Source organism: Heterocephalus glaber, unplaced genomic scaffold (genome assembly GCF_053883595.1).
Source record: "Heterocephalus glaber isolate CG9 unplaced genomic scaffold, H.glaber_assembly_v1.0 deba00001662, whole genome shotgun sequence".
Taxonomy (NCBI): Eukaryota; Metazoa; Chordata; class Mammalia; order Rodentia; family Bathyergidae; genus Heterocephalus; species Heterocephalus glaber.
The window spans coordinates 2,360,931-2,649,288 of record NW_028258403.1 but is presented as its reverse complement, the minus strand read 5'-3'; the positions used below and the strand labels follow the sequence as shown (position 1 = coordinate 2,649,288).

At 38.5% G+C, this 288,358-nt stretch overlaps 4 protein-coding genes, 1 long non-coding RNA gene, 5 pseudogenes and 3 gene segments (V, D, J or C); 6 read left to right on the top strand and 7 right to left on the bottom strand.

Moving 5' to 3' along the window:
* Positions 1 to 33,757: 33,757 nt before the first annotated feature.
* LOC110345805 (T cell receptor alpha variable 9-1-like) lies at positions 33,758 to 37,660 on the bottom strand. The segment is given in 3 exon segments: positions 33,758 to 33,924; positions 36,940 to 37,293; positions 37,443 to 37,660. Coding segments are annotated over 2 exon segments (381 nt in total).
* A 57,088-nt stretch (positions 37,661 to 94,748) lies between these two features.
* On the bottom strand, positions 94,749 to 95,647 carry LOC110345828 (T cell receptor alpha variable 8-3-like). The segment is given in 2 exon segments: positions 94,749 to 95,245; positions 95,348 to 95,647. Coding segments are annotated over 2 exon segments (384 nt in total).
* Positions 95,648 to 113,784: 18,137 nt separating this feature from the next.
* Positions 113,785 to 125,043, bottom strand: LOC101719571 (T cell receptor alpha variable 4-like). The segment is given in 3 exon segments: positions 113,785 to 113,931; positions 123,978 to 124,373; positions 124,772 to 125,043. Coding segments are annotated over 2 exon segments (336 nt in total).
* Positions 125,044 to 131,142: 6,099 nt separating this feature from the next.
* On the top strand, positions 131,143 to 136,117 carry LOC101719215 (HUWE1-associated protein modifying stress responses 1-like; annotated as a pseudogene).
* Positions 136,118 to 138,514: 2,397 nt separating this feature from the next.
* LOC147822312 (uncharacterized) lies at positions 138,515 to 255,724 on the bottom strand. Of its 2 annotated transcripts, XR_015445790.1 has the most exons (5): positions 226,346 to 226,800; positions 225,961 to 226,086; positions 165,584 to 165,673; positions 139,298 to 139,370; positions 138,515 to 138,688 (listed from the first exon to the last, which is right to left on the bottom strand). It is a non-coding gene; the product is annotated as an uncharacterized LOC147822312 (long non-coding RNA). The 2 variants fall into 2 exon arrangements; XR_015445789.1 differs by lacking the exons at positions 138,515 to 138,688; positions 139,298 to 139,370; positions 165,584 to 165,673 and adding exons at positions 225,841 to 225,866; positions 255,558 to 255,724 and having other exon boundaries at positions 226,346 to 226,616.
* LOC101703460 (centrosomal protein of 57 kDa pseudogene) lies at positions 147,597 to 149,949 on the top strand (annotated as a pseudogene).
* On the bottom strand, positions 176,695 to 179,051 carry LOC101703112 (gamma-adducin pseudogene; annotated as a pseudogene).
* Positions 187,426 to 191,043, top strand: Or4e1 (olfactory receptor family 4 subfamily E member 1). The gene has a single exon (XM_087197281.1). The coding sequence runs from the start codon at positions 187,453 to 187,455 to the stop codon at positions 188,449 to 188,451; it is 999 nt and encodes a 332-aa protein (XP_087053407.1). The 5' UTR covers positions 187,426 to 187,452; the 3' UTR covers positions 188,452 to 191,043.
* Positions 197,858 to 199,020, bottom strand: Or4e2 (olfactory receptor family 4 subfamily E member 2). The gene has a single exon (XM_004865057.2). It carries the CDS (start codon positions 198,908 to 198,910, stop codon positions 197,969 to 197,971), a length of 942 nt encoding a protein of 313 aa, XP_004865114.1. The 5' UTR covers positions 198,911 to 199,020; the 3' UTR covers positions 197,858 to 197,968.
* LOC101702391 (replication protein A 70 kDa DNA-binding subunit pseudogene) lies at positions 218,690 to 221,670 on the bottom strand (annotated as a pseudogene).
* Or10g2 (olfactory receptor family 10 subfamily G member 2) lies at positions 233,961 to 234,998 on the top strand. The gene has a single exon (XM_004865134.3). It carries the CDS (start codon positions 233,982 to 233,984, stop codon positions 234,996 to 234,998), a length of 1,017 nt encoding a protein of 338 aa, XP_004865191.3. The 5' UTR covers positions 233,961 to 233,981.
* Positions 236,796 to 241,929, top strand: LOC147822313 (RNA-binding protein 39-like; annotated as a pseudogene).
* Or10g3 (olfactory receptor family 10 subfamily G member 3) lies at positions 252,102 to 253,183 on the top strand. The gene has a single exon (XM_004865056.2). The coding sequence runs from the start codon at positions 252,242 to 252,244 to the stop codon at positions 253,181 to 253,183; it is 942 nt and encodes a 313-aa protein (XP_004865113.1). The 5' UTR covers positions 252,102 to 252,241.
* Positions 255,725 to 288,358: the final 32,634 nt, after the last annotated feature.

Below are 288,358 nucleotides of genomic sequence, written 5' to 3'. Positions count from 1 at the left end.
TGCCCATCGACTGGAAACTGGATAAAGAAGATGTGTTTTTTTAATAAAATGGAGTACTACTCAGCCATAAAGAATGAGAAACTAGAGACATTTATAGCTAAATGGATGCACATTGAGGCCATACTCTTAAGTGAAATAAATAGGACACACTTGTGTAAATACTGAATAGTTTCTCTAGTGTGAGAAATTGAAAGTGTAAATAAGGATGAAAATGATTAAAATGAATAATTGATAATTTGAAATAGGAAAAGGTCCAAGAGTTTGGGGATGGTAGGGGGGTGGAGGGGAAAGGGAAGGAGGGAAAGGAAAAATTATGAGAAAAAAAGAATGGAATCAAACTCTGTAAATAGGGAAGGGTGGAGGGGGTGAAGGGTGCACAGGTAATGGGAGAAAAAATAAGAACCAAGATACATCATGTTCTGGTACAAACACCCAATGATAAATGTAAATGTATTTTATACCTCAAATGTACCAATAAATAAATATATAAATTTTTAAAATGCATTTAATCCATCTCTAAAGTCACCAAAGTTTTAATAGTATCAGCAGTGCTGAAAAGTCCAAGTCCAATATCTTGTCTGAGACTCAAGACAAACTATTGGCTCTGAGACCCTATAAAAATAAAATTTGAAAGTCAAACATTTCTGCATACAATAGTACAGGATACCCATTCCCATTGCAAAAGAGAGAAGTGTGAGGATAGGAAACAATCAGATGAAAATAAGACTGAAACCCTTGGGCTGGGGATTTTGCTCAGCAGTTCTGATGCCTTCCTCGCAAGCACAAGGTCCCAAGTTTGATCCCCAATACCAAAAAAAAAAAGACTGAAATCCAGAAGGGAAAACATCAAATCCTATGTGTAAGTTGTTGTGAGCTGTGAGCATCTGTTGTGAGATGTGAGCATCAAAGTGCTGGCAAGGTCCTGCCCCTGTGGCTTTGCTGGTTACAGCCCTCATAGTCCCTTTTCTGAGGTGGCTCCACTCATTACCTGCAGCTTTCCTCAGTAGTTGATCCACATTCCTGGCATCTCCAACTTCTTGGAGTCTCCACGGCATTTTCGGCTGTATTCTTACAGCTTCACATATTGCTCTCTCATAGGCTTGTGGCAGGGGCAACGACCACATTTTTGCCTGGGCTCTCAGGCCTTCCTCTGAAATCTAGGTGTAAGTTTTTATATACTTTAATGAAATAAACACTACTTCTGCAAAATTAGTATGCCACACTCATTACTATTAATCTTGTGAGGAATTTAAAAGTTCCCATATATATAATAAAATTAGGATATTTATTAGCCAGTCCATGGACCACAATAATGATCTTTGGTTAACAATAATGATCTTTAGATCAACATAGCTGCATGTTGCTATTTTCACCATGAGAGCAATAACCAGAGTTCTGTGGCAGAGTTAGGGGAAGGCTATGGCTAGCCACTTTGGGCAGAAGGATCAGAAGTCAGAGGATTTCTCTACAATAGTGGTATGTGACCTGAGATCTGAAGTGTGAAAATGAATTAAACTGGCCAAACTTTGGAGGAAGAACCAGAAAGAAGTTAGAACCTGAGATTGAAGGCTCAGGCCAAGTTCAAGTTAGGTAGACCTTGTATATCACAGCCTGAAGTTTGCATTTTATTCTAGGAGCAAAAGGAAGCCATTGAAGCACTTTAGTCAAGTATAGATACCTTCTCATTTACACTCCAAAAAATCTCTCTGATAATCCATCAGATTGCTGCTTCTCCAACTATTAAGTGAAAGATGTTTCTTGGGAGTTTGTCAACATACAGACTTGAGTTTAGTAGATCAGGAGACCCTGAGATTTTGAACAGGTTCACAGACTGCTCTTCCTCATTCTGAGGAGCAAAGGTGGATGCAATAGATTCCTTGAAAGAAAATTGGTGACTGTTAATAAGATAATATAGGGGGTGGGGATTTAGCTCAGTGGTGCTGCTACCTGCCTCACAAGTGCAAGGTCCCAAGTTAGATCCCTGGTACAAAAAAAAAGATAATATGGACTAAAACAATGCTTTTCAAAAATTGCAAATATAGTTTCCTGTAGAAAGGGAAACTCATTGCATGGTGGACTTTGATGTTTGCTAATCCTGGTTTACTTAGTTTTCACCTAAGGTTAATAGCACAATTAAAATGCCGTGGAAATTTCTGTTTAACAAAATGGAGACTACTTTAAATAATAAAGTCCATAATTAATGAGGTATTGTGAAATTAGCACCATCATATGCTGCTGTCCAAATTACAGTTTTGGTGAAAAATATCTTCAAGGAAATTTGACATTCAATGTCATGTGTTTTTTCATATTTATGCAAATCTTCTTGCATTAAAATTATAAATTAATGATATTCATAAAAATATTGTCCCTAAATTTAACAATTAAAACAATATCAAATGTGATTATTTTTAAATATCTCTACATTTAAAAAGAAAGCAATCATTTTGAATTATTCTCTCAATAGGTTTCCTGGCAGGAAAATTAGGAAATACCTAAATAAAATGTATAAGGAGCCAAGAATATAAATACAGTAATACACAAAATAATACAGCTGTGTATATATATCCAAATATATTAGTCAGTATTTTGTTGCTGGACAGAATTCCTGACCTATATAGCTTAAAGGAGATTTATTTTGGCTCACACTCTCAGAAGTTTCAGTCTATGGTTGACTGGGCTCCAAGACAAAGGAGTCAGAGTAGAACAGCATGGCGGAGAAAAGCTGCTTACATCAAAGCATCCAGAAAGCAGAGAGGAAGGGAAAGAGCCAGAGAGGAAAGAGCCAGAGAGGAAGGATCCAGGCAGAAGACATAGACCCTGGGGAAGGGGGATATAGTCACACCCCCATGATCTAGCCAGCAGGAGTGTTCTTTGCTAATCTCCTAGGTGGCTCTCATGCCAATTTAGTTGACAATCGAGGTTAAACATCACAACAAATTTTTGTAAAAGGCAAGTGTTGCCATTTCTAGGTCATGAGATTCTGGGAAAGTTCTATATTTATCTGAGACTTTACATCTTTTAATCTATTTAAATAAACACAGATAAGTAAATAACAAAAACAATTTGGTTTAAATTTACAACACACAACTTCAGATTCTGAATCCTGCTCTGTGTCTTCTGTGGAAAAAATCAATTGTCAAGGGGTCAGAACACATGGGTTCTACTGCTGGTTTCCATTTGTATAAGCTATGATTTGAATAAGTTACACTGTGTGTGGGGATCCTAATTCTTCTAACAATTAAGTGAGAGGCCTGGGTCTGGTCTTTCCTAGGGCAAGATTGATACAAGAGTTCATGTCAAGTAGTACAGAGATCAGCTTTCTATTCCTAACCCTAACTTTATCCCCAGCTCTAATCCTAACCTTAACCCTAACCCTCACTTTAACCCTTAGAATTATATTATATATTATAATTTGTATGTATGTAATAAAAAATACAACCAGCACATCAAACATATGTTTTCATAAATAATATCAATTAAAACTGGGATAATTTATGTAGTTATTTTAAAGTCCATTTATTATCAAATTAAATAAATAAAGATATAGGTGGCACACAGATAGAAAAATACTATGATCATGATGAACAAATAAGTAAAATACCACTGGAGAAAGCTCAGCCTGAGCCAGAAAGTGTCTGTATCCTTAGAGAAAGTCATATGATGGAAAGTCTTTATGGGTTAACATGCCCAGTACAGGACCAGTACAATCTGCACTGAGAAAAGAAAAATAAATAACTAAAGGAAATTAATTCCATATAAATTCAGATTCACAACATACAGGAGATGGTATTTCATCTCCACTGCCTGGAGGCTGAGGATTTAAAGAAAATCCCCTCTAGACTTATTGAAACTTTTCTCATCTTCCACAGGCCAGGCCTGGGCAGGCTGTGGTGCAACCACGGGTGCCGAAGACACTGGGCTGCAAAGCAGAGGAGAAGATAGATGAATAAATCTACATCATGATGGGCTGCAATACTCAAAATGCTACTTAACTTCTTTCAAGCAGTTCTTTAAAATTTTTGTCTGTCTACTCTTCCTTTCTGGATTGAATGAAGGCCAAAGACACAGGTCCTCTCCCAGGACACTGTGGAAGTTGAGGATCATTCTCCCTTAAGCTCAATTAAGAATGGCAGGTGTTTTCTCCTGGACTCTCAGGAATGAAGAGCTCTGCTCCAACACACACAGGCTTCTCATGCAGGTTTAAACACAAAAGGTCACACAGAGGAGATTCACTAGGGCTGACTATTTTTTTAAGATTTACACCCTTCACAGTTTCCACCCACAAGAATAGTACACCTTTCTGTAACTTTGAGATTTATGGCAATAACTACTATCTGCTACTTTTATTGACATCCCCAAAGCCACCAACACACAGTACAGCTGCCAATAATAAATCATGAATGAAAATTCCAAGAGCTACTCCATTCTTCTGTCCATCGGACTCACTGATGGACTCTGATCTTCAATAGCTTGTTTCCTTGAATGCATGTTCACAATTCTGTCATTACAGGAAGTTGAGAGTCTCCCCAGTCAACCAGAAATGAATCTCTAGCTGTGCTCCAATCACACAGCTACTCCTCCCTAATCTCTTCAGAGTACTAAGGAAAGGGCTAGGTCAAGCCCAGGCACAGATGTGTTTGACAGCTAAACTATTTGGACCCTATATTGTTGCCTTTCTTTTTTTTGTTAAACGAGCTCCAAGGTATAAATCTACTTTTTGGCGCTATAGCACAGTGTAAAGAAAGTTGTTATATATTGCTCCACAAAGGAATGTGATTTTAGGATTTACATTAAATTACAACACAAACAAGAAGTTACCATTTTCTATGCACAAAACATATGAGACAAAAAATAAAGTCATTACAGCCTGTTTAAATAATTGGGTGGGATAAGGCTAGTGCAAAATAAAGAATTACTCAGTCATAACCAGGCTGAAATAGCACAATCAATACCAGGAGAGTGGAAAAAATAAGCCTTAATCCATACTTGTTTTGTTCATAACCCACCTATTCCTGGAATAACTATAATTAGTTAAAAATTTATTCTCTAATAACAAAATTTAATTATTTAATTAAATTCATTTAATATAATTAAGTCCTTACAGCCCTGTGGTGAAGTATATGTTACTACAAATGATGAAGTGTAGGAAGTAGGGGTTTAAGTAATTCTGTCCATGGTTACATCATTTAGTAAGTGACACATACAGCACTTCAGTTCCCTGGTCCTTTAATCAGCATATAAAACTTGCCCATCCTTAAGCAAACAAGGGAAGTGTCTGTGTTGGAACTTATGTTCACTCGATATTCTTGAAGACAAATTGAACACTAAGGATGTATTGAGAGTTAAATCCCATGATTGGTTTCTGCATTTGTCTGTTTTGTCATTACTTCTATCTACAAAAACACCTGTTGCTTATTATATTTAATTGTATAATGAATAGATTCAATGTAGAGCTGACCTTCAGGACCTAACTATATTTTCTATTTTCCCATAAATCTTCCATGCCAAGAATTGTAGGGCCGGGGATTTAACTCAGCGGTTCTGCCACCTGCCCAGAAAGTGCAAGGACCTGAGTTTAATCCCCGGTACAAAAAAAAAAAAAAAATTGTTTATATGAGGGCTTTATAATCTGAGTATGTATTCCTTTTGTCTCCACTTATCTACTAAATTGACTAACAAACAGGAAGGTAAATCTCTGTTCCCTTCTCAAGCAACTTCGCAATTTCTTAAAATTATGGAAACATTTGGACCGGATTTAGCTCAGTGGTGCTGCCGCCTGCCTCGCAAGCCAAATTCACAGAAATAGATGCATTCAGATCAGATTCAAATACTGGCACTCTGGGTTCTAAGTACTTGCCCTGGTTACTCGTTTGCTTCTCTCTTTCTTTGTTGGTTTTTTTTTTCTTTTGCATAATCGCATGGTAAATGGTGATGCTTTCTATGTGAACCGAAACATTCCACATTTTGATGAGCTTGTGAAAAGAGTAACTATTTTTCTTGAGTCATTGAATAGACTCAGCAGCCCAGTACTTATTGCTTTCAAAGGCATTATGGAATGATCACTCTGAGAGAAAGTGTATACTGGACGTACTTTTCCCCTATCAACCTCTAAGAAAAAAAATGAAATTTGGTGGAGAGATTATCATTATCACTGCAAAGAACTATGTTCAGTTTTGATTATTTGAATGCTGTGACCTGTTCTGTCAATTGAGACATAAATAATTCACTCGTGATAAGACAAATACTATTTTTTAATCACAAGTCTTCCCCCATGGCTAATTACCAGAAAATAAAAGAAATTGTGGTAATATTCAGGGATGTTCTAATTGCTTATACATAATAGTAAATTTAGAACAGAAAATTTGTGTACAGGTGGAAAAATGTTTTGTAAAAGGTTTAAAATTTTCTATTTCTTTATACATATTTGCTATATATAATGATCACTCAAAACTGAAGGAAAACTGATTCAGAGAATAATTTTCAGCACATATACAAGAAAAAATAAAATTTGACCAGTGTCATGTATTCCTTATTTTTGTGTACTAGTTTGCAAATATTTTGCTGGGAGAGCAACCGTAACGTTCTCAAAGCCTGTCTAGGTTTCTCAGTGGAATACAATAGCACGATGGGAAAAAAAAGTCCAGCTCTCAGACCCCTCTATGTCACCATGCAGTACCTGAAGTTTCAGTGAGGCAGTTGAGAGGTCCTGGTCCAGAGAGCCCTGACTCATCTTTCCAGAAGAAGCAGAAATGAATTGTCTGGGGTCTAGTATGAGGTACACATCTCATGATGATCCAGGTATTGATGAACTGATGGAGAAAGCTGTTATGCCTGCTGTCATGTTCTCAGAAACTTATAGACATGGGAGAAGCAGGCTACTCCTACTAGGGAAGCTAATGAGCTCCTTAATTTGCAGGTGAGCTTCCTTCCTATGGGGCATCCACCACAGATAACACAAGGGCAACCTCATTTGAGATTTACCTAAATTTCTCAGAAATTGTACTTCCGTGAATTCTTCTTGAAGTTGGTCTTTATATGTAAATTTGTACTTTTGAATGAATTCATAATTTGTAGAGGTTTGCTATACAAGAAAGTCTGAACTTTAATTTTTTCACTCTTAAAAGCTTGGAAGAAGAATCATAATAGAAGTGTCTGATGGCTGGACATATCCAGGCTTACTTTCAGCTCCTCAATTCAAAGCACTTTTAAGTACATATAGTCTCTAAACTAGTTACGACAAACAGTCCAGGTCTTGGTTTAATTTATTCATGATTTATGAATAGCAGTTCACTAAGCCTTGTGTATGAGTGTACAGGTATAATCCAAGACCAAAAATAAGATTTTATTAACTGATATTCTAGACTATGTATTCACCTTTAAGTATTTCTGTTTCTGTGAGTTATTGACAGATCAATACATTCTTTCAAATTTATCTTGTTTTTAATAGTTTTCATTTTGACAGAAGCAGAACCTTGAAATAAAAGTACAGACAAGGAAGATAATAAAAGAAAAACATTATATTCCCACCACCCAGAGAATACTTACTATTTTAATGCCTGAGTATATATCTTTCCTGTTTTTCTCCCCTTTCACATAAATACTTATATAATCTTCTGGCCACGGTTAAATTTTTCTAACTACCCAAGCAGGAACTTCACTCCTAGTTTGTACAAACCAGGGTTCACAATCACATGTAGGCCTTCTGTCCGCTAACTATCTTTTCTGAAACACTGACAGCTGAAGAGCCTGGGACAGTCACTGTGTTACTGTAGGTTGTCATACTGCACAGCAGTCTAAGCAGAACCTCCTCCAGAACCGAAGTGGCAAGGGGTGGTAGGAGAATTGTTGACTTGATCTAAAGCATGGCTAGGCTGGTGAGGCAGGGCTTTCCTGACAGGAGGCTTTCTGAGAACCTGAACACCCATGAGGTGAGACTTGAGTATCTGTAAGGGAGAACATTGGTCAACATAATGCCATCAGCCACATCCACTTGTGCTTCCTCTTAGGTGATATTCTATTGGTAGACAGACCGCTTTCCCCGCCCCCCAAAAACCCCATCTATTTAAGTAGCGGTAAGATACCATGACAGCCTCACCCTGGGAAAGAACCAGAGGCAGTGGTTGATTTTACCTTTTGAATAAGGGTATCTTTAGGCTATGACAATACCCAAAATCAAGCTCACACTCAATCATGTCTGAGAGAAACACCAGTTTATACTTACATGATTATATACAGCACAATAAATAATGCCCCTGTTCGACCTCCTAAGACTCCCTGACAACTTTCTAGTGTAGAATTGGTACTGGCTTCAGGTGCCTGGGGACCACGGTGAGCTCACCACACAGATGTAGGAGGCCAAGTCACTGAGCTGTGAAGCTGTGATGTGCAGTGAACTGTGCTTAGCAATGTTGTCCAGTCACTGTGTACCTTCCACTTGGAGTTTTGTTCTCACAGGAAGTTGTGATTGGCAGGGAAAGAGGACCTCTCCCTGTGTCCTGTCTGTACCACTTTAAGTTTTAAAGGGGTGCACAGGGTAGTCACATTGAAGAATGATGTTTCCTCCTTCCAGGATATCCAAGGATGTAAGACCCTCCTCCACTGGGATTTTGCCAATCACATCTATTCATAAAGCAAGGTGGGATTCAAGAGCACAATCTTCATACTTTCTAATTTGCATCCTTTCTTTACCCCACGAATGAATCTCAGATGAATGAGATAACGGTCACATTTTATTCACTCCTCTTACTCCAATGTGCTACACCTTTGCCACAAATGCCAAGAAAATGTTCCCCGACTTCCTATGTCAACCTGGCTAACATTCCCCCCATAACTTGCAACAAAAATAAAGCCACCAAGGAGATCCTCAGTTGCTTCTCCATCCTTATGCTGCAGAGGTTGGCCCCAAAAGCTGACTTGCCTGTTCAACATCTTCTCTTCCTTGTAACCTTAAACAAAGGAATTCTCAGGGGGTGTGTTCAACCAATTAGAGAACAGAATTACCTTCACACATTCACACCTGCAGGCAGGGCCAGTGCATACTACCACCTTGGGACAGTGCTAAAGCTGCTCAGAACCTCTGGTTAACCTTGTTGCAATGTTTCTTTCCTCTTCTGTGTTTACCATGAGTATGGTAATATGTACAAAGGTTGAGCAAAGTCCTGGCTGTCATGGGATGATGTTTTGTTGAAATGAAAGGCAGAGAAATTGAGGAGGGATACTAGTAAATGGTAAGTGTTAGATACTGTGAAAATTGCATGTTTATTGCTTCTATTTTCTTAGTGAAATTGAAAGATGAACACATGGAAGTGTAGATATGCTGAAATTTGTTATAAATTTGAGATTTTGTATATAAAGAGGTTGAAAGCAAAGCAAAGAAAAAAGATGTATCATATAAAATCAAAAATAAATCTGGTATAATTTAGTTGTATAAGACAATGTAGACTATGAAAGGATTTCTACCAGTAATGAGGGTTTGATGGTTGATTTTATGTGTCTACTTGGCCAGACAACAGTAATATTCAGATATTGTTCTAACAGTAGTCTAGATGTTACTATGAAGGTGTTACATGAGATTGACATATAAATCAGTAGCCTTTGAATGAAATGATTTTATCTCCATAATTTAAATGAGGGTCTTAATCAGTTGAAATTATTTTAAAGAAAAGTACATGGGTCCCACCAGGAAAAAGAAATTCTGCCTCCAGTGGGCCACTAACCTTGAGGTACCCACAAAATCAGCACTTCCCTGGCTCTCCAGCCTAAGAGCTTCCCTGCAGAAGTTGGAATTCTCAGCCCCCACAATTGCAGGGACCAGTTCCTTAAAATAAGTCTAGATAGGTAGAACAGATATAGATAGAGATAGAGATAGAGAGATAGATAGAGATAGATAAAAAATGTAGCTATGACAGTCTGAAATCTGTACTACCTAAATAATATAGATACATTGTTATGGTTTTTATAAACTTTCATGAGCATGTATTATATTCCACAATAAAATAATGATGGGTTATAATATTGTATCCCAAATAAATGGATGATCTCTCAAAGATACAGCCATGATTTTTTTTCTTAAATTCTTTTATTGGTGCATACATGATGTATCTTGGTTCTTATTTTTTCCCCATTCCCTGTCCTCCCTTCACCCCCTCCACCCTTCCCTATTTGCAAACATTTTGTTTCCATTTTTTCCTTTTCTCATAATTTTTCCTTTCCCTTCTTACCTTTCCCCTTCCCCTCCAACTTCCCGTACCCCTTTGGAAGTTTTCTTCCTATTTCAAATTATCAATTATTCATTTTAATCATTTTAATCCTTATTTACACTTTCAGTTTCTCATACCAGAGAAACTATTCGGTATTTACATGTGTGTCCTATTTATTTCACTTAAGAGTATGGCCTCAATATGCATCCATTTAGCTATAAATATCTCTAGATTCTTGTTCTTTATGTCTGAGTAGTACTCCATTTTATTAAAAAAAAAAAAAACACGTCTTCTTTATCCAGTTTCCAGTTGATAGGCATTTGGGCTGTTTCCAAGCTTTAGCTATTACAAACTGTGCAGCTATAAATATGAGTACACCTATACCACTGTGATATGGTTCTTTAAATTCTTTTGGGAGAATAGCTGGGTCAAATGGGACCTCTAGCCCTAGTTCTCTGAGGTATCTCCATACTGATTTACACAGTGGTTGCACCAGTTTGCACTCCCACCAACAATGGAGAAGGGTTCCTTTCTCCCCACACCCCTGCCAGCATTTGTTATTGGTTGATTTCTTGATAGCAGCTAATCTTTCTGGGATGAAGTGGAATCTCAGTGTTGTTTTCCTCTCCATCTCTCGAATGACCAGTGATGTTGAACATTTTTTCATGTGTTTATTTGCTGCTTTTACTTCTTTGTGTGAGAAATGTCTGTTCATTTCAGATGCACATTTTTGAATTGGGTCTTTGAATTTGGGGGGTCTGATTTTTTAAAGTTCCTTATATATTCTAGATAGTAGTCCTTTGTCTGAGGTACAGCTGCTAAAAAATTTTTGCCACATTCTAGGTTGTCTCTGAGCTCTATTGGTGGTTTCTCTTGCAGTACAGAAGCTTTTTAATAAGATGAAATACCAGCTGTTGATTCTTTGTGCTAGTTCCCGTGCTACTGAGGTTTTGTTCATAAAGTCTTTTCCTATGCCAATGTCTTCAAGAGTTCTACCTAACTTATCTTTCAGCAAGTTTAGTATTTCTATTTTAATATTTAGATTTTTAATCCACTTCTATCTTAGTTTAGTGCATGGTGATAGGTATGGGTCTAGTTTTAATCTTTGGCAGGTTGAAATCCAGTTTTTCCAACACCATTTATTAAATAGGCTATCTTTCCTCCAATGAGGATGGTTGGCTCCTTTGTCAAAGATGAGGTGGCTGAGTGTGTCTGGAGTTGTTTCTGCATCTTCTAATCTATTCCACTGATCCTCAGGTCTGTTTCTTTGCCAGTACCATCGACACAGCCATGATTTTAATGTGTTCCCTGAAGCTCAAGTATTGGAAACTTAATCCTCAGGGTAACAGTACTTGTAAGTGCCACCACCTCTAATAAGACATTATTAAGTCATTAGAACTCTGCCCTTATAAATGAATTAATGCTGTTAAAATGCAAATCTATAAAGCTCTAAGAGGATAACATAAGAATAAATTATATTAAACATATGCCAGTCTTCGTGTGGCTCTTGTCAATGACCTCTAAGGTCTTTTTTATTCTTAGGATTCCACCTCATATGGATGTTCTTATATGGATGTTCTTGTCCATAGAGTATCCAGTGGGGTCTTTATAGTCGAGAAGATATCAATTTCCTTGGAGATTTTAATACAGGACTTTACATTCTTATGGGACTATTGTGTGATAGTCTGCAATTTATTGAAATATTATAAATAGAGTTTTGGGTTAAAATCACAGGGAGTAATAAGTCAACTCATTATTGAGTGATTCTGTTTTTCAGCACTCTTCCAGTTATCTTCAAGAAAGTTAAAGTCATAGTATTACACTCATACATGCAGACCCATGTTTAGAGCCACATAATTCACAATAGCTAATTATGGAAGCAACCTACATACCTAACAACAGGTATATGGAGAAAGGAAATATGATATATATATATATCATATATGTGATATATATGATATATATGATATATATATCATATATGTGATAGATATGATATATGATATATATATGATATATATAAATAATGAATTACTACTCAACTATAAAAAAGGATAAATTTGTCTTTTGCAAGAAAATAGGACCATAATGATAAGTGAAATAAACCAGATACAGAAGGTTAAATATCATTTGGTTTCTCTAATATGAGAAATCCAAAATGTAAATAATTTAAAGAGAAAAACAAAAGAGAGATGGTAGAAAAAAAGGGCCATAGCTAGGGAGATGGGAAGGAGATGTGGGTAAGGAGGCAAAGATAGGGCAGGTATATCAGTCACATTCTCATTGGTGGGAAAAAATAGCCAAAACCCACAACCTGAAGGAGGACAAATTTATTTTGACTAACGTTTTCAGTCCATAATTGGCTGGCTTTAAGGCAAAAATGGCAAGGTGGGAGGGTCTGGGTGGAGGGAAGCTACTCCTCTCATGGAGGCCAGAAAGAAGAGAGAAAAGGGAGCCACCAGTGTAGGAGATACACCCTTCCAGTCTACGCCCCCACTGATTAGCCTCTTCTACTTCTTTTGGCTATGACCACCTCCTAACAGCACACTTGGCTATGGATTCATTGGCGGACTAATCCACTGGCGAGAATGAACAAATCATCTTCCAAATGTCCTACCTCTGAACACATTAACCTTTACAAAAATAAATTATAATATTCTGCCCCTGGCCCTCAAAACTCATGTACGTTGAGTCCCTCTCTACGAGTCACCAAGTTTTAACAGTTCACCATCCCTGAAAAGTCCAAGTTCAAAATCTTCTCTGGCATTTAATGCACACTCTTGGCTGTGAGCCCCATAAAAATCAAAAAGAAACTTAAATACTCCCAACATACAATGGCACATTGGAATCCCATTCCAAAAAGGAGGAAGAAGGGAACAGAAAAAGAATGGAACCAAAGGAAGACCAAAACCTAGCAAGGTAAACATTAAATCCTGTAGATACCAGTATAACACCTGGGACAATCTGTGGTGAGATATGACCACCAAATGACTTCAGTGGCCTTGCCCCTATGGCATTGCCAATTGTAGCCTTTATTTATGCCCTCTCTCTTGGGATAGTTGTGCTTTACTTAGCAAATGTTTCATGTTTCTGGAATATCTTGCCTCTTACTATCTCCAGTATACCTCCCCATTCATTTTCATAGATTCACACTTTTCTGGGACAAACTCCCTGGCCTCCCAGGCCTTCCTCTGAAATCTGGGTTGAAGCCTCACTGACCCAACACCTCTTGCATTATGAAAGCCTAAAAAAAAAAAAATAGCACCACATGGATGACGCCAAATTCTGGTGACAGCTTGAGCAGCAGCCAGACATCCTCAAATCATGGCTACAAAAACTTCTAAAGACCTGAATGGCTAAGCACTCTGAGACAAATCTCAGGGAATCAATTCCCTGGACTGCTCTTCTGGAGCAAGCCACCCTTGGTCACTCTTCTCAAAGCAAAATCTTTCAGGCCAGGGATGTAGCACAGTGGCACTGCACCTGCCTGGCAAGCACAAGGTCCTGAGTTTGATCCCCAGTATCACACACACAAAAAAGAAAACCTCTGAAAGTCAAAGCAAAATCTTTCTAAGGAGTTTGTTTTTACACCTTGACACCCTTGAGCTGAAGAGTGGGGCCTTGCTTTCCTGAGACACCCTCAAGGAGTCCCGATGCAAAGCATTTAGTTTCTTTTTAATGCTAGTCTTTTCAGCAGTCACACTCTTCTTTTCTACAACTTAGCAGGCACCTCCTTTCTGGTGAAACCCAAAAATTTTTAAATCATTCAGCTGTAATGTTTGCTTTGATTCTCAATGTAGATCTAGCTAAAAGCTCTCAACAGTTCCTAAGACACACCCTGAACACTGAGCTGTCTTCAAATTCCCTTCAACAGATCAGTTAGTCCCTTACCTTTAATCTAAGTATCCTACAATGTCTCAGAATATGGGAAAAACATAGACAAACCTTTCTGTCAGAGCATCATCTACATGGCCTCTAGGCCAACTGTCAATGGAGTCTTTGTTTCTAACTGAAACCTCTGAGCCTGGTCATTGCTGTCTGTATATCTATCAGCATCTGGTCTTCTGATCTCTGACCAGAATCTCCCATCAAGCATAGCTTATAGTATTCTAAGACTTCTCTAACTTATATCTCCAAACCTCTCCAGAATTTTCCCACAAACCATTTCCAAAGGCTCTGAATCACATAGTCAGGTATAGTCACAGCAAGGACTTACTTTTGGTATCAAACTCTGTTTTAATCACTTTCACTTCACTGGGACAAAATACTTTAACCCTCATCTTAAAGAAAGACATTTATTTTGCTTCACATTTTCAGTCCATGGTCAACTGAGGCCATGGTAGAAATGTTGTGGCAGAAGGATTTAGGTATAGGAAATCTGCCCGTGTGATGGTGACCAGGAAGCAGAAAGCAAAGGGAGCCTCTGAGGAGGAACACATAAGTCCACCTCCTAACACCACATTTGCCTATTTGTTCATCAGTAGATTGATCCACTTGTTAGTAATAGTGTTCCCATAATCCAATCACCCTCTGAATGTTCTACCTTTGAACACAATGAAACTTTTGGGGAACATTCTAAATCTAAACCATAACAGCCAGGAAGGAATTAGAAATGATCAAGATACAACATGAGTATGTATCAATTCCCTAAAATAAACGTAATTATTATGTATCACAAACATATTCTAATTTAAAAAATTTAAAAGATTGGAAGTTTGCTAATATATCATATGTGGAACAAAGGTGGATTGAAGAACACAGAAAATAACATTTTTAAATGGGCAGATATATAAATGGACAACATTCAGAAAAGTTTAAATGTCTTAAATATGTTCAATAAAGTTCCATTTGATTTATAATTAAATTACTTCTGCAAATATAAATCCTAACTAATAAACAGAAGTCAACCAGCTTGGTAATACACAAGGTTTGGGAAAATTGGATATTCCACTCAATCATTGCTAAAGATAGTGAAGTATTTCTTAGGAACAATTATTTGAACCACACAGACTACTTTGAATGTTCCTTGTCTTGGGTAATATTTTTCGATATATGAATTATTGACTGATATATTTTTCTATTTTAGTTGTGTTTTTCTTACTTCTTTCTAATGTGTTTTCAAGTCATGAAATATATTTCCAGGGGTTTTTTTTTCTGGTTTGGAAAAGTGATCATTGTTTTCTAGGATATGGCAGAAAGCATAGGTGGTCTTTTACTTGTATATATTCTCACTAGATTTTCTTTTTGCAACCTTTCCCATTGAAACATGCAACACACACACACAAACACACACATACATATCTTCCTCAATGATTTCAGAGTTATTGGTGCTTCTGATTCCTACACCTTCCAAAGAGGAACCACATCCAGTGCTCCTTGGTGGTTTCTCTCAAGAAGCTCAGGCTTCATCTTATACTGGTCTGTATGCTCTCATCTCCTTTCCCATACTCTTTGTGTGTTTGCACCCTTTGAAATTTCTTTCCTGTCTTTTTAATAGGGTTTCCAGAGACACAGGATAAAAATACATGCTTAACCTTCCACTGCCACTAAACTCCCTCAAGGCTTTGCTACAAAGTCAAATTATCTATGCAACTGGCCAGAGATCCTCACCATTTAGGCATCACTCACTCCTCCAATTGTACTTTTGTTCTCTCCCTTTCTTTTGAGCATCATCTTTTTCTACCCTCTGATTTATCCCAAAAAAAAGAAAAGAACTCTTCTTCCTCTGCATAATGAAAACCCCTTTCCTCTCTTTGTATCATCACTGCAAGTGAAGTCCTGTTTCTCTTCTTGTATTCTTCTCTTTCATTCCCCATTAAGAATCTGGGATTTTGCCAGGCATGGTGGCTCATGCCTGAATTCCCAACTCTCAAGAGGCTGAGGCAGTAGAATCAGAGTTGAAGACCAGCCTAGGCAACATAACAATATCCTGTCTCAAAAAAAAAAAAAAAAATCCTGAGTTTTGAGAAGCAATGTGGCTCTCCCATCAACTCTATTACCATACTCTGTTAGGGAGACATTATGCAGGCATCACCTTCTCTGGCATAGTTGAGTCCTAAAACTAAAATAAGACACCACAAAGTCTAGCACAGTAACCTGGAACAACGTGTGGGAGTTGGGCTTTGTAAGCAAGAGCACAGAGACCACTTCTTTGTTTATGTACTTTGAAATTACTTGTTTATGTACTTTGGACTGGAAATTACTATGTGAGGAACTGGCAGCACAAGACTCTTTTCAGTTCACTAATGAAAAACTGAGTGTGGGAGATATTAACTTCTTCTGCTCTGGACATTTGTTTGATTTTGCATCAGCCATAGAAATGAAAGGCCACAGAACACACTACAGACTGCTGAAGCCACAGTGGATCCCTCCAGCAGACACTCAGCAACTAGATCCTTTGTCATCACTCAAAGTTGGTGCTCAGCTCCCCCTGCAGTTCCCACCACTGTGTCACTCAGGGCGCAGTAGTACACAGCTGAGTCTGACTCTTGCACTGAGAATTTCTCCAAGTGAAAGGAGCTGGTTTCTTTATCATATGTGGCTTCAAAACCTTTGTTGCCTCCTTTGTCCTTGGCCTTTGAGACTCTGAAGAGGAGCTGTGGAGTTTTTCCAGGGTACTGGACATACCAGAAAAGAGATGGGTAATTTGTGGCTTTAGCTGTATAAGTGCAGTTAACAGTGAGGAAAACCCCTTCTGAGACAGTCGTTTGCCCTGGCATCTGGGTCACTGAGTCTCCGTGGATCCCTCCTAGAGAAAAAAGAGACTTGAATCACCTTTGGTATAAAGCCTACAGACATATTTATGGTTAAAAACTTTGCTAACATCATAAAATAACTGTATTTTTTAAGATTTTTTTTTCTTAGTATATGTTTGTGATATATAAAAAATAGATTCACAAAAATAACCGAGATACTCATGTAATGGTACGAGATCCCACTGATGAATGTCACTGTATTTTATACCTAAAATGTACTTATAAGCTTAATGGATTCACAGTGGGGAACTGGTACATATATGTATCTCATCTTAATCTTTTTTACTTTCCCGTCCCTTCCTCTTCTTTCCATCTCCCCCATCTCCAGATTCCCTACCCACCTCCACAAAGTCTGTCTCTCTGTTTCCTATCATCTATGTTTTATTTTGCTCTTTAAATTATTTATACTGTGGACTTCTCATTACAGAAACTATGCAATATTTAACCTTCTGCTTCTGATTTATTTCACTTAGGATTATGGTCTCAAGGTACAACTATCATCCTAAAAATGACTCAGATTTATCCTTCTTTGTGGCTGAATACAGAGGAGTCCAAATTGTAAAAGATATTTTACTTACCAAATGTTAAGACTATCATGGCCACTACATGTGGAGAAGCATTCATCTTTAGAAAGGCACCTAAGTACTATTTGTGATTCTCTGCATGAAGAACTTGAAGTCATAGGGAAAGTTTACTGTCTAGGCTTGTTTAGAAAGCTGCACCCCCTTGTGGACAGGAAATGCCCTGGGGTGAATGTTTTCTCAGACCCCTTCTAAAGTCAGAAGTATGTTCTTGTCTCTGACCTCATTTATAAAGTATACATCAGTCTTCAGATGGCTTTTGTCAACTGAAAGAACAGTTATCATGACTTCTAAGATCTTTTTTGTTCATATGACTCTACCTGACATGGATATTCTTGTTTATAGTGTATCCCATGGAGTCTCTGTAGCTGGGAAGATATCGATTATCTTGACAACTTTAATACAAGACTTTACGTTCTCACGTGTCCTTTGTGTGGTAGCCTGCAATCCATTGAAATGTCATTTTAAAAAAGGGTTTAGAGTTAAAAGTCACAAGAGAGTAATAAGTCAACTCATTATTGAGTGATTCTAAGTTCTTCAGCAATCTACCCCAACATATAGAGCAATAAATCACATTTATTAGGTTTTCAATTAGTATTTATTAAATGAAACAAAAAGGGTGAATAGGTGATCTCTGAGAAATCACTACTATTTAAAAGATCATCTTCCCTATTTCTACAATGATATCAATTTTTAGGAATGTTACTTACTAAATAAGAAACAGGGAGGGAGTCAACTTCTCTAATCAACACTGAATATTATATTCCTGAATTTCAGAATCATTGAAAAGTGAAAACATATGAATCCTAGAAAGAAGAAACATCATAATTTAAATTAGTCAATCCCTATGGAATGATCTGAGATCAATTCTCCCTCTATTTCATTAACCCCAAGGTAAGGTAAACATCTACGAGAATGAAGCAAGTGCTAATGGTATACCCTGATAGAGGTCTAGGCACAATGATGCTTTTCACATGGATCAGTCCTTTGCCCAGTCTGGTTCTTCAAGTTCACTCTCCACAGATTCATAAAAGAACTCACAAGTCCAGAGTCAACCTGTGAATAGATACTAATGTAGTAATTCAATTTAGTTACTATAAGTAGACAGAGGGGCCTAATAATAGAGTCAGATAAAAAAAAAAATAGCCCAACCAAGTTAAGAGCTAATTCAAGCAGCTAAGCCAAGCTTAGAGATGCAAAGGTAAACACAAGAAGAAAAAGAAAAGCTACAATAAGAGAAATAAGGACACTTCCTTCCAGGAAGAAGACTCTTACCCAGGGCCCGCTAAATTTGTTAAACAGCTCCTTCCCTACCTCCAGAACCCGACTTCAACTGAACTTTGAGAAAACATTAGAATTACAAGATAACCAGTTTCTTTCTGGACTCTTTTGAATTCATTTCCTTGGAACAAGTCCCCATGCTCTGCCTATCTATTTAAGGTCAACTCAAAGAAAACATATTGGACTTCTTTTTTCTCTTGGGTATCCACCAAGAGCTTTTTTCTTATTATTATTTCCAATGAACACACTCCTAAATTCCTCCTTTTGTCTTCATATTTATTCTTCAATTTGAGGAGACCAAGAGCTTGCATTTATACAAAATTAACTGATTTAATTAGATATACACTAAAGTGAGAAATCCAAGTTTAGCTCAGTGGTTCCACTGCCTCGCAAACACAAGGTCCTGAATTTGATCCCCAGTACCAGAAAAAAAAAAGAAATCCGCTCCCCAATATTATTTAGTTTCATGTATTCATTTTTTTCCTCCCTTCCATCTTCTAAATCACAATGTCACACAAGTCTTGTGGTGACTGAGGAGGAATGGCCAGATGCCCCCCCCAACTTTCCCTATCCCCCCACACACCCCTGGCCCCTTGCACCCTCAGATTTCACCCCCTGACCTTGGCCACTTTCAAATGCCAAGCCCATTACATATTTTGTCTCTCCTTGACATTGGGTAGAAAAGGCCATCCAAAAAGCCTGATCATAGATGAAGCCAACACCCCAGGAGAGAAGATAAGCCTTGGAGAGTTCACAGCTCCAGAGAGAAATAACAGACCTGGCCCACAGCACTAAGACCAAAAGAAGTTCACAGAGAAATTCTTGGCTTGCTGGATTCCCAGTCACATTGTCATAAGTTGATACAGAGCTATGCTAGAAAGACATTCTAGAAAATCACTCACAAATAGATATCTGTCCTGATATATAGGAAGAATACAAAATAACTTGGGATGATGCTTAGCTTTAAAAATAGTATAGTACAGAGTTTCAGCTTCTACAGAATGAAAACTTATAGAAATGGATGGTTGCACAACAATGTGAATGTATTTAATAACCAACCATAAACTGTGTAACTCAAAATGATAAAGAAGGTAACTCTTATACACCTTTTACCACAATTTAAATTAGCTTTTAAAATTGTAAAAAGATGATTCCTTAAAGATTTTTACCCATATTTCTGCTTCCCAAATGCAAATTTAAGAGGAAGTTAAAGTAAAGTACAGGATCATTTTCAACCAACCACTACCACTCTAACTTTAAGGCACCCAAAAGTGAGGCCAGAGGTGAAAGGAGGGCATTGGAAAGAAGAAAATGCTGGGCTAATGGAGCATTAATTGAGCTTAACAGGCCTGGAGGTGTACAAAATGATCCACATGCTGGCGCTGAATGTTTTTGGAGGACAGCTAGAATGAAGGACAAGCTCAAAAAGAGACTCATTTTCTGCCCATTAACAATCCATCTAAGAGCCAGTAATTATTGATTATTTAGTGGATAAGATTGGCATGGAGCAAAATGTGATACAGGAACTGAACTTTTTTTTTTTTTGGTACTGGGGATCGAACTTGGGACCTTGCGCTTTCAAAGCAGGAGGCAGAACCACTGAGCTAAATCCCCTCCCTGGAACTGAATTTTTTATGTAGAGATTGTAATTAAGCCATTAAATGGAATGAGTTCTCAGCTTAAAATTTGTCCCACATCAGATATTCAATTACTTTTTGAACAATTCTATATATAAGTGAATATGTTTTATAAAAATTAAGCTGCACTATTCTGCTAACATACTGTCTCTTTTTTAATTTCTTAATTTAAGTCTGTATATCTGTTCAACCAAGTATTCATTCCCATTCTAGGGGATGAGAAAGTGGAGTTAATGTATTTATTATACTATCTTTCAGGGCTGGGGATTTAGCTCAGTGGTTTTGTCGCCTGCTGCGCAAGCACAAGGACCCAAGTTCAATCCCTGGTACCAAAAAAAAAAAATCTATTATACTATCTTTTTAGGTGTTACCTTAAGTTAGACTAGTTCCATAAAATAAAATTTAATGGTTCAGTGTGAATACATCATAAATTATCCATACTTTGAAAGTTAGAAACGCTTACCTATATAAACGATGTGATTTTAAAATTGCCTTTGTGATGCTTTGGATTAATTATGCCCTCCAAAAGGTTTATATGTTCAAAGGTGGGGCCTTTGGAAATGTACTGGGTTATGAGGGCTCTAACTGCATCACTGGATTAATCCACTGATGAATTCATCATTTGAGATATTAGTGGGAAATGATGGAAACATGTGGTGGGCACACACTGCAGTGAGTGGGCCATGAAAGTGTGCCCTTGGGGACTAGATTTTACCCAGGGCCCCTTTCTCTCTGATCTTCCCTCTCTCTGCCTTCTGGCTGCCCTACATTGAACTAAAATGAAACAAACAGGTCAATTACACTAAATAAAGCATGTGGAAACATTATTTTAATAGGGGGATTTAATATATTAAAAAACTGATGATTGCAAATAAAAAGATCTGTGTCTTATACTTGCGTTGGCAGCACATACACTAAAAAAATTCATGTCTCTGTGGGAGAGAGCCTCTGTACACTTCCTTGTAAGAGCATTGTTGTAAGAGACCTTGTTGATCATTTTAGGAATATGACTGGTAAGGGACAAAGTAGACCTTCAGTTAGGAAACCGCCTTTGCATGCTGGATGTGATGGTTAATTATGATTGTCAACCTGATTGGATTGAGAAACATCTAAAAAATTCACAGAGCACACTTTTGGATGTGCTTTAGAGGGAGTTTCCCGACATGATTGGCCCTGGGACAGCAAACTGAGGGTGGAGATCTTCCTAGACTATGGGAGGCAATATGTGATAAGCTCCAGCCTGAGTACAACAAAAGGGGAAGAAGAAAGAAGCTTACAGGCACTGTCACCACTCCCCCTCTCTCCGTGAGTTGAGTACCTCTCCTCTGCCATGTTCATCCTCATGATGTTTCTGCCTCACAACGTGTATAAAAGAAATGGAGCTGGCTAACCATGGACTGAAATCATGAGCCAAAAAAAAATAAAAACCTTTCCTCTTTTAAATTTCACAGTGAGAAAAATCTACCTAACAAAATAGAGAAATTAAGAATAGAAAACATAGCCTTAGTATAAAATTTGTCACATGGTGGGCACCTTTAGAATTTAACTGAAGTCAAGCATGGTGGTGCATGTCTGTAATCCCAACTACCCAGGAGGCTGAGGCTGCTTCAGGGAAATGGATGTTTTGTTTAATGGTGACTCCTGCTGTGGTCATGAACCTGGAGAAGTGTTTTCTCAGAGTAAGCGTCTTCCTCCAACACTACACCTTTGCTGCCACAACTCTGGCCCTTTTCTGTCTGGGATGGTGACTCCGTGGCCTGGTCCCCACATGGGTGGCTGTCTCAGGCAGATGTTTGACTTTTTGTACACCTCCCTCCAGCAGTTCTATCACTGTAGCCTCATTCAATGTACAGAAATATCCTACTGATCACCCAGTTATGAAGCTGAAATGACAAACTGGACGAATTTGCTGGGCCTCTGGAAATGCAGTGAGTAGCAACCTTCTCTTTCACTTTGCTGGTTTTAAGAATCCTGATGAATGAGGAAGACTATGTCCCCACTGCTGAGCTGCTTTTACTTGAGGAGACTGTAATGTGTATCACTGGTGTCACAGGTGCAAGGCAGGATCACAACCTCTGTCTCCTGCGCCAGCACTGCTGGCTGGGCTTGAGTTTCCTTCTGGGCAATGCTGGATCCTTAAGGAAAAAATCTACAATCAGAGAGTTAAGGATAAGTGGTGTGGGATGGTAAAATTCCATTATTACACCCTGTCACTCACCCTTCCCACAATCCCCTTCCTGTACCCTTGTCCTTAGGCCACAGAGGAGGCCCATTCCCACAGGATCCATCCTACCCAGCCATGTTGAAGCCATGACCAACTTTAACAGCCTAGAGAGACACAAGCTTATGTTCTCCTTCTAGACAAAAAATAATCTCTTTCTTCTGCAGTTTCAGGACTCTGCACTGTGATGTGAGCCTGACAGGGAGAAGGAAGAATTACTGGGTTATGTGCTGCTGCTGCTGCCTGCTGCTGCTGCTGCTGCTGCTGCTGCTGCTGCTCCTGCTGCACCTGCTGCTCTAACCCTAACCCTCGTACAGCAAAGGTTCTGTGTTCTGGGTGACAGTCTCACCCAATCCATACTTCCATCTATATCAACCAACTTTAATTAGATGGCTACTAAAACTGAAAATTAACATAAAATCAACATGGGAAAAACACACTCTCATTAAAGGTCCTAACTAAGCTTCTCCAGACAGTCTCCATAAGCAGACAGACCACAGCAGATGAGTGCAGACCCAGGATTCCTGAGAAGTCATCCACAGCTCTCAGAACAGAGCTCTCCAGGTGATGGAACCACTGATGGCCACACTCTCCTTTGCAGCCCTTCTGCTTTTCCTTTACTGGTGTTTCTCACTGCCTTTGTTACTGTTCTCTTGTTGCTGAGACAAAATACCAGACACCCAAAGTTAAAGGAGGAAAGGGTTTATTTAGCTTACAGTTTGCAGAGGTATCAGTCCATAATCAGCTGGCTCCAAGGCAGTGATCATCTTTAAAGAGTACAAAAGTTTAAAACAATCAAGTATAGGAAAACTTGAGAGTGAGAGCAAAGATTGGGATCACACATGTGCTAAATGCCATCTAAGATTCAGACTTCTGACCTCCTTCAATATCATGAAAAGATAATAATAGAGCAGTCTAAGGTTTGCAAGGAGCTAGTGATAGGATGTGACTACTGTAGAATAGCACAGGGAAGTTTTCTAAGGCGATAAAGTGTAGGGAACAGGGAAAGGGGACATTACTAGGGCCTCCGCAGTGAGTCCTAGTCTCCTGAGAGCCACGGCAGCACAAGGTAAATTAACTTATTATACAGGAAAGGTAGAAAAAATGAGACTTGGAGAAGAAGCTGAGCTTTGGGCCTGATCAGTGCTGCTCTGGGCAGCAAAGACAAAAGCCCCTGAGCTTGCTGCACCTTTTATTCAGTACATCCAGAGAAACAAATGTAACAGATGACTGGAGAGTGGTGGAATTCCTAGATCAATGAGGAACTACACAGGTGAAGATTTTGTTCTTCCCAGGATGTCTTCAGCTTTTGTAATCTTGTCCTGGAGCATCACAGCATCACCAGATCATTGAGTTCTTAGTTGTGACGGGAGGCCAAAATGGAATTATGTCTCAAAATGCCATAGCTGGCCTGTAGGCAGGAGAACTAGGCCTAATGAAATGATTTTTCCCCAAAATTATGTACCATTGCTCCCGACAATAAAGCTGTGAGGCACCGTGAGTGTGAAATGGAAACATGAATCTACACATCGTATTAGAATTCAACATTCACAGAAGGCACTCTACACCAAAAAGTGTGACTTTCTTTACATGATAATTTAAGAATGATAACTTTAAACACTGAAATGAATTTCAACCTCAGGTCAGCAGAACCAAGAAAGAAAATGCATTTCTGTTATTTTAAGCCACTAATTTGGCCCAAAAAGAACAGGAAAATAATATAGCAGGCATGATGAGGGTCTAAAGCTTAAATGTTCCTGGATCTGAGTTCACTGGGCACTGACTCCACACTCTGGCTAGAATTCTTACCTCCTTTTTCATTGGATAAATTTTCACCTTAGTAAGATACAGAAATTAAGCCAGTGATAAGTATATTTTCCCTGATAACCATGAAGCAGATTGATAAAATATAAGCAGTGTTTCCCTCTCTCTCCATTACTAGACTTCTGGGATGTGGTCCAAGCAAGAGTCAACTTTCTTCTCTGGGACAGGAGCTAAACATTATATAGCATATATAGTGTATAAAATGTAAAAAGTATGAAATTGATAATTCTGTATCCAGAAATCTCTTATCAATATTTGTTCACAGAAGCCAAAGAAATAATATAGGATCAATAAATCTAGAGATCTAATGTACAATATAAGGAATATAATTCATCAAATTAAGCTGCATTGGGGATTTTTGTTAAATAAGTAGACATTTACCTACTCTTGTCAATGGCAGAAAAGCGCAACCATATAAGATGATAGGTATGTTAATCTGATTCACTTTAGTAACAACTTCACTATCCTTATGTATCCTATAACATTGCTTTATGTACCTCACCTTCACCCAGTAAAATTTATTTTAAAAAACAGTATTTCTTCCCACTTATCTTTCTCAATTAAGCTCCATTGTTTTAAGGAATTAAATTTATTCCTAGACAACTCTTACTAGTGGATTAGAAATCAGATTACAATTCTGTAAAATTTACAGAAATTTTATTACAAATTGCTCTTCATTATGATCCTATTTTGACAGATTAAACATTATTATTACAAGTTTATTTTTTAAAGTTATGTATTTTAGTGTTGTTAATATATCAATGAAAATAAAATTTGTAAATAATTCTTAATCCATCATCAAAGGTAGGGTAATTTTAAGGAATCCCATATTCTTCCTAAGTATGGCTAAATTTGGCAATTTGTATAGTGAGAATGATCCCTCTTGGCTACGTTATGGACTCTAGTTGAAATTAATTGGCTTGCTTTTATAGTGATTAGAATAAATGAGGCTTAAAATATTTGAACAAGAAAGGCCAGTATTGTAGCCAACCCTCAGCTGATTTTACTTATTTACTTCCTGTATTATATCCCAAATCCCCACAAGGAAAGTAAATATTATGTACTACAAACATATACTATTCAAAGTCATATTGTACACATTAAATATAATCAATGGAGAAATAAATTTTTAAAACTGTTAAGCAACAACAGGTCAACAAAACGTATTAAAGTTTTGGGGTCATATTGAACCTAACTTACATATTTTTAAATATCTATCTGTTATCTTCCACTTATTAACAAACAATATGGCAAACAGCTATAGAGCACTGGAAAGTCTGGGCAAAGGAAGGTGCATGGGCCCAGCCCAGGGGCAGGTTTGTGCACAGGCTGCAGGTGCCTAGGAAGCAATGTGCACTGGCTGCACAGAAGTACACAGCTGAGTCTCCCGGTTGGGTGGCTGTGATGTGCAGAGAGACATGCTTGGCTGCCTTGTTGAATAAAACAATGAGTCTTTGCTTTTGCTCTTTCTCCTTGTTTGAACGAATGTCAATAATAAACTGGGGACCTTTTCCAGGTTCCTGCTTATACCAAGGGAAGTAGGATGAAGCACTGTCTGAATAAGTACAGTTGATAATAGAACTGTCTCCCTCCTGGACTCTCAAGGTAGAAGGACGCTGCTCCACTTGCTCTCCTCGGCTGCCTGTATGAGGAAAAGAGAAGAGAAGGTTGTCAGGTCTTTGCTCATCACAATTGACTTTTTCTACAGTGGCTTTAAAAACCTGAATAAAGCCACTCTTCTCCCTGGATATCTAAAGAGCATCTGTTAATATACTTTGTTGTCCCCAAATCCTCAACTCACAGTCCAGCTGCAGCCACAAGAATGTGAATAAAGCCTGCGTTGATGTCTTCATTGTCTTCCCTATGAGGATCAATAGACTAAGATCTCTAGCCAGAAGACCTGCTCCTCTTCTCACCTTGCGCCCATGTTTTCCTCTAACAATTACAGTGACTTCTGATATTGTCTACCCAACCAATAAGGAAAAGGCCCTGCTTTTGCCCTAAACCTACTTATTCAGAATTCATTAAAAAGGAACCCTTAGCATATTCTGAATCATCTGAGCTGTACTGCCACCTTGTGATCACATCCCTAACTACTGAACTCCCTTTCAATATTCTCGTACCATTTGAAGGACACAAAAGTAGCATTAGATCAAAGTGGGTCTTACTTCAGAGATGAGATGTAGAGATAAAGGTTGACATTTGTGCACATTTCGGAGTCATTATTAATCAACTGGAAAGAGACAGATACTGTGTATGTTCATCCAATGCTAGGCTGAGTTTGAAATCAAGGAAGGACCATGATTCACATCCCTGAACAAATAAAAATATACCTCTCTTCAGCCAAATCTAACTTCAAGATTTCTCTTTTACAGAGAAAATCTCTTCCATGTGTTCGTGTACCTCTAGGAGCAGAGACAAGGTGGTAGTGAAGGGATGAGTCATGTGGCCAGCAGGTGGGAAATGGGACAATCCAGGACAAAGGTTCTGAGGATGAAAGGAGTGAATTCATGTTCTGATTATTGCAGGGGTTATTTGTATATTAGAGGTTTAGTTTGTCAGCTAACTTAATAAATTCTCTTTGAAATGACTGCCCTACACACAAGTGTGCAGTTTATTCCATCCAGCCACTGAGATGATTCTAAAGGTAGTAAATCAGCTAGAGGGAAAGCATGCACAAGGAGAAGTGGGTATACATGGAAACATGTTTGGGTTTTGGTTTTTTCTGTACTAAGGATTGAACCTAGAGCTTTCACACTGAACTATACCCACAAACTTATACTTTTTATTTTGAGACGGGGCTTCACTAAATCACTGAATTCCCAGGCTGGGTTTAAACCTGTAATTCTCCTGCCTCAGCCTCCCAAAGTGCTAAGATTACAGGGCTCTACCAGGTCCTGGGTCCTTCTGTCTCAGAGAGAGGGCCGGAGTCTGAGAAGAAAAAGGAGGAAGGCTGCAAGGCAGCCACGTGCCCCGTTCTGGTGGTGCCCCGGAAACATTACTGGAAAACTCTGCAGTAGGCTGCAGTCTCCTGCTCAGTGTATGATGCAAGCCTGAGGGAAAAAAACTAAAAGACAGAACTAAGAGAGACAGAAAGCAGGGGCCAGGATAACCAATGCCAGTATAACCGACAGAGATGCTGGCCATTCTAAGCCACTGATTTTGATTGGTAATCAACTGGGGTAAAGGCGAGCTACGTGAAAGGGCAGAACTACATGCAAGGAAGTGCAATTGTATAGTTTCTATGGAAACTGATGTAAGCAAGACTCATAAAGGACAAGACAAAGCATTCCAAATTAGGAACAGAATGGAAAAAATATACGGTTGCAATTAGAACATTTTCTTTCTAGTTAAGAAAGTTTTAATTGAGGGAACAAAATTTGGGTGTGAGTTACTCTGTCCTTGGTACATAGGCTTTGGCCAGACTCACTTCTATAAACAAGGCAATTAAGGGGTTAAGTCTTTACAGCCTGCCCTGCTTAAAGCCTGCTTTAGGCATAATCAATATTGCAGTCTCCTGCACCAGTCCACACTCCCGAACGCTAAGGATCCCAAGGCTGTCCTTTTCTGTGTGGCCAGGACAGCTCTCTGTGTGTTCACAAGCTGCTCACTTGTATGCCCACCCTCCTTTCACCATGGAAGACTCTTGGGCAAGGTAGGAGTGAATGTGAGGTGCCCACATCACAGCTACTGAGACATGGAAAAACTCAAAGGGGCAGGGCCCAGGCACTGTCTTTTCCTTGCTGAGAATTGCAGCAACCTGGGTGGCCTCTTGGAACCTCATCCAAGTCAGTGGATTATAAAACCCACCTCACAGGGTTGTTTTGAGGATCCAATCAGTTGATTTTAGATAAAGCACCTAGACACAGCATGGCACCTGTGAAGCACTTAATAAATCACTCTCCTCCTTTCAAAAAATGAAAAGCAGCTGTCCACATCTTGATCAATACCTGAAGTTTAGATAAGTATCATAGAAAAAGTCAGATGTTGAATGTAATTAGCAAAAGTAGTGGCATGTTAAATAGCATAATGAGTATTAGAAATTAGTTTTTAAATACACATATATAATGTACGTATCTTGACTAAAGTATGTAGAGACATACCCTACCCTTGCATGAACAAGATACACAAATCTAGGTGGGCCTGTACCATGTACTCTTATGAATGTTAGCAAAGATTTAATCCCTAAAAGACTTTGTGCCCTGCCACTGGTGGGCACATTGCAATGGATAAATAGAGTGCGCTATGTTCATATGGTAGGGTACTGCTCAGGAATAACAGAAAGGAAGACTGATATGTGTAAGAACATAATACTCAAAAACATGTTGGCTATAAGAAACCAGACACAAAAGAGCACCTACCATGTGATTCCATGGATTTGAAGTTCTAAAACAGCTAATGTAAATCTATGGTGAAATAAAAACATCTGTTGTCACCAGATGACAGGTTAACTGGAATGGAATACATGGACTTTCTGGTGGGATAGAAGTATTATGTCCTAAGACTGATTTCAAATTATCACTGATTTCCCATTCCATTTTAAAGAAATAGAAAACCAAAAGCAAGAGATTAAGAAGAGAGTTGCATGCAAGAAAAATGACTTAGAATTACAGGTCCATATACATTACTGATACAGACAGCTAAATTAGGTAGAAATATTGTGGGCCAGTCAGGCAGGGCTGGGCCCTCGAAGTCAATGTGGTGGATGAGAATACATCAAGGCTGTGGCTGGAGGCACATCTGAAAAGAGATTCAAGTCAAAATGGCCAGATTTGCATACTTTCCTAAGGAATAAACAGAACCTTGAGATTCTTGGCACCACCCTTTTGGGCTTCCTCCTATAGATAAACCATTATCTCACTGGTCATAGGTCATTCTCTTCTACCCACTAAAACCACTCAGACCTAATAGACTTAAGACTAAGACTACAAATTATTGGCCAAAGTTAATGATGTCATCCATATACCCTTGTTACTTAGGTCAATGTTATGTGGCTATACTTGTAATCTTATTGGTTGATTATAGTTTTTACTCATGTACCCACCCCTCCTGACTTTGTTCTATAAAACTTCCTTTGAGGGGTGGGGTCATTGACAACCTATTCAGGACCCCTCCTGTCTCTGAGGAGCTATTCTTACTTCCCATTCCTATTCTCCAATCTATTCCCCAATAAATTTTCCTACTCTTAACCTCTGTTGCTCCTTAGAATTCATTTTTCAACTTTGGGGAACACAGACTCGGTATATCTGACATCTATCATGTTGGGAGTTACATCTATTCTCCCTATATCATTACCATTGGTGACTAAAAATTTATTGGTGTTATAAGTTAAAATATTTTAAGAATTGGTTATAATTTGCTTCAATGGCACAATGAAATTTGGTATCAAATACTTAAGTGAAAAATGTGAAAAATCAAAATCTCATTGATATAAAAACTCTCATAATATTTGTAAATATTGAACATATTTTATTATAGGAAGATACACATAAATATATAATGATCATCCAAGTAAAAATTAATAAGCAATAGAACAAAAAATGTATAAATATATCAAACAAGCTGCTTTGATTCTTAGGCAGAAATGGGGAAGAGTTAGACAGGGTGTTCTTCACCTGCTTAAATTCCTTAGGACATGAATAAGTCTGGTCTAATCCGGAAAGAGAAACCATATAATAATTTGAGCAGAGAAAGTTTAATATAAAAATTAGTAACAAGGGCTTGGGATTTAGCTCAGTTGTTCCACCACCTGCCTTGCAAGTGCAAGGTCCGGAGTTCGGTCCCCAGTACCCAAAAAAAAAAAAAATTAGTAACGATAACAAGGAATTGTAGTAACAAAGGAGTGAATAGCAAAAAGAAAAAAGAAGTCTATGTCAAATAGGAACACCAGATATAACACCAGTTCTTCTCCAGAACAGTTTTTATCCTCTAAGTTTGCAAAAATAGAAGTATAAAATCTTCTTATATAATTCATTCCATCTTAATCAGAAGTCAACATTTATAGTGGATCTAGTGATTCCCCCAGTGTTCAATGCAATGCAAACCAGTATTTCCAGGAGAGTTCGGCATTGCTAAACTCATCAAGTGATGGGATATCACAGTGTTAGTATATAGGACAAATGTTTAAAATTCCAACAGTGAAATCCTATAAGAACAGGATGGAAGCAAGGAGCAGTTAAAGGAAATGGAAAATGCATTGTACTCACAAATTAGTGAAGTAGATTTGCAAAATTTAACGTATAAATAATAGGAAACTACTATTGTAGATAAGTAATACAATAGTAGTAGGGTTCTCAAAGAGTCAACATGGAGGACTATCAGGACACATTCACTGAAGGCCAGCATTTTAAAAGAAGAGAAACTACTACACCCATACAGTTACTCTGGGATGAATAGCAGTGATTGATATTCAAAATAGGTATCAATCACCTGGGGGGAGGGACCAAGATCTTAACCCAACCCTTCTATGAATGATCCCTAACTCATATGGCCCTTACTGAAAATCCTTGTATGCTTGCTATGTGACTTGGTTCCCCATTGGATCCCCATTTAATCAATATTACTTAGGTGACTATACTTGTAATCTTATTGGTTGATCATAGTTTTGTCCCACCTCATGTCCACCTTATGATTTCCCATTGGACCAATATTACCTAAGTGATGGTCCTTGCAATCTTACTAGTTCACTGTAGTTTTGTTCCACTTTGAACCCACCTCACCTCATGACTTTGTCCCATGAAACACCTTTGAGAAGCAGGATCAGTGGGTAGCCCACTCTCTGGTCCCCCTTTGTCTTTCTTAGACAGTGCGAGACCTGAGTGACTCCATTTTAGAATTTGACCCCATTTTAGAGTAAGGTGGCCTGGACATAAATTCTAGTTCCAAGAAAAACCACAAGATGCACTTTGGCCACCTGCCTGTGATAATGTTCAGCAGTCCCCTAGGAACTAGCCTAGCAACAGCTAATCAGTAGCTGCCTCAATGTCCCAGATGCTCTTCTCAATGGCCTGCAACAGCTAATCAGTAGTTACCCCAATACCCCAGTATCCCAGATGTTCTTTTCGATGACTTGAGCAGCCATTTGCAGTTTAGCGCGCAAGGCCCAACCAATTAGATTTAAATTTTCAAAACTTGCTAAATGCTAGCCAATTGTGTGATTTGTGTGTGATTTGAAACCCCGCGCCTTTCTGAAACCCCACACCTTGCTGTAACCTCTATAAAAACCCCTGGTGTTTTAGAGTCGAGGCTCTCAACTCTGACCTGCTGCGTCGGTATTGGATGAGAGTCCCTGCTCGAGCTTGAATAAACGACCCTCATGTGTTTGCATCGGAATCGGCTCCTTGGTGGTCTTCGGGGACCTCGCGATCTGGGCACAATGACAGAAGCTATCATTTTCTTAATAAATTTTTCCTACTCTTAACCCTCATTGTTTCTGGAATTCATTCTTCAATTTTAGAGAACAAAAACTTGTGTTTAGGATATCTATCAGGTTGAGGAGTTACATCTATTCTCCTATATCACTACTTTTATAACCATGTAGAAATCTTTGGAGAAATACTGGTGAATTCTAAATCTTCATTCTCTTTCTGTACTACCTAAAATAGCTGCCAAAACTGACATGACTATGACAGTTTTCTGTCACAGTTCATGACCATGGCATGGCACAAAGGAAGAAACAAAGGATTACTCAGTACCCAATCCAAACCCTGAGAAGGCCCAGATGGGGCTGCCATTAACTAATACCCCTCAGCATGAGAAAGTCTCAAACAATAGCCCCACATGAAGCCTCTGTGGCCTTTTATTGATAGAACCAGGAAGCAAAAATAAAAGAAAAATGAAGGGCATCTACTCCTGTAAGGAACAAGGGAAGTACAGCAGAAGATCATGGTGGTGTGTTTAATGACTGACCTTGGGACCAATCTAAATAATAAATCCACATATGGGGAGGAGAAAGGCCAGAGCATTCATTCCTTAAGGCAATGTATTTTGGTCCTACTTGGACTTATGGCCCTTATAGACTCTCTTTTAATCTCTAACTGCATTCAGGGAGTTTTGGGGGTGTGGCTCCAAAAGTTTCTTACCTTTGTGTATCCATCTCATACATACTTCTGGCCAAGCCCCCCCCCCAAGTTTTCTAAGCCCTCCACAATTTTAATCAATCCCTATGTTGACTAATAAGGTGTCAGACTCCTCCTTAAAGAGACGTACTTAAAGTATTTTGATATATTGTGATCAGCACAATTAGAGTCAGGAAAATCACCTATGAATAGCCAGCTAGATAGGAAGGCATACTTTCAGGGACAGAATATGAGGAACTTGTTCAGTTTTTTTGTTTTGTTTTGTTTTCTGTGTTGGCTAAAGATAAATAAAACCACAGCTTGTCTTAGGTCATGTCCCAACTCACACAGTCACCTAGGCAATCTCTAGGCAAGTCCCTGAGTACCTGATTATTGTAGACAAGAACATGCTCTCTTTCATCATTCTATAATACTATTTAATAGTATATAGTTCTGACAATGAGTAAAAAGTATATAAAGCAAAGCTTATCAGATATAAGATATTGCATCAGGAAAAGCAGAATTTTGTACAAAAACCTGGGTCTGCTCAGCCTCTGTTCCCCCATTTGCCATCATATAAGAGGTGACCCTTAAGAGACCATGGGAAGAGATCTTGAGTGTCTGAAAACTTCACTACCAAGGGTGACTTGTATTCAGCTCCCCCCACAGCCCCAGGAAAATTTTGTCTGTTTGCTACAATTTCCTAGAATATGATATGGCACAAAGTAGGCATAAATAATTCCTTAGGGAAAAAATTCATCTAATACACAATTGGTAGGTTTTGTGGTATCAGTAAATAGGTTTTCAAATTCACTCATCAGTTCAACAAACAAGAGATTTTGTTAATCAATTCTACTTATAGAGAGCACAGCAATGAATAAGAATTAAAATCTCTTCTCTTGTAAAGTATAAAATCTATTGAACTAAGGAGAACTATGTGTGAACATTCATTTATTCAGAAATAAGTATTTAAATCTACATAGTTTTAGAAGAAGAAAAGAAACTGAAAGACATCAAGCAATGAAATGTGCTGCTCCAGGGTGGTTAAGAAAGACCTTGCTGAGCAGAGATTGGAGCAAATATTAAAAGGGAAGCCATGTATATATTCCAAGGATAAATCTCAGGGCAGGAGAGTGGGCAGAAAAGAAAGAGAAGGGAATAAGTAGGTATCCTTATTTACAGCATCCAGACCATGTACAGCATTTAAATCCATTCGAAAGCTTTGGTTTTTATTCTTTGTACTACAAGAAATTATAGGTTGAGGGAAGGTTGTCTTCTTGCTGATGTTTCCTTGCTCTGAGAGAACATCACACACTAATCTTATGTTGTAAAAGAATACTCTTCTGCTGTCTCTAAAACAGACTTCAATCTGGCAAGGGGAAGAGAAGAAAGATCAGTAAGGAGGCTTGGAAGAGCTTCAGGCAAGAGAGAGTAGGGCTTTCATCCAAAGACGGTAATTAACAGAGACAACAAGAAGTAGGTATAGTGTGAGTAGGGCTGGAAGGCTGAGCCACTAGAAATTATTTCCTTTACTTGATTTTGCTTTTAAAGTGCCCAGACATACCACATATTTTTATCTAGTTAGAGATTTACATTTTTAACAGCTCTATTGAAATATAATTTACCAGCCGCACAGTTCAGCCATTTAAAGTGTATGTTTCAATCCTTATTAGTATCTTCACAGACCTGTTAAATCATCAACCAAATCAGTTCTAACACATTTTCATTGGCACAAAAGAAAACTCCATACCCAGTAGCCTTCACACTCATTTCTCTTCCCTCCACCCCTGGCACCTAGGCAATTAGAAGTCCAAATATATACTGAAATTGACATCTCCAGAGATTTATCTGTATGTGACATTATACATAAACCAGTCAGATATTATGTGACCTTTTGTGTCTGGTATCATCCACTTGCCTTTGCATAGTTCAAATTTTATACATGCTGTAACATTTATCATATTATTCCACCATTTTACTAAGTTCCACTTTATGGATATATCACATTTTATGGTTCCATTCACCAACTGTTGAACATTGGGTTATTCCTACCTTTTAGCTATGATGAATAATGTTGACACTGACATCTTTGAATAACTTTTTGTATAGATGCATGGTTTCATTTCTCTTTGGTGTATAAATAGGAAAAGAATTCCTGCTTTCCAATACACCCACATTTTTCATTCTCACCAGAAATATATGAAGATTCCAATTTTTCAACATCTGGCCATGTTAGCTGTCTTTTATATTATTTATCTTAGTGATAATGAAGTGATTTTCATTTTATATTTGATTTAAATTTTCCTATAGACTAATGATGCTTACTATCTTTTCGTGTGCTTTTTGGCCATTTGCATATCATCTTTGGAGAAATGTCTATTGAAATCCTTTGCCAATTTTAATTGGCTTATTTTTTATTGCTGGCTTGTGAGAGGTGTTTTTACATTCTTCTTGGAAGCATCCTATCAGATACATTATTTCAAATATTTTGTCCCATTTGGGGGTTGTCCTTTCACTTTATTGATGAGCTTTAAAGGCTAATTCATTTTTATTTTATTTCTTGGTCTTTTTATGTCATATCTAAGATAAATTTGCCCAATACAATGTCATGAGAATTTGGACTTATGTTTACCCATAAGCATTTTGTAATGTTGTTGCTGTTACATTTCAGTTGTTACATATTGCTTTAATATGAAGCTTTGCAGTGGTGTCACTATCTTGGACTGCCTCATCCTTTTCATCACAACCACCTTCTTCACTGTTGTTGCTAGGTTTGTTTTCACCAATTGGATATGTAGTTTCTTGGAGGCAGCAATGTCAATGTGACCATGATCAACTATTTCTTCTATAACTTTATTTATATTCACTTTGAATTTAACTTTTAATATTATCACTTTTCAATTATTCTCTGCCATTTCAGCTTGATTGATCTGTTCCCCCTTTCAGTTTTCCATTTGGGTAGTATGTTGTCACACAAGCTTATCACTGAGACAGAAAGAAGTAACGCAACTATATGCTTTGCTATCTGTGTATGACCTAAATAACAAAATGCACTGTGACCAATCACCAACAGACTTTGCAAGAAATTTCATAATGCACTGCCAATCATAATAATTTGGAATTTACATGTGATTTGTGAGCCACAGACTTACAATGATGTTTGTACCATATGTGCATAAATTATTTATGTTGTGAGTTTTGTGCTCAACTAACGAAAAAGACCTAGAATGGAGTCCTCTTTAAAAATAAGAAGGTAAGGCAGAGCACTAAGAAAGGAAAATAATGAAAATGAAGGAGTTATGGGCAAGGTCTCCTCAATGACAAGGTCAGTAATCCACAGAGGGGCATTCTTCTATAGCCTCTGCATCAGGGAACTATGCCTAGTATCCCTTCACACGCACTTTTTTTGCCCAAGGACCCATATAAGACAATAAAATTTATGAGCCAATAAACTGACATCAATTAAGGATTTACAACAGGTGAGGCAAAATAAAATCTCCAATATTTGCAAAGACATCAAGTTTCCTGCAACTAAATAAGATTCTGATTTGCCAACTTTTCTCTCTCATAGCCCTTGCAACTATTTCCCACTCCAACTATTCTTCCTGTCAGAGAAATAGCTGGAAAGATATTGAGGAAACTGAGATTCCCTCCAGCCCCAGTCACTAGATAATTTTCCTTATTCAGATCCTAAATACTACCATTCCATCCCAAATAATTTCTTGCTGATAAAAAACTATCTCAGTGAGAAATTATGGAGGATGAGAGGTCTTTACAGTTTTGGATCATAAGTAACCCATTTTGGAGAACACCACTGTATTTATATCATGTAATTTCCCCAAAACAAAACTAAGAAATGTTCCATCATCTCTTTCCAAAGATGTGATCACTTGTAGGACCCTATCTTTCCCCCTTCCTCTAAATATTTCCTTTGTTATGAAACAATTATTTCTTGAGATGAAGAATTACCCTCAGAATGACCCTCTTCTTGCCCCATCTTGGGAAAGGACTTTAAGCATTTGCAGTCTCATATGCCACAGTTGTGCCTCTATAGAAAACATTTCACTGAATGACTTGGAACAGGCCAAGAAAATAAAATTATATGTGAGGATAAACATAGACCATTTTAGTCATCCTGAAGGTTTGTGCTTTTAAAAGTCACAAATGTCTAGCATGGTTGAGGAACTAGTGTGATGGACTCTTTTCTCTTTCCCTATTAAAGTATCTTGTGTGAGGCACATTTACTTCTTCTGGTGTGTTCTTAGCATTGATTTCGATGACTGTTACACAAAATATTGCTGGTGGTGGGTGGTAGGAGGTAAAAATAATAGACTAGTTCCTGGTCCCTAAACTTTAGTGAATCCTAGGGCCAGACCCTCAGTACCTAGGCCTCTGGTTGCTGCTCAGAGTTTGTGCTCAGCTCCCCCTGCAGTCCCTGCCACTGTGTCACCCAGAGCACAGTAGTACACGGCCGAGTCTGACTCTTGCACTGAGGCTTTCTCCAAGTGGAAGGAGCTGGTTGCTTTATCATATGTAGCTTCAAACCCTTTGTTTCTTCCCTGATCATTGGCTTTCATGGCTTTTAGGAGTAGCTGTGGACCTTCTCCAAGGTACTGGACGTACCAGAATAAGTTCAGATACTGTTTGGTTTCATAAGAACAATTCACTGTTAGGGAAGCTCGTTCAAAGAGGGTCACTTGGCCTTCTGTCTGGGTCACTGAGTCTCCATTGACTCTTCCTGAAAAAGAATAAGGTAATGTCATGTCTGTGCAGCTGACCATGGCTTGTGCCTCTGAGAGAAAATTGTGGTTAAAAATTGCATCAACAACATGGAACAAAAACACGACATCAAAAAAGACACTAAGTTTAATGTGTCATTTTACTTACCAATCATTAAGAATAGTACAATCACTGGTCCTGGAGAACAGTTCATTTTCAGAGTCTCCAAAGTCCATGAATCTTGACTTCTTAATGTAAGAAAAGTTTAACGTCTCAGTGAAAGATGAATGTGAAAGAAGAGAAACAGGTGTGTGTGTGTGCGCGCGCGAGCGTGTGTGCGTGCATGCGTGCGTGTGTGTGTGTGTGTGTGTGTGTTTTAGGAAGGTGCACCCCCTGGTGGGCAAGACACTAAATTCAGCTGATTATTAACCTGTTATTTAAAAAGTCCATGCTGTGTTTCCACTTCTGGCTTTTTTCTAAGACACCTGTTAACTGTGTCTTGGAAATTTAATTTTTTAATTTCATAGGTGGTCCTATGAAATTCTAAAGAATAATTGGTATTTTTCATAAAACTATTTTTACCCTACACATCAGCTTACTTGGAAACTCCATACTATAATATTCCTAAGAAGATTTTAATTTTACTTTTTCTTATTTAGCCATTTAGGCAACCCTGTGATCTGATGAAAAATCATATAATCAAATTATAGGATAAAATCAGAAGAATATTAACACATTTTAATAATATGCAGGTGAGTTTAGATGGTACAGAATTAAACTTTTGTTCATTATACTATTCCGACACAAGGAAAAGTATAAGAAATCTAGCAGCAATTAACAAATATTTCTTAAATGTACAGATAAATGGATAAATGAATTATCTTTGGTTGAGGAAGTGCCACTACTTAAAATATATTGCTTCACACTTAAGATATCAATTGTAGCAAATGGAATTTAATGAAAGCTTTTAAAGGAAAAAGGGAAATTTTATATTACATATATAGTACATAAAAATTGAAAAATAGCTGGGGATATAGCTTAGTGGTAGAGTGGTGGCTATTGTGCATGAGCCTTAGGTTCCTAGCACTCAAAAAAAAAGCTATATAGTTATATATAAGTAAAGTTATTTAATCACCAATAAAATTATCTGTTATTGGTTTCTTCCATTCCAAGATAACAAAAATACCTACATGAGTAGCTTTCTGTAACTGATTTCTTTATTGCATGTGGCTTCAACATTGTTGTTGTTCTGATACTAAACTTTTCATGGAAATTTTGCCTCAAGTGTGATTTCTACATATATCTGTCTGCTAATAGTAATGACCAATATAGTACAGTAAAATTACTGTCATCACAGGAGAGGATACCACCGAATATGACTTTTCCTCAAAAACCAAAGAATGACCTCCATCTCAACTTCTAGAATTTGTAGAAAGATCTCTACTGATGTGGAAAAGCATCTCACAGAAAGATGATAGTTCTTTGTGTATAAAAGTTAGTTCGAAATTAAAGTAAACATATATCTTTGGCAATATCTCCTCTTATGGATAAAACCAATTCTTCAGAATTAAAAAAATAATCTCCTCAGAAAGTTTGTAATGATTCTATGTGTTTCACAGGTTTACAAAATAGTCTTTGATGACACTAACCTAAGTGGACAGTTGAAGTCTGAGATGAGCACTTCTGGGGCCAGCAAGAGAAGAGCTTCTAAACCTCACAAGTTTAAAACCATTCCCCATATGGCAATACTGAGGTGACAGTAGCAAAAACAGAACTAGCTTACTGGTGCTATTCTTGGCCATTCAACTTACAGCAAAAAGGCTGCATAAGAAGGGAAGAAGCCAGGTGAGAATGATGGATGCCTTTTTCCTGCCATCCCTGCCAGCATTTATCCTTGAAGCCTGTTTCAATGTGCTTCCTGGAAGTCTCCATCTCTATGGATTCACAGAAAGCAGCTACTGAGACCCAAAGAAAGGTGTAGACACTTAGAGACTGCAGACCTGAATAGAAAATTTCAGTCTGGATATTGTTCAGATTCATACCCAACCCTCTTTCTCCCTGTTCCCTCCCATGCTGTATCAGATCTTTGTAGAAAATAATGCAAAACAGCAGGAAAAATCAAATCTCTCTTTTCTGAAGAGTATAGAATGAAGCCCTCAGATCCTGGGTCCTTCAGAAAAAGTCCCCTTCCCTGCTCTAATTAATTTTGGCCCATCTCTCTTCGAAAAGGTCAGGTTAAACACCAGAGTTTGTACACTGTGTTATCAAATCTCTGAATTTATATTTTCCCCCATTGCCTCAATTAGGACCATAGAGGAGCTGCAGCAAGCAGCTCAACTCTGTATGGTCAGCTCTGAAAAGGAAATTTACCTGGATGACCCATATACCTCCTTAAGGAGAGGTGGCCATGGCATCTGGGATTGTAATAAACCTTTACTTTTGGGTGAATATTAAAGTTAGGGCCACACTCTAGAGATAATACTCAAAAATATGGCAAATAACAAAGATCTATTGCTTATCATAACCTATTTGTGCTAAAGTACCCAAACCTTATATTCTTGAAGTAATTATCTACTTTGGTTGATAATCCCACACACTGTACTCCTGTTCTGTTCTCTAAAAGCATCCAACATTTTTCTACCAGGTGATTGAAAAATTATGAGATATTATTATTTACATCTCCTAATAGTCAAGTCCATTACACTTCTCAGTTAAGGGAATTTCATATCAGTGAAAGAAGTGTCTGTGTTCAAGAAGTGTCTATGTCTAGAGGTTTGATTTGATTTTTTTTACATTACCATGACAAATGTTAAAGCAGGATTATACCAGACAGGTTACGTTACAACCATTCAAGTCTCCATTGTAAGTCAATCCCTGAACAAAAGCAAAATTAATTCAAATAGTTGACATTGTGGTTCTTTCTTAGACATGTCAAAAGCTATGAAAGTCAGTATGCTTGAATGCAATTCAAAGTTTCTAAATACTATGGAGTCAATGATGTATCCTAACCTTATCAGCCTTTTCTTAAATGCATGCATGTATCTAATATTTCCTAAATGAAAAAAAGGAAATCAAATACATGAATTGTTTCATATTTTCATACTACTCAAAGAATTTTTTACATAAAGACAAAGTCCTTCAGACCCACTTCCCTGGCAGAACACTTGGACCAATCTATTCATTTCAGATGCCAATTTTTGATTGAGTCTTTTATTTTAGAGAGTCTAATTCTTTTTTAGATCTTTATATATTCTAGATATTAGTCCTCTGTCTGAGGAATAGCTGGCAAAAAAATTTTCCCATTCTGTAGGTTGTCTCCTCACTTTGCTGGTTGTTTCCTTTGCTTTGCTTTTTAATTTGACATGATTCCGTTTGTTGATTCTGGTACTACTTCTTGTGTCATGGAGGTTCTGTTCAGAAAGTCCTTACCTATGCCTTCAAGAGTTGTACCTATTTTATCTCCCAGCACATTAAATGTTTCTGTTTTAACATTTAGATCTTTGACCTATTTTGATTTTAGCTTAGTACATGCTGAGAAATATGGGCCTATATTAAATCTTCTACATGTAGATAGCCAGTTTTCCCAGCACTTTTTCTTTTTGCTTAAATTCTTTTATTGGTACATTTTAGGTATATAATGCATTTACATTTATCATTGGGTGCTTGTACCTGTACATGATGGATCTTGGTTCTTATTTAAGAGGCTGTCTTCCCTCCAGTGTGTTTGTGGCATCTTTGTCAAAGATAAAACAGATAAATGTGCCTTGGGTTGTTTCTGCATCTCCTATTTTGTTACATTGATCATGCCCATGCCATTTGTGTCACTGAATCTTTGTAATAGACTTCCAAATCTGGGGTGGGGATGCCTCCTGCTTTGCTCTTGTTACCCAGGATTGCTTTTGATATTCTGGGTGTTTGGGGGTTCCCTATGAATTGTTTTCTCTAGTTCTATGAGAAATGCTGTTGGAATTTTTATTGGATTTTTTTACATCTATATATCAGTTTTGAAAATGTGGCCATTTTTAGCATATGGATTCTACCTATCCAGGAACAGAAGATATCTTTCCATTTTCTGATGTTCTTTTTGTTCTCCTTTTTCAGAGTACTATAGTTTTTTTATTGTTGTTCATTTGTTTTTGATTTTTTGTAGAACTCTTATACTTCCCTGATTAGATTTATTGCTAAGTATTTAATTTTTCTTCATGCTATTGTGAGTGGTTTTGCTTTCCTAATTTCTTTCTTAGTGAGTTCATTATTGGTGTACAGGAATACTATTTCTTTTCATAAGTTGATTTTGTATCCGGATATGTTGCTGAATTTGATTACTAATTCTAAGAGTCTTTTCATGGAATTCTTGAGTTTTCTGTGTAGAAGATTATGTCATATTCAAATAGCGATGATTTGACTTCTTCCTTTCCTATGCATATTCTTTTGCTTTCTCTTGCCTGATTGCTCTGGCTAATGTTTTGAGTACTATGTTGATCAAGGATAGCGAAAATCCTTGTGGTTTTCCTGACTTTAGAGAGAAGGCTTTCAGTTTTCCCTCATTGAATGTGATGTTGGCTAAAGGGCTGTCATAAATGACTTTGATCAGGTTGAGATAAGGTCCTTCTATGCCTATTTTCTTCAGGTTTTTATCATGAATGGATGTTGAATTTTTTCAAAGGCTTTTTCTGCATCATGAGATGATCATGTGATTTTTGTCCTTGCTTCTATTTATGTAATATATTACATTTATTGACTTACTTATGTTGAACCATTTTTGTATCCCTAGGGTAAAGCCTACTTGATCTTGATATATGATTTTTTTCATGATTTGTTGCATTCTGTTTGCCTATATCTTGTTAAGAATTTCTGAATCTAGGTTCATTAAAGAGATTGGCCTATAGTTCTCTCTTTTGGTTTCATCCTTGTCTAATTTTGAAGTAGTGTAATGCTAGCTTCCAGGTATAATGTTAAGAGTAATCCTTCCCTTTTGTTTCACTACACAGTTTGAGGACTATTGCTGTTAGGTCTTCCCTAAAGTTCTTGTAGCATTCAGCAGTGAATCCATTAGGAACTGGGCTTTTCTAGCTTGATATGTTTTTATACTGCTTCATTTTGTTGCCTATTATTGGATTATTTAGATTTATAGGTCTCCTTGGTTCAGTTTTGGAAATTTATATGTATCTGGGAATCAAACCATTTCCTCTGAATTCTCCAATTTATTTGCATACAGGTTTGTGAAATACTTGTTAATAATCTTCTGGATTTTGGCAGTGTCCGTTGTGATTTCATTTCATCTTTTTCATTTCTACTTGCATTGATTTGGGTCTTTTCTTTCCTTTTTTGGTAAGGTTGGCAAGAGTTTGTCTATTTTGTTTATTCTTTCAAAGAACCAACTTTTTAATTCACTGATTCTTTGTATTGATTTTTTTGTATCCATTTATTTCTGTTCCATGAAGTTCGGTCACCATTGTTTGGTGCAATATGCTATCTATTTCTGTTGAATTGATCCTTTAATCAATATGTAGTGGCATCCTTTACCTTTTCTAAACAGTTTTGGCTTGAGATCTGCTTTGTCTGAAAGTAGGGCAGCTACTTCTGCTATTTTGGGGGTTCCAATTGCATGGAGTAATGTTTACTACCTTTAATTTTTACTCTGTGAATTTCTTTTTTGGGTTTAATATGTTTATTATACACAGCACACCACTGGATTTTGTTTCTTGATCCATTCTGCCAATCTATGTCTTTTAATTGGGGGAATAACTCACATTAAGAGTTATTACTGAAAGATACTGACTTATTCCTAGCATTGCATTATTTTCCTATGCTTATTTCCTTTTCATCCCTTCTACTTAACCACTTGCCCTCCCTGGTGTATTCATTCAATTAGAGCTTTTGGCTAGACCTTTGGTCTATTAGACCTTTTAGCTTCATTGTCTCCTTCTAGGACACCCTTGAGAATTTTTTGAAGTGCTGGTTTGGTGGCCATGGATTTCTTTAGGTGCTCTTTATCATAAAAATGTCTTCTTTCTCCATCAAGTTTTAAAGACAGTTTTGCAGAATATATTAATCTGTTCTCTTTTAGAGCTTGAAACACCTTGTTCCAAGCTCTCCTGGTCTCTAAGGTTTGCGTTGAAAATCTGCAGTAATTCTAATAAGTTTTCTTTTATAGGTAATTCTTTGCTTTTTTCTAACAACTTTCAAGATTCTGTTCTTATGTTGAACTTCTGGAGTTTTGAGTATGATGTGTCATGGAAAGGTTCTTTCCTGACTGTGGCTATTTGGGGTTCTGAATGCCTCACTCATTTATATGTTACATTATTTTTCCATATTTGAACATTTTCTGCTATTATTTCTGTAAACAGGTTTTTATGATCTTTGTACTCTCTTCTGATTTTTCACTAATTCAAATTAATCTTAGGTTTGTCTTCTTTGTGTCATTTAGCAGTTGCCAGGTCCATTTTTCATGTACTCATTGTTTCTATGTATCTCTCATTGATTTATTACCGATACCTGCCCTATCTTCTAGTTCTGACACTTTCCTCACATTGGTCACATCTGCTGTTCATATTTTTAATATAATATTTTATTTCCTGAATTTCTGTTTCATACCATTTTATGGACTCTGATTCAGAATCCTTGTCTTGTATCATTTTATTTAGCTCACTTTTTATTAGTGTCTTCCATAGACTTGCTGATTGCTTTGTTTATTAGGGCCATTATCTGATTAATTATATTTTCTCTGTACTTATCAAGCACCATGAAGATTTGTTTTTTAATCTCCTCTCTTATCCTTTCAAATAATTTGGCCAATAGGCTTTTGCTTCCCTCCTCCTACATATCCCATGGAACAACACTGGGGGAGTTGGGAGTTTTGACATTTGTATTGCCTTGTCTTCTCATTTTTCTATTTTTGTTTCTTTGGGTTTTTGGCTGGAGTTTGAGGTTTGACAATTATGGAAAGTGATGTTGCTATTATTGAATGAATAATGATGCTATTGCTGAATGAATGTTGCTATTGTTGAATGAAACGATGAGTCTTTGATTTTTCTCTCTGTCCATATTTGAACGAGTGTTGATAATAAGCTGAGGACCCTTTCCAGGTTCCTGCTTATACCAAGGGAAGTAGGATGAAGCACTGTCTGAATAAGTACAGTTGATAACAGAGCTGTCTCCCTCCTGGACTCTCAAGGTAGAAGGATGCTGCCCCACTTGCTCTCTTCAGCCCCCTGTATATGAGGAAAAAAGAAAGCAGAAGGTGGTCAAGTTGTCACTCTCCAGAATTGCTTTTCTCCACAATAACTACAGGAAACCTGAGTACAACTGGTTCTACCTAAACACATAAAGAGCATCTGTTATATATTCTATTGTCCCCAAACCTTCAACTCACAGTCCAGCTGCAGGTACAAGAATGTGAATAAAGCCTGTGTGGATGTCTTCATTTTTCACCCCAGTGAGGAGCAATCCCAGACTGGTAATCTCCACCCATGAGTGTTACTTCTCTTCTCAGATTGTTCCCTTTTTTCTCTAACAATTATAGTGGTTGCTGGTATTGTCTACTCAGCCAATAAGGAAAAAGTTGCTCCTACCCCAAACCTATTCATTCAAAACTCTATTCTGTAGCAACTGAGCTACACTGCCACCTCGTGGTCACATTCCCAACTACTGAATTCTCTAGTCCAGTGTTCTTTTAACTATGAAGGATTCAGACATATAAAAGCAGTAGTAGATCAAACCAAATGGATCTTAGTTCAGAGAATAACACACTTTTGAACATCCAATGATTACATGAAAAATCAAGGAAGAAATTAAACAATTTCTGGAAGCAAATGACAATGCCAGTAAAAAATGTCAGAACCTACAGGGCACAGTAAAAGCAGTCCTAAGAGGAAAATATATTACAGTCAATGTTAACATCAAAACAAACAAAAATCAAAACAGAGCTTGGGCCGGGGATGTGCCTCAGTGGTGCCACAACTGCCTGGCAAGCTCAAGGTCCTGAGTTCAATCCTCAGTACCAGAAAAAAATATATGGCTAAAATAAAATTTTTTTAAAAAACAGAGCAAGCTGAAATAAATAACCTGATGACGAACCTCAAGGTACTCAAAAAACTAGTACAAATCTTCAGAAAGATATACATGTTCCAATACAGGAGTTATTTAGAACCTAAAACAAGCATGACCAAAACAAGAGAAGCTCTCAATGTCATACTTAAAATATAAGAGTAGAGAAAGAAGAAATATATGTCACTTTCTCATAACTGAGACAAAATGCCCAACACCCACAGCATAAAGAAGAGATTAATTGTGGCTAATGGGTTCAGTCCATTATCAACTGGCTCCAGAGCAGAAATGGCATTGTGAAAGGGCCTGGTCAGAGTAGAGCTGCTCATCCCATGGCAGCCAGGAAGCAGAGCAAGAAGGGAAGGTCTAGGGAAGAGAATATACCCATATAAGTCAGCCTCTGGTGACCCACTCCAAGCAGGCCCCACCTCATACCAGCACATTTAATTACTGAAATCACCATTGCATAAATTCACTGATGAGTGTGGCACCTTCCTGAACTAATAACCTTCCAAACATATGAGACATTTGGGGGACATTTTAGATATAAACCACAGCATTCAGCTCCTGGCCCCCAAAAGGCTCATGCCCACATCATTATGTAAAACAGAGTTAGTCCAACTCTAAGAATCACTAAAATCTTAGTTCCAGCATTGGTAAATAGTCTAAGTCCAAAGTCTCCTCTGAGACCTCAAGGTAAGCTGTTACCTGTGAACTCCTATAAAATTCAAAAAGAAAATTAAACACTCCCTACATACAATGGTACAGGTTAAATATTTCATTTGAAAGGGGAAGAAAAATGAGATAGAAACCAATGAGACCAAAGTAAGACAGAAACCCAGCAGGGAAAACATTATATTCTGTAGCTTCGTGTCCAGCACATGGAGTAAGTTGTGGTGAGATGTGAGCTCCACAGGGCTTGGGCAACTCTACCTCTGTGGCATTTCTTGTTGCAACCCATGTGGTCTCTCTCTTGGGGTGGTCCTGTCACTACCTATAGCTTTCCACAGCAGATATTCCACATTTTTGGCATCTCAAACTTCTTGGAGTTTCCACTCTTCTTTTGATTTCATTCTCACAGCTTCATTCAGAGTCCTCTCAGGGGCACACTGTCTGGTCTCTCAGACCTTTTTCTGAAATCTAGGTGGAAGCCTTCATGGTCCAATAACTGGCACATTTTACATGCCTATAAAACCATCACCATATGAATGATGCCAAGGTCTGCTGCCAGATTGAGCAGTAGACAGGTCCACTTGAATTATGGCTACAGTTGCTCTGATTACTTGGGATGCTGGTGCTGTGAAATAAATCCTGGGTGACCAATTCCCTAGATGCCCCTTCTTGAGGAGGAATCTCAAGGGCTCTCTTCAACAAATGAAACTACAATTTTGCACCCCTCTGCCTGTGAAGGGCAGGATCTGAATGGCAAACTCTTCAGAATAGCTGCAGATTTTCCACCAGAAACCTTAAAGACCAGGAGTACAAGGAATGAGGTATTTCAAGCCTTGAAAGAAAATAACTGCCAACCTAGATTACTATGAATAACAAAGCTAACCTTCAAAATTAAAGGAGAAATGAATACTTCCAAGATAAGCATGAACTAAACAAATTAATGAACATTAAGAGAGCATTGTAGAAGATAATTAAAGGAATCTTACACACAAAGAGGAAGAGCATATATGCAAATGAGAATTCGAAATCTAATATTAGAAAAACAACAAAATGACAAGGATTACTACATAACAAATTACTCAGTAACAAACCTGAATGTAAATGGTCTTAATTGTCAAGTTAAAAGATACAGACTGGACCAGGGCTGCACAGCTTCAGGCACTTCCAGCCAGGGCCAACCCCATACCCTAGTCTCTTGGGCCCACAAGCCCCAGACAAAAAGCTGCTGGGAAAAGAGATGCACATGCTCACAAACAACTGCCAGAGGCCAGCCCCAATACCATCCATAAGTACATGTAGATTCCAGTGAGAAGCAGATATGGACCAGAGTGGCACAGCTGCAGGCACTTCCAGCCAGGGCCCAGCCCTGACCCCAGCCACTTGTGCCCAAAAGCCCCAGCCAAAGACCTTCCACAGGCAGAGGCCTGCTCCAATACCATTGATCAGTGCACTCAGATTCTACCCAGAAGCCTAACCAGACACCAGTGACTGGGGTGCTCAGCCCCAAGTCAAAGGCCCTTCCAGACAACAACTACATAAGAGTGCAAGACATAGCCAAAGGCAAACCTAGATACCATCCTGATTGTGCGCATACACCAGGTAGAACCCCACCTGGACAACAGGGCAACCAGGGATGGAAAAGGCCACCACTCTGAACCCAGGAATCATTGCAGTGGTAAGCAGCTGAGAAAAGGCTGCTCCATGGCTTACTGAGAATTAAAGACCACTGGCCGAGCAAAAGGTTGCCTCAAAAAAGGTGAAGCAGGCCAGGGATTTAGCTCAGTGGTTCTGCTGCCTGCCTTGCAAGTGCAAGGACCCAAGTTCGACCCCTGGTACCAAAAAAACAAAAAAGATGCAGCAGGCTGCATCTTGTGAAATGAGAAGACACATAAATAAGTGTCAAACCAGACTCCCAAATCACCTAAGTCAGCCCAAAAGGGCAAAGACATGAAACAATCTGATACTCAACCACCTGGACTCTGAACTGGCAATGAAAGAGGATCTGGAAAAAATGAAATCAGAAATAATTTCTCAGATAACAAAAGGGATTGTGCCTATAGTGCAAGACATGATTAATAAAGCTAGATCAGACACAGATAAAAAAAATAGAGGAGTTGAGGAACATGATGGAATCCCATCACAGGAAAACAATGGAATCCATAAAACAGATGCAAACAGATTTCCAGGAGATTAAAAAATCCATTGAAAGTTTATGCAACAAAATGAGCCAATGTGAAGACAGAATTTCAGATATAGAAGACAGGATTCCAATTAGTGACCAGGAAAAGAAAAATTTCTTAAAAATTGTAACGGTCCACAAGAAATCAATCCAGCAGCTTCTAGACAATGCAAAGAAGAATAACATAAGACTGAGCAGAGTCAATAAAGAAACAGGAGCATAGGTCAGGGATTTAGCTCAGTGGTTCCAGCACCTGCCTTGAAAGTGCAAGATCCCGAGTTTGATCCCTGGTCCAAAAAAAAAAAAGGAAAGAAAGAGGAGCATGCAAATGACATAAAAACACTGTTCACAGAAGTAATGGCAGAAAACATCCAAAACAGGGGACAAGAACTTGAGATACAAATAAGGGAAGCATATAAAGATTAAAACTAGACCCCTATTGGGGATGGGTATTTAGCCCAGTGGTTCCAGTGCCTGCCTTGCAAGGGAAAGGCCCCAAGGTCAATCCCTGATACAAAAAAAAAAAAAAAATAGACCCATATCTATCACCATGCAATAAACTAAGATAGAAGTGGATTAAAGATCTAAATATTGAAAAAGAAACACTAAACTTGCTGAAAGATAAGTTAGGTAGAACTCTTGAAGACATTGGCATAGGAAAAGACTTTATGAACAAAACCTCAGTAGTATGGGAACTAGCAGAAAGAATCAACAACTGGGACATCATCTTATTAAAAAGCTTCTGCACTGCAAGAGAAACCACCTACAGAGCTAAGAGACACCCTACAATGTGGGAAAAAACTTTTAGCAGCTGTACCTCAGAAAAAGGACTACTATCTAGAACATATAAAGAATTTGAAAAAATCAGATCCCCCCCCAAATTCAAAGAACCTATTCAAAAATGGGCATCTGAAATGAAAAGACATTTCTCAGACAAAGAAGTAAAAACAACAAATAAATATATGAAAAAATGTTCAACATCACTGGTCATTTGAGAGGTGCAGATGAAAACAACACTGAGATTCCACCTCACCCCAGAAAGAATGGCTGCTATCAAGAAATAAACCAATAACAAATGCTGGCGGGGATGTGGGGAAAAAGGAACCTGTCTCCATTGTTGGTGGGAGTGTGGAGTGGTGCAACCACTGTGGAAATCAGTATGGAGATACCTCAAAGAACTAGGGCTAGAGGTCCCATTTGATCCAGCTATTTCCCTTCCGGGTATCTTCCCAAAAGAATTAAAAGAATCATACCACACTGATATAAGTGCACCCATGTTTATAGCAGCAAAGTTTGTAATAGCTAAAGCTTAGAAACAGCCCAAGTGTCCATCAACTGGAAACTGGATAAAGAAGATGTGGGAGTTTTTTATAAAATGGAGTATTACTCAGCCATAATGAATGAGAAATTAGAGACATTTATAGCTAAATGGTTGTATATTGAGGCGATATTCTTAAATGAAATAAATAGGACATGCATGCGTAAATACCAAAAAGTTTCTCTAGTGTGAAAAACTGAAAGTGCAAATAAGGATTAAAATGAATAATTGATAGTTTGAAATAGGAAGAAAACTTCCAAAGGGGTAGGGGAAGTTGGAGGGGAAGGGAAAAGGAAAGAAGGGAAAGGAAAAATTATGAGAAAAGAAAAATATGGAAATAAAGTCTATGTAAATAGGGAAGGTTGAAGGGGGGGAAGGGCACACAGGTAATGGGGAAAAAAATAAGAACCAAGATACATCATGTACAGGTACAAGCACCCAATGATAAATGTAAATGTATTGTATACTTAAATGTACCAAAAGAATTTAAGAAAACACACACACACACACACACACAAATAAGTGAGGCATATTACCCACAACAATTAGACAAGAGAAAGAAATAAAAGGAATGAAGATAGGAAATGGAGAAGTCACATTGTCATTATTTACAGACGCCATGGTACTCTATATAAAGACCCCAAGAACTCCACCAAAAGTCTTCTAGACTTAATAACCAAATTTAGTAGTGTAGCTGGATACAACACACAAAAATCAATAGCTTTCCTGTACACCAACAACAGACTCACTAAAAGAGAAACGGAGCAAACAATTCCTTTCACAATAGCATCCAAAAAATTGAAATACCTAGGAATCAACCTAACAAAAGATACCAAAGACCTCTACTCTGAAAATTATACCATTCTGAAAAGAGATCAAAGAGGATATCAGAAAATGGAAAGACATCCCTTGCTCTTGGGTAGAAAGAATCAGCATAGTGAAATGGCCATACTTCCAAAACTTCTATATAGATTTAATGCAATCCCAATTGAAATCCCAGCAGCATACTTCACAGACCTTGAGAAAACAATCCAAAAATTCATTTGGAACAAGAAGAGACCTAGAATACCAAAAGCAATTCTAGGCAACAAAGACAAGGTAGAGGGTATCACAATGCTCAACTTGAAACTACTACAAAGCTACTGTGATAAAAACAGCATAGTACTTGAAAAGAAACAGATCTGAGAACCAGTGGAACAGATTAGAAGGTGCAGAAACAACTCCAGACACACTCAGCCACCTCATCTTCCATGAAGGAGCCAAACCCCCTCACTGTAGGAAAGATAGCCTCTTTAATAAATGGTGTTGGAAAAATTGGGTTTCAACTTGCCAAAGATTAAAACTAGACCTATATCTCTCAACATGCACTAAACTAAATTCAAAATGGTTTAAAGATCCAAATATTAAAATGGAAACACTAAACCAGCTGGAACAGAGGTTAGGTAGAACTCTTGAAGACGTTGGCATAAGGATAGATTTCATGAACAAAATCTCAGTTGCACATGAGCTAGCAAAAACAATCAACAAGTAGGATCTCTTCTTTTTAGAAAGCTTCTGCACAGCAAGAGAAACCACCAGCAGCATGAAAAGAAAACCCACAATATGGGAAAAAAATTTTACCAGCTGTTCCTCAGACAAAGTGTACTATCTAGAATATACAAAGAACTCAAAAAAATGAGAACTCCCAAATTTAAAGATCTAATCCAAAAATGGGCATCTGAAATGAACAGACATTTCTCACACAAAGAAGTAGAAATAGCAAATAAATACATGAAAAAATGTTCAACATCACTGGTCATTCGAGAGATGCAAATGAAAACAACGCTGAGATTCTACTTCACCCCAGGAAGAATGGCTGCTATCATGAAATCAACCAATAATAATTGCTGATGGAGTTGTAGGAGAAAAGGAGCCCTTCTCCACTGTTGGTGGGAGTGTAGACTGGTGCAATCACTGTGGAAATCAGTAGGGAGATACCTCAAAGAACTGGGACTAGAGGTCTCATTTGACCCAGGTATTCCCCTGCTGGGTATCTTTCCAAAAGAATTAAAGAAATCATAGCACAGCAATATATTTGTACCCATGTTCATAGCAGTACAGTTTGTAATAGCTAAAAAATGTGAAAACAGCCCAATCACCCATGAACTGGAGACTAGATAAAGAAGATGTGGCTTTTTTTATAAAATAGAGTACTATTCAGTCATAAAGAATGGGAAATTAGAGACATTTATAGCTAAATGGTTATACATTGAGGCGATACTCAAGTGAAATAAATAGAACACATGTGTAAAAACCAAATAGTTTCTCTGGTGTGAGAAACTGAAAGTGTAAATAAGGATGAAAATGTGTAATAGATAATGTGAAATAGGAAGAAAAGGTGTAAAAGGGAAGGGGAGAGGGAGGGGGAGTGGAAAGGAAAGGGGAATGGAAGTAATGTGAGAAAATGGAAAGAAAGACTTTGTAAATAAGGAAGGGTGGAGGGGTTGAAAGGAGGGTAGGATATGAGGAAAAATAAGAATTAAGGTATATTCTGTAAAGGTACAAATCTCCAATGATGAATGTCATTATATTGTATACCTAAAATGTACCAATAAAATTTTTTTAAAAGATTAAAAAACAAGACTCAACTCTTTGCTGAATGCAAGAAACACTCTTCGCTAGCAAAGACATACAGATGGAAAGGGAAAGAATGGAAAATGATATTATGCGCACATGGAATCTGAAAGCAAGCAGAATTAAATATACTTACACCTGACAAAGTTAACTTCAAGCAAAAATTAGAAGAGACAAGCTCACTACATACTGATAAAGATATTACAGTTGTTGAAATGTTGTTGATATTCTGTACATATTGCAACAAGGTTATAAATTATGACACTTGATGGGTTTTGGCTATTTTATCCATTATTATAAAGAGAGTGTTAAAATTTCCCATTATCATAGTGAATTAGAAAACGCCTACATAGAGTTCTTGCAAAGTTTGCTTTATATATTTTGAGCTAGATTTTAATTTGATATGAGAAAAATTATGTCTTCCTACTCAGCCCTTTTCTTCTTATGTAGGAATTCACTTTTTCTAACTCTTCTTTGGTGTTCTGTTTCACTTATATCTCTATTTTAAAGAACATAATTACTTTTTTTGCTTATACATTTCTATTCAGTGTGATGAATAATATATTTGGATTTATTTCACCTTTGTATTGTGTGCTTTCAATTTGTTTAGATTTTGTTTGTGTTCTTTATATGATTATTGGAAATTATTGATGTTTTGAGTATTCTATAAGTTTTTACCTTTAATTGGAATTGTACTTGTTCAAATAATTTTCCTTTATCACTAAAATTATCCTATTGTTTTACTCATCAATTTATTTGTGTATTAAATAAGCTTAGTGGTATTCTAATGTCAACCCCGAATTGCATTCCTAAAAAAAATTCCAATTTGTTCATGCCTGTCAAAAATATATATATATAAGGAATCCTCACTTTCTGTGTGGTAGAGAACCATTAAAATAGTAATGAAATGAACTCATGAACTCATGTGAAGCATTATTAGTCCATGAGAAAAATTTAAAATTTATCTGTGATTAAAGAGTAAGCATATCAGCCCTTGTTCCCCACCTTAAGGAGAAAGCATTGTATCTTCTCCATTCATATAAGGCATTCTCGCTGGAAGTATGGAGTACATGTCTTTAATCTGTTGAGAAGTTTCTGTTCTACTTCTAGTCTCCTGATAGCTTTTACCATGAACAGCTGTAGAATTTAGTCCAATACTCTTTCTCCAACTAGTGACACAATCATATGGCTTTTTCCTTTCCTCTGTTAAAAGGATAACTTTTGGGGGTGGATCTTCCAATGCTGAACCAACACTGCCATTCCTATAACAAAACCACTTTCTACATACTGCCAGATCTGACTTTTAATAGTTTGTTTTGTTAAACAAATTTCTATCTCTGTTCATACTTTTTCTTCTATTATCTTTACCCAGTTTTAGGATTAGCACAATGTTGATTTCCTAAAATGAGGGGAGAAGTGTTCCTTCTTTTTTCTGCTTTAATTGTTTGATATAATTTATCAGTTAAAATGTTTATGAGCCTGCTGTCATATAAGTAGGTTTTCAAGCTAGGAATATACTTTCTTTAATAGGTGCTATTCAAATTTTATATTTCTTCCAGAGTTAGTTTCATTAATTTGTCTTCCAAGGTACTTCTTAGAAGTTGTCAAATTTATTTCAAAAAAGATTTTTGTAATATGCTTTCTATATCCTTTTAAATTTTGTAAAATCCGTGGTAATGTCTCTTAGATCTTAATATTGTAATTTAAAAAATGTATAACTGATATTGTGTAACAGGAAGAAAAGGTCTAAAAGAGCAGGGTAATTGGGATGGGTAGGGGAAGGGAAAAAAGGGAAAGGAAGAAATATGAGAAGAGGAAAAAAATGGAAACAAGGTCTTTGCAAATAGGGAAGGGAGGCCAAAGGAAGGGGAAAAAAATAAGAACCAAGAGATTCATGTAATGGTACAAGATCCCAATGATGAATGTAACTGTATTTTATACCTAAAATGTACCAATAAAGTTAATGGGAAAAAAATTTATCTGTGATTTTTTTAAAATTTTGTCAAAATATTAAAAAAATTTCCATTTTATAAATGTTTAGAGAAATAAAAATAGTACACTAATTCTTATTTAGTACATGGAAATAATGAGAATTTGTGTGTAGTTTTATTTCTTTGTAAAAAGTCAGTGAAGCGTAGTCAGGACAGTGTCATTTTGTTATTATGTAACTTATGGAACAAACTAATTTTTTTATGCCTTGGAGAATTGTTGCACATCTTTCTAAGTTTGGGTTAACTTTTAATATTTTATATTTCATGCTTTCAATATGGTATCTCTGATAGTTCATGAAGCTTTTCAACAGTATCACTGTATTAGAACGCTTCATCCTTTTCATCATAACCACCAACTTCATTGATTTTGCTAGGTTTGCTGTCACTAGCTGCACATGTAGAGGTTTTTGGACAGCAGTGACAACACACATGGGATCAGCTATTTATTCTCTAACTTTATTTACATTCTTTTTGAGTTTCACTTTCAATATTATCACTTTTCACTTCTTGGCTATCATTTCATCTTCATTGGTTTATTTCTTCTTTATCCATTTGTATAGTATGTCCCATAAGTTTGAGAGAAATGTCTTGCTGATAGAAAGTCAGTTCACTGAGAAATTGTGGAAAGTAGGATATCTCTACAATTTTGTGTTATATGCAACCTATTTTGTTTTGGTGTTGGTTTTGGTGTTTTGAGACAGGATCTCGCCTTGTAGTCCAGTCTGGCCCTGAACTCATAATGAAGCCCAGGCAAGCCTCGAACTTGGGGCAATCCTCCTGCCTCTGCCTTCTGAGTGCCATGATTACAGGCATGCACCACCACTCCAGACTAGGTAAACTATTTTGGAGAACACCAGTGCATTTATACCATATAATTTGATCAAAACAAAGTTAATAACTACTTCATTGTCTCTTTCCATAGGTGTAGTCAAATGTAAGACCTCCTCTTCCTCCCTTCATTTTTTATAATTCTTTCTTTAAGAATATATTATTTTCTGTGTCAAGGTTTGCCTCAAAACACACCCCTTCTTGTTTCACATTATCAGAGAGTACCCTCGTATGCCACAGCTGTATCTCTAGACACAGTGTTCCTGGGTGACTGGGGACAAAATCAGGGAGACGAATTATATATAAGGATGAACACAGCGACCATTTTACTTATCTCAAAGATTTATGCTTTAGAATCACAAGGTGCTGTCATGGTTGAGGAACTATCAAGCCAGACTGTTCTCTCTCCTGATGTGCAAATATCTTGTGTGAGAAATATTTATTTCTTGTTCTTCTGCTCTTTTCTTGGCACTGATTTGGATGGCTTTTATGCCACTGCTCATGGTCCCTAAACTAAAATGATCCCAGAGGCAGACACTGAGCAGCCAGGCTCTTGTCACTGCTCAGAGTTTGTGCTCAGCTCCCCCTGCAGTCCCTGCCACTGTGTCACTCACAGCACAGTAGTACACGGCCGAGTCGGACTGCTCCACTGAGGCTTTCTCCAAATGGAAGGAGCTGGCTTCCTTATTATATGTGGCTGCAAAACCTTTCTTGCTTCCCTTCTCCTTGTCCTTTGTGGCTTTCAGGAGAAGCTGTAGACTTTCTCCAGGGTATTGGACATACCAGAATAGAGCAGGATATAGTGAACTCTCATAGGAACAGTTCAGAGTCAGGGAGTCCTTTTCTGAGAGGGCAACTTGGCCTTCTGTTTGAGTCACTGAGTCTCCATTATTTCTTCCTGAAAAGAAAAATCAACTCAGTGCTTGTTACATTGGTCATGATCTGGCTTCTCCCTCTTTGGAAAAAAATATGGTTAAAAATTGCATCAACATAATGTAATAGACATTAAGCTTAATGTACCATTTCACTTACCAAACATTAAGAGTAGTACAATAATTGGTCCTGTAAAACAGTTCATTTCCAGAGCCTCTGAAGACCTTGAGTCTTAATCTCTTAATGTAAGAAAACTTTAAGCTCAGTGAAAAATAATTGTGAGCTCAGGAAATGTGTGTATGTTGGGAAGATGCACCCCCTTGTGGCCAGATTCTGAAGTAAGCTGATTACTAACCTGTTCCCTCAAAAGACAATGCTCTATTCTTACCTCTGGCTTTTTTTTTCTATGACATCTGTTGGCTGCCAAGTTATTCTATTTAATTCTAATATATAGTTAGTATTTTTCATTAGCTTATTTTTGCCCCACACATCACCTCACTTGGAAACTTCATGACCTGACATTTCTAAGAGAAATTTCATCTTTTTCTTATTTAGCAAATTTGGTGCCCTGTGGTTCACTGAAAAACTCTATCTGCAAGTTTTAGGATAAAATAATAAGAATATCAACACAGCCTTAGTCATTTGCAGATGCCTTGGGATGGTAGAGAATTAAACTTTTGTCCATTATACTATTCCACTACATGGAACATTGTAAGAAACATAGCGGTCTCTTAACAACAGTTTCTTAAATGCAAAAAATGAATTAATAAGTGCACTCCTATGAATAATAAGTGAATTCTTTTTTGCCTAAGAAAATGTTACCTCTTTAAATTTCACATTGTTTCACACTTAAGATGTAAATTATAACAGTACAATTTAATAAGGACTTCTAAAGAAAGAGAGATATTGTAGTTTAAAATTAAAAATGGTTGATGATGTAGCCCAATGGTAGAGAATTTGCCTAGCATGTATAAAGCCTCAGGTTCACCAGCACAGCAAAACAAAGATAAATATGTTAGTCTTTGTATTGAAGAAGTGCCCAATCTGCCAGCAGCATAGACCAACAATATCATTTCTTAGGGTAATCCACCTGTGATCTGGTTGCATATTGTTTATATTGGACCACTTCCATCATGGACAGGATAGTGCCCTGTTTTGACTGGAATAGAGCCTATTGTGGGTATGGATTTGCCTTTTGTGCATGTAATGCTTCTGCCAAAACTACCATTCATGAACTTATAGAATGCCCCTTCTCTGTCATAGTATTCCATACACCATTGCTTCTGACCAAAGAATGCACTTTGTGGCCAAAGAACTGCAGTCATTGGATCATTTTCAGGGACTTTACAAGTCTTACCATGTTAACCCACTACCCAGAAGAGCTGGATTGATAAAACAATGAAATAGCCTTTTGAAGATGTAGTTACAGCACAAGCTAAGTGGCAACACTATGCAGGCAAGGTTCTCAAGGTGGCTTTATATGCTCAAAACAGTGTCCAATTTTTGACACTATTTTTCCCATAGCCACAGTGTCCAATATTTGGTACTATTTTTCCCATATCCAGGATTCATGGGTCCAGGAATGAAGGAGTGGAAATGCAAAAGGCACCAATCATCATTACCTCCAGTGACAGACTAGCAAAAGTTTTGCTTCCTGTTCCAGTGACCTTCTGCTAGGCTGGCCTACAAGTGAGGAGAAATGGAGAGAAAGCTATCAAGAGGCACCATAATAATTCCACTGAACTGGAAACTAAGACTTTCTCCTAGTCATTTTGGACTCTTCATGCTTTTGAGTCAACAGACTAAAGAGGAGTTATGGTGTTTCTCAAGGTGATTGATCTAGATAGGACATTGGAATATTACTCCACAATGGAAGGAAGAGTATGTATGGAGTCTAGAAGACCCCTTAGGGCATCTCCTAATATTTCCATGGTCTGTTATTAAGGTCAATGTGAATCTACACATTCATATCCAGGAAGGATGACAAATGGGTCTGATCCTTTCAGAAAGGAGGCTGGATCACTTTGCTAGATAAAGAACCATGACCCACTGAGATGCTTGCTGATGGCCAAGGGAATATCCAATGGATAGAAGAAGGTAGTTATAAATATCAGCTATGTCTGCATGATTAATTATAGAAACAAGGACTGTAATTGTCATGAGTATTTATTTCCTATTTTGTTACTATGCTTCTACATATATGAACATATACTAAACAAATATCTTTGTTTTCTTTCTTTGAAACATAATGATGGTTGACTTTATATAGATATTTAAATACTGTTAAATCTGCATTATAAATGATATAATTTCAATAGAAGAGCGAGCAACAAACAAAAAACATTGCCTCCTATTTTGGGGAAGGAATTAGTACATTTTTAGTCATATGTAGAATGTGGTATTGTTTGGAGGGAATTACAAAGCTGATATTTATGAAGGACTTGGCCAAGATATTAATAGTTAAACCTTAGGCCAAAAACACACAGTCTCTGTGAGGAGTGAGTGGTTAAACTACAGGGCAGATGCAATCAGACTGTCTGAGAATCAAATGGTTAAATAAAAAGAAGTTTACATTAATGAAGCATGTTGTGTCTGGCCATTACCCTTCCCATTACCTCAAGAAAAACTGCCTAGCCCTGAGAAAGCTTCTTGCTCAAACTGCTTTTTTTTATATATTTTTCTCTCTTGTTTGTCTTCTGCTTTTCTCCTATATTTTCTGATATTCTAAATAAAAGAGAGCTCTTGGCTTCTGGGCTTTTACTCCTAAGCGTCTCCCTAGTGCTGGGTACTCTCAGTAGCTGTAGACCCTCTAGGCCTCTCAGTGACTGAACTAAGTCTTGTCTCCAAGATTTCATCTGCTACACTGCCATGGTCACACAATGTGATAGCTATTGTCTTTATTTGGAGATTAAATGTGGTTTAAGGAAACATACCTGATTGTCAAGCTGAAAAGCAGTGGATTGTGTCTGCTAATCATGATATATTAACTTGATTGGATTAAGAAATGCCTAGCAGATTAGTAAAGACTTTAGGGTGTGTCTGTAAAGATCTTAGCATGAAAACCTACAAACTGAGAGGGAAAGAGCCATACTGATTGTGGGCAGTGACCTCCAATAGGCTTATAGCCTACATGGAATAAAAGTGTAAGAAGGAGGAAGTTGGCATGTGTTGAAAAGCTTCATTGTGCCTGAGCAACTGTATCTTTCCCTATTGTTGCCTGTGGACATTGGACCCTCTTTCTTCAGCCTTCCATTGCAAACTCATACTGACAAATTTCCCTCTGATTTAGGGTAGCTGATGTATATAATAGCTACCTTCTTCCCAACATGCCCCTATTCTCCCAAAAAGAGTAACCTAATACTTGCTCTCCTCCTAGCAACTAGTGACATCACAGGCTCCTCCAGTCCCCAGCCACTACCTCACTTAACCCCACCCCAGCTCCTATAAGAAGCGCTCCCTGCCCCGACCATATTGCTTTTGTCTCTCCTTTGTTCAGAGACAGCCCGGCAGATCATCTCTGCAATAAAAGCTTGTTGTGGCCTGGTCTGGTCTTGGTTTTCAGCTTCTTTTTTTTCTTTTTTCTTTTTTTTTTTTTTTGGTACCAGGGATCGAACTCGGGTCCTTGTGCTTATGAGGCAAGTGGCAGAACCACTGAGTTAAATCCCTAGCCTCGGCGTTTTCACCTGACATATCTGGTGCCAAAATCCGGGAGGTAGGCGGTGGATTAAGTGATGAACCCCCGTGGGTCGGGATCAATTGGCCTTTCGGCTGCCTCCTCTGGACCACATCTGCCAAGCCAGGACCCTCTCAGGGCTTTCTGCCTTTGCCATTGCTGATGCTACACATCCACACTGGTCACCAGTCTCTGGGTGAGTAGGCAGTTCAGCCTCCCTCACATTGGGTCCTCTGTCTTGTTCTCATTCTCTCCTTCTAGGGACTTCTCAGAAATCCAAGCACTTGATCAGAGAGACCCATTGGCCACTGGGCCCAGGACCGTGCCCCTGGTGAATGCCCCATAGGCCCGGCTCCTCTCGTTCTCTCCCTCCAGGAGACTCACTCGGAGACTGTCAAAAGAGACGAGGATGCTCCTCTCTTTTGTCCTTCTTCTGGGGAGCTGCCTCCTCCTCACCCATTCTAACATGGGAGCCCAACAATCCAAACCCCCCCCCCAATGCCTCTAGGCTGCCTCCTGGCACAACTCAGGATTGTTGGGACCAGACTTTAAGCCAAAAAGACTTCTTTTCTATTACAACTGGGTTTGACCTCAATACAAATTAGATAATGGTCTCAATGGCCCAAAAATGTCACTTTCGATTTTAACATACTATATGATTTACATAATTTCTGCCAATCCAATGGCAAATGGTCAGAAATCCCCTACCTACAAGCCTTCTTCTACCTATGCTCTCGACCCTCCCTCTGTCAAACCTGCTCACCTTCTCAGGTAGTTCTAGCCCGAATTCTGTTGCTCACCCCTCCCAATTCCACCCTTCCTGACTCCGATGCTTTCGATCCAGCCGATCACTCACTGCTCACACCTCCCCCCCCTTATAACCCTGTAAGCTCTTCTTCCATCTCTTCGTGTGCTTCTTTGTCTCTTCCATCTTGTGGACCTCCCTTGCCTCCTCCCTCATCTCTGCCATCTTGCATTTCCCCACCCCGCATCTGTTCTCACTTCCAACATTGGCCCCAGCCACACAGATGCCTCTCCAAGAGGTTGCCAGGACCAAAGGCATTGTTAGAGTACATGTCCCCTTCTCTTTCTCTAATCTTTCTCAAATTAAAAAAATCTTAGGCTCCTTCTTCTCTGATCCTGATGTCCCTATCAAAGAATTTTGCTACTTGGCTCTGTCCTATGATCTGACTTGACACAATATCTATATGATACTGACTTCTACCCTTCCCCCCCAGAACAAGAAAAGAGTTTGGATGGTGGCCCAGACCATGGCAGATACATTTTATGCTGCTGATAACACCAATCCAATGGGAACACAGGCTGTCCCCCTGAGGAGACCCACAATGGAACCCTCAGCTAGGCCAGGCAGATAGAGGCCACAGAGACCATACGACTCTCTGCCTCATAAAAGGTTTGAAAAAGACAGCCCACAAGTCTGTTAACTTTGATAAGACTAAAAAATAACTCAGACCCATGAAAAACATCTGACATAGTTTCTGTCATGGCTCACTGAGGCCCTTCAAAAATATATCAAAATTAATCCTACCTTCCAGGCTGACACTCATTTTATCTCTCAGTCAGCCTCTGCTATTAAGAGAAAGCTAAAAAAGGTTAAAGAGGGTCAAGCAGGGCTTGCACTCAGATTTAAAAAACTGAAAAAGAGGGCTGGGGATTTAGCTCAGTGGTTCTGCCATCTGCCTCACAAGTGCAAGGTTCCAGGTTCAATCCCCAGTACCAAAAAAAAACAAAACAAAAAAAGAACTGAAAAAAAAGTAAGTGATGGATTAAAAACAGCTAGAAAAGCTCTGAAGAGCATAAAACAAAGTAGTGAGAAAAAACACTCCTGACTTTAAAAGCCAAGGCAAGCGTTATGTTATCCCAAAATAAAGCCAGAGAAACTACAACTGTGCTCTACCAGACATCAAGAGATTTTACAGGAAAAATCAAGTTACAAATTTTAGCTAATTGATAAATGTATTTGTTTCAGTTTGAGTTGATGTTTAATTGGTGTGCCTAAAACACTTCTTGTACATTGTAAATTCTTGAATTGTAATTATAGGGTTAACTTCCTCTTTTCTGTACTTTGTTGATAAAAAAAACTCAAGGTTACTACTGTTGACAACCAGTCAAATTTTAACATGTAACAATCTGAGAGCAGAAAAAAAAGGGACACTTTAAAATTTTAACAGCTAAAGACAAGTTTGTTATAGAAGGTTTATAGTGAGTTGGAGGAAAAATATTTAAAAAGCTATAAGTAAAAGAGATGTATTTTTTATATAAAAGGATTTCCTATGTTAGTATTGTTAGAAGAACAAGACCAAAAGGCCTAGGTACATCGAAGAGGTGTGCGGAAGTGATTTATCAAGAAAATATGTATGTTTTCTTGTTGGTTTCAAGTTTGTTATAAAAGGTTTGCAGGAATAGAGTTTTCATTCCTTCTGATTCTAATTCTACAAGAGATCTCTGTTAATTGACTTACAAAAAGTTTTGAATAGTCTTATTTGTAATTATAAACCTAAAAATTATAGAGATATTATAATTCCATTGGGCTAAATATATTTGAGTGCACTCTAGTTTTAAAAATTGTCTTATATCTTTGTTTTTTTGTCCAGTTGTACAGCTGTTTTGTTTATAGCTAAAGGTTATTAAGTTGAAAGCATGCTCCCCTTGGTGAACAAAGGAGCAGCCACATGGAAATATTTTCCAGTCTTTATTCATTAGGGGGACCTCAACAGTTTTCTGTCTTACAACAGACTGACCCGATAGTTTTCATAGCCTTATAAAATTTACATCAATAAATATTACTTAAATATATTATTATACTATGCTTACATTGGTTGTTATCAAAGGGATAAATTCTAAATATGTTATTATAGTATGCTTACACTGGTCATTTTCAAAGTACTAACTATCCTGTAAAAAACAACAATAACAAGATTTTATTTTTTCTGGTGTACTAAATATATTTATACTTTCTGTACAGGTTTTCTAGTATGTTGTTTATGATAACCTCTTTTTGATTCAGGTGTTTCCCTTTTTCATATACTCCAGCTATTTATAATAACAGATACATTGATGGGCTAAAATATTTTCTTTAGACGGCATCCTACCAAAAGAATAATTTAGATGAAAACTTTTGGTGTTTTTAAAAAAGGAGTATGTTTAACAATGGCTATTTTATATCAAGATGGGCATTTAAATGTGTTACAAAGGTAAAGTCATCATAATTGTCACATTAAAATATTATTTGTGGCTCTTTTTCTGTTAATATTCTACAGGAATTCAACTACTAAAACAACCATGACTGATAACAGTAAGAGTTCTCTACATTTTAAATTCCAAAATGCTTGCTATTCAGGTAAAATTGTAATAGTTAAGTTCATTACTTTTGTTACAGTGCTAATGCTATTGACCTTCTCTTCTGGGTGTTCAACAACTAAAGTTTGGAGACCAAAACTAGAAAGGTAACTGGGCTATGAAGACAGTCAATATTTTGTCTCTGGCCCCTCAAGGTCAGCAAAGATCCTGGACAGAGGGAACCTTCTCTACAGGATCCTACATCGTTGGTAAGTCACTGAGCCTCCTGAACAGGGAGATTGCTGGACACCAGAGGACAATGTACCGTATGCCAAAGAAGGGTCACCAAAAAAAAATCTCCCACACTGTCACTGAAAACAACTTGGTCAAGTAAGGCCATAACCCAACCTGATGGCTGACACTGATGGAGGAGCAGAGAGGCTCTATACATGGGTCCAAAGTAATGGCCTGGGGAGACTTAACTGATCTTGATAGATAACAAGAGGTTCATATTGATTGACACAGGCCTCACTTTAACTTGGTCTTAAACACCCCAGAGGAAAAAATAACCAAAGTAGGTATAAAATAATGACATAATAATAAAGCTAGACTTCAGAAAAATTAAGACATAGCCCATCCATAAAAATATTTTGGTTCACTCATGACACAGCCATTTAAAACAAAAAACAAAAAACAAAATTTTGAGGACTAAATAGAAGAGGAAAAATCATTAATTAGCTACAAGTGTGTATAGATTCTTTTCAGAGAAATTAAAATAAGTTCTTTACAGGTGTCCAATCCTAGAAACCACTGGTCTCCAGATCTCTCCTTTTAGATAAGTGTTTTTCTGATTCTGTGATAACTAATTAACTATCATGTAGTGGTTAAAAAAAAAAGTAAGGGTATTGGGGAGAAGATCACCTGCTCGTCAGCCACAGTCAGGATAAGTTCTATACCAAGCAGCTACAAGATTTATTCCTTTTAAAATAATGTACATCCTTGTTCTCTGTTTATGATGCCTCTTCTCTCATTGTGCTCATATTTTCTGGATACCTACCCATGTCTGAAAAGATCAAGCCTTTTATGTTACACATGATCTCTTTAAATTGGCCAGTGTCCTTGTTGAGGTTATCAGTTCTCTTTATTTTTAAATATACCTAGGAGGCCTCCAAAAACTGAGAGATACAGGAATAAAACTTTCCTTTACACAACTATTCCATGGCTTTGCTGGAACTATCAACCTAAAATGTGTGTTTTCATGGCCTTGAATTTAAAGGACAAGTCAGGTTCATAGTAACACTACACTCATCGGTATGGTGCCCTCCAAAAGACATTTGCTCAGTTACATGCAGCTTTTATATTCCAAAGAAAGATTATAAAGATTATATAAATTGTGTTTATCACTTTTCCACTCATTCTCTCAGAGCAAGGACATGACACATGTGCCCTTAGATCATGAGCTATGATCTCTTACTTCTATAACAGTCTCTTACTTCTCTAACAGATGAGCCCCTAAACATCCAGCTGTCTCTGTAAGACCTATGTAAATAATGAGAGAAATTACATGTCAAATGAGGGAAAGGCTTGAGACTCAATGGGCCAGATATGCCCCCCAAGGTGCTAATCAATGGTGGTACATGTTTGGTTCCTGGAGGTCATGGCTCCCCTGGATATTACAACTCTTGGGACCCCTCAGTATATTCTGCCTGATCCTCTGCATTGGACCATGCTTGTTTTGCTGTTTACAAAATTTCTTGCAGGAATGCATGAGGGCATTTACCAACCAGACAGTCACAGAGCTCATCATGGTAGGGTACCAGCCACTGCAGCAGAGGGAAAAAGCCCCCATCTACTGCTGCCCCCATCAGATCCAGGTTTAGCCCTAACCTTCACCCTTTTGTCAGCTTGAAGCAGCTCCAGAAAAAGAGACCTTTACACAACAACCATAAAACAAGAGCCTGGAATGGTAGATTTCCCTCCAATTTACGGTGGCTGATGTATATAATAGTTACCTTCTTCCCAACATGCCCTTATTCTCCCCAAAAGAGTAACCTAATACTTGCTCTCCTCCTAGCAACTAGTGACATCACAGGCTCCTCCAGTCCCCAGCCACTAACTCACTTAACCCCATCCCAGCTCCTATAAGAAGCGCTCCCTGACCTGGCCATATAGCTTTTGTGTCTCCTTTGTTCAGAGACAGCCTGGCAGATCATCCCTGCAATAAAGGCTTGTTGTGGTCTGGTCTGTTCTTGGTTTTTGGCTTTTTTACCTGACACATACCAGCAACTCTCTAGGGACTTTTTAGGCCTTTGGTCTCAGAGTATTGCTGTGTCCTTTACTCCACTTGTTGTGCAAGCTCCAGCCCCTTGGACTGAGCAACTCCTGGATCCTCTGACTCTCCAGCACTCAGTCAGCCATTATGGACTCACCTGCCTCTGATCCTATAAGTGTACCTAATTAATCTCTTTGCATAACATTAGAGAATCCTGACCAATATAGGGTCCAAGAGCTCTATCTGGAAGGTCCACAAGGAGTGAATAATTCTTTAATTCAGAAGAATTCTATGATGGAAAACTTTCTAAATTTTTTCCCTTTTTTAGTGCATACTGATGATTCTAATACATTCATTTATTGTACTATAATCATATCTGCCCCTATTACATTATGCTCACCCTCCCATATCTCATTCCTCTTCTCCTAGTCTCCCTTTTATATTCCTGACATCTTTTTCATATGTTTGTTTCTCAACAAACTAAAAATAGAAATACAAGGCTCTCCAAAGGCTCTCCAAGCCACGACCAGCCAGGTAAGACAAGCAGCTTGAAGCTCCGCGGCCATCCCGGGCCCCGCCCACGCCATGGTGAGGTCCACTTAGCCATGCAGGCGCCTCCCGCCCCACCCCACGAACCTCTGGCCTTCTGGTTTTCTGCTACCTGGTCCCACACTACAGAGGCACAGGAGATTATAAAGACCCTTGTCCTGAGCGCCACAAGATAGAGCAGAAGTTAGTAACAGAAAGAGGGCTTCTCAGGCTCCTCGATGAAAACTGAAGCTCAGAAGAAAAGTAAAGAGAATCTCTACAATAAAGGCACATCAGACCACCGTGCTTGGTCTGCTTCTGGCTTGCTGGGACTCATTGACTCATGTATGCACACGGATTCCTACATTGCCTACTGTGACAGCAGAGACATACCCTGAAGGAGGCCCATAATTTTTATTGCTATTTGCAAAAAAGAAAAAAAAATTCTTTTATTTTTAATTCTTAATTTTTACTTTTTTTCTACTCTTCAAAGTTCTACTTTTCTTTCTTTTATCTTTTCTTTCTCTCTCTCACTCATTTTCTCGCTGTCCCACATTGCTCCTCATCTCCTCATTTGTTCCTTTCTGCACTGAATTTGGACTTCTCCCTTATTGTTCTTCACTTTTTCCTTCTCTTATCATTAGGTTTAAAAGAAAGTAAATTTGGTATCTAGCCTCCCTGTTGCTGTTAGGTGATTCTATTCACATCTTTGTTCTTTCATTCTGCCTTTTTCTCTTGCCTTTAACAACTTCTTAGAGTTTGTGTGATCTTTCTGTGTCTTCAGGCCTTACTGCTAATCTTACCTGTTCTTTCTACCTGTCCCTCCCTCTCCAACTCCTTTTAACTTCCCACCACAAAGAGGAAAGATGCTATATTGAAGAGTTTATTCATTATAAACTTATGTTGGGTTGATCCTTGGTTTTAATTTAACTCACATAGTTGAAAGTGATAGATTAATAACTACCACAAATTGTCATTTTCTAAGCTGTGTTTGATCCTATGGTATTGCTGACTATGTCATTTGGGCTAACATGTTGTGATTGATCTAATTAGTTTTCCTTCTTAGTATAAGAAAAATAAAATAGCTTCTGAGTCATTAGAGTCTCAAAACCCAAACACAACCTATATCTGGAAGACACCTCTGAAAAGCAATCATTCCACAAGGGTTATAAACCCAAGCAACAAAGATACCTACATTAAGGAATTTTGAAATATCTACCCAGGAATTAAACCAAGGACAGTACCAAAAACAAAAATGAGAAGACACTTGAGCAAGGCACAAGTGCTGGCTTCCATGCCACAAAAAGGAAATTCTGGGGGAAATGAGGTGGAAAAGTCTGATAAGCAACCACTTGGACAACCTGAACTGATAGCACAGGAAGTAACAAAGCAGATGCATGAGGCTCTAGAAAATTTCAAAACAGAAATAATCTCCCAGATAAATACAGACATGGTGAGCAGAGTGAAAGACATGATTAGAAGCGCTAGAGCAGAAACAGATAAGAAAATAAATGAGATCAGAAACATGCTGGAAGCCATGAATGCCCAGCATAAGAAAGAAATGGAAAACATGATCGCCCAACATAAGAAAGAAATGGAATCCATGAAACAGATTCAAACAGATATTCAGGAGATGAAAAACTCCATTGAAAGCATGCAGAGCAGATTAAGAGAATCTGAAGACAGAATATCAGATATAGAAGACAGGATTGTGGTTAAGGACCATGAAAACAGAGATTTCTTAAAAATAGTAAGAGACCATGAGAAATCAATCCAACAATTCCTAGACGATGCAAAGAAGAATAACATAAGACTGATAGGAGTCCATGTAAAAACAGGAGAAAGCACAATTGACATAAAAAAAGATGTTCACAGAAGTAATAGCGGAAAACTTCCCAGACAGAGGTAGAGAATTGGACGCACAGATAAGTGAGGCATATAGAACTCCAGCTAGCCATGATCAAAAAAAAATCTACATCTAGATATATAATAGTCAAGATCCCAGAAACCCAACAGAAAAACAAAATCTTACAAGCAGTGAGAGAAAAGAAGCAAATCACCTACAAAAGAAAGCCCATCAGAATCACAGCAGACTTCTCAACACAAACCTTCAAATCAAGGAGAGCCTGGAATGAAGTATTTCAAGGCCTAAAAGAAAATAACTTTCAATCTAGACTGCTGTATCCTGAAAAATTATCTTTCAAAATTGATGGGGAAATTAGATACTTCCATGACAAAGAACACCTGAGAAATTTTGTGAACACCAAACAAGCACTCCAAGCAATTCTAAACAACATCCTAGAAAAAAACAATAAATGTCACAACTCCATGAGGCACAACAGAGGGAAGCCATCAGGAAAGGTAAGACACTAAAGGAAAAGGGGGAAAAAATATGAAATAAAAGAGCCAGCAAAAGTAAAACATCATGACAAGGATGAATCAATATCTATCAATTATAACCATCAATGTGAATGGCCTCAATTCACCAATCAAAAGAAATAAACTGGCAGAATGGATTAAGAAGCAAAATCCACCAAGATGCATTATATAAAGGTACAATTCCCAATGAGAAATGTAATTGTGTTGTATACCTACAATGTACCAATAAAAGAATTTAATACAAAAAAAAAAGAAGCAAAATCCAACAATATGCTGTATACAAGAAACACACCTAACTCAAAAAGAAACCCATAGACTAAAAGTAAAAGGATGGAAAACAGTTCTCCATGCCACAGGAACCCAGAAGAAAGCAGGGGTAGCAATTTTATTGGCAGACAAAGTAGATTTCAAACCAAAACTAATTAAGACAGACAAAGATGGTCACGACATCCTTGTGAAGGGAACAATCCAAGAGGAAGAGATGACCATCCTAAATATATATGTGCCAAATACAAATTCCCCCAACTAGACAAAACAAATATTAATGGACATGAAAAACCAAATAAACACTAACACAATTGTAGTGGGGAATTTCAATACCCCACCATCACAAATAGATCATCTAGACAAAAAGTTAACAAGGAAATTCTAGAACTGAACCAAGTTATTGAACAAATGGACTTAATAGATGTGTACAGAGTGTTCCACCCCACAAAATTGGAATACACATTCTTTTCGGCTGCACACAGGTCATTTTCCAGAATAGACCACATGGTAGCTCATAGGACATATCTAAGTAAATGTAAAAGAATTGAAGTTATTCCCTGTATATTATCAGAGCATAGTGCAAGGCAATTGGAGATCAATAACATAAGAAACCGCAAAACTCCCACAAACACATGGAAATTGAACAACACCCTCCTGAACAACAAATGGGTGACAGAGGAAATTGAAGAAATCAAACAGTTTCTACAAGTAAATGATAATGCCAGTACAACATACAGGAATCTGTGGGACACAATGAAAGCAGTTCTATGTGGGAAATTCATAGCAGTGAGTGCAAATATTAGGACAACAGAGAGAACTCAGTTAAATAACCTAATGCACAACCTCAAGCTCCTAGAAAAAGAAGAGCATAACAAACCCAAAGCTCATACAAGAAAGGAAATTATAAAGATCCAAGCAGAAATCAATGCAATGGAGATTAAGAGAATGATACAAAAAAAAATCAATGAATCAAAGAGTTGGTTTTTTTGAAAGAATAAATACAATTGATAAAACTTTAGCCAACCTTATGAAATAAAGGAAAGAAAAGCCTCAAATCCATGCAATTAAGAATGAAAAAGGAGAGGCCACAACAAATCCAGCAGAAATCCAGAGAATCATCAATACCTACTTTGAGAACCTGTACTCTAATAAATTGGAAAACACAGAAGAAATGGACAGATTCCTAGATACATATGAATTACCAAAGTTGAAAGAAGAAGACCTAAAAATTCTGAACAACCCAATATCAATGAGTGAAATTGAAAATGTAATAAAAAACTTACCAACAAAGAAAAGCCCAGGTTCTGATGGCTTCACTGCTGAATTCTATAAGACACTTAAAGAAGAACTATTGCCATTACTCTTTAAACTCATCAAGGAGCCAGGGATTTAGCTCAGTTGTTTCACCACCTGCTGCGCAAGCACAAGGACCAGAGTTCAATCCCCAGTACCAAAAAATAAAAATAAAATAAAATAAACTCATCAAGGAAATTGAAAAGGAAGCAAGGCTTCCAAATTCATTCCTGGAAGCAAGTGTTACTTTGATTCCAAAGCCAGGGAAAGACCCAACCCAAAAAGAGAACCACAGACCAATCTCCCTAATGAACATAGATGCAAAAATCCTCAACAAGATACTGGCAAACAGAATACAGAGGGTCATCAAGAAGATCATACACCCTGACCAAGTCAGATTTATCCCAGGGATGCAAGGATGGTTCAACATTCATAAATCAATAAATGTAGTATACTATATTCACAGAGTCAAGGACAAAAACCACATGGTCATCTCAAGAGATGCAGAAAAAGCATTTGACAAAATCCAACACCCATTCATGATAAAAAATACTACAGAAAATTGGAATAGAAGGTCTTTATTTCAACCTGATTAAGGCTATGAAAAACCAACAGCCAACATCATGCTAAATGGTCAAAAACTGAAAATTTTCATGCTAAAATCAGGAACAAGACAAGGATGCCCACTATCACCACCCCTGCTCAATATCATTCTGGAAACATTAGCCACAGAAATTAGAAAAGAGAAAGAAATAAAAGGAATAAAGATAGGAAAAGAAGAAGTTAAACTGTCATTATTTGCTGACAATATGATACTTTACATAGAAGATCCAAAAAACTGAGTCAAAAGTCTTCTATACCTAATGGACAGATTCAGTAGAGTAGCTGGATACAAGGTCAACACTCAAAAAACAATAGCCTTCTTATACACAAATAGCAGACCCATTGAGAGAGAAATTCGGGAAATAATTTCTTTTACAATAACATCTAAAAAAATGAAATATCTAGGAATCAACCTAACAAAGGAAGCAAAAGACCTCTACACTGAAAACTACAGCTCTCTGAAAAGATCAAAGAGGATACAAGAAAATGGAAATATATCCCTTGTTCCTGGATAGGAAGAACCAATGTAGTGAAAATGGCCATACTTCCAAAACTACTATACAGATTTAATGCAATGCCTACTGAAATTCCAACAATATACTTCACAGAACTAGAGAAAACAATCCAAAAATTCATTTGGAAGTAGAAGAAACCTAGAATAGCAAAAGCAATTCTAGGCTACAGAGACATGGCTGGGGGTATCATAATCCCCAACTTGAAACTATACTACAAAGCTACTGTGATAAAAAAACAGCATGGTACTGGCAAAGAAACAGACCCAAGGATCAGTGGAATAGATTAGAAGATGCAGAAACAACTCCAGACATCTTCAGCCACCTCATCTTTGACAAGGGAGCCAACTACCATCATTGGAGGAAAGATAGCCTATTTAATAAATGGTGTTGGAAAAACTGGATTTCAACCTGCCAAAGATTAAAACTAGACCCATACCTATCAGCATGCACTAAACTAAGATCGAAGTGGATTGAAGATCTAAATATTAAGACAGAAACAATAAACTTGCTGGAAGATAAGTTAGGTAGAACTCTTGATGACATTGGCATAGGAAAAGACTTTATGAACAAATCTTTAGTAGCACGGGAGCTAGCACAAAGAATCAACAACTAGGATCTCATCATATTAAAAAGCTTCTGCACTGCAAGAGAAACTACCAACAGAGCTAAGAGACAACCTACAATGTGGGAAGAAATATTTAGCAGCTGTACCTCCAACAAAGGTCTACTATCTAGAATATATAAAGAATTGAAAAAATCAGACCCTCCAAATTCAAAGACCCAATTCAAAAACGGGCATCCAAAATGAACAGACATTTCTCAGACAAAGAAGTAAAAACAGCAAATAAATATATGAAAAAATGTTCAACATCCCTGGTCATTCAAGAGCTGCAGATGAAAATAACACTGAGATTCCACCTCACCCCACAAAGAATGGCTGCTCTCAAGAAATCAACCAATAACAAATGCTGGCAGGGTGTGGAGAGAAAGGAACCCTTCTCCATTGTTGGTGGGAATGTACATTGGTGCAACTACTGTGGAAATCAGTATGAAGATACCTCAAAGAACTAGGACTACAGGTCCCATTTGACCCAGCTATTCCCCTACTGGGAATCTTCTCCAAAGAATTAAAAGATTCATACCATAGCGATATATGTGCACCTATGTTTATAGCAGCACAGTTTGTAATAGCTAAAGCTTGGAAACAGCCCAAGTGCCCATCGACTGGAAACTGGATAAAGAAGATGTGTTTTTTTAATAAAATGGAGTACTACTCAGCCATAAAGAATGAGAAACTAGAGACATTTATAGCTAAATGGATGCACATTGAGGCCATACTCTTAAGTGAAATAAATAGGACACGTGTAAATACCGAATAGTTTCTCTAGTGTGAGAAATTGAAAGTGTAAATAAGGATGAAAATGATTAAAATGAATAATTGATAATTTGAAATTGGAAAAGGTCCAAGGGTTTGGGGATGGTGGGAGGGGAAGGGGAAAAGGAAGAAGGGAAAAGAAAAATCATGAGAAAGAAAAAAAATGGAATCAAAGTCTGTGTAAATAGGGAAGAGTGGAGGGGGTGAAGGGTGCACAGGTAATGGGAGAAAAAATAAGAACTAAGATACATCATGTTCTGGTATAAACACCCATTGAAAATTGTAAATGTATTTTATATCTAAAATGTACCAATAAATGTATATATAAATAAAATTTAAAAAGAAATACAATGTGATCCAGCTATATAACTCTAGGGTATATAAATAAAGGAATTAAAATCTGCATACATTAGATACACCTGCATACCTATATTTATCACAGCACAACTCACAATAACAACATTGTAGAATCAACCTATGTGCCCACCAATAGATGCCTGGATAAAGCAAACATGGCATGTCTATGCAATTGAGTTTTATTCAACTATAAAGAAGAATGAAATTATGCCATTTGCAGGAAAGTGGGTGGAACTGGAGATCTTCACGTGCAGCAAAATAAGCCAAATTCAAGAAAACAAGCATCAAATATTTTTTCTTGTATGTGTAATCTGGGAGGTAAATAGGCATGCCCTCTCCAACAGTAACCCCCAAGAAGTACATGAGGAATGTCAATTCTTCAACACCACTACTTGGAAAGTCCAGTGGTGGGAGGCTGGACAGACCACTCCCCACCCAATTACTACAAAGAGACAGGCTTTATAGCTAAACACACAAGCTTTGTTATAGGTAAACACCTTGCTTTGTTCCACTCTATGACAGCATTCCAAGGAACAGCTGACTTGGCATATGTACAGGAAAAGTTTCTTTTTACAGGTAACACAAGTTTGCCAAGTTCATGGTATACTTTGCAATAATACTTATCTGGACACTACAGTCCCTGTCCACTTACAATGTCCCCTTGAATTGGCAAGAGTCTTAGAAACACAAAAGGATACCTCAAGGACATTGTGCTGACAGCCCTAATTTTTCTTGAGGATGATATACCTGTAAAGACAAGGGGAGCCAAATTATATTCTTGAACAGGAGTTTGAAGAAAGACCTAGGGTGTCTCAGTGATTTTTGTCAAAATTCTTATTTTGACATCTCAGGATAGGTCACAAGTTCCTCTGTCCTCAGTCTCTTTGCTCTCTGTTGTCATCCAGACCAATTCTTCTATTTACTAATTCATTGAACAAATATTATAGGATACCTACACTAGACCATATGAGGCTAAATTTCAACCAGTATTGGAATAAAGATTTGTTAATATTCATTAGTTATATTTGCATTGAAGTTTAAAGTTTACAAAATGCTTTTATATATAGTCTATTACTTGATCTTCATAGCAACCCTAGAACTAAAGAAAATCATGAATCTGTGGATTAGAAACCATTGCATTGTGGGAGACTCAGGCCTTACAATCATGGCTTCTATTCTTGTACTCTTAGAACAATCAGTACATGTTACAATTGTAAATTGAATCTGCCCCAATATTTTACATTGCTCCTATCACAATAGTAAAATCATAGCATCTGCCTCAGCACCATTTCTATAAAAAGCTTCAGCTGCTCTACTTGCAGTTTGATTGCTGCAGGGCTTCTCAATTCTGCGTGCATATTATGTACACCTCTGCAGGTGTACACCAGGCCAGGACCCAACCACCCGAGATTCTAACTTAGTGATCTGGGGTGTCAGTCAACCTCTGCTGAATCTAATGAGAAGGCAAGGAAGAGAACACCTGAGTCACATAGGCAGTAGGTGCCTAGAGAATGATATTTGCCCTCTGCTCAAGAGTAATGCCTGAGTCTGGCATGCTGGTGCATGCCTGTAATCCCAGCACTCCAGAGGCTGAGGTAGGAGGATCACCAAGAATTTGAGGCCAGCCTGTGCTTCATAGCAAGCTCAAGGCCAGGATCAACAACATAGCAAGACCCTGTCTCAAAAAAAATAAATAAATAACAAATAAAGAGTAATGCCTGAGTCTCTGATTTGAAGTCAAAACAAATAGGGAGCTGGCCTTCTTTCTCTTTTCAAACACAGAAGTATTTTCTCCCCCTTTCTAAAGTCAAGATTTTTGTAGTGTTCTGCTTTAACACTGTACATGAGGGAAAGGTCTTTGCAGTGGGTGGTAATGCCTATTTTTCCTGGATGTTCAGGGCCCCAGCTATGGGCTACTCACACCTGCTCAGGGAAGGAAGATCCCTAGAAACACAAAAGCACTTTGATGTGTGTAGGATACTTGTATAACCGTGTCACAGTGGGATGAGACTCTCTGTTCTGATGGTTTCAAAACACCCATTTAGCCTGTGTTGAGCAGAGTCCCTCAAAGAATACAAAGAACTTCATATTATAAGTTATAGTTGCATTTAAAACTGGAATTTATAATCTTTGATCCCAGAAAGCTACTCTTGAATGTATTTAAAATAATGTCCAATTATTTAATATTATTCATCAATGCAATCATATATGACAGTAATGGTAAATCTTTCAGAGCTTTTAATGATACAAACAGCCTGATGCAGTGTACATGCCATAGGTATGCCACCTCTGATATATGGTATTTATCTTAGTTGATCTCTACAGTTTTATTGTTGAATGAAGAGTCAGGCTTAATTACATTTGTTTTCCCTGCAGCAGCCTGTAAGCTATCACTTTCCAGGTTGATTTGGTACCAAGACGCAATAGGTCCTCCTCAACTCTACTTCAATGTGGAAGCCAGTTCCATGACTGCAAACCATTACAACAGGCTTCTGAAGTACTTCTCCCCAGACTCAGAAGAATTCAGCTTTAGCAAAATATCCAACACTCATAATGAGAGAAAGATTTATCTGCTTCCATAGAGACAATAAATGATTATTTTAAGACTAAATTTTCATTGCATTCTCTAAAAATCATCTGATTCTCAGACAGACTCAGCTTTCCTCTGTGCAGCACAGAACCATCAGGAAAGTGAGTTCCAAAAATGTTTATCTGTTACATTCAATATCAATGACTCCTAAAGCCTAAAATGAGTGCTGGCACATACTAGGAACTGATAGACATGTGTTCAACGCTTGAGTGAATGAAAACTGCCACAAAATGTTTCACAGACAGCTCCCACCAGCTACATGGTGTCCTATATTTACCACATTAAGTTGGCAGTATAACAGGGATGAAAACTAGAAAGATGAACTAGAATATGGCTCCATTTTCCTCCCTCCTCCTACACAATGCACTAAACCTCAGTTTCAAATACTAAGAAAATGTTCCCTGAACTTTCTGTGTTAACCTCGCTAAAACTCATCACTAACTTACTAAAAAATAAAGCCACGATGCCACCAAAGATGTGCTCAGCTATTCTCTACTCTGGAGAGCTGTGCCCCAAATCTGACTCATCAATTGAACATTTCCTGTTTGTACCATTAGGCAAAGAAATTCTCAGAAAGTAGAATAGTAATATTTCATCAATATAGAAGAACTAAGCTTTAGCTTTCTCATCTGAAAATATGAATGATAAGTCTTTTAGTCATTTTCCCATCATTAGGACAAAATGCCTACCACCCACAAATTGAAGGAGGAGAAGTTTATTTAGCTCAGAGTTTCAGAGGTTTCAGTCCATGTTCAGCTAGTTCCCATGAAGAAATAGCATGGTGCAGGGTGAAGGAAAGCTGCTCAACCATGTCAGCCCGGAAGCAGAAAGAGAAACAAAGAGCCAGAGAGATACGTAAACCCTCCAAAATCATTTCCCCAGTGACATACCTTCTCCAACCAGGCTCCACCTTCTAACAGCTTACTCAGATATGAATTCATCAGTGGATACATCCACTGATGATATAACACCCTCATGATCCAACCACTTTCCAAAAGCACAACCATTGAACACATGGCGGAGCAAAACCACACAGTGTAAAAAGGTAAATTGTTGGCAGGATTTGGGTTGGCAATGGAGTGAACAGGTCGAACACAAAGGACATAGATGACAGCAAAAGTATTCTGTGTGATACTGGTAGATATATGTTATTATATATTAGTCCAAACCCATACGATATAAAACAATAGAAATGATCCTTAATGTCCACAATATTACTCAGTTGTCACAGCTGTGACCAAATATCTGAGAAATCATTTTAGGGGAAGAAAGATCTATTTTATCTGATGGTTTCAGATGTTTTAATCTAAAGTTAGCTGGTTCCATTGCTGTGAACCTGAGATGAAACAGAACATCATGGCAGAAGACCACAGTGGAGCAGAGCTGCTTGCAAGGAAGAAGAGAGAGGGAAAGAAGTAAAGAGGAAGAGGCCACGGAGAGTTATAGTCTCCAACATCAAGCCCATGATTGACTCCCTTCAGTTAGGCCCCACCTTCTGTTTCCATCCCCTCCTAATAACACTATCAGATTATAATCTCATCAGTGAATTAATCCATTCCTGATCCATTATACAACCACTTCCCAAAAAGTTGATTAGTTGGCAACAAAGCCATATCACACGAAATCTAAACCATAAACATTTCAAATCTAAACCATAATATTCCACCCTTGGACCTAAAGGCTTGTGTCAACCTAATAATATAAAGTACATTCAGCCCATCTCCAAAAGTTTCCAAAATCTCAGCAGTTCCAGTGTTGCTCAAATGTCCAAGTCCAAAATCTTCTAAGAGACACAAGACAGACGCTTAGCCATGAGCTTTTAAAAAAATCAAAGTGCAACTTACATACTCCCAAAATAAAAATGGCACAAGGCAAACATTCACATACCAAACAGAGGAATGGAAATAGAAAAGAATCAAACCAGAGCAAAAACAAAACCCAGCAGGGAAAACATTAAATATATATTTATTTCTCTAGTGAACCCTAACTGATACAGTACCTTTCCTCTCAATTTTGCTGTAACCTAAAACTACTCTAAAAAAATTAAGTCACTAAAAATGAATGGAAGGTTGCAAATATATGATGGCTGGACCCAAGATAGATGTGAAGAACAGAGATTATATCATTGAAAGTGGGCAGATATATGTATGGATGATATACAGAAAATATGCATGACTTAAATATGCTAAATAAAGCTCCATCTGATTCATAATTAAATAAATTATTTATATAAAAAGGAAATCCTAACTAATAAGCAAAGGTTAAAAAAGGTTGGCATACACAAGGTTTGGAAGAAAGAGACATTCTGCCTAATCAGTGCCACTGATGGTGTAAGTTAGTGGAAGCTATCAGGTGACAGTATTTGGAACCACACAGACTACTAAGGGTAAGTCTATTTCTTGAATAACATATTACTTCCCTATGTTGATTAATTAAACATTATATCTATGTATTATAATTTTTTGCTTTCTTACTTTTTAGCATGCTGTTCCTCAATTCATTAAAGACATTTTCAATTTTCTGCTGGATTTGGAAAATGATTATTTTCTGCTGTGCCAGCTGCAGTGGAGAGCATGGATGGTCTGCTAATTATACATTTTCTCCACTTGTTCCACTCCTTCACTCTCTCCCTTCCAAATATCTTCAATACACACACCATCTTCCCCAATGATCTGAAAGCAATCAGCACTTCAGACTCCTCCATCACCCAATGCAGGTGCCCAGGATGCCCCACATGTGATGGCCCTTGGTGGCTTCCCTCACTAGGCCTAGGTTGCATCTTTTCCTTCTCTGTGATACAACATTTCATTCTCCATATACCTGCTCATCCTCTGAACTTCTACTGACTTCACTGCTGTCATCTTTTCTATACTCTGTTAGTTGGTTTACTGTCCTTTCCATGATATTTCATAAAGATAAGAGTATATGCTTAACCTCCCACTGGCCCTAAAACTAACTCACTTGAGGCATTCTTATAAAGCTGACTATTTATGTACTAGTCATAGACATTCATCACTTAAGCATGGCCATTTCAATTATGCTTTCATCCCCTCCCTTTCTTTTGAACATCACTCTGTAGCTACCTTCTGATTTACCGAAAGAGAAGCCCTTCCTCCACATGATGAAAGTCCCTTTCCTCTCTTAGCATTGTTGTAGTGTTTGAAGTTCTGTTCTGCTTCCTTCTCTCCCCATTTTTCTCTATTGAGAAGCCCAGGCTTTCCCTCTTGTGAGCAGGTGGAAGGTGCCCTCCAGCTACCCTTTCAGAACCAATCACTGATCACTGTTCTCGCATCTCACAGACATTGGTCCATGAGCAGAAGAAGGCAGGAAATGGTGAAAATAAAGCTGTGCAACTCTAATAAAGATCTCATTTTTCATATGTAAGTCATCTTTTTACATTTGATTGTAAACATGTTTACAGAATGAACTTAGTCATACATTTTTAGATTTTGATGATATAGCCATTTGGGATTGTACAAGAAGCAACTGTAACTTTTACTATTTAAATGGTATATTTAAAAGCCAACAAGAAAGGAGTCAGATCATGGTGCATTATTTATTATGCACTTGATACATAAGTAGAGGCAGCATGCCTTTTTACATTTGGTTTCTACTTTTAATTCACTTGTACAATTCATTGATACTGTTGTTTTTCTATTACTCTTTTGTGAACTTCCTGATTATACAACAAAGTATACAGTCTACTTTTGAAATATTTTTATCACAGTATTATTTGTTGCTTTCTGTCAATAAAGTAACAAAGCATTTTCCACTGCCAAAAAAAGAATCCCAGACTTTGGGGGTTTGGACAGTAGCTCTTCTATTGTTTCTGATTTTGTTAGAAAAACATTATAAGAATGCAACTTTCTCTATCACAGATATCTGCCTAAAATTGTAAGGACAGCAAAATTTTCCAGGATAGCCTGTAACCAGATGTGGGGCTGGACTGTGTATGCAAAGATAAACAAAGAGACCACTCATTGTTTCTGTGGTTTTACCTTGAAATTACTTTGCCCTTGCATGAGGAACTGTTGGTGTCAGATTCTCCTTTCAGCATTACTAATAAAGAGGCAGGTATGGGTGATATCTACGTCTTGTCTTCTGCTCTGGATATTTCTATACATCAGTGAGAGAAACAGAAGCATACACTTCACAGTCTGTGGAGAAACCAAAGTGGCCCCAGAGGCAGACACTCAGCAGCCAGGCTCTTGTCACTGCTCAGACTTTGTGCTCAGCTCCCCCTGCAGTTCCTGCTACTGTGTCACTCAGAGCACAGTAGTACACAGCCGAGTCTGGCTCTTGCACTGAGGATTTCTTCAAGTGGAAGGAGCTGGTTTCTTTATCATATGTGGCTTCAAAGCCTTTGTTGCTTCCCTTGTTGTTGGCCTTTGAGACTCTGAAGAGGAGCTGTGGACCTTCTCCAGGATATTGGACATACCAGAAAAGAGCAGGGTATCCTGTGGCTGTATAAGTGCAGTTTATGACCAGCATAGCCTCTTCTGGGACAGTAATTTGACCCTCTGTCTGTGTCACTGAGTCTCCATATGTCCTTCCTGGGGAAAAAAGAGATCTGTGTCACCTTGGGGAGACAGATTTATGGGTAAAAATTTGCTAACATCATAGAAGTCCAAATTTTAAAAGGTATTTTACTCACCACCAAGTATGAAGAATATCACAGTTACAGAGCTTGGAGAAATGTTCATCTTGAGAGCATAACCTAAATGATTTGATTTAACAAGAAGATCTGTTGAAGTCCTACGGCAAGGATGAGTGTAACCCTAGTTTGCTCAGAAAATGAGCTTGGGTTAGGAAGCTGCACCCCCTGGTGGACAGGGATGGACATGGGGTGAATGCTTTCCTGGGCTCCTTCTAAAGGTCAGGGGTATCCTCATTCCTGATTTCATTTATAAAGTGCCTGTCAGTCTTCAGATGGCCTTTGCCAATATAAAGGACGTTTTTTGTTTGTAGGACTCTTCCTGGCACATAGTACTTCTGTAGTGAATCCTAGGGTGTCTGTGTAGCTGGGAGGACATCAATTATGTTGAACATTTTAATACAAGCTTTGGTAGTCCCACGGATCTGTTTTGGTCACTCTCTGAGCTATTAAAATATCATAAAAGAGTTTAGATGAAATCACAGGAAGTAATAGAAAGTCAAGTCATTATTGAGTTATTCTGTGTTTCTCAACATTGGTCACAAACAGGTAGAGCAGTGACTGATATTTTTCATCAATGTTTTCACTCACATTTTTCAATTCATCTTTGTTAAATGAAATAAAAATAGTGACCAGGTGGGTATTCATTGAAGAATCATTATAACTTGGAGGAGGTGAGCCTCTCGGGCCACTGTACCACCATACCTGAGCACTGAGGAGTAGAGCCCCCCCAATGCCAAGGAGGTGAGCCACATGGGTGCCAGCAGCACCCACACACACAGCTGGGCCAAGCCATTACCTGGATCCACACCACAGAGTTCCAGGAGGTCATAAAGTACATTGTTCTGAGCTCCAGAAGATAGAGCAGAAGTGAACAACAGAAAGAAGGCCTCTCTGAAGCTCGTTGATGAAAATTGAACCCCACTGGAAAAGTGAAGAAAATTTCTGCAATAAAGGTATACCAGACCACTTGTACCTGGTAAGTTGGAGGGATCCTCACCTCCCATTGGAACCTGGACTATCTCCAGAGGAAGTGCAGCTGGAACCTGCAGTAAAACCTCGAAGAGTTTGACCCAGCAGGAGCTCAGGAAGCTCAATTTGGGCTGTGCAGCCAGAAAACAGTCTGAATCTCTGGGGACTGCTGCTGGCTTGCTGAGATTAATTGACTGAGATCTGCATACTGCTGCCCATGTTGTCTATTGTGACAGTAGAGACATACCCTGAAGGAGGCCCTCTATTTTTATTTTTAGTTTTTATTTTCAAAGTTATTTTTTTCTCTTATTTTTATTTTTTTCTTTTCCCTCTCTCTCTCTCTGTCTCTCTCTCACACACACACACACACACACACACACACACACACACACACACCTTGTTCATCTCTCCCTCTTTTTGTTCATGCTACTGTCCTAATTTGGATTTTTTTTTTCTTTCTTTTTCTTTTCTTCTCTCTTTTTCCTTCTCTTGATTGTCATCAGTTTTAAAGGAATATGAATACATTTTCTAGTTTCCCTATTGCTGTTTGGTTGTTCTGGTCTTGTCTTTCTTTCATTTTGTCTTTTCCTCTTGTTTCCAACACTTTCCTAGAGTTTGTGTGATCTTCCTGTGTCTGCTGGCCTCACTTCTAATCTTTCCCTAAACTTGTACCTATCTATCCCTCCTTCCCCAACTCCTTCTAAGCCCCCATCCTGAAGGGTAAATTTGCTATATTGAAGAGTTTTTTCACTATAAACATATTTTGGGCTGGTCCTCAGTTTTGATTTCATTCACACAGTTAAAAGTGATAGATTAATAACTACCACAAATTGTCATTTTCTAAGCTGTGCTTGATGCTATTGTTGCTGCTGATTGTATCACTTGGGCTAATATGTTGTCATTGATCTAATCAGTTGTCCTTCTTGGTATACTGAAAATGAGATTTCCCATTAAAGACTCAAAACCTGAAGATCAACTATATCTGGATGACACCTCTGAGGAGCAATCATTCTGTAAGGGTTCTAAATACAAGCAACAAAGATACTTACAATAAGCAATATTGAAGTATCAACCCAGGAATTAAACCAAAAACAGTTCCAACAACAAAAATAGAAATGAAAAAACACCTAAACAAGGTGCAAACCCAGACTTCCAGCTCACCAAAGGCAAATTCTGGAGGAAATGAGGTGGAAAAATATGATAATCAACCACCTGGACACTGTGAACTGATAGCACAGGAAGTAACAATACAGATGAATGAGGCTTTAGAAAAATTCAAAACAGAAATAACTCAAAAAAACTCAAAACAGATAACTACAGAGATGATGTGCAGAATGTAAGACATGGTTAGAGACTCTAGAGCAGAAACAGATAAGAAAATAGATGAGCTCAGGACCATGATGGAAGCCATGAATGCCCAGCATAGGAAAGAACTGGAAAGCATGAATGGCCAACATAAAAAAGAAATAGAGTCCATGAAACAGATTCAAACAGATATCCAGGAGATTAAAAACTCTATTGAAAGCATTCACAGCAAAATTAGTCAATGTGAAGACAGAATTTCAGATATAGAAGACAGGATTGCAGTCAGTGATGATGAAAAGGGAGATTTCTTAAAAATAGTAAGGGACAATGAGAAATCGATCCACCAGCTCCAAGATGATGCAAAAAGCAATAATATAAGACTGATAGGAATACACGAAAAAGCCGGAGAAAGTACAAATGACATTAAAAAACTGTTCACAGAATTAATGGTAGAAAACTTCCCAAACAGAGTGAAAGAATTTAACATACAGATAAGTGTGGCATATAGGACTCCAACTAGCCATGATAAAAATACTCTACACCTAGACATATAATAATCAAGATCCTGAAAACCCAACAGAAGAACAAAATACTACAAGCAGTTAGAGAAAAGAAACAAATCACTTGCAAAGGAAAGCCCATCAGAATAACAGCAGACTTTTCACCACAAACTCTCAAGTCTAGGAGAGCCAGAAGTGAGGAGTCTCATGCCCTAAAAGAAAACAACCTCCTGTATCCTGCAAAACTATCTTTCAAAATTGATGGGGAAAGAAGATACAACAAAGAACACCTGAGAAACTTCATGAATACCAAACAAGCACTCCAAACAATTCTAAACAATATCCTAGAAAAAGGCAATGAAGGTCACAACTCCATGAGGCCCAACAGAACAAACCCACCAGGCAAGGAAAGAAATTAAAGGGAGAGGAGGAAAAATAAAAAATAAAAGAGCCAACAGCAGGAAAATAACATGACAAGGATAAGTCAATACATATCAGTTATAACCATCAACGTTAATGGCCTCAATTCACCAATCAAAAGAAATAGACTGGAAGAATGGATCAAGAAGCAAAATCCAACAGTATTCTGTACACAAGAAACACACGTAGTTCAAAAAGAAATTCATAGACTGAAAGAAAAAGGATAGAAAAAAGTTCTTCCTGTGACAGGAGCCCAGAAAAAAGCAAACGTGGCTATTTCATTTGTAGGCAAAGTAGATTTCAAACCAAAACTAAGAGACAAAGGTCACTACATCCTTGTAAAGGGAACAATCCAAGAGGAAGAGATGACAATCTTAAATATATATATATATCTCAAATACTAATGCCTCCAGCTATACAAACCAAGTATTAATGGACATGAAAAAAAATGAGCACTAATACAATTGTAGTGGGGGACCTCAATACTGCACTGTCACAAATAGACAGATCATCTAGACAAAATATCAACAAAGAAATACTAGAACTGAACCAAACTTTTGAACAAATGGACTTAAAAGATGTCTACAGAGTGTTCCACCCAACAAAATCAGAATACACATTATCTTCAGCTGCACACAGGTCATTCTCCAAAATAGACAACATGCTAGCTCATAGGACATGTGCAATTAAATGCAAAGCAATTGAAGCTATCCCCCGTATATTATCAGACCATAGTGCAATTAAACTGGAGATCAATAGCATTAGAAATCACAAGAATTTCACAAACACATGAAAATTGAATAACACTCTCCTAAACAACCAATGGGTCACAGAGAAAATTAAAGAAGAAATGAGACAGTTTCTACAATTAAATGATAATGCCAATACAACATACAGGAATTTGTGGGAAATAATGAAAGCAGTTCTTCTGGGGAAATTCATAGCAATCAATGCCCATACTAGGAAAACAGAGCAAGCTCAAATAAAAAACCAAATGCAGAACCTCAAGCTCCTAGAAAAAGGAGAGCAAGACACACCCAAACCTCATTCAAGGGAGGAAATTATAAAGTTCAGAGCAGAAATCAGTGCAATGGAGACTAAAACAACCACACAAAAAAAAAAATCAATGAATCGAAGAATTAGTTTTTTGAAAGAATAAATAAAATTGATAAATCCTTAGCCAACCTTGTGAAAAAAGGAAAGAAATTCATCAATTAGGAACAAAAAAGGTGAAGTCACAGCAGATCCAGCAGAAATCCAGAGGATCATCAACACCTACTTTGAAATCCTGTACTTGAATAAAATGGAAAACGCAGAAGAAATGCGCAGGAAACTGTACTCGAATAAAATGGAAAATGCAGAAGAAATGGGCAGATTCTGAAATACATATGAATTACCAAAGTTAATTACCAAAATTAATTACCAAAGGAAGAAGATATAAAAATTCTAAACAAACCAATATCAATCAGTGAAATTGAAAATGTAAGTATGGCCATTTTCACAATATTAATCCTTCCTAGCCAGGAGCAGGGGATGTCTGTCCATTTTCTGATATCATCTTCAATCTCTCTTTTCAGAGTGCCATAGATTTCAGAGAAGAGGTGTTTGATTTCTTTCGTTGGGTTGATTCCTAGGCATTTCAGTTTTTGGGATGCTATTGTGAAAGGAATTATTTGCCCTATTTCTCTCTCAGTGAGTCTATCATTTGTGTAGAGGAAAGCTATTGATTTCTGTGTGTTGACCTTGTAACCAGCTATTGACGGAATTTGGTTATTAAGTCTAGAAGACTTTTGGTGGAGTTCTTGGGGTCTTCTATATAGAGTATCATGTCATCTGCAAAGAATGACAATTTGACTTCATTACCTATCTTTATTCCTTTTATTTCTTTCTCTTGTCTAATTGCTGTGGCTAATGTTTCCAGAACTATATTGAACAAGAGTGGTGATAGTGGACATCCTTGTCTTGTTCCTGATTTGAGTGTGAAGGATTTCAGTTTTTGACCATTTAGTATGATATTGGCTGTTGGTTTTTCATAGATGGCTTCTATCAGTTTGAGGTAGAGACCATCTATTGCAATGTTTTGTAGGGTTTTTATCATAAATGCATGTTGGACTTTGTCAAATGCTTTTTCTGCATCTATGGAGATAATCATATGGTTTTTGTCCTTGGCTCTATTGATATAGTGTATTACATTGATTGATTTTCATATATGGAACCATCCCTGCATCCCTGGGAGGAATCCCACTTGATCAGGGTGTATGATCTTCTTCATGATCTTCTTCATGATCTTCTGCATTCTGTTTGCCAGTATCTTATTAAGGATTTTTGTATCTATGTTCATTAGTGAGATTGGCCTATAGTTCTCTTTTTCAGTTGGGTCATACTCTGCTTTGGGGATCAAGGTGATGCTTGCTTCCAGGAATGAGTTTGGGAGTATTGCTTCCCTTTCAATTTCATTGAAGAGTATAAACAGTAGTGGCAGCAGTTCCTCTCTAAATGTCTTGTAGAATTCAGCAGTGAAGCCATCAGGGCCCGGGCTTTTCTTAGTTGAGAAGTTTTTAATTACATTTTCAATTTCATTGGTTGATATTGGGTTGTTCAGAATTTTTAGGTCTTCTTCTTTCAACTTTGGTCATTCATATGTATCTAGGAATCTGTCCGTTTCTTCTGTGTTGTCCATCTTATTGGCATATAGGTTCTGGAAGTAGGTATTGATGATCCTCTGGATTTCTGCTGGGTCTGTTGTCATTTCACCCTTTTCATTCCTAATTGCATGGATTTGGGCCTTTTCTTTCCTTTTTCTGACAAGGTTGGCTAAAGGTTTGTCAATTTTGTTGATTCTTTTGAAGAACCAACTCTTGGCTTCATTGATTTTTTGTATCATTCTCTTAGTCTCCATTGCATTGATTTCTCCTCTGATCTTTATAATTTCCTCCCTTGTATGAGCTTTGGGGTTGTCCTGCTCTTCTTTTTCTAGAAGCTTGAGGTTCAACATCAGGTTGTTTAATTGGGCTCATTTTGTTTGCCTGACATGCGTATTCACTGCTATGAATTTCCCTCGTAAGACAGCTTTCATTGTGTCCCATAGATTCTGATATGTTGTATTGTCATTGTCATTTAATTGAAGGAAGTGTCTGATTTCTTCTTTAATTTCCTCTGTGACCCATTGGTTTTTCAGAAGTGTGTTGTTCAATTTCCACGTGTTTGTGAAATTTTTTGAGTTTCTTTTGCTATGGATCTCCAATTTCATCACCCTATGGTCTGATAATATACAGGGGATAACTTCAATTCCTTTGCACTTACTTAAACATGTTCTATGTGTGAGTATGTGGTCTATTTTGGAGAATGACCCATGTGCAGCTGAGAAGAATGTGTATTCTGATTTTGTGGGGTGGAAGACTCTGTAAACATCTGTTAAGTTCATTTGTTCAAGAGTTTGATTGAGTTCTAGTATTTCATTACTTATTTTTAGTCTAGTTGATCTATCTATTTGTGACAGTGGGGCGTTGAGGTCCCCCACTACAATTGTATTAGTGCATATATGACTTTTCATGTCCGTTAGTATTTGTTTTACATAGTTGGGTGCACTAGTGTTTGGTGCATAGATACTTATGATTGTTATCTCTTCCTCTTGGATTCTTCCCTTTACAAGGATGTAGTGTCCTCTTTCATCTCTCTTATTCAGTGTTGGTTTCAAATCTACTTGATCTGCCAAGAGGATAGCTACTCCTGCTTTTTTTCGGGTTCCTGTTGCATGCAATATTGTTTTCCACCCTTTAACTTTCAGTCTATGAGTTTCCTTTTGAATGAAGTGTGTTTCTTGTATGCAGCATATTGTTGGATTTTGCTTCTTGACCCATTCTGCCAGTCTATTTCTTTTGATTGGTGAATTGAGACCATTAACATTGATGGTTATAACTGAAACGTATTGACTTGTCATTGCCATGACTTTTTCTTTTTGTTGGGTTCTCCCCCTTTCCATTTAATTTCTTGTCATGCCAGATAGGTTCATTCTGCTTTGCTTCCTGGGGTTGTGATCCTCAATGTCTGTTGCTAGGATATTGTGTAAAATTCTTTGGAGTGCTGGTTTGGTATTCATGAAGTTCCTAAGGTGCTCTTTGTCATGAAAGTATCTTATTTCTCCATCCATTTTGAAAGATAGTTTTGCAGGGTACACCAATCTGGGTTGGAGGCTATTTTACTTTAGGGCTTGGAATATGTCACTCCAAGCTCTTCCTGCCTTGATGGTTTGTGTTGAGAAGTCTGCTGTGATTCTGATGGGCTTTCCTTTGTATGTGATTTGTTTCTTTTCTCTGACTGCTTGGAGAACTTTGTTCTTCTGTTGTGTTTCTGGAATCTTAACAATTCTATGCCTATGTGTAGATTTTTTTTGATCAAGGCTATTTGGAGTCCTATATGCCTCACTTATCTGTATGTCAAGCTCTTTTCCCCTGCTTGGGAAGTTTTCTGCCATTATTTCTGTGAAGAGATTTTTTTATGTCATCTGCACTCTCTCCTGTTTCTTCATTGAGCCCAATCAGTCTTATGTTATTCTTTTTTGCATCATCTAGCAGCTGCTGGATTGATTTCTCATGTTCCCTTAGAATTTTGAAGCAATTTTTCTTTTCCTGGTCACTAATTGCAATCTTATCTTCTATATCTGAAGTTCTGTCCTCACCTTGGCTCATTCTGCTGTGTAGACTTTCAGTGGAGTTTTTCATCTCCTGGAAATCTATTTGCATCTGTTTTATGGATTCCATTTGTTTCTTATGTTGGGATTCCATCATGTTCCTGAGCTCCTCTCTAGATTTATTAATCATGTCTTGCACTAGGGGCACAATTTCTCCTGTTATCTGAGAAATTATTTCTGATTTCCTTTTTTCCAGATCCCCTTTTGTTGCCAGTTCAGTGGGTCCAGGTGGTTGAGTATCAGAGTGTTCCATCTCATTTCCCTTTGGGGTTGCTGTAGGTGATCTGGAAGTCTGGTTTTAAGACTTATTTATGTATTTTCTCATTTCGACTGGGGTGGGGGGCTGTTAGTGCCTGCACAGATTACCTCCTCTGAGCTGGGTGAGGTGGGACAGGGGCCAGGAGCAGCAGTAGGGATGGTGACCCAAAAGCACTTTCCTGTGGGCTGAGAGCAGCCAGAGGGATGGTGGCTGGGAAGCCCCTTCCTCTGGACCAGGAGCAGTGGGATGGTGGCTCAGAAACCCCTCCCTCTGGGCCGGGAGTGGTGGGAGGGATGGTGGCCCAGAAGCCCCTTCCTCTGGGCCAGGAGCAGCAGGATAGAAGGTGGCCCAAAAGCCCTTTCCTCTGGGGTGGGAACAGCAGGAGGGATGGTGACTGGGAAGCCCCTTCCTCTGGACCAGGAGCAGTGGGACGATGGCTCAGAAGCCCCTACCTCTGGGCCGTTAACAGTGGGACTCAGTACCTTGGTCTGGTGGTCTGGTGTCCTCTGCATCTTTGTAATGTAGAATCAGGTGGCTGCCTGTCTACAGCGGGGTGATTCAGTGTCTTCTGTGTGACTCAGGACCTCAGTAGGGTGTGCACAGACCTGCCTGTCTGCAGCGGGCTGATTCGGCATCTGTTGGTAAATGTTTAATTACATTTTCAATTTCACAGAGTCGCATGGAAGACGCTGAATCACCCTGCTGCAGACAGGCAGGTCTGCCCATGCCCTACCAAGGTCCCAAGTCATGCAGAACATGCTGAATCACCCTGCTGCAGACAGGCAGCTCTGCCCATGCCCTACTGAGGTCCCAAGTTGTGCAGAACAGGCCAAATCAGCCTGCTGCAGACAGGCAGGTCTGTGCATGCCCTACCATGGTCACGAGCCATGCAGAAGACTCGGAATCACCCCCACTGCAGGCAGGTCTGCCAACTCCCTACCGAGGTCCCGAGTCCTGTGGAACATGCTGAATAAGCCCACTGAACATGCTGAATCAGCCCGCGCCCTGGTAACAATCCACTGGACACCCCCCCCACTCCTCTGTACAGCCACCTGATTCCACACTACAAAGACACAGAGGACATCAGACCACCAGACCATGGTACTGAGTCCCACTGCTCCCGGCCCAGAGGGAGGGGCTTCTGAGCCACCATTCCACTGCTCCTGGACCAGAGAAAGGGACTTCCCAGCCACCATCCCTCTGGCTGCTCTCAGCCCACAGGAAAGTGCTTTTGGGTCACCATCCCTACTGCTGCTCCTGGCCCCTGTCCCACCTCACCCAGCTCAGAGGAGGTAATCTGTGCAGGCACTAACAGCCCCCCACCCCAGTCGAAATGAGAAAACACATAAATAAGTCTTAAAACCAGACTTCCAGATCACCTACAGCAACCCCAAAGGGAAATGAGATGGAACACTCTGATACTCAACCACCTGGACCCACTGAACTGGCAACAAAAGGGGATCTGGAAAAAAGGAAATCAGAAATAATTTCTCAGATAACAGGAGAAATTGTGCCCCTAGTGCAAGACATGATTAATAAATCTAGAGAGGAGCTCAGGAACATGATGGAATCCCAACATAAGAAACAAATGGAATCCATAAAACAGATGCAAATAGATTTCCAGGAGATGAAAAACTTCATTGAAAGTCTACACAGCAGAATGAGCCAAGGTGAGGACAGAACTTCAGATATAGAAGATAAGATTGCAATTAGTGACCAGGAAAAGAAAAATTGCTTCAAAATTCTAAGGGAACATGAGAAATCAATCCAGCAGCTGCTAGATGATGCAAAAAAGAATAACATAAGACTGATTGGGCTCAATGAAGAAACAGGAGAGAGTGCAGATGACATAAAAAAATCTCTTCACAGAAATAATGGCAGAAAACTTCCCAAGCAGGGGAAAAGAGCTTGACATACAGATAAGTGAGGCATATAGGACTCCAAATAGCCTTGATCAAAAAAAATCTACACATAGGCATAGAATTGTTAAGATTCCAGAAACACAACAGAAGAACAAAGTTCTCCAAGCAGTCAGAGAAAAGAAACAAATCACATACAAAGGAAAGCCCATCAGAATCACAGCAGACTTCTCAACACAAACCATCAAGGCAGGAAGAGCTTGGAGTGACATATTCCAAGCCCTAAAGTAAAACAGCCTCCAACCCAGATTGGTGTACCCTGCAAAACTATCTTTCAAAATGGATGGAGAAATAAGATACTTTCATGACAAAGAGCACCTTAGGAACTTCATGAATACCAAACCAGCACTCCAAAGAATTTTACACAATATCCTAGCAACAGACATTGAGGATCACAACCCCAGGAAGCAAAGCAGAATGAACCTATCTGGCATGACAAGAAATTAAATGGAAAGGGGGAGAACCCAACAAAAAGAAAAAGTCATGGCAATGACAAGTCAATACGTTTCAGTTGTAACCATCAATGTTAATGGTCTCAATTCACCAGTCAAAAGAAATAGACTGGCAGAATGGGTCAAGAAGCAAAATCCAACAATATGCTGCATACAAGAAACACACTTCATTCAAAAGGAAACTCATAGACTGAAAGTTAAAGGGTGGAAAACAATATTGCATGCAACAGGAACCCGAAAAAAAGCAGGAGTAGCTATCCTCTTGGCAGATCAAGTAGATTTGAAACCAACACTGAATAAGAGAGACGAAGGAGGACACTACATCCTTGTAAAGGGAAGAATCCAAGAGGAAGAGATAACAATCATAAGTATCTATGCACCAAACACTAGTGCACCCAACTATGTAAAACAAATACTAACGGACATGAAAAGTCATATATGCACTAATACAATTGTAGTGGGGGACCTCAACGCCCCACTGTCACAAATAGATAGATCAACTAGACTAAAAATAAGTAATGAAATACTAGAACTCAATCGAACTCTTGAACAAATGAACTTAACAGATGTTTACAGAGTCTTCCACCCCACAAAATCAGAATACACATTCTTCTCAGCTGCACATGGGTCATTCTCCAAAATAGACCACATACTCACACATAGAACATGTTTAAGTAAGTGCAAAGGAATTGAAGTTATCCCCTGTATATTATCAGACCATAGGGTGATGAAATTGGAGATCCATAGCAAAAGAAACTCAAAAAATTTCATAACCATGTGGAAATTGAACAACACACTTCTGAAAAACCAATGGGTCACAGAGGAAATTAAAGAAGAAATCAGACACTTCCTTCAATTAAATGACAATGACAATACAACATATCAGAATCTATGGGACACAATGAAAGCTGTCTTACGAGGGAAATTCATAGCAGTGAATACGCATGTCAGGCAAACAAAATGAGTCCAATTAAACAACCTGATGTTGAACCTCAAGCTTCTAGAAAAAGAAGAGCAGGACAACCCCAAAGCTCATACAAGAGAGGAAATTATAAAGATCAGAGGAGAAATCAATGCAATAGAGACTAAGAGAATGATACAAAAAATCAATGAAGCCAAGAGTTGGTTCTTCAAAAGAATCAACAAAATTGACAAACCTTTAGCCAACCTTGTCAGAAAAAGGAAAGAAAAGGCCCAAATCCATGCAATTAGGAATGAAAAGGGTGAAATGACAACAGACCCAGCAGAAATCCAGAGGATCATCAATACCTACTTCCAGAACCTATATGCCAATAAGATGGACAACACAGAAGAAACGGACAGATTCCTAGATACATATGAATGACCAAAGTTGAAAGAAGAAGACCTAAAAATTCTGAACAACCCAATATCAACCAATGAAATTGAAAATGTAATTAAAAACTTCTCAACTAAGAAAAGCCCGGGCCCTGATGGCTTCACTGCTGAATTCTACAAGACATTTAGAGAGGAATTGCTGCCTCTACTCTTTAAACTCTTCAATGAAATTGAAAGGGAAGCAATACTCCCGAATTCATTCCTGGAAGCAAGCATCACCTTGATCCCCAAAGCAGAGAATGACCCAACTGAAAAAGAGAACTATAGGCCAATCTCACTAATGAACATAGATACAAAAATCCATAATAAGATAATGGCAAACAGAATGCAGAAGATCATGAAGAAGATCATACACCCTGATCAAGTGGGATTCCTCCCAGGGATGCAGGGATGGTTCAATATATGAAAATCAATTAGTGTAATACACTATATCAATAGAGCCAAGGACAAAAACCATATGATTATCTCCATAGATGCAGAAAAAGCATTTGACAAAGTCCAACATGCATTAATGATAAAAACCCTACAAAAAATTGGAATAGACGGTCTCTACCTCAATCTGATAAAAGCCATCTATGAAAAACCAACAGCCAATATCATACTAAATGGTCAAAAACTGAAATCCTTCACACTCAAATCAGGAACAAGACAAGGATGTCCACTATCACCACTCTTGTTCAATATAGTTCTGGAAACATTAGCCACAGCAATTAGACAAGAGAAAGAAATAAAAGGAATAAAGATAGGTCATGAAGAAGTCAAATTGTCATTCTTTGCAGATGACATGATACTCTATATAGAAGACCCCAAGAACTCCACCAAAAGTCTTCTAGACTTAATAACCAAATTCAGTCAAGTAGCTGGTTACAAGGTCAACACACAAAAATCAATAGCTTTCTTCTAAACCAATGACAGACTCACTGAGAGAGAAATAGGACAAATAATTCCTTTCACAATAGCATCCAAAAAACTGAAATACCTAGGAATCACCCTAACAAAAGGAATCAAAGACCTCTTCTCTGAAAACTATGGCACTCTGAAAAGAGAGATTGAAGATGATATCAGAAAATGGACAGACATCCCCTGCTCCTGGGTAGGAAGGATTAATATAGTGAAAATGGCCATACTTCCAAAACTGCTATATAGATTTAATGCAATTCCAATTGAGATCCCAGCAGCATACTTCATAGACCTCGAGAAAACAATCCAAAAATTCATTTGGAACAAGAAGAGACCCAGAATAGCAAAAGCAATTCTAGGTAACAGAGACATGGCTAGGGGTATCACAATCCCCAACCTGCAATTATACTACAAAGCTACTGTGATAAAAACAGCATGGTACTGGCAAAGAAACAGACTTGAGGACCAGTGGAACAGATTAGAAGATGCAGAAACAATGCCAGACACACTCAGCCATCTCATCTTCGACAAAGGAGCCAAACACCTTCACTGGAGGAAAGATAGCCTCTTTAATAAATGGTACTGGAAAAATTGGGCTTCAACTTGCCAAAGATTCAAACTAGACCTATATCTCTCACCATGCACTAAACTAAAATCAAAATGGATTAAAGATCTAAATATTAAAAGAGAAACTCCGAACCAGTTGGAACAGAGCTTAGGTAGAACCCTTGAAGACATCGGTGTAGGAAAAGATTTTATGAACAAAACCTCAGTTTCCCATGAACTAGCACAAACAATCAACAAGGGGGATCTCTTCTTATTAAAAAGCTTCTGCACAGCAAGAGAAACCACCAGCAGTGTGAAGAGACAACCCACAATGTGGGAAAATATCTTCACCTGCTCTTGCTCAGACAAAGGTCTACTATCTAGAATCTATAAAGAACTTAAAAAGATCAGACCTCCCAAATTTATAGACCCAATCCAAAAATGGGCATCTGAAATGAACAGACATTTCTCACACAAAGAAATAGAAATAGCAAATAAATACATGAAAAAATGTTCAACATCACTGGTCATTGGAGAGATGCAAATGAAAACAATGCTGAGATTCCACTTCACTCCAGAAAGAATGGCTGCTATCATGAAATCAACCAATAACCAATGCTGGCAGGGCTGTGGGGAAAGAGGAACCCTGCTCCACTGCTGGTGGGAGTGTAGACTGGTGCAAGCACTGTGAAAATCAGTATGGAGATACCTCAAAGAACTAGGACTGGAAGTCCCATTTGACCCAGCTATTCCACTGCTGGGGATCTTCCCCAAAGAATTAAAAGAATCATACCACAGTGATATATGTGCACCCATGTTCATAGCAGCGCAGTTTGTAATAGCTAAAACTTGGAAACAGCCCAAGTGCCCATCAACTGGAGACTGGATAAAGAAAATGTGGGTTTTTTTATAAAATGGAGTACTACTCAGCCATAAAAAATGAGAAATTAGAGACATTTATAGCTAAGTGGATGCACATTGAGGCAATACTCTTAAGTGAAGTAAATAGGACACACATGTGTAAATACCAAATAGTTTCTCTGATGTGAGAAACTGAAAGTGTAAATAAGGACTAAATGTGTAATAGGCAATGTGAAATAGGAAGAAAAGGGGCAAAGAGGAAGGAAGTGGGAGGGCTAGGGGAAAGGATAGAAGGGAGTGGGATTAATATGAGAAAATGGAAAAATAGGAACAAAATCTTTGTAAATAGGGAGGACTGGAGGGGTTGAAGGGAGGGCTGGGCAAGGGTGAAAAATAAGAACCAAGAGAGACTATGTAAAGGTGCAAATTTCCAATGATGAATGTCATTATATTGTATACCTAAAATGTACCAATGATTAGAATGAATAATCGATAATGTAAAATAGGAAGAAAAGGTCCAAAGGGGTAGGGGTATTGGGAGGGGCAGGGGAAAGGAAAGAAGGGAAAGGAAAAATGATGAGAAATGGAAAAAATGGAAATAAAATCTTTGTAAATAGGGAAGGGTGGAGGGCGTGAAGGGAGGGCTAGGAATGGGGAAAATATAAGAACCAAGATGCATTATATAAAGGTACAATTCCCAATGAGAAATGTAATTGTGTTGTATACCTACAATGTACCAATAAAAGAATTTAATACAAAAAAAGTTATAGCAATGCTAAATATATATTATTCTACTATCTAATACATTCTAAAGATATCTCTAATATATTCCAATAATAATTCTAATATTCCACCTATGAAACTAGATAAAAACAAAGGAGAATAAAAAAAGAAAATAATGATGATACATGGGAGAAATTAGCAAAAGTTACTATCCTACCAATTTGGAAAATTTCTGAAGTGGATTTACAGCATTTAATATTTAATATTTAATATTCTTAATATTTAATAATTCACAGCTGGCTAGCAAGTCCTGAACATTTCCTACTGTGGGATAGGAACACCATGGCTTCCGCTGTATCAGAACCCAAAGCCTTCCAAGTGCAGTCATCCTCCCTGGCGTCTCAGAGTTTTTGTTCAGCTCCCTCTGCAGCCCCAGGCACTGTGGTACTCAGAGCACAGAAGTACTCAGCTGTGTCGCTCCAGTGCGCAAAGCGTTTTCTCAGGTGGAAGGAAGATTGGCTCTTGCTGTATTCAGCCTCAAAGCCTTTGATGCCTTGAACCCGGGTGTCTCCTGAATAGTACTTGAGGAGAGGCTGGAGGCCCTGCCCGGGATACTGGACGTACCAGAAGAGATAAACGACTCCAGCATAGGTGTACTTGCACCTCAGCTCCAGAGGGGCTCCTTCCCGGACAATGACTTGGGCGTCAGGCTGGCTCACTGACTGAGCTCTGGCATCTCCTGGAAAATGCGTATTATGTCCGTCAGTGTTAAAGAAAAATAGTTTTTGCTAAGATTTAAATAAGGAAACCGTGACTTACATGACCACAAAATTTTACTTACTCGGGGCAAAATGTAACCCCAGGACCAGAATGAGCACCAGGAGCATCTCTGAGCACTGGGAACAACGCAGGCCTCTGTCCTGACAGACTGAGAACAGGAAAGTGGCTGTGGTGGGACCAGGCTCTTGGAAATGGGTGGTGTGAGTGGAGCCAGGCTAGACACGCCCTGCGTTTAAGCACACAAAACCTGCTGGGGTGACGCTGGGCGCGTCTGTCCTCTGTTCCTTCTCACTTGTCCAACTGAGATCTCAGCGGGGAGCTTCAGTCAGCTGCAGGGAGGAGGGGCCCAGGGGAAGGTACTGATCTTCCTGGGAAACCAGGACTCTAGTTTGCACAACAGCGCCCTCTGCTGGCCGGATGCAGCGTCGACGATCCAGTCTCCTCACAAGATTTAATCTGTGCTTTTCTGCTTAGGGATGTAACAAAAACTTTCAATGGATTTTTTTATTCTTCCATAGTCAGTGCTCTACCCCCTCTGTAGCTCATTATATTCATCCTATCTTTAATGTAAAACAAGCCCTGTGAAAGGCTGGAGTTATTTACTTTTTTTTTTTTTTTGAAGTAATTTACTTTTGAAAAAAAATGATCACAAAACAAGGCTGATAGATTCTGGAGTCCATCACCTCTTGTTTATAACAGCAGTGGAGCCTTCTTTAGGCTGATTCTTCAGATTAACTTCTCACAGCTGAGCTCTAGATAGCCTTGATGGCAGTGAGCATCCAATCCCGAGGAGGATGTGGTAGGATGTGGACACAATTACACTGGCTCGTGAAAATAAAAACAGAATCATGTGGCCCAATGCAGTGGTCCATGCCTAGTCCCAAGTAATTGGGAGGCTGAGGCAGGAGAATGGCTTGAGCTCAGGAGTTGGCGCCCTGCCTGAGCAACACAGCAACACCTTGATTTAAAATCAATATATATTCATACGGTCACTTTACAAAATTACAGTCTAGAACATGGGCCCTCACTCACCTTTTGTCTATCTCAGACAGAATTGTGAAGATCCAGTGGCCTTAGGTCAACAATAATTGATAATATTGTTACTTCAGAAAAGAGTAAAATCGCTAAAGATCTAAATATTAAAACAGAAACGCTGAACTGCCTGGAATAGAGGTTAGGTAGAACTCTGGAAGACATTGGTGTAGGAAAAGATTTTATAAACAAAACCTCAGTTGCCCATGAACTAGCACAAACAATCAACACGTGGGATCTCTTTTATTGAAAAGCTTCTACACAGCAAGAGAAACCACCAACAGTGTGAAGAGACAACCCATAATAAGGGAAAAAATTTTCATCTGCTAAGGGCCAAGGATTTAGCTCGGTGGTTCTGCTGCTTGCCTTGCAAGTGGAAGGACCTGAGTTTGATCCCTGGTACCAAAAGGAAAAAAATTTTTTTCACCTGTTTTTCCTCAGACAAAGGCCTACTATCTAGAATCTATAAAGAACTTTAAAAAATCAGACCTCCCAAATGTAAAGACCCAATCTAAAAATGGGCATGTGAAATGAACAGACGTTTCTCATACAAAGAAGTACAAATAGCAAATAAAAGTATGAAAAAATGTTCAACATCACTGGTCATTTAAGAGATGCAGATGAAAACAACACTGAGATTCCACCTCACCCCAGAAAGAATGGCTGATATCATGAAATCAACCAATAACAAATGCTGGTGGGGCTGTGGGGAAAGAGGAACCCTGCTCCACTACTGGTGGGAATGTAGACTGGTGCAACCACTGTGGAAATCAGTATGGAGATACCTCAAAGAACTAGGACTGGAAGTCCCATTTGACCCAGCTATTCCACTGCTGGGGATCTTCCCCAAAGAATTAAAAGAATCATACCACAGTGATATATGTGCACCCATGTTCATAGCAGCACAATTTGTAATAGCTAAAACTTGGAAGCAGCCCAATTGCCCATCAACTGGAGACTGGATAAAGAAGATGTGGGTTTTTTCTAAAATGAAGTACTACTCAGCCATAAAAAAGAGAAATTAGAGACATCTACAGCTAAATGGATGCACATTGAGTCAATACACTTAAGTGAAATAAAGAGGACACACGTATGTAAATACTGAATAGTTTCTCTAGTGTGAGAAGCTGAAAGTGTAAAGAAGGACTGAAAGGTATAATAGATAGGAATAGGAAGAAAAGGGGCAAGGGGGAGGGGAAGTGGAAGGGGTAGGGGAAAAGAAAGAAGGGAATGGAATTAATGTGAGAAAATGAAAAAATGGAAACAAAGTCTTTGTAAATCAGGAGGGATGGAGGGGTTGAAGGGAGGGCAGAGGAATGGGGAAAAAATAAGAACCAAGAGAGATTATGTAAAGGTGTGAACTTCCAATGATGATTATCATTATATTGTATACCTAAAATGTATCAATAAAATTAATTTTCAAAGAAAATGAAAGAGCATAAAATCCCATGGCTTTGTGCTCTGACATGCCTGACGTTATCACACAGAATTCTGTGTACCACAGCCTGAAAGAAACATTGATATATTGAAGCATCTATGATGAAACCGGATCAATTGAAGAAGATATTGCAAAATAAGACATATATACTTCTGGAAGAATTGAAGGACAAAGTAAAAGCAAATCTCCATTAATTAACCCTGAAATCCTTGGAGTACCACTAACAGAGCAGAGCTGAGAAAAACTTCTGAAAAGAATAAAAGACTTGGGGAGAGATTGATCATTTAACCCAACATTGACTGCTAGCAGTTTTATATGGGTGAAAGTTAGGTCTGATAAATGAAAGTAGTGTTGACCATGGCCAAAACCAAGGCCATTTTTACTGAAATAGAAGTTTTCTTCCCACTCTCTTCAGCTTGCAAACCCTTTGTGGAAAAGAGTAGCCATCACACAGGGAAATCAATTTCAGGAAAAATAAGACTAGAGAAATAACCTGCCTTCCCACCAGAAAATAAGGTCCTTTTGCTAATATCAGCAAGCTTCATTCTCAGGGCTGTGATTATCTGTGGCAGTATAAGATCAAGTTTGTCCTCAGGATCCACATTTTCCTCTTTCTTTTTCCCCACAGATTTTCCCTTACATACGAGAAGTTAGGGGGCCTGGGATATAGCTCAGTGGCATCGCGCCTGCCTTGCAAGCACAAGGTGCTGAGTCTGATCCCCCATGGGGATGAGATCTACGAGAAGTTGTCAATTTGGGAATTTACACGTCCATGAATAATACTTACTTTAGATATCAGATAATCATAGTAGCTAACAGCCCTTCTCTCCAAAATCCCCACTGTTAAAAGACTAGAAATGTATAAGGGATGATGATAAACCAGAGAAGTGAAACCCTCCTTAAGAAAAAGAAAGTAAATAAACTGTATTTGTATAAAATAGAAATACAAATGTACACAAATGCATGGAAAAATGTTTACTATTGTTAGCAATCAGGGAATACAAATAAAAACCACAAGGAGATATCATGCCACTCAAGTTACAATGGCTTTATCAAAAAAACAAAAAAAAAGATAAATGCTAGTGAGAATGTGAAGAAAAGGAAATTCTTATACACTATTGGTGGAAAAATGTATATTTCATTTTGGAAATTCTTATACACTATTGGTAGGAAAATGTATATTTCATTTAGGAAAACAGTATGGAGATTCCTGAAAAAACTCAGAATAGATCTACCATTTAATCCAACTATCTCACTTCTGGGTATATATCTAAAGGAAATGGAATCAACATACTAAAGATATACCTGTACTCCAACATCTATTGAGGCTCTAGTCACAATACTAAGATGTGGAACCAACCTAGGTGTCCACTGATGGATGAACTGATGGAGAAAATGTGATATGTATACAAATTTGACTATTCTTCAGCCATAAAGATTTAAAGCAGTAAAATCAAAAGACATTGTGTTCAATGAAGTAAGCCAGATACAAAAAGACCAATATCACATGTTCTCTCTCATATATGGAAGCTTTTATTTTTAAACACCAACAGAATTTTCCAGAGACTGAGAAAACAGCAGGAATGAGGGCTAAAGGAAGTGTTGGTAACAGGCACCAAAATGGAGTTAGATGGAAGGAAAATGATGATGTTCCAAAGCACAGTGGTATGGCTAGACTTCCCAAGAACCTGTTGTATACTTCAGGAAGATCTAGACAAGGGAGTGTGAAGGCTCCACACATAAAGAAATGACAAAGACGGGAAATAATTATCCTAACTTGATCAGTGCACAATGTGTTCGTGTATTGCAATGTCACACTGTCCCGTTAATGTTACCATTATTACGTATTAATCAAATTTTTAAATAAGAATAATAAAATATACAAACCAAAGTACATACCTCAGTGAATTTTCCTGAGTGAATGCACTCAGATCACAGTATTTAATAAGTACTCCGGAATTTTTCATAATGTCATACAAGTCACTTATCCTCAAAAGGTAAGCATTATTCTGCCACTTGTCACCCTAAATTGCTTTTGTCTGTTTTGAACCTTACCTTTGGCTAATCATGCAGTGTCTGTCCTTCTTGCCTGGTTTCTTTTGTTGAAAAATATGCATGTGAGATTCATCCAACTTGTTGAAAGTGGTAGAAGTTTGACCACTTTTCTTGTATAGTGTTCCATTGATACAATGTGTTCTACTTTGGTAAGCATGTAGGTTGTTCCTAACATTTATCTATTATAAGGAATATTGGTGTGAAAATTCTCTCATATGTCTTTTTGTTTTCATATTCAAATTTGGGTTGGATATATACCTGAAACTGGTAATGTTGGATCAGAAAGAATGTATATTTCAACTCAAAGGCCGTCCTCTGACGTCACTGTACTAGTTTACATTCCCACCTACACTGTGTAAGGGTTCTAGCTGTTCCGGATCCTCCTTGATCCTTAGTATAAAATGAAAGTCCTCCAAGACTGCTTGGAGAGAAAAAACTGTTCTTTTTTAGCTGTAATTATCTTTATTAGGCACAAAAATTTTTTAATTGCTGAATATATTTACTTCATGTACAATTTAGTTTAACAACATGAATTGCTGTTTTCTTCCAAAACACATACTTTATCACAGGATAAGCCTTCTCAAGCAGAGACAAGTAGTACAGGAACTGAATATAATTAATACAATTGGACAAAAGCATAGACTGCTTTGTATGTCAAATTCACCATCAGACCTCAGAAAAATTCAGTATGGTTCTGGAAAACATCTCATACTTTAAGAAATTAATGAGCAGTATGTGGCAGAATATTTTTGCATTAAAAACATGCTATTCTCTCAGGTGTCAGCCTTTTTTGTCACCAAAACATTTTGCTGAGTGATCTTTGCTGTTCCTCACATATAATTCAAGAATTTCAGGGCCAGAGATTTAGCTGAGTGGTTCCACCACCTGCCTCACAAACACAAGGTCTCCAATTAGATTCCAGCTAACAACAACAACAAAGAATGCCTTAGCCACTACCTTTCAAAAATAACCACTATGGGATTTTGTGGCATTTCAGAAACCATTATGTCTTTATCTGAATAATTATAAATATTCACCATCACAGATGAGAAAGAGTCATTTTAAGGAATCAATAAATTCTCCACTTGGAATCAATCTATAACTGATAATTAAGTTATTTCATTCTGAGCCAGAAGGGCTTCAGTATTCAGAAAGTGAAATATTTAGAAGTGAAAGAAAAGAAAATGACCTAATATATAACATAAGTTAACCTGCCTAAAATTTTAATTTAACCTACTTTAAATTTACCTACTTTAGCAGATCTTCTTTTTGTTGTAACAACAAAGGAGATCCTAAGGACTTGCAACCACAATGGTCCTTTTTAAAATGAGACCAGAGATTGTCTTGAAATGGACGTGTGGTCACCCAGTGTTTATTTAACACTTCTTCCTAAGGTCGCTTCATTGACTCTGGTTGATTATCCTCCATAATATCTAACTTAAAGAGGCTACACTTTCTTCCTAAACTAGTGTCCTGTATTTCACATAATATACCAAAATTTAATAAAAAAGCAATCTGCTGTGTTTAGAGCACATTTTCAGTTTCAACGTATTGCTAAAATACTGTGTAGCTCATGTGGAACTGTGGAATACTGCAAAAAGATTCTCATTATTTAAATGTTGGTAAAAACTAGTAAGCTCCAGCTCCATTATCTCTCCTTAAAATTTCACCTTGGGCATACAAAAAACATTCTTTTTTTTTTTTTTTTTGAGACAGTCTTGCTATGTACTGTTATTCAGGCTGACCTCAAACTCTGAACAATCCTCTTGCCCCATCTCCCAAGAGCTGGGATTACAAGTGTGTGCCACCACACTTGGCGGGAGGCTTCTTTTTAAACAGCTTTTTTCAGATACAAGTTTTTGCCATTAACATTGGTGTACAAATTTCATGTGGACACCTCTTTCATTTCTCTCTGGTATTTTGCTAGTAGTGGAACTGCTGAGCGTGTGTTCAATATTTTGACGAACTGCCAAGCCATTTGCCAAAGCATTTGTACCCCTTACATCCCTTTTTTACCAGCAGTGAATGAGAATTCCAATTTCTCCACATCTAAAGGCTTTGTTTTTATATAAAACAAACACCAGGAAACCAACCAGTTCCAGGCATATGCGGTTTCCTTTGGGGACAAATAATTCTTTTTGGTTTTGTTTTTCCCTAAATGAAAACATGTCTTGCAGCCCCTCCTCGCCCCGCAGCGTTGGGATTCTGTGGTGACAACACAGTCCCTTGGAGGATGTCTTAGTCCACGGGCTGCTCCACCAGGGCACCCAGACCGGGTGGTACACAAACACCAGAAGGCTCTCAGCTCTGCGAAGACCAAAGTCAAAATCCTGATTCCGTGACTGGTGAGGGGCTCTTTCCGGTTCAGACACCTGCCTTCGTCGTCATAGGGCAGCACTGCGGGGAGAGCAGAGCCTCTTTTACCCGCCGTACATGGGTTCCTCCAGATGATGATGGGGTCCAATAAGGTGGGAAACATTCTATTTATTGATCAACTCTTTTGAGCTATAAATGTTGGTCCAAGTTTTGTGATGACTACGTATGAAAATATTTTAAGATCACAATACAAAGGATGCATATTGCCTCACACATCTTTTTTCTTCTTAAAGAAGGCTTTTTTACATTAAATTTCTAATCTTGATTACACAGTAGTTTTCTGCTGAAAAAAAAGCCAGAAGACCTACTCTATAAAAATAAGGAATATCGTAAAATTCTAAATAAAAAATTTATGAAATACACTATGGATGTCCTTCAAATATAAAAATAGAGTGAAACTAAAAAACAATTGCATGGAATTTGTTTATTGAGCATTAGTGTTAACCCTTATAAATTATGCATTCATTTATGAGTTTGCTCACTGTCCTGTCAATGCACATGATGGAAAATATTGCGCAGAACTCAAACATGGAAGAACGAGTTAACAAAACCTCTAGGCAACAAGTATAGCTTTATGTTTAAAGAATTAATCCAAACAAAATAACTTGAAGCATTTCTCTGATTTGGAAGTTTTAAGAGTCATCTCATGTTTTATTTCAGGTTTTTGTTTCTTCATTTTGTTTTGTTTTGTTTACAAATTTACACTGTACACAGAGTTCAAATGATCAATAAAACTGCTGCCTTAATTTCTGACATTAAGTAACAAAGGTATAATTTGAATTCACATCAGAGCTTTCTAAAATGGCAATAGTACAAACATATGACTTTTGCTAGTATACTAAACCTGTTCTGGCTCTCCTGTGGCTAAGAATAGAAATCTAGGCAGCCTTCTAAAGCTGCCACAGTGTCCTAAAATGCTTTCCGAAAAGTTGACATACTTCATTTCCCTTGTATACCTGATAGCCCTGGGCTAAACAGAAAATGAAGAAAATTCAATCAATGGTAATATAAACAGAAGTTAGCTCTGATAAAATTGATAACCATTCAGAATCAGGTTCTAAGAAGAAAAGTAGTTTTCCCAAATTAGGTCAAAAGGCCTACATTTGAGAAAAAATTGGCAAGAATGAACTGAACATTAAAAAATTTGTCTGCTTCATAGAAGACTATGAGCAACACAGTGGAAGCTGAAACACTACATTTAATTTATAAAGCATTTTTATTGAGCAAATTGATAAGCTTCATAAAGTAATGCCCTTTCTAAATTTTTACTTCATGTTTCAAATTTTGTAAGTAATTTATTATGTCATTATATTAAGCCAATTCAACTAACCATATCCAAGTAGGAATAACTTTAGAAATGCCTTGAAAAAGGATAATGAAAGAAACTACAGATCTGAAAAGTAACCAATCTTTGCAAAGCTTACATCCAAACTGAGAGCATATACTGTTACCTATCAATTCCCATTTCCTCTAAAAATAGATTACCTGCATGTTTAGCCATCATTTCTTATTCAAGTTTAGCACTAAGATAAAAATCTTAAAGAACTGCATTATTCCTAAACATTTACTTTTTATAAGCACTATTTAGATTATCCCTCACTTCTTTACTTCCCTTATACTATTAAAGGAATGAATAAATGTGGCCTTCTAGTTAAGGTCCTGGACCTTAAGTCAAATACAAAATAAGGCAGTTTTATTAATTTCTTACTGGAACTGGTTTAAAATCTACTTACCAAATAAGAAATAGTATACTTTAAGTTTTATCTAGTAAGGAGATGTATTTTGATTCACTCCTATTGTCTGCATAAAACAGCTCATCATTTTAGGTTAGTTATAACATTTTATTGGAATTGAATCTCAGAAAAACTTCTAATCAACAAAACTACAGAAATTATACTTGTTAGCCTTTGAAAAAGTCAGCAAATTCTTCAGAAAAATATAAAATAATTTGATTAACAATTACCTGTACTGAAAAGGTCAATAAAAATTGATGAATGGTAAATGTGGTTTTGCTGTATTTTACCTACTATTAATGCAAAATGGAATAGGAAAATTTCCAGATGAAATATGTTGAAGAACTAGAACCAGAACATGGGTAAAATTCTATTTGCCTTCTGACACCAAGATTCCCCAGAGTAAAAAACGGTAACATGTAGTTTTACAGAATTTGAAATTTCTAATTCAAAAATGGAATTAAAATTCAAGAACAGGAAACAGGAAAAGCAGAAATAGAAGAGGGAGATTGAGGAAAAGGTGAGCAAAAATATGCAAATCTACATCCCAAATATTGAGTTATTTCTTGTGCCAGAGAAATGATTTGGGTTAGTAAATGGCCTGGGATCATACCATGGTGGTTTTCCCTCAGTATCAGTCAGTAATTATTTATTAAAGATACAAATAGACAAAGTGACAAATTATTTTATGATCAGGCTTTCTCATACTCAAGAATTAGGCTAGGAGTGAAGGGAAAAAATGATTACAGTTATATTGAATACCAAGACCCCAGTTGATACTAATTGTCATCTTGGGTGGATTAAGTGACTCCTGGAGAGGTGGTTGGATTGTGGAGGCCCCCACTTACATCCATAGCTGAATGTGCTGTTAGGAGAGTGCATTTGGAGGAGGTGCATCACCAGGGTTTTACCTTCAGAGGGGTATCTCTCACTAATAGAGCACAGGACAAGGACATTAGTATAATAATAGAACAAGATGATAACCGCTATCTTGTCACTTTCTTGTTGCTGGGACACAATACCTGGCATACACAACTTAAAGAAGGAGCATTATTTTGGCTGATGTTTTCAGTCCATGGTCAGCTGAATCCAAGGAAAAAAAATATAGGTAGAAGGGTGTGGCAAGAAAATCCGTTCATGTCATTGTGGCCAGGAAACATAAAGAGAGGGAAGGAGGGGAGGAGGGAAAGGTACTCTCACAGGTCACACCCCAGTGACTCGCCTCTTCCAAACCCACCTCCAAACAGCAAGTCGGCTAAAACACCAGTATAACCCATCACCTCCCCAAAACATGAAGGTTTGGGAACATTTTAGATCAAACCCATAACATTGTGGCCCTGGACCCCAAAGACTGACGTCCATCTCTTTATGCAAAATATAGTCCATGCCTAGGAGTCATCAAAGTCAAAATAGTTTCAGCAGTGCTGAGAAGTCCAAGTCCAAAGTCTCCTCTTAGACTCACGGCAAGCTCTCACCAATGCGCCAATGGGAAAAATCAAAAAGATAGTAATACACTGCCAAGATACAACGGTATAGGATAAAAATTGCTATTCTGAAAGAAAGAAACATGGGGAGAGAAAGAAAGCAGAACGAAGCAAGACCAGAACCCAGCAGAGGAAATATTAAATTCCACTCTGTGTCTAACACCCAGGGCAAGTTGTGGTGAGATGTGAACTAAAAACAGATTGGGCAGCTTTGTCCTGATGACATTGTGAGTTGTGGCCCTAATGGCCTCTCTCTCCAGTTGGCTCTGCTCACTGCCTGTGGCTTTCCTTGGATGTTCTGCATGCCTGGATTCTCTAATTCCCTGGGATCTTCACTGCACTTTTGACTTCACTCTCACAATTTTGCACAGTGCCCTCTCAGGAGCTCACTGCCTGGCTTCCAAGACCTTCTTCTGAAATCTGAATGGAAGCCTCTCTGACTCCATGACTGTTGCATTTTGCCTGCCTGTAAAACTGTTGCCATTCAGCATAGTGTTCTTTCACTTGTTTCAGATGGAAATTGTGAATCCCCAAAGTGCAGCTCTGCTATCAGTCCTGCTTCCACAAGATGATACCAAGTAAGGCTACATACTAACTAACAGTCCACTCAGTAAGCGGCTATTCACTTCGGCTGCTGGCCATCATCATCGAGTATCAGTTTGTGCTGGACACTGTAGGTCGACTAATAGGTGCTGGGTCTCTGCCACTGCCAACATCACTGCCCGATGTGAGCTTCTGCTGGCCATGGTAGGTCAACTTCACCAAGTTCTGGGTATCTGCTGCTGGTCTTCATTGGCGGCTAATCTCTGCAGCTCTTTGGTGATAACAGCTCTGGGAGTTTATTCATCTTTCTTTGGATATCAACTGCTCTGTTCACATTACTGGAGAAATAAATTGTGAGCAGGTTTATGGAAACACCACAGTAAGTCTATTTTCACAGGTCCTATGCTGCAGCACAAGGGTCTAGTACACAGAAAGGAGACTTCCTAGATGAAAACCCAAGAAGTGCCTGGGAATGCTACTTATGTAGCAGCTTGCAGGCCTGTTTCAGTGAGGGTGAGGGCTAAAACCAGGGAATCTTCTGAAAGCCTTCTATAAATGTTGGATATGCAAATAAGGGCCTCAGATCTCTTCTTTCCTGATCTTAGCAACCCCAGGGTGCTCTCTCCCTTCCTTCCAAATGCAACAATATCATCTGCAGTGTCAGTGTAGGGAAGGAGCATCATGATGCCTGGCTACACTCATGTTGGAGTTGAAAATGGCAGTGTGATAGTCAGGAAGAGCACCACTGGATAGCTAGGGAGGACACCAAAGCAAACTGTGTAATCTATTGGGGGTGCATAACAGGTGCTGGCTCAGCTGCATCCACCCTCCATACAGTAAGGGAAAAATAAGACAGCCAGGAGCTTCTTAGTCTGTCTCACAACCAGTACCCTGTGGATGATGCCAAGATCTGAAACCAGCTCAAGAAGTAGTTTGGGTCATAACCATAGCATCCGCTCATGGCTCCATAGCTGAGCATTGTGAAAGAAATCTTAGAGAATCAATGCCCTCAGTGACCTTTCTCCAGCAGGAGGCCCTGGAACTCTTTTCTCAGAGCAGTTTTTCAAAAGAGTTTACCTTCACCCCTTCACCCTTCAATCTGTGAGAACTGGGGTCTTGCTGATTCCTAACAGGCCCATAAGCCATCTTTCCTATTTTTCTCATGCATAGTACAGTACTTGGCTTTTTTAACACTATTGTTTTCAGCACTCAAGCTCATCAAGGAGCCAACTTACAGGCACTTCCTTTCTGGCCAAGCTTTAAATCATTTGGCTCTGGGTTTTGCTCCTGTTTCTCACTGTACATCTTGATGACAGCTGCAAGTAAGGCCCATGCAACAACCTAAACAGTGAGCTACCTTGAAATTCCTCCACCCAGTGAATTAGTGTGCTTCCCTTAATCTCATTTTCCTGCAAAGTCTCAGGACCTAAGCAAAATTGCGAACAACTCTAATTTCAAAAGCATAACATACACAGTCTTGAGTCCAATCGTCAATAGACTCCTTGTTCCCAAGTAAAATTCCTTGACCGCAGTTAATGGGTGCATTTATATCAGTATTCTGAGCTGCTGAGTTCCGAGTTTTTAATGGAAAGCAGGTTGACTCACTTTTTTTTTTGTCATAGTTAAGTTGTGATTATGGAACCTTAGAACAAGTCTACTATTCCTCAATCTTCAATCTCTGCTGTGTGTTTGTATTCTTTCACTTATTAATTCATTTAACAAATATTACAGGACACTACACCAGATCATAGGAAGCTAAATTATAATTAGACTTAAAAATCTTTATTCATATTCACCACTTGTTTTCATTAAAGTTTAAAGTTTATAAACTGCTTTATATAACCATATTCTTGATTTTCACAATCACCACCTTAGATATAAATCAGGTTAAGCATTATTAATCTGTTCATTAGAAGCCATTACGGGTTACATTATTATCAATTCTTAGACTCATGGCTCCTATCCCAACTCTCTTAGAACTACCAGTGCTACTATCACTGACAAGCTGAATTTTACCTGGTTATTTCACATTGCTCCTAACATAAGAAAGTAAGCTAGTCTAGCAATAGTCGTAGTACCACATCTATAACCTAAGAAAATGCTCTGGCAGCTCTAGTTGTAGAGTTTGACTTCAGAGTTCTCAACTAGCCCTGCACAGGATGCCTCTGCGGGTGTACCCCATGCCAGGATTTAACCTCCAGACATTTGATACAATTTAATTGGCGTGAGCACCAGCCACCCCTTGCTGATGAATATAGTAACTGTTAGGAGGTGGGATCTGTTTGGAGCCAGGTCACCAGAAGCATGACTTGGAAGGTTGTATTCTTGGCCCTAGCTCCTCTCCAACCCCTCTCCTTCCAGATTCCATGGGTTGAGCACCTTTTCCTCTGCCATTCTGTTTCTGCCAGCTGACCAGGGACTGTAACCATGAGCCAAAATGAATCTCTCCTCCTGTAAGGTGTGAGTCTTGGGCATTTTCTCTCAGCAGTGAGGAAAGCTACTAAGACAATGGGGTAAGGGAGACAATGGTGTAAGGGGCTGAGAGTAGTTGAACATATCCATATTCTTTTGCCAATACGAAAGAAAGACCATCTGAGAAGGAGAGGCAATTAGGAACCAATGAGCAGTTAGTCTCAAGCTTCTATAGCAATGGTGGGGCCCTTGGGAGCAGGAAGAGATCAAGGGGGTGAGGCTGCAAATCTAATGGGTAATTCTGATCACTAATTAAAAGGGAAGAACAGGCTTGCATTTAATAATAAAAATAATAATTTCAAAGACAGTCAAAATGTAAGTTGGGTTAGCAGCAACTGTTCTTTATGTTTCTGAAAGTAGGCATTTGTTTTTGCTAAATATTTGTATTGGGGAGCAAATTATTGCTTGTTCCAGGTCATTAAAGGAATAGCAAATAGCATCATTGTCATTATTAAGGAACTAAACCAGTGATCCAAGGTCACTGAATACTCCCCCTGTGATAATGGTACAAGTCATACAGAAGATGGAAGTATTCAAACAACTTAGGCACATGGTGGACAGCAGGGGAAAACTCCATCACTCGTTTTGGGTGAGGTCTTCACATGGATGAGGGGCCATTGTACCAGAAAACATCCTTGCCTTTGCTTTGCAATTAATTTCAAAACAACACTGACCTTGTTCGGATCTAGAAGAGTTTTGATAAACCCAATATCATCCATGATGAAAAAAATGAAAGAAAAACTACAATTTACAATGCTGGAAACACAATTTTTCTTTTAAATTGATGCAAAAATTGAAAAATTGTGGGGCAAGTGAAAAGATTAAGCTCCTCAAGGAAGGAAAGCGAGGGAAGAAATGACACAGGTTGATGAAATAGATTATTCTAGAACAACACAAATGTAAAACATTCATAAAACCACTTACCTGTGTAAACAGCAAAATTCAAGTTCAGGAAAATGTTCTTTCAATACACATATAAGGGGATGATTGTGGGAGAAATAAAACAGTGACTTACAAAATCAATCATAAAATCATTAAAAATTATATTTTATAAGACCAGAGAAATGTGAAATTCTCAGGTGAGGTAGTAAAATTAGATGGAAGCAAGTCAAAATAGTAGTCCTGATTTTAATAACATTTTAATGAAGAAAGAATACCAAGTGATAACCATGATTTATCTCTACCACAAGATATTCTTGAATATTCTACTTTATACTTTACTGTTTTTTCCTATACCTTGCAGCTAATAATACTATCAGGATCAGCTTGTAATTCAGTTATTAAAAAGTGAAACCCTTTCTATCAAAAAGAGTATTACCCAACACTGACACCAAGATGTCCTTGGAAGAAAAGAAATGTAAATATCACTCCAACCCTAGAGACCTGGCATCTACCTAAGACATCACTGGCTCTTAAAGTATATTATTCAAAATGTTCTAACACTTATTGGATTTTTTTTTTTTGGTACCGGGGATCAAACTTGGGTCCTTGCGCTTGAGAGGCAGGCACCAGAACCACTCAGCTAAATACCTGGCCCATATTGGATCTTTTTTTAAAAATTGGGTTATTTTGAAATTGATCTTGTCTCAAAATGTTTCAAAATTTTCATATTTTAAAAACATAATATGGGAAAATCCTGATTTCAAAAGTGAAAAGAACAGACCCAGGTTTGGGTACAAGCTGCAGGTGCCTTGGGAGCTCTGTGTGCTTGCTGCACAGAAGTAGGTGGCTGAGTCTCCAGGACAGGCAGCTGTGATGTTCAGGGAGAGATGTTTATCCTTCTTATTCAAAAATACAATGAATCTTCTGTCTTTTCTGTTGTCCACATTTGAAATTATGTATATAAGCAACTGGAGACCTGTGCCAGGCTCTTGTTTATACCAGTAGAAGTTGGAGAAAGCACTGTCTGTGTAAGTGCAGCTGATAACAGCCCTATCTCCCTCCAAGACACTCAGGAAAGAGGGATGCTGCTCCACCTGCTCTCCTCCACTCATACCTGAGCAAAAGGAAAAGACAGACAATCATCAGGCATCGCCCTCCACATTTTGCAATGTTTCCTACGTTGATTTCAGGCAATCTAGAAAAGGCCATACTGGCCTTCAGACACACGATGAGTACCATTAAACACCTTATTCCCTAAAAGCTCTCAACTCACAGTGCAGCTGCAGCCACAGGCACAGGAACAAAGGGCCAATCAGTGTCTTCATTGCCCTTTCCAGGAGGGCTGTGATCTTCAGCCAAGAGAGATGCTTCTCCTGTCAAGTTTTCTCCTCCTTTCTTCCAAAGCACAGCAGTTCTTTAAGCTGTCTGCACAAACATCTGCTTAGTCTGTGGCCTACTCTTAAAAGAAATCAACCACAAAGAATCTGTCATACATTCTGCATCAATACAGATGCGCTGCCATCTTGTGGTCAGATCCCCAATTGCTAAGTGACTCTTCAGGTCCTCTTCTATCCTGTATCTCTGAGTTCCTGATACACAAAATGGCAGAAGGTCAAATAAAGTTCCAAGCGTCACGCCAGTCAAAAATCGTGTAGGCTAGCACAAAGTAGACACAGTGAAAATGTAGAGTTCAGAGTTGCATTTTATCTTCTCGGCATACTACAGACTTATTTTAGATAAAATTGAAATTTTAGGTTTTCCATGTTCCATGCATATATATGTATATATTTTTTTTTCTTTTTTTTTTTGGTACCACTGTTTGAACTCGGGTCCTAGCACTTGCGAGGCAGGCAGTGGAACCACTGAGCTAAATCCCCGGCAAGGTCTTCCATGTTTATGCAAGGTTTTCCATATTTATGCAACAGGATTAGTGCTAGGATTGAGTCTGCTAAGCAACTGAAAGTAAAACTCTTCCTCTCCATCCCTCAATTTTGTTTTCAAATTGGCCAGAGAATCAATCAGCCAAATCAACCATGGAGGACAACTCTTGCTACAGGTGACATTTGCACAAAGATTGGAGTAAAGGACAGAAGCTCACTAGATATATCAGGTATACATTATGTCAGGCTCTGCTCCTCCAAATCTGGCCTTGTGCCTGGCATTGCCATTCCCAGGAAATGGACAATGCCAGGGATCAAAACATGATGATCCTTAAGTAAAAATTAAAGCAGACAATAGAGAACAGGAAAGAGAAAGTCTTCCATGTGTGAGTAATATTAGTCCAACCAAAGGAATATGCTAGCCTTTAAATTGTGATGGCAACTCTAACATGAACTTTGAAATCTTTTCTTAAGAAGAAATTATTGCCTAAAGTATTGTACTTTGGTTTACTTAGGGTTAGGGATACATGATTACTAAATAATACGATGTAGTACATTTCACCTCCTGTGCCTGGACAATTGCTAACTCAGATACCAGACTCATAAACTTGTTTCAGGATTTTATCATCTGTGGCTCAAATCATTGTGTAGATACTCTCCTTTGATAAAGTCCTTTGGTCCTTTAAATTCTCTTTCCAAGTCCTTTCTCATTTGTTTTAATACCTTGGATCTTCCTGGTTCACTTCAGCAGGAATGAATGTAGGCAAGGTTAAAGTCAATGCCTGAGTGGCACACGACTCAGCCATGAGAAATTGTCTGTCACAGCACCTAGCCTAACTGTTGTTAGAGGCAAAAGTCCCCTCCCTGTGTTTTAGGCCAAAGTAAATCCAGGGAATTTAGAAAATTAATATATTCCCTCATCCATATTGTACTCATATATCTCAAGACTGATTATGCAAGATCACTTTCCTAATATGGAAAGATACATACATATGACAGAAATATGTGCACTTACATTCATTAAATGTATTATTTAAGTGTTACACTTTTAAGTTTTTCATTCTTTCACTCATTCTACATAGAATATAACTCCCAAGTCTGTTATCATGATATTTCTCCGTTGCATTTTTCCTGCACATGTCTTGACACTTGAGGTCAATATTTGAGTGTAGAATCCAGAGTTGAAGACAGTGGACTGCAAGCTACCTGTGGCACACAGTTCTACACATTTACTACAATCTTAGAATAAATATTCCTGGGACAAATGCTCACACATGTGACTTTTTCATTAATCTTACCTCCTTATCAAAAACAGTGGTATGGAATTGCTGTTTTCTCCTACTGGCATTGACCTCACTATACACAAGTAATATTCACTTTGTTTTTTACTTCCTCCACATTTTTTCCTGTGATCATTATTGTCTTTCAGTCTGGCTGATACCCCTTATATTTATAAATATAGGATACTGAGTATAGTTTTCATTATTGATATGAAATAGAAAGCACATGTCTGTGTTGAGAACAGTGATAAACAGTCTTTGTCTGCACCTGGTGAGGCCAGAGTGATCTGCTGGTTTACCTGGAAGGTGGAATAGTTGAGCCGAGTCCTTCTCTCCTTTCACAGTTCTCAGCAGGCATTGCCTGGTGGGCACGGACCACACATGTTGTGGCTGGAAGGTGCATTCCACACTGTGGAACACTGCACACTTATATAAGGCCCTAAGAATTTAATGGTGCATATTCAATGAAAGTCAGCAAAGAACAGAGAAGAGGGAGAATGCATGAGGCAACACACACCTCAAGGCTTCCTTTATACTCCCCAACATTTTCAGCATCACCCCTCCTTTCCTGTGTAAAAGAAACTGGTTTCCAACCTCCTAGGGCAAGCATCTGCATATTCTGTTCCCTCACCTGGACTGAGAGGAGGGGGAGATCATGTGCTCAGGAGGAGAAAGTCTGGAGACACGGATTACCTCTAAAAGAAAAAATCTAACTTAAAGTTCAGATTTGTCAGGCCAATCACATAACCACCAAATATCACATAAAACAGACAAATAAAAAGAATTACAATGAGCTGCAATGCTTTTTCTTATTATGAGGAAAGAATAAATCTGTGGCTATTAAAGTGACTGTCAACTTGATTGGCTTGGGAGCTGCTCAGGGGATTAATAAAGCACACTTCTGAGTGTGTCTGGGTGTATCACGGAGGCAGGACTTTGAGGACTGTATCTGATACCTGGCACTTTCTCCTCTGGTGTTGTTCCCCTCTCTTCTTCCCAGCTCCCTTGAACTAAGCATCATTGCACTGCCACTTCCACTGTGATATTTCTCCCGCAAAGTCAGTGGACCATAGACCGAATCCCCTGAAAACATGAGCCTGGTTAAACCTCTTCTCTTTTAAGTTGTGGGTGTTAGGTACTATGTCCCAGTGATGGGAAACCTATCTAATACGGGATCTTAACCAAATGTAATTTAAAAGTGGGGAGCTACATCATGAGGCTAAATTTCTACACAATCTAAATTGAGATCTTAAGGCCTTCCAATACAGTTTAGAGTAGAAATTCATCCTACACCTCTTTTTCTTCTTCTTCTTCTTCCTCTTCTTTTTCTTCTTCCTCCTCCTCCTACTCCTTCTCCCCTTCTTCCTCCTCCTTCTTTTTTTGCTTCTTCTTCTCTTCCTCCTCTTTCTCCACCTTCTCTTTCTCCCCCCAATCCTGCTGCTGCTCCTACTGCCACTCCTCCACCACCACCTCCTCCTCCACCTCCTCCTTCTCCTCCTCCTCCTCCTCCTCCTCCTCTGCCTCCTCCACCTCCTCCTCCTCCTGCTTTGCCATTTGTGGATTGAACCCAGGACTTGACACGTGCTAAGCAAGCACTCTTGCACTGAGTTCTGTCCCCAGCCCTACCATGTGATTTATTAATAAGCCAATTTAAGAGCTTTACTGAACTCAGTGAGGAAGAAAACAGAACATGGCTTGACTTCTCCATCATTGCATATCCAATTCTCCTCTCACTTTCTTGATTAAATCTGGGTACGTCTCATAGCTTACATATGCAACTTCCAATACAAAAACAACCTCCGGCAGGAAATTTAGCTCAGGGGCACCATGCCTGCCTCTCAAGGGCAAGATCCTGAGTTCGATCCCTGGTACCAGGGGGGAAAAAAAGCTCTTTTTCAATTATTAAAAAATCCCATTCTACCAAATCAAAACAGTAACCTTTCATCCAGTTCAAAGCACCTTTCTTTCCCACAAATATACACATACATAAATGATTAGGGATCTTTACTTGGACTGCCAGGCAAGAAAGGCAAACCAGAGTTGCATGGAAGAAGCCGAATCACCCCGCTGCAGACAGGCAGGTCTGCCCATGCCCTACCGAAGTCCTGAGTCGCACAAAACATGCCCAATCAGCCCGCTGGAGACAGGCAGGTCTGTGTACGCCCTACCGAGGTCCTGAGTCGCGCGGAAGACGCCTAATCACCCCGCTGCAGACAAGCAGGTCTGCCCACATCCTACCAAGGTCCCCAGTCCTGCAGAACACACGCCGAATCAGCCCGCTGCAGACAGGAAGGTCTGTGCACGCCCTACCAAGATCCTGAGTCGCAAAGAAGACACTGAATCACCCCGCTGCAGACAGGCAGCCACTTGATTCCACACTACAAAGACGCAGAGGACACCAGACCACCAGACCAAGGTACTGAGTCCCACTGTTAACGGCCCAGAGGTAGGGGCTTCTGAGCCATCGTCCTACTGCTCCTGGTCCAGAGGAAGGGGCTTCCCGGTCACCATCCCTCTGACTGCTCCCAGCCCAGAGGAAAGGGCTTTGGGGCCACCTTCTGTCCTGCTGCAACTGGCCCAGAGGAAGGGGCTTCCAGGCCACCATCCCTCCCACCACTCCCGGCCCAGAGGGACGGGCTTCTGAGCCACCATCCCACTGCTCCTGGTCCAGAAGAAGGGGTGTCCTGGCCACCATCGCTCCAGCTGCTCCCAGCCCACAGGAAAGGGCTTTTGGGTCACCATCCCTACTGTTGCTCCCCGCCCCTGGCCCACCTCACCCAGCTCAGAGGAGGTAATCCGTGCAGACGCTAACAGCCCCACGCCCCAGTCGAAATGAGAAAACAAGTAAATAAGTCTCAAAACCAGACTTCCAGATCACCTACAGCAACCCCAAAGGGAAATGAGATGGAACACTCTGATACTCAACCACCTGGACCCACTGAACTGGCAACAAAAGGGGATCTGGAAAAAAGGAAATCAGAAATAATTTCTCAGATAACAGGAGAAATTGTGCCCCTAGTGCAAGACATGATTAATAAATCTAGAGAGGAGCTCAGGAACATGATGGAATCCCAACATAAGAAACAAATGGAATCCATAAAACAGATGCAAATAGATTTCCAGGAGATGAAAAACTCCATTGAAAGTCTACACAGCAGAATGAGCCAAGGTGAGGACAGAACTTCAGATATAGAAGATAAGATTGCAATTAGTGACCAGGAAAAGAAAAATTGCTTCAAAATTATAAGGGAACATGAGAAATCAATCCAGCAGCTGCTAGATGATGCAAAAAAGAATAACATAAGACTGACTGGGCTCAATTAAGAAACAAGAGAGAGTGCAGATGACATAAAAAAATCTCTTCACAGAAATAGTGGCAGAAAATTCCCCAAGCAGGGGAAAAGAGCTTGACATACAGATAAGTGAGGCATATAGGACTCCAAATAGCCTTGATCAAAAAAAATCTACACATAGGCATAGAATTGTTAAGATTTCAGAAACACAACAGAAAAACAAAGTTCTCCAAGCAGTCAGAGAAAAGAAACAAATCACATACAAAGGAAAGCCCATCAGAATCACAGCAGACTTCTCAACACAAACCATCAAGGCAGGAAGAGCTTGGAGTGACATATTCCAAGCCCTAAAAGAAAACAGCCTCCAACCCAGATTGATGTACCCTGCAAAACTATCTTTCAAAATGGATGGAGAAATAAGATACTTTCATGACAAAGAGCACCTTAGGAACTTCATGAATACCAAACCAGCACTCCAAAGAATTTTACACAATATCCTTGGAACAGACATTGAGGATCATAACCCCAGGAAGCAAAGCAGAATGAAGCCATCTGGCATGACAAGAAATTAAATGTAAAGAGAGAGAACCCAACAAAAAGAAAAAGTCATGGCAATGACAAATCAATACGTTTCAGTTATAACCATCAATGTTAATGGTCTCAATTCACCAGTCAAAAGAAATAGACTGGCAGAATGGGTCAAGAAGCAAAATCCAACAATATGCTGCATACAAGAAACACACTTAATTCAAAAGGAAACTCATAGAATGAAAGTTAAAGGGTGGAAAACAATACTGCATGTGACAGGAACCTGAAAAAAAGCAGGAGTAGCTATCCTCTTGGCAGATCAAGTAGATTTCAAACCAACACTGATTAAGAGAGACGAACAAGGACACTACATCCTTGTAAAGGGAAGAATCCAAGAGGAAGAGATGACAATCATAAATATCTATGCACCAAATACTAGTTCATGCAACTATATAAAACAAATACTAACGGACATCAAAAGTCATATATGCACTAATACAATTGTAGTGGGGGACCTCAACACCCCACTGTCACAAATAGATAGATCAACTAGACTAAAAATAAGTAATGAAATACGAGAACTCAATCGAACTCTTGAACAAATGAATTTAACAGATGTTTACAGAGTCTTCCACCCCACAAAATCAGAGTACACATTCTTCTCAGCTGCACATGGGTCATTCTCCAAAATAGACCACATACTCACACATAGAACATGTTTAAGTAAGTGCAAAGGAATTGAAGTTATCTCTTGTATATTATCAGACCATAGTGCCATGAAATTGGAGATCCATAGCAAAAGAAACTCAAAAAATTTCACAAACATGTGGAAATTGAACAACACACTTCTGAATAACCAATGGGTCACAGAGGAAATTAAAGAAGAAATCAGACACTTCCTTCAATTAAATGACAATGACAATACAACATACTGGAATCTATGGGACACAATGAAAGCAGTCTTATGAGGGAAATTCATAGCAGTGAATACACATATTAGGAAAACAGAAAGAGCCCAATTAAACAACCTGATGCTGAACCTCAAGCTTCTAGAAAAAGAAGAGCAGGACAACCCCAAAGCTCATACAAGGGAGGAAATTATAAAGGTCAGAGGAGAAATCAATGCAATGGAGACTAAGAGAATGATACAAAAAATCAATGAAGCCAAGAGTTGGTTCTTCGAATGAATCAACAAAATTGACAAACCTTTAGCCAACCTTGTCAGAAAAAGGAAAGAAAAGGCCCAAATCCATGCAATTAGGAATGAAAAGGGTGAAATGACAACAGACCCAGCAGAAATCCAGAGGATCATCAATACCTACTTCCAGAACCTATATGCCAATAAGATGGACAACACAGAAGAAATGGAAAGATTCCTAGATACATATGAATGACCAAAGTTGAAAGAAGAAGACCTAAAAATTCTGAACAACCCAATATCAACCAATGAAATTGAAAATGTAATTAAAAACTTCTCAACTAAGAAAAGCCTGGGCCCTGATGGCTTCACTGCTGAATTCTACAAGACATTTAGAGAGGAACTGTTGCCACTACTGTTTATACTCTTCAATGAAATTGAAAGGGAAGCAATACTCCCAAACTCATTCGTGGAATCAAGCATCACCTTGATCCCCAAAGCAGAGAATGACCCAACTGAAAAAGAGAACTATAGGCCAATCTCACTAATGAACATAGATACAAAAATCCTTAATAAGATACTGGCAAACAGAATGCAGAAGATCATGAAGAAGATCATACACCCTGATCAAGTGGGATTCCTCCCAGGGATGCAGGGATGGTTCAATATATGAAAATCAATTAATGTAATACACTATATCAATAGAGCCAAGGACAAAAACCATATGATTATCTCCATAGATGCAGAAAAAGCATTTGACAAAATCCAACATGCACTTATGATAAAAACCCTACAAAAAATTGGAATAGATGGTCTCTACCTCAAACTGATAGAAGCCATCTATGAAAAACCAACAGCCAATATCATACTAAATAGTCACAAACTGAAATCCTTCACACTAAAATCAGGAACAAGACAAGGATGTCCATTATCACCACTCTTCTTCAATATAGTTCTGGAAACATTAGCCACGGCAATTAGATAAGAGAAAGAAATAAAAGGAATAAAGATAGGTCATGAAGAAGTCAAATTGTCATTCTTTGCAGATGACAAGATACTCTATATAGAAGACCCCAAGAACTCCACCAAAGGTCTTCTAGACTTAATAACCAAATTCCGTCAAGTAGCTGGTTATAAGGTCAACACACAAAAATCAATAGCTTTCCTCTACACCAATGACAGACTCACTGAGAGAGAAATAGGGCAAATAATTCCTTTCACAATAGCATCCAAAAAACTGAAATACCTAGGAATCATCCTATCAAAAGAAATCAAAGACCTCTTCTCTGAAAACTATGACACTCTGAAAAGAGAGATTGAAGATCATAACAGAAAATGGACAGACATCCCCTGCTCCCGGGTAGGAAGGATTAATATAGTGAAAATGGCCATACTTCCAAAACTGCTATATAGATTTAATGCAATTCCAATTGAGATCCCAGCAGCATACTTCATAGACCTCGAGAAAACAATCCAAAAATTCATTTGGAACAAGAAGAGACCCAGAATAGCAAAAGCAATTCTAGGTAACAGAGACATGGCTGGGGATAACACAATCCCCAACCTGCAACTATACTACAAAGCTACTGTGATAAAAACAGCATGGTACTGGCAAAGAAACGGACTTGAGGACCAGTGGAACAGATTAGAAGATGCAAAAACAATGCCAGACACACTCAGCCATCTCATCTTCGACAAAAGAGCCAAACACCTTCACTGGAGGAAAGATAGCCTCTTTAATAAATGGTACTGGAAAAATTGGGCTTCAACTTGCCAAAGATTCAAACTAGACCTATATCTCTCACCATGCACTAAACTAAAATCAAAATGGATTAAAGATCTAAATATTAAAAGAGAAACTCTGAACCAGTTGGAACAGAGCTTAGGTAGAACCCTTGAAGACATCGGTGTAGGAAAAGATTTTATGAACAAAACCTCAGTTGCCTATGAACTAGCACAAACAATCAACAAATGGGATCTCTTCTTATTAAAAAGCTTCTGCACAGCAAGAGAAACCACCAGCAGTGTGAAGAGACAACCCACAATGTGGGAAAATATCTTCACCTGCTCTTGCTCAGACAAAGGTCTACTATCTAGAATCTATAAAGAACTTAAAAAGATCAGACCTCCCAAATTTAAAGACCCAATCCAAAAATGGGCATCTGAAAGGAACAGACATTTCTCACACAAAGAAATAGAAATAGCAAATAAATACATGAAAAAATGTTCAACATCACTGGTCATTGGAGAGATGCAAATGAAAACAATGCTGAGATTCCACTTCACTCCAGAAAGAATGGCTGCTATCATGAAATCAACCAATAACCAATGCTGGCAGGGCTGTGGGGAAAGAGGAACCCTGCTCCACTGCTGATGGGAGAGGAGACTGGTGGAACCACTGTGGAAATCAGTATGGAGATACCTCAAAGAACTAGGACTGGAAGTCCCATTTGACCCTGCTATTCCACTGCTGGGGATCTTCCCCAAAGAATTAAAAGAATCATACCACAGTGATATATGTGCACCCATGTTCATAGCAGTGCAATTTGTAATAGCTAAAACTTGGAAACAGCCCAAATGCCCATCAACTGGAGACTGGATAAAGAAAATGTGGGTTTTTTTATAAAATGGAGTACTACTCAGCCATAAAAAATGAGAAATTAGAGACATTTATAGCTAAGTGGATGCACATTGAGGCACTACTCTTAAGTGAAATAAATAGGACACAGATGTGTAAATACCGAATAGTTTCTCTGGTGTGAGAAACTGAAAGTGTAAATAAGGACTAAATGTATAATAGGTAATGTGAAATAGGAAGAAAAGGGGCAAAGAGGAAGGAAGTGGGAGGGCTAGGGGAAAGGATAGAAGGGAATGGGATTAATATGAGAAAATGGAAAAATAGGAACAAAATCTTTGTAAATAGGGAGGACTGGAGGGGTTGAAGGGAGGGCTGGGCAAGGGTGAAAAATAAGAACCAAGAGAGACTATGTAAAGGTGCAAATTTCCAATGATGAATGTCATTATATTGTATACCTAAAATGTACCAATGATTAGAATGAATAATTGATAATGTAAAATAGGAAGAAAAGGTCCAAAGGGGTAGGGGTATTGGGAGGGGCACGGGAAAGGAAAGAAGGGAAAGGAAAAAATGCTGAGAAATGGAAAAAATGGAAATAAAGTCTTTGTAAATAGGGAAGGGTGGAGGGGGTGAAGGGAGGGCTAGGAATGGGGAAAAAGAAGAACCAAGATGCATTATGTAAAGGTACAATTCCCAATGAGAAATGTAATTGTGTTGTGTACCTACAATGTACCAATAAAAGAATTTAATACAAAAAAAAGAAAGGAAAACCACTAAAATATTTTTGGTGAAGTGCAAAAGAAAGTCAATGCCACAGAAGGGTTATGAGCACCCTCTGAGCAAATCGTTCCACATTCTGGAATTGAGAGCTCTCAGAAAAATGCTGCCTCTTCACGCCATCGCTTTAAAACAAAGGCTCCCTGCTTGCAAGCCCTTGTCACTCACATGGGCCTCCAGTTGGCTTCTACTTTTTTATTATTTCATTCTTAAATAATAGAGAAATGCAAGAATCTGCAGAAATTTGGAGGAGGCCTGCAATATGAAGGAAGATCAACATGTAAAAATGGTTTATTTTTCATCCAACACACATAAATATCGCATTGTTTCTCTTATGTGAGAAACCAAAAGGATAAACAAGGTTCAAAATGTATAATAAACATTGGGAAATAGGAAGAAAAAGCTCAAATAGGAAAGGCATCAAGAGAAAGGGGAGGAGAGAGGAAGGAAAGAAAAAGAGAAAAAACAGAGAAGGGAAAAATGGAAATAAAGCTTTTGTAAATAAAGAAGAGAAAGGGGTTTGAAGGGACAGGAGGGGGTTGAGAATAAAGAAGAATCAAGATATGTCATGTACAGGCTACAGATTCCCTATGATGAATGGGATCATTATGTATGTCTAAAATGTACCAATAAAATTAATTTAAATAAATACGTAAAAGTTTTTCAGAGATGCCAAAGACAATAGGGATAATTCAATGAACAGAATAACACTACAAAATTCTAATTGACAGTTTGTAAAAAATATAGCTGAAAAAGCAGACCATATCAGAACAAGAGTGTAACTGGGCTTTTACTGAGAGGTCTGTAGCAAGATGGAGAATGTAACAGAATCAGGTACACTGGGGAATTTGTTAACAGATGGATAGTAGGATAAAAATGGGGAATAGGGATCAATTAGAAAGTCCATAGAAAAGGAAAAGCAGTACAAGAAAGGATATTAATTGTAGTATTATGTGCTGCTTACTTGTGGTTAACTATATTTTATTGCTCTACCCTCCCTGTTACTGATTTTCAACTTTGAGAATTAACTACTCAGAAGATATGATCTAACATTCGAAAGACTAACATCCAATACTCTCTAAAGTCTTGGCTCAAAAGGCCTTTAACTCTTGCCTTACACATGATTATTTTATTACCTATACATAATTAATATCCTTCTAAAGGGTGAAAAGATACCACAATGTAACCTATAGTTATCTAAGGATATTGAAATTTGGGGAATTTTAATTTGTTTATCCATGTTTTTCATCACAGTTTTCTAGATCTTCTACAATAACAATTTTAGTAGTCTGTTACACAGCTGACCTGCGGTGAATCATGCTTCACCTTTCAACCATGGAAGATGACTGGGGACGGGGGGTGCTAGGGATTGGACCCAGGGAGGTTTGCACTGAGCTGCAGACCAAACTCTTTAGTCACATACCTCAAATTCAAACTCAAGAATGGCTGCTCCAAAGCTAGTTGTTTTTCAGGTCTGCTTTACTACCTTGGGCACATAACACAAACGAAGCACAAGTAGAGATCTGAGCTTTCCAATGTTAATCCCTCTGCCTTTTCCACAATACTCAGCCAAAGTGATTAACATGCAGATTCCATTCATAAAACTGAACCTAAAACACAGCCTGCTTTGTATCTTCACACCTGGAAAGAGCTTGGATCTTAACACTGGCTCCCCTCTCCCTGACATGGCTCTTTCCCTCTAGACCATAACCATGGCCTCATCCAATCAAGATCATTGCCCACAGCCCAGCATATTGTCTTCCTCAGATAATCCCACAGCCTCTGTGACATGGGCATTTATTTCTTGAATAGATGGAAACATTACAGAGAATCCCTCAGTGCTCATGACAGTTCCACAGATCTGCACAAAGGCTGCCTGGGTGTTTGGAGATCACCCTGAACTTCCTGTGAAAAGGTGTCTGAATCTCAGCCTTTAGATCTGTGGTGTGCAAAGAGGTACATTTCCAGTGAGCTGTGTCTTCCTTATTTTCTTCATTGAGAGGATGGGAAGCAGAGATCCTGCCTTTTTCAAGCTATTGCCTAAACTCCATGAAGTACTAAAAACAGTGATCCTCTGAAGTGCGCTAGGGAGGCTGGGAATGTAGCTCGGTGGTACAGTGCTTGCCTGGCCTATATAATAGGCCATGGGTTCATGGGGTCAGGGATTTAGCTCAGTGGTGCCGCCGCCTGCCTCACAAGTGCAAGGCCTTGAGTTCGATCCCCAGCACCAAAAAGAAAGCAAGTGCCCTGGAGAGGTGACCTGGCTACATCCTGGACATTTGGTGGCCAGGACCCTGCTCTACTTATTGCAGGTTCCTCACCCTCATGTAGAAAAATGTTACTCAAAGGAGATGAATTTGTAGGCTCTAGCACTATAAAGATTTTTTTCTTTCCACAATACCTCTCCACAAGCAAACTCTAAGATGAACTAGATAGAAATACCCTCCCATCCCATGGTTTAGCCCTATCAGTCTTAATGGAAAATATCATCAAATATTGCTTTATCTGTTACCAAAATAAGAGGAAAACTCCCACTAAAAAAAAAAAAAAAAAAAAAAAACTCATGGTCCTGGCGAAACCAGAAGTCCACTAGCAAATTCCAGCAGGCAAGGACTCAACTCTGAAAATTAATAATGACCCAGATTCTGTTTCTGATTCAACTATTGCAAAAATAGTTTATAACTCCACTCAGAAGCCAGTCTCCTCTACCATCATCCCTTCCACACCAATCACAAATAGCCAGTGAGACAGAAGGGAGAAAAAGACAGGCAACAGAGAAATCTCAGAAGACACGTGGAAACGAGCTTGTACATACTTCATTGTGGCCACAGAAATGTTCACATTTTGGGTGTAATAAATAATAAACTGATAACCAAAGTTTTTTAAAATGTAAGAATAGATATTTTCCACATTGTGTGTGGTGTCCAATTAAACATGTGTAGTGTGTCTGTAGTATGTGTATGTGTGTATGTGTATGTGTGTGTGTGTTTATGTGCAAAATGAGGCACGCCAGCACTCTACGCAGAAAGAGCGTAAAAATCACCAATTACCTCATTTTGCATAGTTGAGTGGTAAGGGACAATGGTGGAATAAAGACATTGCACTGAATCCCCTTTTAATAATACACCACATAAATGAAATATCTCTTTAAAAATAAATAACAGGAGATGTTTAAATAGTGCAAGAATTATTTTACAAACACCTTAAAAAATGAAATTTTAGAAAGCCCTGCTTTGGGGCTTCTTCCCAGGGATGACTGCCACCCAACAGAGGGATACTGCACAGGTGCAGGGCCAGATGTCTCACTGTGCTCCACGCACGATGCAGTAGTACACACCAGTGTCTCTCAGAGCAACGTGGCGCAGGCTCAGGGTGCTGGACTTCCTATCTTCAGGGATAAACAGAGATGCTACTTCATTTGCCCCATTTGTCTTATATCCTTGAATAACAAAGCGTGGTCCCTGGTGGTGGACCTGTCGGTACCAGAAGATGTACTCATTTGTAGCAATGTTGGGGTGGTTACAGGTCAAGTTCACGTCTTGGCCCTCATAGGAGTCCATGGAGATGGGCTGAGTGGTCTCAGCAAGGCTCCCGGTGCCTGTGGGGGTGAACACAATGCTGGTGCCTGTCCTGGAACAAGGTGGATCGCAAGGCCCCACTCAGCTCCCCAATGGCTCTCTCTCCCAGTCGAATCCACCCTATCCCTGACTTCCCCACAATACACATACACACACAATTTACTTCTCATTTGTGTCCCAGGATAAAAAAAATAGTCTTTATATGTATTCCAGGGAGACCTAGGTCTACATACGCAGAGTTAGCAGTTCTGCTTTCTCCCTCCCTTGGATGAACCTAGAGCTGCCAGGAGAAAAATACAACTCAAAGCTTTCCCTCAACATCTTGGATAAAGAGCAATTGGGAGCAGGCCAGGAAAAAAACCTCTGCTCAACATCCTCAGGCCCAGATCCAAATTCTGCTTAGTCCTAAGTAACTCACCCAGGATCAGGAGCACAATCACTCTTGTCACCCGCTTCATATTTCAGGAGTATGGTAGGGATGAAGTTCTAGGCTCTTTTGCTGAGTCTGGGCCTCAGCTGAGGTAGGAGCCAAGGAAGACCAAAGCATAGCAGCAGCTGCCATGGCCCACGCTAGCAACTGTCACCTGGGGCTGTCCCCAGAAGAACAACCAATCAAGGCAGCAGCTCCACAGAGTGCAGTTTCCATTCAAGATTCAGCTGATCCCCCACAAAGGATGAGGGATAAAAACTGCCAGCACAAGAGCCTAGTAGCCCAAATTTCATTTTAGATCATTGTTGAGGTCTAACTGCTTATGATTGGGTCTGAATGGAGCAAATCCAATAAAACCTCAATTCCCTTAGGCTCCTTTGCCCCCATCCTTTTTGCACAGCCACAGAGGGAGGTCATCTACTGTAGTCGTCTGACATCATGGACTCATGGACACTCGTGGCTTGGGCAAAACCCACCTGACCTGGTACTTTATGCCCTGAAATGCTCCACTAATCCTTAGGTAGCCAAGATGAGGCAAGGAATTGTAATCTTATTCCAAAACAACTACAAATGAAGCAGTCTGAACTGGGTCTCCCAGCTCCTGACACCCTGCAGTCCTTTTATGATCCACCCAAGTCCACATCTAACATCTGCTTCTCAGACCCAATTTAACAAATCTCAGCCATAAAGAAGGACACATTTGAGTCATTTATAGGAAAAGGGTGCCTCTAGAGATCATAAGGCTGAGTAAAATACATCAGACAAAGATGGTCAAATGTCATGTGGTTTCCCCTATATGAGAAAGTATAAATAATTTAAAGAGGAAAATAAAAGGAAAGTGATAAGAACAGAGAGACTTTATGGAGATGGGAAAAGGATCTATGGAAAGGGGAGACAGGAGGGAAGAGAGAGGAAAGGAAACAGAAAGGATCAAGATGCAACATGTATGTAGCAATCGCTCGCAAATGAAAACTAATAAACAAGTAAACATTTATGGGAAACTACAAAAAATACATACAAAATATATTTCAGAAATCTAAAGGAAAAGATTTTAAATATCTTCATGAAGAAATAATAAATGTTTGAAGAGATATATTTACCTTGATCTAATTAAACACCACACAATTTACACCTGCATCAAAACATCACATGGCACTCCATAAACATGTGTAACTTTCATAGTTTTATGTCTCAGCTGAAAATAATTTAAATTAAAAAGAGTGTAGCCGGAGATTTAGCCCAGTGGTTTCACCACCTGCTGCGCAAGCGCAAGGACCCGAGTTCGATCCCCAGTACCAAAAAAAAAAACACAAAAAGAGTGTAAAAAGAGTTAAGGTGTTATGTACACGCATCAACTCCCCAGGATGAATTGTAATCTTTATGTACTGGAAATTGTACTAATAAAACTTTAAAAAAAGAAAAGGAAATACAGTACATACTCAGTACCACAAAAAGAAATTTTTAAAAATCTAGGCATTCAGTGAGAAACTAGAGACATTTATAGCTAAATGGATGCACATTGAGGCAATACTCTTAAGTGAAATGGATAGGACACATGTGTAAATACCGAATAGTTTCTCTGGTGTGAGAAACTGAAAGTGTAAACAAAGATCAAAATGTATAATAGATGATGTGAAACAAGAAGGAGAGGTCTCAAGGGGAAGGGGAAGTGAAAGGGGAAAGGGAGAGGAATAAGTATGAGAAAAGGAAAAAATGGAAACAAATCTTTGTAAATAGGAAGATGTGGAGGGGTTGAGGGAAGGCAGGGGGATGGGGAAAAAATAAGAACCAAGATACATCATATAAAGATACACATTCCCAATGATGAATGCTATCATATTGTGTGCCTAAAATGTTCCAATAAACTTAATGAATAAAAAAAATCTAGGCATTCAGGGAAAAAGCCATATCCAAAAGATACCATTCCGTTAACTGAGTCAGCCAAATGCTGTAATAAACATGCTACATATCCACATTAATGTGAAAAGCAGGTGCTGTTTGAGTTCTTTGCCCATATAGTACAGAAAGGGAAAAAAATTACTGGAAAATATCTGAGAGATGCCTCTTCTTTGGATCAAGATTTTCTCACAATATTCTGAATGAAAAAATTTTACATTTTCCCATTTTAAAAAGCAGTAAATGTTAACGACTTCTAGTAATACTTGACAAAACAGATATCACAAGGCATGAAATAAATAATCAGGTTGCCCTCGGGATCGGGTAGAGGAGAAAAGAAGTGTTTATGAGGGAGCTGAAGATGGGAATACACCTTGCACAGAAGTGAAAGATAGGTTACACTTAGACTCAACTCCTTGCAACAGCGCCCCCCTGTGGTCACAACGCTTGGACAGAAGAAATGTTTCCCAAAGTGAGTCCCATAACCCTGCAACCTATGGAATGCCATACAGTATTTCTTTGTTGGATGGGGTGGCAGGTAGCGTGCCTTGGTTTTATGGAGCATGGAGTATACTTTCTGTAATGGAAGAAGCACTGAGTGAGGAATCAGACAAACTGGACTGTACACTCTGTACTTGATGGCTGTGTGATATTGTACAAATCACCTTCTGAGAGGCACAGTTTCTTCATCTCTAAGAGAGATTATAAGGATCAATTAAATGAGCATAAGTGGGCCGGGGATTTAGCTCAGTGGTTCTGCCGCCTGCCTCGCAAGCACAAGGACCCAAGTTCGATCCCCAGTACAAAAAAAAAAAAAAAAAAATGAGCATAAGTAAGGTTTTTCTAAACTAGATTGTTCTATAAAAATAAAAACTATGTTTAATGAGGGAAATACCACAAAACCAAAATGTCCTTACTTTTCAGGACAACAGGTGGAGCCTGGCCTTTCTGTGTGGCCACCTATTATCTCAAGTAGGAGAGTACGGCTGATACCAAGCAACTGGAGGAAGAAATATCGGAAGTTTTCTATGCCTCAGCCTAGAGCATGAACGTAATCATTAATAAGAGTGATGTGTTACAGGCTGGATTGGGTTCTCACAACTACTAAAAACAATGTTAGAGGGGCTGGGGATTTAGCTCAGTGGTTCCACAGCCTGCCTTGCAAGGACAAGGACCCGAGTTCAATTCCCAGTACCAAAAAAAAAAAAAAATGTTAGAATCCTAACCCCTAATGCCTTACAATGCAACTTCTTTGCAGATAGCACCTACAGGGATAATTGAGTTTAAAATGGAGTTATTTGCTTTGGCCCTGATCCAATATGAGTGGTGTTATTATAAAAAGCAGAATTTGGACACAGAAATAGACCTGCACAGAGGCCAATTTTGAAGAAACGTAAGAAGACAGCCATCTGCAAGCCAAGTAGAGATGGCCAGAACAGATCCTTCCTTCTCTGTCCTGAGAGAGCCACCTAGATAACACCTTAATTTTACTTGTGTGGCAATACATTTCTGTTGTTTAAACCACAGCCTATGACGTTTTGTGGTGGCAAGCCTAGCAAATTAATATAGTGTGCTAATAATATAGTGTGCTAATTCTATGTTACATATGTTGGGGTAGTTAATTCTATGGGACAACTTAGCTGTGTAAGGAAGACCAAGACAGCTTGTGAAACAACTTGAGGTGTGTCTATGTGGGTGTTTCTGGAAGAGGTGAGAGTTTGAATCAGTAGACCGAGTAATGATCTGCCTTCAGTGTAGGTGGACATCATCCAAGCTGTAGAAAGTCTGAGCAGGAGACAATGGTAGGGAAAAGGTGAATCTGCTTCCTGCACTTGAGCTAGTACACTCATCTTCTTCTGCTGCTGTGGATTTGATATGGTTTGAGTGTGCCCCCTCCCTCCTGGTTTATAAGTTGGAAATTGGGTTCTCAGTATGGTGGTATTGAGAAAGAGGTGTGGACACTTTAAAAAGGCGAGGCCTAGAGCAAGGTCACTGGGGTGCTCCCCTCAGAAGAGATATGGATAGGTCTGTGGAACCCTGAATTAGTTCCTGTGAGAGTGAGATGTTATAAAAAGAATGCCTGGTTTCTCTACTCTCTGACTTCCTGTCTCACCATTGTGCTGCCATGTGCCATGAATCCTTTACCAGATCCAAGTAGAAGCTGGTACCTTGCCCTCAAAACTCTAGAACTGTGAGATAAATAAGCCTCTCTTCTTTATAAAGTATCAGGCCTCTGGAAATTTGTTATAACAATGGAAAATGGAGTGATACACTTTCCCTCCCTCATTGGTACCCCTAGTTTTGGGGCCTTGAGACTTAAATCAAAACTTACACTATCACTTGTATACACACATATACACACACACATATTCTCAGGTCTTAGGAGTCAGACTGGAACTTATGTCAGCTACACTGGTTCTTAGGTCTTTGACAATGAACTGTATTACATGAACGAATGAATGAATGAATGGCACTAGCTCTACTAATTTTCCAACTTGACAGTGGCAGATTGTGAGGCTTCTGAGCATCCATAACCTCAAGTCAGTTCCTATTTTATACACACACATGCTTACCAGTGCAAACACATCTGCTGACTCTGTTCTGTGGTGAATCCTGACAGACACATATGTGCTAATTTGCAAAACATTTTTTGTGTTCAAAAGGATCCGGGTAAACAGAAGTGTGTCACATGCATTGATGTTACCTTTTATATACACAGCAATAAAAGCTCAAAACCATTGTTAATGAAAATTTCAAAAAGTTCCTAGGGTTGTGAAAGAAAAGCTTCCTATAGCAAAAGATACCCACAAAATGAATATTTTAAATTTTTTAAGGTAGGATTTCTTTCTTGGTTAGTAAAATAATAAAGATACAGGTGTTCATCCAGATAGTCTCCTGGACAGGTGGCAGTGGAACCAGAGACTGTGGCTGCAGATTTTTTCATGCAAGCTATCTTTTCTACCTTTGCTTCTTTTCCAAGTGCAAGAAACAAAATATAGTTTTCGTGAGCATCAAAAAAATTTATTGCAAGGATTTTCCTGAACAAAAAGAAGCTGGTGTGCATATGTATTTGAAACCATAGATGTTAAAACTTCTGTCCGTATTTTTAGCACTTGCCTAAGGGTTTTCATCATTCTCTTCCCCCAAGAAGCTAAACAGCTTTATTTCTTGGTCCATGTGCTTTCCGGTTACTCCAGGACTTCGTGTGATTAAACTGAGCCTTGCAGAGAAAGACACAGTCCTTCATCCCATCCCAACTTCCAGAAGGTGCCAGTTCACCCCTGGTCAGCTAACTGGCCAGCAGCTGTGAGATCGTGAGGCTAACAGGAGAAGCTGTGCCAGGAGCTATGCTGAGAAGACAGGTCCTGAGTCAGGCAGATGTCTCCTCTCCTACAGTGACTGGCAGGGATGGAGACCGCCGGGACTCAGTGTGGACAGCATTGTGGTGTGATTGCTGGGTTCGTGTCACAGCTGCAGTTGGCCACTGAGCCATAAGAGCAGAAATGAGCAACATCCGAGGCATCCCAGCCCCACAGCAGGATTCTGCAGCTGTGAGCACTGGAAATGAGGTCAGGCTGCAATCTCTCATCATTCCTTCAGCTTTCTCCAGTGAGAGCCATTCAGGTCTGGACGGCAGGAGTGAAGGTCAAATTGACATTCCAACACTATCCGCGGCAGCACGAGAGCCACCGGGGCCTTTACTGAGAGTCTGTCTTTCATTGACAGTGTTCAGCAGCTTCCTGGCCTCCACCCATTAAATGTCAGTTCTACCCCTTAGTTGTTGACAACTAAAATTATGTCCAGACATTGAAAATTACCCCTGAGTTGAGAAGTATTAACTCAAAAGAATGATTTCTGGGGTTAAACTGCCTGTAAAGCAATTCTTCTCCGCACAACTAATGGATACATAAAAAGGTCTGGCAATATCTTCAACCCTAACTTTTACTCAGGAATCTTCTTTTCTAGAAAAGAAGAAATCTAACCTAAAAGAAAGACACGCGATGCATCCTATGGCTGCTTGTAAACACTTCTCGGGATAGTACTTGTTTACCCCAGAGTGAGGGTCACAAGAACAGAAAATAAGCTGTCTCCTTACAAAATGTGTGTCTAAATCATAAAGAAAATACAAGCTCTCCTTTCCCTAAAGGAAATTAGAAAACAAAAACATCATATAGAATTCTCCTCAGAGTTCATACATAAACTGAAGAACCATCATACAGTATTTTCTACAAGCCAATGCAGGAGGATGATGATCTCCTTAATGAGCCATAATGTTGGAAGGTAGGCTTCCATTGTTCCTAAATTGACCCATCCCTGACAGCTGAAGATATTAGTGAGGTAGACCGTCTGAATGTTTATGGCCCCTCCTTAAATTCACAGGTTGAAACCCTAACCTCTAACGTGACGGTATTCAGAGATGAACCTCTGGGGGTGATTAGGTCATGAGGTTAGAGCCCATATAAATGGGACTAAGACTCTGTGAAAGGACCACGGAGAGCTCCACTGGCCCTTCCACCATTGAGGACTCAGCAATCTATGAATCAGTGATCAGGCCCTCACCAGAAACTGAAGGAGTCAGTGCCTTGATCTTGGACCTCCAGCCTCCAGAACTGTAGGAAATGAAAGTTTGTTGGTGCAAACCTTTCCAATTGGTGGTATTATTGTTACAGCCCCCTGAATGGACTACAAAAAGCTCCCCTTCCTTCCTGATACTCGTTCCATGTCATCCTATCCCCTCCAAATTAACTTAGGTAACCACAGGAGACTGGAGATGCCACAGTGTGAGTTATGAAGCCAGGTCATTCACTGTTCTCTTAAAATACTTATTCGGAGGAAATCTGGTGGTCTTGTTATCAGACCCTCAGCAATGTTAGAAGAGGCCTTCATGGTGAATAACTGGCCCACAGCCTCTTGAGAGAGCCATCTTAGAAGGAAACTATCTAGCCCCTCTCAAGCTTTCAGACCAGAGGACCAAAGTACCCAAACCAAGCTACTCCTAAATTCTTGACCCACAGAAACTATGTGGGATAATACATGTTTACTGTTATTTTAAGCCACTTAAAATTTGGAATTATTTATTTTACAGTAGTAGATGACTATTAAAGTAAAGAGTTTTCTCTAAAACATAAAAACCTGCTTCTTTTCATCAACCTGATTAGTCACTGATACACTTTTGAAGGTATCTTGGGCCCTACATAAGTTAATTCAGAACTGGATCTCACTCTCTACCCCCAAACCCTGCATCTCAGCCAAAACTCTGGCCCCTTCTGGAAGTTTATTCCAAAGCACAACTGAATAATCTGATGAAGACCTGATTGGGTGATAGTGATGAAATATAGTAAGAACCAACTAAGTACAGCAGGGAATTATTTTAGTCTATGCTGGAAAAGAAAATCACTATGCTGCTGATTCAATTCCAATTTATGGATAACTGAAACACCTCACTGAAGTTCTGAACAATCACATTTCAGTTTTATCCAAAACTTAAGCCTTGACTGTCATTCATTAGTCACTGCTGTCCACCTTTAAAAAGGATTACTTACTTTCAACATCTGTTCCACTTCATTCCAAGACTGGGACCCAAGCAGAGCAGTAAACATGGAGAGACTCTAGACTTCCAGTCCTGCCTAAAGCACTGGACAACAGCACAGGAGGTGACCAATCATCCAGGTCTGCCTGGAACTAACAGAGACTCCTTGGATGCAAAAGTTCCAGGACTCAAACCAGACAGCATGCTGGACCACTTTCTTGTGACCATGTTAGGTTTTTCTCAAAAAACAACATCTCTATGGTGATAGCAATAATCCTATGTGAGCCTTGAGAGATCTGAAGCCCCACCTATAACCTTCCCAATAGCCTGTCCTATGAGTTTGGGTCTCCACTGATACTGTAGATATTACAAAACTCCAAGATTACACAACAAATTACATCATAGAACACAATTTTCAGTACATGAGTTATAGTAAAATAAATTCCATTAAAGCCTCTTCATAATTTTTTTAGTATATAAGGTCATTCTTACAGTTTGGTCCTTAGTAAATACTACAAACCTTCAATCATACAACCACAAATATTGACTTGAAAAACATTACATTTCTCCCATGAAATATTCCAGTCACACAAGTCTTTCTTCCTTATGTTCCATAACCCATAGGCTATAATCCACAAGAACCTGATGACAAGTATCACTGCACAAGTTATTTTAAATATATTACTAAAATTGCTATTAATTTTAAATTAATGTATTAGGTAGGATTCTCTAGAGGCACAGAATCAGTAGAAAATATATAATCATGCTAGGGGATTTAGTAGATAAGGTTAGAGAATCAGAGATGGGAGAAGTCCACTAAAGCTGTCAGCACACTGGAGAGCCAGAGGATCCATTACCTGCTCAGCCCACGAAGATGGAAGCCACACAAGAAGAGTGATCAAGGGTGCAGCACCAGTCCAAAGTCGAAGGCCTGGGAACTCTCTGGAGAGTTTATGAGTCTTCTTTGGATGGCCGAAGAAACTGGAGACTGATGGCCACAGGCCACGGCAGCAAAGAATGGGCACCCACTCAAGCAAAATGGGCTCTTTGAAATGTGCCACTTTTTTCTTTTTTCTCATTTATTTCATCCAGGCTACAAGTCTACTAATGTCACCCATAATGGCAGTGGGTCTTCCCCCTCAGTTTGCTAGCTTACATGCCAAGCATCTCTGAAATCACACCAATACATACCCAGAACTGTGCTTTACTAATCTTCTACGCATTTCTTATTCCTGTCAAGTCGACATATCATGATTGACAATCATAGATAACTACACCGGATTTATTTTCTATGAAGGCCCAAGACACAAATCTATCTTCCCTTAAGGAAATGTCAGTCTGTTCAACTATTAACATAAATTAATGCCAAATATACTCTTAGACTACAGATGATCTTAATTTTTTCTTAGAAAACATGTAATCAACCTTTGTAACTAGTGGGAATAAAAGCTGACTATCTCTTCTTACATTAGATGAAACTGTGATGCTAATACCAGCAATAATAGTAAATCACAAAACACACCATGCTGCTAGAAAAGGTTTACCATTTAGCTACATCCCCAGCCCCTACCACCATCATTTTTGAAAGTGCACAAGTATAATTCTTATAACCCTGCAGTTGTGCTCATCACCCATACATCAAACGAAATCTTTTAAGCAAGACAGGGATCCCACCGACCCATCCTACTCCACACCATTTTTCCATCCACATCCCCCTTCCAGCCCCTCAGTACCTGCAGCCACACGACCCGGTCACACCTCTGGCTGCATCCTTGCCTCCCCTGGGACTCAGTCCAGGGTCCCTCAGGTCAGGAGGAACAAGGAGGGCACCACAGGCTCCAAATGGTGAAAAGAAGGTGTGAAAATGAACAAATTACATTGAGGGAGGATTGGAAACTCAGCACATAAGTAGAAGAACAACCAGGCTGAAAACAAACCCAAGAACTTCAGGTGTCCTCCAATTTCCTCTCATCCCTCCTTCTCTTTATGCTTTCTAAATTACTGTACAACTTAGTAACTTATTTCTTCCATTCTTTTTTTTGGGTACCAGGGATTGAACTCAGGACCTTGCGCTTGCAAGGCAGGTGCCGGAACCACTGAGCTAAATCCCCAGCCCAGTAACTTATTTCTTTTTATCTACCTCTACCCGCTAGAGTTAAAACTATAAAGGCAAGAATTTTGTCAGGAAAGAAAATTGATGAGGAAAGGGTCCTATATTCTAGACTGAACAGGTTTGTTGACACACCAGGCACAGAAGAGAGGTCAGAGAAGGAACAAAGAAGTCCACAAATGTCTTGGTAAAGGAGTATACAAGACATAAGGGTCAGGCTTCAGTCATCCAACTTCTAAACACTGCTGTTGTTGCAAGAAAGTAGCCAAAGACGATCTGTAAACATATTAGCATGGCTGTATTCTAATAAAACTTTATTTACACACAGAAAAACACAGTGACCCATATTTGATCCACAGTCATTTACCAACTGAAATGAAGGTCATATTCAAGTACAGAAGTCAGGGTCTTCAGGGTGGGCTCGGCGGCGCAGGCCGGTGGCGCGGAGGGCTCGGCAGGCTGCAGCGGCCCGGGGGAGGCCGCAGCGCCGTGACCATGGGCGGGCTGTAGCAGAGCTCCGGAGGCAGAGGCGAGAGGCGGCCGCGCTCAGTCCGGCCCGCGGCGACCGCCGGCGGGGCCCGGGGAAGGGTAAGCCCGGGGCGGGGCTCACCTGGAGCTGCGCGGGGCCGCGGGGCGGGGTCGTAGGAGTCCTAGGCCTCCGCGAGGCGCTGCCGCCCGCCGCCGGGTCCCTCCTCTGGGCCGCTGGACGACGCTCCAGCCGAGGCCCCGCCTGAGGAGAATGCGGGGGCGGGGGCGAGGCAGCGAGGGGCCGCGAGGGATGGAGGAGCGGAGCGGAAGGAGGAGGGTGAGGCGGAGATCCAGGACCACAGGCCGGGCCGGAGCGCTGGTTCTAGAAGTGGGAGCGGCAGTGCCTGGCCGAGGCCGAGCAGGAAGAGCAACTGTCCCTCTACCCCACCCCGAGCTCAGGAGGAGGCGGCATCCGCCTCGCAGCCCGAGCACAAGCACCAAAAGCTGTGGCCCCTCTTCCAGAACTCGGCCACTGCCCTGGCTCAGCTCCACAAAGACCGAGTGTGTCAGCAGCCAGGACTTTCTCTCTGGGTTCCCTTCAAAACGCAGCCACCGCTGTCACCAACCTCTACAAAGAAAGCGTGGATACCCATCAGCGTAGTTTTGATGTTGGAACTCAGATTGGCTATCAGCGACGCAATAAGGATGTGTTGGCTTGGGTTAAAAAAATGCAGAACTATTGGCAAAGATTTGATCAGCTTCCTGTGTGGAAAGGTTCCTCCACCATGAAACTCTAGAGCTCCCCCAAGACTAACTGTAGTGTCCCCTAACCGAGCTACTTCAGCGGAAACTAGCTGCTCTGTAGAGACTGATTTGCAACCCTTCCGGGAAGCCATAGCTCTGCATGGTCTTAGTGGTACAATGGCTAGTATAAGCGTGGGTTCGGGTACCCCAGGCTCTCCTACACATGTAAGCAGTGGATCGAACGCTAGTCGAAGGAGAAATGGACTCCATGATGTCGATTTGAACACTCTCGTATCAGAAGAAATGCTACTCCACTTGGACAATGGTGGAACTAGAAAGCATACTTCAGCCCAGTGTGGAGTTGTCTTACAGACTCACCAACCCATAAACGCAACAGAATGATCTAAACTGCAAACATTTTCACACCCACCATCCTGCTTGAAAACCACTTGATCCTCAACATATACTATTATTGCAAAGGAAACATGAGGCCATCTTCCCCTGTTCACAGTTTAAGTCAAGTGAATTCTATCGTGGTTGCCATAAAGGGAAATTCTAGGAATTTACAGTAGACGCCTGTTGTAACTATGGCTTCCTCAAAACTATAACCCTAGCAGAGGACATCAGATAACATGTAGTCATTAGCGAGATCATCATAGGCACACATATATCCGTTCCAAGACTAAAAGTGACCTTAATTGTATTTATTCTCAAAGGGAAAGGAAATAATCAGATTTTTGTTTGGTTATAGAATGCTTTTTTTTTTTTCCTGGTCCATTCTCTGCTGTGTTGAGTATTTTGCTTCAACAGTATTGCCAGGTTCCTAAAATTGTCTAAAAATATGATTTGGCTCCCTTGTCCAATCTGCAGGCTTCCATTTTTGGCAGCTGCACTCTACCATGCACCTGGTTTCTATTTAGTAACAGTGTGCAACATCTAATTATCAGATGTGCCCTGTTTTTAGTTTCCAAAGCAGTTTCTAATTCTGGTGATTGTGTGATGTAAAGAGGTGCTATGATGGTCATGCAATTAATACTTAATACTGAAACAATACACAGAACTTTATTGGATTCACCTTGTGTGTGTCTGTGCTCTAAAAATAGCAATATTATTAAACTGTCCCCAAGTTAATCCAAAAAAAAAAAAAGTCAGAAAACATCAAGCCTGGAAGAGGAGGACAAAATTATGTAAAATAATGACACAAAACCTGAAAATGATGCCACAGAACAGGAAAACTACAACCAATCTCACTTTTAGATATTCACCAGGCTTCTTGAAAAAAATCTACAATAGTCAGTAGAGACAAGGCCACAAATGTAAATATTAAGAACCTGTACATTTTATTGAAGTACCTGAATCATCATGCTCATAAACCACAAAAGATCTGCATTTTCAATTCTTGCTGAATGACAGAAGCAAATATAATATTAATGTTTTATTGTCAACTGTTCACAAAGGTTTAAGACCCTTAACAAAAGTGTATGGCAATAAAAAGGAAACACAGAAATCACCTCTGCTGCCCATGCCAGGGGGCAGCAAAGCATAGAGACAGCTTGAAGTTGGCAAATGGCCATGGCCAGAGTGCAGAATCTATGGGCACAGAGCAGTCAGGGGCAAATGCAGGCAGGGCACAGCTGCTGTGTTGTCTGGGCTATTGGTGCAGCTGCTTGGACAAAGGTTTAACAATATTAACTGATAAAAAATGGATCCAAAACAATAGAAAATGAATAAATACAAGAAAAATGAGAGGCGATGTATTCATCACTTCACAAGGAAATATAAAAGGTAAATGTTCATTGCTAAATCAAAACAAATCAACTGAAATAAGATGTAATTTAAAATTTTACTTCTTAACCTGAGCAAGTTTTGTTAGTTCATACAATATTATCAAGTTTGTTGTTGAAAAAGGAAGATCAAATTGGATATTTATGTACGATAATAAAAGTAAGGATACCTGTCATAATCTTTCAGGAAAGTAGTCTGACAGTCTTTCTCAAAAATATCGTAAGTGCACCGTCAGCTGGGGATGTAGCTCAGCAGTGCCATGCCTGCCTGGCAAGTACAAGGGCCTGAGTTCAATTCCCAGTACCAAAAAAAATATATATATATATATATCATAAGTGGATGTGTGTGCATAAATAATCATTTATATGCACATATAATTATTCCTTTAGGAATTTATTCTAAGGATATTAGTGGGTTTATGAAAATTTGAGAATTAACTGAAAATCAATGGGACTCTCACCAAAAGAAGTCAAAATAATGATATATGGCAAATATACCCAGTAGAAAGAGTAAATGATCTCCTAACTCCACTGATTTGCCACCTTAACTAACATTCCCACTCTCATATAAAACACCAGTAGCCAAGGGCTTTCTTTAACAGCCTAAACATCTGTGGTCTGAAAAGCTCAACAGCCTGCCACCCAGAATACAAGTGTGTTCTTTCTACACACCTATGTACATCAATTTTATTTCTTATTAAAAGACTGGAATAATTTGCAAATAATCTAGAAGTTTATATTCAATGTTTTTAATTTTATTAGAATGGCCACAAGATGAAGCCACACTCCTGGGACAAGACATTTGGATTTTCAAGACACAAGGATTTTCTGTCCATTATCTCACTGTACACCACACACACACAATAAAAACCTTTACACACCTGAGCACAGAGAGATAGAGATTTTAGGCAATACAGAGAATCCTTATCTCCTTCATAGCTAAGTTTAAATAAATCTTTATCCATACCCTCAAAATGCTGTCTCCCAAGATTTGGGAGGAGTGACAGGCAGTGCTGACTAGAGACAGTAGGAAATATACAATGCCAATTCGACCAGGCCTGAAGGAAGCAGGGAGAAACAGGTGTGGCAGACTGGGAGGTGGAAGATACTTGTTGCAGTAGAGTCACAACAACAAGGAGGAGACTTGCAGTGATGTCAAGTAGGTAGTTGCTCCCCTAAAATCAAGGACAGTGCAGTGGGCAGTAAACAGGTGAAAACACTTGGGAAAGGGAATGTTCATAACCCCCAGAAGTTTTGATGGTTTCTTTATCTCTTCCAAGACAAGCCAGATTGCTACCAGGAGGTTCCCAAAACTGAAATAAAGAACCTAATCCATCCTTTTCTGTAGAAGAAGTTTGCAGGTATGCTGACTCCTGTTGCAGAAAAATAATTTTTAGCACTAGTTAGTAAGAGACACAGGAAGGGTTTTATTAGGCAGATATTAAAAGGTACACATTCAAAGAACTACAGTGCAGGCCCTCAAATAAGAGCGGCCTTGTTCTGTGAAACAGGGAACATTTATGCTTTTCTTGAAGTACTGAAAACCCCTCAGAAGGGTAATGGGCCATTTTATAGCTATGGGCCCAGTTTTGTTTTGTTTTGAGTAGGTAATTTAAGCATTTTTTGGATTCCCTCAACCTGTTTCTTTGGGGGAGGTGGTTGTTTTGGTTTTTGAATCAGGTTCTGTTCTTTACTTCTTTATTAAGCCAATTTATGGACTTTTAATATTTTTAAGGAATTTTTGGTGTGATAGGTCTGGAAGGGAAAGATCTTAAATTTAATCAAAGGAATGCTGATATGGATTGCCTTGGGTAACCCTGGCTGGGTCATGGAAGTTGAAGTCTTTTTAAAGTATACTTTTTCATTTTTATTTTCTTGTCTCCTTTTTATCTATCTTTTTTTTACATCCTGCCTCATTCCTCTGCCACCCCAAGTTTTTAATCCTTTATTTTTAAGGGGATGTAGAAGGCCCAAAGATCTACCTTTTTTGAACTGTTTTAGGCTGAGGAGGCACTCTGTTCTTGTTTCCCAGGGATCAAAAGTCACTTGAGTAATCTAAAGGAAACAAAAGAAAGTGAGTTTTGCTATTTGACAAATGATCATCTTTTGATGATCTGGAAAGAAGAACAAAGACACTACCAAGTTATTGACACTTAAGTTTTATTTTATGACCTTGTTAAATAATCTGAGGCCAGAGATTAACAGTAGAATATTGATGAATAGTGGCTCCAAAAAATGACAGAAGTCAGTAACATTTGGAACACAACTTTTATCTTTAGGGCTGAGGATTTAGCTCAGTGGTTCCACTGCCTGCCTTGCAAGTGCAAGGACCTGAGTTCAATTCCCAGTACCAAAAAAAAAAAAACAAAAAAAAAAACTTCTATCTTTAATTTGAACCTCTGTTTTTCCAAATATAACAGGTGGTGTTTAAGACCACATAAATTCTCCCCTGTTTTGTTGATAAAGAATTTAATGTCTCCCTAGTTTAATTATAACACTGGTAAATGAAAACACCAAATATTTGTATTGATTTTTTTTAACAATTAAGCATTAAAATTTTTATTACAGGGCTCTATTTTGTAGCCTTGAAGACCTTTTATAATGATTGACTTCAGATAACATAAACATATAAATTTTTCAGTATAATAGTGTAAAGTTAATTTATACCTCAAAGGTAACAAAGTATAGTAGCTAGAATATTTATATTGTCATTTTTATTTTATAGGCACATCTATATAAGAAGCTAAATCTTTATCTGAGAGGTACTTGAAAGTACAGTAAGATAACACAATGAGAATATACTGAGGCTGAAGGACATATTTTTGGAAAGGCTAGTGGGACTGGGAATCAAAAACATTTTATGTCTATAAGTTATAGATGTAGCTGGAGACTGCTGGTAGGGACTGGTGTGGTGTTTGGAGTCCCCTATTTATATGTAATCTAGTTTTTTATTTAATATTATTATTATTTTCTCTATATGTATTTTTGCTTTTTTTATTTTCTGGGTGTTTAAAGTAAAACCTGTGTTAATTAAAATTCATAGAAGGGGCCAGGGATTTAGCTCAATGGCACAGCACCTACTTCGCAAGTGCAAGGTCATGAGTTCCATTCTCGATACTGAAAAAAAAAATTCATATATATACAGAGCGCACCAAAAAAAATGTATACACACTTCAGGAAAAGAAAAATAATATAATGTTTTGTCAGCAGATGGTGTAACCTTCATATGGGGGACCCAAGAGGATGTCTAATATCACAGAAAACCCACTACACTTCCAGCCCTTAGAGAAATTGAAAATGCATGTGCAACAATCCCAATGACCAAGGTTACTCAGGCAGCAGTTCACCACACTAATAAAGGTCTGGAAGCTCATGGCCACCATTTTGAGTACCTCTTGTAATTGTAGAGACCAAACGTAACTGGTATTAATCTCATGATGTCTCAGTAAATTTAGTATTAAAATATTTGTACAAGTTTTTCTTTTCCTTAAGAGTGTACACATTTTTTGGCAGACTATATATACATATATATTTTTTTCCAAAGTTAGTTAAGGTTCTTTAGGGATTATTTGGGGGGCCATGTGTAGAGCCTTTTACCTCTTAAAAAAAAAATTTTAACAGTTGTGTCACCTAGGGCCGGGTATTTAGCTCAGTGGTTCCACCACCTGCCTCTCAAGTACAAGGACCCAAGTTTGATACCTGGTACCAAAAAAAAAAAAAAAAAAACAATTGTGTTACCTATCAGGATGGGTCACAGTCTTTGCTTGACCACATGGCTTTTTGCTTGGAAGCATGGGGACATTTTGCTCTCTAGTGACCTTCTTTTTTAGCATTATGTATACTGGTTGGCTCTTGTCCTCTGGGGTCCAACAGTCTTCCTGTTTGCGAGGCTGGGTGACTCACTAAAGTTGTAGAATCTTTTTAGAGGTTTTGAATCATTTCTGCGTCCTGGATGACCTTGAAGGGCAAAGACCCAAATATTGGCCATCATCTTAGTCCAGACACCTTTTTTAACTTTCATTTTTAAGCCTCAGTTGTTGAACATCCAGAAGATCAATTGTACCAGTCTTCAAGTGGGAAGAGTAGGCTTTAATCTTAACTATTATAATCTTTTTTCAATATTGGGTACTTTGAAAATATAAAGTATGACTAGAGAATAGCTACCTATTTTATTAATTATTGTCACCAGTAGTATTAGGAGTTAGTGTCATATTTATCTGTATTGTAGGTGATGGCCTACCATCTTAACATGATTAAGTTTTCTTTTAGATTGAACCCAAGGTTTCATGCATGTTAAGCATGCACTATACTACTGAGCTACACCTCTAGACCCTATTTATCTTTCAATATTTAACCTTCTATAGCTCTGCTTATAATAATGCAGTTGTGCACTGCCTGCCCCTAAGAGAACTACTCATATCACTGACCCATAGATTTGTTTCTTCATGACAATTTTCCAGCAAATGGTAGTAAAGCAAATTTATCTCGCAGAAACCAACAAGTTGCAAACATGTAACAATTAATTATAATTCATGTAAAAATGCTATAGTAGCCCTGACATTCCTACTGAGTCAGGAACACAAAGGAATCTAATGACTCATTAAGAGACAAATTCAACCTTCTTTACTCAAGCTAAAATCTAACTTATTCTTTTCACACAAAACCTGCTTCTGTTTCTTTTTTTTTTTTTCTAAGACAGTGTCTTCCCTTATTTCCCAGGCTGGACTCTGACTTCTGGGCTCAAGCAATCCTCCCCCTTCAGCCTCCAGAATAGTTGAGACCACAGGCATGCACCACTGCACTTGGTCTGCATCTCAACTGTCAATATTTGCATTTGTTTTGAACATTCACCTAGATTTAAAATATTAAGCTATCTTATTCCTCCTTCCAACTTATTCTACACGGAGGAGTAAAAATGATCTGCCTCTGAGATTAACAACCATCACAGTGAAGGGAGTTGGCAGTGTTGGCTAACCACAGATAGCATGTAGTTCCACTAGGTGGACAATGGTAGCTTAGTACAGTCTTGAGCACAGCAGTCTCCCCAATGGCAACTCTCACTTTTGCTCCAGGAATCTATTCTAAAGCAACATGTACAAATTCTGTGACGATCTACTATTCTGCCACTTCGTATTTAGGGTTTCTGAATCAAAGCAATCATTCTCAGGCTTTCTTTTCCATCTTTCTCCCAGAATCTACTTTTGAATACCAATTTTCTCAGGACTTAATGGTTCTCTGCTTCCTGAACACATTCTGTGTGATTAACTTGGTTCATTGGCCACAATTCATTTACATAAATTAATCACCTCATAACCACAACAGTTTTAATAAGATCCCCTGAGGAACTCAATTCCCTTTGTTAACTATACTTCCTGCCCCAGAGAAGCATTGCAAGGACACAGAGCAATCACCAAGCGTAAAAGTTATAATGAATCACTAGAGGCCTCCTATTTTATCCATGATGTTGGCATGAGCCAGAGAAACACAGGAGATTAATTAAAAAGTTGCATTTTCTTCTGGGTCATCTTAATAGGAAGTCTCTATTGATCTGTAACTTGTCAAAAGTAACCAAAGTTTAGGCTTCCTCCTTCCCAGAACTTTGTGTATGCCTCATCTACAAATACTTAACCTCTTGAGTGTCATTTGACCCAGCAGAGCAGAAGCAAATTAGTGCCCTGTAACCCTATCCCTTCGTCCCTAGCTTCCTTTATCATTTAAAAAAAAAAAGCAAAGTGTACAGAGAGGACTTTCAATCTAGTGATAGTCAGCTACTTTACCAGGGCCCTGTATGGGTAGTTAATCCATACAAATCACTCATTCTTTTCATTTCCAGCTGGCTGAATCGGTCTGTTGTCTAAAACTCAATTGGCAATGCAGTTTAGGATAATAAATTCCTATCATCTATTTGGAACTAGAAGAAGACTTAGAATCGACCTGCTGTAGACTATTCATTACCCAAAAGAGAAGGTAGATACTTAAGAAGGGTACACAACTTGTCTAAGGTCATAAGGAAACTTTGTGGTTAAACAAGATATATGACTAGATCTCCAGTCTCCTAGTTCATTAATCTTCAAGGCAAGTTATGAGTCTCTGCCACCTGAAGACAAGTCTGGAAAAAATGTTAAGGGATTGCTTTAATTAAGTTGCAGTTAGAAAAATATGATGTCCCATTATTTCTTCCCTGGAAATTTTGAAACCTCATAATTTCCCTTTTGTCTCTATTCTCATTGCCTTGTTTTTATTAACTCATAGTCCTAATGCTACCACAGCCTCCTTATTTTGGTATTTATATCTCAGTAATTTCTATTCTCATCAATCCTGCACACCACTGCTAATGATCCTCCTTAAAGAAAAGCATGTCACAAGCAGTTTAATAAACATCACTGCATCAGCTTAATGTCATTGCACTGCTTAATTACTCATACTATATTAAATAAAATAATGGATCTAGATTTCTTGCTCCATTTTTTATTGTGACTCCAAACTGGTGTTTAAATTTGTCTAATTGTTTGACTTACACTCTCCTTTTTACTGCATAATAGGTTGTCATATATAGCAGCATTTGTTTCTGTGTTTTTGTTGTTCTATGTATTTTTTGGTTAACTACATATGTTCTATCTTATTTCAACAACCACATCTTTACACACCGGAAAAACAAACTAGTATCTCCATACAATGGCTCATTACTTGGCAATAATAAGAACAAGCCATTGACACAAAAACATGGCACACATGAATCTCAATTATACTGGGTGAAAGAAATTAGATCCCCAAAACAGTACATATTGCCCATTTACCTAAAATTCTAGAACTTTGGGTAAATGCAAATTATTCTACAGTGACAGAAAGCACATAAGCAGTTGCCTGGCAAAGTCAGATGGAAGGATAAAGGAGATTCTGATGGAGCATGGGATAGCTTTCAAAAGAGATTAAGTTAGTGGATTTGACTTGTGATAAGTTGGTAATCAATGAATGTACTCATATGTCATTAAAGATGTATACATATGTCAGTATTCATCCAACTGTGTGATGTTAATAGTTCCAGTCTATTGCATGAAAATTTTGCCCAATAAGACTATTATGAAAAAGGAAAGGCGTTCTGAACTATTATGCAGACATGAGTGAACTCCAAGGGAATACGTCCTATAAGACAATGAGAATAGATGCCCAACTATAAGAAATAAAGATCCAGTTATTAGAAGCAAATAATTTGTTGGTAAAATAAAGACAAAATAGGATAGTAGCCAATAAAGCAACAGGTCTAAAAGATTCTTTTATTCTAGAGAGCTTTTAAGCATTTATAGGCTGAGAGGATTGATTCAGTCAGTATAAAATTGAGTATGCCAATGTGTGAGGTATAAATGAAGTAGAGTCCCAAGGGAGAAAGAATATTTACCACAAAAATCCAGAGCCTCCCCCAAACAAAGAATTTAGAAGACTCACGAGTCATTATACATGACACTGGTATGTCTCTGAAACTCTCCTTAGCAATTTTGAAATCCACATAAATTTTCCCATTTGTCTCTAATATGAATTCTATCTTCTGAAATATTTTCCAAAAGCATCTTCATTTTTCACAAAGCTCACTTTAAAGCACTGGTTTACTGAGGTCTTTGAACATAGGCTGTTTTTAGGTTGGAAATTCAACCCAAAACCTTGCCAAATTGCTCTCGGGTGTCAGTCCTGCCTTGCTACCTTCACTGCATCTGCTTGTGAAATCAGAAGCAAAGTGTTTGCTGTACACTGGTCTTGAGCTTTTCTTATTGTATCTGTCACAGCACAGAAACATGTGTCACCCTGACTGTTCTGTCCCCTTGTATATGAGGTTAGGTCTTACTGGACATTTCCATTTTGATGGGAAAAATTCCAGCTACTATAGATTCATCAGTTGGATTGCTCAGGAGATGAGACTCTGTTCCTCAACTTCCCTTGGGCTACAGGTATCAAATGATGGTATCAAGGATAGTGAAGCTGTTGCTGCAGGAGACTAAAGCTTTTTCTTTTCCTAGAGTATTATCCAAGAAGCCTGTAGAACATAAAAATAACAGGTTCACACACTAATTAAGGAAGAGAAAAATAATAACCCAGACAATAATGGAGAGGTCAGCATGTGCTTTTCATACAGAAGAGTGTTCACAAGTTGGAAGATGACCAAATTGAATGTGGAAAGTGCAGCATACTTAATTGTGCTTAGCTTCACACTTCATAAAATCATAGAATGATTAAATTGGAATATATCTGAGAGGACAAACAATATAACCCTTGATTGTGAAGATACCGATAGCAGGAAGGTGAAGGGAATTGTTCAAATTCAAACACTTAATGAGAGACAGGTTAGAACTCAGATCTTTTGACAATAACCAAGCCAGTTAGGAGATCTGCCCACACTATATCTAATTATTTACAACCTTGTTGTTCAGAGCCCTTACTGAATTCATTAAGATATTTAAATGAAGAAATTAATATAACTTCCCCTCCACAGTCTTCCATCATATTCATTAATTTCTTTTTTTTTTCTTTTTTTTTTTTTTTTAGTCCCAGGAATCAAACTCAAGCTCTTGCACTTGCCAGACAGGTGCTGCACTGCTGAGCTACCTCCCTGGCCCCTCCTGACACCTAAAGTTAAAGGAGGAAACATTTATTTTAGCTCACAGTTTGTAGAGATTTCAGTCCATAAACAGCTTGCTCTAAGGTAGGGTAGCATGGCAGAAGGACATGGCAGAGGAGAAACACTCCATGGCAGGGTAGGCAGGAAGCAGCAAAGCAGTGAACTCTGCTTTTCAGTTTTATCCCATCCAGTCTACAAGTCTATTGGATGGTGCCACCCACATTCAGTGTGGGCTTTCCCATTATCCACACACAAAACTATGCTAAACCAATCAGTGGGCTAACCTAGTACCACACACCATTAATTCCAAAATCACACACCTATGATTCAGCCACCTCCCAAAAGGCTTTAGGGGGACATCAAGATACAACTCATAATAGCTACTAATTAAGAAGCAAGATATATTTTAGGGGCCAGGGTGTACCTTGATGGCAGAGTGCTTACACATGGTCAATATGAAATACCAAAAATATATTTAACTAATATTCAATTATTTAACTAATTAGCTTATTTAATATATATAAAAACTTTAAATATAATTTAGTGCATTCATCTTCATATTAATCCTATGAAATATGCACTACTAGTCAATTTTCAGTGAGAGAAATAAAGTTTGGAAAAGTTAAGGACATTTCTCAAAATCAATCAATTACTAACAGGCAGAGTCAGAATTTTTTTTTTTTTTTTTTTGTACCGGGGATTGAACTCGGGTCCTTGCACTTGCAAGGCAGGTGGCAGAACCACTGAGCTAAATCCCCAGCCTCAAAGTCAGAATTTAACCAAGCTCTTTGTAGTATCAATTTCCACACTCTTCCCATTTTCAGACTGCCATTTTCAGACTGCCATAGATAGAGAGATAGATAGATAGATAGATAGATAGATAGATAGATAGATAGATAGATAGATATCCTGGAAATATATTATTTATATTAGAATGAATATTTGTGTATAAAAATCCTGTACATTTGTCAGTACCTGGGTGATGAGGCACAAATTTTTAAGGTCCTGAAACTCATGAAATCAATTTAAAAAACTGTTTTCTGATGAGTTTTTTCTAAATCAGTTGACTATTTTAGGTTAGGAGCATGATAGCTGGGAGCAGAAAGAAAGGACTAGAATCATATTTTAATTTGTTTTCATTCCATGGCTGCTATAGATAAGCCCATTGCAAATGTTTTCAAGAATGTAGATGCTGACAAAAATATATATTACTATATTTGGTTGTGGATATAATTTTCAGAGTGGATCTCCCTGCTGGCATTTGTGGTCTCTGATAACAGGGAATTAGTGAGCTTAGATGGGATCAAAGTCATTTAGCACAATTGCCATTATTTATTTGTTAAAATGTTCCACTTTATTTACATTTCTTTGTCCAATATCCCTCTCAAAATACTGACATTAGCAAAAGGGTGAATGTGTAGCAGCTCCACTCACTTATCCATTTAGCACTGACAGCCCCACAGAAGGAGCCCACCACATTGTCTCCCCCCGTCTGGCTCTCACTGTCTCCTTCAGACACCTGCCTCACAGGAAAGCAGCTGGAGAGAGCAACTCCTCAGCCACGAAGCCATTTATATATATTAGAAAAGACTAGAAAAGTATCCCTTCACAGCCCCCTGACACTGGCTCATTGGGTCAACAACATATGGCTGAGAAAAATTCCAAACTGAAAAGACAGTTTCCTTGAAATTGGTAATGGTTTTATGGCCTTGAAGGGTGTTCCCATTGCTGCGGGTCCAGGCAAGTGGCTAAGACAGGACAGAGATACATCAAAGCTCCTTGTGTAGTTACTTCTGCAGCCCATTTTTGGAAAGTCTTGAAACAGAATATGATCCCTAGAACCAGACACAAGACTCTAATCCATTCTTTGTCTTCATTTCCTACAATATTTATAGGAAACAAATTTCAGACTTTTTAAGATTTGCTAAAATATGTACAAATGACAGATTTAATGATAGATTTTCACAGTAAGATTCGCTCTGTATGTGCGTGAGAGAGAGAGGGAGGATGGGAGAGAGAGAATGAGAGATAGAAAACAAAGAAAAAAGAGCTTTTAAAAACTACATCTATCGTCTTTTTGATTGGTTATAAAAGATGTCAGTTAGGACGCGTTGACCTTTCCGCGAGGGCTCTGCGCGTGGGCGTCCCCGTGGGGGGTGTGGCGGGGGTGTAGCTACCCCGGCAGCAGCACCCCGTCCCCTTCCATCTGGGGTTCCTCTGAGGGTCGCCCCTGGTGGGCCGCTCTAGAATCTTGAAGAGCTCGGGAACTCAGAGCGAACCCAGTCAGCGGAGGCCCGAGCTTTGAGACCAGAAAGATGGCGGCGGCAGTGGAGTCTGTGGCTTCTGATTCTCAGATCTCGAATATCTTAGCTGAACCATCAAAGTCTAAGGGAAATATGGTTCGTCGTTCTTCATCTCCGTATGTATTATATCCACCTGATAAACCTTTCCTTAATAGTGAACTACGACGCTCCCCAGATAAGCCTACACTTGCCTACCCAGAAAGCAATAGCAGAGCCGTATTTTCTGCTCTGAAGAATCTTCAAGATAAGATTCGACGCTTGGAACTTGAGAGGATTCAGGCAGAAGAAAGTGTGAAAACTCTGTCCAGAGAAACAGTTGAATATAAAAAAGTACTAGATGAACAGATACAAGAAAGGGAGAATGCAAAGAATGAGGAATCAAAGCACAGTCAAGAACTGACATGTCAGTTGCTAGCTGCAGAAAATAAATGTAATCTTTTAGAAAAACAATTGGAATACATGCGGAATATGATAAAGCATGCAGAAAGGGAGAGAACATCTGTCTTAGAGAAACAGGTGACCCTAGAAAGAGAACGACAACATGATCAAACACATGTTCAGAGCCAACTTGTAAAACTGGATCTTCTGGAACAAGAATATAATAAACTTACCACAATGCAAGCCCTTGCAAAAAAAAAAAAAAAAAAAAAAAAAAGGCAAGAATTGGAAGCAAAACTCCATGAAGAAGAACAGGAAAGGAGGTGTATGCAAGCTAAGGCAGCTGAGTTGCAGACTGATCTAGAAACAAAGAGACTTGCCTTTGAAGATAAAACAACTTCATATGCTCCCACTGCAAGAAAAATTTTAAAAAAGAAGTCAAAACCACCAGAAAAGAAAGGACCTAGGAATTACCTTGACGCACAACCTCATTATAATTTAGGCTTACGTAATATGCAATTTGTGGCTGGAAAGTCCACTAGTCCTAGCCATGCTGTGGTAGCTAACATTCAGCATGTCTTGCATCTAATGAAACGGCACGTGTAAAGTTTTGTGCAATGATCAAGTGGTGAACATTTCTTTGGCAAAACAAGTACCTTCACAAGGTAGTAGAAGAAAGAAGTCAGCAACACCTCCCTCTTCCAGCAGCATCAATGAAGAATTATCAGAAGTCTTACAGACTTTACAGGATGAGTTTAGCCAGATGAGCTTTGATCACCAGCAGCTTGCAAAACTTATACAGGAATCACCAAACACTGAACTGAAAGACAGCTAAGTGTGAACTGGAGGCATTAGTGGGAAAGATGGAAGCAAAAGCCAACCAAATAACTAAAGTTCGAAAATACCAAGCACAGCTAGAGAAACAGAAGCTGGAGAAGCAGAAAAAGGAAGTTAGAGCTAACAAAAAGACTCTTGATGAAGAAGGAAACAGCAGTAGCCATTCTTCTGGACTCATGGGGACCATAAGTAAGAAGGATTTTGCCAAACTGAGACCTGGAGAAAAAAGCTGGAAAAATCTTCAGTTGTTGAAGGACATGCAAACCATACAAAATTTATTACAAAGCAGTAATGTGTGTTGGAATTACTGACTGCTCACACCAGGTCATAAATTTTATTCAGATAATCTGTACCTCATTGATCAGATATTGACAATTTACTTTCCAGGTTTCATACTCTCTAATGCTGGAATTAATTAATAGAAGGTGTTCAGGGCTTAGGCTTCATTACACAGGTTTCTTGTGTTATGCCAAACAACTAATATTAAACCATGTATGTAAATGGAAATCAAGGAAATTTTAAAACTTGAGAAGCCACATTCTTTAAGATGAATTCACTGCACTGGTATATTGCACTTTGTAAACAAGTTACCAATTTTTTACTTGTGGTGTGATTTTTTTAAAAAATTCTCCATATATATATATATATACATATATATATATATATGTATATATATGTATAAATTAGGTTTAAATTTTCAAAATAAAAGGCTGGCCCACAGGCAGCATTTGCTTGAAGAGCCTCATTTTTAAATCTTCCCTGGCATCAAGTGCCCACTTCACTTTTCTCGTGCAACTATTAAATATGCTTTGACTATTAATGAATATTTTCTATATTTAAGTATTTATATATTTAAGAAGATTTTTTTTTGCTTTCTTGGTATTTTAATCAATGATTAGTATTAAATGCATTTCTATTGTTTTTGTAATACAGTTTAAAATTTTTTAAAGATCTATGTAATCTTTTAAATCAAATTACTTACCTGTAAAATTATAAATTCATTTTAAAGAGTGTAGATTGTTAATGAAACAAGATTTTGGAAAAAGGTAAGAGAGATAGAAGGGAGCTATTATGAAGCAAGCACATTTGCAGTTTTTTGATACCTGTTTGTAATCATGTTATTCATTCAAGGCACTGTGGTTTGAATTTTGAAACTTAGAGAACCCCTTGAATATGTCTTTGGTGTAGAACATGACTGAAATAACTGTATACATATAATTATATCAATGTAAATCTGAATACAGCAAGACATGTTAACTTTTTATAAATTTGCCACTGGAGTCAATAAAGCAGGTTTTTTTAAGAAACACTAAAATTAAAAAAAAAAAAAACTACGCCTATGAATGAGGAAAGTAGTCTGCAGTGTATATCTATAATTAGCCTGAAACCTGTGAAGCTGCAAAAGACAAAATTCTCATTTTTGGCATGATGTTTTAAATAAATGAGCCTCTTAATTTTGGATAGAGCAAGAGCATCCTATGTCCCATAAAATGACAAGGTTTTGAAAAATAGAAATTCTATTTGACCCAGTGATACCTTTTCTGGGTATCTTCCTGAAAGAGCTAAAGACATCATATTACAGAGAGACATGCATACTCACTCATGTTTATAGCAGTACAACTCATAGTAGCTAAATCTTGAAGGCAGCCTGTATCCCCATCAATAGATGAATGGATAAAGAAGATGTGCTATATATACACAGTGGAGTACTACTTAGCCATAAAGAAGAATATCCATTGTAGAAAAATAGATGCACCTTGAGCCCATAATGCTAGGTGAAATAAATGAGACACACAACCTTAAACATCATATGGTTTCTCTTACATGAGAAATCCAAAGTATAAATAAAGAGCAAAATAAAATATGATGATAGGAAACAAGGAGGTAGATTTTGTGGAGATGGGAAGGGGATACAGGAATAGGGAAAGATAGGAGGGAAGGAAGGGAAAGGAAAAGTAAAAAGGATCAAGATGTGATATGTTGGAATGAGAAAAGCCCTCAAATAGCAAAAGCAATTCTGAGCAACAAGGGTAAGGCAGGGGGCATCACAATCCCTGACTTGAAATTATACTACAACACTTCCATGACAAAAACAGCAAAATATTGCCCAAAATACAGATGTGGGGATTAATAGAACAGAATAGAAAATGCAGAAACAACTGCAAGCACACTGAGCTACCTTGTCTTTGACAAAGAAGCCAAACATCTTCAATGGAATAAAGATAGCCTCTTCGCTAAATGGTGCTAGGAAACCTGGCTTTCCAAATGCCGAAGATTGAATGTAGACCCATATCTCCCACCATACACTAAACTAAAATTGAAATGGATCAAAGATCTAAACATTAAAACAAAAACAATCTGCTTGAAAATAGAATAGGTAAAACTCTTAAAGACAGGTGTAGGCAAAGACTTTAAGAACAAACCCCTGATCACACTGGAAATATAAAGAATCAACAACTGGGATTTCATATTATTAAAAAGCTTTTGCACAGAAAAAGAAACCACCAACAGAGTGAAGAGACAACCCACAGAGTGGGAAAAAATTTCACCAACTACTCCTCAGATAGAGGACTAATATCTAGAATATACTAAAAAACTCAAAAAAATTAGACATCTCCCCAAATTTAAAGATTCAATCCAAAAATGGGCACCTGAAATGAATAGATACTTCTCAGAAGACACAAACAGCAAATAAATACATGAAAAAATGTTCAACATCACTGGTCATTCAAGTAATACAAATTAAAACATTGAGATTCCATCTCACTCCAGAAAGAATGGCTATTATCAAACACACAATTATGCCAATAACAAATGCTGGCAAACCTATAGGGGGAAAGAATCCCTTCTCAACTGCTGCTGGAAATGTAAACTGGTACAACCACTAAGGAAATCAATATGGAGATCCCTCAAAAAAATTAAAACTAGAGGTTCCACTTGACCCAGCTAGCCCTCTCCTAGGTATTTTCCCAAAAGAGCTAGGAGCATCATACCACAGTGATATATACATGCCCATGTTTATAGCAGCACAATTTATAATAGCTAAATCACGGAACTAGCCCATATGTCCATCAACAGATGAACAAATAAAGAAAATGAGCTATTTATGTACAATGGAGTACGACTCTGGCATAAAGAAGGATAAACCTGAGACATTTTTAGATAAATGGATGCATCTAAAGACTATAATCTTAAGTGAAATAAATCAGACACTCAAGTTTAAACGTAGCATTGTTTCTCTTGTGTATAAATAAGGAGCAAAATAGAGGATAGACTTTGGGAAGTAGGAAGGACATGTTCAAATGGGAAGAGGAACAAGGGAGAGGGAGGAAGGAAGGGAAAAGGGATTTTTAAAAAGAGAATAAAAGGAAAAATGGAAACTGAGTTTTAGTAAATGAGGGGATGAAGTGTTGAGGAACAGGAGGGGAATAGGGGAAAAATAAGATATATTATGTACAGGTACAAATTCCCCATGACAGATGTGATCATTATGTATGGTAAACATGTACCAATAAAAAATAAAGATTAAAAAACAAAAAAAGATGTAATATGTATACATAGAAAGTCACTCCAATGAATGTATTTATTATGTATCACAAACATGTACTGGTAAAAATATTTTAAAATCACAAATTTCGGCTTTTTCAGAGTACATGTCAAGATGTTTATATTGAGGAATAGAAAAAATAAAGACAGGTAGAAAGAAGAAAAAGAAAGTTTAGCTTTAAGGAAACTATACTTTTAAGGCATGCTCAAAATTACATGAGGTTACTTAACCCCTTCCTCCCAAGGCCTGTTTTTTTTTCCAGGTTCATCACTCCCAAATTCCTAAGAATCTTAAATTCCTAAGGATCTTACTGTAAGTCCATAAATTCCAACGGCTATATCAAAGACTTCCATTTACAAAAGAGACAGTACATGAACAAACCTATTAAATGGGTTCCACATCTCTAAACTTCAAACACATTTAAATGGTTTGTATTTTATCAAGAGCCTTCATAGTCTGTGTTGAGGTCCCATCTCCTCCTTAAAGGGATCTCCTCTGACCCTGTCCAGAGATATCTAGCCAAGAGGTGAACTGAGTCACTGGCTTCAGTGAGTTCAGCCAAATGATTTTCTTTAATTTTATTTTTCTCAACTCTTGCCCTGTGATTATATGACTTTTTCTACAAGCTTCTATAGATTCAGTTTCTCTTTTCATCAGAATGAGACTTTCATATCCCTAGAAAATAGAGGCTTCAACATAAAACACTGAAGACAGGCTTGCTCTATCCAGTCTGAATTTTGCAAAGGTGCTGGGTGAACACTCAAGACATGCACAGACCTCATTAGAAATCCTTCAGGTCAACATACCATGTTCCTGGATCAGATGGAATTTAACCTACTCATCCAGGGAGATATAAATAAGGACTGACTGTCCAATGTCTCAAGAAAATCCCAAAGTGTGGGTGCCATTCCCAAGACACTGCAGGGAGAACTGACGTCAGGGTGACACCTGAGGCAACTACTCCAATGCTTACTTATTTATAGGTGAAAGTTATGATTATGTGTGAAACTTTATCAATAATAGTATTTACTACATTTGAACATCAATGGAATAAATTTGTACAAAAGTAATTTTGAAAATGTCTCACATTGTGTGTATGACTGAAGTTGGGTTGTTTTGTTTTGTGTTTTGCTTGTTGACCATCTGTACATCTTTGTAAAAATGTCTACTCTGCTCTTTTGTCCATTTCCTAATCTATTTTTTTTGTCCATTTTTAGATCGTGTTTTTGTTGCTGAATTGCAAATGTTTTTCTGTGTGTTGGATACTAGACCTTTATTGGGCATATGACTGGTAAATATTCTCTCCAGTTATTTCATTCAATTGTCATTTTATTTTCTTTGTATTTTCATTTTACGTATTTTTATCCATTAAGTTTATTAGTACATTTTAGGTATAAAATACAGTGACATTCATCACTAGGATCTTGTACCTTTACATGATGTATCTTGGTTCTTATTTTTTTCCCCTTCCCCTGCCCTCCCTTCACCCCCTCCAACCTTCCCTATTTGCAAAGACTTTGTTTCCATTTTTTCCTTTTCTCATATTTTTTCTTTTACCTTCTTTCTCCTACCCTTCCCACTTCCCCTACTCCTTTAGAGCTTTTCTTCCTATTACACAATATCAATTACACATTTTTTAAATTATACTATCAAAATTTAGAGGACATTACCATAGATTTTACAGAATTTAAAAGGATATAGAAAGCATATTACAAAAATCTGTTTTGAAATAAATTTGACAACTTCTAAGAAGTACCTTGGAAGACAAATTAATGAAACTAACTCTGGAGGAAATATAAAATTTGAATAGCACCTATTAAAGAAAGTATATTCTTAGCTTGAAAACCTACCTATATGACAAGAACAGGCTCATATACATTTTAACTGATAAATTATATCAAACACTTAAAGCAGTGGGAAAAAAAGGAACACTTCTCCCCTCATTTTAGGAACTCACCATTGTGCTAATCCTAAAACTGGATAAAGATAATAGAAGAAAAAAGTATGAACAGAGATAGAAATTTGTTTAACAAAACAAACTATTAGAAGTCAGATCTGGCAGGATGTAGAAAGTGGTTTTATTATAGGGATGCTAGTGTTGGTTCAGCATTGGAAGATCCACCCCCAAAAGTCATCATTTTAACAGAGGAAAGGAAAAAGCCATATGATCCTGTCAGTAGTTGCAGAAAATGTATTGGACTAAATTCTACAGCTGTTCATGGTAAAAGCTATCAGGAGACTAGAAGTAGAACAGAACCTTCTCAACAGATAAGCCATGTACTCTATACGTCCAGCAAAAACACCTTATGTGAATGGAAAAGATACAATGCTTTTGCCCTAAGGTGGGGAACAAGGGCAGATATGCCTACTATTCATCTGTCCACTAAACTTTGAAACATACCCCCAAACCAAAATATTCTGACAATAAAAATAAATAGCATAGGATTGGTAAGGTAGAAGTAAAATCTTTATATGTAGATGAAATGATCATCTACAGAGAAAATACTAAGAAATCTCTAGGAGCCCCGAGAACTTGTATTTGAATTTATGAGGATTAGAAAACACAAGGTATATATAAAAATTCAGGTCTATGTATACTTGCTATAAATGAAGAATTGGATATTGAAATTTAAAAGTTATGTAGGAGTACAAAGGACCTAGAAAAGTAAAAAGAAAAAAAATCAAAATGTTGGAAGATGTTTAGTACCTAATTTTAAGACTTCCTCTAAAGCTGCAGTAATCAAGGCGATGTTGGCATAAGGAAAGACATATAGATCATTTGAATAAAACAGAGAATCTAGAAATAGAACCACACATATATGGCCCACTGAGTTTTGAAAGATTATTTAACATTAACATTTTATAAAACATAAACTCAACTCAAGACCAGAGGAAAAGAGTGTTTTCAGCAAATGATACTAGACCACCTGGTATCCATATGTAAGAAATTAACCTCAACCCTTTATTTCCATACATAAAAATAACTTGAAAGGATCTATGAACCTAAATATGAAAGCCTAAAAGTATGAAACTTTAAGAAGAAATTATAAGGGAAAATGTTCATGAATTTAGGGCGGGCAAGAATTTCCTAGGATACAAAAAACATGATGTATAAAAGACAGAAATTGATAAATGAGATTCCATCAGGATTTAGAACTTTAAATGACATCATTAAGAAAATGAAAAATAGTCCGTAACCACAACATATTTATAATACATGTAACCTATGACCAGAATATATAAAGAACTCTTACAGCTCATTAATAGACAACCCAATTAAAATTTAGATGCAAGAAGATGATAAATAGCCAGTACAGCACAAGAAAAGGTGTGCAACACTAGAATCAGAAAAATACTAATCAGTAAAATAATAAGATTGCATTATACACTCATTAGGGAAATGAAGTTAAAAGTTTTAAAAGAACAAATGTCAGCTTAGGTGTGAACCAGTTAGAACTGTCTAATACTGCTAATGTGAATGTAAAATTACAAAAACATTCTTTAAAACAATATAGAAATTTCTTGTATTACTGTTAAGAACCAACAGTTCTGTTCTTAAGTTTTTACTTACGAGGAATGAAAACACATGTTCACAATAGATTTGCACATACAAATTCACTATCACTTATCTGAAATTATTGGGACCAGAAGTGTTTCAGATTTTAGTTTGAAATCCACTTGATCTGCAAAGAGGATAGCTCCTCCTGCTTATTTTCGGGTTCCTGTCACATGGAGTATTGTTTTCCACCCTTTAACTTTCAGTCTATGTGTTTCTTTTCCAATTAAATGTGTTTTTTGTATGCAGCATATTGTTGGATTTTGCTTCTTGACTCATTCTGCCAGTCTATTTCTTTTGATTGGTGAATTGAGACCATTAACATTGATGGTTATAACTGATACATGTTGACTTATCATTGTCATGAGTTTTTCTTTCTGTTGGATTCTCCCCCTTTGCATTTCATTTCTTATTGCACCCGATGGATTCATTCTGCTGGGCTTCCTGGGGTTGTGATCCCCATTGTCTTCTCCTAGGATATTGTCTAAAATTTTTTGGAGTGTTGGTTTGGTATTCATGGAGTTCCTAAGGTGCTCTTTGTCATGAAAGTATCTTATTTCTCCATCAATTTTGAAAGATAGTTTTGCAGGGGACATCAGTTGGGATTGGAGGCTGTTTTCCTTTAGGGCTTGAAAGACCTCACTCCAAGCTCTTATTGCCTTGAGGGTTTGGGCTGAGAAGTCTGCTGTGATTCTGATGGGCTTTCCTTTGTATGTGATTTGTTTCTTTTCTCTAGCTGCTTGTAGAATGTTGTTCTTCTGTTGAGTTTCTGGAATTTTAACAATTATATGCCTATGTGTAGATGTTTTTTGATCAAGGCTAGTTAGAGTCCTATATGCCTCACTTATCTGTATGTCAAGTTCTTTTCCCCTTCTTGGGAAGTTTTCTGCCATCACTTCTGTGAACAGTTTTTTTATGTCATCTGCACTCTCTCCTGTTTCTTCATTGACTCTGATGAGTCTTATGTTATTCTTCTTTGCATCATCTAGCAGCTGCTGGATTGATTTCTCATGATCCCTTACAATTTTGAAGAAATTTTTCCTTTCCTGGTCACTAACTGCAATCTTATTTTCTATATCTGAGATTCTGTCCTCATATTGGCTCATTCTTCTGGGTAAACTTTCAATGGAGTTTTTAATCTCCTGGAAATTTGTTTGCATCTGTTTTATGGATTCCATTTGTTTCCTATGTTGGGATTCCATTATGTTCCTCAGCTCCTCTATTTTTTTATCTGTGTCCTCTCTACATTTATTAATCATGTCTTGCACTATGGGCACAATCCCTGCTGTTATCTGAGAAATTATTTCTGATTTCATTTTTTCCAGGTCCTCTTTTGTTGCCAGTTTAGTGAGTCCAGGTTATTGAATATCAGAGTGTTCCATCTCATTTCCCTTTGGGGTTTCTTTAGGTGATCTGAAAGTCTGTTTTTGAGACTTGTTTATGTGTCTTCTCATTTCGACAGGGGTGGGGTGGGGGCTCACCTCCTCTGTGCTTGGGGGGTGGGTGGTACAACGGCCTGGAAGCCTTCTCCTGGGTGGTGGGAGTGGCTCCCATTTTATGTATTTTATAAACAATTTTGAAGAAGTCCAGTATGCCTACTTATCTTGTATTGCCTATGATTTTGGTGTCATTTCTAAGAATCTATTGCCAAATTCAAAGTCATGAAGATTTACTTCTATGTTTTCTTCTGAAAGTTTTACAGTTTATCTCTCTAAGTCTTTGATCCATTTTGAGTTAATGTTTGCAAATGAGGTTATGAGGTTCTAACTTTATTTATATGAGGATCTAACTTTATTCTTTTATATATAAATATCTAGTTGTTCCAACACCACTTGTCAAAGAGACTTCTTTTCACAAATATCTTGACACTTTTGTTGAAAAATATTTGACCAAAGGTATTTGGGGCTTCTGCTTTCTGAATTCTATTCTATTAAACTGTATGAACATCCTTAAGCCATTACCACAAACAAATAAAAAAACAAACAACACTGTTCTGGACCAGTTTTTAGACCACTGGTTCTTTTGGGGTTTTTTGGTACTGGGATCGAAATCAGGACCTTGCACTTGCAAGGCAGGCGGCAGAACCACTGAGCTAAATCCCTGGCCCATAGACCAGTGGTTCTTAAAGTATTCTCCACAGGTTAGCATGAATGGGAACTCATTATAAATACAGATCCTTTGGCCCCAACTTGGGCCAACTAAATTAGAACTTTGTTTTTTAACAAGTCCTCCATTTGATTCCAATACATGCTAAAGATTGAGAACCCCTAGTCTAGATTGCTGTTATTTTGAAAAAGCTATAACTAGTAAAACACAAGTTTTGAAACTAGCTCCAGTATGACATGTTCTAAATCCAAGCATATATCTTCCTTTCCATGATTTTATTGTGTTTTTGCTAGCAAATCACTGCTTTCTTAGCTAACTAGTTGCAAATCTTCATTCAATCTATTCATTTTAGAAACACAGCAAAGAATGATATCAAGATAATTATTTCTAACTTTCTGGTTAAACTTTCAATTTTTTTTTAAGTTTCTCATGAATTCATTTTATTTCAACAGCAAAAAGGTCAGTTCTACACCTCTGACTGGGATTACAAAGTTCAGTCTTTTCAGCATGAAAATTACTCTCAGTCACAAGCACAGACAAAGGCACTAAGGGGCTGACAAAGGGATGCTTTTCTTACCTAGCAGTATAATGTTCATCTCCAATAAATATCTGATCTTATGTAACAGGACACCTCTTGAAAAGGTCTAATTCATTTTTAATATATAAATATTCCAAATATTTCCATTGTATGAACTGGGGAAGAAAAAGGAGTAAGAAACATTTCATGGAAATGGACTCCATCCATATTAAGTCATACTACCTTATGGTAGCCAATGTTATCTCAAAAGTCTTAATATTGAAGGAAAAAGATCACACACCATGCCTAACCCTGGTGGTATATGTGAAACCAAATCCTTCTCTGCCTGTGGCTCCTGTTGGGTCTCTATCATGAGTGCCTGCATCCTGGACAAGACTGGAAACGGCCCTGAGGTGGCAGCTCTATTTTCTTCATGTTCAACCCAGACAGATAAGGACCTGAAGTGCTAAATGCTTATGTCAAGCATATGTTCTGAAGCTGTTTAAAGGCACAATAAATTATGAAATTCATGGATACAAATTCACAGGTACTCTTTGAGAGTGAATATAAGCATTAAATTTGGTACTTCACTTCCACCTCTTCCTCCAACATCTTTTTTGACACTGCGAGGAACAGATCCTGATAGACATTTTGAAACTCTTACTATAGATTTCTGTCCCACATCCATCAGGACTTAAAGAGTCTGTCTTCATGAACAGGTGAGAGGGCAGTCTCTCTTCTTTCCTGCTGACTTTATCTGCACCAGGCTTCTTCCCAGGAGACCTAGTCAGCTGCACAATTATACAGCAAAGTCCTTCAACTCTCCCCAGTTGGCACCTATTTTCACTTTCACTTTCAGCTTCACAGAAAGTTTTATGGCACTTTCCATTTCATTCTTGACAATCTGAGCTACCTGAACAATATCCTCTTCTGCTGCTTCATATAAAAGTTCATCATGGAGTTGAAGGATGAAGAAGCCTCCTCTGATTGGGCAGAATATCCCTTGCACTTTTCTCTTTGGTAATAATCCTGTTCTGTCACTTTGGAGAATCCTCTCCCAATGACTGTGGGATTTGAAGGCTGAATGGAAGGTCTCTAATTGTTTCTAAATGTTAATTGTGGCTATTTTGACTATATCAGCAGCAGATCGTAGGACTATTGTATTGGTGGCCTAATGCTCAGCCTGAGCTTTATGATAAAGGTTGTTGTCTTTGATTCCTGGCAGATATCTCCACCTTCCCAAAATGGTCTGAACAAACCCATCTCTTCCACAGTTCTTTACTGTCTCTCTCAGAAAGCAATTAATCCCTGTGTATTTGGACTTTAAGGAGTCAATTTAGCAAGCAGCATCATTTTCTTTAATGCCCATTTGTTCTCCTAAAGATTTAGCTCCCATTCCATAAAGGATTCCATAGCAAATCTGCTTTGCTTGTTGCCTCAGATCATCTCCAGCAGACTCTGGCTCCACCATCTTCCATTCTGCTGCAATACCCTTGAGAACATCAGCTCCACTGTTCAATACTTGAATGAGATGACGATCATGAGATAAATGAGCCAAGATCCTCAGTTCAAGCTGAAAGTAATCAGCAGCCAATATTTAACCACCAGGAAAACAAACCTCAGCAAGCTTCTCCTAGAAAATCAACAGCCCCCTAAATTTCCAATTTTTTTAAATGTTGAGCTACATTCCCAAGTTAATCTTCTCACATCTCTTTTGTTCTCCAGGATTCTTCAAAAATAACTGAAAACTGTTCCTCCACAAACAAAGCCCATACTCTGCAACCTCTTCCACATAGGCCTGGTAACACAAAGACTTTGTAAATGAATATGTACTCTTACAGTATCTTTTTTTGGAGTTTCACAACTTTATTAATCATGTTTACTTACCTGTTTTAGAATGATTATCCCCCATTTAAAACTGTCTCCAAAATTGTATGCATCATGTCACATGTTGAAAATTAAATAGTTGAACAGCACATGGAACAAACATATTCAACCAGGGGCAACTGGTCCAAGGATTTCATCCACCCTGACCTTACCTGGCTGATTATAAGAGAACACCAAATCTGAGAATCCTTAAAATATGCCAAGGTACACTCATGCCACAGGGCACATCAGAAGCCACACTCTGATGTAAAAGGTGGAAGCTCAGCCACAATTAATAAAGTGTGCCAAAGACCACCTCTTTTGTCGGAGTTTTATTTTAGCTCATCCAGGGCTCTAAACACGCATCTTTTCACAGCTTCAAGAAATACGAGGTGTGGTCAAAATATACGGTAAATTCTTTAAAATTTTTTAAATTTTATTACAGTTAAAGACATATTGCCATTAATCCCTCACAAAATATTCCACCTCACTTTGAATACATTTATGCCATTATTCTTGCCACTTTCTAAAGCAGTTCTAGAAGTCTTCTTTTATGAGTATCTTTATGAAGCATGATTAAAAATACTATGAACACTGCTGTTGAGTGCCATCCAATGGAAAGGAAGGCTTGTGAAAACATTACAGTGTGTCCTCATCTGCCTTGTTCACCAGATCTGGCATCATGTGACTTCTAGCCCTTCCCCAAAGTCAAAATGAGCTTGAAAGGTAAACATCTTGAATTGATTTAAGACATGAGCACTCAGTCTTTGGGTGACAGCATGGAGGGTGTGGACTGTTTCCCCTAATGCTTGTCTCTTCACTCTGGAGAACAAACTTTGTTATAGGCCCCATTGTAATAGTGATATTTGCCACTCTAGAAGTTTTAAAATGTGCATGCTGTGTATCCTTCTAAAATAGTATCCTAAGAAGCAGCAGCTGGGATGAAGGGAAAGAAGATGAAGAAAGGAAGAATAGCCCAGCACCTGGAAGGAAGCTCCCCCGCTGGCATCCCAGGCTCCTAGGGCAGAGAAGCTCAGCCGGTCCCAGCACCCGGAAGGAAGCTCCCCTGCTGCCATCCCAAGCTCCTAGGGCAGAGAAGGTGAGCTGCATGGACACCACAAGCACCCGCCCAACCCGTGGAAATGAGAAAACACATAAACAAGCCTCAAAAACAGACTTCCAGATCACCTATAGCAACCTCAAAGGGAAACGAGATGGAACAATCTGATACTCAAACACCTGGACTCTCTGAACTGGCAACAAAAGAGGATCTGGGAAAAATGAAATCAGAAATAATTGCTCAGATAACAGCAAAGATTTTGCTCATGGTGCAAGACATGATTAATAAATCTAGAGAGGACATAGATTTAAAAAAATAGAAGATCTGAGGAACATGATGGAATCCCAACATAGGAAACAAATGGAATCCATAAAACAGATGCAAACAGATTTCCAAGAGATTAAAAACTCCATCAAAAGCCTGCACAGCAGAATGAACCAATGTGAGGATAGAATTTCAGATATAGAAGAAAAGATTGCAATTAGTGAGGAGGAATAGAAAAACTGCTTTAAAATTGTAAGGGAACATGAGAAATCAATCCAGCAACTGCTAGACGATGCAAAGAAGAATAACATAAGACTGATTGGAGTCAATGAAGAAAGAGGAGAGAGTGCAGATGACATAAAAAAACTCTTCACAGAAGTGATGGCAGAAAACTTCCCAAGGAGGGGAAAAGAACTTGACATACAGATAAGTGAGGCATATAGGACTCCAGCTAGCCTTGATCAAAAAAAATCTACACATAGGCATATAATAGTTAGGATTCCAGAAATCCAACAGAAGAACAAAATTCTACAAGCAGTGAGAGAAAAGAAACAAATCACATACAAAGGAAAGCCCATCAGAATCACAGCAGACTTCTCAATGCAAACCCTCAAGGCAAGAAGAGCTTGGAGTGATGTATTTCAAGCCCTAAAGGAAAACAGCCTCCAACCCAGATTGATGTACCCTGCAAAACTATCTTTCAAAATTCATGGAGAAATAAGATACTTTCATGATAAAGAGCACCTCAGGAACTTCATGAATATCAAACCGGCACTCCAAAAAATTTTAGACAATACCCTAGGAAAAGACAATGAGGATCACAACCCCAGGAAACCCAGCAGAATGAATCCATTGGGTGTGACAAATTAAACGCAAATGGGGAGAATCCAACAAAAAGAAAAAGTCATGACAAGGCTTTTAAAACTTTTAACTTCATCTCCCTAATGAGTGTATAATTCAATCTTGTTATTGTACTGATTAGTATTTTTCTGATTCTAGAATTGCACACCATTCCTTGTGCTATACTGGCTGTTTATCATCTTATGTCTACATTTTAATTGGGTTGTCTATTAATGAGGTCTAGGAATTCTTTATATATTCTGCTCATAGGTTATATGTATTGTAAATATGGTCTGTTTAAGGACTACTTTTCATTTTAATGTCATCTAAAGTTCTAAATTTTGATGGAATTTCATTATCAATTTTTTTCTTTTATACATCATGTTTTTTGTATCCTAGGTAGTTCTTGCCCCTGAATTCATAAATATTTTCCCTTATAATTTCTTCTTAAACTTTTATACTTTTAGGCTTTCTTATTTAGGTTCATAGATCCCTTCAAGTTATTTTCATGTATGGAAAAAAAGGGTTGAGGTTTATTTTTTATATACAGATACCAGGTGTTTTAGTGCCATTTGCTGAAGACACTATCTCTTCCTCGGCTCTTGAATCAAGTTTATATTCTATAAAATTCCAATGTTAAATAATCTTTCAAAACTCAGTGGACCATATATGTGTGGTTCTATTTCTAGATTCTGTTTTATTCAAATGATCTATATGTCTTTCCTTACACCAACACTGCCTTGACTATTGTGGCATTAGAAGAAGTCTTAAAATTGTGTGCTAAACATCTTCCAACACTGTTTTTGTTTTTGTTTTTGGCTTTTCTGGGTCCTTTGTACTCCTACATAACTTTTAAATTTCAATATCCAGTTCTTCATTTATAGCAAGTATACACAGACCTAAATTTTTATATACCTTGTGTTTTCTAATCCTGCTAAATTCAAGTACAAGTTCTAGGGGCTTCTAGAGACTTCTTAGTATTTTCTCTGTAGATGATCATTTCATCTACATATAAAGATTTTGCTTCTGCCATGCCAATCCTATCCTAGTTGTGTCATTTTATTGCCAGACTATTTTGGTTTAGACCTATGTTTCAAAGTCTAATGGACAGATAAAGAGTAGGCATATATGCCCTTGTTCCCCACTTTAGGGAGAAAGCATTGTATCATCTCCATTCATAGAAGGAGTTTTTGTTGGAAGTATGGAGTACATGTCTTTAATCTGTTGAGAAGTTTCTGTTCTACTTCTAGTCTTCTGATAGCTTTTACCATGAACAGCTGTAGAATTTAGACCAATACTCTTTCTCCAACTAGTGACAGGATCATATGGCTTTTTCCTTTCCTCTGTTAAAATGATGACTTTTGGGGGTGGATCTTCCAATGCTGAACCAACACTGCCATCCCTATATAAAACCACTTTCTACATACTGCCAGATATGACTTCTAAGAGTTTGTTTTGTTAAACAAATTTCTATCTCTGTTCATACTTTTTTCTTCTATTATCTTTATCCAGTTTTAGGATTAGCACAATGGTGAGTTCCTAAAATGAGGGGAGAAGTGTTCCTTCTTTTTTCTGCTTTAAATGTTTGATATAATTTATCAGTTAAAATGTTTATGAGCCTGCTGTTGTCATATAGGTAGGTTTTCAAGTTAGGAATATACTTTCTTTAATAGGTGCTATTCAAATTTTATATTTTCTCTAGAGTTAGTTTCATTAATTTGTCTTCTAAGTTACTTCTTAAAAGTTGTCAAATTTATTTCAAAACAGATTTTTGTAATATGCTTTCTATATCCTTTTAAACTCTGTAAAATCTCTGATAATGTCTCCTAGATCTTAATACTGTAATTTAAAAAATGTATAACTGATATTGTGTAATAGGAAGAAAAGGTCTAAAAGAGCAGGGGAATTGGGAGGGGTAGGGGAAGGGAAAAAAGGCAAAGGAAAAAATATGAGAAGAGGAAAAAAATGGAAACAAGGTCTTTGCAAATAGGGAAGGGTGGAGGGTGTGAAGGGAGGGCAAGGGAAGGGGAAAAAAATAAGAACCAAGATACTCATGTAATGGTACAAGATCCCAATGATGAATGTAACTGTATTTTATACCTAAAATGTACCAATAAAGTTAATGGGGAAAAAAAAAAGACATGAGCAACCACAATACAAGTAAACATACTTACAAAAGAGAACTTCCAGAACTGCTTCAAAAGGTGGCAAGAATGATGGGATAAGTGTGTTTGAAGTAAAAGGAGAGCTTTGGGGGATATTAATGTATCTTTTACTGCAATAATTTTTTAATTTAAATATTCACTGTGTTTATTGATCACACTACATAATCCTAAATGAACATTCTTGGTTACCAATGACAGCCTTTAAACATACCCATACATACCTTCACTTTTAAAATTTGATCCTGGGGCCAGGGATTTACCTCAGTGGTTCTGCTAGCTGCCTTGCAAGTGCAAGGACCGGAGTTCGATCCCTGGTAACAAAAATAAATAAATAAATAAAATTTGATCCTGATAATCACTTATACAATTATATGGTATCTTTTCTTTCTTTGCAAGAATGTCAAATTTTCATAACTTTACTTTATTCTCTTTTATTGCTGGCCATGAAATCACACCAATCCATCCCTTAATTTTTTTTAGAATAACTTTCCTAATATCTCAACAACACCTACTTATGTCCAATAGTTCCTCCTTCTTAGTGCAAACTTTAAAATTATACTGAGAATATTCTCTTCCAATTCTCTGAGACTTCTATGATAAACTAGTTTCTTCTTAGTGCCATAACAAATTACCACAAACTTAGTGGCTTAAAACAACATGTATGTCTTAGTTACTTTTTTCTTGTTGCTGGGACAAAATAGCCAACACCCAAGTTAAAGGAGGAAAGGTATATTTAGCTCACAGTTTGTAGATGTTTCAGTTCATAGTCAGCTGGCTCCAAGGCAACATGAGATGGCAGAGGGGCATCACAAAGAGAAATAGTCTGTGGCAAGCAGGCAGGAGACAGCAAAGCAGCAAGCAGCAGCAAGGGACAACCCTCTTCTTGTCCCTTATATTTTATCTGGCTACATGCCCTTAGGAAAGGTAGAACTCACACCCAGGGAGGGCCTTCCTGTTATCCAGAACTATGCAAAACTGATCAGTGGTCTAATTTAGTAATCATACACCCCTAATCTCAGCATCACAGTGTAGATCCAACCACCTCTGAAATGCCCCACTTCTGAGCACACGAGGCTTTGGGAGGACATCTAGACACAAGCCATAACAATATATCATCTTACAGTTCTGTAGACCAGAAGTGTAGAAGGGGTTTTATGAGTCTAAAATCAAGATGTTGATAGGGCTGCATTCTCCTGAACCCCCTAGAAGGAAGTCTGTTCTCTCGAATTTTCCACCTTCTGGATGTCACCTAAAAGTCTTGACTTGTGGCCCTCAACCAACAGTCTCATTACTCTTACTCTGCTCCTGTCATCACATTTCCCTCTCTACATTGGACACACCCAGACATTCCAGGATTATCTCTCCATCTCAAGGTTCATAATCTACTAACAACTATAAAAGCCATTTTGCCATGTAAAGCTGCTAGTTACAGGTCCTACACATTAGGGCATGCATATATTTGGGAGAGCATTATTCTACCTACCACACACGTCATTAACAAGTTCTTCCTTATCAATCAGAACTTAGAGTAACAGTACTCTTCACTGTCTCCATTCCACTGTCTGCAATGAAATTGTCAGAGTCAAAATTTACCGATTTTTATATCTGCCAAGATGGTTTCAATTGTAAGAAACAGGATTTTCAACTGAAGCTGCAGAGGATTCAGTGACTAACAAAACTACAATGCCAAAAGCTGATTATCTGCTTCATTTATTATACATTCTCTGGACATGCACATTTTAATTTTAAATATACTTAAAGATTATCTCTCTTTCAGAGCAGACAACATGGTCTATAAAAGAGTACAGGCTCAGAGCTCAAGTCTAGTCCTAGATATGTGACAAAACTGCTGTGGGAAAACTACATAATGTATTTTAACTTCAGTGGGGGTTATAGTAATTACTTGTGATAACTGTGAGGAGTAAATTATATATTGTGCAAAGGCCTAGCAAATAGTAAACTTTCAACAAATATTTTCTCTCTCCTTATCCATATTAGGAAGCTATCAACCACTTTTGTTCATCTTTTTCTCCTGAGCTTATAACAAAACCATAAATATTCCTAATTGCATTTTGAACCATGGAATGGTCTTTCTTTTCAGAATATCTGCCTGTAACCTACAGCTGGAGCATTTTACACACTCACATAACATTAAGGTTTAAATAGCCTTCATAACCCATTCTAGCCATCCAAATGATGATTGAATTCTTATTTACTGACCTATTCCAAAAAAAAATAGTCCAGCATTTGATTGAATAATTCTCTATTCCTCCCCATTCTCATATAAGGAATGACTCCATCCTTGAATATATCTAACTAGTAAAAAATAGTAAATGAAATATAAATGTTAGCTTCAAATCTCATTTTCTTCTGTCACTAGAAACTTTCACAATAGCATAATCTTTATTTCACATGACAACTTCCCATTATGGGAAACTAATTTGTTCTACTCCATCTAAAACTGTTCTTTTCAAGTTAAAAGCAGCATTTTATTTTGAGACTAGGTCTTTCCATGTCCTCCAGACTGGCCTCAAATACTTGGGCTTAAGCAATCCTCCTACCTCAGACTCCCAAGGAGCTGGACTACAGGTGCTTACCATATACAAGGATAGACTCTTAAAAGTTGTTGAGAAAAGCAACAAATAACTTATAAAAGTGAACCCATTGGGCCAGGGATTTAGCTCAGAGTTTCTGTCACCTGTCTTGCAAGTGCAAGATCCTGAGTTCGATCCCTGGTACCAGAAAAAAAAATCCTAGCAGAAAAGAACAATCCAAATCTCAATTTAGTAGAAGGAAGTAGATTATAAAGATCAGAGCAGAAATCAATGAAATTGAGACTAACAAAAATAAAAAAGAATCAGTGCATGAGAAAAGGAAAAAATGGAAACAAAGTCTTTGTAAATAGGGAGAAGGGGAGGGGTTGAAGGGCGGGCAGGGAAATGGGGAAAAAATAAAAACTAAGATATATTATATAAAGGTACAAATTTCCAAAGATGAGTGTCATTATATTGTGTACTTAAAATGTACTGATAAAATTTTTTAAAGCATCACTGCATTGAAGAGCTAGTTCTTTAAAACAATAACAAAAAATGACAACGTCTTAACCAGTTTTAACAAAAAATAAAGTCAAATCAGTGCTACTAGAACTGAAAAAAGTGAAATCACAACAGACACCACCAAAATTTCAGATTGTTAACTACTTCTCACCTGTACACTGATAAATTGGAGACTTTAGAAGAAATGGATAGATTCCTGGATATATTTGAATTACCAAGACTGACCCAAGAAGATATAAAAAACCCTGAATAATCCCACAAAAGACAATAAAATTTAAGCAATGCTAAAAAATAACAATACCAACAAAGAAAAGCCCAGGATCCAATGGATTTGCCACTGAATTCTGCAAGAACTTCAAGTAAGATCTACTGCCAATACTAAAACACTTTCAAGAGGGGCCAGGGATTTAGCTCAGTGGTTTCGCCACCTGCTGCGCAAGCATAAGGACCTGAGTTCAATCCCCGGTACCAAAAAAAAAAAATTTTCATGAAAGTGAAAGAAAAGGGGTATTCCCAAACTCATTCCAGGAAGCTGGATTACATGATTACAAAACAAGAAAAAGACCCAATAAAAAAGACAACTACAGGCCAATCTCTTTAATGAATAGATGCAAAAATCCTCAACAAGATATTGGCAAGCAGAATACAACAAATAATCAGAAAGATCATATACCATGACCAAGTACGATTCATCCCAGGGATGCAAGGATGTTTCAACATACACAAATCAATAAATGTAATACATCACAGAAATAAGGATGAAAATTACATAATCATCTTAATGGCTACAGAAAAAAATCTTTGACAAATCCAATATTAATTCATGAATTTTTTTAAACTGTGAAACAGTGGCCACCGTTCCACTACTCCCAGCCCACAGGAAGGGGCTTCTGGGCTGCTGTTCCACTGCTCCCAGCCCAGAGGAAGGGGATGGTGGGCTGCCTTTCTACCACTCACAGCCAGGAAAAAGGAGATGCTGGGCCACCGTTCCACTGCTCCCAGCCCAGAGTTAGGGGGCTTCTGGGCCTCCATTCCACCACTCCCAGCCTAGAGGAGGTGAGTAGTGCAGGAGCCAATAGCACCACCACCACCACCCCTGTCAAAATGAGAAGGCAGGTAAACAAGCCTCAAAACCAGGCTTCCAGATCACCTACAGCAATCCCAAAGGGAAAGGAGATGGAATAATCTGACAGTCAATCACCTGGACTCACTAAACTGGCAACAAAAGAGGATCTGGAAAAAATGAAATCAGAAATAATTTCTCACATAACAGCAGAGATTGTGCCCATAGTGCAAGGCATGATTACTAAATCTAAAGAGGACACAGATAAAAAAATACAGGATCTGAGGAACATGATGGAATCCTAACATAGGAAACAAATGGAATCCATAGAACAGATACAAACAGATTTCCAGGAGATTAAAAACTCCATTGAAAGTCTACGCAGCAGAATGACCCGATGTGAGGACAGAATTTCAGATATAGAAGATAAGATTGCAATTAGCGACCAGGAAAAGAAAAATTAAAAGAATCATACCACAGAGATATATGTGCAACCATGTTTATAGTGGCACAGTTTGTAATAGCTAAAGCTTGGAAACAGCCCAAGTGCCCATCAACTGGAAACTGGATAAAGAAGATGTGGGGTTTTTTTATAAAATGGAGTATACTCAGCCATAAAGAATGAGAAACTAGAGTCATTTATAGCTAAATGAATGCATATTGAGACCATACTCTTCACTGAAATAAATAGAACACACGTGTAAATACTGAATGGTATCTCTAGTGTGAGAAACTGAAAGTGTAAATAAGGATGAAAATGATTAAAATGAATAATTGGTAATTTAAAATAGGAAAAGATCCAAAGGGGTAGGGGTGGTGGGAGGGGAAGGGGAAAGGGAAGAAGGGAAAGGAAAAATTATGACAAAGAAAAAAAAATGGAAACAAAGTCTATGTAAATAGGGAAGGGTGGAGGAGGTGAAGGGTCCATAGGTACTAGGGGAAAAAATAAGAACTAAAATACATCATGTTCAGGTACAAACACCCAATGATAAATGTAAATGTATTGTATACCTAAAATGTACCAATTAATATAGAAAGAAAGAAAGAAAGAAAGAAAGAAAGAAAGAAAGAAAGAAAGAAAGAAAGAAAGAAAAAGAAAGAAAAAAGAAAAACCAACAGCCAATATCATACTGAATGGTCAAAAACTGAAATCCTTCACACTAAAATCAGGAACAAGACAAGGATGTCCACTATCACCACTCTTGTTCAGTATAGTTCTGGAAACATTAGCCATGGCAATTAGACAGGAGAAAGAAATAAAAGGAATAAAGATAGGTAATGAAGAAGTCAAATTGTCATTATTTCCAGATGACATGATACTCTATACAGAAGACCCCAAGAACTCCACCAAAAGTCTTCTAGACTTAATAATCAAATTCAGTAAAGTAGCTAGATGGAAGGTCAACACACAAAAATCAATAGCTTTCCTCTACACCAATGACAGACTCACTGAGAGAGAAATAGGGCAAACAATTCCTTTCACAATAACATCCAAAAAACTGAAATGCCTAGGAATCAACCTAACAAAAGAAATCAAAGACCTCTTCTCTGAAAACTATAGCACTCTGAAAAGAGAGATTGAACATGATATCAGAAAATGGACAGGCATCCCCTGCTCCTGGGTAGGTAGGATCAACATAGTGAAAATGGCCGTATTTCCAAAACTGCTATATAGATTCAATTCATTCCCAATTGAAATCCCAGCAGCATACTTCACGGACCTTGACAAAACAATCCAAACCTTCATTTGGAACAAGAAGAGACCCAGAATAGCAAAAGCAATTCTAGGTAACAGAGACATGGCTGGGGGTATCACAATCCCCAACTTGAAACTGTACTACAAAGCTACTGTGATAAAAACAGCATGGTACTGGCAAAGAAACAGACCTGAGAACCAGGAGAACAGATTAGAAGATGCAGAAACAACTCCAGACACAGTCAGCCACCTCATCTTCGACAAAGGAGCCAAACACCCTCACTGGAGGAAAGATAGCCTCTTTAATAAATGGTGCTGGAAAAATTGAGTTTCAACTTGCCAAAGATTAAAACTAGACCTACATCTCTCACCGTGCACTAAACTAAAATCAAAATGGATGAAATGTCTAAATATTAAAACAGAAACACTAAACTGGCTGGAAGAGCGGTTAGGTAGAACTCTTGAAGACACTGGTGTAGGAAAAGGTTTTATGAACAAAACTTCAGTTGCCCATGAACTCGCACAAACAATCAACCAATGGGATCTCTTCTTATTAAAAAGCTTCTGCACAGCAAGAGAAACCACCAACAGTGTGAAGAGACAACCCACAATGTGGGAAAAATTTTGCACCCACTGTTCCTTTGACAAAGGTCTACTATCTAGAATCTATAAAGAACTTTAAAAAAATCAGACTCCCGAATTTAAAGACCCAATCCAAAAATGGGCATCTGAAATGAACAGACATTTCTCAGACAAAGAAGTAGAAATAGCAAATAAACATGTGAAAAAAATGTTTAATATCACTGGTCATTTGCCAGGGATTCAGCTCAGTGGTTCCGCCGCCTGCCTCTCAAGCGCAAGGTCCCAATTCCGAGACCCAGTACCAAGAAAAGAAAAAAAAAAAATCACTGGTCATTTGAGAGATGCAAATTAAAAACAATGCTGAGATTCTACCTCACCCCAGAAAGAATGGCTGCTATCATGAAGTCAACCAATAACAAATGCTGGTGGGGCTGTGGGGATAGAGGAACCCTGCTCCACTACTGGTGGGAGTTGTAGACTGGTGCAACCACTGTGGAAATCAGTATGGAGATACCTCAAAAAAGTAGGGCTAGAGATCCCATTCAATCCAGCTATTCCCCTGCTGGGTATCTTCCCCAAAGAATTAAAAGGATCATACCACAGTGATATATGTGCACAGTTTGTAATAGATAAAATTTGGAAGCAGCCCAGTTGTCCCTCAACTAGAGACTGAATAAAGAAAATGTGGGTTTTTTATAAAATGGAGTACTACTCAGCCATGAAGAATGAGAAATTAGAGACATTTATAGCTAAATGGATGCACATTGCGGCAATACTCTTAAGTGAAATAAACAGGACACACAGGCATAAATACCAAATAGTTTCTCTAGTGTGAGAAACTGAAAGTGCAAATAAGGACTAAAACGTATAATAGATTATGTGAAATAGGAAGAAAAGTGGCAAAGGGGAAGGGAAGTTGGAGGAGTAGGGGGAAGGAAAGAAGGGAAAGGAATAAATATGAGAAAAGGAAAATATTGAAACAAAGTCTTTGTAAATAGGGAGGGATGGAGGGGTTAAAGGGAGGTCAGGGGAAGGGGGAAAAAATAAGAACCAAGAGTGATTATGTAAAGGTGCAAATTTCCAATGATGAATGTCATTATATTGTATACCTAAAATGTACCAATAAAATTAATTTTAAAAAGAAAAAATAAGTGTAAATGAACCCACCCATGCAGTTGTGTCTTTTCAATTGCTTAGGTGCACGCCCAAAATGGGCATAACATTAGACCAGTAATAATGAACCTTTTAGAGAAAGAGGGCCAAAACTGCAACTGAAAACTCACTTCTTTATCACAAAGTACCAATACTGCCCCTATGTGTGGTGCTATCCAATGCTCAGCTGCCAGGGCAATGCTCTGGTGATTTGGCTTCCATGCTGACAGAGAGGGCTCTGTGTACCCACTGTGCCATGGGTTCACCACCACTGCATTCTATTTAATGAGGATTGGAGTTTGCCTGGAAAAATCTTCAATTGAGGGACAGACTAACACATGAGTAGAAGACATATGCAAAAAAATTATTATAATTGTAAGCTTTGGAACCTAGATTGGACGGATCATCACTATAATCACTGGAGGATGATAGGAGGATGTATTGGAGTTTCTGGTGACTTTGAATAATTGTGGGAGGGTGAATCCTAGAAGAATGAGCATAAAATAGATCAGAAAATAGAATACTTGAAACTGAGAATACTGACAGGTTGTTCTTACTGGTAATGACAAGGTCTGGGGTATGACAGTGACAGTGGCTAAGGTGGAGTGGAGGGCAAATTACCGGAGATGTCAAAGAACTGAGATCAGAGTACTGGATAGCATCTATGTGGATAATTACGAATGCCAAAATCTTCAAGGAAAAAGGAGGAGTGGGGGCTGGTGACTTAGCTCAGTGTTTCCGGCGCCTGCCACGCAAGCATAAGGTCCTGAGTTCAATCCCCAGTACCAAAAAAAAAAAGGAGGAGTGGCTGAGAAGACAATTGAAAGTAAAGCAAGAAAGGGTCAGTTATGGGAGGACTAGTCTGACGGAATTTTCTGCAAAAGATAGGGATTTTTATGGAGGAAAGAGAAATTATCTGAGCCAGAAATCATTGAAAGAGAGGTCCGGGAGGAGAGGACATCTACCAAAATTTGAAACCTATCATTAAAAAAAAACCTGGACTGTTTAACAGGAGTACAGAAGATGATTACTTAGAGAAAGAATGCAAATGTAACATGCAGACAAAAGTTGAGATAATAGGGGATTCTACTTGCAAAAGGCAAGCCAGAGTACATGATGGAGAGTTTGTAGAGTCTGGGAAGAATAGAGCTCTACTAGGGGAAGGAGAGAAGAATCTACAGGCGTGAACTGAAGGTTCAAAATGTAAAGACTAAATTGAACAGGCATATAGGACTGAGTTGGATTAAACTAGTTTGGTCTGTTCTGAGAGAGCAGAGGGTAAGCGATGATATCAAAGTGTAGCTTCCTCTTGGGGTCTGAGTTTTGCAATTTGTTGGGAAAATTATAATGATGGTCACACTGGGAGTGTGCAAGATCTGTTGATTCTTTCCTTCTGCTGTGAGGATGTAGTCTTGAACAGAAAGTCATATCACACTGCCTTTACTAATATCATCCCAAAAATTTTTAGAGATTTCCTTAAATTCTTTTGGGGGCTAGGGGCTAAGTTAGAGCTTTGCTCAGCATGTACAAGGTCTTGGGTTTGAACCCAATACTGAGAAGAAGAGAAAGCAAGGAGGAAGGAGTGAAAGAGAAAGAAGTCACCAAAATTGAAGATTGTCAAAAATTTCTCTTCTACAGCAATGAAAAATTTCTATATAATTAACAAGCAACTCCTTCAAGCATGTATCTCCCATAGAAGGTGGGGTTAGCCAATCCTTCAGATTTTTTTTTACTTAAAATACTGTTTATTTGTGATTTAACATTAATTAGCATAACATATAAGAGCAATGTCAGATAACATTTATACATTTTCCACAGGACACAGAAGTTCATTGGCTCATTCATTACGTTAAAGCAAGTAAATAGAGGCATTAGCAAAAGGTACGATAGTTTTGGGTTACTTTAAAAAATATTTATGCACATTGCATCATTTAGATATATTTTTTAAGTTATGGAAAGGTATAGTTCACAGGTCACTGTTTCTACATACATCATAATACAACATAAATGATGTTGAACATAAAATAACCCTCAAATACACAGTCAAGCAATTGAAAGTTTCCACTAAGATGAAAACACTGATTCCAGTAGTTAGCGAGATCGAGAGTGACGTCCCAGGCTCCATGTCAGCTCTGCAGCACACACACGGCAGAACCCGCCCAGAACACACCGCAAGTCGCAGAACTTCTTGCATGCTAACTCACCCCTCAAAACACTTTGGATTATTTTTACCCACTGACCATTTGGGATCTTTGATTTTACATCGATTTGTGACATCACTTGTGAGAAAGGGGAAAACTCTATTAGGTCTAGGTTTAAATTGGTATTTATATTAGAAAATTAACTAAAAAGATTTTTAAAATTGTAAAAATCAAGCAGTGGTAGTTTTCTTAGGGATTAGACCTACTGATTTCTTCTCGTGCTCCCCTCTAAAGATAAGCAACTTAGAAGGATTGACCCTTTTAAAACTGAAATATCAACCAAGATACTGATTTTGGGACAGGAACAGGACTTCAGAAACTTGGGACATGTTTTCAATAAGTCATGCTATATATCTTGTCACAAATAGAAGATATTATCAAACAAGAATTCTTCTTTTCCACATCCCATCTTTTGTTCCCTTAGTTTTTCACTTTCTTTTTCATTCTTTTCCTTCTCATTTGGTTACCTTATGGGATTTTCTTCATTTACTAGCAGTACTAAGAGAAAAATGCATTATAAAGGTCAAATATGAATCTAGATATACCTTTTATATGGCCCTAACCCCCCTTTGATACCAAGTCCCTGGATTCTTGACTTATATTTAAGTATACTTCAGTACCAAGCAGTCTCAAATGTGCCCTACTGTTAAATGATTGGCTAATATGCATATGACACTTTAATACTGAATGGTATACAAACATCTCAACATATAAAAATTGTTTTTGTCAGAGTTAAACTAAATAACCTATGTTATATGTACAAAATCCCCTTTGTTGTAAAATAGGCATTCTAAACTAACAAAAAAAGAAGTTTTCAAAAATTATAGTTTATTAAAATGACCTTTTCTTTGGCAAATGAAGTTACTTCAGGTGAGAAAATTTTATACTGAGTAAAACTCCAAACAAATCTTTTCTTAAAACTTTTTTTAAAAATTATGTGCCAGTGTATACTAATGGTATAGATTTTTATCTTAGAAGCTTTTAAAGGATTCCATTAATGCCCACTGAAACAATGGGGACCCAAAAGATATAGTCAATAATCATAATTTAAAAATCATAATCTTGGGCTGGGTATTTAGCTTAGTGGTTCCACTGCCTGCTTCACAAGCATAAGGTCCCAAGTTCGATCCCCAGTACCAAAAAAAAAAAAAAAAAAGGAAAAATCATAATCTGATTATTAACTGTAGAAGGTGTGGAGAAATAAATATTCTCACTTCTTCCTTGGCAATTTTTTTCCAACAGTTATTATGAAGAAGTCCTGAAGCAATTCAGATACATTTGTGGTGAACTATAATAATACTTCATGAGAGCAGAGCTAATTAAAACTAGCAACTGTTTAAAACTTCAAAGCCATGTTTGGACATATAAAAAGAGATGAGGCCGGGGATTTAGCTCAGCGGTTTCGCCACCTGCTGCACAAGTGCAAGGACCCGAGTTTGATCCCCAGTACCAAAAAAAAACAAAAACAAGAGATGAATTTCAAAGTTTTTTTCATAATATTTTTCTTTTTTTTTTTTAATTTTTTTTTGGTACATTTTAGGTATACAATATAATGACATTCACCATTGGAAATTTGCACCTTTGCATAATCCCTCTTGGTTCTTATTTTTCCCCCTTCCTGGAAACAAGAAAATGGAAACAAAGCCTTTGTAAATAGAGAGGGATGGAGGGGTTGAAGGGAGGGCATAATATTTTTCTTTTAGTAAAACCTCTTCCAGTTCTTAAAGTCCAGTTTGCTACATACCCTCAATCTGATCTACCACTGTATATTAATGATCAACTTAAATGTGGTATTAAATGTGCAATGTCACATTGTAGTAATTATAAAAAGACTTTAGTTAGGCTTCAACTTTCTCTTTTTTCTTGTTCTTTTTCAGAAAAGAAGGAGTGCGGAATTTCTTCTTTTTCTTAGATGATGATTTTGAAGGTGAACCATCTCAGGTGACAGGACTTCTTCAATTTTTTCTGGAGACTTGATGGTAATCTCGATGTTTTCTATGGTCGTACTTGTAATTAATCTACTCACTCGATTAGCAAGCTTATCTTCAACATCGTGCATATCATCCTTGCCATTTACTACCATGACAGGCACTTCCATAGAGATGAAGCTCTTGGAAAATATCTCATGGTTTTCTTCTAATATTTCAGGGACATTGTGCGGTGACTGAGTTTGAGACTGAATTTGTGAAACAGATGAAGCATCATCTGAGAGTAGTTCCTGCTCAGCATCTTCTAGGCCTTGTTGTTTCCATTCAATTGTCTTCTTATATTCTTCAAGTTCTCCTTCCGTGAGATGACTGAATAGGTTAGGAGGAGCTGGTGGGCCAAGGTCATCATCTTCAAATTGAATCATAGACAGAGGTTTATCCACAACAGTTCCATCAAGCAACTGAGATTGTGGTCCTGCTGTTTTCAAGTCATATCAGTTTTGCTCTCAAATCTTGTTTCTTTTTTCTAGACCCTCATTTGGGTTTGTGTTTAGAGGAACAAACTGATTGGGATCTTCATTTTTGATAGGTGTTCCACTACTAACTTTAGAAGAATCCTCTGCTTTCATCCATGTAATTTTGGTCCTGGGGCTGGTCTCCTCACTGCGAGACCCCTCAGGCACGTTCACTTTCATGTAGGTATTGGGTGAGGTCAGCCATCTTGTTTTCTCACGCTGCTGTCTCTGTGCCATGTACTTGAGAGAGTGGCACTGTGTCGTCTTCAAAGGAAAAAGCAGCCACAGTTGCTGGGATTTCCACATCACTCTTGTGTCGAGGCTTCTCTGGAATGAGAGGATCCCTGTAAGCATAGCCTGTTCTATACCCCAAATTATCCAGAGTCCTCATCACCCTTCAAATTCAACTTCTCTGACCTTCCATTTCTGCTGGGAACCCATGTTTACCCCTCCTCCTCCAGCTGCTGCTATAGTGTGAGTGAAAGCTTTATACTTCTGAAGATCCAGGACTGATTGTCTACTCCACCTGACCTTGCTAATGCCCGAACTTGAATCTCACAGGCTATCTGCACATAAAAATATAATGAAAAGCCTCTTCAACTGTTTCTCCAAATGCTATCACTCCATGATTCCTGAGTACCAGCACCCTACAACTTGGCCCCAGAACTTTCTGCTGTTGAATTCTCTCTTCCTGTTCATCAAGTGATCCCTGGTAGTCATAATAGGCAATGTCTCCCAGGATAAGGGACTCTTGAGAAATTGAAAGGATCCCATACTTCATGGACGACACAGCTGCTATAGCCAAGTGTGTGGATATGTATCACACACTTAACATCAGGACGTGTTGAACAGATTGCATCATGGGGACTGAATCCTGTACGGTCAGTTTTCAAATTAGTACTTCCCTGGTCAACCGCTTCTCCTATTATATTGACTTTTACCAAATTGGAAGCTGTGGCTTCAGAAAGATAGGCCTCTGGGAATTATTATGATGTGGTCTTGCTCCTTACTTATTCTTAATGAGATGTATGTATTTGCCAGGTGAGCCCATCCAAATAAATCTGCAAGTCTCTACAGGCTGGCAAGTTTACAGTGAGTAAGTTTTTCTCCTTTCACATATGAGGATGTATCTGTACCCAGAAGGTCATTAATAGGTGTGACCATGCCAAGACTGAGTGGAGGTGAAGAAAAGCCCAAGAAAGAATTGGTCACGATGTAATCTGCAAACTGCTGTAATGCTAGTAATCCAGTTGGGTTGTGGCCTTTCTTCATCTGTTCTTGAATGAGGCATTCCAGGTCTTCCCAAAAGGCAGGACTCTGCAGAATCTGAGTAACTCGCTTCCTCTGCTCTATCATATTGAAGTCTTGTGGTAGGTAGATCAGGAGACAAGTTTCTCTCCCGAATGTATTCTGGATCATTTTCATTAATTCGGTCAAAATATCTCTCTAGGAGGAGGAGGAGTAGTGATCACTTCTTGGCTGGTATCCGTACTCATGTTTCAGGGCCGTGTATTCCCCTTGTCCTCTGGCTGCGAGGTCTGCTTTGTCCCCCACCCCCCACCCCCCGCTCTCCCTCCAGCCGCCGGCCCAGGCAGCCGTGAGCTTGGGGTCCGCCGCAGCTGCCTCTTAAGCGCTGCTCAGTCCAGAGGGCAATCCTTTAGATCTTGAAGCTATTGTATTATCACTCTATGAAGTGCAGTATTCAAGTGAAGCAATAAAATAAATACTGAATTTAGCACCAAAAGGATGAGATTAAGCTCTGATACAGGTATTTACCTGATATATAAACTCTGTAAAAATCACTTCACACAAGTCCAATTTTTCTACAGTGCTCTTTTATCTCATAGGAGTGATGTGACAATCAAATAAAATGAAGAGTGCAAAAGAGTTTTGTAAGTTCTTGAGTACTATGCAAGTGTAAACCATTATTTTCATTTACTCTGTGGAAGAAATGGAAAGTCAGAGTTTTGGAACAGGCAGACTTCCAGGCAGGAAAGCTTGAGACACCTAAGTCCTAGTCTGTGTACAGTCAGAGAGAAGTAAGAGGTAAGAATAAAGTACAAAAACTTTAATAAAAGGAGATCAAGTATTAATTTCTCAACCTTGCATTTTATCAGTGACAATGGTAATAGTAATTGCCGTACAATCACTTGAATATCATTTTCTTGTTGCTCTTGGTATATCATGACTATAATAAAGTATCTCAATTCCAAAAGTACAGAGAATTAATATAGCCATCCCACTCCTAATTGCCTGATTTCCAAGGCAATTACAGTGACAATGCAAGTCCCACATTGGCCAGGTAGCAAAAGTTAGGGAAGATCCAAGTTTTTTAATGCAGCCAAGCCTGGCCTCTGATCAAAGATGATACAAGTAACTGGGGAAAAGAAACCAAAGACACAAAGCTGTAGGAATATACATTTTCTGTAATTTCTGGCCATATTTCTTTAATTACCATCTTCTCTTCTACACACTGTGGCATGAAGAGTTGTCTAGAAGGCTTATTTCTAGTTCCATAACCTTTATTTAAGTTACCCTACTATTCCACAAAACTATTCCCTCTGGAAATTTAAATTCAGGTAATAATGAGCTCACTCCAGTAAAAATGGCTATTTGAATCAAATCAAAAAGGCTATAAGAAAAGATTAATTCTGGAGCTGGAGGCATAGCTCATTGATAAAGCACATGATTGGCATTCAAGAGGCCCCATGTCTGATCCTCAGAAAGGGGGGGTTATAAGGATTAAAGATTAAAAGTGCTGTCAAGAATGTAGAGAAAAGGGAACTTTTGTACAATGTTGGTATAAATGTAAATTAGTACAACCATTATGGAAAACAGCATGGAGGATCCTCAAAAAATATAAAATAAAATTTCCATAAGATCCAGCAATTTCACTACTGTGTATCCAAAGGAAATGAAATCAGTATGTCAAAGAGACATCTACATTCCCAGGTTCATTGCTGCATTGTTCATGATGACCAAGAAATATGATGCCCCTAACTATCCAACCAATGAATGGATAAAAAATGGGGGCAGGGTTATATATGCACAAGGGTATACTATTCAGCCATCTAAAAAGAATGAAGTCCTGTCATTCACTACAACATGGATGGAACTGGAGAGCATTATGCTAAGTGAAATAAGTCAGGCACCACAAGACAAGTACTTCATGATCTCTCCCAAATGTAGACTATTTTGTAAAGTTGATCTCTCATAAATTGAGAGTTGAATGGTGGTTACCAGAGGTGGGGAAGAGTAGGAAATAAAAAGGGAAAGGGAGAGGTTGATCGATGGGTACTATATTGTAGTCAGGTAAGAGAAGAAACTCCATTGTGCTGTTTCACAGTAAGGTGGCTATAGATAACCATAAAGAAGAAAACATTTTGAATGTTTTCATCATAAAGAAATGATACATACTTGGGAGGTAGACATGTTTGTTCTGACTTAAACTTTATACAATGTATGCATGCATCAAAACATCATGGCACCCTATTATATGCACAATTTTATGTTTTATGTACCCACTAAAATAAATTTAAATTTTTAAGAATCAAAATATAATCTTTATCTCTTCCATTTGAATTCTTCCTTCACTAATTTAAACCACCACTGTCTTAGCTATTTTTCTCATCACTGACACAAAATACCTGACACTCAAAGTTAAAGGAAGAAAAGTTTACTATAGCTCAGTTTGTAGAGGTTTCAGTCTGTAGTTAGCTGGCTCCAAGGCAGGGTGGCATGGCAGATAGGCATCACAAAGGAGAAACAGTTCATGGTGGGCAGAAGGCAGCAAAGCAGCAAAGTAACCAAGCAGTAACATGCTTATATTCTATCCAGGCTACACACACTTAGGGCAGTAGCACTCTCACCCAGGGAGGGCCTTCCCATAATCCACACCCAGAACTATGCCAAACTCATCAGAGGACTAATTTAGTAATCACACATCCTTGAACCCAGCATCACATACTTAACCCCAGCATCACACACTCTAGATCTAGCCATCTATGAAAAGCCACACCTATGACCCCGTGAGGCTTTAGGGGAACATCTAGACATAAGCCATAAAAATCACCCTATATATCTAAACAGGAAAAGTAAAAGGAGAATTTGGGTAAGAAATTCTAAGTTCACTACTACATAAAACAACAAATAAACTGGGCATGGTGACACATGTCTTTAATCTCAGCACTCAAGAAGGCTGAGATAGGTGGATAATCATGAGTTTGAGCCCACCCTGGCCTACATAGTGAGTCCAAGACCAGCCTGAACTATACAGTGAGACTCTGTCTCAAAAAAACAAAAAAAATACCTCCCTGAAAAAGCAAACAATTAAAGCAAAAAATGTTGGCTGGTTGTGGCCAGGAAGTTATTTCTTGTTTTGCTTTGCTTTGGTTTTTAGCTTGAATTGCATATTACATAATTATAATATATGTAACACACTAAGTGCCATATGTTTTTTTAAAAACTTCAAGAGTTCTAAAAGAATTCACCAATTTCATTGGTGAGAGAATTGAGGACTAGAGACATTAAGTAATTTCTTCAATTCACACATCTAGGACTTTGGAATTTGCACCCAGACAATTTGGCTCCAGAGTCAAAGCATTTAACCTATGAGAGAGCTAACTAAATTCTCGCCTCCTTGGCCCTTCTCTCATCTCTGTATTTTTATACGTGTTAAATAAGAAAACACAAAAATTAATCTCCCAATACATTAGCATTTAGTAGGCAACCACTCAATAGTAGTTCAATTATAATTACATTAGAAATGTGCCCTAAAAGTTTAGATGTTTAAATCCTGCTTTTTCATCAAATTCTCTTAGTGACATTTGCAAAGTCTCCACAGAATTAACTTTTTCTGACTAGCAGCTAGGGCAAGCTGACATCATTGCTTATAAATTCAGATGAACACCCCCCTATATAACTAACTCAAAACACAGCCTATATCCCAGCTGTCAGTGCCACTGCTTTCTTCCCTGCAGGTCTCCCTCAGTACTGAAAGTGGAATATTCCATTGGAAATGAACAGTGCGACACTTGCACCTAAAGAGTGTGCTGCAAAGGAAACAAGAAGCTTTGGCCACACTGTTAGGTCAATTTTTGTTTTAGAAGTACCCTGATTAAGCAAGATGCCCTGCAGAAGTGATGGACTGGCTTTTATCCCTTCTATTTATCACTACAATCTGAAAAAGTGCAAATAACATTCCTATGCTGCTTTCTTCTCTGAGATTCCTCCTCAGTATCGAAGCTAACTAAAGTTAGCACATCTTCAGTTAACTGGAAACCTAGGTACTAGAAAAATCTTACAGCAGAATTACGTTTTGATATATTGAAAAAAATATAATAATCACAAAGATGTGATTTTTGCAAAAATCTTGAATAGTACCACTCATCAGAAAGTATTACCAAGTACATCTTCTGTGGCTTATCTCCAAAACTGAACAAGGCCCAGAGGAATCTCCAGGGTTCTCACCTTTCTTATGCAAAAAAAAAAAAAACCAAAGGTAAATGACACTATTTGACTTGTCCAACTTCAAACTTCAGCAACTAGAAGATATTGAAACTATAGGGCTGACAATCCAGTTACCTCTGGCATTACTGAGAGCATCAGAAAGCATTTGGTGAGTTTTTTAAATATTTTAGCTTTATTCTGGTTTTGATAATAATCACCCTTCCTCCATCTTCTTAAAATATATGCAATTTGTGCACCATATTTTTGACATAAACTAATACCAAATTTCTAACTGTAAATAAGGACTAAATGTATAATAGGTAATGTGAAATAGGAAGAAAAGGGGCAAAGGGGAAGGAAGTGGGAGGGCTAGGGGAAAGGATAGAAGGGAATGGGATTAATATGAGAAAATGGAAAAATAGGAAGAAAATCTTTGTAAATAGGAAGGACTGGAGGGGTTGAAGGGAGGGCTGGACAAGGGTGAAAAATAAGAACCAAGAGAGACTATGTAAAGGTGCAAATTTCCAATGATGAATGTCATTATATTGTATATCTAAAATGTACCAATGATTAGAATGAATAATCGATAATGAAAAATAGGAAGAAAAGGTCCAAAGGGGTAGGGGTAGGGGTATTGGGAGGGGCAGGGGAAAGGAAAGAAGGGACAGGAAAAATGATGAGAAATGGAAAAAATGGAAATAAAGTCTTTGTAAATAGGGAAGGGTGGAGGGGGTGAAGGGAGGGCTAGGAATGGGGGAAAAATAAGAACCAAGATGCATTATGTAAAGGTACAATTCCCAATGAGAAATGTAATTGTGTTGTATACTTACAATGTACCAATAAAAGAATTTAATACAAAAAAAAATTTCTGCTGCAGTTGGTTCTAGCTCCATATTCAAAATATTTTTCCCATGGCTTTATAGAAATTGGAAAAATGCTTGTGGGGAGTTAGTTAAAAATGTATATCCATATCCTATGAGGAAGAAACAGAAGTCTTCATTTCAGAGCGAGTTCTCAGCCTGCACACCCTTTCTTCTTTGTGCAGTTAAAATTTTTCATACTGATCTTAAAATAAACCTGGCCTCCATTCTTGGTCAGTTCTTCAACTTTCAATTTCACAGGCATGAAAACAGATGTAAATTATTACGTACTTAGAGCAGATTTTTTTTTTTTGAGCCAAAGCTTTTAGTGAATGTTCTAAGAAATTTTTCTAAATTATAAGATTAATTCTCATTTGTAGTAAAATGGATGCACCTTGAGACTATAATGTTAAGTGAAATAAGTCCAACACAAGTTTTAATTTTGTATGGTTTCTCTTATATGAGAAACCCAAAGTATAAATAAATTAAAGACCAAAATAAAAGATAGATAATCGGAAACAGGGAGCAAGATCTTTTGCAAAAAGGAAGGGGACCAGGAGATGGAGGGAGGAGGGAGGATGGGAAGAAGAAGCAGGAAAAGATTAAGATGTGTTGTGTACGTGTACCTCCCCATGATGACTGTAATCATTACGTACTGCAAATCTGTGCTAATAAGAGAATTAAAATAGCTACATTTATTAAGATGTTAATATTAAGCAAGGCATTAGCCTCATTAAATTTTTAATTTTTAATTCAATTTTAATCCTCCTGCCCTCAAAATATCTTCGTCACAATCCACTTTGCGGGCCAGGGATTTAGCTCAGTGGCACTGTGCCTACCTTGCAAGCACAAGGTCCTGAATTCGATCCCAGGTACCAAAACAACAACAACAAAAAAAAAAAAAAAAAACAGCCCACTTTGCTACCATTTGACACAATTGTCAGCCTTTCCTCTTATATAAACAAAACCAGCCATTATCTGCAGAAGACTAGACTTATGGAGGTATAGGAAATATTTGAGAAGAAAAAGAGATGAGAGCAGAAGACAAGCTTTCCATACACTTTTATTACATCTTTTTTTATTAGTGCATATTGGTTATACAGATTAATGGGTTTTGTTTTGGCAGATTTGTATGTGCACATAACATACTTTGATCATTTGCTCCCAGCTTTGACCTGCCCTTCCCTGTTAGTTTCTTGGTGGAGTTCAATGTGTATATTATGTTTTGATATTATCCATTCACCCATTACTTCTCCTTACACTGCTCTCACCCTCTCCCTTATTCCCTTCCTCTTGTCTAATAACAGGCTCCCTTCTACTTTCCTGTCACCTGTTTTAGATTCCACACATTAGTAAGAACAAGCAATATTTGTCTGCGTCTGGCCTATTTTGCTCAACACGATGATCTCTAGATCTACACTCTTTTTTTACAAGCTGTCCTGTGGGGAGTTGGCTTGATAAAGCACCACTGTTGATCCATGATTAGCACAGAATGATGAGGCCCAAAAAGCCAAGGAAAGCAGCTTCCTTGGGTGGGCCACTCTAAAAAGCTGTGTACCAAGGAAGAGGCAGAAGAGAACAAGCCAGAAAAAAAGAGGCTCCCACAGATCACACCCCAGCCTGGCTCAGCACACCTTGGAGAGGAAGAGGGAGGTTGCTGAGGCACACTCTGCTGAGCTGTCCACTTGTGCTGATCACCACAAAAATTCAGATGAGAGTGGAGTAGAGTCAATGAAGCCTGGCTGAGGGATCAGGAGACCTGAGCTGCCGATCCTGCTATGACTCCAGTTCTCCAGTTCTGTGTAACCTTGAGCCAGTTTGCCTTGCCTCTCTGTGCCTTATTTTCTCTATTTGTAAAATTCCGTAATCCGCTCGAGCCTTTGTAAGGACTAAAATCCTGTGAGTCTATATAATGCATACAGTTGGTATAAAAAAGAATAGTGACATTTGAGCCATAGATAGGATAATCCTAAAGAAAAGCAAATAACTTCTTTTGATTTACTTGTGGACCAGTAAGTCAGGTATCAGAACAGGAATTTGGAATGTGCTGGAGATAATCTGTTCAAGACAGTGATGTTGTTGGGCCTGGACTTGGCCTTCAGTAAAAAAAAATGAGCAAGGCTGGGGTCGGGGATTTAGCTCAGTGGTTCCACAGTCTGCCTCACAAGCACAAGGTTCCAAGTTCAATCCCCAGTACCAAAAAAAAGAAAGAAAGAAAAAGAAAAATCAGCAAGGCTGACTTCAGATGAGAACCAAAGGACAGATGTGACTCCTTTCCCTCTCTCCAGACTTCTTGAGGTTTCCAGGGCTTTATCCAGTCTCCTCTAGAGAACTGTTCAAAAATATCACAGCCACATTGCCAGTTGTGTAACAGTTTGGTGAAAAGCTGTTGCCCTCTGCAAGCTAGTTCATCTCGTGAAAATTACAGTCTCAGGATACCATGACAAAACAACAGGGGAGCAAAAAGTTTACCTTAATGAAAAGTGCAGTCAACTGGACAATAAAGAAAATCATGTCCAAAGTCCAGATTTGTGGGTCCTTAGACAAATTAATTATTCAGAGTAAGGAGAACCTTGGGCTGGGGATTTAGCTCAATGGTGCTGCTCCTGGCTCCCAAGCACAAGGTCCTGAGTTTGATCCCGGGTACCAAAAACAAAACAAAACAACAACAACAAAAATAAAAGCAGAGAGTAAGGAGAACCTTAATGTATTCTGTAAAAATCTATATCCTAAATTTAAGCATACAAAGGGGAAGAAATTTGTTTGGTGACTTCCTCTTTTTTTATTAATTTTATTGGTACATTTTGGGTATACAATATAATGACATTCATCATTGGAAATTTGTACTTTTATGTAATCTATCTTGGTTCTTATTTTTCCCCCTTCCCCCACCCCCTTTCAACCCCTCTATCCCTCCCTATTTACAAAGACTTTGTTTCCATTTTTCCATTTCCTTGTATTAATTGCATTCCCTTCTTTCCTTTCTCCTACCCCTTCCACTTCCCCTTCCCCTTTGCCCCTTTTCTTTCTATTTCACATTATCTATTATACCTTTTAGTCCTTATTTACACTTTCAGTTACTCACATCAGAGAAACTATCCAGTATTTGCACTTGTGTCCTATTTATTTCACTAAAGAGTATCGCCTCAGTGTGCATCCATTTAGCTATAAATGTCTCTAATTTCTCATTCTTTATGGCTGAGTAGTACTCCATTTTATTAAAAAAACCACATCTTCTTTATCCAGTCTCCAGTTGATGGACAATTGGGCTGTTCCCTCTCCTTCTTCAAGATAGTTTTATATCTCTTAGTGAATCAAGATTTTCTATTACATTATTCTAAAGTGTATGTTTAGCAGCTGCTGTGCATCCAGCATAATTTAAAATGCTGAATGGAAATTTTTAAAAGAAACACAAGGGGTTTGGCTCAGTGTCATAGCACTTACCTGGCATGCAAGAGACCATGGGTTCAATCCCCAGAACCAAAAAACAAGGAAGGAAGGAAGGAAGGAAGGAAGGAAGGAAGGAAGGAAGGAAGGGGGGGGGGAGGGAGGGAGGGAGGGAGGGAAACTATTTGAACACATATTCTAGATGGTATACTGGGTTTTTTTAATTCTTGGCAGATGTGTCCAACAAAAAAGAATGGAAAAGGCTTTCCTACTCAATCAAACTTCTGTAGTAACATATTTTCAACTTAGTGGTTTATCTGTAAATCAGAAGGTACAGATGGCTGTGTTTTCCATGTTCCTCATCTTTTACGTCCTGACACTGATTGGAAACATCCTCATTGTCATAACTATCATCTATGACCACCGGCTCCATACTCCCATGTATTTCTTCCTCAGTAATCTGTCCTTCATTGATGTCTGCCACTCCACTGTCACTGTCCCCAAGATGCTGAGAGACACCTGGTCGGCAGAGAAGCTCATCTCCTTTGATGCCTGTGTGACCCAGATGTTCTTCCTGCACCTCTTTGCCTGCACAGAGATCTTCCTTCTCACTGTCATGGCCTATGATCGGTATGTGGCCATCTGTAAGCCCCTGCAGTACATGACAGTGATGAACTGGAAGGTATGTATGCTGCTGGCTGTGGCCCTCTGGACAGGGGGAACCATCCACTCCATAGCCCTGACCTCCCTCACCATCAACCTCCCCTACTGTGGTCCTTATGCAATTGACAACTTCTTCTGTGATGTACCTCAGGTGATCAAACTGGCCTGCACTGACACCAACATCATTGAGATCCTCATTGTCTCCAACAGTGGACTTATCTCTGTGGTCTGTTTTGTGGTCCTTGTCTTTTCCTATGCAGTCATCCTGGTGAATCTGAGGCAGCAGATCTCCGAGGGCAGGCGAAAGGCCCTGTCCACTTGTGCAGCCCACCTCACCGTGGTCACACTCTTCCTGGGACACTGCATCTTCATCTATTCCCGTCCATCCACTAGCCTCCCAGAGGACAAGGTGGTGTCTGTGTTTTTCACTGCTGTCACCCCTCTGCTGAACCCCATCATCTATACCCTTCGGAATGAAGACATGAAAAATGCCTTGAACAAGTTAATGGGGAGGGAAGAGAAGAAAGACAGAAATTAAAAATTCTGGACTGTTAGGATGCTTACTGCTCCAAACCAAAGAAATGCCTGGCAAAGATTGAGTTGTAGACCATATTTATGACTATGTGAAACATAAAATTATCCTCTGACTTAATATCTAACAATCACAGGAATAGCTATGGTTACAAATACCTTTCATGTGCTGCAAATTGTTCTAGGGTTCAAGCATTTACTTAATTCTTACAAAAATCCTGGAAGGTTGGTATTATATTTACTTATATATGAGAAAACTGAAGTGATGAGAGAAAATAGAATGCCTATGTCATCCATCTTCAAAATGAAGACAAGATTTAAGGGGACTAATGATGTAGCCCAGTGGTAGAGCTTGTGCTTACCATGCTCAATGGCTTGGGTTTGATCCCCAGCATTGTTAAACAAAAAAATAGGAAATGAATGATCCCAAGCATATCAACCAAGCCAAAGCTATTTTCCTTACATCACACTGCCTCTTCCTGCTTTTCTGCTAGGGTGACGACCAAGGTCAAAACAACCCTTCCAATTCCTAGACATCATTCACTCAGATGTTTGCCTAAACAGAAACAGCTGAGCAAACACTGGTGAATCAGACAGTGTGCGTTTGTATGCGGCTTTGGTGGCTGAGGAAGACTTTGAACCTTTAAAGTTATTAATACTATCAAGTGTCCTGCAAAATCTTCCATTATAGCAATGAAACGGAGATGTTTTATTATTCATTAATTTAACAAATATTTACTGAGCACCTAATTTGTACTAGATATCAACGTTATAGCTACAAATAGAACATACATGTAATCCCTCCTTCATTGAGCTTAGAGCCTAGTGAAAATAGAAAACAAAAATATGAATAAAATTTAATTATAGATACAATAAGTACTGTTTAAAAAAAATAGAGCAGGTGCTATTAGAGCATGGAAAAGACTGTCTTTAGATTGAGTGGCCAACAAAAGACTCTCTGAGGAAGTTACATTTAAGCTGATATGTGAACGATGAAAAGGAGCCAGCCATGAGAAGAGAGGTGATGAATATTGCAAGCCATGGAAATGGCAGACACCAAGATCTATGTTGGGAAAGACCATACCTTGTTCCAACAAGTGAAAAATCAGGGTGCTTATTTCTTCTACTCTAAGGCAGAGAGAAAAAGAGTGATATTGGAGAAATAACAAAACATCCTACCATGTTTTCATAAGGTGTGTAGAATCTTTTCCAGTATAATGGGTACCATAATGATGTAATTAAAGAAATGGTGATATATGATTTATCACCCAATATTGCTCTAAGAGCTGGGAGAAAATAAAACATGGTCTATAACCCAATGCCTAGAATTCAGTTGAGTTTAACAGTAGCAGAATAGTGCATCCTGAGTGGACTGGGAATATGTAAAGGATATTCTAGGCAATTCTGTCTCATACATGTATTTACAAAAGAGTGTGGCATATTGGGAATCACCTGTTCATTCTCACTCCATCAGCGAGAACATCACCCTGAAATTCACCTGGGATTTCCTAAGCCATCAGGGAAGATGTAATCAATAAATCTCTAGGCCAAAAACTCATTTCTATACTTTTGTGATATTTTTGTCAGAAAACATTTTGGGAGAGAAATTCAAGTCACACAAAGCCATTTCCATTATACAGACACCTGGTTATGAAGGTATCCTGGAGTGTTCTGCAGGTAGCACAAGTTAACTTCCAACAGACAAATCTAATAATTAAGAGAGTAGTCTTCTTCTGGGCTGGGGATTTAGCTCAGTGGTGCCACGCCTGCCTCACAAGCACAAGGTCCTGAGTTCGATCCCCAGTATGGGGTCAGGGGGTAGTCTTTTTCTTAAAGATCATCCTCTAGAGAGTGTAAAAGTATTCATTTGTACTGGTTGGTGGAATATCTGAGACAAATTTGGGAATTATAAGATTTGCATAAAATAAATGCTCCTTTATTATAGGCAACAGAAGACAATAGGGAGATGTAACTTTCCAAGGAGTCCAAATAGAAGCACTTTGTGCAGAAATCAGCCACAGAGGAAAGGTACAACATGACAGAAGAGATAATTCTAGCAGTTGTTAGAGTGAAAGTTGAAAAAATTGTGGCAGAAAGATGTCATGTTTGCTTACTGTTTTCAAAGCGAGCAAAATTTCTAATACTAACCATTTTCAATCTCATTACCTCCACACCTCTCTGGGAAGATAAAACAAAACATTCTCCAGTTCTCAGAATGTATTTTAGACTCTAGACAAAATTAAAAATGTGTTTTGTTCTCCGCCTCCCTTGAAAGCACAATGTCCTGAGTTTGATCCCTGGTACCAAAAAAAAAAGTGTTTTGTTAATCACTGAATAAAGAGTAAAGAATAAAATGAAAATATCTTGACTCTTGGTTCTGTGGTTGGCTTTTTAAAAGGGAGAGAATCATTATTTATCAATATAAAAGTTTGTTCAGCAACTTTTTATTTAGTAATTGAATTCATCAGGCTACAACCATCTTGTATGAAATAGAGTAACTGATATGCCAAACAAATAAACAAAACACTGGGAATTTATTTCAGCATGAAAGATATTAATGGGTATGAATATCTGTCTGTGTATAAGTGCATTTTTTGGTGGGGTACCAGGGATCAAACTTGAGACCTTGCACTTGCGAGGCAGGCATGGTGCCTCTTGAGTACATCCCCAGCCCAACTAAATCCCTGGCCCTACAAGTCCAGCATGTAAGGCATAAAGAGGTTTCTCTTCTAAGTTTTACTGTATGTATACTAGTGATACCTGGGCCTTATTTCATAGAGATATATAAAACTATTATTTTACTTGAGTTTATATGAGAATTACAAGGGGTTGACAATATTCTACAGTTGTTTGTCAATTTGCAAGTATTAATTTTTTATGAGCTTCTCTTGGTTTATTTAATAGATTAGTTTGATTCTTTGTCCTTTTGAGTACTTTCTGTCATTTCAATTATTTTTTTATTAATTTTATTGGTATATTTTAGGTATACAAGATAAACGACATTCATCACTGGGAATTTACACCTTTAAGTAATCTATCTTGGTTCTTATTTTTTCCCCTATTCCCCTGCCTTCCCTTCAACCCCTCCACCCCTCCCTATTTACAAAGAAAGATTTTGTTTCCATTTTTTCCTATTTTCTAATATTAATTCCTTTCCCTCCTTTCCTTTTCCCTACTCCTCCCACTTTCCCTTCCTCTTTATCCCTTCATTTCAATTATCTATGAGCTCTCAATTAGAGTTGGGTCAATTGTTCTGTATTGTGCATTCCTTCTACTAAACACTGTTCTGGAGGACCCAGTCAGTACAAGACAAGAAAAAGAAATCAATGTCATAAAGATTTGAAAGGACAAAGTAAAACTATCTTTATTTACAGATGACATCATTATGAAGCTAGAAAACTCTAAAAAAGTTTATAGAAGCATTGAGGGTGTAACTCAATGGTAGGGTGCTTGCCAAGCATGTGCAAGGCTCTGGGTTCTATTGCCAACACTGCAAAAACAGGGTAGGGGAAAAGTTTGTTTTGTTTTGTTTTGTTTTTTGGTACCGGGTATCGAACTCAGGTCCTTGCACTTGAGCAGCAGGCAGCAAAACCACTGAGCTAAATCCTCGGCCCGGTGGGGGGAAACATTTTAAAAATCTAACAAATATATGAATGAATTTAACAATGTCATAGGAATAAAGATAATGTATATAAATACATTGTATTTCTGTATACTGCCAATAGCATCAAAAAGCATAAAATGCTTAGGAACAAATTTAATGAAATATGTCTGATGACAAATGAAAATGACTCATACTGCTGAAAGAAATTAAAGAATCCCTAAATAAAGGATATACAAACACTCATGGATAGGAAGATTGAATATTGTTAAGATAATCTCTCTCAAATTGATCTATAGATTCAATGAAATCCCAATCTAAATTCTACTATTCTCCTTTATAGAAATAGACAGACTTTTTCTAAAATGTATATCAAAATGCAAAGTACTTGAAATAGCAAAACAGTTTTGAAAGAAACATGATGGTTCTTAGCATATGATTTCAAGACCACTATACAGCTAAAATAACTAAGACAATGTGCTAGAGGCATAAGTTTATGTGTCAGAAAAAGGGGTCAAAAATAAATTCACACTTGAAGGGTCAATTATTTTCAACAAAAGTGTTAAGGTAATTCAACAGGGAAAGGTGGAGGATGTACAAAAATTGAAAACTGAATCTCAACCTTTATTTCATGCCATATACAAAAAAAAGTGAAAAGACTGGTGAGTTCATTCTCCAGCACCAAAAAAGTAAATATAAAGAAACCTCATTTCATTTACACTACTAGTTTTTCTTAGTTCATTAAAAACAAAGTTTTGTATTGATGGAGAAATAAGATACTTTCATGTCAAAGAGCACCTTAGGAAATTCATGAATACCAAACCAGCACTCCAAAGAATTTTACACAATATCCTAGGAACAGACATTGAAGATCACAACCCCAGGAAGCAAAGCAGAATGAAGCCATCTGGCATGACAAGAAATTAAATGTAAAGGGAGAGAACCCAACAAAAAGAAAAAGTCATGGCAATGACAAGTCTATACGTTTCAGTTATAACCATCAATGTTAATGGTCTCAATTCACCAATCAAAAGAAATACACTGGCAGAATGGGTCAAGAAGCAAAATCCAACAATATACTGCATACAAGAAACACACTTCATTCAAAAGGAAACTCATAGACTGAAAGTTAAAGGGTGGAAAATAATACTCCATGCGACGGGAACCCAAAAAAAGCAGGAGTAGCTATCCTCTTTGCAGATCAAGTAGATTTCAAACCAACACTGATTAAGACAGTCAAAGAAGGACACTACACCCTTGTAAAGGGAAGAATCCAAGAGGAAGAGATGATAGTCATAAATATCTATGCACCAAACACTAGTGCACCCAACTATATAAAACAAATACTAACGGACATGAAAAGTCATATATGCACTAATACAATTGTAGTGGGGGACCTCAACACCCCACTGTCACAAATAGATAGATCAACTAGACTAAAAATAAGTAATGAAATACTAGAACTCAATCGAACTCTTGAACAAATGAACTTAACAGATGTTTACAGAGTCTTCCACCCCACAAAATCAGAATACACATTCTTCTCAGCTGCACATGGGTCATTCTCCAAAATAGACCACATACTCACACACAGAACATGTTTAAGTAAGTGCAAAGGAATTGAAGTTATCCCTTGTATATTATCAGACCATAGTGCCATGAAATTGGAGATCCATAGCAAAAGAAACTCAAAAAATTTCATAAACACGTGGAAATTGAACAACACACTTCTGAATAACCAATGGGTCACAGAGGAAATTAAAGAAGAAATCAGACACTTCCTTCAATTAAATGACAATGACAATACAACATACTGGAATCTATGGGACACAATGAAAACAGTCTTACGAGGGAAATTCATAGCAGTGAATACGCATATTAGGAAAACAGAAAGAGCCCAATTAAACAACCTGATGCTGAACCTCAAGCTTCTAGGAAAAGAAGAGCAGGACAACCCCAAAGCTCATACAAGGGAGGAAATTATAAAGGTCAGAGGAGAAATCAATGCAATGGAGACTAAGAGAATGATACAAAAAATCAATGAAGCCAAGAGTTGGTTCTTCGAATGAATCAACAAAATTGACAAACCTTTAGCCAACCTTGTCAGAAAAAAGGAAAGAAAAGGCCCAAATCCATGCAATTAGGAATGAAAAGGGTGAAATGACAACAGACCCAGGAGAAATCCAGAGGATCATCAATACCTACTTCCAGAACCTATATGCCAATAAGATGGACAGTACAGAAGAAATGGACAGATTCCTAGATACATATGAATTACCAAAGTTGAATGAAGAAGACCTAAAAATTCTGAACAACCCAATATCAACCAATGAAATTGAAAATGTAATTAAAACCTTATCAACTAAGAAAAGCCCGGGCCCTGATGGCTTCACTGCTGAATTCTACAAGACATTTAGAGAGGAACTGCTGCCACTACTCTTTAAACTCTTCAACGAAATTGAAAGGGAAGAAATACTCCCAAATTCATTCCTGGAAGCAAACATCACCTTGATCCCCAAAGCAGAGAAAGACCCAACTGACAAAGAGAACTATAGGCCAATCTCACTAATGAACATAGATGCAAAAATTCTTAATAAGATACTGGCAAACAGAATGCAGAAGATCATCAAGAAGATCATACACCCTGATCAAGTGGGATTCATCCCAGGGATGCAGGGATGGTTCCATATACGAAAATCAATCAATGTAATACACTATATCAATAGAGCCAAGGACAAAAACCATATGATTATCTCCATAGATGCAGAAAAAGCATTTGACAAAATCCAACATGCATTTATGATAAAAACCCTACAAAAAATTGGAATAGATGGTCTCTACCTCAAACTGATAGAAGCCATCTATGAAAAACCAACAGCCAATATCATACTAAATGGTCAAAAACTGAAATCCTTCACACTCAAATCAGGAACAAGACAAGGATGTCCACTATCACCACTCTTGTTCAATATAGTTCTGGAAACATTAGCCACAGCAATTAGACAAGAGAAAGAAATAAAAGGAATAAAGATAGGTAATGAAGAAGTCAAATTGTCATTATTTGCAGATGACATGATACTCTATAGAGAAGACCCCAAGAACTCCACCAAAAGTCTTCTAGACTTAATAACCAAATTCAGTCAAGTAGCTGGTTACAAGGTCAACACACAAAAATCAATAGCTTTCCTCTACACCAATGACAGACTCACTGAGAGAGAAATAGGGCAAATAATTCCTTTCACAATAGCAACCCAAAAACTGAAATACCTAGGAATCATCCTAACAAAAGAAATCAAAGACCTCTTCTCTGAAAACTATGGCACTCCAAAAAGAGAGATTGAAGATGATATCAGAAAATGGACAGACAGCCACTGCTCCTGGGTAGGAAGGATTAATATAGTGAAAATGGCCATACTTCCAAAACTGCTATATAGATTTAATGCAATTCCAATTGAGATCCCAGCAGCATACTTCATAGACCTCGAGAAAACAATCCAAAAATTCATTTGGAACAAGAAGAGACCCAGAATAGCAAAAGCAATTCTAGGTAACAGAGACATGGCTGGGGGTATCACAATCCCCAACCTGCAATTATACTACAAAGCTACTGTGATAAAAACAGCATGGTACTGGCAAAGAAACAGACTTGAGGACCAGTGGAACAGATTAGAAGATGCAGAAACAATGCCAGACACACTCAGCCATCTCATCTTCAACAAAGGAGCCAAACACCCTCACTGGAGGAAAGATAGCCTCTTTAATAAATGGTACTGGAAAAATTGGGCTTCAACTTGCCAAAGATTAAAACTAGACCTGTATCTCTCACCATGCACTAAACTAAAATCAAAATGGATTAAAGATCTAAATATTAAAAGAGAAACTCTGAACCAGTTGGAACAGAGCTTAGGTAGAACCTTTGAAGACATAGGTGTAGGAAAAGATTTTATGAACAAAACCTCAGTTGCCCGTGAACTAGCACAAACAATCAACAAATGGTATCTCTTCTTATTAAAAGGCTTCTGCACAGCAAGAGAAACAACCAGCAGTGTGAAGAGACAACCCACAATGTGGGAAAATATCTTCACCTGCTCTTCCTCAGACAAAGGTCTACTATATCGAATCTATAAAGAACTTAAAAAGATCAGACCTCCCAAATTTAAAGACCCAATCCAAAAATGGGCATCTGAAATGAACAGACATTTCTCACACAAAGAAGTAGAAATAGCAAATAAATACATGAAAAAATATTCAACATCACTGGTCATTCAAGAGATGCAAATGAAAACAATGCTGAGATTCCACTTCACTCCAGAAAGAATGGCTGCTATCATGAAATCAACCAATAACAAATGCTGGTGGGGCTGTGGGGAAAGAGGGACCCTTCTCCACTGCTGGTGGGAGTGTAGACTGGTGCAAGCACTGTGGAAATCAGTATGGAGATACCTCAAAGAACTAGGACTGGAAGTCCCATTTGACCCCGCTATTCCACTGCTGGGGATCTTCCCCAAAGAATTAAAAGAATCATACCACAGTGATATATGGGCACCCATGTTCATAGCAGTGCAGTTTGTGATAGCTAAAACTTGGAAACAGCCCAAATGCCCATCAACTGGAGACTGGATAAAGAAAATGTGGGTTTTTTATAAAATGGAGTACTACTCAGCCATAAAAAATGAGAAATTAGAGACATTTATAGCTAAGTGGATGCACATTGAGGCAATACTCTTAAGTGAAATAAATAGGACACAGATGTGTAAATACCGAATAGTTTCTCTGGTGTGAGAAACTGAAAGTGTAAATAAGGACTAAATGTATAATAGGTAATGTGAAATAGGAAGAAAAGGGGCAAAGGGGAAGGAAGTGGGAGGGCTAGGGGAAAGGATAGAAGGGAATGGGATTAATATGAGAAAATGGAAAAATAGGAACAAAATCTTTGTAAATAGGGAGGACTGGAGGGGTTGAAGGGAGGGCTGGGCAAGGGTGAAAAATAAGAACCAAGAGAGACTATGTAAAGGTGCAAATTTCCAATGATGAATGTCATTATATTGTATACCTAAAATGTACCAATGATTAGAATGAGTAATTGATAATGTAAAATAGGAAGAAAAGGTCCAAAGGGGTAGGGGTATTGGGAGGGGCAGGGGAAAGGAAAGAAGGGAAAGGAAAAAATGCTGAGAAATGGAAAAAATGGAAATAAAGTCTTTGTAAATAGGGAAGGGTGGAGGGCGTGAAGGGAGGGCTAGGAATGGGGAAAAAATAAGAACCAAGATGCATTATGTAAAGGTACAGTTCCCAATGAGAAATGTAATTGTGTTGTATACCTACAATGTAGCAATAGAAGAATTTAATACCAAAAAAAAGTGCAGTGGGGCCGGGGATTTAGCTCAGTGGTTCTACTGCCTACCTCACAAGCACAAGGTCCTGAGTTCGGTCCCTGGTACCAAAAAAAAAAGTGCAAAATAGATCTGGACATAATAGAAGAATCCTATTCAAAACCAACAAAGTATAATTCAGTATAAAGTTATTTTATTGAGAATATGTTGAAAAGCAAGACTGTAATCAGTCCAACATATAAAACAGGTCTGATGTATAGCTTCCCAAAGGCAATGATCCACAGAACAGTATAAATCAAGAGACCAGATCCTCACAACCACACCTGGTCACAAATCTGAAACTGAACTAAGTTCCCCAAATTGTATTCCTTTATTAGGAGAACCAGAAGCCTTCTTTAAACATTGGTGGGCCTTTTTGCTTTACATGTTCCACTATGATCTTTTCCTTTACTTAAATAATAGTTAATAAGTTTCTCTCCAATGCAGAAGTCTCCCCTGGCCCTTGCTATTTCACCTAATAAGTTTGACTCTTTAGCTTTGCTTTCTCATGGAGGACATGGCCACAATAATATCCATCTTTCCAGTGCCCATCATGTATATGATTTTATGAAAAAAACTTGTCTCTGCCTGAGCTGCTTCATAGCACTTTTTACCTCCTCATTCCTCAAGGTATAAATGAGAGGATTCAGCAAAGGGGTGACCACTGTGTAGAAGACAGACACCATCTTGTCAATAGAGAAGCTGGTGTCTGGCCGTGTATAGATGAAGATGCATGGCCCAAAGAAGAGGGCAACCAAAATTAAGTGGGCTGAGCAAGTAGACAGAGCTTTCCTGCGCCCTTCAGCTGACTGTTTACGGAGAGAAACCAGGATGACAGCGTAGGAAGCAACCAAGGCCGAGAAACAGGTAAGGGAGATGGTTCCACTATTGGACACAATCAGCATCCCTGTGAGGTATGTATCAGTGCAGGCCAGCTTGATGACAGGAGGCACATCACAGAAGTAGCTGTCAATAATGTTAGGGCCACAGTAGGGTAAACGAATGGTCAAGAAGGTCTGCACTAGTGAGTGAACAGTGCCCCCGAGCCAGAGAGCAAACACCAGCTGTACACAGACTCTCACGGTCATCACACTGGGGTAGTGTAACGGAGTGCAGATGGCTACATAACGATCATATGCCATAATGGTCAGCAGAAAGATCTCAGCACAGGCAAAAAGATGAAGGAAGAACAGCTGTGCAATGCAGTTGTTAAAGGATATGGTCTTTCTCTCTAAAAGCAAACCTTCCAGCATCTTGGGCACAGTGACCGATGAGTGGCAAATGTCAATGAAAGACAGATTGCTCAGGAAGAAGTACATGGGAGTGTGGAGACGCGGAGTAAGCAATATGGTAACAATGATGAGGATGTTCCCCAAAAGTGTTAGCAGGTAAGTGATTGAGAATGACATGAAAAACAGTTTCTCTAGCACCCAGTTATCAGTGAGTCCCAGGAAGACAAATTCAGTCACTGTTGTTTGGTTTAGAGTGTCCATCTAATGTGCTTTCCAAACAACCTTGGGGGGAAATAAAAGTTAATTTAGCTGTAATGGTATAAGAATGAAATTAACTGAAGTGACTTTGTATTCCTATCTAAAAAATAGAATATAAGACTAACTAAACAGTAATTGTTACAATATACCCACAACATATCAAGAGCCCAGCCAAGCACCTCATGTACACCGTCCTACTTCATCACAATCACACAATGGCAGAGGCATCATTGTTCCAGTCTTGCAGATGAGATCAGTGAGCCTTGTCAAGAATGAATGGACTGCCCAAAACATTTACCCATTTGTTAACTGGCTCTTTCCATTTTAGACTGATCCACTGATAGCATCAAATTAATATTCCAAAAAGTTCCAACTCATTCTCTCAGTATCAGACTAAATCTCCCCACTAAATCTCTTGCTATCAACTTAAATGCACATTCAAAACCTACAGTAGTCTGGTGCACTCTCATTTTTCTCCATGTGGAGTCCTTTTATTTTCTTTGTGTTCTCTAACCACTTAATTCACTGTACTCCAGGAATGCTACCTCCACCTACCTATTTTGCAAAATAATAAATAAGTATCTTTATTTGCTATTTTCCTTCATTTTGGAAAACTCATCTTTTAAACAACTGTATTCTCCTCACTTCGTCACTGGCAATTCAAATACTATTCACCCTTCACTTTACCTTTGACTATCTCAAAGAGCACTGCCTTTAAGAAAACTTTGCTGGTGCTATTAAAACTTACCTCTGGCCAGGGATTTAGCTCAGTGGTTCCAGCACCTGCCTCATAAGCAAAAGGTCCCAAGTTCGATCCCCAATACCAAAATAAAAACCTTACCTCTTCGCCAAGTGTGGTGATGCATGTCTATAATCCTAGCACTTGGGAGGCTGAGGCAAAAGGATTGCTTCAAGTTCAAGGCCAGCCTGGGACACATAGTAAGTTTAAGGCCAGCCTAAACAATACAGCAAGACCCTGTCTTATCTCAAAAAACAAAAACAAAAAACTTACCTCTTCCCTTTCATTTTTCTTTTGTGGTACTTAACTATAAAATAAAGTAAAATGAGAGATTTATTTTTGTTCCCCTGTTAAATTAAAATTTTCTTAAAAAGTAATGGCCACACATTACTGATCCCTTATGACACTTACCAGGTGGTCTACACAGATTAGATATGCAAAAAATAATTCTATTGGAACCAAAACTACCTTCTTAGCCTAAAAAAAAAATGTAAACTTTCCTTCACAAAGGAGAAAATTAATTACTTAAGAAACTTAATTGTTTTAATTCTGTAATATGATTTGTTCTGCAGGAGATATTACTGTACAAATACTAAAGTTATATTGCCCCTAATTTTTTAGACTGGTTAAACAAAAACTATAACAGTTTGGGAAATGTCATCAAAATCACAAAAACATAGCATTTTGATCCAAGGATTTCATTTGTAGAGTCCACTAAATCATCCAAACTATGAAAAAAACCTTAAAAAAGGAAATATTAATTATAGTATTATTTTTAACAACCTTATAGTCACAAGCTTTGTTTGATTTTTTTTGTTTGTTTGTATCTGGAAGCTTGAATGAATGTAGAAGACTTGACTACAATTTTTTGCAGCCATTAGGAATGATAGTGACAAAAAATTACCAATGAAAAATATTGAAATATAGTTCATTAATAAGATTTGATAATATATTCTCAAAAATTTGAAATATGTGTAGTGTTACATATGTTATCAAAAGACAGGGGCTGCGGATTTAGCTCAGTGGTTCCTCAGCCTGCCTCCCAAGCACAAGGACCTGAGTTCAATCCCCGGTACCAAAAAAAAAAAAAAAAAATACAAATAGCTGGCTAGAAGAAAGTTATCATGACATGTATGACCAAAAAAGGAGGATATTCCTGTATTCAAAAGTCTCTTAAAATGTGAGAGAAAAAGACAAATGAGCCAATTGAGAATGGCCAAGAACATAAACAGCCAAATCATACGAAGAAAAATGTAAATGGGAAATAAGTAAAAAGAAATTCAACTTTAGTAGTAGATGAAAAAGAGAATCAAATACATTTTGTCTTTCATCACATTCACAAAAGTATAAAGAACTGAGTACTTTTTGTTTGTTTTTCGTTTTGAGAGAGAGAATCTCACTGTGTAGCACAGACTGGCCTCATCCTCCTACCTCAGCCTCCCAAAGGCACCATCATGCCTAGCTGAACTGAGCTCTCTTACACTCTGTTATTGGAAGTAGGCATTCAGACTTTCGGGAAAATAATCTGGCACCACCAAAAAATTTTAATTTCATAACTCTAAATCAAGGAATCCCACTTCAGGACTGTATTCCATAGAAATAAAGGAACCTGTAACTAAGAATGCAGGTTTATTGAAGCATTTTTAGTAAAACAAGGTAATGGAAACAAGATGAAGCCTTATAAATAGAGGAATAAATAAATTTTAATATACCCACAATGTGGATATTATGTAGCCATTGAGAAGAATGAGTTGGATCTATATGTATTAACCTAAAGCAGTGGTTCTCAACATGGCTACACAGTAGAACCACCTAGGGAAATTTTATAAATTTTGATGTCCAAAGCTCACCCCAAACTAATTCAAAATTCCTGGAAGTTGAACCCACCAATACTGATAACTGGGTGTCCTGTTGAAAAGATTGAGGAGTTCACTTCCTCCAATAAAACAAGCCCTTCTTTTAGAAGTACATATAGCTCTTTAAAAAGTACTCAATGGTGGAAAAAAATTTAAGGCATCTATTTTTCCCAGACCTTTCATTAAAACCCCCTCACAGCTAGGAATCCATGGTAGGAATCCTTCTTTCTTACTCCAACAATGGTTTATTATGAAGTCTTTCTGAGGACTTCAAAGATTTAGTGGGGTATTAGAAAGAGAGGCTACAAGGGGATTTAGCTCAGTGGTTCCGCTGCCTGCCTCAAAAGCATAAGGTCCCAAGTTCAATCCCTGGTACCAAAAAAAAAAAAGAAAGAGAAGCTATGGGAACTTCTAATGGGAAGTTATAGGAGAGATAATATTAGAAAGAACAAAGAGTGAAAAAAACAAGAAAAACTACCAGGCATAGACATGCCTCACATTCCTCCTAGACATTGCCATGACCTCTACTTCACAAATAGATAGCTTGAGATTTGAAGTAAAAAAGTCCAAGCACATACTACTAATTAGTAGCATACAAATGCTACCCTTCAAATCCTCTATGACACCTTCCTACTCTGGTCTCCTACCCACCATCTCTGCTTGCCTTTCTAAGTCTACAATATCTTCCAGCCTTGACTCATTGAACCTAAACTTTTGGCCTTTACTTTTATTGGTCAGCCCCTTACCCACATTAATCTTGACTCAGATTATTATATATATTCTTATTAGAAAAGTGGCATGGGGCCGGTGATTTAGCTCAGTGGTTTTGCCACCTGCTGCTCAGGCACAAGGACCCGAGTTCGATCCCTGGTACCAAAAAAAAAAGGAAAAAGAAAAGTAGCATGACTACATAATTGAAAATCAAGTGAGAAGAATGCCCATAATCCCATGATCAAATTGTTATTATACTGTCCACTTTGTCCTATGTTACAAACATAATCTTACATTATTTTTTACTCAGTATTATGACTATGGCTGATTGACATTTAATCATATACATCATAACACATGTCTTTATTCTACCTTTTAGCCAATCATGATGTCTCTAATTTTTCAATGTTAAAAATAATACTATCAGGGCTGAAGGTGTAGCTCAGATGTAGGTTCTTGCCTTGTGTATGTGAGGCCCTGGGTTCCATTCTTAGTGCCACAAAAAATAAAAATAATAGCATAGTCTGTCCTTAACACAACTATTAGAAATCTTATTAAAACTTAGATCAGATCATGTCATTCCACTAATCTAAGGCTTTCAGTGGTGTCCCTTTAATACTTTGTAAAAGTGAACCCTTGACAGAGCCAACAAGGCCCTAAATGACATAACTCTTCCTCACCTCTGGCAGCTTATCTCCTACTGCTCTCCTCCTCACTAGTTACAACTAGTGCCTGTTGTTCCTCCAATATTCAGAATATAGTCCCACATTAAGACCTTGCACTGGCTTTGTCCAGAACCTTTCCCCACAAATACTCCCCAGTCAGCTCCCTATCCCTCTTAATCTCTGTGCTCAAACACCACCTTCTTGGGGAGGTTTATCCTGATGAACTTATTTAAAGCCAAAACTCACCCAGAAGCCCTCACACTCCTGATTCTCTGTACGCTGATTTACTCTTTTCTTTTTTTTGAAAGTACTGATCACCTTCTAAAATTCTATATTACTCACTTCATTAGCCTATGTTTATTTTCTGTCTCCTGCTGCTAGACTGTAAACTTCCTAAGGGCAAGAATCTTTTTTTTAGCCAGGCCTGTAATCCCAGCACTCCAGAAGGCTGAGACAGAAGGATCACCACAAGTTTGAGACCAGCCTGGGCTACATGGTGAGTTCAGGGCCAGCCTGAACTACACGGTGAGACCCTGTCTCAAAAAAACAAACAAACAAAAAAAGAATCTTTTTTTGTTCCATGAAGTATCCAAAGGTATCTATGAAAGTACACAGGACATAGGAGTAACTCAATAAATACTTATTCTTGCATGACTATAACATCTGTATTTTAAATTATTCATTTAAGAGTGCATCATTAATTTTTCTTCTACCTTGCCAATCCTATCCTAATTGTGTCATTTTATTCCCAGACTATTTTGGTGGGGCCTAGGTTTCAAAGTTTAATGGACAGATGAAGAGTAACCATAACTGCCCTTGTTCCCCACCTTAAGGAGAAAGCATTGTATCTTCTCCATTCATATAAGGCGTTCTCACTGGAAGTATGGAGTACATGCCTTTAATCTGTTGAGAAGGTTCTGTTCTACTTCTAGTCTCCTGATAGCTTTTACCATGAATAGCTGTAGAATTTAGTCTAATACTTTTTCTCCAACTAGTGACAGGATCATATGGCTTTTTCCTTTCCTCTGTTAAAATGATGACTTTTGCGGGTGGATCTTCCAATGCTGAACCAACACTGCCATCCCTATAACAAAAGCACTTTCTACATACTGCCAGATCTGACTTCTAAGAGTTTGTTTTGTTAAACAAATTTCTATCTATGTTCATACTTTTTCTTCTATTATCTTTATCCAGTTTTAGGATTAGCACAATGGTGAGTTCCTAAAATGAGGGGAGAAGTGTTCCTTTTTTTTCACTGCTTTAAATGTTTGATATAATTTATCAGTTGAAATGTATATGAGCCTGTTCTTGTCATATAGGTAGGTTTTCAAGCTAGGAATATACTTTCTTTAATAGGTGCTATTCAAATTTTATATTTCTTCCAGAGTTAGTTTCATTAATTTGTCTTCCAAGGTACTTCTTAGAAGTTGTCAAATTTATTTCAAAACAGATTTTTGTAATATGCTTTCTATATCCTTTTAAATTCTGTAAAACCTGTGGAAATGTCTCCTAGATCTTGATATTGTAATTTAAAACATGTATAATTGATATTGTGTAACAGGAAGAAAAGGTCTAAAGGAGCAGGAGAAGTCGGAGGGGTGGGGGAAAGGAAAGAAGGGAAAAGAAAAAATATGAGAAAAGGAAAAAAATGAAAAGAAAGTCTTTGCAAATAGGGAAGGGTGGAGGGGGTGAAGGGAGGGCAAGGGAAGGGGAAAAAAATAAGAACCAAGATACTCATGTAATGGTACAAGATCCCAATGATGAATGTAACTGTATTTTATACCTAAAATGTACCAATAAACTTAATGGGGGAAATAAATAAATAAATAAATAAATAAATAAATAAATGAGTACATCATTAAAAATGAATTTACTGGGCCAGGGATTTAGCTCAGTGGTTCTGCCACCTGCCCTGCAAGCAGAAGGACCTGAATTAGATCCCTGGTACCAAAAAATATATGAATTTACTAGCTCAAAATTCAGTGTTGCTAAACAGATTTCCAATGTATATGCAGAGCAACTTGCTGAAATTGAATTTGAACTTTCCAGAGGCTACATATTCAACCATTGTGCCCCATTACTCAGAAAAGACTAAACAAAAAACAAACATACAGTAGCATTCTGAAGGCAATAAGATCCAACTATGTACCCCTTGAAGAAAGGCAAATAGTTCATTCATTTTTCTGTCCATAAAGCAAATGGTACTTGTTACAAAAGAGGACTTCATTAAATACTTGTTAACTGAACAAAATGTTTTAAAATTAAATAAGAAACCTGAAAATTTCCAATTTGGAGGGGACAACTTGATTTACATATCAAAATAATTTCCCACATTTTTTAAACAGTCAGTAGAAATCTAACCCACAATGGGGTGGTCCAAATAAAAGGACCAGATTCTCTACTAGATATGAGTATTGTATATATTGGTACATATAGTGTATATTGGTTTTCTTCATAAAGGACTGAGATCAATGAAAATCTCTTCCTTCCTACCTTTTGGCTGCCTTTTTACTTTTCTTCCAAGAACTATGAAATGACCACAGTAGCTCTGCAATGTAGAGAGTAACAACTTTCCCTTTTTTGAAATCACGCCTCTGAAGAATATAGTGACTTACCAGGGATCAGTCCTTTACTTCCAGACTGCTCAGTTTTAGTTTACTGATGTTTTCTCTTTCACCAGAGAACCCCATACTCTATCTCTGCTTCTTCCCTCTGTTTCCACCTGATCTCTATTTCAGCATTTCAGGCTCAAGCCCTGGAAGGATGGAGTTAGAAGAGGCTCCTTTTGCAAGGAAGAACCTGAGTTTCCATCATAGTGCTCTAAAATTTAGCTTTAAATGAATCTGTAAGATTCTAAGCTCCCAAGACCTTGCTTAGATGTAGTTGGTATGAGAGAACTGCCACTTTGACTGAAAGTCAGGATCTTAAAGAAGAGGCAAAGTTCACAGGAACACAGAACTTTGGCATGGCAGCACTGCAACTCATTCCCAGTTCCCCTGTCCCTAGGTCTTTCTGCTACTCAGAAGTTGACAGTAGGAAGCTGAGTTAGACTAACTCCTGCATCTTTTAGCATATTATATTTATTTTTTAAGATTTTATTCTTGATAGTATATTGTATCCATTTTATTTTTTCAAAGACTTGACTCTTCACACTATGTATATTACCTACCTGGTTGCCAACCAAAACATGGACAGAAATCTCTCAGAAGGAAAACTGCCCTGAAGTTTCGGAGATGAAGGTTGTTTAGGATAAGAACCAAATGATGTCCTCATCTCTGCATACAGAGAAAGTCCTCAACAACACACTACGATATTTTACAGGGATGTAGTCATGGTGAGGTACGTCCCAAAGAGTGACCCTGGGTGGGGAAGCCCAGGAATACTTAGTGAGCTACTTGCCTCAGCCATGGTCCTCCATGGCTTCTCCAGAAGAGGCCAAATCTGATCATTATGCTGGCTTTCAAAGCACAGAAAAGACAGATGTCTCAAGTGATAATAAAGACTCCCCTGCTTAGACTAATGAGAAGACTAGAGGCATACATGCCAATAAAAGAGATTTAGTCCTTCTTTGGAAGATTATATCACACTCAACATTCATTGTAATAAACTATATTCTAGACATTGTGCTAGGAATTCACATACAAAGAGGCATACGAAAGGGATGGTCTTGATCCCTTCTAATCCCAAGATTTCATAGTCCTATAGTGTTTTCAATGACTAAAATGAACTATGTTGTATACCTAAAATGTACCAATAAAAGAATTTAACAACAACAAAAAAAGAAACCATAAAAAAAAAATCTAAAAGGCAACAAGTCATAATCCCAGGCAACTTGAGAAATCCTTGTGTGTGTGTGTGTGTGTGTGTGTGTGTGTGTGTGTGTGTGTGTGAAGGTAGGTAGGTAGATAGGTAGGTACCTTCACAGAAAGTGGTATATTTTTAAAATATGACTGATCCTGAAGGCTAAAATGCCATTATAATGACCCTAGACTAAGTCTAAAAGCCTTCTATTAAGCTTCTAAATACACATGCAATTTATCAGATAAGTGCTGTGCCCATAAACATGGACATGTGCAGACCCTCAAAAGCATGGCAAGCAATGTCCACAAAGAGATGGAGAAACTTACCAATTTAATCCAATTCAAAGGTATTGTTTAGCTAATTGTTAAGATACCAGTATAAGTTTCTTTCATTCACTCGCTTTTTCCATAATTCCTTCTATAAACAAAACACAAGAAGTAAAATATTTCAAAAATAAAATACACTCTGACTTATGTGTTAATAACTGATCTCTGTTCAAATAGTTTCACCTCTGTTGGTCCTTGGATTTTTCAATTCTTTTCCTTCTCTGCAAATTTTAATTTGCTCTTTCAAATGTTTTTGGCTTCCTTCTGGCCAAGTAAAGTTGAATTAAGTCTATTTGCTATTACTGCTTTAAGCATTAACTACCATAGGCACCATTAGAACTGTACTTTAATACATTACAAAATCTATTACTCAAAGATTGGTTATTTATTCAACAAATATTTTTCATTGAAGGAAAGCATTTATTTCTAGGCAATCCAAGTAAATAGCATACTTTAGGGAATATGACTTGTTATTAACATTAAGTTTAAAATTGTGCATTAAGGAAATACAGAAGTTTTTAAGGAATCTATGTCAAATAAAAACCATTTATTTAATTTTAGGTTCTATTGTTGTCCAGTTATATTAATTAAAATTATCGAGCCAGGCATGGTGGCACATACTTGTGATCCCAGCACTAAGGAGGCTGAAGCAGGAGGATCTCAGGGAGTTTGAGGCCAGCCTGGGCTATGTAGTGAGTTCAGGGCCAGCCTGAACTACAAAGGGAGACCCTGGCTCAAAAACCCAAAGATGAATAAATAAATAAATAAAAATAAAAATTATCAAGTGAAGACCTATTTTGTGAATTAACATACCTAAGAATACACTTGAGTGAATTATTTGACCATTTTCACTGTGAAAAGCAAGTCACAATTTTTTTCCTTTATTTACCCTGATGGTTAATATTATGTCAGTTTGGCTAGGCTATGGTACCCAGGTGTTCGATCGAACAATGTTATAAATATTGCTGTGATAGTATATTTTAAATGTGATTAAAATTTAAATCAACAGACTCTGAGAAAACCAGATTATCCCCCATAATGTGTGTAGGCCTTATCCAAATAGTGGAACATCTTAAGAGAAAAGACTGAGCTTCCTGAAAGAAAAGCTTCTACTTCCAAATGTCCTTCAGACTCAAGTCTGCAGCAGTACTTTTACCAGAACTTTCCAACCTGTTGGCCTGATCTGCAGACCTTAGACTTACAGGCCCCACAATTTTTTTTAATCCTCCCCCTCCCTCCTTCTCTTCCTCTTTGAAATTTTTGCTTCTATTTCTCTGGAGAACTCTAATACTGTACAAATGCATCTAGTGCAATGGAGGACTGTAATACAATTAGCTTTTTTGCAATGGCCTAAAAGATGAAAAAGTTTAAGTACATAGGAAAATCACTTTTCATTTATCACTCTCAGGAGAGAAATTTCCCTTGAATATAGTATACACTCTCTATCTTCCTCAAAATCCACCTTAGATAAGAAACAATAATCTCTTTATAAATGTGAGGCAAGAGAATAGTCACCAAATCAAATCCATTGATGCAGTAGCTCTCTTTTAAAATCCAAAGTAATATTTTTCAATGAATAATTAGTAACATTTATTGATAGACAAGAACTAGTCATCTTACCTTTTGAAAATAAATTTCCCAACTGACAATATTTTCTATTCCATACCTCCTCTAATAATTCAGTTCTCTTATACACTGCTATAGCAGTCTAACGTGTGAAACTATGGCACCCAAAATTCTGCACAGAGTAAATTTCAGGCTTAAATACTTTGAGATTTTTATCTAACTGACGTAGGATTTTGAAGTGATCATTGCATGACAATTGAATTTGCCATCAATGAGTACTCTGGGGTATTATTTAAAAGTTTCAAATTTCAATGCATTTCCTGTTATTAGTCTCAGCAATTTAATAAATGGACAGTAAATCCAGCAGCCACTAAACATGGAAGAGTTCCAAACCTTTTGCAAATTAGCATGACATAACATCAATTTGTGCAGTCACCATACTAACCATTGCAATACACACCAGGGATTCGAAGTCCATGGACAAGTGAAACTTCATCTTTGAATCCCAAGTAAATTAGTTCCAAAACAAGGCTATCTCGGATATCTGATAAGCAGCCTGGATCTTAGTTTGCAGAAATATCTCACTCAAAACTTTCTCATCTCCTTGAGCAAATACTTAAAACAAAACATAACCATCATAATCTCCACACTTTACAGATTGTCTAGGTGATGTGCTATCTATAAATAAAGCAAAAGTATAAAGATGTGTGGCTTTTTTTGTGGTTTTTTTGTACTGGGGATCGAACTTGGGACCTTGCACTTGTGAGGCAGGCAGCAAAACCACTGAGCTAAATCCCCAGCCTGCTAGTTCATTTTTAAATCTCTTTAAAAGTGTTGTGACTACTTTAAGTGAACATAGTAATAATGCATTGTAGGATTTATAACAAGAAAAATAATAATAAAAAGACTAGGAGGAAGAAAATGCACATATGAAAGGTTTTTATAGCTGGATGTGGTAGTGAACACCTGTAATGCCAGCACTCTAGGAAGCTGAAGAAGGAGGATCACAGGTTCATGCCCAACCTGACTAACTTTGCAACTTAGTGAGACCCATCTCAAAAATAAATAAATAAATAAATAAATAAATAAATAAATAAATAAATGTGTAGCTGAGAGTGGAGGCCCTGGTTTCAATCCCCAGTACTGCAAAAGAAAAAACAGGGAGACTGAGGAGAGAGAGAGACAGAGACAGAGGAGAGAGAGTAAGGCAGAGAGAGAGGAGGGAAGGATGGGAAGTGGGTTGGCTCTCTTAGGCAGGCAATGGTAAAACATTATTTGAGAGTATACTTATTAAAGTTGTATATTTTAAATCCTACAGGAACAGCTAAAATAAAGCAATATAACTAACAATGGGAATTAGATAAAATATTTTAAAATACTCTATGCAAAAAGAAAAGAAAAAGAACATAAACATATAGAAAAAATAAAACAGTACAATAGTAGATTTAAATCCAACTATATCAATAATTACATCAAGTACAAATGGTACAATTTGTGTACAGGATAAAGAATATTGTAACTCAAAATAAAAAGACAAATAATTTTTAGATGGACAGAGACTAGCCAGGCCCGGTGGCACATGCCTGTATTTCCAGTACTCGGGAGCCTGAGGCAGGAGGATTACTGTGAGATCGAGGCCAGCCTGCGCTCCATAGTGAGTTTAAGGCCAGCCTGAACTACACAGTGACACCATGTCTCAAAAACAAAAAAACATGGGCAGAGACTGAGGGGTGTTGCTTATCAGTACAGTGTGTGTTTAACATGTGTGAGGTAACAGGTTCAAACCTTAGCATCAAAAAAGAAAAAAAGCAAAGAATTTGAGCAGACATTCCTCCAAAGAAGATACACAAATGGCCAACATATCCATAAAAAGGTATTCAACATAGTTAGCCTTCAGGTAACTGCAAATAAAAAACATTGTGAGCTAGCACTTCATAGCCACAAGGATAAGTATAATCAAAATGATAGACAATAACAAGTGTTAGAAAGGGTTACAGAAATTGGAACCCTCATATGTTACTCATAGAATTGCAAAATGGTGCAGCTTTTCAGTAAACAGTTTAGCAGTTCTTCAAAATGTTAAACACAAGGTTACCATAACCCAGGAATACTACTCCTATACATATTAAAAATATATGTCTTTCTATTTCACGTAATGTGCCAATAAACTTAATGAATTAAAATATATATATCCACACAAAAATGTGCACACAAATATTTATGAAAGTATTATTCATAATAGCTAAAAAAAGTGGAAACAACCAAAATATCAACTGATGAACTGATAAACAAAATATGGTATATCCACAAAACAGAATATTTTTCTGGGGCTGGGGATTTAGCTCAGTGGTTCCATCGCCTACCTCTAAACCGCAAGGTTCTGAGTTTGATTCCCGGTACAAAAAAAAAAAAAAGAATATTTTTCAGTTATGCAGTACTGATACATGCTACAAAATGAATGAATCTTGGAAATGAATGAACCTTGGAAATATCATGCTAAGTAAAAGGAAGAGGAAGAAGAGAAAAGAAAAGAACTCCAAGAAAAGCTATTGCTCCTTGCCAAAAGCCCAGAAAAATGAAGGTGACCTAATAACTGGAAAAAAATGTTTGCAGTACCCCCCCCCAGCCAAATAGACAAACCATACCCCAGGTTTCATCCATTGAGCAAGAAAGTTGATTTTCCATGACTTTCTCCCTTCCCAGTGGAAGGCTGGTTTTTCCAGCTGCTGTCAGTAGGCTGAGTATGAATCTGATCTTCTATTCCCTACCAGGCAAAATCAGGTGATGTTCCAATTTCCCAGTAAAGCAGAGTCAGTGGGATCCAGCAGTAAACTAAGCCTACTTCTCCACCTGGCAACAATGAAGTAGAATAATGTAGCAGGAGGTAAAGTAGTTGTCATTCAGTACTCCTCTATCACAGTGTCAGAAGTGCCAAGTGAGGGTTGAACACCCACCCATGAGCACTATAACTGGACAAAGCAGTGAAAATCAAGGTTATCAGAGATCTTGTTGCCACCCCTTAATAATGAGGTCTAGTGGAGTATTACTGACATAAAGAAGAATACATTTGAGTCATCTGTGGGAAAATAGATGTACCTTGAAACCATAATGTTAAGAAAAATAAATCAGACACACCCAAAGCTTAAATATTATATGGTTTCTCTAATAAAAGAAACCCAAAGAGTGAAAAAAAAATAAAGAGCTAGGTAAAAGACAGATAAAAGGAAACAGGAAGATAAGCCTTTCATAAATGGGAAGGGGACCAAGAAATGGAGGAAGAGGGAGGGGGGAAAGGGCCATAAAAAAGAATTAAGATGTGTCATGTACATGTACCAAATACTCACAATGAAAGTAGTTATTATGTTTAGCAAACATATACTAATGTAAATAAATTTTTTGAAATCAATAACTTTCTGTAATAACTCTCAATGTGAATGTTTCAACTTCCCAACCAAAAGATATAGCTGGTAGATTGGATCAAAAACCAAAACCCTTCTTTCCTTTCTCCTACCCCTTCCAGTTCCCCTTCCCCTTTAGACCTTTTCTTCCTATTTCACATTATTTATTTTACATTTTGATCCTTATTTACACTTTCAGTTTCTCACACCAGAGAAACTATTTGGTATTTACACATGTGTGTCCTATTTATTTCACTTAAGAGTATTGCCTCAGTGTACATCCATTTAGCTATAAATGTTTCTAATTTCTTATTCTTTATGGCTGAGTAGTACTCCATAGGAAAAAATAGAAATAAAGTCTTTATAAATAGGGAGGGGTGGAGGGGTTGCAGGGAGGCCAGGGGAATGGGGAAAAAAATAAGAAGAAAGATATATCATGTAAAGGTACAAATTCCAAATGATGAATGTCATCCTATTGTATACCAAAAATGTACCAATAAACTTAATGAACAGCCAAAAAAAACCAAAATGCAAATATATTTAATATACGAGATACATATTTAACCCAAAAGTAAATTCATAGACTAAAAATTGAAGGATGGGAAACAATATTCCATGCAACAGGAGTCTGAAAACAAGCAAGAATAGCTTTCCTATTTTCAAAGTGGACTTTAAGCCGAAACTGATCAGAAGAAGGAAGTAGGTTATATATTAAGGGAACAATTTAGTAGGAAGAGATAACAATCATAAATATATATACACAGAACATCAGAGTATCCAACTTCATAGAACAATACTACTAGACTAAAAAGATCAAATAAACATCAACACAATTGTACTGGGGGACCTTAAAACCCCACTAACACAGATCAACTACACAAAAAATCAAGAAAGAAATATCACAGTTGAACAAAACCTTCAAACAAATGGGTTTAATGTATTTCTACAGAATGTATGACCCAAGAACAAAATATACATTCTTCTCAACAACACATGAAACTCTCTCCAAAATAGACCACAAATAGATAATAAAGCATGCATAGATAAATATAAAAGAATTAAAATCACCCCATGCATATTATCAGATCATAGTGCAATGAACCAGAAATCAATGGCAAAAGAAACCACAGAAACTATGCAAACACATGGCAATTAAACACTATATTCTTGAATACTCAATGGGTCACAAAAGAAATCAAAGAATAAATTAGGCAGTTCCTAGAATCAAATGATAATGCCAGTACAACATAGTGGAACCTATGGGACACAATGAAAGCAATCCTAAGAGCAAAGTTAATAGCTGTGAATCCTTACATCAGGAAACAGAGTCCAAATAAGTAACCTAATGGTGGACTTCAATGTCCCAGAGAAACAAGAACAGTCTAAATCTAAATATAACACAGGGAGCTGGGGATTTAGCTCAATGGTTTCACTGCCTGCTGTGCAAGTGCAAGGACCCAAGTTCAATCCCTGGTACAAAAAAAAAAAAAAAGTATATATATATATATAAAACACAGGGAAGAAAAATATAAATATCAGAGGAGAAAAAATTAATGAAATTAAGACTAAAAACTGATACAAAGAATCAGTGATGCAAAGAGCTGATTCTTCAAAAGAATAAATAAAAGACAAACCGTTAGCCAATCTGATTAAAAAAAGAAAGAAAAGGGGCCGGGGATTTGGCTCAGTGGTTTCGCCGCCTGCTGCACAAGCTCAAGGACCTGAGTTCGATCCCCGGTACAAAAAAAAAAAGAAAGAAAGAAAGAAAAGACCTATATCAATGCAATTAAAAACAAAAAGGTGAAATAACAAAAAATGCCAAAAGACTTAACTACTCAAACACCTTTATACCAACAAATTGGAGACTCTAGAAGAAATGGATAGATTGCTAGATACATCCAAATTATCAAAACTGAACCAAAAAGATATTTTTTAAAACCTCAATAATCCAATAACAGGCAAAAAAATTGAGGTAGTAATTTTTCTTAAAAACTGGCTTTTCTTCTTAACTAAGAAAAGCCCAAGTCCCAACAGATTCACCATTGAATTTTAAAAGAACATCAGGGAACATCAAATATCAATACTCCTCAAACTCTTTAATGAAATTGAAAGGAAAAGAATATTGCCAAACATGTTCCTGCAAACACTATTACCTTGATTCTAAAACCAGAAGAGGGCCCAACTGAAAAACAACAGGCCAATATTCTTAATGAACTTAGATGCAAAATTCATAACAAGGTACCAGCAAACATAATGCAACAAATCATTAAAAAGATCATACAACATGACCAACTAAGCTTCATCCCAGGGATGCAAGGATGGTTCAACATATGCAAATCAATAAATGTAATACATAACATAAACAATAAGGACAAAAATCACATGATCATCTCAAGAGATGCAGAAAAATCTTCTGACAAAATCCGACATTCATTCATGATAAAAAAAAAAAACTTGAGGAAAATAGATATGGAAAGATCTTACCTGAATCTGATATAAACCATTTATGACAAACCTACTGCCAACATCATATTAAATGGGGAAAAGATAAAAGGTTTCTCTCTAAAATCAGAAACAAGACGGGGATGTCCACTATCACCATTCCATTCAATATAGTGCTCAAAACATTAGCCAGAGCAATTAGGCAAGAGAAAGAAATAATAGGGATATATTTAGGAAAGCAAGAAGTCAAATGATTCTTACTGGTAGATGACATGATCCTTTACATAGAATACCAAAAATCCTACCAAAAGACTCTTAGAGCTATTAAATAAATCCAGCAAGGTGGCAAGGTAGCAAAATCAACACCAAAAAAATCAATGGGCCCATCAAGAAATAAATTAGAAACACAATACCATTCACAATAGCACCAAGAAAAATGAAATACTTAGCAATTAACCTAACCAAGGAAATGAAAGACCTCTATAACAAAACTACAGTACTCAAAAAGGAGATCAAAGAGGACATCAGAAAATTGAAACCCATTCCCTGTTCCTACATAAGAAAACCAATATTGTCAAAATGCCCATACTTCCAAAGCTGATATATAGATTTAATGCAATTCCAATCAAATATCAGCAGCTATCCTCACAGAATTGGAGAAAACAAACCTAAAATTCATGTAGAAGCAGAACAGACTCAGAATAGTAAAAGCAATCCTAGGTAATGAGAGCAAAGCACAAGGCATTACAATCCCAGATTTCAAATTACATGAAAAAGCGACAATGGGGGCCGGTAATTTAGCTCAGTGGTTCCACTGCCTGCCTCACAAGCACAAGGACCCAAGTTCAATCCCTGGTACCAAAAAAAAAAAAAAGCTACAGTGATAAAAACAACATGATACTTGCATAAAAACAGACATGTGGATTGATAGAAAAAAATACAGAATACAAAATAATCCAAGGCAAATTCAGCCATCTGATCTTTGACAAGGGGCCAATAAGATATGCTAAAGAAAAGAAAACCTTAACAATGATAATGTGAAAACTGGAGAGAATATATGTATATATACATAAGACTGAATATAAATCCCATATCTATAAAATCAAAATGGATCAACAACCTAAATAAACAATTTGCTGAAAGATAAAATAGGTAAAACTCTTGTAGGCATAGACAAAGGTTTCTGAACAGAACCCTAATTGTGCAAGAAATAACAACAAGAATCAACAAATGGGATTATATCAAATAAAAAAGCTTCTGCACAGTAAGGGAAACAACCAACAGGGTAAAGAGACAGCCTACAGAATAGGAAAAAGATGTTCCAGCTATACCTTGAAGAGCAGACTAATATCTAGAGTACATAAAGAACTCAAAAAAAATTAGACCACTCAAAATAAAAGACCCAATCAAAAAATGGGCAACTGTAATGAACAGACACTTTTCAGAAGAAGAAATACAAGTGACCAATACATACATGAAAAAATGTTTGACATCACTGGCCATTAGAGAGATCTAAATTAAAACAACACTGATATTCCATCGTACTCCAGAAAGAATGTCTATCATCAAGAAATCAGGGCCGGGGATTTAGCTCAGTGCTTCTGCTGCCTGCCTTGCAGGTGCAAGGACCCGAGTTCAATCCCCAGTACCAAAAAAGAAGGATGGGGGGAGGGGGAGGGGGAGGGCGAAGGGGGAGGAGGAGGAAGAGGAAGAAGAAGAAGAGGAAGAAGAAGAAGAGGAGGAGGAGGAAGAAGAAATCAAAAGCTAGGAAGGCTTCAGAGGGAAAAGGAACTCTACATTGTTGGGTTGTTGGTGAGAATGTAAACTGGTACTATGTCTACATTGTCGATGGGAATGTAAACTAGTACAAACACTATGAAAGTCAAAAAACTAAAAATAGAAATTTTTTTCCAATTAAGTTTATTGGTACATTTTAGGTATAAAATACAGTTACATTCATCATTGGGATCTTCTACCATTACGTAAGTATCTTGGTTCTTATTTTTTCCCCTTCCCTTGCCCTCCCTTCACCCCCTCCACCCTTCCCTATTTGCAAACATTGTTTCCATTTTTTTCCTTTTCTCATATTTTTTTCTTTTCCCTTCTTTCCTTTCCCCTACCTCTCCCACTTCCCCTGCTTCTTTAGATCTTTTCTTCCTACTACACAATATCAATTATATATTTTTAAAATTACAATATCAAGACCTAGGAGACATTACCACAGATTTTACAGAATTTAAAAGGATATAGAAAGCATATTACAGAAATCTTTTTTGAAATAAATTTGACAACTTCTAAGTAGTACCTTGGAAGACAAATTAATGAAACTAACTCTGGAGGAAATATAAAATTTGAATAGCACCTATTAAAGAAAGTATATTCCTAGCTTGAAAACCTACCTATGTGACAACAGCAGGCTCATATACATTTTAACCATGAATTATATCAAACAAGTAAAGCAGAAAAAAGAAGGAACACTTCTCCCCTCATTTTAGGAAATCACCATTGTGCTAATCCTAAAACTGGATAAAGATAATAGAAGAAAAAAGTATGAACAGAGATAGAAATTTGTTTAACAAAACAAACTCTTAGAAGTCAGATCTGGCAGTATGTAGAAAGTGCTTTTGTTATAGGGATGGCAGTGTTGGTTCAGCATTGGAAGATCCACCCCCAAAAGTCATCATTTTAACAGAGGAAAGGAAAAAGCCATATGATCCTGTCACTAGTTGGAGAAAAAGTATTAGACTAAATTCTACAGCTATTCATGGTAAAAGCTATCAGGAGACTAGAAGTAGAACAGAACCTTCTCAACAGATTAAAGACATGTACTCCATACTTCCAGTGAGAACGCCTTATATGAATGGAGAAGATACAATGCTTTCTCCTTAAGTTGGGGAACAAGGGCAGATATGCTTACTCTTTATCTGTCCATTAAACTTTGAAATCTAGGCCCCACCAAAATAGTCTGGCAATAAAATGACACAATTAGGATAGGATTGGCAAGGTAGAAGCAAAATCTTTGTATGTAGATGAAATGATCATCTACAGAGAAAATACTGAGAAATCTCTAGGAGCCCTGAGAACTTATACTTGAATTTAGCAGGATTAGAAAACACAAGGTATATATAAAAATTCAAGTCTGTGTGTACTTGCTATAAATGAATAATTGGATATTGAAATTTAAAAGTTATGTAGGAGTATGAAGGACCTAGAAAAGTTAAAAACAAAAACAAAAACAGTGTTGGAAGACTTTTAGTACCTAATTTTAAGACCTCTTCTAAAGCTACAGTAATCAAGGCAGTGTTGGTGTAAGGAAAGACATATAGATCATTGGAATAAAACAGAGAATCTAGAAATAGAACCACACATATATGGTCCACTGAGTTTTGAAAGATTATTTAATATTAGCATTTTATAGAATATAAACTCAATTCAAGAGCCAAGGAAGAGATAGTGTTTTCAGCAAACAGCACTAGAATACCTCGTATCCATATATAAAAAATTAACCTCAACCCTTTATTTCCATACATGAAAATAACTTGAAGGGATCTATGAACCTAAATATGAAAGCCTAAATGTATAAAACTTTAAGAAGAAATTATAAGGGAAAATGTTTATGAATTCAGGGTAAGCAAGAACTACCTAGAATACAAAAGACATGATGTATAAAAGAAAAAAATTGATAAATGAGATTCCATCAAAATTTAGAACTTTAAATGACATCATTAAAATGAAAAGTAGTCCTTAAACAGACCATATTTACAAGGCATATAACCTATGAGCAGGATATATGAAGAATTCTTAGAGCTCATTAATAGACAACCCAATTAAAAAGTAGACATAAGAAGATGATAAATAGCCACAATAGCACAAGGAAAGGTGTGAAACTCTAGAATCAGAAAAATACTAATCAGTACAGTAACAAGATTGAATTATACACTCATTAGGGAGATGAAGTTAAAAGTTTTAAAAGCCTTGTCATGACTTTTTCTTTTTGTTGGATTCTCCCCATTTGCGTTTAATTTGTCACACCCAATGGATTCATTCTGCTGGGTTTCCTGGGGTTGTGATCCTCATTGTCTTTTCCTAGGGTATGGTCTAAAATTTTTTGGAGTGCCAGCTTGGTATTCATGAAGTTCCTGAGGTGCTCTTTATCATGAAAGTATCTTATTTCTCCATGAATTTTGAAAGATAGTTTTGCAGGGTACATCAATCTAGGCTGGAGGCTGTTTTCCTTTAGGGCTTGAAATACACCACTCCAAGCTCTTCTTGCCTTGAGGGTTTGCATTGAGAAGTCTGCTGTGATTCTGATGGGCTTTCCTTTGTATGTGATTTGTTTCTTTTCTCTCACTGCTTGTAGAATTTTGTTCTTCTGTTGGATTTCTGGAATCCTAACTTTTTTTTTCTATTTTAACATACCTTTAATCAAGAAACAAAACATAAATACAAGTAGTATGTACAGGTAGGAAAAATGTACACTCGCCAAACAAAATGCAACATTAATTGAAGTGAAAACTCAAGCAGTGCTTTGTAGTTGCCTGGATGTCCCCGGGGGACAGCAAATCAATGCTTATCAGCCATCCTCAGAAGAGACAATTTTGATTAATATCAGACCCATCTGACTCAGCCTATTAAATCTATTAAACCCTGAAGGAAGGATAGTCTTCAGATATGAAGATATGCCTTTGATTAATAATTCTACCCTATTCCCATTACAAGCATTAATATCTACATGGCACCTCTAGAAAGAGAACACCTTTGAATTCCAGGAAGACATGTATGCTTCCTCAGTACGGGTTCCCCATCATCACTTCCCAGCTCCCCCAGGAGGAACTCAGTTGTAAAGGTGTCACCACTGGAGAAGCAAAGCCCAAGTGACATAGTTTATTTCACTGTTTGCAGAGTTAGGGTCAATTACTTGTGACGTAATTCCTGCTTGATGATAATGAAACCTTACTAAAATTGACAGAAGCCTGAAGACAGAGGAAGGGACTGGGGCCCTGCTACTTGCTGTGGATTCCCAAATCTGACGGTCTACACCACGCCTCTCAGAGGGGAAACTGCCAGCCCACCCCGAGGCTCTGCAACAGGGGCAGAGGTGGGACTGTCGCATGGGGTAGGAAGAAATCAGCTCCATTTCAGCTCCATTTCAAACTTCTGCCCAATCAGTGCTACTCTCCTCACATCACTGCATTTCTTCTGATATTCATGATCAGCCTTCTGCCATAGTCTCTATAGTCCACAGGCTTCACGTCCATCACCATGGCCTTAATTCGAGACTCATCATTGTAGGTTTCCAGTTTGACCCTGATTTTGAACATGAAAGATCGAAAGTTGGCATTCTGGAAAACTTCTTCAAATGCCTGCTCGTTCTTCTCTTTCAGTTCCCCAAGATAAGCAGTGTTTTGTCCAAAGATAGCTTCAGCAGATTCCTGGAAACAAGTCACCCACTGATTCTCTTGAAAATCTGCAATATTTGCTGACAAGATCATGCGGTATTTGAAATTGGGAAATTCACAGTCACACTTTTCACAGCAGTATAATCCATTCTGCTGGTCAATCACTTTTTTATTGCAATCTTGAGTTGGGCAGGCCTGGTACATACAGTTCTCTTTGCAAAGATACACCACTGTTGCCACAGAGCTGAAATAGTTTGCCTTGTCACCTTGGCCCAGGTTCTCTGATTTCACCTCATATAAAGTTTTCCAATTGGTGTTGCTTGCTCCTAGCCCCCCACTCTTTAGATCAGAGATGGAAACACCGTCTAAGGCTTGTCCTTCTGCGTCAAACCATCCACAAAGCTTATAGGCCTCAGCGATGTCAGGATTAATGATAATAGTGCTTGAAGACAGTACAGAAAGGCTCCGTCCACCAAAATCAGAAACTCTGGCTCCTTTTATGGCCATCACAGGCTGTCTAGAACCATCAAATTTGTCAGCATCTTCTCCCCATAGGGTAGCAGTCACCACTTTCCCTGACATGTCCATCAAATAGATATTTCTCTTAGCAACTTCTCTGTTGTTAGACTTCACTATGATTTTAGTGGCATATTCATAGCTCTTGCAGATCCCAGTTATGTCAATTAGTGAATCTTTAGACTTGTTCTCCAGATCATCTATTCCTGTGAAATCAAACTGAACTGTAGGTAAATGATGATCATCTTCACAGGGCACGACAGAAGTCTCGTTATTGAAGGTCATCTCATAGTCGTTTTTCACAGCTGTGAACTGTTTGTTAGCAATCTTCAGGGTGCCTTTTGAGAAATAATACACCTTGTTCACTTCAATGAGGGGGAAGAACTTGTCCACTTGCTCATTGAAAGAAGTAGCTCTGGTTTCATCACTTTCATTCACTAGTTCTAGAGAGAAAAGCTTCCCTTCCCCTCAAGAATTGCTCCAAGTATGGATCTGACTTTTGTTGGTAACACGAGCACAAATAGTCCACTTGGACTGGTATGGAGTGAGGCTGACAATGGGTACCACTTTGGACTGTGTCCCCCCAGAAGGGTGCAACAGGCTGGTCCCTCCAGATTTTCCGAATGTCTTTGAGGCACCATAAGCCTTGGGTACAGAGGAACCAGCTCCTGAGCTCCCATTCTGCTGCTGAGGCTTGCTGACTGATGGACTGGCTGCTGTGGCCAGAGAAGGGGCTGCTTGTGGCTGCCCCTGTCCTTCGTTATAGGGCAATGGATTGCCAATCTTCATTCCAACTATTTCAGCAGATTTCAAAACTTGTAATTCCATCAAAATAACTACTCTCCTTCCATCTTTCAGAGTGTTAACAATGAATCGTTGAATCTGGCAAATACAGTTGCTAGCCAATCATTCTTCCTCAACCAGAGAGTTCATCTGTGTTGCTAACATGAAAGAGGATAGAGTGTTTATTCCATCACTCATAAGCAGTCGATATCGGGGTGGACTATTCCCTGTAGTAATGGGGTGGATGCTAATGACTTGGAGAATAGGTTTTATTGATGTATCCCCCTGTTGCATTATGGCCACAATGGCCCCCTCGCTCAGCTGGCCGGCCATGGCTCTGCAGTCCAATTCCCGTGCTGGAGCTCTTCAACTCTGGAATCCTAACTATTATATCCCTATGTGTAGATTTTTTTTGATCAAGGCTATTTGGAGTCCTATATGCCTCACTTACCTGTATGTCAAGTTTCTTCCCCTCCTTGGGAAGTTTTCTGCCATCACTTCTGTGAACAGTTTTTTATGTCATCTGCACTCTCTCCTGTTTCTTCATTGACTCCAATCAGTCTTATGTTATTCTTTTTTGCATCATCTAGCAGCTGCTGGATTGATTTCTCGTGTTCCTTTACAATTTTAAAGCAATTTTTCTTTTCCTGGTCACTAATTGCAATCTTATCTTCTATATCTGAAATTCTATCCTCACATTGGTTCATTCTGCTGTGCAGACTTTTGATAGAGTTTTTAATCTCTTGGAAATCTGTTTACATCTGTTTTATGGATTCCATTTGTTTCCTATGTTGGGATTCCATCATGTTCCTCAGATCCTGTATTTTTTTATCTGTGTCCTTTCTAGATTTATTAGTCATGTCTTGCACTATGAGCACAATCTTTGCTGTTATCTGAGTAATTATTTCTGATTTCATTTTTCCCAGATCCTCTTTTGTTGCCAGTTCAGAGAGTCCAGGTAATTGAGTATCAGACTGTTCCATCTCGTTTCCCTTTGGGGTTGCTGTAGGTGATCCAGAAGTCTGTTTTTGAGGCTTGTTTACGTGTCTTCTCATTTCCACGGTGGGGGGTGCTTCTGGCCCCCACGCAGCTCACCTTCTCTGCCCTAGGAGCATGGGATGGCAGTGGGGGAGCCTCCTCCCAGGCGCTGGGACTGGCTCACCTTCTCTGCCCTGGGAGCGTGGGATGGTGGCAGGGGAGCTTCCTTCCAGGTGCTGGGACCAGCCTAAAAATAGAAATTTCATTGATCCCAGCTATTACCCTACTAGATATCCTCCTGAAAGAGTTAAAAACATCATATTACATTGGCATATGAATTATCCATATTTATAGCAGCACGACTCATACCAGGTAAATCTTGGAAATAGCCTATATATTCATCAATAGATGAATGTGTAAAGAAAATGTATTTATACACAATAGAATACTATTTTCCCATAAAGAAGGATAAATTTAAGTTATTTGTAGGAAAATGGATGCACCTTAAGGCAATAGTATTATGTGAAATAAATCAGATACAAAAGCTTAAACATCACATGGTTTCTCTTATATTTTCATATTCACCCAAAGTATAAATAATTTAAAGAACAAAATAAAAGGTTACAGGGAGATAGATATTTTGCAAAAGGCAAAGGGATCAAGAGATATAGGGATGATGGAGAGAGGAAGGGGAAAAGGAAGTAAAAAGAATTAGGATATAATATGTACATGTACCAACTCCCCATTATGAATGTAATCATTGTGTACTACAAACATGTTCTAATAATTTTTTTTTATTAAAACTCTCTGGTTAAAATAGTAAAATGAGATGATGGAGGATTCAATCTATGAACTTGATAACAAATCAGTAGAATTTACTCATTCTGAATAAGAAAATAGACTGGAAAAAATCAGTCTCAGTTCAGAAAAGGAAGGAAATTCTGGTGTGCTCCAACATAAGTGACATTTCGGAACATTATGCTAAGTAAAGCAAACAAATTGTAAGAAGAAATACTATATCAATTATTTAGAGTAAAATTGACTGATGAAAAAAAAATTAGAGTAGCCAAATCCTAGAGAAAAGGGAATGGAGGTTTCTAGGAGCTGGAGGTGAGAAGAGGATATGCTTTGTCTAATAGGCATGAAGTTGCCTTCTAGTTTGCAAAATGAAGAGTTCTGGAGATTGGTTCCCCAACAGTGTGAGTGTACTCACTACAGAAATCTGAGAACTGTGTGTTTATAAATGGTTAAGATGGTGTATTTCATGTTATGTGTATTTTACCACAATAAGAAAAAAAATTAGTATCATTGTTCTAGGGGGAAAAAGAGACTATCAAAAATCTATAGGGGCCAGGAATTTAGCTCAGTGGTTCCGGCGCCGGTCTCACAAGTGCAGGGTCCCGAGTTCGATCCCTGGTACCAAAAACAAAACAGAAACAACAACAACAAAATGTGAAATTAAAAGTATCAAAAATCTATAGGACAGGGGCCGGGGATTTAGCTCAGTGGTTCCGGCACCTGCCTCACAAGTGCAAGGTCCTGAGTTCGATCCCCACTACCAAAAAAAAAAAGAAACTATAGGACAATAACAAAAGATCTAACATTTACATCATTGGAGGCCTAGAATAAGAGAAGAGAGACTGGTACTGAAAAAGCATTCAAAGAAATAATCAGTGAAAGCTTTCCAAACTTGTTAGAACTATATTGGCAAAAGTAACTGGCTATTATCATGAAGACACAGAGTTCCTACAATATAATGGTGGTAGAGAGAAGTGTGGGTGGAAGGTGTAAAATTCACAAGAGCACCTTTTGGTGTCATACCATCACGTCGTTATATTATATTGGTTACACAGATCCAGCCTGATACAATGTAGATAGGGATTACAGAATAGCACTTGGATTTATCACTTTCTTTTTCACATGGGGTCTCTCTATGTTGTCCAGGTTGGTCTTGAACCCCTGGATTCAACTTCAGTCCTATAGTTGCAAAGAACAGAATTCTGATAGTAATTGGAAAGAACTTCAAAAAGGACACTGAGTTTCGCTTGAGAACTCAGAACTCAGCTAGCCAACTAATGTAAGTCTTGCAATGTCCTAAGCATAGGACCCAGCTGAACAAAAGTGGACTTATGACTAACAGAACTGTGAGCTAATATATGGATATTGGGGTAATTTCTTAAGCAGCAAGAGAAACAAATTCAGCTTTTAAATATTCCATTCATCATAACAAACATCATATTATTGCTCATCTTTGCACAAATGAATAATGCTACTATACGAACACTCCATGCTCACCAAGTCCAAAATCCCTAAATCTTATTCCTAGCCTGCATCTCCTTAACTGAGAGCTCAAACATGGAAATATTAGGTAAAAGGGATATGAACATTTTAATGGCCTTGATCCATAGCTCCATTCAATCCGCAGCCATTCAAATTTCATTTCAAAGTTAATTCTATAAATTTGAATGAAAAATCACTCCTGTCTCACCCAAAGAGAATTTTGTTTAATCTTTGACTAAAAAAATTTAAATATGTGTTTAACTTGGAGTGGCTCTTGCTTTCAATATTCAAATAACTTACAGTCTGAGATTCCGTGTTCTAATCACTTTCATCTCAAAAATGATAATCATTTGTTATTCAAATCTAGACGACACATAGTTGTAACATATCATTGAAAGATTTGAAAATGACATGATGGGATTATAAAGCAAGAAAGAAAATTCTTGAAGTTGACTATAGATTTTTACTGTCCCTAACGCCATTGACTATGCCTTGTCATAGGAGTTCCCACTAGTACTCCTTTATCACCCCGAGCTTCCCTTTTTTAATTATGTTTACTCTTCTTTTTTTTCCCATTAAATTTATTGGTACATTTTCAGTATAAAATACAGTTACATTCATCATTGGGATCTTGTACCATTACATGAGTATCTTGGTTCTTATTTTTTTCCCCTTCCCTTGCCCTCCCTTCACCCCCTCCACCCTTCCCTATTGTTTACTCTTCTTTTCCCATCTTCTATAGAACCTCTTGATTATGTTAATAGTCCCCAAGTAAAAAGCCCTTGAAATCCATCTCTAGCCTGCTACATAAACCTCCAAATTATGTTGTTTATATTTATTTCTCAAAACCTTTCATAATGAAAGTAAACTTACCTAATTAATAAGTATATTTAACACCTTGTTCTAAAACAGTTTCATTTTGATTTTCAAAGTTCAGTGTTTCTTCAAAGAAAATGAGTTTCACCATGATAATTCATCAGGAGCAAAGAACTTGCCCCATAGACAAACTCCATTTTTCAGCCTTGGATCCTCAAAATACAAATAGTTTTCAGGATTTCAACTTCCACAAATAAAAAGTAGAGGAATACTAGTCCAAGATTCTCTGCCACATAACACTGAGTGGAAGTTTAAGATACGAAACTTACATAGCACTTACTATGTTCAAAGTTACACAATATATAGAATCATAACTCACAATAACCCAATGAGGCATGTACTATTATTCTCATTTTATAGATGAGAAAACTGACCAAAAAAGTTAAAGTCACTTGCTGAAAACCACCCAGACAGAAAGTGGCAAACTCAAATCCTGGTAGTTAACTTCCAAAGTCCCCACTTTTATCTTACAGTAGACATACACTCAGGAAATATCACTTCCCACTGTTGTGGGCCTCTTTGAATTTTGGTGCAGCTGAAAAGGCCTCATAGTCACTGTGTCTCTCACAGCACAGAAGTAAGAGGCAGAGTCTTTCATCTGGAGCTCCTTCAGAAGCAGGTAACTGTACCCATCAGAGTGATGAAGGAAAGTAGAGGAACGACTTTTATTCTGCAAACCATCCAGAACATTGTAAGAGACAAATACAGGTGCTCTACCTTCGTGTTGCTGGTACCAGGACAGCCCATTGAACCCAGATGTCTGGAATGTGCAGTTGACCTGAGCAGAGGCTCCTTCCATAGCCATCAACTCAGTAGGCTGCTCAATGGTTTGTCCTGCAGCACCTGTGAGAGGACACATGACTGTTACCAGGACCACATTCCCGAAGTTACATCACTATTAAGAATGCTTCTTCCATGTGGTCACAGGAAAGCCAAACTGATAAGGAAGCTGCTTAGATAGAAACAAAGTGGTTGGCACCTCAAGAGCAAAATCTACTAGGAAAGACTTTTTGGTCACAAAAGTTAGAAGTTGTGATCATTTAGCTGGAAGCAAATTATTTTGAAAATTCCCAGTAGCGTTTGCTATTCAGTTGAGACTTACCTCCCACCATCACTGAAACGTAAAGAAGGAAAAGTCCCCACATCTGCTGCAGGGCACCACCAGGTGTGCACTGCTTCCTGGCTCCTAAGACACTGACCTCTGCAGGAGGCAAACCTTTCACTTTGTCTGGATGAAACTCAGAGGGACCCAGGGGAGGAGCTTCTTTCTTGAGGGAGACATCAAGCTTCCACAGGAGCAGCTTTGGGTTCCTTGCAAGACTCTTCCCCAAACACTTTCTACTGATTTCTCCACAGGTTTTAATCCAGTGATTCTTGTGAAGATTGCACAACAGAAACCAATGCAGAAAATAGAGAAGATAAACAAGAACATATGGTAAAGCTAGTCTCATAGTAAGTGACGAGTTTTGTTTGTTTGGTTGGCTGGTTGGTTTTGGGTTTGGGTTTTTTTCATTTTGGGGAGTTGTTTGTTTGTTGGAGACAAGGACTCACTATGTTGTTCAGGATGGCTTTCAACTCATTATGTAGGCCAGGCTGGCCTCAAGCTTGTAGCAATCCTCCTGCTTCAGCCTCTCAAGTGCTGGGATTACAGACAAGTGCCACCACATCTGGCTCCTCATACTGTTTCTTTTCCCATAAAGAAAATGTTTTAAGAGAAAATAAAAAGAAGTGCAATTGTCAGTATGTTATGTACACATTGTGTGTGTTGTTTTGTTGCCATAATCATTGTTTGTAGCAGAAGGAAATAGATAAGAAAAGTTTTTCAATTGTCTTTTTCTCCAAACAGAAGATCAAATACTAATTAAAAGGTCAAAATAAATATAATATATATCTGTCCACAAATATACAAGTCTTCCAAAAAAATATATACGCACTTCAGGGAAAGAAAAATAGTATGATTGGGCCGGGGATTTAGCTCAGTGGTGCAGCTGCCTGCCCTGCAAGTGCAAGGACCCGAGTTCGATCCCTGGTACCAAAAAAAAAGAAAAAAGAAAAATAGTATGATTTTTTTCAATAGATGGTGTTATCCTCGTATGGGGGACCCTAGAGGATGTTGTATATCACAGAAAACCCACTACACTTCCAGTCCTTAGAGAAGAAAATGAAAATCCATGTGCAGCAATCTTAATGACCAAGGTTACCCAAACAGTAGTTTGCCATACTAACAAATATCTGGAAGCTAATGGCCACCACTTTGAGGACCTCTTATACTTGTAGGGCTATAAGGTAACTTGTACTAATCTCATAATGTCTCAATAAATTTAGTATTAAAATATTTATACAAGTTTTTCTTTTCCTGGAGTGTGTATACATTTTTTCTGAACTCCATGTGTGTGTGTGTGCGTGCATGTGTGTGTGTGTGTGTGTGTGTGTGTGTGTGTGTGTGAATACAGGGGAAGAAACCAAAAAATAAAAGAAACTATTAACATCAGTTACTTCACAGGGTTGGAATTAAAAGAGAATGGTGAATGCCAATTGAAATTCCAACAATATATTTCACAGGACTAGAGAAAACAATCCAAAAGTTCATTTGGAACCAGAAGAGACCTAGAATAGCAAAAGAAATTTTAGGCAACAGAGATATGGCTGGGGATATTAAAATCTCCAACTTGAAACTATACTACAGAGCTACTGTGATAAAAACATCATGGTACTGGCAAAGAAACAGACCAGAGGATCAGTGAAATAAATGAGAAGATGCAGAAATGACTCCAGATATGCTCAGCCACCTCATCTTTGACAAAGGAGCCAACCATCCTCATTGGAGGAAAGATAGCCTATCTAATAAATGGTGTTGGAAAAACTGAATTTCAACCTGCCACAGATTAAAACTAGACCCATACATGTCACCATGCACTAAATTAAGATCGAAGTGGATTAAAGATCTAAATATTAAGACAGAAACACTAAATTTGCTGGAAAATAAGTTAGGTAGAACTCTTGAAGATATTGGTATAGGAAAAGATTTTATGAACAAAACCTCAGTGGCATGGGAACTTGCACAAAGAATCAACACCTGGGATCTCATCTTCTTAAAAAGCTTCTGCACTGCAAGAGAAACCACCAACAGAGCTAAGAGACAACCTATTATGTGGGAAAATATTTTCAGCAACTGTACCTCAGACAAAGGACTACTATCTAGAATATATAAAGACCTGAAAAAAATCAGATCCCCCAAATTCAAAGACCCAATTCAAAAATGAGTATCTGAAATGAACAGACATTTCTCAGACAGAGAAGTAAAAGCAGCAAACAAATATATGAAAAAATGTTCAACATCACTCGTCATTCGAGAGATGCAGATGAAAACAACACTGAGATTCCACCTCACCCCAGAAAGAATGGCTGCTAGCAAGAAATCAACCAATAACAAATGCTGGCAGGGGTGTGGGGAGAAAGGAACCCTTCTCCATTGCTGGTGGGAGTGCAGACTGGTGCAACCACTGTGGAAATCAGTATGGAGATACCTCAAAGAGCTAGGACTAGAGGTCCCATTTGATCCAGCTATTCCCCTGCTGGGTATCTTCCCAAAAGAATTAAAAGAATCATACCACAGCGATATATGTGCACCCATGTTTATAGAGGCACAGTTTGTAATAGCGAAAGCTTGGAAACAGCCCAAGTGCCCATTAACTGGAGACTGGATAAAGAAGATGTGGTTTTTTTTTATAAAATGGAGGACTACTCAGCCATAAAGAATGAGAAACTAGAGTCATTTATAGCTAAATGGATCCATATTGAGGCCATACTCTTAAGTGAAATAAATAGGACACATATGTGTAAATACCGAATAGTTTCTCTGCTGTGAGAACCTGAAAGTGTAATTAAGGATACACATGGATGAAATTCCCTAATAACATATTTCTCGGATTGTGTTTCTATTGCATGTCATATGACTGTATCGAAATTTAGATTAGGGAGAAGCTTGGCTTATGTGGAGTCTGCTAGCTAACTGGAGTTTTTTTCCTGACCACTATTTGTTCATTGTTGGTTTGGGGGATCTTTCTGAAACAAATCACATCTTCCAGTGTCTTGTTGGTGCTTGAGATGCTTTTTTAAGTTATATGGAAAAATGTTTAAGTGCTTTTCAGTTTTGTTTTGGTTAAGTTCTACTATATTTGAATATTATTGCAGTTTTTTTCCCTTGCATTTTTCTTCTTTGAATGGTTTTAATTTTTTTATGTGTGTGTTTGATAATAAAGTTATTTTTTAAAAAGATAATGGTGAAAAAGAGTAACCTTCCTTATACATCTATATTTTGTTTGACTTAAAATGCCTTTGTGTAATAAAATGAGACTTGAAAGAAAGAAAAAGAAGACAAGAAAGGAGGAACACTAGGCTGGAAAAGGATTGGACAGGAGAGAAGGAAGGAGAAGTCTATATTTCAAACTATTTTCCAAGTCTTACAAAATGAAGTTAACTCTTTTGACACATAATTTTTTTAAATTGATGGATGCTTTACTTTACATATGGTACGTTTACTACAGGAATTTATATCCCTCATAAGCCCTCTGGACATTTCTATTTACTCCAAGTCCCAGGATAAAGGGTTTTAATAAAAGTGATACTGTCATCTTGTGGCCGGATGTAACATTGCAACTTTACAAACAAACACATACACACACACACACACACACACACACACACACACACACGTGCGCGCTTTAATCATTTTCTTCCTTATTAACTTAGAATTAAAAGAAACCTTAGAAATCATACAGTTTTTGTTCAATTACATGGAGGATTCTAAAGCTTATATCATAGTCCAGGCTCCATTTCCTTTATTTCTAGCCAAATCCCCAGTAATTTTTGGTTAATACTATCCTTTGTAAAATAAATAAACAGATTTCCAAAGCTACTTGCCATGGCAAATGCTATCTGGGCCTGAGGATGCATATGAAAATTACCTTGATATCAAACGTACTCCAGGCAACTTGAAAGAAAGGTTCATATTTGAAACCACAGCTTTTTTTTTCTACTCACAGTATTTAGTATGTGTAGTAGTTTCCCCTATTAACCCATTCAAAAAGATATATTGAGAACCTACTATGTGCTGGACACTTTTCTAGTAGTGCTAAGGATTCCACAGGGAGCAAAATTCCCTCTTCTCGTGGCGCCTACATTCCAGAGAAGTGAGACAATACGTAAACAACTAAATACACACAAACAAATAAATAAATGTAAGTTGATACTAAGTGCTACTAAGAAGAATAAAATAAACAAGGAGGAAGGACAAGAAAGACTTCACTGATGAGGTGATGTCTACACAGAAATCAGAAGGAGGTGGTGGAGGAATCTCGGTGAATATTTGACCAGAGATGGATATCTCTTAACACCTCTGAGAAATTAGAGGTCATCCAAAACCACACTGATGAGATTATTCCCCAGAGCCCCCTTTCCAGAGATCCGCTAGGAATGTTGCTTTCTCTCTCTCAAAACAAAATAATGAGAATTTGGGGGGAGAGATTCTCACTAGGGATATACTCTAAAGTAAGATTTCCCTCGAGGTTAGAATTTTTCTTCAAATCTCTTGACAGTGTTGTTTATTTTTCCTATTAATCAGAGATAAAGAGGCAAAGCTGATGAAAACTGCTGTGAAGTATGACTCAAGACAAATAAAAGTCACATTCATCAAAGAGCCCTGAGAGGCAGACAGGAGCCCTCAGAAATTCGGAATACTTCCTCACTGGTCAGACTTCTAAAATAATAGTAAAGCCTTTCCACAACAGATGTGGGAGCCTGCACAATAAACTAGGCTGAACCTCTGAAAGACATCTCTATATGTGGGACCATTCCACTCACAAACAGCCAATCTCCTCCGTGATTCTGCGTTTCTGTACATGTGAGTCTAAGATGATGGAAAAGCTGTGCTGAAACATACTCCATTCAAAATATGACAACAAACTAATTTTGAATTTACAGACTTTCTGTAATGGTAGCCAAAGGTTAATTTAATCAGTCTATTTTCTCTGTTTTCTTCTTCAGCTCTTTCTCTGATTGCCAGGATTAAATTCCTTCTTTCCAAGCATGGAGAATTTCCCTTTGCATTTAAAATAGCTCAAAAATCGAAACACTACTTTCTTTTCATTTTCTCTTTTTATTCAGGTAGTGACAGAAGAGTTGGGCAAAGATCAAGTCATAATGGTCATGAAGAAGAGTCTTTGTTAATTGTGTAAACACAAAGACAGGCCTGATTCACAAACTGTCCATTCTCCATTGAAGAGAGCACTAAGCACCTTTCCTAAAGCAAGTTTATCCTTTGGTAAAGAACAAGAATCTACCCTGTGGATTAGATAAAATATGGCCGGGCCACCTCAAATTCTATCCCTGTCTTCTACTCCACCCTAGCTGTACCAGGATAACTAACTGTGTGTGAATGATGTGTTGCAGAAGGCAAATCTTCTTGTCAGAAACATTCGGATTGAGTCTTGTCCCACAGGGAAACAGGAGTCCTTTGAGCACAGTCCATCTGACATAACACTGAGTCAGTCTTTAATTAATGTTCCATCTTCAGAATTTTCTTGTAGCTTGACTTACAAGGTCACTGTAGAGATCCGAAGTTTCAAACAACTACCTAAAAGCTTGCCCTGCTGTGAGCCACTCTAAATGGAAATGCAGTGCAAATGTGCTCACAACACTTTAGATCAACTTGAACCAGGGCCATACAGAAAGCAGCTAATCCTGGGATCTCCTGACCCATAGAGGTTTCTCAACGGTGTCCTTGTCCCTTCATGTCCTTACATTCCTTCAAGTCACTTATTTACTCCATGCCCACAGCTTTTCCCTAGAGTTTCCAGGATAATTGCTTTTCAAAAATGTATTATTTGGGGCCGGGGATTTAGCTCAGTGGTTCTGCCGCCTGCTTCACAAGCACAGGGACCTGAGTTCGATCCCCGGTACAAAAAAAAAAAAAAAATGTATTATTTGTTTTCTGATGTCACTGGACTGTTATTTTCAAGTGCTTTTTATATTGAATTTTAAACTTTTGTTATTTTCATGTGCCTTGAAATTTTAGATTCTAACCATTTTACAAGATGATCCTATAATCCTAGCACTTGGGAGGCTAAAGAAAAGTACTGTCTCAAATGCAAAGCCAGCCTGGGTTTTATAGTGAGTTCAAGTCCAGCCTGAACTACACAGTGAGATCCTGTCTCAAAAAAAGCACAAAAAAAGTTAATTTATGATTAAGTAAAATATGAATGCATCTCAAACCCTAATGAGGGGAATCTTTATCATATAACCTGTTTAATAGAAATAATGAAATAAACACATTTCTTGTCATCTTGTTCAAAAACTTGAAAATCCTTTAAGGCCTTTATTTTATTTTCTTTAAGGCCTGTAGAGAGTTGCTATATAGTAAATATAGATACATAGACACAAATCTATTTTAAAGACACCAAATATCAAGCTATGTTATATATACATATTTTAAACCCACTCAAGATCAAGTCATATGTAGTTTTATAATAATAAAAACTCTTCTGAACAGTTACAAAGAATCCAATCTCAAATAAATGAAAGACATAAATCTAAATGCTACCCTGCAATAAATACACTAAAAAGCAAGAATGCTCCTTAGAGTTTATTATATTTAAACTAGATATGTATTCTTTAGTGAAGGAGATGGTTCCTTGCCCTAAGTCCAAGCCATGTGGGCACCAGGATTAAACAAACAAGATTAATCAGAGAACACTGTGATTCAGATCAGTAGGAATTGGACATATCCCTTCAATCAACTATTTGATCATTCAGGTAATAATTATTTATCATGTTTACTGTACTAGATGAGGTGACTAATGTGTGAGATGAATAAGAATTTAGACAATGGCAATACTATGTGATATGTGCTCTGAGAAGTATAAGCATGGTCCCCCAAATCAGAAGGACTTCTTGAAGGTAAAGACTTTGACACTGAATCCCTTTGGGATTCAGGACTACAGAGAGGAAGGGAGCAGGAAAGGTAAGGGTGCATAGGTCACAAATTGGATCATACTTTTGTGAGAATGCTGAGCGGTCCCATGCATCTAAACACTGAGAAATTGCAAGGAGCAACAGAGTAGTACATAAAGGCTACATAATGAATATTTTTGAAAGCTATGTGAGGAGATGTAATTTTAGCTGAGGACAAAAAGGAATCATTTCTGTGATGCTAAGTGGAGGGGAAAAAAGTAAATGTCATGATGGCAGAGTATTTGTTTCATACTGCTCAGTGTCGACCTTAATCTCTCATTTAAATCCCTTTCAATTTTTATTGGTCTTTCCCAATCATTCAAATGTTTCCCTGTTCTTTGATCTGCCAAATCCTGATTCCTGGGGTCTCCCAAAGGACATGAGTTTCTATCCATCAAGGAAATTAACCAGCCTCGGAAGGGATTCCCCTGTAATACAAACCTAATCCATTCATCTCCCCAACCCCACCACCAAGTACCGGGGATTGAACTCAGGACCTTGTGCCTGTGAGGCAGGAGTGGTGCCACTGAGCTAAATTCCTGGCCCTTGTAATACAAACCTAAATAGTCAATGGTGATATGATCTCTGTGTTTAAAAAATTGCACAATTTCATTTCTCTCGTAACACCGAGGCATTAGTCATCCAACAAAAGCATTTCCTTACACCCTCACTGTGCTATGTTTCCCTTGACTGACTTCACCATTTATGTTAGCAGAAAACAGAAAGGCATGAGAAGGAGCAAAAACACATCGCTGGACACAGTGGTGACTGATTTCATTCTCCTAGGCTTGTCTCATCCTCCCCATCTCAGAACTCTTCTCTTCCTGGTCTTCTTCATCATTTATGTCCTGACTCAGCTAGGGAACCTGCTCATTCTGCTCACCGTGTGGGCTGACCCCAAGCTCCATGCCCGCCCAATGTATATCCTTCTGGGTGTGCTCTCATTCCTGGACATGTGGCTCTCCTCTGTCATCGTTCCTCGAATTATTTTAAACTTCACTCCTATCAGCAAGGCTATCCCATTTGGCGGCTGTGTGGCTCAACTGTATTTCTTTCACTTCCTAGGCAGCACTCAGTGCTTCCTCTACACCTTGATGGCCTATGATAGGTACCTCGCAATATGCCAGCCTCTGCACTACCCTGTGCTCATGAATGGGAGGTTATGCACCATCCTTGTGTCTGGAGCTTGGGTGGCCAGCTCCATCCATGGGTCTATCCAGGCCACTCTCACCTTCCGCCTGCCCTACTGTGGGCCCAATCAGGTAGATTATTTTTTCTGTGATATTCCTCCAGTGTTGAGACTGGCCTGTGCTGACACAACAGTCAATGAGCTTGTGACCTTTGTGGACATCGGGGTAGTGGCCGCCAGTTGCTTCATGCTGATTCTGCTGTCCTATGCCAATATAATCCATGCCATCCTGAAGATACGCACTGCTGATGGGAGGCGCCGGGCCTTTTCCACCTGTGGCTCCCACCTAACCGTGGTCACGGTCTACTACGTCCCCTGTATTTTTATCTACCTTCGAGCAGGCTCCCAGAGCCCCCTGGATGGGGCAGTGGGTGTGTTTTACACTGTGGTCACACCTTTACTGAACCCCCTCATCTATACCCTGAGGAACCAGGAAGTGAAGTCTGCTCTGAAGAGGATAATAGCAGGCCAAGGGAATATGAATAAAAAAAGTAACCACGGGCTCAGCTGCCACCTCAACACCATCACCACTGTGTGCAACTGCTGCTGCAAGTGACAAATGTTTAATACACAGATTCTGGTTTAATCTAAACTGAATGCAATTCTACTAGGAAGAAAACCTTCTGATGCAATACTCTCAATAAATTGTCCATAGTTGTTTTACGTGTTTCTGACCTGTCCTCAGGAGAATGCATATTCTACTCCTACGCTGGCTATGAGAAATGAATGCTTTATTTAGGAGGAAGTGAGATCATTCCAAACAAATTGAAGGGAAACCAGCATAATAGGGTCGCACAGCCTGTCATTCATGTGCATCTCTCCCAATCTCCCAAGCTTCTCAGCATTCAGGACTGTTTTGCTCTCATCCGAGTAAATCCGTCCTCTCAAGCACTCAGATTGAATCTGTGGGTCATCTGTGTTTCCGCCCATCCTCTCATTCTCCCCCATGCAGAAATTCACCATGTTCCCTTCACTCTGCCTCAAGAATGTCTCTCTGGCTCTTGAAGTGATCCCCTTGCTATCTCCACCCTTATCCACATCACTACCAGAGTTCTTTCTGAAACAAGGCACACATGATTCCTCTCCTTATGAATATTCACTTGCTCTCTACTATACACAGATAAAAGCAGAAGCTTGAAATTCAAAGTCTTTCACATCTCACCCCTACATACTTCATCTCTAATTATGCTCCCTGAAACAGTAAAAGCAGCAAAACACAAGAAAGACCAAGATGTGAAGAATCAATACCAACATTTTCACTCGCCCCTCCCCCACACCCAGCCACTTGCCACAGTCTTGTAAGCAAATGTGGTGTGGAATGAGTTTTATTGATTGTTACTTATCAGGGTTCAGTCTTACTTATCCTGTAACAGACATGTTAGTCCTCTCCAAATCAGCCTGAAAGATCCAACTTTCCAACTTAACTCCTGTTTTCAAACCAGTCCACCACCAGAAAACAGATGACACTCAAAATTCTGAGCTTACAATTTCCTGGAAGGTCAGATGTCCAACCTCAATTGCACTTCCTGAAGTAAATTGCAGGGATCACTACGAGGCTTCTGCATAAAAGGCACACTCATTCTTTCGGCCATTTCTCCCACTGATTAGTCAGAAGCATCTTTCATGCTTCTCCTTCTCAATTCTGTTTACTGGAAGGCCAAATTTGGTCTGCTCTCTGTTTTTGTACAATGTGAAAATTAAGAAGAGTTGTTATATTTTTTAAATATTTTTAAATAGTGTTTCATGATACATGAGAATTACATGAAATTCAAGTTTCAGCATCTATTAAGATTTATTACAATGCATCCATACCTGTTTGCATGTGTATTGTTTCTAGCTACTTTCACTACAATAGCAGGCAGAGTTGAGTAGTTGCAGTGGTGACTGTATGCGCCTGAACACCAAAAATATTATCTGGCTATTTAGACACTTTGATACAAATGTGGCTTTGGAGCTCTCAAGAATTCTGCAAAATCAGGCCAGAGATATAGCTCAGTGGTGCTGCACCTGCCTGGCAAGCACAAGGTCCTGCGTTTGATCCCTGGTAATGGTGGGGGTGGGGGGGGAAGGCGTCTGCAAAAGTTTGGGAGAAAAAATAAGACTAGACTATATTCAAGTTGTTCTCACAAGATAGACCATCACTAGACAATTGAAGAAAGTTTGGAAAACAGGTTCAGACTATGCCAAAGACAAGGCAAGGAGGAAAGAAGTCAAACCAATCTCCTGTATCCAAAGAAACAGGACCAACAAATACTAATAAAATTCACTACTTAGACATTAGCAAGGGCAGCAGCTGACTTTCCAAATACAAGCACTATAGGCATCCAAAAGCCTGCACAGGTGTTTAGAGAAAATGGCAGACGATATTGATATTGAAGCAATGCTTGAGGCTCCTTACAAGAAGACTCGCCTAACAAATTCTCACCTCTACTCCCATGAATTCACCTTTGATTTCAGTGTGAACTGTCAATCATAAGGTTGAGAACAGGCCATCCCACGCTCCTAGGGAAGAGAAGCTGAGCTGGTCCCAGCACCCAGAAAGAAGCTCCCCCGCCACCATCCCATGCTCCTAGGGCAGAGAAGGTGAGCCAAGCTGGCGCCAGAAGCAACCTGTCCCCATGGAAATAAGAAGACACATAAATAAGCCTCAAAAACACACTTCTGGATCACCTACAGCAACCCCAAAGGGAAACGAGATGGAACAATCTGATACTCAATCACCTGGACTCCCTGAACTCACAAAAAAAGAGGATCTGGGAAAAATGAAATCAGAAATAATTACTCAGATAAAAGCAAAGATTGTGCTCATAGTGCAAGACATGATTCATAAATCTACAGAGGAGACAGATTAAAAAAATAGAGGATCTGAGGAACATGATGGAATCCCAACATAGGAAACAAATGGAATCCATAGAACAGATGCAAACAGATTTCCAGGAGGTTAAAAACTCCATTAAAAGTCTGCACAGCAGAATGAACCAATGTGAGGATAGAATTTCAGATATAGAAGATAAGATTGCAATTAGGAGGAAAAAGAAAAATTGCTTTAAAATTGTAAGGGAACACGAGAAATCAATCCAACAGCTGCTAGATGATGCAAAGAATAACATAAGATTGATTGGAGTCAATGAAGAAAGAGGAGAGAGTGCAGATGACATAAAAAAAACTGTTCACAGAAGTAATGACAGAAAACTTCCCAAGGAGGGGAAAAGAACTTGACATAGAGATAAGTGAGGCATATAGGACTCCAGCTAGCCTTGATCAAAAAAAATCTACACATAGGCATATAATAGGATTCCAGAAATCCAACAGAAGAACAAAATTCTACAAGCAGTGAGAGAAAAGAAACAAATCACATACAAAGGAAAGCCCATCAGAATCACAGCAGACTTCTCAATGCAAACCCTCAAGGCAAGAAGAGCTTGGAGTGGTGTATTTCAAGCCCTAAAGGAAAACAGCCTCCAACCCAGATTGATGTACCCTGCAAAACTATCTTTCAAAATTCATGGAGAAATAAGATACTTTCATGATAAAGAGCACCTCAGGAACTTCATGAATACCAAACTGGCACTCCAAAAAATTTTAGACAATTCCCTAAGAAAAGACAATGAGGATCACAACCCCAGGAAACCCAGCAGAATGAATCCATTGGGTGTGACAATTTAAACGCAAAGGGGGAAAATCCAACAAAAAGAAAAAGCCATGACAAGGCTTTTAAAACTTTTAACTTCATCTCCCTAATGAGTGTATAATTCAATCTTGTTATTGTACTGATTAGTATTTTTCTGATTCTAGAGTTTCACACCTTTCCTTGTGCTGTACTGGCTATTTATCATGTTCTTGTGTCTACTTTTTAATTGGGTTGTCTATTAATGAGCTGTAAGAGTTCTTTATATATTCTGATCATAGGTTGTATGCATTGGAAATATGGTCTGTTTAAAGACTACTTTTCATTTTAATAATGTCATTTAAAGTTCTAAATTTTGATGGAATCTCATTTATCAATTTTTTTCTTTTATACATCATGTTTTTTGTATCCTAGGTAGTTCTTGTGTACCCTGAATTCATAAATATTTTCCCTTATAATTTCTTCTTAAAGTTTTATACTTTTAGGCTTTCATATTTAGGTTCACAGATCCCTTCAAGTTATTTTCATGTATGGAAATAAAGGGTTGAGGTTAATTTTTTATATACGGATACAAGGTATTCTAGTGCTGTTTGCTGAAAACACTATCTCTTCCTTGGCTCTTGAATTGAGTTTATATTCTATAAAATGCTAATGTTAAATAATCTTTCAAAACTCAGTGGACCATATATGTGTGGTTCTATTTCTAGATTCTCTGTTTTATTCCAATGATCTATATGTCTTTCCTTACACCAACACTGCCTTGATTACTGTAGCTTTAGAAGAAGTCTTAAATTAGGTACTAAACGTCTTCTAGCACTGTTTTTTTGTTTTTTTTTTTAAGTTTTCTAGGTCCTTTGTACTCCTACATAACTTTTAAATTTCAACATCCAGGGCCGGAGATTTAGCTCAGTGGTTCTGTCGCCTGCCTTGCAAGGGCAAGGACCTGAGTTCAATCCCCAGTACAAAAAAAAAAAAAAATTTCAATATCCAATTCTTCACTTAGAGCAAGTATACACAGACCTGAATTTTTATATATACCTTGTGTTTTCTAATCCTGCTAAATTCAAATACAAGTTCTAGGGGCTCCTAGAGATTTCTTAGTATTTTCTCTGTAGATGATCATTTCATCTACATATAGAGATTTTGTTTCTACCTTGCCAATCCTATCCTAATAGTGTCATTTTATTCCCAGACTATTTTGGTGGGGCCTAGATTTCAAAGTTTAATGGACAGATAAAGAGTAAGCATATCTGCCCTTGTTCCCCAACTTAAGGAGAAAGCATTGTATCTTCTCCATTTATATAAGGCGTTCTCGCTGGAAGTATGGAGTACATGTCTTTAATCTGTTGAGAAGGTTCTGTTCTACTTCTAGTCTCCTGATAGCTTTTACCATGAACAGCTGTAGAATTTAGTCTAATACTTTTTCTCCAACTAGTGACAGGATCATATGGCTTTTTCCTTTCCTCTGTTAAAATGATGACTTTTGGGGGTGGATCTTCCAATGCTGAACCAACACTGCCGTCCCTAAAACAAAAGCACTTTCTACACACTGCCAGATCTGACTTCTAAGAGTTTGTTTTGTTAAACAAATTTCTATCTCTGTTCATACTTTTTTCTTCTATTGTCTTTATCCAGTTTTAGGATTAGCACAATGGTGATTTCCTAAAATGAGGGGAGTAGTGTTCCTTCTTTTTTCTGCTTTAATTGTTTGATATAATTCATTGGTTAAAATGTATATGAGCCTGTTCTTGTCATATAGGTAGGTTTTCAAGCTAGGAATATACTTTCTTTAATAGGTGCTATTCAAATTTTATCTTTCCTCCAGAGTTAGTTTCATTAATTTGTCTTCCAAGGTACTACTTAGAAGTTGTCAAATTTATTTCAAAAAAGATTTCTGTAATATGCTTTCTATATCCTTTTAAATTCTGTAAAATCTGTGGTAATGTCTCCTAGATCTTGATATTGTAATTTTTAAAATGTATAATTGATATTGTGTAGTAGGAAGAAAAGGTCTAAAGGAGCAGGGGAAGTGGGAGGGGTAGGGGAAAGAAAAAAAGGGAAAAGAAAAAATATGAGAAAAGGAAAAAAATGGAAAAAAAGTCTTTGCAAATAGGGAAGGGTGGAGGGGGTGGAGGGAGGGCAGGGGAAGGGGAAAAAAATAAGAACCAAGATATTCATGTAAAGGTACAAGATCCCAATGATGAATGTAACTGTATTTTATACCTAACATGTACCAATAAACTCTACGGAGAAAAAAAAAAAAGTTGAGAACAAGTTGAGCAGTGCTAACTGCCATGAAGAATGTAGCAACAAGAGGAAGAAAAGCAAGAGCAGAAGTCGAAGTCATGAACAAAAGAGAAGCAAAGGGAAGGAAAGAAAGCAAAGTAGAGATAGAGAAAGGAAAAAGAGCAAAAGCCATGACCAGAAGCGAAGTAGAAACAAAGAAAGGAGATGGAGCCATTCAAAAAGTCGAGATCGCAGATTCCGAGGCCGCTACGTAAGTTCCTACTCTGGACCAAAATTTAACAGTGCCATCTGAGGAAAGATTGGGTTGCCTCCTAGCGTCAAATTAAGCAGACGACGTTCACGAAGCAAAAGTCCATTCAGAAAAGACAAGAGCCCTGTGAGGGAACCTATTAATAATCTAACTCAGAGGAAAGAGATGCAAGGACAGTTTTTTGCATGCAGCAGGCAGCAAGAATTCAACCAAGAGATTTGAAAGAGTTTTTCTCTACAGTAGGAAAGGTTCGAGATGTAAGAATGATTTCTGATAGAAATTCAAGACGTTCCAAAGGAATTGCTTAGGTGGAGTTTGTTGATGTTAGTTCAGTGCCTCTAGCAATAGGATTAACTGGCCAACGGGGTTTTAGGCGTGCCAATCATAGTACAAGCATCACAGGCAGAGAAAAACAGCTGCAGCAATGGCAAACAATTTACAAAAGGGAAGTGCTGGACCTATGAGTTTTGTGTGGGCTCACTACACGTTAACATAACTGAAGAGGGCCGGGAGTTTAGCTCAGTGGTTCTGGTGCCTGCCTCACAAGCACAAGGTCCCGCGTTTGATCCCCGGTACAAAAAAAAACATAACTGAAGATATGCTTCGGGGGATATTTGAGCCTTCTGGAAGGATCGAAAGCAGCCAGCTCATGATGGATAGTGAAACAGGTCGATCTAAGGGATATGGATTCATTACATTTTCTGACTCAAAACGTGCCAAGAAGGCTTTGGAACAGCTTAATGGATTTGAACTAGCAGGAAGGCCAATGAAAGTTGGTCATGTTATTGAACGTACAGATGCTACTAGTGCTAGTTCATTTTTGGACAGTGATGAACTGGAAAGGACTGGAATTGACTTGGAAACAACTGGTTGTCTCCAGTTAATGTCTAGACTTTCAGAAGGTACTGGTTTGCAGATTCCACCAGCTGCACAGCAAGCTTTACAAATGAGTGGCTCTTTGGCATTTGGTGCTGCGGCAGATCTGCAAACGTGACTTTCCCAACAGACCGAAGTTTCAGCCTTTGTGCAACCCCTTGCAACACAATGTTTCCAACTTTCTAACATGTTTAATCCTCAAACAGAAGAAGAAGTTGGATGGGACACAGAGATTAAGGCAGATGTGATTAAAGAATGTAATAAACGTGGAGGAGTTACTCATATTTATGTTGACCAGAATTCTGCTAGGGCAATGTGTGTGGGAAGTGCCCATCAATTGCTGTAGCTACTGCTGCTGCCAATGCATTGCATGGCGGGTGGTGTGCTGGTAAAATGATAACAGCAGTGTATGTACCTCTTCCAACTTACCACAACCTATTTCCTGATTCTATGACAGCAGCACAACTACTGGTTCCGAGTAGGTGATGAACCAAGATATAGTCCCTTATGTACATAGCTTTTTATTTTTTCTTAAGAATTTATCCTATCTTTTATTTAGATAAAAAAATAATAAAGAGGCAAGGGTCTACTGTCATTTGTACACAATTCCTGTTGTCTTGAAGAAAATAAAAATGTTAACAGGAAAATAAATTCACTACTCAAAACAAACAAACAAACAAATGTTATTCAGGAAGAATCATTTAAAACATTGCAGATGATCAAGGGCTGGGGATTTAGCTCAGTGGTTCTGCCACCTGCCTCACAAGGGCAAGGACCCAAGTTCAATCCCCAGTACCAAAAAAAAAGGCCATAAAACATTGTATGTCCAATTTTTTTTGTTGTTGCTGTTTTTTGGGTTTTGGTTGGTTTTTTTTTTTTGGTACCGGGGATCGAACTTGGATCCTTGCACTTGCACAGCAGGTGGTGGAACCACTGAGCTAAATCCCCAGCCCCATAAAACACTGTAGATGATAGTTTAACTAGAAAACTTCTAATGTCTTCTGACCCTGAGATTCTATGTTTCTCCAATGGGAATCTATCTTAGCACATTAGTAATTAAAAGAAATAAAAATTTCATATGATATATGTGTTTGTTTGTATATTTTGGGTTTGGAGGCGGAGTTGGTGCTTTTGTTGTTTTTGTTTTGGTTTGGTTTGGCTTTTTGGACAGGATCTTGCTATATAACCCAGACTAGGATTGAACTCAATTTTCCTGTTCCAACTTCCCAATTGCTGGAATTGCACACATGCACACCACATCTGGCTGAAATTTTATAAAATATGAATGTGCCAATAAGAAAATATTTCTTTTTTTCTTTAGTACTGGGGATCGAACTCAGGATCTTGCATTTTCGAGGCAGGTGGTGGCACCATTGAGCTAAATCCCCGGCCCAAGAAAATATTTCTTAAACTGTAACAACCATGCTAGTTTTTTCTCTTTTCTTCCAGTTTGTTCTGGAAGAGAAAGAAAACCACATATCTGAAGTCATCAAAAAGCCCTCAGAGGGCCAGGGATTTAGCTCAGTGGTTCCGCCGCCTGCCTTGTAAGCGCAAGGACCCGAGTTCGATCCCCGGTACCAAAAAAAAAAAAAAAAAAAGAAGCCCTCATAAACACCACATATTTTTGTCCCACTTGATGTTACAAAATCAGGAAAAGTTAGGAACTAGGTAGCTTCCCAGGAAACACATGATGCATATTAGTCTTCCCATATCACAGGGGTGCTATTATAATATTCCCCAACCAAAAGGTCTCACACTCTATAATTGACTCTTGGGAAAACAAAAGCTAAAACACAACACAGGAGAGAACCTTTGGTAAGAGCCATGAATCTTCCCCCAGTTTATAAGAAGCTGGATGAGAGTATCTAGACATAAGCAAGCAAATGATAAATAATTCATTACTTTGGTCCTTTATGTTGATCCAGCCAGGAATGAGGACTTGAGGCTTCTTCCATGAGCTCTTCACAATAATGCTGCTGACCCTGTGAGATGTAGAAATCTCTCTAGCAACGAATCTTCACCCTTTTCCCAAGATTGCAAAAGAACTTTTGGTGGATGTTGACACCTCCAGGTGAAGGCAGCTTCCTCTTTCCCAGGTAGCACCTGCCACTATCCTAATCTCATTTTCGGGAGATAAACATCACCTCGAGACTTGATTGCCAATGTGGAGAGATGCTGAACAGAGAGGAAGATATTTCTTTTGTTGTTGTTTTTTTTGTTTGTTTGTTTGTTTTGGGTACTGGGGATCGAACTTGGGTCCTTGAGCTTGCACAGCAGGTGATGAAACCACTGAGCTAAATCCCCAGCCCAGAGGAAGATATTTCTTATTCAGGTGGCCACATAGTAAGTTTCAGATATAGACAAATATTGGGTCCAAGCACTGTATAAGAGGTTTCTCCACTCTCGGTCACTTCATCTCTCAGTATCTTTCTTTGTTTACTCTTTTTGCTCTCATGAAAATTTTTTTCTGTGCTGTTGAGTATGCAACTACCATTTAGCCTCTTTCTTTCTTCTTCTTTTTTTTTTTTTTTTTTGAGACAGGGTCTCACTATGTAGTCCAGGACAACCTTGAACTCACTATGTAGCCCAGGCTGGCCTCAAACTCATGGTCTTCCTGCCGCAACCTCAACAGTGCTAGAATTACAGGCAGGTAACACTATGCATGGCAATTAGCCTTTTTAATTCTGGATAACACTATCTCTCTAGGCCTTTCATTGGCTACATCTTTCTCCAAAGCTTTTCTTCATCAGCAGTTCATTCCCTGCCTGGCTTTAATACAAGCCAGAGAAGGTAAGAGTATCTTAGGATTCTGTGGCAGTTCCACCTTTTCTCCATTCTGTGTGGTATTTGCCAGGTCCTTCTTTTTTTTTTTTTTAAACAAGGTCTAACTATGTAGTTCAGGCTGGCCTTGAACTCACAGTGATCCTCCTGCCTCAGCCTCCCAAGAGCTGGGATTATAGGCATGCTCCACCATGCCCGGTTTGGCAGGTCCCTCTTTATACCTGAAAGATGAGTTCTCTGCCCAAATTCAAAGGATGGATGTGAGTAAAACTGTAGTCTGATTTCTATGTTAGTAAATACCTTAGACAGGCAATTCAAACCCATTCCTAATAGGGATTTTTTTTTTTTTTTGTAGTTCTGGATATTGAACTCAGGGCCTTCTCACTAAGCTACATTGCCAGCCTATTTTTCTTTTTTACTTTGAGATAGGTTGCTAAGTTCCCCATTCTGGCCTTGAGCTTGCTCCTACCTCTGTCTCCCAGAGTGCTGGGATTACAGGTGTGTGCCACCATCCCCAGCTAGGGTTTCTTATTTTAATGGAAATTGTTGATCTCATGTCTCAGATTTAGTAACTCAACATTTTCTCATTATATATTAGGTGTGATAAAAAAAATACAGTGAATCTTTAAATTTTACAAATTTATTACAGTAAAAAATATATTACCATTAATCCCACCAAAATACTGTGCCTCACTTCTTCAAACACACTTATCCCATTATTCTTGCCACTTTATGAAATGGTCTTTAATTGCACTGTTGTGGCTGCCCTCGATGTCCTGAATCCATTCAAAACATTTACCTTCCATAGTTATTTTGACTGTGAAGTTGCATAGTGACCAGAAGTTGCACAGTGCCTGATCAGTGAATAAGGTGGATGAGGATACGCCATAATGTTTTTATAAGCCTACCTTTCTGATGGGTGGTTCTTGGCAACATCATTAACTGTAATTTTTTTTTGGTTTTTTTGTTTTGTTTTGTTTTGTTTTGTTGGTACTGGGGATCAAACTCAGGACCTTGCGCTTGCGAGGCAGGCGCTGGAACCACTGAGCTAAATCCCCAGCCCTATTAACTATATTTTTTAATCACACATCATAAAGACATTCACAAAAAAAGGACTTCCAGAATTGCTTCCGAAAGTGGCAAGAGCCAAGGATGTATCTCTGGTGCAGCACCTGCCTGGCAAGCATAAGGCCATGAGTTTGATTCCTGGTACAAAAAAAAAGGAAACAAAGTTTTTAAAAAAAGAAAAAGAAAAAGAAAGTGACAAGAAAGATGCTTTGAATCACGGGAAAGATTTTTTGTTTTTGTTTTTTGGTACCAGGGATCAAACTCCGGTCCTTGCGCTTTCAGGGCAGGCAGCGGAACCACCGAGCTAAATCCCCAGCCCAAGGGAGAGTCTTGTGAAGGGGGTAACTGGCAAAGTGTCTTTTACTGTACAAAATTTATTTAATTTGAACATTCACCATGTATTTTGATCATACCTTACCTGTATCTAGACATTTCCATGCAGCTCATCTTCAGATAACTTTCATTTTAAATGCTTTATTGTAAAATTCAGAGGGTAATAAATTATATTAATTTTCTGCATATTTGAGATGCTTTTAATGAAAAATGTGCTTTCAGTTGATTTTCAGAAATTTGACTTTCCTAAGTTTTCATCATGGTCGTTTGAGAGGTGAGTGACTAGAGTTAAGGATGTAGTTTGGAACCAGAATTAATCAAAACTTGTCTGCTAAGATGGAGATAACTTGTTCTGGTTGCCTCATTAGAAAAGGTGTCTAAACCCCTTGGGAGATCACTTTCATTGTTGTTGCTTAGAATGCTTTTGTTCTGGCAGTTCTGGGGACTGAAATTAGAGCCTGGTACACACTAAGTATGTACTTTACATTGCACTATATTCTCAGCCATTGACAATCTTCAGTGATCAAAATCATAGATTTATATTCAGTTTTTGGTACCATGATTCCTATCCTTTTCAAATATGCTTTTACTATGTGACCTTTATTTGATAACTGACCAGAATTCAAAATCACAGTCTACCAATACCTTCACAGTCTTAAGTCTCTGGGAAGTGAAACAGCTCACCCAGACAGCGGTCCACTTTGTAAAGAAGCATTTGGTATAATAAAATGACTGACAATGAAAGAACAACTTCATGGATTCATGGTAACAAAATTTGATCCTAAAAAAAAATTTTTTTTGATCCTACTTTGAGTTTAGAATTTATACTTAACTCCACTACATCTAGGTTTTGAAATATGTTAGCAACATCAGTTAAGAATCTTTGACAAAATAAATCATCGAACTCTTGAATTCATTGTTCAGATCACATTATTTACTAATTTATTTTGACTTGGTTATTTGCAGGAAGGAATGTTTGGTAAAATGTAGAGAGACTGTTGACTGGAAACTGTAAGACTTGGTTGGAGTCCATAGTCAGCATTATACAGCTGTGGTATTCCTCTGATGCTAATTAAACCTCTAAGGATCCTAAGGACACACACAGATGCAGAAGAGAATTATTATTCTATGAATTTATACGATCTTTGTCCACTGGGATATTTTTGTTTTTTGTTCTTGTTGTTATTATAGTTGTTGTTTGGTGCCGGAGGTCAAGTCCAAAGCTTTGCGCATGCTAGGCAAGTACTCTTCCAGTACACCAAGTGAGTAATATCCCCAGCCCCACTGAGGTGGTTTTTTTGTTTTGTTTTGATTTTGGTACCGGGGATCTAACTCGGGTCCTTGCACTACTCAGCAGGCGGCAAAACCACTGAGCTAAATCCCTGGCCTTCCACTGAGGTTTTATCAATGTCATGTTTCTCTCTCTCTCTCTCTCTCTCTCTCTCTCTCTCTCTCTCTCTCTCTCTCTTTCATTTTGAAAAGAGTTGTCTAGAACCTAGAGCCATATCTGGGATATTAATGAATCAGAGTAAGTAGAGAGGTGGACACCTAATGAGTACCAAGCTCCATGCTTGGAGATCCATGATAATGGCAGAAACACACGGAGGAAGGTCTTAACAGATCATAAAATAGAAACCTTTCTTATTAATACTTATAACTCAATGAAGAGGGAAAAGTAAAGTTAGAGAAAGAAAAAGAGGAAAACTATTTGCAATTGGCATGAAATTACACCCAATAAAGACATTCAGTATTGTAAATGGGACTGTATCCCTCTCCTCATAACTCTCATTCTTTCTTTTTTTGAGGGGGGGGTGGGGGGGGGTACCAGGGATCAAACTTGGGTCCTTGCACTTGCAGGGCAGGTGGCAGAACCACTGAGCTAAATCCCGGCCGCTCATAACTCTCATTAAGGTGGCTCTCAAACCTAACGGCAAGATCAGGGAATACTATTCTCTCTGGTTAATTAAAAGAAGAATCAGGGCCGGGGATTTAGCTCAGTGGTTTCGCCGCCTGCAGAGCAAGCGCAAGGACCCGACTTCGATCCCTGGTAACAAAAAAAACAATCAGCACACTAATCAGTGCACTAGAATTTCCTAACAACAGGAAATTTTCCTAGATAGTAATTCAGAAACCATTCCATAATACAAACAAGAAAATGGCATGGAAAATAAGTACAGAAAAAATAATGAAGGCACTTAAAAAATTAGGGAAACATGTTTTTTAAAAAAGGCCCACTGGAAATAACAAAAACAATCTAAAAGATTTGTAAACCTAGGTATAAAATAACACATAACTTTCTCAATGTATCCCCACTACTACCCTGTTATGCCTTATATCTAGATGTCCCCCCAAAGTTTATGTGCTCATAGGTCAGACTTTTGGGAGATGACTGGATCATGGGTATGTGATACTCATGGCTAATGGGATTATAGCTGGGTGTGATGTTGGGTGGGAAGAAGTGGGTCACTATAGGGATAGCCTGGAAGGTTATATATGCCTCCTCCTCCCTTGCTCTATGTTCTGCTTCCTCCTTGCCATGCCAGGAGCTGTTTCCCCTCTGCCATGCCACCCTGTCTCATTCTATGTAGCTGTCTATAGAGAGAAACCACTACAAACTGTGAGCCAAAGTAAACCTCTGCTCTTTTAACTTGTGGGTGTCAGGTTTTATGCCTCAGAGATGAGAAAGTAAATAAGACATGCCCTAAAGAAAAAGATAACACTTCTCATGTAAAGATTGAAATATGTCCAGATTAAATTAAATGTGTATCATCAAATTCCCTTTACTCTGATCCCAAAACTCAGAAATACACATCTGATAACTAACTTGATTTCCAATTATTAACAAGTAGGTGTCCTGAGTAGCAAACACACCATTTCAGTCATGAGAGCAAAATCTCCCAGTGTAAAACAATAAATTGATTGTTTGGTTTATAAATCATTCTCTTAGGTATTTGAATAGTGTAAGTTGATTTCCTACAACTTGATTCCCCCAGGGAGACACTGACTAAAGGAGGCTCTTAGGGGCTGAGGATTTAGCTCAGTGGTTGCACCACCTACCTTGCAAGTGCAAGGACCCGAGTACCAAAAAAAAAAAAAAAGACAAGACTTTTAAATGTGAAGAATTTAATATCACACATCAGTGATCCAAGAAAACTATAGCATCCTGTAATACCTAGGCCAGAGCGGTCACCTTAGCTCATTCAGCCCAGAGCTATTGTTGGGCACAGTCACAAATTTCTCGAGAAACTTATGTAGGAACATCAGCCCTCTTAACTCCCTAACATTGGAAGTGAGGAGAGGGGACCAGTATCTACAGCTATGGCATCTGAAAAGCATTTTGATCAACTTTTTGAAGTTCAAACATCACTGGTGTCCTGTGACTAAATATGTTTAAAATTCAAAAATAAAATCACAATTGCTTCTCGTTCATTTGAAGAGGATAAAATGGCATGGAGTTAGAGGGTTTGCTGCTTTTTTAAGTCTTGTAAAAGATAGTTCAATGAGAACTAAGTTCAATAGTGCATGGAAACAGCAGGTTTAATGTTAAGTTTCATGTAAACATTATTGACTATAACTACCCATTATTGTTCACTACTGGCCAGAATTATGTCCACAATGTCACCCCACACCCTCAGAGTTCGAGTGAGGAAACAAAACCTCAGAGATGCTGTGAGACTCATTCAGACCAAGAAGCAAGCCGATGGCCAAGATCCGCTATTACAGTCACCACTGGAAGTTTCAGCAGCAGCAGAACATCTGGGCATGATGTCCAACTCCTTCACAGCGGCTGCCAGTTGGCTGCTTTCACAGCCCATTGACCAGGGCTGAATTCTACATGCACAGGAGTGAAGGTGGAGGGAATCATTCATTAGGGAGCTTCTGAAAGTTCCTATTAATCTCATTCTCTTCCTTCTGAGTAAATACCAATCATTCCAGAGGGGAAAAAACAATCAAACCATTTTTATTTCTTTGGCATCCCACTTCAAGAGTTTTTTTAATTCAAAACTTTTCTTTTGTAATTTAAATTTTATTTTTGACAAATAATAATTGTGTGTATTTGTGGGGTACAGTATAATGTTTTGATATATGTATACATTATGGAATGATTTTATCAAGCTAATTAGCATGTCCTTAATTTTGTGTAGTGAGAACATTTAAAACCTATCCTTTTAACAATACATCTTATTGTTAACTATAGTCAACATGCTGCACAATAGATTTTGCAAACATATTCCTTCTGTCCCACTGAAGCTTGGTACCCTTGGATCAACATCTCCCTGACCCCAACCTCTAGTCATCATTCTACTCTCTACTTCTGAAAGTTCAAATATTTTGGATTCCACTCACTAGTGAGATTGTACTGAATTTATCTTGCCATGTCTTGTTTGTTTCACTTAACATAATGGTCTGTTGTTTCATCCATGTTTTCATGAATGATAAGCTCTCCTTTTTAATGGCTGAATAGTATACCATAGTATACCACTGTGCATATGTACTATATTTTCTTTATCCATTTATTTATTGGGTTGATTCCATATCTTAGCTACTGTGAATAATGTTGCAATGAATAAGGAAGTACAGATACTTCCTTGATATACTGATTTAAATTCCTGTGGATATATACCCAGAAGTGTGATTGCTGGATCACATGGTAATTACACTTTTAGTGTTTTTTTTAAAACCCCATACTTGGGCTGGGGATTTAGCTCAGTGGTTTCGCCGCCTGCTGCGCAAGCGCAAGGACCCGAGTTCGATTCCTGGTACCAAAAAAAAAAAGGTATCATCAAAACCCCATACTGCTTTTCATAATGGCCATACTAATATACATTCCCACCAAGTAGGTAATTGTTCCTTATTTTCACTAACATTTACTATCTCCCCTGAGTTTTTGTTGTTGCTTGTTGTTGTTGTTGTTGTTGTTGTTTGTTCATTTGCAGTACTATGGATTGAACCCAGGACTTCAAGCATACTAGGCAAGCACTCTACCACTGAACTCTGCCCCAAGCCTGCTTTCCTGTTTTTGATAACAGCCAACCTAATAGGTGTGAGGTAACATTTCGTGGGTTCTATTTGCATTTCCCTGGTGAACAGTAATGTTTAGTATTACTTTTGAGAAATATCTATTCAAATCCTCTGCCCAGCTTTTAATCAAGTTGTTCTCTTGCTATTTTTATATATTTGGAATATTAGCCCCTTATCAGATGTCTGTCTTGCAAATACTTTCTCCTTGTAAGTGGGTTGTCTCTTCAGTTTATTAATTATTTCCTTTGACCTGTGGAAGCTTTTTAGTTTGGTGTAATAGCATCAATCTGGTTATTTTTGTTGTTGTTGCATGTGCTTTCAGGATCATACCCCAAAACAAATCATTGCCAAAAAACAGTGTAGCCAGGCATGGTGATGCCCGCCTGTGATCCCAGCCCTGGAGAAGCAGAGCCAGGAGGATAGTCACAAGTTGGAGGCCAGCTTGGGCTACATAGTGAATTCAAGGCCAGGCTGGACTGCATAGTGAGATCTTGTCTCAAAAAACAAAAACAAAACAGAATTTAAAAAAAAAAAAAAAAAATCTTCCACACCGAGAGCTAGTTGCTCTGCTCCAGCTCCTCTCTCATTATGCTCCCCTCAATCTCTCTAGTCATCACTGTTTTCCCTTTAATGCCTGACTTCTCACTACAACCATTCCTCTTCTGTTCCATCTCTTCTCTCTTCCTTTACCATATCCTAAAGTTGAATAATTACAAACAGAGCAACTGAGATGCATAGCACCAACCACTCACCACACTGCATGGTAGTCTAGTCCTCATTACATTTATATACTTACACCCTCCTGGAATTCTCTGCCTTAGAGTTGGAAAGAACTTGAAGAAAATATCTGCACAGCATCGAGCAGTCCCCCACACACCACTAGCCACTTAATCAGTATTCTATTTCATTCTCTCTACAACAAAGGAGGAAAAGTTGTCCCTTTGTTTCCTTTCTGATATTCCCACCCTGTGTAAGCATGTGTCGTGGCAGGGATGATAATGAGCCAGTGTTCTCTGGAAGATTCTGAAATGGCAGACTATCTAATGCAGCAAAAACCCTTTCCCATACATGTTGTGTATCCAGGAAATTCTGACCTGCTCTAAACAACAGTCAGAGGTTATTTTCCAAAGATTACCAGGGAAGTTCTCCAGGTATAAAACTTTTTCTAAAGGTCCAGACAGTAAATTGTTTAGGTTTTCAGGCCAAATACAACCACTCATCTCCGCCATCATAGTTCCAAAGTATTGTAGGCCAAATGTAAGTTAAGGAGTGTGGTGGTGTTTCAGGAAACTTTTATTTACAAAAATCCTATAAGAGAAACTAGTTTCTCCCTATATTGGTCATAAGAAAGAAACAAACTAGGGCTGGGGATTTAGCCCAGTGGCACAGCACCTGCCTGGCAAGCTCAAGGTCCTGAGTTCAATCCCTGGTACCAAAAAAAAAAAAAAAAAGAAAAAGAAAGAAACAAACAAACAAACTTCTCTGCCACTACTCCTGCTGTCTACTATCTGTTTCTCTAGTTTCCCCTGGCTTCCCTCGCACTTCTATGCTAACTCCCATTTTGTCCATTCTCTAGGTAAGATCTCTGCAGCAGATGGAAAGAGTCAACTACACACTGTTAACTGAGTTCATCCTGATGGGAATTCCCTACCCACTCAGGCTAAAGACATTCCTTTTTACATTCTTTTTGCTAATCTACATCTTGACCCAGCTGGGGAACCTGCTAATTCTGATCACTGTCTGGGCAGACCCGCAACTCCATGCCCGCCCCATGTATACCTTTCTTGGTGTCCTCTCCATCATTGACATGGGCATCTCCTGTATCACTGTCCCTCGCTTCATGATGAACTTCATTTTAGGCATAATACCCATCCCATTCAGTGGCTGTGTTGCTCAGCTGTATTTCTATCACTTTCTGGGCAGCACCCAGTGCTTCCTGTATACCTTGATGGCCTATGACAGGTACCTGGCAATATGTTGGCCCCTGAACTACCCTGTGCTCATGACTGCTAAACTGAGTACCTTGCTTGTGGCTGGGGCCTGGGTGGCTGGCTCCTTCCATGGAGCTCTCCAGGCCATTCTAACTTTCCGTCTGCCCTACTGTGGGCCCAACCAGGTAGATTACTTCTTCTGTGACATCCCCGCGGTCCTGAGGCTGGCCTGTGCTGATACCACAGTCAATGAGCTGGTGACCTTTGTGGACATTGGAGTCGTGGTTGTCAGTTGCTTCTTCCTGATCCTCCTCTCCTACATTCAGATCATTCGGGCAATCCTGAGAATCCGTACAGCTGATGGGCGGCGCAGGGCCTTCTCAACCTGTGGAGCCCATGTAACTGTGGTCACTGTGTACTATGTGCCCTGTGCCTTCATCTACCTGAGGCCTGAAGCCAACAGCCCTCTGGATGGAGCAGCTGCTCTATTTCCCACAGCCATCACTCCTTTCCTCAACCCCCTCATCTACACTCTGAGGAACCAAGAGGTAAAGATGGCCCTAAAGAGAATGTTAGGAGGCCCAAGGACTAAAAGTGAGATTTGAAAATGTCTATCTCCCACTGGGAAACCTTCACATGTACAGTTTGTTCTAATGTTTGAATTTCAGTCAGGTGTTTTTCTCTTCCTCCTTTTTCATTTTTAAGTTGTCACATCACATCCATACAGTAAGATCAACACAGTTTAAGGTAAAATACAACTTCCAGCTCCTTATTACCCCTTCCAGATAAATAGCTCTCTGCTACTACAAGGGTACAAAATGAGACTAAAGCCACTTAAAAAACATCAGAAGGGGCCGGGGATTTAGATCAGTGGTTCCTCTGCCTGCCTCAAAAGTGCAAGGTCCTAAATTTGATCCCGGTACCAAAAAAAAGACATCAGAAGATGGTCCAGTCAAACAACTAGAATGATTGGCACACTAAAAGCTTTCAGACTCCAGGCTGACATTTGTCAAGCTCTCATAAGATAAACGATAGTTTTCTTGATGTGAGAATGGTCTTAAATTCTGTTCCAGGTGGATACACACCCTACAAGCTAGTGCCAGACAAGGCAGTACCCTGAACAGGCCTGACTTTGGGAACTTTCTGAGGCCACCCTGGGTATGTGAAGAGGGAATAATATGCTTACTCTTTCTTGGCTGCTAAAGAAATAAATATTCTCTTAACCTGGTGCTTTCACAGCCCTAACCAAATTCAACAATCGAAAAGAAAGAATGCAGTAAAGTTTTCTCAAATGATTCAGTAATAAATTCCTACACACCAAAAAGTAAAGCTCAATATGAAATTTCCCATTGAAAGAACATAGGGAAATTGATCAGGGCATCAAATTAGTATTTCATATTGATTTATATTTGTGAGATTCATGAGCTTTAACTGGCCAGAGCCTAATAAATTTGGGCAAATATTGGGCAACAGCTCTGATTTTTACCCCTTAGCACCACCGCCTTGTTCTGTTCTGCTTCTCCCTCATTCTCTAGCTTTTTAAACTGGTTAGGAATGAAGTCATGTTATCTACAAAGCTAGTCTCTCAGTCATGGCAGATTTTCAAGTTTGGTCATGTAAATGTTATCCCTAAGGGAATCCCAAATTCACATAATTTATCAAGTAGTCAGAAAACTAACCATTGTCCTTTAGATGAAGCTGACTCACACAATTTCTCAGTATTTTGTTCAGAAAACAGACAATACAAAAAAAAGAAAACAGACAATACACTAAGCATCAACCTGCTAAAACTATAATATCACTTATAAAATATTTTAATCTTTCAAATTCTCTAACAAATAAAATAGTTCAATAATGAATTATAAAAACAATTTTAAAGCTGGGAATGGTGGCACATGCCTATAATCCCAGCACTCTGGGAGGCTGAGGCAGTAGGATTGGAAGTTTGAGCCCAAACTGGGCAACTTAGTGACTTAGCAAGACCCATCTAAAAATAAAAAACACAGTGGCATTGAGACTGCCTTGAAAGCACAAGGTCCTGAGTTCAATCCCTGGTACCAACAATAAAAATAAAAAACAAAAAAGGGGATAGGTATGAAGCTCAGTGCAAAGACCCTGGGTTCAATCCCCAGTACTTCAAAAACAAAAAAGGCCTAATGAGTTTAAGTCTATAATTTTTGAACCAAGATAATTTCTAAAGCCTACTATACATTTTATTCCTCTTTTGTGACTGGTAATGTAACTGCGATTGTAATGGTCTCCTTAATAATTAATAAGATAATATTAAACTGATTTATAGATACATTAAAAATAGGTTAAAATGGAATAATTCTGAAGCAAGTATTTGTTTAAAAAATACATTGTTTAAGGGCTGGGGATTTAGATCAGTGGCACCGTGCCTGCCTCTCAAGCACAAGGTCCTGAGTTCGATCCCTGGTACCAAGATAAAAAAAATCTGAGTGATTCCCAAGTGCTTGGTGCTGTTCTTGGTGCTGGAAGAGCAGTGGTAACTATGAAGAACAGGTTCTTGATACCATCAAGTGTGCAATCTATGAGAAGAGAAACAACTCATACATAGCAAATGAACACGAAAAATACTGGGTAACAACACAGGCTATGAAGAAAGGAAAATAAGGGTGTACTAAGATGCTTTCAACAAGTAACAGAAACTCAATTTCAAAACCTTTTTTTATTAGTACATGTTTGCCATCCATAATGATCACATTTATCATAGGGAATTTGTCTCTGTTCATAATATATCTTTTTTTTTTTTTTTTGGTACCGGGCATCAAACTCAGGACCTTGTGCTTTTGAGGCAGGCAGCAGAACCACTGAGCTAAATCCCCGGCCTGGTATACATAATATATCTTAATTCTTCTTTTTTTCCTATTCCGCTCCCCTTTCTTCAACCCTTTTTCCCCTCCCCATTTGCAAAAGCTTTGTCAAAACATTTTTTTAAATAAGAATTTATTGACTTACGTTCAGCTGAAAGGTAAGGCACTGATCGGGTATGGTTCAGGCAGGCCTCCTGCTTCACTTGTCTGCAGTTCCCCTGACTTTGTCCCCTCAGAGTTGGCTTCATCCTCAAATGACTCTAGCACTTTCAGACTTTAAATCTGCATAGAATGTCTTCCAGGGACTCTTTCTTAACAACAGGAAACCACCCTTGTCACAAAATGAGACACCAGTCATGATAAAATTAGATGATGTCTGGAAATTGCTTTAAAATAACTCAATGCTAAGAAACTAGATACCATCTCATACCCATTCAGATGGCTACTATTTAAAAACAAGCTAGAGGTAATGCTGCAAGGCTGAAATCTCAGCACTGTAGGAGGCTAAGGCAGAAAAACTGCAAGTTCAATCCCAGCCTGGGCATCCTAGGGACTTAGCAAGACCCTGTCTCAAAATTTTAAAAAGGGCTGGGGTTGTAGCCCAGTGTGACAGACCTGGGTTCAATCCCCATTACTAAATAAATAAATGCCAGAAGTGTTAGCGCACACCTATAATCCCAGGACTCTGGGAGGCTGAGGCAAGTAGATTACAAGTTTGAGTCCAGGCTGGGCAATTTAGTGGTTTAGCAAGACCCTACCTCAAAATAAAAAATAAAACAGCCCTGAGGATGGAGCTCTGTATGAAGGTCCTGGGTTCAACCTCCAGTACCACAAAATAATAAACAAAAGTCAGAGAATGGTGAGAATGCACAATGGTGCAGCCACTTGGAAAACAGTATGGTGGTTTCTAAAAAAATTGAAAATAGAATTATAATATGATCCATCAATTTCACTCCTGTATTACACCCAAAAGAATTGAAAGCATAGTCTCAAAGAGATATGTGTACATCCATATTCACAGCACCATTATTTACAAAAACCAAAAGGTGGAAGCAACTCAAGAGTCTGCAGACAAATGAATAAACAAAATGTGGTATATACGTACAACAAAATATTACTCAGCATTAAAAATGCAGGAAACTCTGACATCTGCTATAATATGGGTGAAACTGGAAGACATTTTGCTAAGTGAAATAAGCCAGTTGCAGTACTGTATGATTCCATTTATATGAGGATAGACACATCAGTTTCATAGAAACAGAAAGTATAAGGGTAGTTCCCAGGGAGCTGGCAAGAGGGAGGAATAGGGATTATTGTTTAATTGGTATAGAGCCTTAGCTTTGCAAGATGAAGAGTTCTGGATCTTGGTTGCATAACAATATAAATGTAGTAAAGACTACTATCCAGGTGTGCTGGTACACACCTGTAATCCCAGCACTTGGGAGACTGAGCCAGGATTACTACTAGTTCAAGGCCAGCTTGGGCTTCATAGTGAATTCAAGGCCAGCCTGAACTACATAAAGAGACTGTCTCAAAAAAAAGAAAAAAACACACTATTGAACTGTATACCTAAAAATAGTTAATCTGGTAAATTTTATGGTATTTACATTTTAGCACAAGTAAAAATAAATCCAGTAAGCCAAAGAGATGAGGGGGAGAAGGGATATAGGTGAAAAGGATCCACTATAAGTTCATGGAAGCTGGGTAAACACAGGGCCTCATTCTATCATCCTCTTTACTCTCGTGTGTTTGGAATTTTCTTTAATAAAAAGTTTTTTGAAAACCCTACCCATGAAAATCCCAGGAAATTTTTCCAAATAGAAGGAAAGGTGAGTACAAGGCTGGAGGATGGAATCATGTCTGGCACCTTTGAAACTAGTGTTCAAAGGCAGTGAGAAAGCTTTCCAGTGAGTCCCCACTGGCTTCAGGATACAGGCTGGTCACCAGAAAGACCAGCTGGGGACTTTCAGCCCTCCCCTCCACCTTCAGCGAGGGGAGAAAGGCTAGAGATTGAGTTAATAATTAATCATACCTGCATTCATGAAGTCTCCATAAAAATCCCTAACAGACGGAGTTCAGAGAGCTTCCTAGTTGGTAAACACACCCACATGCCAAGAGAGCACACCCCAACTTCACAACCACAGAGCACCTGCTTCCAGACCTCGCCCTGTGCCCCTCACCTGCCTGTTCACCTGTGCCCTGTGTCATACCCTTTAGAAAAAAGTCAGCAAACAGCATTCGTGGGAAAATGGGTGCACCTTGAGACCATAATGCTGAGTGGAATAAATCTTACACAGGTTAAATGTTGTATAGTTTGTCTTATATGAGAAAACCGAAATATAATAATTTAGGAGCAAAATAAAAGATAGATATAAGGAAATGAAAGTAGACATTGCGGAGATGAGAAGGGGATCTGGGAATGCAGGAGACAGGAGAGGGGAGGGGATGGTGAGGTAAAAAGGATCAAGATGTGATATGTATATGTGCCAATTTCCCACGATAAACATATTTATTATGTATTGCAAACATATACTAACAAACAGATGGGAGGAAAAAACACACACAAAAATGAATAAACCAGCAAGCACAAGTAGACGGTTCCTTCCCTACATTCTACAGGCCATAATAGTAGCACATTGCCACACCTGAGGCAGGGGTGGAGGGATTCCCCATTTATAACTGGTTGGGCAGAAATACAGATGACAACCTGGGACATGTGGTTGAAATCTAAAATGGGGTAGTTTTCACCCCGGGTAGATAATGTCAGAAGTGAACTGAATTGTACAGCACCCTGTAGATGTCCACAAAGAACTGAAGAATTCCGTGGTATGAAAACCCTACACATTTGATGTTCAAAGTAGTGTGAAAATGCAGAAGGATAACAGTCTTGTTTCAACAGCAGCAAAGCAACTCCCTTCCTTACCTCCCTCTCATGCTTTGAATCTCTTGCTCCAGGAGGAGCCCAATCCTTTTTCAGGGCTTGTGTAATTAGGTTAGGCCCGCAGAGGAAAAGCTTCCTATTTTAAGATCAATTCATTTGAACCTTACTTACATCAGCACCCAGAAGGAATTTTGATTGTGCTTGATTAAATAGCTGGGAGGAAGTGTGCTTGCCAAAGGGGGCAAAGCTTGGAGTCTGTCTTTGGAAGCTATAAAAGCTTCCCAATTTGTTCAATTTTTACACTGGATATACAGATGATTTTCTAGAAAAATATAAAATTAATCCCAGGAAGGCTTAAAAATCTAAATAGACCAGTTAAAAGTGAGTGAGATTCCTAAAGCATATAGAAATACTCGTACAGAAACACCAGTGGGTACACAAGCTGGGAATGGAGGCACAGGCTTGGAATTCAGCCCTCTGGCATGTATCCCGCACTGGAGGATCAAAAGTTCAAGCCCAGCCTGAGCAACATTGTGACTTAGCAAGATCCTGTCTCAAAATTTTAAAAGGGCTGGAAATGTTGGTCAGGCTGGGCTCTGAATTCAATACCTAACACCATAAAAGGAACAAAGGAAGGGAGGGAAGGAGGGAGAGAGGGAGAGGGAGAGAGAGGGAGAGGGGGGGGAGAGAGAGAGAGGGAGAGAGAGAGAGAGAGAGAGAGAGAGAGAGAGAGAGAGAGAGAGAGAGAGAGAGAGAGAAACTAATAGGCACAGATAGATATTTTCTTTCCTTTTTTTTTTTCTTTTGGTACCAGGGATCGAACTCAGGACCTTGCACTTGCAAGGCAGGCAGTGGCACCACTGAGCTAAATCCCTGGCCCCTCCTTTCCTTTTAAAATATGGAACCAGGGCCCAGGATTACCAACCCTGCCTTGCAAGCGCAAGGTCCTGCGTTCAATCCCCAATACAAAAAATAAAATAAAATAAAACAAAATAAAATAAAGAACCATACCATATATTAATCTCTAAACTTCATTCCACACACACACATTCCAGCATATAGTGTACATTTCCTCAAGTTAACACATATAAATGTCATTTTTTTCTTAATAGCTACACACTACTCCTCAGAATGGATATTCACAATGTATTAATCATTCATCTTTGATGGACATTTAGACTGTTTTCAGTTTTTGCCATGATGACCAAAGGTAAAATAAACATCCAAATTACACTTCCTTAGATCTTAGGGGGGTTTTGTTTTTTGTTTGTTTTGGGGTTTGGTGGGGGGGTTGTACTAGGGATCGAACTCAGGACCTTGCACTTACCAGGCAGGTGCCATGCCGCTGAGCTACATCCCCAGCCCACATTTTAGTATTTTTTTAAAGAATGGGGCTGGGGATGTAGCTCAGTGGTTCCACCGCCTGCTGCGCAAGCACAAGGACCGGAGTTCGATCTGTACCAAAAAAAAAAGAATAAATTCACTGGATATGGTGGTGCATATCATTAATCCCAACACTCAGGAGGATGAAGCAGGAAGATTGCTACAAATTCGAGGCCAGTCTGGGCTACATAGCAAGACCTTATTCAATACCTCCTCCTCCAAAAAAAAAAAAGGATAAATGAAAAAACAAAGGTTTTTATTTCTTTACATCAAAAGGTATATCATTTTGTCATTATATTGTATACCTAAAATGTACCAATGATTAGAATGAATAATCGATAATGCAAAATAGGAAGAAAAGGTCCAAAGGTGTAGGGGTAGTGGGAGGGGCAGGGGAAAGGAAAGAAGGGAAAGGAAAAATGATGAGAAATGGAAAAAATGGAAATAAAGTCTTTGTAAATAGGGAAGGGTGGAGGGGGTGAAGGGAGGGCTAGGAATGGGGAAAAAACAAGAACCACGATGCATTATGTAAAGGTACAATTCCCAATGAGAAATGTAATTGTGTTGTATACCTACAATGTACCAATAAAAGAATTTAACAAAAAAAAGGTATATCATTTTAATATTAGTAGATATTAATATACTATTCCCCAAAAACTATAACAATTCATGCTACTAATTCATACACCTTCCAGTGATATATAATATAATGTGTGCACAATTGTGCATATGCATTTGAATGTCCATTCTTTTTTCCTATTAGTAACAATTTTTATTCACAATGAGTGCCCGCTCTTTTACTCTCCATTCATACTGGATCACATCAATTAAATTTTGCCAATTTGATGGGAAGCTCATTTTTGTTTTACTTTCCCTAATAAAAAGATTGGGTATCTTATATTAGATTCATTTACCACTCAGAATTCCTCTTCTATTATATATCTATTTATATCACTTGCTATTTTTCTGTTGAGTCATTGACTTCTTCCTACTAACTGATAAACCTTTGAATATTGTAAAATTCATACAGGGGTGAAGATGTAGCTGGAGCAATAACACATCATGCATCTAGCATGCATGAGGCCCTGCTGGTTCAATTCTCAGCACTGCAAAAAGAAAAAGGAAATTTAGGGCCGGGGATTTAGTTCAGTGGTTCCAGTGCCTGCCTCATAAGCTCAAGGTCCTGAGTTCAATCCCTGGAACCAAAAAGAAAAAGGAAATTTATACTATAAGGACAAATGTTTTTCTGTAACGGTATTCTTTCTTTGTGTTCATACTGTGGTGGTTTTTTTTTTCATTCCAAAGTTTCTATTTTTGTGTAGTAATCTTTTCATTTATGAATACTGGGCTCCTTCTTAAAAATTCACCCCATCCCAAAATTTTATAGTGTCCTAAATTTTCTTGTAACATTTGTATAGTTTTATTTTGCCTGTTTATATCTTTATGCCATATGAAATTTATTTCCACCTGTGTACAATAAGAATCTTGCTTTGGGGTCAAGGATGTAGCTCAGTGGTGCCACATGTGCCTGGCAAGTGCAAGGTCCTGAGTTCAATTGTTGGTACTGGAAGAAAAAAAAAATCTAGCTTTATCTTCCTTACAGAAAAGTAGCTGCTATTTAAAGGACAAGGGAAAGTTAGCCAAACCAACAACAGACACCCTTCTTTCTTAGCCTGGTACTAAAACTTCACTGGGTTATGGGCTACCTGGATAGCTAGCAAAGCATTATCACTGGATATGTCTGTGAAGGAGGTTCCAGGACAGATTAGCCAATTAAAAAGAAAAAAGAAAGGGAAATGAGTTCTGATGTTAATTTAAATCAGCAGGCTGAGTAAGGCAGATCCGTCCCACCCAATGTGGGCAGTCTCCATCCAATCAACTGAAAGCCCAGAGAGAACAAAAAGGCAGGTAAAGGCAAACTGACTCCATCTTTCCTAGAGCTTGGACACCATAAACTTCTGTCCTTCAAAACTTCAGGTACACTGACCTTCAAACTCCAGAACTTGCACCAGTAGACCCTCAGCTTCTCAGATCTTCAGCCTCAAACTCAAAGTTACATCATCAGCTCCTTTGCTCCTTCCAATTTGGACAGAGCTACACCACCAGCTTCTCTGGTTCTCCAGATTGCAGACAGCATATCATGAGATTTAACCTCCCTAATCTTCTAAGCCAGTTCTCACAATAAATCCTCAGATAGGTGATAGATAGATAGATAGATAGATAGATAGATAGATAGATAGATAGATGATAGATAGATAGATCCTATTGGTTCTATTTCTTTGGAGAACCCAAGATAGTCCCTAAACTTTTCTTTACCACTCTCCTTGGAGAAACCCTAGTAACCAAAAGACCACCATACAAGATAGAGATGGTAGAGGGGCTAGAGATATAGCTCAGTGGCACCAGAGCCTGCCTGGCAAGAACAAGGTCCTGAGTTCAATCCCCGGTACCAAAAAAGAGAGAGAGAAGAATAAAATATTTAAATATTGAACAGATTATTTTTATTAGTACATATTTTCAGTACATGCAGTTTACAATCATCTTGGGAAGTGGGTACATATACATAATTGAACTGCTATAGAAGGGGGTTGAAACTAAAAGCTGAAATTTTTTGAAGGAAATAAAATACAGAGTAGACAGTGTAGCAGATGTTCTCCTTCCTCTCCTCCCTTTCCTGTCCCTTCCACCATAGAGTTGCCACAATGTGGGAAATATCTCTAGTACGCTGAGGATGCTCAGTTGATGCGATGGGTACCTTTCCTGATCCCTTTGAGCCAGAGCTTAAGTATCTCAAGATGATAGGTGGAACAAGTTAGGGAGTCTACTTGGTAAGCTTTATGCTATTCACACCCTCTGGATCATCGCCCTGCTCCATCTTACTATTCTTGTTGGTCCACAGAGTGGCTTCCTGGCTGGCCACTGTGGCTGTGGCTGCTGGATCAATGCTCAGAGGGACAGTGACCCCTGGGGTCAATCACTTCCTCCTACTCCTCTCCAGTCTCCTGACTCAGGCTACTCCCTCAGTCCAGTAAAGGAGAGTTTCCCTCTAAATCCCTCTCCGATACCTCCCCCCTCTGGAAACCCTAGTTTACTCAGTCATTCCTGGTCAATGCCTTAGAAAGTTTTAACAAAGGTGGGCAAATGGTTTCAGCAGACCCTGGGGCATAACTGCCCGCACCAGGCTCCCAAACCTCCCTCTGACCTTCTCTTGCATTCTAGGGAATAAGAACCTAAGGAGAAGAGGGACCAAACCCTAAGAAAGAATTTGGCATCAGCTCCACTCTCAGCAGGCAGAAAAAGGCAATTAGACAGGGAAAGCATTAAAGGTCACAAAGGGGCTAGAGATAGGACTTTTTCAAAGCCAGGCATGGTGTTGTACATCTGTAATCCCAGCACTCTGGGAGGCTGAGGTAGGAGAATCATGAGTTCTAGTCCAGCCTGGGCAATTTAGAGACTTAGCAAGACTCTGTCTCAAAAAAGTTTTTAATTGAATTTTTTTAAAAAGAAGTTTTTCTCCTCTGCCTCCATCCTCCCTCCAACAGACATCCACGGGACAGGATGGTAAGAGAGCAGGGGTCAAGGATCTGTGAGAGACTCCAGGCTCTGGGGGGAAATGCAAACCAGCTAGGATGCAGCAGAACCTCATAGTGGGAAGCAAAGGGGGTGGGCAGAATGGCGGCATCCTATTCACCCAAGCACACTGTTGTCTCCACAGACCACCCTAACACTCCTTCCAGAGATGCTGACTTGGCAGTCATAGTTTGAGACAAGATCTCTAGACAGGCATTACGCTAAGTAGCTTTGAAGATGACATCGTGGCAGTTGTAGCCAGGCACCTCACACACATCCCAGCTGACCCTGCAGAGGCCACTTCTGGAGGGAAACACGCTTTCCCTAAAGGTCTTGGTCTTCTTACTGCTATTCTTTTTTGGGGGGGGGGGTGCCGGGGATAGAACTTGGGACCTTGCACTTGCGAGGCAGGCACCGGAACCACTGAGCTAAATCCCCGGTCCTACTATTCTTTTTTTTTTTTCGAACTCAAGACCTTGCTCTTGCCAGGCAGGCACGGTGCCACTGAGCTGAAGCCCCAGCCCTTCTTACTGCTATTCTTGATAGCCAGCCCTCAAACCCTCAGGTCGCCTCAAGGAATCTCTGTGCCTGCTAAGAGATCTTTATTCTGGATCTGTCCTTGAGATGATGGAAGAAGTCATGGGCCTCAGAGAAGCCGCACTGCCCCATGAAGGGGAGCGTGAGGCAGATCTGTGCCGGAAGCATGTTTTCTGCTTGTAAAAGGAGAAAAGCAGCAAAAGGGAGAAATTTGTCTAATATCCCACAATACAAAACCTCCCCATCCTCAAAGCCCATACTCACAGGATCATAAATTCTCTCTGCTTGTCTCCATTATACTCATTCCTCTGAACTCATCCCAGAAAATCATCCTAGTCCATCCTCCTTCCAACATCCCTCTTCCTTCCCTTCTTTAGGGGATAATTTTAGCTCATTTCCTCACGGCACACTGCTAGAACTAACACATTCTTGTTTGGTTGGTTTTCATTTACTTTTTCATTTCACTTTGTTTCTTGTTTTGTTTTGGTGCTGGAGACTAAACCCAGGGCCTTGTGCAAGCTAAGTACATGCTCTACCTGAGCTACATCTCCAGCCCACCCCGCACATTCCTAATTATCTTCCACTGGGGGCCAGGTGAGACGGCACATTCATGTAGTCCCAGCTCTCTGGGGGGCTAAGGCAAGAGGATCACCATTTGCAACCCAGCATGGGCAACTTAGTAACTTTGTGAAACACTGTCTCAAAATAAAAAATAAGAAAAGGGCAGGGGATGTAGCTCAGTGAGAGGGCCCTGGGTTCAATCCCAATATCAGAAAGAGGAAGGAAGGAAGGAAGGAAGGAAGGAAGGAAGGAAGGAAGGAAGGAAGGAAGAGGGCCGGGGATTTAGCTCAGTGGTTCCGCCACCTGACTTGCAAGCACAAGGACCCGAGTTCGATCCCCGGTACAAAAAAAAGAAAGAAAGAAAGAAAGAAAGAAAGAAAGAAAGAAAGAAAGAAAGAAAGAAAGAAAGAAGGGAGGGAGGGAGGGAGGGAGGGAGGGAGGGAAGGAAGGAAGGAAGAGAGAGGGCCAGGCATTTAGCTCAGTGGTTTCGCAGCCTGCTGCGCAAGAGCAAAGACCCGAGTTCGATTTCTGGTACCAAAAAAAAAAAGAAAGGAAGGAAGGGAAAGGGGAAGGGAAGGGAAGGGAAGGGAAGGGAACAGAAGAGAAGAGAAGAGAAGCGAGAAGTCAAGTGCTGTAGCATACACCTGTAATACTAGTACTTGGGTGGCTGAGGCAGGAGGATCTGGAGTTTGAGACCAGCCTGGCCTGCACAGCAAGTTCCAGATCAGCTTGGACTACAAAGAGAGACCGCATGGGGGGGTGGGGCAAGAAAAGAAGGAAGGAAGGAAGAAAGGAGGGAGAGAGTATAGCTCAGTGGCAGTGTGCTTATCAGGCATGAGGCCCTGGCTTCCATCCACAGCATTCAAAACAAAACAAAATATTAGACTTCGTGCTTCAAGATTTGGATTGGATGCCAAAAAAAAAAAGTGCTTGCCTAGCAAGTGCAAGGCCCTGAGATCAATCCCCAGTTCCAGGGGGAAAAAAATCTGTCAGCCAGATATGGTGGCTCACGCCTATAATCCCAACACTGGGAGGCTGAGGTAGGAGGACCAAAAGCTCAAGCCCAAGATGGGCTACCTAGTGATTTTTAAGACCCTGTCTCAAAACAAAAAATACAAAGGGCTGGGAAAGTAGTAGAAGTAGTAAGAAGGCCCTGGGTTTATTCCCCAGTACTGCACTAAAAACAAAATTTTCAATAAAATTGTAATTAATATAAAGATAATACCTTAAATCTTGAAATGATGTATAGTGAAAAGAAACAAGGACTAAACATTGGAGGTAAACACTTTCCTAGACATTACATCTTTACATCCTCTTCCTTTTGCAGCTACTTAATGATAGCCTATTAGCTTTGCAGGCTCCCTCCTTAATTGGGTCCTCTTCTTGTTGGTAATTTGACATTTTGGCCACGAGGTGGAGATGTCTCACCACTTTTCATGTATTTGTTGTCAAAAACCAGAAAGGCTCTTAAGAAATTTGGGGGTGGGAGAAGGGTCAATTATTCTGTTCTACTAGTTATACACATAAGCATTTGCTTTCATGTGCCAAAGTGAAAAGAATTTGGAGACAGCGTAAGTCAGGAAGTGGCTGCCCTTTCCTCCCTTGTTTTCTTAGTGGTTTGGTTTCCATGGGAATCAGTGTTTGAGCAGCAACTCTGAATCTATTTACTGCTCCTCCAGGCTTGGGACCGAGCCCAGAGACAAGCTGTGCAGAACAGCAGGAGTTGTAACGGGTGGATAAAGGGAGAGGATTTGGAAAATTTGGACAGCAAGAGATGCCTACAGGTACAAGAGTGGTGGGGTGGAGTGCAGAGAAATGTGAAAGGCAGACTGCATTTTAGTTCAAATATGATTTGGAAGCTAGGGCTGGGTGTGGTGGTGCAAGTCTATAATCTCAGCACTCTGGGAGGCTGAGGCAGGAGAAACACAAATTCTTAAACTGACAATTTACTAGCTTAGCAAATCCCTGCCTCAAAGTAAAATATATATGTATTTTAAAGGGGAGTAGAGGCTGAGGATATTGCTCAGTGAGAAGACCCTGGTTTCAATCCCCAGTACCTCCAAAAAACACAAGAAAAAAGATTTGGAAGGCAGGTATGATAGTACACCCTTGTAATCCCAGCTCTCAGGAGACTGAGGCGGGAGCATTGCCTTGGGTTCTCAACCAACCTGGCCTTCATAATGAGTTCAAAGTCAGCCTGGACCACATAACAAGAAGAGCCTGTCTCAAAAAACTAAAACTAAGATTTGAAAGCATTAAAATCATTTCCAAAATGGTTCAAAGGCACTCTGTGCTCCCTGAACAGATCTCTTCAGGACACTGTCTGAGCCTTCCACGTCAGCAGACAAGTCAGAAGCAAGCATAGAGTTCTGCTAATGTGTCCTTCTGTTCCAAAAACCCTTTGAAAACTCTAAGGAAAGCACTTCCACCAAATTTCTCAGCCACATCGTAGTATCCAGCACATAGTGAGCTTACAGTAAATTTGTTGGAGGGAGCAGTTCTGGGACTCGAACCCAGAACCCCACACATGGTAGGTGCTAAACAGCCACGGAGCTCTACCACTGAGATGCTAGGCAAGCATTCCACCAGCTCAAAATATTTGTTGAATAAAGGATAGGCAATAAGAATAAGATGAACTTGTGCCAGGGATTTAGCTCAGTGGCGCCACTGCCTGCCTCAAAAGCACAAGGTCCTGAGTTCAATCCCTGGTAGAAAAAAATAAAAATAAAAAAAAGAAAGAGGGCCAGGGATTTAGCTCAGTGGTGCTGCCTCCTGCCTCGTAAGCGCAAGGTCCCGAGTTCAATCCCCGTTATCAAAAAAAAAAAAAAAAAAGGAAGGAAGGAAGGAAAGAACGAACAAATGAATGAAAGAAAGAGAAAATGAAAAAGAATAAGATGACCTTGACTAATCTTACTTAGAGCCTGAGATAAACTCAGGACAGAGAATAATTATCTTTTCTGTCACCAAGATCATGAGCTTGTGAGTGTCTTTGTTCCCAGACTGATTCAGACATTGATTAATGTATTTGATTGTTGTTCCACTTAATCAGATATTTTTCATATTTGTTTGCTAATAAGTTCCTGTCTCTGAGAGTATTTGTGCTTCAGTTTGGGCCAGTATTCTGTATCTATTCACAAACAGCAGGTGATCACAAATGATAGGCTCAAGTCTTCCCTCTTAATCCCTCACTCCCTCTCGAACCCTGCCCTCTCACTTTCTCTCCCATTACCTTAATTATCACTCTGTAATTTTCTAATGTCTTTGCTGTGTTTGTATTATCACCTCCTACAAATACAGATAATAAGTTCCTTTGTGCCTCCCTCACTAAACTTCTAAATTTTATAGTCTAAATGTTCAAGTCTGACTTTTTTTGAAACCCTTGTTTGGAATTCTTCATGACCCTCCTTTAATCTGCTCACCCTCTCATTGGGAGTGACCTTTCTCTCCTCTAAATCTGTGCACACTAGACCTGCATCTCTCCCACACTCACTGGCTAGATAGTAACAGCTTAATATTAGCTCCCAAATACAGTGAGTGTTGAAGACTGACTACACTTGAGCCAAATGCTTTAACTGGGGTTTTTTGTTTTTGTTTTTGTACCGGGGATCAAACTCAAGACCTCTTGCTTTCCAGGCAGGCGTCGGCACCACTGAGCTAAATCCCCAGCCCATTAACTGGGTTTTGTTAAATCTACACCCCAGTCGGGTGAAGCAGATGCCATAAGCCTGATTTTTCATTTGTTGCACCATTCCTTCCCTCCCGGGTATCGGGGATTGAACTCAGGACCGTGCGCTTGCGAAGCAGGCGCGGAGCCATTGAGCTACATCTCCCGCCCTTGGTTTTTCATTTGAACAAACTGAGACTCAGAGAAGTAATAGCATCTACCTCACAAGATTATTGTAGAAGGAAAAAAAAAAGATTATTGTACAAGAAAATATAGGTAAAAGAGCCTCATGTGCTGGGGATGTAGCTCAGTGGTGCCGCCACCTGCCCCCAAAGTCCAAGGACCTGAGTTCAATCCCCGGTACCAAAAAAAAAAAGAGCCTCATGTAAGCTGGGTTCTGGTTGCACATGTTTATAATCCCAGTTATTGAGGGGGTGGTATTTAGTGAAACCTTGCCTCAACAGAAATTTTTTAAAAGGCCTGGGGGGTGTGGCTCAGTGCTTGCCTAGCATGCTTGCCTAGCATGTATCATGTGTGAGGGTTCAATCCCCAGCTCCATAAAAAACTAACAAAGCCTTATATAGGGTTTGTCCAAAGAAGCAGCCCATAAATGGTTATCATTGCCTCTTCTTACCTGCTTTAGGTTTTTACTAGGTTAATGCTCTTTCAAAAAGAATTTTTTATTTTCTTTGTATATCATACATGTCGTGCGGAGCTTTGTATATGCTAGTTACATCCATTCATTAATGGAAAGATGGATAAATGAATACATTGCTGCTGATGAACATGATTCTTTCTCATCTGACAGGCTCTGTCTAGAATACGTTCCCTCCAATTTCCTCTTTTTTTTTAAGAGGGTCTTACTATGTAGTTCAGGCTGGCCTTGAATTCACTATGTACCCCAGGGTGGCCTTGAACTCTCAGAGATACTCCTGCCTCAGCCTCCTGGGTGCTGGGATCACAGGCATGCACCACCACAATGTCCATCCCTGTTTCCTCTTTTTTTTTTGGTCCTGGGGGATCGAACTCTGGACCTTGTGCTTGCAAGGCAGGCACCAGAACCACTGAGCTAAATCCCTAGCCGCCCCCGCCATTTCCTCTTAAATCAGACACTCTTCATCTGTTGCCTGGGTTTGATATTATTTCTGCAATTCATTGCCTTCCCAATTCTAACCCATCAACTTTTTCTTCCCAGCCTCTCTTCCACACTTTCAATAGCTGACCTTCAAAAATAGAACTCTGATTCTTGTTTAAAAATTCCAGTGGAGCCTGGGATGTAGCTCAGTGGTGCCATCCCTGCCTGACAAGTGCAGTCCTGAGTTTGATCCCCAGTACCAAAGAAAAGAATTTCAGTGGCTTCTTGTCAAGTCCAAGTTCCTACTGAGTTTGTGTGTAGGGTTCTCGAGGTCGGACCCCAGGCCTCAGGCATGCATTTTACCATTGAGCTACACCTCCAGCACTTTCAAATTTCTTAATATAGCTTAAGTGCTCTTTCACAATTTTGCTTCCACCTTTCTTTCAAACTTTCCTCATTCCCCTTTTTTTTTTGAGACAAGGTCTCGCTATATAGTTCAGGCTGGCCTCAAACCACAGTGATCCTCCTGCCTCAGCCGCCCAAGTGCTGAGATCACAGGCATGTCATTCACTACTTTTTAGTCACACAAAAATCCTTTCTCACTACAATTTCATACATGCAATTTCCTTGGCCTGGAATGCTTTTCCCTCATTTCTCCATTCATCTAAATCATATCAAGCACAATATCCATCTTACCTGTGGCCTCCTCTCTGAAAAATTTTTCCTCAGTTCCCCCAGGAAGTGGCATTCCCTTACTGTTCCCTTCTCTGTGGCAGTTTCTCACATTGTATCATATTTATTTGTTGTTCAACACTGCCCCACTTCTGAGGGAGAGACAAGGTCTGTTTCTTACTTGCCTTTGTAACCCCAGCATCCTGATTCTCTTGCCTGTCTTTTAGCATGAGCATGAAGATGATTTTGTGTTGAGAAGCATCTACATTTAATTCTATTTGCCCTGAAGTAGTGAGTAAAATATGAAATGCATTTCATAAATATTTGTTGAGAATGTAACTAACTGGAATATCTAGCTGACTGTCTATGTTCCAAAATAAAGAAAGGATTTTTGTGGCCTGGGCTTGGGGTTAAATCCTAAGGTGATTCCGCCATCTGGACATACAGAATCATGAACTTGTAAGCTGCTTTGGTTTTTGACAGGGCTTACTTTTGGAGGTCAGAGAGATCACCAAGCCTGAGAGAGTGGATGGGCTTTAATATTTTAATTTAACTTAAAAAAATATATACACATATTTTTTCAGTACTGGGGATTGAACCCTGGGGGCACAAAGATACTATCTACCCCTAGACTTTTGTTGGTTTATTTGTTTGAGGTTTTTTGAGATGATGTCTCGTTGTAGTTCAAACTGGCCTTGAACTTACTGTGTAGCCCAGGCTGCCCTTGATATCATAGTGATCCTCCTCCCTCAGCCTCCCAAGTGGACCACTGAAACTCTTATTACAGGGCTCAGAACCTGGGATATGCCCTCCACTTTGTAGGCCTGAGGACCTTTGTAGTGACTGGATCCAGGTAACATAAACATACAGAGCCTGAAGTAGATGACAGAAAGTTACTTTATATCACACAAAAATAACAATGCTTAGTAGCTAAAATATTTATATTGGTATTTTTATCCTATAGGCAGACCTATACAAGAAGCCAAATCTTTACCAGAAAGACACTTGAAAATACTTTAAAGTAACATAACAGCTGTATACTAAGGCCAAAGGATACATTTTTGGAGAAACTAATGGGACTAGAAATCTGGACCTTTCATAGCTGTGGTTAAGATGTTACAGTGTGATGAGTTTGGCAGTAAGAGTTGGTGCAGTGTTTAGAACCCTATTTTAGATTTAGTCTAGCTCTGTTTTTATATTACTGTTAATTACCTTACTTTTTGGTCATAATGTTCTTCTGGGTATTTAAGACCAAGTCAAAATAAGACCTGTGTCAGGGCTGGGGATTTAGCTCAGTGGTTCTGACGCCTGCCTCGAAAGCACAAGGTCCTGAGTTCGATCCCTGGTACCAAAAAAAAACCCCTATATTTCATAAGATCTGTGTCAATCAAAATTAATCTCTTTTAGGCCCAGGGATGTAGCTCAGTGGCACTGCACCCGATACTGCAAAAAAAGAAGAGAAAAGGAAAAAAATCTCTTTTTTTTTTCTTTTTTAAAATTTCTTTTGTTTCTCTCAAGGTCAGTCAAGGTTCCTCAGGGGTTACTTTGGGAGCTGTATGAGCCGCCTTTGGGCCCTGTAGCTCTTTGGTCCATTGGTTGTGTTGCCCACCGGGATGGGATGGAGTCAGGGTCTTGCTTGATCACAGGACTTTGCTTGATGCATGGGAATATTTCCCCCCTCAGTGACCCTCCTCATTACAGAATCCACACCAGCTGACTGACTCCTGCTCTCTGGGGTCCTCACAAGTTCACTGCTCAGAAGATCAGGCGACTCAGCAGAGTTGTAGGGCCTGTGTAGAGGGGTCCCATCATTCTCTGGAACCTGGCTGACCTTGGAGGGCGAGGCCAAGATACTGACTCTCTTTCTGTCCTTTTATCTTCCTTAGCTTTGGTGTCCAGGCCTTGCCTGTTGAACACCCAGGTCAGTTATTCCAGTCTTGAAGTAGGTGCAGTAGGTCTTAATCCTAACTATTGTAATCTTTTCCAGATATTAGCACTTTGAAATATAAAATGAAACCAAAGGACAGTTACCCCTTTTACTGAACAGGAGTTAGTATTAATGTTGTTAGTGTCGTATGCTAGCTATCTTAAAGGTGATGATTCTCATCTTACAATTCTGCTCAGGTTGTTAGAAGTTGTATTCCTACAGAATGTTAGCAGACAACAGTTATAAGTTTTACAAAATGTACAACAAAACCAGTAAGAGCTAAAACCATCCAGTTAGCACACCAGTCCTGAATTAAGAAGCATAATTATTAAGTCTAGTTTTCTCAGAAAGCTCTATCTAGGATTTTCTCACTGCAAATGTTTTAAACAAAAATCAAAACTATGATGCCAAAAGCCTTTGAACAGCTATAGTTAAAACTTTGAGGAAAGATTTTAGCAGCTGACAAAATAGCCTACTTAATTTTTTTCATAATTTTTTGGGGGGGTACCGGGGATCAAACTCGCGTCCTTGCGCTTGCGCAGCAGGCGGCGAAACCACTGAGCTAAATCTCCGGCCCATTTTATCATAATTTTTAAGAGAACAATTATGTCTGGGACATTATACCGGGACCATCAGATTCTCTTTATTATCTTTGTTTGAAGATGATGATCACAAGGCTATTAGGAGCTCATAAGCAAAAATCTGAAAAAGTTTATCATTACAAAAAAATTTAATTGGGAGGACATCGGTACCATAAAGTATTTACCCAATCTTTTTATTTTAGAAGGCTTAGATACCTGGAGAACATAAGGGATTTAACATACAAAGAACCCAGAGATAAATATCACAGGTACATAAAAGTCCTTATATTAACATAGCTTGTACTTTAGAGGCAGAATTTAGAAACCTTTCACAGGTCCACATAAGTAACAGCACTGACAAGAGACAAAGGATAGCTTTAGACCTTCTAAAAGTTTAGGAAACAGTATTAATGACCACAGATAGACACTTACCAACATACAAATGTATCTTATGTATATAATAACAAGATGCTTGTTTTGTCAAAGCCAATAAACTTAGAACAGGTTTTAAATGGCATGAATGAATTGTATTAAACACAAAGACCAGAGAGGCCTAAAATTTTTGACAATTTTATATGTTTAAAGTCATTATTTTGGGGCTGAAGAAGTACCTCAGTGGTGCCATGCCTGCCTGGCAAATGCAAGGTCCTGAGTTCGATCCCGGTACTGGAAAGAAAGGAAGGAAGGAAGGAAGGAAGGAAGGAAGGAAGGAAGGAAGGAAGGAAGGAAGAGGTTACTTTGTATGCATTAACTTATTTAGTTTTAACTTTATAAACTTTTCAACATTAGACAAAGCTCAGGCTCACAGCATATTCAGTCCTCAGATATATACATATTTCTTGTCCCAGGTAGGTAGGTAGATAGATAGATAGATAGATAGATAGATAGATAGATAGACAGATGGAATATGTTATAAATTAAAATAATAGTTGTCCATTTAACCAGAATTATAAGCTGACACTTAAAAGTCTTTACAACAAACTGACATTTAAATAAAGCTTAACTCTCTTAAAAATTAGTTTCCTAGGAAATTAAAACCCCAACAGCAGAAAACACAAGAAATTATCTTGATAAAATGAAACTTTTTCCTCGCCCAGTTCTTACAAATTTTTACCAAGAGTAGATCAACATCTTAAGGAAACTTCAATATTTAGATAGATGATGACATTTTGGTTTACAAAAGTGTATTAAATTTTGAAAACTATATAGCCTTTTAAATATAGCCAACTTAATCATATGTACTGATTTATTTTTAATAACTTTTGTTGAAATGGGGAACAATAAAAGCCTGGAGGAAAATGGAAGGTTCACACATCAGTGGAGAAAACTGAAGCAAATTGGTTCAGGCAGCTGCTTTTCAGCCAAAGGGAGAGTTTTGTTGAGTAGTTCCCCAGGCTCATGGGGCCCTCCTTAGGGGACAATTTTTCCCCGTATATATATATATATTTTAATATATAATTATACATTAGAATTTTAACTCAGTAATCTTAAGACTTAAGCCTTTTATATATTAATAATTTATGAAAATATATTTAATAAACCCAAATATCTTGCCTTTTTTTATGAACTTTAAGAAACCAAAAAATACTTGAGTTAAACAACTGATGACTCAGTTGTTGTTTTAGGTCCTGAGTTTGATCCCCGGTGCCAAAAAAAAAAAAAAAAAAAATTTCTAGTATATATTTTTAAGTTTACCTGTCAACAACTAATTTTACATTACTTATGAAAACAGGATACTAGACAAGCATAATTAATACTTTTAAGTTATTTCTTTGTCAAAGAAAACCCTAAAAGCTGTAATATTTGAAATATAGAAAGCAATGGGTATTGTATTTTAACTTTTTTTTTTTTTTAAAGGAAGAAAGGTTTATTTTTATTTATTTTTTTTTATTTATTTTTTGGTACTGGGGATGTATTTTAACTTTTTAATAAAGGTGACTATTATCCTGATTAGCTAATCTAGGTGAAATGTATGTTAACAAGTTTAAGACATTTTTATTTTACCAACCAATAGATTAACTCATTTGTTAAGCCATGTACACAAAAGATATTTGGGGTGATTACATGATGTTTACTTATCTATAAGCTGAATTAAATAGAATCTTTTGGAGGAAACATGTACCCAATGTAGCACAAAGCATGTATACATTAACCAAGATCGTACATAACCTTTATGTTACCAGATTTTAACATTTTGTTAAATTTTGTAAGCTTTATGCAAGACTGACTCCAGTAGTTTCTAAAGTAATAACTGGGTTTTACACTTGATCTTAGCCAAAAGGCCGAGAAATAATAATAACTGGGTTTTAAAGAGACTTCTTAAAAATTTTTTTCTTCTTAAAGTCTTAGATGATCTTGTTAACCCTTGAATAACTGTATAACCTTTAGGGGTTTTGTTTATTTTTGTTTTTTAAAAAAAGCACTCATAGGGCCAGGGATTTGTCTCAGTGGTTTCGCCGCCTGCTGCACAAGTGCAAGGACCCGAGTTCGATCCCTGGTACCAAAAAATTTTTAAAAATAAATAAATGAGAGTCCACTTTTAGATGCGCTGGCCATGTTAGATTATAAACAACTTTTTTCAGGTTTATAACTAAAAATAGGACACTACTCAGAATTCTCCCTAGGGTGTACCAATTAGAGCTTTGTATTTTTATGTAAATCATAAGGGATTTTTAAAATTTTTTTATAGGGTTAAACCAATATGGGTCAGAAGGGGGATACAGAGAGGAGTTGCAAATTGCTAGATGGGATCTTTGTCCATTCTCCCCTTGATAGAAAACCAAGTTTAAGGCATGTCCTTTTAATCTCTAATTCACATTTAGAGAAATTCAGAGAAAAGTCAACTTTTACTTTTTAAATACTGTTTAAAATGGCCCCAGCTTGTAAAATACAACCTAAGGGTGATGTTTTGAGACTAGATATCTAGTTTCCCACAATCCTATAAGATGCATACCTTATATACTTCTAAAAAGAGATGAAGAACAGAGCCCAGCATGTTGGTGCATGCCTGCAATCCCATCACTCTGGTAGGCTGAGGCAGGAGAATTCCAAGTTGAAGCCCAGCCGGGTCAATTTAGCAACTCACCAAGACCTTGTCTCAAAATAAAAATAAATTTTAAAAGGGCTGGATATACCATAGGAAGTAGGAAGATCTTTCTCAAAGGAAAAAAGGGTCAAGAGATGTAGGGAAGGGAGAGGAAGAAGAAGGAAAGAGGAAAGAAAAAAATGCAAATACAGCTTTTGAAAATAGGAAGGGGACCAAGAAATGGAAGTATTGTAGACAACTAAGTTGGTTGGATATATTATAGGCAGTTAGACAGGGCCAATACAGAAGACAATTGAGGCTCATTTACTGAAGGTTAGGATACCAAAAAAAGAGGAAAGATTACATCCACATACTTCTCCTAGAGATGAATAGTTTTAATTGATGTTCTAAATAGGTATCAACACCTTCAGTGGGGATCAAAACCTCCCCAGCCTGTTCCTTCCCCTAAATCCTGGCTCATTCCATGCATTCTTGCTATGTGACTTGCTTCCCCACTTGATCCCCATTTAGTTAATATTACAAAAGCAACTATACTTGTAATCTTATTGGTTGACTATAGTTTTGTCCCACCTCATATACACCTTGTGATTTTCCATTGGATCTTATTAGTGTACTATAGTTTGTTTCACTGTGTATCTGCCTCACCTCATGGCTTTGCTCCATAAAAGCCCCCCCTGAAAAGTGGGGTCCCGGGCTACCCACTTTTAGGGTGTCCCCCTCCTGACCCTCTTAGGCAGGAGCTGTCTTTCCCTCAATAAAGAGTCCCTAATCATAACCTCCATTGTTCCTAGAATTCATTGTTCAATTTTAGAGAACATGAACTCAGAGTTTTGGATATCTAGCAGGTTGGGAGTTATAATATTTATCTCACATTATTTGGATTTGGAGATCCTATATAATATGCCCCATATCAGAAGAAGCAGGAAAAGATGAGAGGAGTAGGGCACAAAAAAAGAATTGAGAGGTGTTATGTACCTGTACCAGCTCCCCAGGATAAATATAATCATTATGCTTTTTTGTTTTTTTGTTTTGGGGGGTTTTTGGTACCGGGGATCAAACTCAGGACCTTGTGCTTTTGAGGCAGGCATTGGCACCACTGAGCTAAATCCCCGGGCCAATATAATCATTATGTACTACAAACATGTATTAATAAAAATGTTTTAAAAGACTATTTCCCACATCAATGTGTGAAAAGTTAGTTCTAGACACTAGAGGGACAGTCTTTGTGTCTCCTTCATGAGCAAGTTTTAGTTCCATCTGACCCAGGGTATTGATTGACATGAGGGGGTTCCTGAGGGGCCACTGCATGCCCTGCGGTGTACCTCCTGACACCTCTTTACATTTCTAGTTAGAGGGAGAAAATGCCTTATATCTTCAGTGCTTTTATACATAAACACTCATTTTCTAGGGACTTGGGAGTTTCTGACAAAAAGGGAAACTGAAGCTACAAAGTTTGCAGAAAGAAAAAGCTATGCAATCAGAGGGAAAAGGAGTTAAAGAAAGGCAAAGCATTTGGCTGAATATACCAAAGTTCATGCCTCAGTTTACCTCTAGCTGCCTCACCAAATGATGTCACCCAATGGGATCCAAGGAAATTCCTTAAGATGAGGTGAGGACCTCAACTCACCCACCCATAGAATAGGTTGTAGGATCTATCTACCATCAGAGACAAAGTTTGTTTGGTTTTTTTTAGTACCGGGGATCGGACTTGGATCCTTGCGCTTGCGAGGCAGGCAGCGGAACCACTGAGCTAAATCCCTGGCCCAACAGACAAAGATTTTTCAGGATGCATCACTGAGAAGCATAAAAAGATTTATTAGGCAGCATGTGAAGTACTGACTCAGAATAATGTGGCACTACGGAGGTAGGCTCATTGTGGTCTGTGTTTGGCGATTTTTTTGTGTGGTCTTGGGGGTGGAGAGCTGTAGAATTTGTGAATTTACAGTACAGGGAGAAAAGCAAGGGCTCAATTTACAGGTGAAAGGCAAGAACCCATTTACAGGTGAAGGACCTATTTTACAGGAGAAAGCCATAGGCCAAATATATTGTATTTTAAAAGAATTAAGAATCTAAGAGTGAGGGCCGGGGATTTAGCTCAGTGGTTTCGCCCAGCACAAGAGCCAGAGTTCGATCCCCAGTACCAAAAAAAAAAAAAAAAGAATCTAAGAGTGAGTAGCCTGGGAGGGAAAACATTGTAAAATTTCGTAAATTTGTACTCAGAAGCTGCAGTTTCTAAAGGTACAGTTTGGGGGGGAGGGGTACTGGGGATCAAACTCGGGACGTTGCGCTTGTGAGGCAGGCGGAGGAACTACTGAGCTAAATCCCTGGCCCAAGGTACAGTTTTTTTTCCGGTACCAGGGATCAAACTCAGGACCTTGAGCTTTCCAGGCAGGCACAGCACCACCGAGCTAAACCCCTGGCCCTAGAGGTACAATTTTAAAAGTATGATTTTCCATGTCTCCTTTCTACCTGCCTTTATTTCTTCGACCCTACCTCAGAAGGAAAGGAAGGGGAGGGAAAGAGGGAGGAAGGCAGGGAGGAAGGGAGGAAAGTTAGTACTGAGATCTCACAGTGCCTGAATATAGAAAGACAGAAAAGTATGTGGAAAATGGTGGACATTTGAAAGATAGGGATGGAAATAGGTGATGGCAAAAATAATTCCTCTTAAATAACAGGTCTGTTTCTCCCAGGTTCCCTCTGTATCCTCTCTTCTTTCAGGATATAAGAGCACAATTCAACAGATAGAGATTCTGAAGATGAACTACACAGAAATCCTGGAAATGAAAAGCACAATAAGTCAAATCAAAAACTCAGTGGAAATCTTCAGCAATGGAAAGGACTGCACAGAAGACAGAATTTCAGGGGTTGAAGATACAGTTGAGGAACTATTAGACACAGACAGAAAGAAAGAAAAATCAAAAATTATGAACATGGGCTGGGGATTTAGCTCAGTGGTTCCGCCGCCTGCCTCGAAAGCGCAAGGACCTGAGTTCAATCCCCGGTACCAAAAAAAAAAAAAAAAGCTGGAAGAAAAATTATGAACAAAACATATAAGAACTCTGGAACACAGTTACAAGATCAAACTTATTAATATTTGGTATAGAAGAAGAAGCTGAAGTTCAGACTAATGCCACAGAAAATCCATTTAATGAATAATAACAAAATTTCCCAAATGTTGGGGAAGATACAGACATCTAGATACAAGAAGCATTCAGAATCCCAAACAGGCACAATCAGAAAAGAACCTCCCCACATCACATTATAGTTAAAATGGCAAATGTAGAGCACAAGGAAAGAATATTGAAAGCAGCAAAGGAGAAATACCAATTCACTTACAGAGGCAAACCTATCAAAATAACTTAAGACTTGTCTGCAGAAACACTAAGGGCCAGGAAGACACTTCAAGTCCTGAAAGAAATAACTGCTAACCTAGAATATTATACTTGGCAAAGCTATCTTCAAAACTGAAGGTGAAATAAAGACTTTCCAAGTAAGGATAAATAAAGAAATTCATGACCACTAAGGCAACATTGCAGAAAATACTCAAAGGAATCTTCCTACACACAGAAGAGAAAGATTAGATGAGACAAAGAATGCTACTATGTATGGGCAAAGGGAACAATCCACTAAGAAGATATAACACACTTAAATATATATGTGCCAACAGTTTGTAATAGCCAAAACTGGGAAACAGCTCAATTGCCCATCAACTGGAGACTGGATAAAGAAGATGCGGGGGCCGGGGATTTAGCTCAGTGGTTTCGCCTCCTGCTGCACAAGCGCAAGGACCCAAGTTCAATCCCTGGTACCGGGGAAAAAAAAAAAAAAGAAAAAGAAAACACTGGGCCGGGGATTTGGCTCAGTGGTTCTGTCACCTGCCTCAAAAGCGCAAGGTCCTGAGTTCAATCCCCGGTACCACAAAAAAAAGACATGGGTTTTTTTTTTTATAAAATAGAGTATTATTCAGCCATAAAGAATGAGAAACAAAAGACATTCATAGCTAAATGGATGCACATTGAGGCCATACTCTTAAGTGAAATAAATAGGACACACGTGTGTAAATACCGAATCATTTCTCTAGTATGAGAAACTGAAAATGTAAATAAGGATCAAAATGTATAATAGGTAACATGAAATAGGAAGAAAAGGTCCAAAGGGGAAGGGGAAGTGGGAAGGGTAGGGAGAAGGAAAGAAGGGAAAGGAATAAATATGAAAAAAGTAAAAAAAGAAATAAAGTCTTTGTTAATAGGGAGGGGTGGAGGGGTTGAAGGGAGGGCAAGGGAATGGGGAAAAAGTAAGAACCAAGATATATCATGCAAAGGTACAAATTCCCAATGAGGAATTTGTATACCTAAAATATATCAATAAACTTCATGGATATATTATATTATATGTGTGTGTGTGTTTGTGTGTGTTTGTGTGTGCACCAAACATCAGGTGCACTCAACTTTATAAAACAAAATATAACAAACCTTTAGCCAAACTAACAAAAAGAGACCAAATCAATTGAGCTGGAAATGAAAAGGGGGATGTTATGACTGACACCTTAGGAATCCAGAGGATTACCGGGACAACTTCGAAAACCTGTATTCTAATAAATTGAAGAATCTAGGAGAAGTGGATACTTATCAAAACTAAACCAAAAGGATATAAAAAAAAACTTTGCCAGGCATGGTGGTGCATGCCTGTAATCCCACCACTAGGGAGGCTGAGGCAGGAGCATTGTAATGAGTTCGAGGGCAGCCTGAGCTACATAGTGAGTTCAAGGACAGTCTCAGCTACATAGCAAGATCCTGTCTCAAGACGCCAAAAAAAAAAACCTAAACAGGTCAATAATAAGCAGTAATAAAAACTGTCCCAAAAGAAAATGGGTTTACTGCTGATTTTACCAGTCCCTTAAAGAAGAACTAACATGAGGAGTACTGGCCAAACTATACATGAAGCAAAAAGAGAAAGAATGTTTTCAAATTCATTCTACTATGTCAGCATCACCCTGATACCAAAACCAGACAACAACAAAAAAAGAAAACTACAGACCAATATCCTTGAACATAGATGCAAAAATCCTTATAAAATGCTTGCAACCTGAATTCAAAAAACATTGTAAAGATCATATATTATGATTCAGTTGGTTTCATTCCAGGGAAGCAAGGATGGTTCAACATATGCAAATCAATAAATATAATATACCACATAAATAGAATCAAGACTAAACATTACATGAAAATCTCAATTGACACAGAAAAAGGCTTTAACAAAATCCATCCATCCATGATAGAAGCCTGAAGAAACTAGGAACTGAAGGATCACTCCTCAATACAGTAAAGGCCATATATCACAAACTCATAGCCAACATGATTTTGAAAGAGAAAAAACTGAAAGCATACTCTCACACCAGGAATGAGGAAAGGATGCCCACTCTCAACACTGTTATTCAGTATAGTTGTTGAAATTTTATCTAGAACAATTAGGCAAGAGAAAAACTAAAAGGATACAAATAGGAAAGGAAGAAGTCAAATTATCCTTGTTTGCAAATGATATAATCCTATACTAAGAAGACTCTAAAGATTCCACCAAAAGACTTTTAGAGCTGATAAACAAATTCAGCAAAATAACAGTAAAATCAACATAAAAAATCAACACATTTTCTGCACACCAGCAATAGACAACCTGAGAAAGAAATCAGAAAAATAATTCAATTCCCAATAGCTTAAAAAAATAATCGAGAGCTAAATCTAATCAAAGAGGTAAAAGACCTCTCCAGTGAAAATTTCAGAAGACAGAAGAAAACTTTGAAGAAGACACTAGAAAATAAAAGACTTTCCATGTTCATGAATTGGCAGAAATAATATTGCTAAAATGGCCATACTTAGATCTGCCAAGTGATCTACAGATTCAATGCACTCCCCATCAAACTAACAATGTCATCCTTCACAGAACTAGTAAAAAACAGTTCTAAAATTCATATGGAAGGCCGGGGATTTAGCTCAGTGGTTTAGCCGCCTGCTGTGCAAGAGCAAGGACCCGAGTTCGATCCCCGGTACAAAAAAAAAAAAAAAAATTCATATGGAAACATAAAAGAGCCAGAATAGCTAAAACAATCATGAGCAACAGGAGCAAATTTAGAGGCATTAGAATACCTGACTGCAGGTATTGGGGAAGGAAAGGGTGATTAAAAGCATATTATATGAGGCCTGGGGATTTAGCTCAGTGGTTCTGTTGCCTGCCTTGCAAGTGCAAGGTCCTGAGTTCAATCCCCAGTACCAAAAAAAACCCCAAAAAGTATGTTATGTGCACTTGCAAATTTGCCAAATTGAAACCCATTCATTTGTATAACCAATATTCAGTAATTTTAAAAAACATGACGGTGGGGAGAAGGGCTAGGGCTATGGCTCAGTGGGAAAGTTCTTGGGTTCCACCCCCAATACAACTAGATTAGTTAATTAATTAATTTTAAAACACCTGTATCATCAATAGAACTAAATCTCTTTTATTTCCTTGTGTGTGCCTGGAACTTGGCACATGTAAAGTGCTCAAAAAATATTTATTGAGGGCCGGGGATTTAGCTCAGTGGTTCCACCGCCTGCCTCCCAAGCTAAGGACCCAAGTTCAATCCCCGGTACCAAAAAAAAAAAAAAAAAAAATTTATTGAACTATTGAATATGAAAAAATAAATTGCACCAAAGGCTTATTAAAAGGATTTGCAGGGGCCGGGGATTTAGCTCAGTGGTTCCTGTGCCTGCCTCAAAAGCTCAAGGTCCCAAGTTCGATCCCTGGTACCAAAAAAAAAAAAAAAAGAAAAGAAAAGAGATTTGCAAGGCTGGGGATTTGGCTCAGTGGTGCCACCGCCTCTCTCACAAGCACAAGGTCTCAAGTTCGATCCCAGGTACCAAAACAAAAAAAAAAAAACAACAAAAAAAAGTATTTGCACTTAAAATATAATTAGAAATTAATAAAACATCATCAGAATATTCTCAGTACTTAGGGAGTATACCTCAATGGTAGAGTCCACTTAACAGGTACTAAGGCCCTGCATTGATCCTCAGCACTTAAAAAGCAAGTGGAGGAGAAGGAGGATTTCTCAGTACTTAAATAAGCCACAGAGAAATCTCTTTCTTTGGAATAGTATCTAAACTGGGTAACACTATTATCTGAGTGAAACTTTGGTATGAAGTTATCAGAGTGGAATTGGTTGCTAAGATCACAATATTTTGCACAAGACAAAAATTCATAAATTCTAGAGAGGATTAATAAATTAAGACCTGGCTTTTAGATTTCTAGTTATGCTTGGCTTCCCACTCATTTTTGCCCTACTTCTTCTCCAGTTCCATGGCATAATGGGAAGAACAATTTCCTCAGATAAGATCTGCTTCCAGAGAGCCTTTCTAAGTCACTTAACCTCTCTGGGTCTTACTTTCCTTATCTGAAAGGTAAGATTTGGAGGTGATCCCTAAGGCCCCTTCCAGCTCCAAAGTCCTGGGTGCCCACCTGTTCCTCTTGTTTCCCCTGAAGGCTATTTCTTTTCTATTTCGTGTCAATTATTCACAGTTTCTGACATACTTCCATTAGTAATTCCAGTTCCTCCAAAGACTTGTTTCTGTCACTTAAATCTTTCTTTCTTGTTACTCTGATTTGTTTTCCCTTCTAATTGCTATTTATTTTCCCTTTCTCATTATCTTTTCCCCTCTTCTTACGGTAGCTGTCTGATCATTCTCTTTCTTTTTTTCTTTTCTTTTTTTTTTTTTTTTTTTTTGGTACTGGGGATCGAACTCGAGTCCTTGTGCTTGTGAGGCAAGCGGTGGAACCACTGAGCTAAATCCCCGGCCCTGATTATTCTCTTTCTAATGACCAACTAGGATCTGAAGAGCTTTAACAAATTGTCTTTATAACGTCTCCCTTACACACACATCCACACTTTCCCACCCCCAACCCTGGCCTTCTCTCACTGGCTGTTAGGTTCTTAGCCCTTCCCCCACAACCTTCCTTTCCTGTTCCACCCACTACCTTGTCCTCTTTATAAACTCCGGTTTCCCCTGCACATAACATGAGCAGTGGTTTTCCTTGTATATGAGCAATGAGAATGGAGAAACGAAGAAAAGCAAAAAGAACACGGTCTACCCTTCCTCTTATAAGTATTTAAATTCCTGCCATCCTTGACAGAATGAACTCTGAAAAGAAACATCGGACAAGATTTAGTCTGAAAGACAATCCTTGATCTTCACTCCCGCCCTCTTCCCCTAAAACACCATGGCAACTGCCACCTGAAAGAGGCTGGGCAGAAATCATCTAATAAGACCAGGGATTGTCTGCCAAGGCTTTCTTATTTAGTAAAGTTTTGCAAATTGCACTTTCCCCCTACTCTTTATGGTCTTATTTCCTTAATGCTGGGAAGACAAAGAACATGTGACAGTATATGTAATTCTAAGAACCATAATTTGCTGTACATACTTACTTGTAAGTCTTCAGATTTTCTTTGTAATTTGAAAGTTTAAGTCATTCTCAGGTCTTTGCCAGAAAGTGAAACCCATAAAAGAGGCAGGAATCAACAGGATGGCAATATTAAGTGTCACATTGTGGTGGAAAACCAGACTTTCCAATCAAGTATTTTTTTTTAGGCAAATTTCACCTTTGCCATTTACCAACTATGAGACCTTGAGCAAGAAAGCCATTTTGCTTCTCTAAGCCTCAATTTCCTTACTTGTAAACTGCAGTGTTCTGAATGTGTGATACGGGGATTATATAGTACTTCTTAGCAAAGTTATTTCAAGGACAAATTGAGTTAATATGTTCAAAGGGCCTGATACACAGAATACACCACAACTAATATACCATTACTGCTATCAATAGAAATGTTATGTGTTTCCAGATTCCTAGTTCAGTTCTCTTGCAATTAAATCAAGGATTCTAGAGCTGGGTATTTAGCTCAGTGGTGCAGCCGCCTGGCTCATAAGCGCAAGGTCCTGAGTTCCATCCCCAGTACCAAAAAAGAAAAATCAAGGATTCTAACTCTTTGAAAGGTAGAAGAAATGGCTCCATAATGCCTGCATGTCTATAAACAAACTAGAAAAGGCAGAATGCTAAGAGCAGAGTTCTGTCCTGAGAGAAGAAGCAATAAATGAAATGGTAAAAAGTTTCCTGGAACCCTTCATAACTAAGTTTTACTTGTAGGATAAAACTATGAGCTTAGAAACCCTTAAATAGCTAAAAAGTGCATTAATCTTACAAAACCAATGAACATTTAGCCAACTATAGCACATACACTTGAGAAGTGTGTTATTTATTCAGTCAACAGATGGGGCTGAGCTCATGTGTATGTGGCTTCTCTAGTAACAACACAGCAGTCCTCCAGGAACCAAAAGCCCAGTTGAGAAATCACCAGGCAAGTCCAGTTGTTTCAAACATGACTCTACAAAAAAATCAATTAAAAGATTGTCTAATTATGTTGATGGGGAGGGGTCAGGAATACAAATATGAATTCTCCATAAATTCTTCAGGTAAGTATAGTGTTTGGCAAACACTGATCCAAAGGAGAATACAGAGCTCTGGGAATTAGCACTCCTGGCTACACACACATGCACGCGCGCACACACACACACACACACACACACACACACTCAACCTCATTCTAGTCATCTTCTCCTGTACCTCATAGTTTCTGGCTTCTTCAATTGGGGCGTTTTGCTGATATCACAAAGCAGTAAGTGAAATAGCTGATTTGCTTTAAAAGAAAAACAGCAACATATCTTTGCTTTTTTTTGTACCAGGGATTGAACTCGAGACCTTCTGCTTTTGAGGCAGGCAGTGGAACCACTGAGCTAAATCCCCAGCCCTCTTTGCTTTTTAAAAAAGTATTCAATTTTATGGCCGGGGATTTAGCTCAGTGGTTTGGGTGCCTGTCTGCCTTGCAAATGCAAGGTCCTGAGTTTGATCCCCATTACCAAAAAAAAAAAAAAAAAAGTATTCAATTTTTTGTTTTTTTGTTTTGGTTTGGTTTTGTATTGCTGGAGATTAAACCTCACACATGCTAGGCAAGTGCTCTCTCACTGAGCTACATCCCTAGCCCTTAAGAATTAATTTTGACATCAAAATACCTTAATATTCGTTTTAACTAGTTGGACACACATATTATTCTTAGGTGGTCTGCTTTAGCAGCTGACTCCATGGTATAAAAACCTCAACAGTACTGTTAGCTATTCCCAGAAAGAAATAATCAAACCAAGGGCCAATAGAGAAGCCAAAATAAGAAATACTGATAAAATTAGAAAATATCATAAGAAGGAATTGGGGGTGCAGGGAGGCAGGATATGTCCCTTTTTCCTATACTTTCTGTCCTTGAGTGGTTCTTCAGTTTCTTAGGTTACAAGGTCAAAAGACTATCGAATATTTCCTAATAATTAGATCACAAAATGAAGAAAATAAGAAAATTGCTGTTCTGATATTTTCTGGTGTTGAATCTCTCCCTCTCTCTATCTCTCTGTCTCTCTCTCTCTCTCTCGTTTCATTCTCTTGCTCTCTCTCTCCCTCTCTTCTTTTCTCCTTTTCCCTCCCTCTCTCTTTCCTCTCTCCTCTTCACTTCACCACACACAGAAATCCCTTTTCAAAGGGGCTTTTTTCCAACTCAGTGAAGTAAAGTCTTTGCCCCTTTGTGGGAAAGGCTCATTAACATTCCCACAGCAGCATCTCTTCAAGGATTCTACTTTTGTAACTCTGTGGGGAGGTCAAGAGGCCACAGAGGAGAGGTAAAAGGGAAAAAATGGTAAACGGGGGAGGGCGGAAGAAAGGAGACCAGGGGAAAGAGCCCTTCCTTTCACAATAAGACTAGCAAGAAGGGGGGAGGAAAACTAGAAAAAGATGAAGGCAGCCGAGTCTCAGGAAAGCGACATGGGACCCCCAAGTCTGCCCCTTGGAGATTTCATGGACTCCTGAGAAAAGGAGAAAGCTGTGTTTCTTCTCTCCTTTATTTTTCCTCGCAAGGCATATAAATGATGGAAACAGTGGGATGAGAGGCTAACAGAGTCCAGTCTATTCCATTGAGGAATTAGAAGCTTTTCTGGCTCCAATGTCTCCATTTCCCTTAAAACAGTCTAGAAATAATGGCTCTTGTCTACACAGAAAAATTAATATAATTAATTAGACAATGTCAGCAATAAGAATTCCAAGGGTGGAGGGTGAGGGAGCCATCCAGGGTCCTGACAGCAAGGATCTGGAAAAATAATGAATATTCCATGAACTCTAAAGCAGAGACCAGAATGCTTCCCAAATCTCTCCAGAAGTAGGTACCTGTAGGGCTAGGAGTGTAGCTTAGAGGTGGAGCATTTGCCTACCCTATGTGAAGCTCTGGGTTCAATCCCCACTGAAGAAAAAAACAGAGGGAGTTTCGTCGCCTGTTGCGCAAGCGCAAGGACCCGAGTTCGATCCCCGGTACCAAAAAAAAAAAGAAAAGAAAAAAAGAAAAGCAAAAACAGAGGGAAACCTGCCTCAGTTACCAACAGAAGCAACTATTGTCTTCCTCTCCTTTTCTCGGAATTTGCCAAAGTATCCTGGACTCGCAGAACAGAAGAAATGCAGAAACCTTTCAATGTGCCCCCCACACTGTGAGCTTTATTTGGCTTTTCTTTTTCTCTGAAGACACACCCATCAGAGATTTACATCACTAAACAGAAAGAGGGAAAATAACTCCCACTTTTCCAACTGATAATGTTTCAGGTGCTCTCTCACCTCTGCCTGCGAAGTAAAGGCACATAAAGTTAGGAGAAGGGGCCCAGGCACTATAGCTAAAAGAGAGGACATTACTGGCATCGTCTGTGCCCAATAGCTTGGTATTGCTCTAGTTCAGGTAAGAACAACACAGTTAGAAGTTAAAAAACAATTTGAGGGCCGGGAATTTAGCTCAGTGGTTTCGCTGCCTGCCCCACAAAGACAAGGACCTGAGTTCAATCCCCAGTATCAGAAAAAAGAAAAAAAAAAAGAACACACCTTACCCTCAAAAAAACAATTCGATCCCCAGCACCTCAACAAAGAAAAGAAAAAGAAGACGAAGAACAAACTAAAAGTACAAATGAGGACCAAAATGTATAATAGAAATGTGAAATAGCAAGAAAAGGTCCAAAGGGGAAGAGGAAGGAGATGGGGTAGAGGAAAGAAGGGAAAGGAAAAAAATGGGAAAAGGAAAAAATGGAGAAAAGGAAACAAAGTCTTTGAAAATAGAGAGGGGCAGAGGGGTTGAAGGGAGGGCAGGAGAATGGGGAAAAAATGAAAACCAAGATATATCATGTACAAGTACAAACTCCCAATGATGAATGTCATCATATTGTATACCTAAAATGTACCGATAAACTTAATGAATAAAAAAGTTGAAGAACAATAAAATGAACCTTAGTGCACAGGTTGAGCTAGAGATACCTGGTTGGTTGTCAAAGGACATTTGCAGAGATAGAATAAGTTTGTGTGTTTGGGTGCTGGGGATTGAGTCCAAGGCCTCATGTACGCTGGGAAAGAGCTCTATCCTTGAGCTATGTTTTCAGCCCACTGAAGATGGAGGAAGACTTAGAGGTCCAATTTCATATCCACAACAAAATCCTTCACACAGAATCTTTGACACTCAGCCTCTGTGTGAACATATTGGAGAGAGATCACAAATCACTAGAGTCTTTTGCACTATTAGAAAGCTTCTTTATATTCAGCTAAAAGAGCCTCCTGACAGGTTTTGCCCTGGGATACCAGGGAACTTATCAGCCATATTCTCAGGAGCATCCCTTTATCTAAGGGAATTGGACAGAATTGGGAGAGATGCAAAGCCACTGTTCCTGTTGCTATTGTAAATGAAATCATTAAGATCAATCATTTTTGGTTTTTTGGGTTTTGGTTTTTTGCAGTACTGAGGACTGAATTCAAGCTCTTCACCCTAAGATACATTCTTTTTTTTTTTGTACCGGGGATTGAACTCCGGTCCTTCTGCTTGCGAGGCAGGCGGCGGGACCACTGAGCTAAATCCCTGGACCCTCTGAGATACATTCTTGACCTTTTTTTGTTTTTTATTTTGTTATTTA

Coding starts and splice junctions, on each gene's coding strand:
- Or4e1 (XM_087197281.1), top strand. CDS start 187,453: ATGGTATACTGGGTTTTTTTAATTCTTGGCAGATGTGTCCAACAAAAA.
- Or4e2 (XM_004865057.2), bottom strand. CDS start 198,910: ATGGACACTCTAAACCAAACAACAGTGACTGAATTTGTCTTCCTGGGA.
- Or10g2 (XM_004865134.3), top strand. CDS start 233,982: ATGAGAAGGAGCAAAAACACATCGCTGGACACAGTGGTGACTGATTTC.
- Or10g3 (XM_004865056.2), top strand. CDS start 252,242: ATGGAAAGAGTCAACTACACACTGTTAACTGAGTTCATCCTGATGGGA.